This window comes from Tachypleus tridentatus, chromosome 13, assembly GCF_004210375.1.
Source record: "Tachypleus tridentatus isolate NWPU-2018 chromosome 13, ASM421037v1, whole genome shotgun sequence".
NCBI lineage: Eukaryota > Metazoa > Arthropoda > Merostomata > Xiphosura > Limulidae > Tachypleus > Tachypleus tridentatus.
The window spans coordinates 85,287,126-85,520,153 of record NC_134837.1 but is presented as its reverse complement, the minus strand read 5'-3'; the positions used below and the strand labels follow the sequence as shown (position 1 = coordinate 85,520,153).

At 32.5% G+C, this 233,028-nt stretch overlaps 3 protein-coding genes across 13 annotated transcripts; all 3 read right to left on the bottom strand.

The window, feature by feature from the left end:
* Positions 1-13,134: 13,134 nt before the first annotated feature.
* On the bottom strand, positions 13,135-34,576 carry LOC143239291 (microtubule-associated protein Jupiter-like). Of its 5 annotated transcripts, none has more exons than XM_076480217.1 (4): positions 34,299-34,576; positions 17,886-18,172; positions 15,685-15,762; positions 13,135-13,963 (listed from the first exon to the last, which is right to left on the bottom strand). In XM_076480217.1, exons 1-4 carry the CDS (start codon positions 34,352-34,354, stop codon positions 13,860-13,862), a joined length of 525 nt encoding a protein of 174 aa, XP_076336332.1. In that variant the 5' UTR covers positions 34,355-34,576; the 3' UTR covers positions 13,135-13,859. The 5 variants fall into 5 exon arrangements, with proteins under 5 accessions (XP_076336332.1, XP_076336335.1, XP_076336333.1 ...); XM_076480220.1 differs by lacking the exon at positions 34,299-34,576 and adding an exon at positions 21,598-21,723; XM_076480218.1 differs by lacking the exon at positions 34,299-34,576 and adding an exon at positions 20,961-20,983.
* Positions 34,577-57,824: 23,248 nt separating this feature from the next.
* Positions 57,825-146,500, bottom strand: LOC143237582 (apoptotic protease-activating factor 1-like). 4 transcript variants are annotated; one of them, XM_076477005.1, is made up of 17 exons: positions 145,967-146,498; positions 135,938-136,086; positions 132,433-133,234; positions 125,936-126,183; positions 121,626-121,796; positions 115,613-115,873; positions 113,884-114,059; positions 110,439-110,565; positions 109,359-109,515; positions 107,992-108,179; positions 101,968-102,591; positions 98,747-98,872; positions 86,547-86,669; positions 75,442-75,561; positions 69,142-69,270; positions 60,310-60,438; positions 57,825-60,026 (listed from the first exon to the last, which is right to left on the bottom strand). In XM_076477005.1, the coding sequence occupies exons 2-17, from the start codon at positions 136,079-136,081 to the stop codon at positions 59,739-59,741; spliced, it is 3,813 nt and encodes a 1,270-aa protein (XP_076333120.1). In that variant the 5' UTR covers positions 136,082-136,086; positions 145,967-146,498; the 3' UTR covers positions 57,825-59,738. The 4 variants fall into 4 exon arrangements, with proteins under 4 accessions (XP_076333120.1, XP_076333121.1, XP_076333123.1 ...); XM_076477006.1 differs by having other exon boundaries at positions 146,323-146,498; XM_076477008.1 differs by lacking the exon at positions 69,142-69,270 and having other exon boundaries at positions 145,967-146,500.
* Positions 146,501-163,893: 17,393 nt separating this feature from the next.
* LOC143240843 (E3 ubiquitin-protein ligase CHFR-like) lies at positions 163,894-221,311 on the bottom strand. 4 transcript variants are annotated; one of them, XR_013021994.1, is made up of 21 exons: positions 221,123-221,311; positions 214,594-214,797; positions 213,029-213,122; positions 210,058-210,106; positions 209,148-209,211; positions 206,576-206,673; positions 197,451-197,704; positions 192,240-192,315; positions 190,127-190,205; positions 189,802-189,866; positions 189,404-189,501; positions 185,797-185,847; positions 180,981-181,195; positions 180,186-180,335; positions 179,533-179,616; positions 173,464-173,534; positions 169,996-170,188; positions 169,387-169,462; positions 168,713-168,793; positions 168,011-168,135; positions 165,455-165,727 (listed from the first exon to the last, which is right to left on the bottom strand). XR_013021994.1 is itself a non-coding variant. In XM_076484010.1 (20 exons), the coding sequence occupies exons 2-19, from the start codon at positions 214,733-214,735 to the stop codon at positions 168,754-168,756; spliced, it is 1,899 nt and encodes a 632-aa protein (XP_076340125.1). In that variant the 5' UTR covers positions 214,736-214,797; positions 221,123-221,311; the 3' UTR covers positions 163,894-165,727; positions 168,713-168,753. The 4 variants fall into 4 exon arrangements, 2 of the variants coding, with proteins under 2 accessions (XP_076340125.1, XP_076340126.1); XM_076484010.1 differs by lacking the exon at positions 168,011-168,135 and having other exon boundaries at positions 163,894-165,727; XM_076484011.1 differs by lacking the exon at positions 168,011-168,135 and having other exon boundaries at positions 163,894-165,727; positions 221,236-221,311.
* Between the last annotated feature and the right edge of the window lie 11,717 nt (positions 221,312-233,028).

Below are 233,028 nucleotides of genomic sequence, written 5' to 3'. Positions count from 1 at the left end.
GTAAGTGCAACTACAAGTTCGACTAATGCGTTACCTACCACTACTGTTACCACTGCATCCGCTTGTATAGTTAATAAGAGAAGCAGAAAAAAACATCTGCTTTACATGTGGACAGGCCACTACTCGTGATTTTCAAAAACCAGCAAAGATGGTTTGGTTAACAGTTTCAACTGACAGCCCAACAGATTCTTGTTAACTCACAAAGGTAATACTTTACTGAGATGCAAAGTAGGTAACATGGGCAATATCGGCTGTCAGATCAGAAGGATCTGCAAGAGGTGGTAGATGTCATGGCAAACACTTCAGAAAAGAAATCAAATTTGGCATAGTCGTTGGCAGGGGATATACAGCAAAGAGAGTGTACTAAATAGTTTAGTGGTCATTCCAGCTCTTTCAGGAATTTGTAGAGCTTAATATGTGCCAAAAACAGTACAAGGACTAGACACTGAGTTCTTGGTAGATATATAGGTAGTGAAAACTTTAGTGGATCTTGCACTATTTCAAGCCCTCCAAAATAATCCACCACCCTGACCAGTATACATTTTTTTTTTTCTGGTAAATTACGATAATTAGATATTATACATGTGTTAGAGACAAATCTCTGGTTCAGTATAGGTAGTTACCTCGGACTTTGAAACTGGAATGACACCCTTAGGATGGATGCACTGCGTAATTTCTCCATTAGTTTTGCCTTTGTAATGAGTTATCTGATGTTCCATATGAGATTCATTCAATAACATCCAAATCAAGCCCAAAATCAGCAGACAAACTGGTTAGGGTGCCATGTAATGTGGTGGTAAAAGCTACTTCTGCAAAAAATTGATTTTATCCTAAAAACAGAAAGCATGAGCTTGGGTAGTGATCCACTCAACAAGAAGCGATGTTCCAGTGTTGCTCTGTAATTACAGACTGTCGGCTACCCAGCTGGACACTGGAACAGATATGGGCACAATAATCAAGGTGGACAAAAACGATGTTAATAATGATGCTATGAATTTTTCTGTTGCACCATAAGTGAGAGCAAATACTAAGCTGCCGATAAAAACCGGAGGGTTGTGGTTGAAGATTGTAAGGGCAATCTAGACCCCACAGAGTTAAAGATACTCAGTGACATATTTGTGGGATTGTATGGCCAATTGAGACGAACAATGGCGACTAGCACTATAAAGACATAGACAATACATGTTTGATAAACTAACTGCTACAACATATTTTTGGCCCGGCCTGGCGATGTGGTTAGGGCACTCGACATATAATCTGATAGTCGAGGGTTCGAATTCCTGTCACACTAAACTCGTTCGTCCTTTCATTTGTGGGGGCGTTATAGTGTTAGATCAATCCCACTATTGATTGATAAAAGACTAGCCCAAAAGTTGGCGGTGGGTCATACATTACTAAATCAGAGACGGCTAGCGTAGATAGCCCTCGTGTAGCTTTGCGCAAAGTTAGAAACAAACAAACAAAATACCAATTTTTTTCGAGCACTGGAGAGGTTACAAGCAGTGAAATACAGTAGATTTAGCATAATAATATTTGTTAGAATCAGAAAACGCTTGGTCACCCCCATTACTCATTATCTGAAAGAAGGAAGAAATGCTGGTTCTGTGTGAACTTCTAGAATGTAAATGCAGTAACATAAATTGATGCCTTCCTATCACTATGTACATAACAGCGTATAGACATGTTAGAATACTTTTGTTGATTTAACACATTGGATTTGGCTTTCAGATACTGGTAAGTATAACATGGCTTTTAACACGAGAGACAGACTGTACGAGTTCCGAGTCATGCCATTCACTTTATTCAACGCAAAGGCAAACGAACGTGGCAGGGGTTTAGTTTAGAGAGAGAGAAATCTGAAGAATTCTCTCTTCAACTGGGGTGGTCAAGAACGTTGTGGTTCCTCTTCGTCCCCTTACGTGAAAAATTGTTGAAATTTACATGGGTGTTTTCTATAATTTATTTTGACTTTCTTAAGGTGAAGGAGTGAGGTGAAGTATGTGAGAGTATTACGAAAGAAGGGAGAACCGGACGAGAGCGAGGTAAGTGAAGTGAGTCAGGCCTTGGCCCATGGTCAGAATGCCCTGGCGGCTGGCGAGCGTAAAAATTCACTCGACCTCTCTCTCTCTCGACGTGTGACTATTACGCAAAACGCAAACGAACGTGGCAAGGGTTTTGGTTTAGAAAGAGAGAAAACTAAAAAATTCTCTGTCCACCTGGGGTGGTCAGGAACCTTGTGGTTCCTCTTCGTCCCCTCACGTGAAAAAATGTTGAAATTTGCATGGGGTTTTTGCCTTTATTTTATTTGGACTATTTTAAGGTGAAGGAGTGAGGTTGGTCATAATACTGATGAGCGAGACTTCACTTTATTTAAAATTCTAACCACTTTTATGCAACTAATGGAGTTTAAGCTCAAAGGATTAAAATAGAAAAAAGCAACAGGGCTATCTGCGCCGCAGAATTTGGTGCAACATGCAATTGCATAAGCTAGTAATATACTCATAGCTCCTGAATGCAGACACTGTATGATAAATAATGAATAAATATGTTTCATACTGTATAGTAAAGAAAGAGTGCTAATTGCACTTCTCTTTTTAAAGAACTAATGTCACTATTTCTATGGTAGAAGGTGTAGCATTCAAGTGGACTAAATATGCTTCGTTCAAGTGGTGAGCAAGCTTCATAGTCTTGAGTTGATGATAGCACATTGGATCACAATGTTGCAAAATATGACTTTATCGTATTTCACTGCCAGGATCCGCAGCACCAAAATGTGAATGGACTATTTTGTATCTCGCTGGACGATAAGACCGTATCCATTCATGAATGTTTCTGATCTAATTATTTGAAAATATGGTGCAGTTATATTCTCATTAATGCCTGCAAGAGAATGCTTTCAGTTTTAAAACTGAAATATTTGCCATGTAGTGTATCTTTGCAAAAGATAGAGTATTGGTTGATCTCCAAATATGTTTTACGGAAAACGCATTTGATTTGGTATTGTTTGGTGATAACAGTGAAAAATAATCTCGACTGAATCAACTGGAAATATTCGCGTGTGGGTTTGAAATTAGTTCTAAACAATGAAATATATGAGTAATAAGTGATATGTCATGCCAAATGTTAACTTAGTGTTCCAAATTACCAAATGTTTTATTTGGTTATGATTTAATATCGTAAATTATGCGAGCTAAAATGGTGATAATATGCAAATTATAGTTTTACTGAATATTTTTCTAACATTGTTTCAGTACAAAATGCAGTTAAATTTTCAGAACCAGAGAGGCATCACTGATTGTTTATTTGTTTTTGAATTACGCGTAAAGTTACATGATGATTATCTGCGCTAGCCGTCCCTAATTTAGCAGTGTATGACTGGAGGGAAGGCAGCCGGTCATCACCACCCACCGCCAACTCTTTTACCAATGAAGAGTGGGATTGAGCATCACATTAATCCTTCCTCCAACAGTTTAAAGGGTGAGCATGTTTGATGTGACGAGGATTCGAACACGCGACCCTCAGATTACGAGTCAACCGCCTTAACCACCTGGGATCACCGATATCCGTTGATTTTCTTCCCTTCTCACCGTGAAAATACTTAACTAATTTGCCTGAAAGAAATTTACTAAGTAGTATCTTATTTTGCCTCATAATATTCATATATGTTTTGCTTTAGTTTTCTAAAATTTTTACATTATGAAATTTCAAACTTTTGTTGAAATATCCTTTAAAAACATTACAAAAACTCCCTTCGTCTAAGAATTTTTTCTTAATGTTGACCATTTTATAGATGCAATCTGTTTTAACTTGACTGATATTTGTTATTGTATTTCATTTAATATTTTATGTTGTCAATTGCAATCATCACCAATTTTGGCTTTAAGTTGTAAAAACGCTGCAGAAATTCACAAAGATAAAGATTTATCTTGACCAAGAATGTTGTCATTTAGTCTAAGTTGGTGTCATTTTGATTGGCCAGGTGTAGGTCAATGTTTTTTTGTTTTAATAAGTAATAAACCCTTTTACTTATCTATAAACTTGATAGAATAAGAAAGGTTATAACCATATTTGAAAAAGACCCTCATAACATAAGTTAAATAATCCTTTTAAGAAAAAAAATAGTTGATTGTATTTAGGAATACTAAGAACAGATTGGATGAATATAGGGCTAAAGATAAAAAGGAAAACTAGTACAGTCAAACATCGATATAAGGCGCTAGTTGGGGTCCAAAAAATTCGACCGCGTTGTATCTGATTGCGCCTTATACCGATTTGATTATATTTGTATATTTGTATTTTGTATTTGTAAAAATACATTTGTATTTTTTTGACCCTCGGGGTGAGCGATAATGCAAAATTTACGCGTTTTGTAGTGAAATAAAGAAAAACAAACAAAACTACTTACACCAATGATATAGCATTTTTTTATTTTTTTTATTTATTAAATTCAATTTTAAGACTGAAATTAAATGTAAAAAGCAGAATTCTAAAGAAATTTATCGAATTCATTACTTTGATGGGGGCTGATATTCTAAAAGTAGTTCCGTCAGAGCAATCATGTGATCGTTTTTACGATTAGACGCTGATTAAAATTAGTTCAATTTTAAAAGTTAATACATATAGTAATTAATTTTGATAATTTATTTACTAATTATTAAAATCTAAGTACAAACTGAAGTCAAATAATTACCAGATAAAAAAATGTCATGGCAAAGTTTAAAATACGAATTCAGTACTGAAACAAAAACGGATTTTTCAAAAAATTTAATAACAATAAAATATAGTAAGCACATAAAACAAGTTGAAATGCACAAATTTATAGTTACTCAGTAATCTTCTTTCTTTCAAAAGCCTCCAAAAGTGTCTGTTGTCTTCCTCCTTGGTTCCGCATCCTTTTCGCAGTTCTCATTAGGTCCTGGATCTGTAGTATCTTGCAAATTCCTAGATTGTGGTGTTCTGCCCAAAATAGAAGTTGTTCTGTGTACTGTACTGCCTGAGTTGAGGTGATGCATTTCCTGAGTTCTTCTGGAATGGGGTCATCTTCTTCTTCTTCATCTGGAGTGGTAAAATCTGTGGGTGCTGCCACTGGGTTCTCTATTGCTTTCTGGATCTCTTCATCTGTCAAATCTTGATCTGGTTGATGCCGTGCCGCTCCTTGAATCTCTGTAGCCATCCATGGGTGGGCTGCCAATCTTCTTTCTGGTATAGTTGCTGGTAGGTCTTCTCTGCCTTTGCAAGGACCATGGGTCCTGAGATGGGAATGTTGTCTGCTCGAAGTCTCACAAACCAATCAAACTTCCATGTCCACTGCTGGGTCTGCTGCTGTCTTGGCTTTCTTCCTCTGTAGTCCTGTCATTCTGTCTACCTGGTTGCAGAATTCTCTCAGTTGATCTTCATTCTTCAGCCAACCTCGAAGTGTAGACTCTGGAACTCCTATTTCTTTCATAATCTTGGTCCTTGCTTCCCCGTTCCGGATTCGCTGCACAATCTGTATCTTCTCTTGTACTGTGTAAGCATTCCTTTTGGTGCCTCTCTTCTCCATGGGTATAAATACGCTGTATGTTGAAAAAATATGAAAATCGCAGTCTGTCGCCACCGGATGGTCACTATCCCATTCACTCACGACAAAATTGATTCGGTCGACGAAATTCTGCCTACGAGCTGGTGTTACAAGACCTTTCAGTTATTCGGCGATATTAGAATAAAAGGGAATAGCTGACGTCACAGATTTCCAAGAAACTATTTCGTCTGAAAGCTTCTGGGGAACGAGCTGTTTCTTAGAAATTTATATGGTTTCAACATTGACGCTATCGTTTGCAGCACTTCATGCCACTGTCACTGGTGTATGAGTGTATATGACTCATCCTTCGTCATCCATCGGTCGATCAAGGATGACTTGTGGTTTTAATGAAAATAAAGTTTTGATACTTCTTGCCTACGCACTGAGAGCTATCCTATGACTGGCAGATTATGTACTTTACTGCAGTTGACAGCGCCAGGAATTATTACATGCAGGCCGGGGTTTGATCACAATATGCGGCGTGAAAACCATACAAAAAGATTGAAGTGGATTTGGTTTTTGATCACATTAACCGGCTGATTACATTAAGCAGTGGTAATATTAAGCGGCGGCCTCTGTAGAAACCCCAAAAATTTGGGGCCTAAGACCCCATCGCGCCCAAATGATTATCGCGCTTTATCGATGCGTTTTATATCGATGTTTACCTGTACTTTGGTATGCAGGCATACCATGCCTTTTCTACGTTTCATTTTAATGTAGATTTTTTCTAAATATTTCGTTTATTCTAGGTGGGAAAAGTTTTAACATAAAATATGATAAAGACATACATACTTTGCCCTAGCCACCCTAGAGATAATACCTGTGTACTATGGATGGTGTAGCTTTACAGTTACATCTTGTATATGAAAGCAACTAGCAATTTCTTTCAATAGTTGGCCAGGTGTTACCCCAAAGTTACAACTCATATTTTCAAATAGGTTTTTGTTTGTAGTTAAGCACAAAGCTACTCAAAGGGCCATCTGTGTTCTACCAACAATGGTTATCTTAACCAAGTTTCTAGCATTATAATTCTGCAGATATGCTAATCCAGTCTCATTGTTACAGCATTGTCCAAATATAAGGTATGACGCTATATATTTTAACTATTACAGCACAGTGTTCTATCAGAGTAACAAATATCTGCAAATATCGTACAAATTTCAAAGGGCATCCATCTATAAGACTATGAACTAAACACAATCCAGTAAAGGCATTCATTCTCTCGGTTTAAGTGGTACACACACATTACTGTCTTGCATGATTAAATATTGTTCTCACTCACTCAGACTTTTTACAATGAAATTTGATTAAACTGAAAAGCAATGACAACAAGAACTATTCTGACATTTCAAGTTCCAAGTTATTTAACACAAAGTTGGGTGACTCATTATATAAGAGAAAAAATAACTACATCCTATTGTAATTGAAGATGTAAAAAAATGTGGTTAATAGATTGGATAGATATGGGTTACAATCAGGAGTTTTAAAAGTAGTGTTTTTAACTGACAATTGTTATAGACCATCTGACCAGACAAATGAGGTCTAGGTTATTGCTAATAAAAATATTAATGCAGTGATTAGGTCTTAACTTTAGACATACTGTCTGTGATTGTATAGAATCAAATAGTTAAGAGACTCAGTGTGAGGTTGTTTGAAAATGACAGTGAGCCAACACAATGTGATGCATTAACCACTAAGTAGCATATGGTTGCAAGAGATAGCATGGGGGGAAACATCTGGAGAATAATGACCATTACATCATTAGATAAGATGCTTTTGTTGGATAAAAATAAATTATGTTTCAATTTTAATTTTCAGAAAGCCAATTTTAAGTCTATAAGGCAATAATTATCATTAACAAATTGGGATAGTCATTTAAAAGGTGATGGGTCTGCAAAACTTTTAAAATTTTGTAATTCAATGTAGTAATGTTCCTAAAAGAAAAAAAATGAAAAAGGCAACTTGATTTCCTCACTAAAGACAAATACAAGAAATACCTCAAGTTTAGAGAGTTTAAATTGGCAGAAAGGTTAAAAAACTGTAGGAAAACTGAGAAGTTAGTTAAAAAAAATTAGATCTAAGTGGGCTCATGTAGAAAACCTGTCTGATAATATTAAAACTAACAGCAAGGTTGTTTTGAGTTTGTTAAAGGTAAGCAAAATGGGAATTAGACCCATTAGCTAAGATAGACAATAATGTTACTAACTCATCCAAGCGGTGTGCTGTTACCAATGGTAAGGCAAACACGATTTTAGGATATATCTACAGAAATATAAAATACCAATCAAAAGAGGTTATAATTCATTGTATAGGTTACTGGTTAGGCCACATTTGTAGTATTGTGTTCATTCTCAGACTCCTTACTTTATGAAAGACATTGAATTGTTGGAAAGGGTTCAGAAGAGGATTACTAGAATGGTGCCTGTGATGGAGGGGTTGTCAAATAAGGAGAGGTTTGATCTTTCAGACTGTTTTCTCTTGAAAAAGAATAGTTAGAGGGGATCTACCTGAGCTGTTTGAGATTTCAAAGGATATTGATAATGTTGATGCAACATCTTTTTTCATATTTAACAGTGAGAACAGTAGGACAAAGAGACAAGTATAAATTTTGGCAAGTTAGGAGTCATCTTCAGCTCACAGTTTCATTTTCTCTAACAGGATGACTGGTCTCTGAAACAAGTTGTCTTCAAATTGTGGATGCAGCAACTTTAAGTGAATTTAAGAGGAAGTTTGGTAACTATACAAGTGATAAGAATTGTCTTATTATTATTATATAACTGTTTAGAAGATGGGACAGCCAGGATAGACTAGCAGGTTCTTGTTGTCCCTAAACATCATTAGGTTACTCTAATACAAAGATAAAACACAGGACTAGATATGGATTTCTCAGGATTTAAAAAAAAAGGTCAAAGATCAGATACGCATTTTACTCTCACTTTCATTTTTTGGTAGATTAACAGAAAATGGACAAAAACCTACAGAATTAAGAGTTGTTAATGCTACTTATATTTTTAAAAGGGGTAATAAAAGTTACTCTAGAAATTATAGAACAATCATTTCTACTTTTTTGTAGTAAGAAAATTTCTAGAGATAAAAACTTTCTAAAATAATTTATTGAAATGCATTCAATGAGAAATACATGTATTTATCATGGGAAAATGTTGCTTTATTAATCTATTATCTTTTTTAGAGGATGGAAAGATGTAAATATACTCATATTTTGAAGTTAACTTTTATAAGATGTCACACAAGATTAGTTAATAAACTCAGGTTGACAAATTCAAAAATGTTTTCCTATCAAAGTTTCCATACTTTTGGTGTTAAAAGAAACAATGGAAGAAATTCAATCAAACTTGAATATTTTATACATGTATTAGTAGATTGCCTTGAAATTTGGTATATAAAGTTCTAGTAGAGCATATCTATTGAAAACATACAATAGTTTCAATTAGTACAGTCCAAGATTAAGAAAGTGGAAAAAATCACTCCTGTTAATAACAGTGTCCTGCACATTGTTTTGGCTGTACATTTTGATAGTAGCTGTTCTAATGCCATGGATTAATGAATGTGCACATACTGTTAAAACTGGACTACAGATTAGTTCTAGTGTTGGTGTGTTTCAGAGAATGTAGATTACTGTTATATACCTAAAAAGAAGTTAAAGACTTTTGTAGTGTGGCCAAATGAAAGAGTTATGGCAAATTCAACTATCATTTTTATGTATGTGCCTTGAAGTTCACTGCTTGGCCCTTTAATTAATGATGTTTAACATGGTATAACTAGAAAATTCACTATTGACATTAGATTCTGTAATATTTTTAGCTGGTTGAAGATATTGATGGGTTTAGAATGAACTGGATTATTTAGGAAGTTAGAAAAATACTTGGCATATCAATTTTTGTAAGTACAACATAATGCTTTTAGCTAAAACATTTAATATAGTCTGAAACCCACTCAATAGCAAATTGAAAAGAATTTTGGCACAATGGTGGAGAAAACACAAAAGCTAGTAGTAAAACTAAATATTTTAGAGTGCATTTATAGATTATTGCATATTTAAAAAAAAAAAGAGAATTATCTGTGTAAATCAATTAAAGATTTATTTTCTTATAAAAAGGTAAAAATTGTATTCCAATATTTAAATTAATAAAATTATTTGGGAGTGATGTTTAGGATAAAAACCTTTAATTTCTTATGCAGTATTCCAAAAATAATGCAAGTTCAATATTTAGAAAAGATAAGTCAGGCTCAAATTAAGATTTTTTTCAAATAGAGTGATATACTGAGATATTTAAGGCTAACCCTATGTTTTACTAATTTTGTTTATGTACAAATATGGTGTATCCAGAATAAATTTAAGAATATCAAATATTTTCACTGAAGATTTCAACCAAAACTTAAGTTGTGTAGCAGTGATTTTAAGCAATAAAATTATCAATTTTAAAAATACAAAAGGTTCAAGTACAAAAACTGCAAAAGAGAATATATACAAAAAGCAAGATTTATGAAAAGGAAAAAAAATTTAGCACATTTCCAAAAAGAAAAATTTCATGCAATTAATAATGTGAATATTAAGAATTTATCAAATTGATGTAAACTGATTATTTTAAGAATTTACAAGTTATATTGAATATGTTGCAAATCACAAGAGGAACTGAGGAAAAGCAAGACAATTGTACATTTCACCAATGTGTTAATTGCATATAAAATTGATTCAAGGGCTTTCAATTTGAAGTGTTTCTAGTTTTAATAGATGTATTTTGGGGAGAGATTCTATGTCATGCACAGGTTTTTTTCCTGAACAAAGGGTGGCGAGTTGCTATGCACTGTTGAATAAGACAATCCTGCTTTAACTAGCTTGTTTTACATATAATTAATGCTTTAGACCATCAGTACTCTGTAAAAGTCTAATTATAGCATTGAAGGAAACAAAGGCAATTGCATGTTTCACAAATACACCATTTATTATGACCACTGTTTCATAATAAATGATATATTTGTGAAACACAATTTTCTCAATTCTGTAATGTTGTTTCACCAAGTACCAATGGTTGCAAGTATCAATTATATACAAGAATTCTTCGTATACAAAGCACTTACATTTTTTAAAGGAGTGAATAAAAATAAGTTTCACAACCATGTTGCATAAAAGAACTTAAGTTTAGATCTTACCTACCAGTGTTATGAAAGATGAAACCTGTTATTACAAATATTTCTTCCTGGAAAATATTTTGGTAGTTATACACACATTTTACTTTTGATTGGTGTTTATCACTTGTTTCTATACTAACAGTTGTATTTGTTTTGTTTTTACTCTGTGCACCTTCAAGTTTTAAATTGTATTTCAACTAATACTTTGATGTTGGAGCATAACCAGTTCAACAACCACTGAAGCTCACATGAAATCTTGTACATTTGTTTAGGAATGAAAGGCATGTCATCATAACCACCACACACTTAAACCTAGAGATTTTGATTTTAAAGTTTAACAAATGCAATAGTAATGCTATGATTATTACTGATGTTTATTTCAAGTTAAGTACATAACTTCACAACTTAAAGTGTAATGTCAATTTTTATTAAATACTGCTGTTAAATTTGAGAAATCTTGCATCTCTTGTTCCAAGTGCCACTTAACTTCATAAAAGTTGTTAAAAAGAAACTACTTGACTTTATATTTATCAGACCACAGACATTTTTATTTTGACAAAATTGTTAAACAAGCTAACAGTTAACCTTGATTGGACATGAATTAATTTATTTCTGTAGATAAAGATTAGAAGCATCTCCAGAGTGTTCACACTGTTTAAAAATTGGATCAGTAAACAGTTATTTTTACTGCTCAAAGTGCAGTTTCTACTCCATTTCTTATGGCTGGTTAAACTTTGCAATGAACCAAATTCAGCTGCTAAACTGGTTAAATAAATCTCACTTTGTAGAATTTTTTTAAACAGAACACATGAATCTTTGCAGGAAATACTACTGCAAGCTTAACACTCCTACGAAAAGTGGGGCCTAATAGGCCCCAGAGCAACTTGAAAGGTTATTAATATTAGGCTAATAATTTTGTATTTAAATGAAATTGCCATTTAAATCCATTAATGAATGGATTAACAAGATTCCCACTGTCCCTATCTACTATCTAGCAAAACCACAGCCAGGGGAATGGGCTTGGAGAAACCAGGACTAGAAACGTCTTTTCGTAGGAGTGTTAAAGTAGTGTTAGTGATTAAGTGCTTAAGGTTACAAATCAAAAATATTTAAAGCCTAACACCTATTCACATTAAATGTGTCCTACTCATTTTACTGCTATAATCTACACATCTGTAAACACATTTTGCAATTTAACAGCCTTATCCAGAATATAAAGTTTTACTTTAAATATAGGATACTGCAGGTTATTACTTAATATTAAGATATGGGAAATGTACAATTTTCACAGTATACTTAAGGACCCAACCAATGCATATTCACGTAATTTAGTTTTACATTAGCAAATGTCACAAGTAACCAGGAGATTATATACTCATTTCACCACTACCTTCTTGATACTGGAAGTTTATATTGAATAACATGAAATTTCAATCTGAAAACTTAAAATCCTTCTCTGATCCAGAATAGTTAAGGATATGGATATTTTGTAGTACAGTAAAGATTCAACATTAAACATGAAATTTGGTACAAATTCCATCACACTATACATATAGCAACCCAAAACTTATAATGCCACATTTTCCCTATTACAAAATATGCTTTAAAGTGATCAAGAATCTAGATCTTGATCAAAGTTGGGAATGACTATCCAACACTTTTTGTAAGATATATTTACACATTTGTCTATCACTTTGAGATAGAAGAACAGAAACAGACTTAATTGTAATAACCTAGCACACTCTCAAGGCAGGAGAGTAATAAATTATACCAAAGTTTTTTGCTATGAAAATGAATTCAAGTTAAGCAAATATATTCATAAATGTATTGGGTTTAGGAATAATCTAGATCTTGATCGTTGGGAATGACTTTTTTTTGTAAGTTAAACAAATATATTCATAAATGAAAGAAGAACGCTTTAGCACACTCTCAAGGCAGGAGAGTAATAAATTATACCAAAGTTTTTTGCTATGAAAATGAAAATTGGGTTGAGGAATAATTGAGCGTTTTTTCAAGTTAAGCAAATATATTTTATGTCATTTGTTAGATAATTTTTTGCTCTAATAGATGGTGTGTTTGATTTTCATATGTCTTTAATTTTTGCTTTCATTTCAGCTCATTAAATGGACTGTCAAGTGGACAAAATCGAGCATTTTCGACACCATCTGCTTTTCGCATTTAATTTCTTGCAATTTCGTTTAAAACAATGCATACTATATACCTAGGTATTACATGAAATAAAGTATCATAATAAATGTTTTGGGTGTAATGTGTTCATGCATTGAAGTATTGTATAGTCTTGCATGTAATGCTTGAATGAAATTATTTAAAAACGCTCACGAATTATTCCTCAACCTAATATATTTTGGCTTCTTCTACACATATGTACGAATTAATGTGTACATCAGTGAGTAATTTCACAGTTTATATTCCTCACATTTTATTCATAAAATGTAAAGTGCAAACCTTTTACAGTACAAACAAATTAACATTTTTAATTGAAAAGTACAAGACAAAAGTTTCTTGAACTGAAATTTAACTTAAGCTATTCACCGTTTCACAAAAACTTCACTGCTAACGTGTATGTTGGTGGTCCCAAAGCTCTAGTTTTGTTTTTGATATAGAAATTTCATTCATTAGGTGTAATATTTTGTATGGTTAACAGCAAGCAAGCCACTAGAAATGTCTTGATTAACATTAAGTTGTTCACCTATAACCCAAAATTTAAATGCAGTGGAATTTAGGCTCAAATATAAAATGCCTAAGAGTTGTAAGAAAAACCACACAAACATGCCTGCAGTGTAATCAACCCAAACACCTAATTAAAAACAGAGGAAAAGATACTTGTTAGAAAATATAGTAACAAATAGAATTAAAGTTACAAATATTATACTTTTGAACCTAATAAATCCTGAGCAATATATTTTACAAAAAAAAAAAGGCTAAAAACATTTAGATTTATATAAAATCATAATCTTCAAGAAAAACTATAAAATTCATTAGTACAACTTAAGAGTTTTAGAAAATGTTTGGAATGTTTAACTGAATGCATGAGTATCAACATTGAGCAAAACTGTTTTTATAAAGAGGAAAAATAGCACAGTTCAGTGGCATAACTTCAAACAAGGTTATTTTGCAGGCTAGCACTTTAGAATATTCCAGAGGATTTTCCACCAGGAGGATTTCTAACACGAACACATGGCTGGACTGGACTAACTGGATCTCCACTGCCAGTGACTGGATTTGGTGATTCTATTGTTAAAAACAGTAATTAAACAAGAACAAACTGAAATGTGTTAAAGGTAGATGAAATATACTAAAAAGATTATTGAAATGTGCATGCCTGTGTACACAGTTTTAACAATATAGAAAGAACCATTTATGGCAGGTTTATTAATTTGTTAGTGCTTTTGTTATTTGTCATACAACACTTTCCTTTGGTGTCACTTATATGTATTGCTTAATACAAAACAATTTCTACTGTGACAACAAGTGTTTAAGTTTAAAGTTAGTAATACCTGGAGATTATTTCTTTACTGTTTTTACTTATGAATGGTAAGTTACAATATTTCAACTTTATTCAATTATTTCAGGATTTTTTTTGCCAGATACACTTTCATACAGAGGCCTTTCTTTAAAAAGCAGCATTATCAATCATCTGTACAGTTCTCTATTATTTGTTATTTAATAAGTTACTTTGCACTATTTTACACTTGTTTACTTTGTTTTCTTTTTAAACTGAGTCAGAATTTCAGTTTAACATCACAATACATTTTATGTTGTCTCTGGCTGCTAGCAGTACATGAAATAAAGTCTCCATATTACAAAATTATTTAATACAACTTTATCTTTGAAGCTTGAATGATGTGATGCTTACAATGTACTAAACTTGTGGCATATTACTTTAACTAATTTCATATTTAAAAGTATAAATTTTACACAAACTAATTGCATAATACTTACAGGTAACTACAAAAATAAAGATCCAAGAGGACTATACAAATTGTCAATGAAGCTTATCCTTATCTGGTCATTTATTCTGTGAAATCAATACAATTTTTTAGACTTATCTAAAGATTCATAAAATCATACAAATTTGTAGGAATTTCATAAAATAGAAGAAAACAGAATACAACTTTGTTACCCAACTTAAATGTGCTTCAAAAACAAGCTTATTTATTTTGATTAGCCACACTTTCAAAATCTTATAATCAGCTAAAAGCCCATTGAAAGTATATTTGTATTTTATTTTTCAGGCCAGTAGGATTAAAGCAAGTTTACAAAGCAATTAAATTTTGTTTAGAAGATTTTAAAGACTTAAGACATGCTTGACAAACATACAGGAGAATTACAAGGCAACCCATTTCAATTAAAATCATAATACAAACATTTCAGTACCAGAAAAGATAGTTAAACATTTGAGGATCAAACTGTTTAAGTAACTTGTCTCAGCCTTTATTTGGTTAATAAAAAAAATTTCTGGGTAAATAAACAAACTTTCAGACTATTCATAATTACCTTTAACCTTAAAATGTCCTTTATATTAATATGCAACTGCCATGTTTCATTCATCTGATTCCAAAGTATAAGGAAGAAGTTTGTTTTTTTTGCCAGTAGGTTTAAGCCAATTCTTCAGATTATTACTTCCAATTTCCTATTTACGCATTCTGAGAGGCAATATAGAATAATTTTAGAAACCCACAAAAATCAGATGAGAGTTATAAATCCTTGGACCTTTGGGAATGGTTAAAAAAAAAGTATACTTTTCTTACCATGATTATGACTGTAGGTGTACATGCAAAATTGATCATGTTTTTCTAGCCAAAATATTTAGTGAATAAAACACACTAAAGTAATGACACTTCAAATGATGTACAAGAATGCCACAAGACAATCCACTTAAAACTAACTATACACGTTTATGTATACTACCTCAAAGTTTAATGGCATAATTCTTAATATAATGAGCATACCTGTTATAATTGTATGTCCATTCACATTAGTGGTATCATGATACACCTCCCCTGTTATAGGATTACGACGAACAGGGCCTACAATACGTACAAATGTGCAAAGTCCACATACAATCTATTCATGCAGATTACAATTACAAAGCAAATTCAAGAAAAACAAGCAGAGCAATATTCATGTTGCAAGTTTACTAAGAAATCTTTGTAACAAACAAAACACATCATCTATGCTATTATAATAAATTAACATGCTAAATAAATAGTGTATAAAATTAAATGATAGATGAAACAATACTGCTGTTATTGCTTCATTACTTACATAAAAATAATTTATCCATCAATAAAAAAATTAGTAAGAGAATGTAAAACAAAATCCAAAATAAACATACACAGTCCATAAAACTTTACAATCAGTTGCACTCTCCTCTGCTTAAAGCCTCAAGTAGAAACCAAGATTCACAGAAAAATTCAAGTCTAAATAATACTGGTAAAAACTTTGAATCTCAAAAATAAACCAAAAAGGTTACTAATAAAAACTTGCAATGGGAAGAAAAGCAATGAGTGATTCAATATAAATGACTTTTTCAAAACTCATTCAGATTGGTGTAAAAGTCACATGCACACAAATCAAATTTTTATACAAAGTAAAAATGTAAGATATTCAATATAATGATTTTCCAATGCTCATTAAAATCAATGTAAAAATCGCATGCACACGAATTATTGTTTCAGGCAGTGTGAAAAATATTACATTGAATACTGAACTTAATGCTCTTGAAAAAGCTGTAAAGCAAAATACTAACCAATAAAGGTTATATTCTGAAAGTAACATGTCTGCAATGGTTTTATTATCTTACTATTTGTACCACGATAATTCCTGTACACTGAATACACTTTTCTCCATCACTACAGATGTTTCATGAAATCTGATGCATACTTTTACATAAAATCATTTTTTAAAGATTGGGTTATATTTTGTTATGCTTAAATGATGACAACCAGTGGCAGATTCCACTAGACCAATTGTAATATGAGAATGATCAATCATTCTAGAACACAATCATAAAAGATGTTCATTGTGGTAAATTTGAAATAATTTGATCTAAGCAAGTTTCTTCCAATTTAAAAATCCTTACATGAAAGAAAAAAAGAATTAATATCTGCATTGACAAATAATAGAAAATCCATTATCAAAAACAAAAATGAAATTACAAAAATAATTAAATTTAAAGTTTGAAGGCCTGTGTAATCTTAGCTAAGAGCAAAAGAAAAACACTATTACTGAATAAAATATGATCACCTTGGACTTTGCCAAATGCTGAACATTCTTAAACTAAAAGTTTAATTAAAAGTACCCTCAAAAGACAAAATACTTTCCTTAAACTAACTGGTACAATAATTGTGCATGCATGCATGCTTGAAACAACTCTATCGTGATTTCATAAGAAAATTAAGCATTCATGATCAAAAAGAAATACTGACAGACTTAAAACTAAAAAATGTTTCCCTTTTCTCTATTTTACTGGGGAGTTCGTTCAGAGATTATCATTTTTAGGGTGTTTGAAAACTGATCAGTTATTGGTGGATTTGTAAAAATCCAAACACACACTTCAGTAGCTTTTTTGTTAATAAATAGGGAGAAAATCAGAGAAATTATAATGGTAGCAACTATCATAAATATACAACTTTAGGATTTATGATTAGAATATGGAAAATTAATTAAATACTCATGTTCACACTAGAATATTTTTAAGTTTAATTACAGCTCAAATGTAACTTCATTAATTTCCTTTTTGACTTTCATTTTAATATCTTCACAGTTAGTCCTTAGTTCCTTACTAATATTAAAAACTAATTAAATTGCACCGAGATGTATAAATAAACAAATTAAATAGTTCAAAAGCACTTTTCTACATGATAAAAATAATGTTTAAGAAATTTGAGTAATTTTCTTTTTCAGACTTTCAATTAGTTTAGATTTTATTTATTTTGTTAAGTGGGTTACAGATTTAAAACTCAAAACATATCTTCTTGCACCTAAGCGATACTTAATTATAAAAACTTTACTACTTGTACAAAATACAAGTTAATATAACAGTAATAATACACTCATAACAGTTCATTTTAAATGCAGAACAAGAGCAAATTATTTTTGTGAGGACATCAGCAACAGAATAGTAGTGCCTTATATTATCATAACCTACCATATTTTTTTGCACTACAAGGCTTTGAAATTTGTTCAGGTCCATCAAACACACTTGATTTCATCCTATCAATGACTTTTCTAGGTGTTGTATCCACTACATCACTTCCAAACATATTACTTTGTGTGTCTCCAGATGCTCCACCTTGGGTTGCATTATCATGAGTGGAAGTATCACCAGCTTCAAATATGCTGGAATGCATGTAATTCTTGACTCTACGGGGTTTCTGACACTCATTTCCAGTGCCAAATATATCACTACTTTGGCCTCCTGGAGGTTTAGTGACCCTTGGAAGCAACATTAAGTTTTAAGTTACATAATAGTGACACATTGAAAAGTAACATAAATTCAATGAAAGCTTTTAGTTTCACAGTACTTCACAATTCAGTCATGACTGAAAAAAAAGTTTCAAACCAGCACAATAAGTTTTAATTTTACATAAGCCAATTAAATCAAATTTTGATTTACATGTGAATAACATAAATCAGTAATTCTCAACTGTTCATTCATAGACCAGGAACCTCAGAAACAAAGTGAAAAACAGGAAATTTGGTGAAAACAATAGTTTCATGAAATTTATAATTTGAACACATTACAAATAAATAAGTTGATGTTCCCTTTTCAGTTCATTGAGTTTTTGAATTTTCTGCATGGCTACAAAAGGGATATCTACAGTAGCCATCCACAATTTAGAAGTGCAAGATTAGAGGAGAGGCAGTCATCACCACCAACCACTAACTCTTCGACTACTTTTACCAACATATAGTGGGACTGACCATTACTTTATAACATCCCCATGGCTCAAATGTGCACATGTTTGGTGGGACAGGGGTTTGACCCAGGAGCCTCAGATTAAGAGTCAAGCACCCTAACCACCTGGCCATGCAGGGCCCAGTTCACTATGAAACGACAGTAAGATAAACACAACATACTAATTATCCATACACTCCAAAAAAACCTTGCATGTTAAAGAGATCCCATATAATTTCTCTATATTATTATGCAGTATTAAAAAAATCATTTTTGTTGAAGTTGAAAAACTAATTCAATCCATTTATAAAATATGACAATGAATGTTTTGGGAAATTTGATTTAATGTTTGTATAGTATACATTCTTGAAATATACTATTTGCAGCGAGATGTTATTGTTAAAATATTTTTTTAAACTGTGCAACTTACTTAATATTTTGTAAACAGAATAACACTATACAACAAATTTTTTTACTCTTGTTCCTGGGCAGAAAATGTTATTTCAAGTGCTTATGCCTAAAGTACATGGAAAAGACCTATTTTTCTCTTCAAACTTGGCTTTTGTGACCTGGAAGCATATAATGAAAACATGATGGGAGACTATATTTGGGGGATGATATGTGAAAGTGATTTACATTACAGTTCCAAATGTTGAAAAACTACTCACTTCTAAACATTTTTATATAACTTTAGTATAAATACATGTAAATCTTGATTCGTATGTTGTTTTATTCAGGCCTTATGTAAATGAAAATTTGTCCGTTTTGACAGAAAATAGGCTAATTTCTAAATTTCATTATCCAGGTCATGAAAGCAAAGTTTGAAGGGAATAATGGACATTTTCTCCACTTTTACAACAAGCAATTAAGAAATAACATACTATTCAGGAACATTTGTTAGATAGAATAATAGAAGAGTTCCACACATTCACTGTTTTTGCTTCAGTGGAAACAAAAGATAAAAATTACTTTATGAAACATTTCTCCACAGTACAAAACTTGAAAACTTGTTCCCCAGAGTAATTCTAAAGTTTAACATTGAATTTTTGTGCATTGATGCATTTAATAATATAATTTTAATACTAGTGGTTCTTAGAATATTACAATGAACACATGCAGAAAATGACATTGAGAATTTACACTCTATTGATTTTTTTTTTTAAATTATGCAACATCAAAAATATTACTCCATTTTTGTTTTAAATGAGGAGCATCTCTGATGCTGTTGGAGGTTTTAATTTTTTATAACTAGGAAAGTACATTTGTAAACTAGATGTACAAAGATCATAACCTAGTACTGATCTTCGAACATGCTGTAATTAGTCGTCTTTTTACATATAATTTTTTTTAGCTTAGCATGTACAAATACTGATATTGAGAACTAATTCTTGAAAACGTGTGTGAAAATACACACAAATTTCATGCAGTTAAACAAAAAAGTAGCTAATTTTAAACTTCCACACTCATGATCACCTCACATTAACTACCTGATTAAACTCTAGAAAATCGTTCATCAATGCATGGAATTTACACTTAACCTAAACATAGGACTTTTTATACATAATTCATTAAAAATTGCACAGATTTCCAACTTCAATTAAAAGATGTTTGATAATATTTAACTCAGAAAAAATCTTATAAATTAAACAAAAGCACATGTTAGCCTAAGCAAGCAAAATTAGAATTTTGCTTGTGACAAATTATTTATTTTGTTAAGTATTTAAAAAGATGCTTTTACTGACAGTTAAATAAGAATTATTTGTTCCTTAAAAAGTAACATTAGTCCAAAATAACCAAAATAAAGAAAAGTATTTCTGTGGCACTGTATACTAAATACTGTTGCTGTTAAAGCTGCAATTTGTAGGTAGAAATTAGTTTCATATTTTTTCTACTCTTTAAAAATTAATACCAAAGTTCACCGAATACAGTATCTGGATATCTATAATATTACAAAAGTTAAATTTAATAATGAACGGAAATGAAATATGACGAACAAAGAAGTAATATGATTTCTGAAACAGCGTACTGCTGAACAGAATTTTAAAGGCTCGAGTTCAATAAATCTGACCTTAATATAACACGAGGGCCGAAACACCAATTAAAGTTTCTCGAATACTTGTGCGCCAGCTGCAAGTTAAAAATTTAAACGTCAGACTCAAACTAAGCCCCTAACAGTTAATTACCTTAAGCATTTTCAGCAAGTTTAATTCTTTAATAATGAAAGTCTTGTTCATGTTTCAATTCATACAAGTTACAAGTAATAAATAATTCCAATGCAGATTAAATTAAACTATGTAAAACAAGTATGTTTAAGTATGCCTGTACCTCATTTCAAGAATCAAATTTTAGGCAAGTTTGTCAAGTTAAAATCGTTTGTTTTTCTCAAAAAGGAAAAATACGAAAAGCGACGATATGATACCAGCTTTATTATAAGATTTACGTAGTTAAAAATATTATTAAAACAATTTCGTTACGAAATGAAGATACATTTGTTTTAAAAACAGATGTGAATTTAATATAGTTAAGTATGAAAAACGTAATCTGAAAGTAGGGATTGTTGATTATTAATTTGTAGTTCTATAAGAAGTCTCAAAAATAAATACTGCAATAAAAAGTACACAAGTGATACTTCTTGAATAGATTTAAAAACTATTCAATCCCAACTTTACTTTCCATTAGTCTTTTTTTCTATTTATTTGTTCAGTTTTTATATGGACACATCTATAAACTTTCAATAGTCATTTCCAAGAATTAAAAACATTCGCAAATTCATTTAAGTATAATTTCTACTTTGGCCTACATTTAAGTGTATAAAAGGTGTTAAAGTTGTCATTACATTTTATAAGTTTGCGATTGTGTATTTAATTCTTGTTTCATTACTTTTTGTAGCAGAAAACTTCATTTAATTTTTTTTCTCTCGCTTGTTTACTTATGTTATACTTCTATGATGTATATACATTACCTTTAGAAACTGTGGCATGTCTATCCATCCATACTCGTATATAGCGCCATCCGTTTGGTTGAATTGGGATGAAAAAGTACGTGCGTGATATTTTTACAATTTACAAAAAAAATCTGGATATATTAGTTGGAATATTCAAATACTAGATACGTCATTAAAATTACCATTAGACTGAACGGGAGCTGTAAAGGACAAAAACTTGTAATAACAACTTACAAATTTTACAGCAAGCTTCGTACGTGTATTATGTTACTTGGATCAACAACGAACTTGTATTCTATGTTAACTGATTGAAGATCACCGAGTCCTGTGACTGTGTACTTACGCTTGTTAAAGTGAGGTAAACGTTTTTCACCCTAATACCAATAAAATTTCAGTAACGTCTTCAGAAAATGTTTGGATATAAACGGAGATGTACTCTTCTATATACTTTTCTTCGTGAATACTTCCTCCAGGCATACAAGTTAAGAATACCATGACCAACCCAAACTCAATGTTTCTGCAAAAGATTTTAACTTTCTTCTGCCAAGTTCACTTATGAATCTTCAATAATTATAATAATGCTAGAAGTCACACAGGGTTCCACTTTGTGTTTGTCTTACAAATCTTAGAATTAAATAGTTATGTCCAGAAATATTGAAAAGGCTTCATAGATGTTTATACTACATTTGTATGACTTCTTAGTTTATCAAAAATATCGCTTTATCATACGTAATTGACTGATTGTCATTCCAGTGTTAAACAAAGACACGTGCTATGATAAAAACAAGTAGCGTGTTGCTTAAAGGTTAGACAATTTACACGCAGAATCTTTGCATCTCCATTTTAACCTCACTTGACTTCTACGAATACGCATACGGAGTAAGTAAAAAATTAAGTTTCTCTACACAATGGACCAATAAGAAAATATTAAAAACAGAGAAAAAAATAAAGTTAATAAGATTCTCACGCAGTAAATATATTGTTGTGTAGCCGAATATTAATCACAAATTAATATCTACACGTATTAGATTATACCTACATGTTTTTTTAAGTGTAAAAATAATGTTTTCATTTTCTATCCTATTATGCAGTAACTCGTGAAGGACACTTAATTGTTTGAACTTTTGCCACTGAGTTCGATAGTCATGACTTATTACTTTTGTATTTCGTACATTACCTTCTTCCTTGTATACTGATCTACCGGAGATAAGAGACACTTAATCTGTGTATGATCAGATCTACAAGATCTCTCATCCTTGGAATAACATTTTACTTCAAGCGTATATCCGTAATTGACTATAGTAATGCACTACAACACGAAGAATATCCACCCTATAATGATTTAAATGTGCACCATCAAGATTAAAGTGTCATTGTGAATACGAGAAACAGTAAATGAAAACTAAAATAACAAAAGGGCGTTGAATGAGTTATTGCTGGAAAAAAGTACTTTACTAAAAAGACAGTGAATGGTAAACACTAATCAGACCTTTATTTTGCGTGCGAAACTCAATGCACTATAGAACACTAACTACCGCAAGCTTTTTACCAAACTCAGGTTTTCAGTCAGGTTGCTACCTACTTCAATTGATCCAAAAAGTTAAAGTTCATAAAGCACAGTTTCTAGAAATTACTAAACTGATGCTGATACAATATAGTTACTCCAGTGCAATAGGATTATTCAACAACATATTCCGTGGGAGAATTCAGAAACAAAGGCTATAATACTGAGTTGCCACCATAAAAAATAGTCAAGACACAGTTACGACAAAATGTTTGTATCCCTGCATCGTGAGTAGTTTTTACCTCATAACTTAAAAAGTATAACGATTAGGATAATGAAAGTAAGGTATATTATAAATATTATACTAACACACATCTACATAAATTTTTATGCAAATTGAACGAAAAACTGTTTATAAATATAGGAGGGGCAGAAAGTGTTCGTGCGTCTACTTTAATGGTCAGTTGTGCAGCCTTTCAGGTGAATTACTTGGTGCAGTCTCTCCTCATAGCCCTCCATGATCGTTTGACAGTACTCGACTGGTATTTTCTTTCTTCTTTACAGAAGGCCTCCAACTCTTGCAAGTTTTTCGGATGATGCTGATGAACCCCGGTCTTCAATTCATGCCAAACATTTTCAATTGGGTTGAGATCTGGTGACTGCGATGGCCACTCCAGAACGCTTATATGGTTCCACTGCAGTTAGGATTGCACATATTTCGATGTGTGCTTAGGTTCATTGTCGTGCTGGTAGATCCAACGACGCTAACGCCACAAGTTCCGAGCATCATATTTGATATAAGTGCCTAATACATCAACGTACTCTTCGTTTTTCATGATTCCTTTGATGCGGTGAAGGCTGCCTACATCAGAAGAGCTGAAGGAACCCATAGCATGATCGAGCCACCTTCGTGTTTAACTGTAGGGACGGTGTTCTTTGGAAGATTTCGTTCCCCTTCTTACGGAAAATATTACGAACATCATTGTGGCCGAAAAGCTCGATTTTAGTCTCGTCTCACCAAAGAATACTCTTCCAATAGGTAAAGGGTTTATCTACATGCTTTCTTGCATACCTCAATCGTGCTTCTAAATGAATAGTCTTTAAATATGGAGTTCTACGAGGACGGCATGCTTTGAACCCAGAAGAGCGTAACATGTTCGTAACTGTAGAGGTGCTTACTGTTAACCCAGTTTCCCTTACCGGTTTCTGTATGTCATTTCGTGTTAAACGAGGGTTCCTACTAACTTCTCTGAAAACTTTCCTCTTGGTTCTCTTTGTAATTTTGGTGGGGCGTCCGGAACGAGGGAGGTTAGCAGTTGATCCTGTAAGCTTAAACTTGGCAATTATGCTCTGAACAGTAGATTTCAGCACATTAAGTTGTGAAGCAATATCGGAAATAGACACACGAGATTTGTATTCTACAATAATTCGTTTTTTTTTTTTTAATCACTGGACAGTTGTTTCCTGTTCGCCATGATGACCAAGTAGATAATGACGGAGACGGTGCTATATTGCCGGAAGTACATTTTTTGCTGGCTAAATTCCAATAATTATGAACTCAATGTCTCGTTCTGGAATGGTATAATGTAGTTTATTCGCCAAACTAAAGAAAATTTTTACGGGAATACCAGTTTTTTCACACGTTCTGAAATGTACGAACACTTTCTGCTCCTCCTAATTTTGGTTATTTGTTTATAAACAGTTTATTTGTCGTTTAATTTACATACAAGTTTATGTAGATGTGTGTTAGTATAATATTTAAGATATTTTACGTGTATTAGCCTAATCGTGATACTTTAAGTTATGAGCAAAAAACAACTTGGGACGCAAGTGTACGAACACTTTCTGTCGTAACTGTGCTGTATTCGAGTTAACTGTAGAAGGAATACAATGTGCACAGAGCGTATGTACATGTGAAAATTTCACAATTGTTTTGAGAATTAAATTTGATAATCTTTGGAAGCTGAAATAGAGGGAGATTTCCTAATGCATTACAAGTTCCCCTTTATATTTTTTAAAGCAACGAAATTAACCTGTTCAGTGCCGTAGACCAGATAACTCGTCCAAGCCGATCGGTAACAGTGTCACGGACGAGTTAATTCGTTCTCAATAATACCTAATTTCAACGCTAGATGTCAGCACCATGCATGCATTTGACCTACTTACATATTGTTTCACTTTCGATCCAAAATGGCGCCACCAAAAAGTTACAAAATGAAGAAGCATTAGAGTTGTATTTTAAACTTGGTTCGGATTTTGAAGATAGCAGTGGCGATTCTGAATCGTTATATGGGAGGGGGTTGACTTGTGTGACAGTGTGTTGCATGCTTATCCGAGTATGCGTAAGGCTGTTAAGTGGTACAAAGTACTTTTGCACATGATGGATAAAGCAGTGTACAATGCTTTGGTAGTTTACAAATCATTGAGAAATAACCTGTCTTTCATGAAGTTTAGAGTCGGTGTCATACGTACCCTGATTGAAGATTACCACATCCAGCGCCCAAAATCCACCGAAGACCGACCTTCCTTGGGAAACCCCTTTCGCCTTACAGAACGTCACTTCCAAACACTTATTCCTCAAACAGAAAAGAAAAAAATACCCCACTAAAAAGTATTCTGACAAATCCAGATATGAATGTACTGATTGCAAAGTGGCTCTTTATGTTGACCACTGCTTCAAAACATTTCACACGAAAGTGAATTATTAAATGTGTCATGTATTTCAAAACCCAAAAATTACATTTTGTGCATGGTTTCATGTTTTGTACAAATTTCTTCATTTTGTGTACTACAAGTTTGGCTTAGAGAAAAAATACTATTTGTTGCTTATTTCCTTTGTTTTAAAAATTACTCAATTTTGCTGAAAAATCCCGGCATAGGAGCTGCCGTAGCAGCTGAAATACTTGGCAGTCAACAGGTTAAAGAAAGACTAATCATTTGTGTATCTGAAGCACCTCATCTTTATGCTATACAAACGAGAGCATACAATGTATATAAAATAGTCTTTAGGACATCTAGTGTAAAATAAATGTTTATATTATAAAAACTGTTCGTGCTGTTTTGTTAAAGCAATGCATACTGCTCACAAAAGCATGCTTTACAGATATGCGGGTATTTTTACAGTAGGTATTTCACAGCATGTTTAACAGTTCTAAAATTCATACAAATAAAAAACAATGTGCACATCTATGGAAGACACGCTAACATTCAAACACCAGTTTTAAACTGTTTCAGTTACGCACTAAAAATTTATTTTTTCCTAAAGTAATAAATGTTTACTTAACTTCTCGAATAAATTAAGGATAATCCTCAAAGTTGCTCATATTTCCATTTTAAATAAAAATTAATCATTCGTTTTGTTTTTATACTTTTAGAACCTTCATGTCATGCAATATATTTAAATTTATTCTTTATTGCGCAAATAATGCTAAAACCAAAATCCAGAAGTTATAAAAACAAACCTAATAAACAATAAACATCTCGAGCTTCCAGTTCTAATAGCTAGCTTCGGTGATAATTCGAGATGTTGTACAAAAGGGTGATAACCTTGCATAGGGAGACCAGCTGTCTCGTAGGGATAAAGGAACTATTTTACTGATATTACCAGTGGCCTTCAAGCTGTACTGTCGACCGATTCCCATATTTTGCTTATACTACCTACTCCATACAGTACTTTGATTTTTAGCAATCTCTTTCCTTCTGAATATTGATGCCAATCTTTAGTTTTCACTCCTACCTTATTATTGCTGACAATGATGATATTTTGCCACTATGATTGGGTAGGATTTCTATAGGGCTTCCTTTTGAGACTTTCTTGTTTGGCTTTACTTCCTTAAGGCCTAGTACATATAGGTCGTGATCTTAACGTGATTGTTTGGCTTTTTGAAATATATCCGGGGAAAAAAATCGCTCCAAATTTTGCGAGTTAAACGTAAGTATTCGTGGTACTGTCCATCTGCATTTTCAAAAATTCGGAAGACGGTTTGTTTTGACTTCTAGTTCCATCTTGTGCTGCTTATGGGAAGCTTAAATTCCCTCCCTGCCAGTGATGCACAATTTGTTGTTCCACAAAATGATAAATGTCCAAATAGCCGTTTTGTTACCTGTGGTGTAGAAACCTTATGTGACTATGATGACAGTTGACTATTCACCATGGTCTTTAAATGAGTACTAAGTGTTTTTTTCTGCTTTGCCTTCTGTCGAGGTTGGTTTCCACAAACTCGAGTGTTGCCACATATTTATTCCACATGGGAACAGAGATTTGTGGTTGATAACATCACTGGTGGCTACAAATTTGTCCACCCACAACTGTCTTCTGAGATAGATTTTAAGGCAATTTCTTGATGATACAATGTACAATATAAAAACTTCAAAGCACAAGCAAAGAATCTTACTTGTAAACAATGTTGGTGAAGCTTACGAGGTACATTTTGTACAGTTTCAATCTTATCTAGCTGTGTAACACTTATACTGCTCATCACTAGAGCATAATCGATGAACCAATGGCTTTAGTTATTTTCTAATATCACTGGTGAAGCTGAATTTCCTGTTAAAAACCGTCCTCAGGTACGCCATTGTCCATTTTAAGATGAACTGAACATAACTGATGTTGGCTAATCAATGACCATTTGTATCACTGAATCTTTTGAATACCCTCTTATGGGATGGCTGCACTACCTTAGATTCACTAAAGCCTGCGATGTAAATCAGAATGGTTAGTAAAAATTACTATACAACAAGTTGAATTAGAGTTAGATCCGGGATATGTTGAGGAAGAGTGGCAGGAATGGTGATCCTTAAGGCAGACAAACACTTGATACATTTATAGAAACTGGGTAAAACAGATATTACACTTTTTTAAACAATACATGCCCCGTTTCATTCAAACTTTTATAAATGTATTAAACGAGTAGTTTGAAAATATCCCACCACTCCAAGTCGATTCTTACTTGTTGCGATTTTACGCTAAAAGTTCTAAAAACATGTTCAGTGGAGCAATGTTCTTACAGATGAGTCGAATTTCACCCTTAAGAACAAATAACGGACACACTAGTTAAGAAAACAGTCATTATTACATAAAAATGCGACGAATATGATGGTGGGGGAAGTAAATTATGGACAGAAATAAATACCAGCGAACAGGTGATATTTAGTTAAACTGACGCCAAACAAAAGTTAAGTATTTACAACAAAGATTCGGAAAATGCATCGCAAAGAATACTTTAAGTTTTGTTTAATTTCGCGTATCGCTACACGCCCTTGATTTAGTAATGATAGATCAGTGGAAAAGCAGCTAGTCATCACCACTCACCACTGTTGGACTACTCTTTTCCGAACAAAAAGTGGGTCTGACCGTAATTTTATAAGGTCCTCAGAACTAAAATACGTTCAGTGACGGAGCTTCAAACTAGCTCGTGCCCTACCCACCAAACTATGCTGGGCCACGAAGCACAGTAATTTCATTAAACTTGTAGCAAAATTAAATATATGAAATAAGATGAAAAATGTCTTATCTTATGTTTACACAATAATAAGTACCAAAATAAAAGTATTCCAGTAATTGCTAATAATTTGGACAATAGTGTATAAGCGGGTCAAATATTCAATAGTTTACCAGTTTCATTGTGAAATAATGTAATGAACTACATACTAACTCATTCTGCCAGAAAGAAAAAAAGGTTTATTGAAACGTATAAGTAAAGCAAATGACGATTCAGATTTGAAAAGTGCTTGTTCCCTGGCTACTTAACATGTTATTTTTAACTTTCAAATACTCTACGAAACGTTTTTTCCCCTCTTTTTTAAACATCGCTACAAGGTTAGTATTAATTCAGAGTTAGTCCGTTATCACGTCTATGTAATCACATATTTACATAAGAGAATTTGTTTGTTTGTTTTGGAATTTCGTACAAAGCTACTCGAGGGCTATCTGTGCTAGCCGTTCCTAATTTAGCAGTGTAAGACTAGAGGGAAGGCAGCTAGTCATCACCACCCACCGCCAACTCTTGGGCTACTCTTTTACCAACGAAAAGTGGGATTGACCGTCACATTATAACGCCCCACGGCTGGGAGGGCGAGCATGTTTGGCGCGACTCGAGCGCGAACCCGCGACCCTCAGATTACGAAGCACACGCCTTAACGCGCTAGGCTATGCCAGGCCCTACATAAGAGAATAGAACCATGTTTTAAAACTAAAATCAATTGTCAGCTATTGTGCTGAAGTGTAGTACATATTTCCAAAATACTTGACTAACACTAATGCTTTCTCGAAGGCCTCAAATTCAAGAAACTAGTCTTATTATCATAAAATGTATAAGTGAAGAACAGTTATTCAAATACACAAGTGAAATAAACATTGTTTTCTAAAACGTTCCATTTCAATGAAACATGGTCACATACATTCTGCAGTATAAATACATCCAATCGTGTTTACCATAATTAACAAAGTTTAAAGTAAGATCCCTTTTAATTCACGCCGCTTGCTGCTTTTCAGTAAAAAATACTAAAATAGGATGTTATTTTAAATAACTAAGATCAATGGACATGAATAATTTCTCTTATGTACTTCAAGCCTATATATTGCCACTGGCACATTTTAGAAGAAAATTCATTTTTCGTTTATTACGTATTGCATGGAAAAATCTGGTAGTTTTGTTTAACTGGGTCCTCGGGTATTATACAAAAAAGGAGGCAGAGTTTCATCACAAGTACATCGGGAGTCTTGAATTATATTAAAAAAACACTTGGACAATATGCAACATTTTTCTTTGCAAAATAACCTTACTTGGGTTTCGTTTTCAGTACTGAGGTTGATTAAGTAAAATGCATGCATGTGCAAAAAATCGAGGATTAACCAACACTATCCAGAAAAGATTATGCAGTAGCTTGAACTTGTGGATAAGATTAATTTTCAAATTTGAAAATGATCGACAATATAGTAACGTTCCGAGTTGTTGTTGTTTTTTTTAACGCATGTTCGCTTTTAAACAGCAGTATTATTTACAAATAGTTTGCATCTTTAAACCCGAATAAAACAATGCAAATGATACACCAAAAGGAATAAGGTGTAGTTAGAAGTGAAAAATTAGTTTAATGTAAATTTTTAGGTAAAAAAATGAACTTGAAATAGTAAAATAACATTAACAGTTTCCACGGAAGTTGTATGATAAAATGTAATAATGGCATGGCATAAAAAAAATGACTTGAAGATTCAATATAGGAGAAACGGGTAGGAAATTACGACCAAAAGGATGGAACATAAAAAAGCGAAGACTCTTAAGTAAAAATAAAAATACAAATAGTTAAAATGTTGAAGCACTGAATTTAGTAGAAAACATGTGAAAGAACGTAAACACCAAATCCAATAACTGAATCATAAATAAAACGTTAAGATCACCGCTATATTTAAAAATGTGCGTGTTATTTTGAAAATAAGTGAAAAAAATCCATCAAATGATGCGGTTCCAGAGTTAAATTATATAACAGTCATGAATTTTTTTGTTGTTGTTCTTCATATGCCTAAATATATACACGAAACCTACGCATTTTAAAAGCAATAAAATTCTTGACACGTCTTGAACAAACATCTGACAGGTCCAAAGCCTAGGTGAAGTTAAAGAACAAGCAAATTTCTCCATAATTACAGTGGAATTTAGCATTTTCGGGGCAATGCGTGTGTATATGTGTATACTATCTTATATAAATGGTTTTAATCTTAAAACTTTGAACTTTTGACTTTAACAAAGGTTTCGAAGAACACATCCTTTGCCTCAGTGATATTGTCATAAAATAGGCCCACAACACCTTATTCCATGCTATCATTTGTCTGCCAGTGGACTTCTGAATCATTGTTGAGGCCAACCTGTACATTCTCATATACAAAATGAGTCATTCACGATTGCATACTGACGTGAAGTGTAGAAGTTGAGTGAATAAGCACAATACGTGTCGCTGAATAGTTGCTGTAATCGTGTTCGATTTCTTGTCTTAAATGGTGTACATAAAGTTGAAAAATTATCATAACTTACTGAAGTTACTTACACCTGCTCAATGAACGATAGTGATGAGGATATATAAACTATGCTAACGAAAACATGCAGTTCAGACAATTTTTAAATACAAATATTAGGTTTAATAATCTGTACCACAAAAATAATGAACATAAGCCCAAAATGTATATGGAAAACTAGGTATCCTCAGACATTCGAGTTACATACAAGAACCTCTCATACACCAATTTTCGTAACAGTATCATTCTATCAAGGCTGAAAAGTTATATTGTTCAAGCTTCTATTCAGAACTATTTAAGACATGGAAATTAAAGATCAAACTGAAAAAACATGTTTAAATATTTAATGAATTTAGTACGAGCACGAGATTAGTAACGTTGGGAATTAAATGAAAAATCATTAGCTTTCAAATTTTAACTAAGTTTATTTTCAATTAATGTAATCTTTCTTCGTTACCTTAATTTATGAGATGAAGCACCAATTGTTGAATTTAAGTTGAGATGAAATAGTGAAGCAATAATGGCTTTAATAAGAGGACTTGCATAATTCCAACTGCTGAACTGATAGAAATATTATATTCATTGTAAAACTTTCCAATTATTAGACATTACTAATACAATAAATGTAGAAACAAAAAGGTGAAACAAAGTGCCAAGTAAGTTTACATTTTGTGTTAACCATTATTACATTACCAAAAATTATTTCCAGAAAGAAGAGAATTTATCCTAAACCTTACTAAGTATAAATTAAGGTAACCATCAAAAGGTAAAACATTGGTTTAAAATTATAGTGTACACAATTTGGAAACAAGTGGAAGCAGAATGCACTTCAGATAACAGCTGAAGAATGTACAAGAAGGTATCACCAAGATATGGGAAAATACTTTTATTTAAAGCATTCACAGAATTTGTTGCCCTGTTGACAGCAACTTGTATCAATCTAGAAATTAAGTGCAAGAACCCCTATTATAAAAATATCACTTAACCATTTTAAAATTGAGCTGCAAGAAATTGTGTAGAACCAGAATAATAAAATTTAGAATTTGTTGAAAAGAATACAGATTTTAAGAAAAAGTGGGTTTAAATGTTACTTTTAAAAAGTGAAAGCCATCATCAAAACAGTTAAATGTGATGACTTGAGCTGATCAAGTACTAAGATTTATTTAATGTTTAGTTATTAGTTAAGACTTGTGTGCATTTGCTGGTTCAGAACATAATACATGGACAAACAATTCAGTCATTCACAGGAAACCTTACACTTATCCCCTTCCAAAGATTAAACATTTAAATTCACCCTTTATTTTCTAGAAACACCAGTTTCCTCTCAAACTTCTGTAAAAGTGCTGGCCTCCATCACTGCCAATGGCAACTCACTTTAAGTCAATTACCCTATTACAAGAATTACACTAGAACATAGCTCACTTTTTTACAACTCTAACACATGTCCTATAATCTTCAGAGTACAGCACAAAAATAATCAGAGGCTCTCATTCCACCACTTCCCTAAATAATCTTGTAAACTTAAAAATTCACCTCTTGTCCTAAAATGATGAGATCTTAACTTATCACTACAAAAATAACTAATTGCTAAAACTATCCAAGTAGTCCTCCCACTGAAACTTTACCAATTTAACATTCTTATATAAGGGTATCTAAACTATATTTCATGTAAAGCCTAACAAACATTTTGTAAAGAAAAATTACCTCAAGACTTGCAACCAATACTTTAAAAATAACCGAGAAATGTACTATCATTATTAGCAAAACTTTGATGGCTCAAGTGACTTGCCCATCACAATTCTAAAGGGTTTTTGTTAGTCATTCTATTGCGTAGATTTCAAATTAATGATAGTCCAAGTATATTGTCTTGCACTGATAATTATATATAATTAAAAGTAATTTATCAAGTATTTGTTCAACTTACAAAAGAAATACCCAAACGTTTAATTTCATAAGGAAACTTCATTTACTTACTAATTATTTCTACACTACTATAAATTTGTAATAAAAAACAGATCCAAGCATTAATTCCTAATGCACTCAAAGGTTTAATATGACTAAACTAACACTTTCCTTTCATCCAACCACTCTACAATCCAATTATTAACTAGTCTTTCCTCAGTCCATACCAATGAGGTTTTATGTACACCCTAAACAAGTAATATCCTCACAAAAGAGAAATTAGTAAGATGGGATTTCATGTCAGTGAATCCATATTAACCTTCATTTGTGAAAGCATATTTTACCAAGTGATTATATCAGATTATTTTATCATACCCTAGAATTTATTCAAATACATATACAATTAACTTCCCTTGTAATTCTTAATTACCTTTAAACATCAGGAGTAACACTAGCAGTTATCCAATCTTCAGGTCTCTGACCCCCCCCTTCTGATTTTGTTAAGTGTAAAAGAAAAGTCAAGAATTTAAATAGAATGTAGTTATTGAAAATGGAAGATAATACAAAATGCTAAATAATTTTTATTTTTACTAATTAAAATAAGAAGAGGATTCTCAGACTGATCAATATAAATTATTCATATTTAACTGACTTGAGAAACTTACATTAAACCATTTATGAAAGGCAATTAATAGGTAACATATTTTGAGAAGTCCTTCAACACCAGAAAATTTGTTTTGAAGTAACATCATATCTGTTGGAGGATTGTGTATACTAAGTGTCTAGTATGAATTTTGATAGCACAGTTTAGAGGAATATATTATTTATAGAAGATTTGTTAAATGGAATGCTGTGTGACACATGATGATCTGTTATGTGAAGTCACATAGTTAAGAATAGTGTCAGTTCTACACAAAAATTAATGTCAAAATTCAATATTAACCATGTCTCAATTAGTTTACACAAATTAGAAGTCTGCGACGATCTACCTATACAACGCAGTACTAGTAGTAACCCAGAACTCTATAAACAAATACGCTTAACTTTGCAATAAACATCCCAATTAGAATAGTTAGTAATACTAAGTTAATGTTACTGTGGTTACAGTATAACTCGCCGCCGCCGCCACCACCACCACTATTAACACTTAAGGAAATCAAGTGGCCCTTCTAACTCCAACAATCCAAGACAAGTAACTTAAAAGTTAAGCGTATTTATTTAGGCTACTATTGGTTAACAGGATTAATAATACCGGTTTCAATCTTCTATTAAAATGCAATTTACTCGAAAACTATAATTTCTTACTTTAATGAAGACTTGTCCTCGTTGGCGAATCCCACCGAAAAATTAGTTGATGTCATTTTCAAGTATAAGTAAGTATTATTTGAGAGTGAAAATGTTAAATGTTATTATTAATAAGTTATGTTAGTCGCTACCCTTTCACTAGCCGTTAAAGATGTCGTATACCTCACCAAATTACGCCTAATATAACAACTACTACCCAATGATCGTTGTGACACTGCGTATTTATATTCTATGACTAATTTCACCATTTCTTTAGCCGCTAGGGTTTCACGGCGCTTTGCCTTCACACCCATATCAACAACCTAATTTATAATAAAATAAACCAACTCAATCCCTAAGTATTAAAACATAGGCTAATTGGGAAAATTCTATAGAACTAAAATAAACAACGAATCCTCGTACTGGGCGAAAGGCTTAGTGGGATATAACAGAAAAAAAATATGCTTGATATCTAACCAATATAAAACCAGTTTGTTCCACGTCACTTCGCGCTTGATTTCTCAAAATTAAAGGAGTCATAAAATCAAAAATGCATTTATCCAGATATAATATTTCGGTTACTGTGACATTTTAGTGACGAAGTTGTAGGGGAGTCATCAGGGTATATGTGCCGTGAAACCTTATAAGTGTAATGAGTGGTGGTATAATAAACCTAAAGTAAAACAATAAAACGTTAATCAACAAGACTCTAAATTAAGAAACCAAGAAATATTTATGTAGTTTTGTTATTTATACATTTCATTTTATACTGACAGTGCACAGACTAACAACACTGTCAGTATATACATTTGTTGTTATGCAACATAATTTAAAAGTCATCATTGAAACGTTGCGTTACCAAAATGCAGTGGGTTTTCTATGTATTGTATGTTGTTAATGTAACTGATTTTTAACAATAATTATCCTATGAATACACCATGATCTATAAAAGACTTCGTTACTAGTTAAAAGAGGCTGGAGATTTTGGTGTGTTTTTTGTTTTTTGACAGGAGACGAGATAGCGAGTAAGAACAGGTAAAATTAGTAATCTGTGTTAAGCTTTTCCAGGTTAGAAGGTATATAGCCAGGAGCTCCTGCACAGTTCAACTCCACTGCACTTCAGACATTTAGAATGTGTGAGCCCTTTATTGGCCAAGAGTCTGTGGAGAAGAGGTTTACACTAAATCCACAAGTAACTGTATTAGAGATTAAATAGATTACACTCCTAATATTTAAGAGTTTGACAAAAGAGGATCTGGAAGATTTCGTGCTTGGAATGGTTGGACTTGAGAACAGGAGATGCGATAACTAACCATAAGTTTGAATGATTCAGCCCTTTACACTATTTAGTACTTGAGAAATGTGTAACTATGGAACTGGAATACAGTTATAGCATAATTATATTCAGATTTTGACTTGGTGGAGAACCAAGTCACATTCAGAGTTCGAAAGAAAGGTCTCTCCATGAACTTATCCACTTATATGGATGATATGCACCAATTGCATGAGAAAAACTATGCCCTGCAATGGTGTCGAAAGATAACGAAAATATTCTCATTTATAAGCTAGCCTATTAGTTCCATAGTGAGGTGATGAGGCATTAGTTAAGTTGTGAGATCTTCTGGACGCTTTTGGGAATCGTTGTACATCTTATGTTTATGCGGAATCTTTTAGAATCCTGTAATGGAAAGTTATATCCTGACCAAGGAGTGACATATAATGGGGTTTCAACAAATACAGTGATAAGGTTTTAAATATGAGTGGGCTGGAATTCTTCTACAGTAAATGTCTGTGACATGTTCATTATAACTTTGAACAATAAAATGACAACACGCAATCCACTTGTTTTAAAATAATATACATTTAAAACAAGTCAAACGTATGTACAAAACTTCTTTACTCTATACTTTTATATAAACTTTACCTAATTCTCTCTTCTTGTCAAAAGTCCACACAAGCTGATTCAATTACTTTAGAATCCAACTGATAATTCGGATAATGTTTCTCTACTTTTATCACAACAGTATCAGTGAATAATTCGCTTATGTTACCCCATGGGAGTTCCCCGCTGGTACAGCGGTAAGTTTACGAATTTACAACGCTAAAATCAGGAGTTCGATTCCCCTCGGTGAACTCAGCAGATAGCCCAATGTGGCTTTGCTATATGAAAAAAACACACATAACCCATAGATTACCACAGTTGTATATTGAATTTTAAATAATTATCCCCTTTTCATTAAGGTCCATACAGGTGTGTTGAATTACTTTAGAAAACTCTTTGACAAGACAAATTATTCCCCTTATCTATGTGTTAAACAATGAAACTCACTTTAAAATATCTTCCATTAAGTTTAATAAGGCTAATATCTCACATGCTGGTTACCTGTATGTTTTTAGCATTCTTTTTTATGATTGAACTTTACTTAATTTGTATCGCTTGGTGACTTATACACACATGTTTGTGGCAACAGCCTTCCATAAGGTTTTCAGTGAGAATGAAACTGCTACTACAAACTAACGAGGGCTTTCTGCAGTAGCCGTCCCTAATTTAACAATGTAAGACTAAAGGGTGTGTGTGTGTGTTTTCTTATAGCAAAGCCACGTCGGGCTATCTACTGAGCCCACCGAGGGAAATCGAACCCCTGATTTTGCGTTGTAAATCCGAAGACATACCGCTGTACTAGCGGGGGCAAGCCTAAAGGGAAGGCAGCTAGTTATCACCAACTTTTGGGCTACTCTTTCACCAACAAATAGTGGGATTTACCATCACATAACGCACTCATGGCTCAGAGGGTGAGCATATATGGTAGAATGGGAATTCAAACTCGCGACCTTCAGATTATCGAGCCAGGGTTATGTTAAAAAAGCAAGAAACACGTGATTAAAGTCTTGAGAATATGTCGCTAAGCTATACATGGGCTAAGGGCAGTGACATATATACATACAGTTACGACAGAAAGTGTTCGTACACCTGCGTCCCGAGTGGTTATTTGCTCATAACATAAAAAGTATCACGATTAGGCTAATAGAAGTAAAATATATTATAAATATTATACTAACACATATATACGTACATTTTGTGTAAATTAAACGACAAATAAACTGTTTATAAACAAATAACAACAAATAGGAGGAGCAGAAAGTGTTCGTACAGTTCAGAACGTGTGAAAAAACTGATATTCCCGTAAAAATTTGTTTAGTTTGGCGAATAAACTACATTATACCATTCCAGAACGAGACATTGAGTTCATAATTATTGGAATTTAGCCAGCAAAAAATGTACTTCCGGCAATATAGCACCGTCTCCGTCATTATCTACTTGGTCATCATGGCGAACAGGAAACAACTGTCCAGTGATTAAAAAAAAACAACGAATTATTGTAGAATACAAATCTCGTGTGTCTATTTCCGATATTGCTTCACAACTTAATGTGCTGAAATCTACTGTTCAGAGCATAATTGCCAAGTTTAAGCTTACAGGATCAACTGCTAACCTCCCTCGTTCCGGACGCCCCACTAAAATTCCAGAGAGAACCAAGAGGAAAGTTTTCAGAAAAGTTAGTAGGAACCCTCGTTTAACACGTAATGACATACAGAAACCGGTAAGGGAAACTGGGTTAACAGTAAGCACCTCTACAGTTACGAACATGTTACGCTCTTCTGGGTTCAAAGCATGCCGTCCTCGTAGAACTCCATATTTAAAGACTATTCATTTAGAAGCACGATTGAGGTATGCAAGAAAGCATGTAGATAAACCCTTTACCTATTGGAAGAGTATTCTTTGGTGAGACGAGACTAAAATCGAGCTTTTCGGCCACAATGATGTTCGCCATATTTTCCGTAAGTCCCTACAGTTAAACACTGAGGTGGCTCGATCATGCTATGGGGTTCCTTCAGCTCTTCTGATGTAGGCAGCCTTCACCGCATCAAAGGAATCATGAAAAACGAAGAGTACGTTGATGTATTAGGCACTTATATCAAATATGATGCTCGGATCTTGTGGCTTTAGCGTCGTTGGATCTACCAGCACGACAATGACCCTAAGCACACATCGAAATATGTGCAATCCTGGCTGCAGAGGAACCATATAAGCGTTCTGGATTGGTCATCGCAGTCACCCGATCTCAACCCAATTGAACCAGGGTTCATCAGCGTAATCCGAAAAACGTGCAAGAGTTTTAGGCCTTCTGTAAAGAAGAATGGAAGAAAATACCAGTCGAGTACTGTCAAACGATCATGGAGGGCTATGAGGAGAGATTGCGCCAAGTAATTCACCTGAAAGGCTGCACAACTGACCATTAAAGTAGACGCACGAATAATTTTTGCCCCTCCTATATTTGTTTATAAACAGTTTATTTGTCGTTCAGTTTGCATAAAAATTTATGTAGATGTGTGTTAGTATAATATTTATAATATACTATACTTTCATTGTCCTAATCGTGCTACTTTTTTAAGTTATGAGGAAAAAACTACTCACGACGCAGGGGTACAAACACTTTCTGTCGTAACTGTATGTATAATCGAAATAAAAATTATATAAGTATAGTAAAACCTAGTAAATAAATTAAAGTCAAAATTAAATTAAAAACTAGTAACAGCAGCAATGCGTAGAAATGAATGAATGAACACTGCATCGGGTAATTTTGCTGAAAGGGATACAACAATAAAGAATATGTGAACGTAGCAGGAGTGAAAATGACTGTGAAAAAAAGAGCAGAGCATAAAGTAACAAAAGAGAATGACTAAAGTAAATGAGCTAGAGAGAAAAATAGTGCGAATCATGAATAAAAAGTCATAAACACAAGCCGTCAGTATGAGAAAGTATACAAAAAGTGTAGGTTAGGGAAATGCAAAAATAAAGTTAAAGGAAAGGGATTCACAGTATCTAATCTGGTAAATCAAATAAATTCATCTAGGCCTTTTATAACAATGACTTCATTACAACACCAATGGATTTTAAGTCATTTTCAATAAAGTAACTTAAAATAATTTGCCTTTGGCAAAATTGAAAAGAAATCCGCAATATACACATGCATTCATTAAACACAATTTAATTTAGCTTTTTATTAATTCTGGATGGAACATCGTCCGCTAATTGTCAATTAACAAAGTTTATAGCAGTAATTATAGTATATGATGTCCAGGAAAAGTAAGCTGTTTTTTCTGTCAGAAAATGGGTAATGACCTCTTGTTTCATCCACTCCAACTTTCTGCAAAAGTGGACAGAAATCACGTGCAGGAGTTTTTCGTGTAAACTTGGTTCAAAATTTTACCTTATATTTTGTTATACAATCCAGGCTCTCTTCATTTAAAAAACCTTGCTAAACTTTTAAACTTGAAATTTTATTTTGAATATTTAAGATGTATTGTGATTGAACGATGTTGTTTGTAAGATTTTTCACTTAATTTGTTCAGAGCTTTTGTGAGATTTCACATTTATTATACAATTAAATTTGTTTAGTAGAACGTTTGTTATACTAACTCGTGATTTGAGACATTGTTAAACTTCATTTTGAAGCTTAAATATTCCATGGTTTTAGTTTAACTCAGAAAGGGTAGGTAATCTGGACTGGTGAAAGAAAGATTGTTAAAGTTTTCTTTCCTTTCTCTTTATATTCTAAACCAACACGGCTTCACTAAACGTGCAAACAATTTTTGCTGTTTTCACTGTGATAGTATTTTTGTTATTTGCACATAAATATTGTTCCTCTGCATATTTCATGATTCGACTATTTCTTTTTAAGAAACTAATTTAGAGATCAGGAAAAATAAACAGACATACTCTATAACTGGGTATCCTTTAAACCTCCAATTAGTGGACACTAACAGACCACCCTGAAGGAAAAGTGCAAACCATAAAATACTACATATGATAATACTGTTACTGATGTTTGAGGTTTGTTTGTTGTTTTTTTTCAACACAAGCAACCTAGGTTTAAATAGATATTTTACGTATCATAATTTATCTCGGAAGAGTCTCTGATTTATCATGTTATGTATTATGAGTTCAAATAGCCTGAAATTTTAATTTAGAAGGTAATTGAATATTAATATGTATCAAATTTATAATATTTGCCAAGAAATATTCTTAACACAATATATATTTTAACATATAAACGAGAATACAGATTATAATGGTTATTACAAATAATGAGTTATATACAAAAGTTTTACATCTTACACACAATATTGAGTTTTCTATCTGGTCTAGAACTGAATATTTTATCAACGGTTCACGGAGATTGAACTAATTCTAATTTATGTGCGAAAGTTTACAAACTTAGAAACAATAATAAGTCCTCTGTCTGCTCTAAAACTTTATACTGTGTCGACGGCTTACTAAGCGCAAATTACCTTCATGTTGATACACAAATACATTTCACTTTACAGAAATGCTAGCTAGCTCTATTCTTCATACGCGAATTTTTTCCTGATGAGAATATCTAATGTTCTCACAGAGAATACTAATGTCTTAAACTGTTGCCAATATACATAGAATTATACCATTGATCAAAATAAACCTCTTTTTCGGGGACGAATTTCTTATATGCTTAATTGTTTTGCTTGCAATAACCTCGAAACTTTTGGCGATAAGCCTCTGGAACTAACTCGTATGCTTTGAGAATAGCTGTTTTAACCTTATCATAATGCGAAGAATACTATAGATTTGTTTTTTTTAATTAAACACAAATCTATACAATGGGCTATGCATGTTCTGCCCATCATGGGTATCGAAACCCAGTTTCTAATGGTGTGAGTCCACAAACATACCGCTGCGCCAATGAAGGGCAATATTTTAGAAAGAGAGCAGCATAAGCTTCATGCTGTTTACCAGTTAAAACACTGTAATAATAATGACCATTTTTCGGTAAGACATTCCATAGTTTGGGCAACGTCTTCAAAGTGTTGGAAATATTTATCAACTTCATTTTTATTGAATTGTGGTACTTTAATACATCGACCGAGTTCAGAGTTGTCATTTTGCCTTGGTCATTTAGAATTTAGTCTAATTTCCGTTTTTATTTTGGCTTCGATACGGGCTTGTTCGGCCTCAAGACATTTATTTTATCTTTCAGCTTCGATTCAGGCTTGTTTAAGTTCAACTTGGTATAGCCAAGCGTGTTAAGGCGTGCGACTCGTAATCTGAGGTCGCGGATTCGCATCCCCGTCGCGCCATGCTCGCCCTTTCAGCCGTGGGGGCGTTATAATGTGACGGTCAATCCCATTATTCGTTGGTAAAAGAGTAGCCCAAGAGTTGGGGGTGGGTGGTGATGACTAGCTGCCTTCCCTCTGGTCTTACACTACTAAATTAGGGACGGCTAGCACAGATAGCCCTCGAGTAGCTTTGTGCGAAATTCTAAAAACAACTAAACTGTTCAAGTTGTTTGAGTTTCAATTGGATTTGTAACTCATCTTTGTCACTCAACTTTGATTGACTAGTGAAGACACTGGAGTATTCTCCTAATGCTGCCTCAGAAAAAATCATCATCAACTAATATTTCAACAATGCAATTTTAATTTCATTTTTCCTTTGATTTTTAAGTCTCCAATTACAAGATATTGGCAATTTCGAGCAATTAATTTTTAAAATATTTTTCCAGTTAATCCAGGGAGGACGATTCAAGAAAACCTATAAAATCAGATATGTTGTCACTGGCAAATATAAACTGAATTAACATTTTAATTTTAATTTAGAACGAATTTTTTCTCTGATTCAGATATCTGACACAACCATCCAAGTTATAATATTACGTATTGTAACTTACCTCGGACGAGTCTCTGATTTATTATGTTACGTACACTTGTACAATACAGATTAAGATTATAAATAGCCAGATACTTTAATTTCAATTTAAAAGTTAATTGAATGCCGATATGTTTCAAATTTATAATATTTGTCAACAAGATTGATATACACAGTTTCTTACTTAACACAAATATATTTTAGTATACAAACAACAATTCAATTTATAATATCGGTTATTACAAACAATGGTTTACAAATAATATTCAGTCTTCTATCCGGTGTAAAAGTGAATATTTTATTTTTGATCTTTTTTTATTGATGCTTCACGGGAGAGTAAATTAATACCATGTTGATACATACACTACTGGCCAAAATCTTAAGGCCAATGAACATAAAGACAAAATATGCATTCTGCGTTGTTAGACTCAACCACTCATTTGAGTAGAGCTTCGAAAGATGACAATAAGAAAAGGGAAAATAAAAAAAAAAGTTTTTTAGCATTTAATAGGGAAAATGTGAACACGATGAAATTAGCCTAAATACTAGCTGGTCAAAAGTTTAAACCATACTGAAACGAAGCGTTAATCGGTAAACAAGTAACGAAATTTAGTCACTTGTGTTCAAGCATTAGCGTTATCAACATCTCCCACTGACATCTCCCGTGCTACATTGGGTAAAAACATGGCAAATGCTAAAAAGTTGATAGAGTTTGAACGTGGCAGAATTGTCGAGCTGCAAAAGCAAGGTCTCTCTCAACGTGCCATTGCTAGTGAGATTGGGCGTAGTAAAACTGCTGTTGCAAATTTCTTAAAAGACCCTGAGGGATACGGAACGAGAATTTCAAGTGGTCGACCCAAGAAAATTTCGCCGGCGTTGAGCAGGTTGTCCGGCAAGACACCAGCCGATCGTCGAACCAGATTAAGGCCCTTAACGGATGCAGAATGCAGCTCAAAAACAATAAGACGGCATCTATGAGAGAAAGGCTTTAAAATCCGTAAACGTCTTCAAAGGCCACGCCTCCTTCCACATCACGAAACAGCTCGATTAAACTTTACTGAGAAACACCAAACATGGGATGTAGAAAAGTGGACAAAGGTTTTGTTCTCTGTTTGTTTGTTTTTTGAATTTCGCACAAAGCTACTCGAGGGCTATCTTTGCTAGCCGTCTCTAATTTAGCAGTGTAAGACTAGAGGGAAGGCAGCTAGTCATCACCATCCACCGCCAACTCTTGGGCTACTCTTTTACCAACGAATAGTGGGATTGACCGTCACATTATAACGCACCCACGGCTGAAAGGGCAAGCATGTTTGGCGCGACGGGGATGCGAACCCGCGACCCTCAAATTACGAGTCGCACGCCTTAACGCGCTTGGCCATGCCGGGCCTGTTTTATTCTCTGATGAGAAAAAGTTTAACCTAGATGGTCCAGATGGCTTCCAACGTTACTGGCACGATAAGGATATTCCATTGGAGACATTTTCTACATGACACAGTGGAGGAGGTTCCATCATGATCTGGGGTGCTTTCTCCTTCCATGGAATAATAGAGCTTCAGGTTATACAGGGGCGTCAAACAGCAGCTGGCTACATTGGAATGTTGGAAAAAGCATCCTCATTGACTGAAACCCCTCGCTTGTGTGGAAATAACTGGATCTTTCAGCAGAATAACGCTGCAATCCACAATGCCCGCAGGACAAAGGACGTTTTCATGGCGAATAACGGAATTCTTTTGGACCATCCAGCGTGTTCACCCGAACTGAACCCCATTGAAAATGTTTGGGGGTGGATGGCAAGGGAAGTCTATAGAAATGGACGTCAATTCCAAACAGTGCATGATCTTCGTGAAGCCATCTTCACCACTTGGAATAACATTCCAGCCAGTCTTCTGCATATTTTTTCTTTGTGTTCATTGGCTTTAAGATTTTGGCCAGCAGTGTATGTACAATTCACTCGTCAACGATGCTAACTTGTTGCGCTAGTCTCACGTAAGTTTTTTTACTGCCAAAGGTATATTGTGTCTTCATAGAAATATTAACGTCCGAAGTTAATTTTCTTCAGTTGAGCGGCTCTTGAAATCTGTAAACGTCCCAAGTCAAATATCTTTAATTTTCCGAATAATAAGCGTTTGTCATAGTTAGAGCTTCCAAGGCTTCTACTATACTGACTGTAACTGATTAATAATATTATACTCTCTCTTGGCGCATCGATTCATAATAATCTTTAGGCGAAATTTTCGAAAGTTCACTAGGCAACAATGTAAAACATATATTATTGATTCTTACCCTCGAGAATCTTCTACAACTTTGGAGGAGATTCCAGAGTCTTGCGCAATACACATTTAACAACATAAGTTACATACATTTTTGAACATGTATTAAACTGAAAGAAATATTAATATTAAAATAATCTTCAATCTGTTACAGGTATATAAAGAGTAAATAACACTAACGTTTACTACCAACTTATTCTTCCTACCTCTTCAATGGACAAACTATTTCACACAATGCATTTTTTTCTCTCTCGTCTCCAAGACTATTAATTTTGGCAGTATAAACACACATGACTTAATCAATGTTTGGATTAACCACCTGTCATAGAATTAGATCGTATGCAAGAAGTTTAATCCTTCGTTAGTAACACTGGACAGGGAAAATCGAAGAACTTCAGCTGACTTCTTGCATTCATGAATAAAATAATGGACTGGTTTACACATCTAAAATTGAAACGTTTGAAAATGAGATTAAAAAAATAACTTATTTGGTATCATATTTTGAATAATGCATGCTTTAAGTTATGGTAGGTGTCTTAATCAGTTAAAAATACATTTGTAATAAGCTAAGTTTCACGAACGTCAGTTTTTACATTATATTAAAATTATGTTGAATATTTCAGTAGCAAGCCATGTGACAACTACAGTGTAAAATTTGATTGTTTTGAATTTCACGCAAAGCTACACGAGGACTATCTGCGCTAGCCGTCCCTAATTTAGCAGTGTTAGACTAGAGGAAAGGCAACTAGTCATCACCACCCACCGCCAGCTTTTGGGTTACTCTTTTACCAACTAATAGTGAGACTGACCGTCATATTACAATGCCCCCACGGCTGAAAGGGCGAGCATGTTTGGTGCAACCTGGATTCGAACTTGCGACCCTCAGATTACGAGTCGAACGCCTTAACCCACCTGGCCATGCCAGGCCGAACAGTGGAAAAAAGAATTACATTAGAATAATATTTACATTATTTTGCGTTTTCAGACAACGTAAGGTCATGAAACTGATTGCTTTTGGAAATAGTATGCAACAACCCTTTCCAAACAAAATATCTATACACTCAGGTCAGACAAATGTGTTTAGATCATGAATTACAATATGGAAATTTTTGTGTTCAAAGAAACTCCTATATTAACTGGACTATCAATAACAGACCGAAATTTTTTTATTTTTTTTTGCTTTAACATAACAAACTTCTGGCAGAAACTTTTCAACAATGGAACTTCACTATAAGGTTTGAACACGTTAAAATGCGTGATCGTCAGACTGAGCACTACCACATGTGAAAACACTAACTGTAGGAGTGTGGCGAAGCTCCAAAATCATTTTAATATAAAGTATTCAACCCTCCGATTCCATTCATTGTTTTTATTTTGTAACCTACCACGAAAAGTGCCGAGGTCGATTTTATAAATATAAAATGTACATTCATCTTGGATAAGTGTCACAGTTGAAATAACTTAACAATTTCACCATTTCATAACTATGCACCTAACATACATAACACAGACATGTCCTTCCAGCTTTTCCATTTATTGTACATACACTATTAATAATTAGTATGTTAACTTACAAAATGATCAACCTTATCGCCATATATTTTATTTTGCCTTCTCACTTTAAAAAAAAAATTTTGGCACTTCCGATATAGAATTTATCTTTATCAAAGCATATTTAGGTAACTTCTCTAAATGTTTTTTTTTTTCTGTTATTTTGTATGTATTTATAAGAGATTTGCAAACAGGATACTGCAAAGCCAAATAGCTGCAGTAAATATGTACAAATGCTTTTATTTAAAGATTGCATAAAATAACAGCTATCTCAAAGGTGGTGGTTTTGGTTTGGTTTTAGGTAAGCTTATATCAAAGGGCGAAAAAGACGCTTTTACAAATGGTAAAAAACGACAGTTTTGTCCCTTGCATTTATTATTTGGAATAGTCAGTGTTATACGTAATATGTCGGTTATGGGATACTACTTTTGGAACTTTTATCTAACGTGAAAGCTGGATATAATTCTTACTGTTCTTGTCTCATGTAAACATTTTGGAAAGCCTCTTCTATTCAAATAGCCAGTTTAAGTAAAGACCAGCTAGTTTCGAAAATATACTGAGATTTATGAATAACTATTTTTCTGTTTTATCTTCCATGAAAAAATGTTACTGATGCGATACTTTCTTAACACGTAAGCAGAATTCAAATATACAGAAGCTGCATTATGTTACTCCTCAATCTAGATATACCTTAATTAGAAAGTTGAAACGGTGAAATATAAAACGACTTTAAAGTAAACAAGAACTGTGTTATATGATACGACGTTTTTGCTAGATGTTTCAGCCTACTGGTTAAAACCTAGACGTGGTTCATCAGCAGATAAGGAAGCAGGCTTGAACCAGAAGCCTGAGAAGTGTGTTGTTTACTACAGAAGTGAATTCTCCAGTGATATTGTGGGAATGTATGGAGTACGTACTGATCCTATAAAGATTGAAATGATGAGGAAGACAGTAACCAGGAGAAAATGAGAAATCTGGACTTTCCTAGAACTTGCATCCTGATAGTCAATTTTGTTAAAGCAACTGCACCAAGTAAAGCTGAAAAACATTTTAGGTGCACCAAAAACTGTTGCCAAATGTTCTAGTAATTAAAGTGTACTTTAGCTGAGGCTGTAATGTTGGTATATCCAAGACAAGACATTCAGTTTATCCTGAATACTGATGACAGAATTTGAGCAGTATAGAATAGAATGTTTACTCATATATGTTAGTTATACACCAATAACACAGATACAAAAAGATTCTTGTTGTGTTTGTCAAGTAATACTTCTTTCTCTTAAAAAAAAAAAAAAGTACATTGTTGCCAGTAATAGTTTTATTGTATTAGACTGTGTGTGTGGTATGCATGCATATCTTATTTCCTGTCCACTTATTTAATATATTGCTCAAATAACCTTAATACAGAAAGCCACAAATTCCTCTCACTCTAATTTCTCATAGAACTAAGTCATTCAAAAAAGGATGTCATGTAACCTTTCTCATGGGAAAAGCCACTGTAATTCAAATCAAAACACTATACAGAAACAGACAATAGTCTTTTGCACTAAGAAGTCAGGAAATGCCTTAGGAATATGTCAAGCTTTGCTTTGTAATAAGAGTAACTGTGAGCCATGTATTTTCTCCATTGTGAGAAGAATGGCACTGTTTTGATTATTATATACTATTATGTTTTTCCAGTCTAGAATATTATTCTGTTATGATCATATGCACATTATCTAAATACACTAGCTTTAAACTTTGGTTGTGTCTGTGTGCAAATAAAAATTGTTTTACTGTGTTCAGTCTCTTTCATTGCTTCAAGCTCAGTTGAAGTTAAACTAGTTCAGATTTACACTCTAATGAATATTTTATGGCAAGCCTCCAGTTATTCTGTGGCTCCTGCTAGATTATTCTGAGGGAAAACAGTGAACCTGAAAACATTATAAGTATGTATAACTAACCTGCACAGGAACAGCCACTTCTACAGTTTTCTCTCTGTGATTCTAATTATTTTTAATAATATTTAAGTGAAAGTTGTACATAAGTTACTCAATAGGTGGAATCTTAGACATAAGAAGAATGACTTTCAATGGAATTGGTTACTATGCACTGCAAGTATGCATTTGTTACTGTTTGACATTGAGCTGTACAACACAAGAGAGAGGTACTGTGGAACTTTTGTTTTTAACTGATGTTGAAAGAACATTTTGCAGTCAGGGCAATGCAATATTTAACTTTTTCAATTTTGTCTTTATGAAGTGAAATCACAAGTGCTAGTTCATTCTAAACAGATATAAAACATTGTATTTATTGTTTAATAAAAATTTGATTTAGAATTGACTTTCATTGGTAGTTTTAACTACTTCCACTCATTGTAGATATTAGTGAAGGTAGCTGCTAAGCATGAATTTAGAATTGGGTATACAAGTATAACTAAGGTGATTTTATTCATGTACTCAGACTGTACTTAAGTTGTTTGAGAAGATAATTTGGTTTTGTGGAGAATCAAATTACAAAACCTTCAAGTTTTTGAAGTGAGTGACTTAACTGATACATGGAACCAATTTACTATTCTTACCTCCCACTGTTGACTTAACTATTCCAACTTGGCCTATACATTGGCAACAAAATTAAAGGAGAAATCATGAACTCTGTTGACTCAGCTGTTCCAACTTGGCCCATATATTGGTAACCAAGTGAAATGATAAACCATTACCAACTAACAGGTGGATTACTAGATATCAACATCCAATAAAGTGTTCCTTAAACTCAAAGTAAGGAAGAGAAAACACAAAAGTGGGTAACTTCACCAGGGTTACTGAAGCAATATAAAGAAGGACTCTTCACCTATATACTTGAAGTCCAGGTAGTTGTATGGACTGGTTTATAAGCTTGTACTAGAGAAATCTGAAATGACAAACAGGACAGAAAGACCAGCAGCAGTTGCTCTTATAAAGGTCACATTTTGGATTAAACATTAGAATCTATGAAGATGATGGATGGAACAAGTATGATTCAAAATTAGCAACAAAATAGCTAACTTATTCCTATGTTTTATGGAAAACGCTGGTTGGATAAATGCTCTCACTCTTTGAAATACTTTATTACATGTGGTATTTTGGAAATAATTTTGGCCATCTTGAAATCATAAAGACATATTTCTTTGTTGCAGCAGCATATAAATAGCAAATGTATTAATATTAAATTCACACTAAAACAGAAATGTTACCTAGTTTATTTTAATACAATTGTTTACAAAAACAGTATAATTTTTCACATGAGAAATTATCTTAAACCTAATTTTACAGGGTTTTTTTGTTATACACATTATAGTACTTTGGTACCAAAAGTTTATTAATTGAATTTAATAAAAATTTCTATTAGACATATGTAATTAGTTATAGTTTTGAAATTATTTCATAAAGAAGTAGAAACAAATCATTAACTTAACAAAACCATAACCCTTTGATGTTATAAAAACTGTGTACTGAAAAACATATTTAAATTTAAAATCAAACATAACAAAATCAATGACTTTTGTATTTAAAAGTATCCTTAAGTTTTTTAATACATTGTTTAAGTTTAATGATTGCATACCCAAACATAAACTGATGTCTACAGATTTACATGTGCATGTTTTGGTATGGAATATGTGGATCAACTATTAGATATCCCTTTAAACATACAGTTAAGATTTATAAATACACTAAGTGTAGAGTATCGTGAATTATGTTACAACACAAAATGGACAAATCATCATAACAAACAGCCTGTTATTAGTTCATTTTTGATCAAAAAGATTCATCTGATTCATTATTACTGCAACTGTAGAGTAAATGCCTCAAGTTTTCAACTATATACTTTTTTCTTTTCTTGTTAAAAGGGCTAGAGAAGGATTAGTAAGGAAAAGTTTTTAATTTTGATAACCAATTTCTAAAAGAACTTTGTTACTAAATCTTTTTAAAAACAAGTTCTAATAAATAAACATTACATTAACAAAAACACACACATAAAAGGGGAGAGTTAACTGACAAGTTTTATAAAATCTCATTAGTTTAAAATCTTGTATTGAAAACTGATGATTAATGATGTTAAAACAAGAATTAAGTTAAAACCTTATAAACCTTTATTGCAATACCTCAAGGAAGACTATACAATGAAAACTATTATTTAAAACATAATAAACACTACCCATAGGTAAGGAATGGTTTTTCTTTCTCTCAATTCATTAACTGCCAGTATAGGAATAATAAAAACATGAAAAAAAAAGGCAAGTTAAATGATAAAAGTGGTAAAAACACTAAGTTTGGCACACAATCAGTTCAAGCCATAAAACCACAAGTAGTACAGGGTATATCTTGAAATGTTTAGATTTGTGTATTTGCCTTTCAAACAGTAATTAGTTACAAAATGCATGTATGTATAAAATCACAAAAACAATAGAAACTACATACACAAAAACATAAAATTCATATATTTTGACACAAGAAAATTACACGTATTAGACTCTGATGCTAGATCTTTCTTCCAGTTCAGTGCATACTGTCAGAAAACATTGCACTTTTTTATATCAAAAGTTGGAAAGATGTAAAATGATATTTTTTTCATCTCCTCCCTCAAGTTAAGAGATAAGAAAAATAAGTAAGCAATACTCACAATATTTCTATCACTAGAATTTCATGTAAACTGTTAATATCAGGTGTTGTGTGAGGGAAAAATAGTTTTTAAAAAATCAGTGAGAGTTCATTATAATTAATCAAGACAGAGAGAATTTCCTTATTCTATGCATAAATAAAAAAAATTGCCTTTTGTGATATTCAACAAAATAAATTGTGACATCTTGAGATATATTTTTACTTCAAGTGGGTTTCTTGTCATCACATGTTATTTGAATTTATTAGTGTACTTATTTCTCTTTTAGTAACAGCAACATGCATTTGGAAGACTTCTTTACTCTCTCTATTAAATGTGTTAAGACTGAACATTTATTCACCTCATATACCCAGAATTAAAACATTCACTTATCCAGAGAATTTGCATAATTAAGTTTAAAGCATTTTCCTAACAACTAACTTATCCATATGTAGTTGTTGTTTTTTTTAAAACCAAAACTATCTTGTCTGTTCATATTTAATGTAATTCTTTTTCCTACTGAGCAAGGGTATCTGAAAGTATAACTTATCCAAAAAACTTGTACATCCAAGTTAAGACCATTTCCCATGCCCTTGAGCATAGTGCCCATATATAGAACACTTAATTTATTAAGAGAGTTTATGTATACTTATATTTAGTATAATTCTCTGCCCCTTGAGCATAGGTATATATACATATTGAGAGTACTTTCTTACCCAAAAATATTGCATGCTCAAGTTGTACACCCTTGAGAATCATTACTTATAATTAGAGTTCTTTCTTTACCAATTTAAAGAATTTCTAGTTGAATAAATATACAAAAATATACACACAAAATTTCAGAAATACAACCTTAGTAACTCCAATATCTAAACATGCAATACTTTTCTTCAAAACAATTCCAAACACCTAATGGTAACATTTAACATTTTTTTCATTATTACCAAGAAACACATTCAAGCAATTATAACTACGTAAACTACAATGTCCTATTCTTACACAATCAGCACCCAAACAAAAAATACTTCACTAAGTTAAGTACTATCAAGAACCTTTACTAACAGAGAAATGCATTTATAAGACTAAAGTGTTTCCTTAACCTTTGTTCTCATATACAGAAATTTAAAACACTTTCCTGACAATTGAACACAATTACCCACATTTAGACCACTCTTTGTGTCTAAATCCAAGATGCATGTATGATCAAATTTAATGTAATTCCCTTTAGTTGCTAGTAAAATTTTTGATAGTATTTAACTCTGTATGTTGATTTGTACTGATAACAAAGGTAAATTATGTAAATTACAGTTATAATTGTCTCAATGTGTTTTACAGTCAGCACAAAACAATCTCCATTCAATTAAATATTATCAAAAACTTTACTAATACCACTATACTGAAGCATGTTTTATAACTACTTGTATTTTTGTTTTCTATTTCATATACTTTGAGACTAAGTAATAGCTCAGTAGAGCTTTGTAGTGCCTTAAAAGGAAATTATGCTCGAGAGGTACTTCCTTCCTTTATTTATCAAAGTTGAAAAAAAACAAACTGTATACTGATATCAAATAAACTATTTTATTAAAAACATTCCTGCTCAAGTTATAGCAAAATATTATTAAAAAAACATTTTAAAAGATATATAAACTACCCTTATTTATTGAGAAAATACCATTATAAACATACCTATAGATTAAACTTTCATTATAATGTATTTTATTCTGGATAAAAATTAACCTGAATTATGTAAAATTTATGCAATTTAAAACATACATATAAATAAAAAGAAAAGTAATATCATTACACTGGTCTCTGATTATATCAAAATTTGTAAAATTAAAGAGCAAAATAACTGAATAATCATGACATAACACCAGTAACAAGAATTTGGACATTACATTACAACGTACAATACCATATTTGACAGAATCTGCAAATTGTGAGGGAAATTTTTTTTTCCAAAGATATTTTTTCAAGCTGCAAGATTTTGTACTTTACAAGAATTTATATCTTTTGCAATTTTTTTACCTTATACACATACCTAAAAAATCCCTGCTCATTCCTTAGCATACGAGTCAACAGGTTTTATTAAATCTTTGGTTTACTTGTATGAAACTTTAGTATCTGAATGACCAAGTAAAACATTGTTGAATTTTAAAAGTCTTCTTCAAAGTCAGAGAAAAAGTTAATGATCATGTCATGTGGATTCAAATAAAACATATCAAATGGCTGATTTGAGCTACCTTAAAAAATTATGAAATAATTTTTGAGAAAATAACAGAACTAGTGAGAGATGTTTTACTTTCAGAGAAAGGATCATACAGTGAAGCAAAACTATGAACTGAGCTTTCAGTATATAATACTGATAAAGTGGCTAGCCACAATCCAACAACAATATACTTGCTCACTTATCAAAGGTATATTATTTAATACTATATGTTAATGGACACAATGTTTACTAATACATTACGATCAATACTAAGAACAATATTTTGTGCTACGATATCAATGCAAGTGAACAAAGCTAGGCTTTCAGTAAAACTGGAAATTTTAAAAACAAATACTTAGGATTACAACTACTTGTACAATAAACAGTTTTTACCCTAAGTATTTGGGCAACATTGTTTACTGCAAAAAATTGAGACACTGCATTAATTTAAACATTTATATTACCACCCACTGGACACAAAACTGTAAAATACCTGATCAAATAGTTAAATATCAAAATTACTGCTAAGGATGGAACTTAAAAGCTAGTGAAAACAAACATTTAGATGTATATTTTGGATCTCCTGATACTGAGTTTCCAAGCATTATAACTTCACTGCACAAAATGTACATCTGCATAAATGTGATATTACTCAGAAACATACATAAAACCACAAAATATGCTAATAAAACATTTTTGGTGACTGGTAATCTTAAATGTAAGGTTTAAATGCTTGGAAAATACAAAAAAAAAAATCATAGCCTTGTTATTTTGTATTCTATTGTTATCTCAAAGACAGATAACTAATGAGCTTTATTAACAGAAAAGTAATTAACAACATGAAGATTACATTTGTAACCAAGCCAAAAATACTTTTAGACTTTGCCAGTTTAGTCCTTTCATAAGATTAACATAAATATAAAGAGAATAAAGAAATTGAAGTTTCCAAACTTATTCATGGCAAGTGAAATTATACAACTGTAAAATTCAAATTAATTTACTGCAGTGTGGTTATACTGTGCACATGAAGTCAGAATAAAAATTCAATATTGCATTCAACAGATGTTAAACACAGCATTGTGACTACAGTGTTTTAAAGTTCCTCAAAACCATTTCCCAAACCAATATACAATAAAACTGATAGAACAGAAGGCAACTTTGCAGTTTTCCAAACATTGTGACTGCAGTGTTTAAAGTTTCTTAAAACCATTTCAAAAACCAATAAACAATAAAACTGATAGAACAGAAGGCAACTTAACAGCTTTCCAAAAGCAGAAATAAAATATTTACCCAAAATGCTACAGCTCTCTCACATTACAAAATAAATTTACCCCAAATAAAAGACTTTTTCTGACACTTAAACTTTTCACATTAGTTTTTAAAAGGAGAGATCTTACGCACATTACTTATGAAAGTGCAAATCATTATTTTAGGAAAGAATGTCCTTAAGTCCCAGAAACATGTTGCCATGTTGTAAGCAAAATGTAATATTACAATGATCACCTATTTTCTAGTAAGCTTCCACACACAAATTTGTAGAAGAAAATTTAATTTGTTTTTCAACCATTCAGAAAGTGCCAAAGTAGACCACATTAATTACCCAGCTAACACACAACGTTTTCACAATGTTGCTGGAAAGTTGTAATTTTGTCAGGTTGTCAAGTAACATTTTAATAATGTTAATTACATAATTTGCAATATTTGTCATATTGTGTTAATTTTAATGTAGATTACATGTATGTGTGAAGTCAAATAGTACAACATGCAAAGTCATTGTACAATGTTATACTAATGTTATGTCAAACATTTTTCAGAGCTCTGATATAATAGTGTGTTTGACACATAGTCATGGACATCACTGGACAAAGTATACAAAGAAAAAAATTATCTGAAAAGACTAAACTTAAATTATCACAAATATTTTGATGGCCCATGAAACAACATTGCTAAAATGTTCTTTTCTAATTGCAGGTTTTTCACAATGTGGTTTTAACATTTCCTCAGCCTATTACTCAAATTAATATTGTTTAAATATATACATATTTTAAAATGGTTGATTCCTGATAAAGTGAATATATAGTCAACTGGAATTCATCCTCTGAACAAAATTTAAAACTGTATTTTTGTGAAATTATCCAATCATTTGGATAGCCTTTAAGATGACTCAAGTGCTGAATGACTTTAGTTTTGTCAACTGTGTAAATAATGGATATTGTTTTTGGTTCTGTGTTGATCTTTTTTTATAGGATATTTGGTATTTTTGTAGTTTGATTTGTGAACTATAAGGTATGCCTAGATGTTATCCCTTCAAATTATAACCTATTTAAAGCATGATTGGACCTAGATTTTTTAAAGACACTATGGAACCTCCAAAGACTCCACCGAATAAATTGGTAAGTACTCCCTCACCTTTCTTCTACTTCCTTTCCTAAAAATGGTTAACTTAATGCACATTAACGTTCGCGAAGGTCTAAACCATAAAAAATATGAAATATTCCAATTACTTACCAAAACAAAAACAGATATCTTATTTTTAAATGAAACCCTTCTAAAAGTTAACACTAAATTTAGTCTTCCCGGCTACAACATAAAACACTCACCTGTTAACCACAATAAGCGAGGTATTGCAATACTTTACCTCAACTCCTTAGTAATCTCCTTCCCTAAACTAAACTATACCTCTGATAACGAATTTATCATTTGCCAAATTCAAACCTTATCTACCCCCATTACACTAATCGCTATGTACGTCTCCCCACAAACAAAACCCGATACCACCACACTACAGCAAATTCACGATTCCTTTCCAAACTCCATTATAATTGGCGATCTCAATAGTAAACATACCGATTTTAACTGCCAAACAACCAACCGAAACGGAACCATTTTACACCAATTTATAGAACATAATAATCTTGTCACCCTAAACAACAACCAAACCACCCACACGCATATCAATGGAAACGAAAACATCCTCGACTTAGTAATAGCCCCCAGCAGTCAGTCTAGATTTTTAACCAACTTCCAAGTCTTCCATGACATCGGTAGCGGCCATTACCCAATTTATATACAAATTTATCCCAACACCTCACCGAAAACTAGTGCACGCCCACCACTGCCCGACTACACCCGTGCCAACTGGAACCAACTTAACCAACTTATCGAAAAACAGTTACCTTCAGTTAAAACAACCGCCGTGTGTGAAACAGATATAGAAGATTATGCAGCTCAAATCACCAATACCATCCAAAAAGCCATATTAAATACCACACCTACCGCAACATACAATACCAATCCCAACTCCTGGAAAATCAACCCGACATACACCAGGCAATAATCCAAAGACGCCGTCTCACGGCGACAGTTCATATCCTTTCGTAATCCAGCCATAAAAACCCAAATCAACAGCACCAAAAACAAGATTAAAGCCCTGATAAAAACCCTCCAAACCGAAAACTGGAACAACCTATGTAATTCTATTGAAAAATCATACCCAAACCCATCCTTATTCTGGAGGAAAATCAAAGCCATTACTAACACCCAACCCTCCAACAATTACCCGACATCATATACAACAATATCTCAGCAACCTCCGACCCGACAAAGCTATACTCTTCGCCCAGTATTTCACAAACACCTTTGTCACCCCTAATATCGCATCCTTCGATCAACCTCATTATCTTGAACTACCCAAACAGTGAAATCAAACCCAACTTTGTTCTTCCCCCATTTTCCCATCACTCTCAAATCAGACAATCACCCCACTCTTACTACACTCGACCCATAACAATAACGGAAATCAAACTTATTCTTAAGAAAATCAAAAACAAAGCTCTTGGACCCGACTGCATTAGTAACCAAGTTCTTAAAAACCTTTCCGACACTAACCTTAAGCACCTTGTCTCAGTCTTCAATCTTTCTCTACTCTTAGGATACTACCCCAACATATGGAAATCCGCTTTAATTAGAGTTATACCGAAAAAAGACAAAGATCTTACTATTCCAAGTAATTACAGGCCGATCAGTCTCCTGAACACACTGGGGAAACTTATGGAAAAAAACTATAACCAATAGGATTAATTGCTATCTCAAAACCAACAACCTAATCAGCGAAAATCAAAATTCTGGTAGGAAAAACAGACAAACCACTGATCACCTTGCACGTCTCACAGAATCAATATTCAAAGGATTCAATAGGAAACAAACAACTGTCGCTACTTTTCTTGATGTCCAAAAAGCATTTGACTCAGTCTGGCATGATGGCCTTCGCCATAAAACCTTAACCATCGGCATCCCTCCTATCCTAGTTCGCTGGATATCCAGCTTTCTCATCAATCGTAAAGCAAGTATCAAGATAAACAACTCAATCTCACACCCTTTCAGTTTTAATGCAGGCGTCCCCCAAGGTTCAGTACTCAGCCCACTATTATATAATATATAAGTTAATGACATACCTTTTCCCTCACTTAACTCAACCCTCATCTCACAATATGCAGACGATATCGCCATTTGGAGCACCTCATGTAATCCCCATACTGCAGCCTCACGTGTTCAAACATCCCTGAATGCAGTATCCAAATGGTGTAATAAATGGCGTGTCATTTTAAACCCCTCAAAATCTCAAGCTATAACCTTCCATAGAAAAGTCAACAAGTATAAGAAAAAATTCCAAAATATTAAACTCAACCTGAATAACACTGACATTCTTTTCACAAAATCTGTAAGCTTTCTAGGTCTTACTCTAGCTAACAATCTTTCCTGGACCCCACACTTTCAGGAAATCACCAAACGAGCAAGCAATAGAATCTTTTTCTTGAAATGCATCAGTGGACCCAACAAAGGATGTTCCCCCAAAACCATAATCACCATATATAAAGCATTCATAAGACCCCTTTTCGAATATGGAAACCCAACCACTTGTAACATGTCTGAAAAACAATATTCACTACTACAAAACTTGCAAAACCGGGTCATTAAAATTGCCTACCGTCTTCCCAACTACACTCCCCCAAGCTACTTCAACTCCCTAACCCAACTATCACCAATTAAGGACCGATTTATCAAACTCTCCAAAAACTATTACACCAAAGCTTATAACGGAAACCGCCAAACACGGCAATTATTTCAAATAGCAGATACCCCTCTTACCTGGACTAAGTATACTTCGCCCTTAAATTGGACCATTAACCATAGTGACCAATGCTAACTAACCAAGTGTATACATGCCATTAACACTTCTTTTATATTTCAGGTTGGGCACTGGGTGGGTAGATTTTTCGGCACCCACCCAGTGAAAGTGGTTTTCTCCGGTACTCGGTTTCCCCCACACCAAAATTTTTTGCCATTGGATCTACAGATCCCAGGCAACTAGGCCCTGAAAGGTCCGTCTATCTCTACACTTCTCTATCCACCCCTCCTATTCCCTCACTCTCATGCACTGTTCTCCACCCTTCAATTTTTCTTACTCTCTGTAGGTACATTTCTACCACTCTCTCCCTTCACCACTACTCTTGCCTCTCTCTACGTTACTGGTCCCAAGGAAAATGCAAGACCCGCTGCAGCCTCGATCTTCCTGCTCGTGATCCAGCTCTCCGACTAAAGCCTATCATCCTGGTTCTCCTGCTCCTCAACAACCAAATATCATAGCCACATCCTGACACATAACAATAAAATTGATATTCCCCCCTACACGACACATCACACCTAACTCATGTGTGGGGCTGAAGAGAAACAAAAGTTTCTGAGCGCCCCTGGTTTGCCTTAGTGATATCCCTAAGGTCTTTAAAACCAAAACTACTGTCAAGTCTAAAATAAAAAAATAAGATTTTTTAAAACCTGTACAAAACTTGATCACACATGGTTGACCACATTAGCATAGCTGCCCGATAATAATTTCATTACTTGGATTGTCCTTGCATCATCAAATAACCCTACAGGTGCACAGCATGCAAGCTATTACATCTAGACAACCAGGACTGCCTCAGAGACTACACTGCTCTACAAGTATATTTGTAAATGTTTATTGCTATTGGCTTAATGTTAGAAATATATGATAAATTAGATTTCAATTGTAAAACAATAATGAATTCTTTAAAAAACAAACAACATTTTCTGATAGTGAAACTAATTTATTTGAATATCATTAGTAGGCTTGAGACTAGCAGGAATATACTTTATGCTAATGTGTTTCTAATTATTGCATTCCTTCAAAATATGATGTAAATTACAAACTTTATTAAGCAGCATAATTCATAAGTGGCACTATATTTATACAAAGCTCAAATATGCACTAATAGTTGTTTTGGGAGATTAACTCATTCAACAATTACATTTTTACTTCTGTGTAATAATGTTTCACTTATTCTAACAAATACAATGTCACTGACAAATAAGAATTAGACAGAGGTAAGAAAATTACCTTTCAAAGTATAATCTTCTTTCAATGTCAAAAACACACAGTAAACATTTGTTGTGGAAGGGAAATATATTTTAAATTCATCATACTGTAATTATTTCCCTTGCAAATAATATTCTCTGATTAAAATATATATAGTTTACTACTTTGCAGGAAATACCTCCAAGCCAAGGCTAGGAGAGAGCTAGCACAGGAGAAGAATTATTTGAATAAACTGTATCAGTACTGTGCAAGAAATGATTTTGTTTGCTTATTCATGTTCTAGTTTTGTTGTTTTTGAAAAGCTGTAGCAAAGTATTTGTACAATGTTAGTTAACAACATTTTGGCAACTTTGCAATATTGTTTTCATAACTTTATTTTGTTAGCTGGGTATAATTAATTACCAGTCTCTTTAGCAATGGCTCTTTGCACAAAACATAATGCTCCAGTTGGATAATTGCTCTAATATGATCAACACATCCTAATAATGATTTTAAAATGGCCACTGTTATGTTTCATTGCACCTTGTTGTCTTACAATAAACTTATGGCTAAAAACTTTAAAAGTACTTTACATGATTAAGTATGATTGTGCAACATCATGAAACAGATTCATGCTAATAAAGAAAAAAAAAGAATCAATAGTTTTGATTTTAACTTAACTAAAGGAAAAGGCAACACATCATCCAAATGATTTGATCAGTTGAAGAATATACAAAACTCCAGCATCATCAACTGTTATAAATACTGTAAAATCTGGAGATGGACAAATGTGGCGGAGGAAACTACCCCTAACTTCAAAAGTTTGTAGCAGTGGTTGATCCCTATGTATGTTCCACCATTTGATACTGTTGGCAACAGAAACAAGGTATTTACTATCTGGAGAAAACGCCAAATCATTCACCCAGTGATTATTATGCACTCCTAGTTTCTTAGGTGTCTGGTGCATTTCACTGTCAACACCCACTATCTAAATTGGAGAAAACAATTTCTGAATAAAATTTATCCATATATTAATTACAATAATACAAGTAACTTTTCTACATAGTTAATATATGCATGAAAAAATACTGAAATAGAGCCAAAAGCCATATTAATTTAAAAGTTTAATGAATTTTACCGAAAATGTATTAAGTTTTAACTACAAAAAAATCTTAATTTTTTACCAGTGTTAGCATTATATTTGCAATAACAACAAATCTAGTCTTACTTATACTACAATAAGGCTACTGTCATTACATGATCCAACTTACCACAACTGCTCCATTGTCATCTCCACATGCTAGAAATTTCTCATTGGGTGAAAAACAGCAACTTCGCATTCCAAATTCACCTGCTATTGTTGTAACACACTGTAGGGTTTTGTTTTCTTCCTTCCAAATCTATAATAGTATAAACTAAACATTTATTTTACAATTATTGTAACTGTTACGCTTATCAATTATTCAATCAAAACTCCTGAAATACTGAGCACTGAATTTTTTTAGGTGTTGTCCAACGAAAAACTACTAAAGTCATATGATTATCATAAAATCTACATTTTAAACAGTCAGTGTAAATAATGAGTTGCAGACAGAAGCAAACTAATTACTATATAATCAAAAATACCTTAGGTGTGAAAAAAGAAGGTGTTACCAAAAAAGAATTCAGTGAATTACTTAAAGAAATGAAACCAAAACTGATGGTCAAACTGGTAGCTGCACTTCCAGCACTGACAAGATGTTTACACTGAATTTTCATTCACTAGTTAGCTTGGCCATATATTTTGTTTTACCCATCATCATGCCCCAAGTGAAAGAAGTAAAAAGGAAAAAAACTCAATCAAAATGTGAGATTTCATATTTCATGTATTTATTAATGGATTGTCTTGAAATTTGGTATTTAAAGTAAGGGTCCAGTAGAACATATTCACAGAAAATACGTGATAGTTTAGATTACCACAGTCAGAGCTGAATAAAGTGGAAAACCATTAAACTACCACTCCTGTTAGTAACAAATAATTTGTTCTGCATGTTGTTTTAGTTGCACAACACACTACTGTGTATCTTGATCATATATTTTAAAATTCACACAGTAAAACTACTGAAATTGGTGAGAAAAGGATTTTTCCTCTGAATATGGTGCATTAATGGATTAATTTCTTTCAGAGTGTTGAATGTAAAAGTGTAAAACTTACTTCTACACCTCAACAACAGTAATTTTATAAGCTTCATACACAAAACAGCCATTGATTTGCTGTAAAATTTACTACAGTAAATTAATGGCACAGGAAACTATAACAAAATAAGTACACTAATAATGCCTTTAATGCTAAGATACATTGTGACCACTTTTAGTATCAATAACAGTTAAGCATCTTTGTGGGATTCTTTTAACAAATTTTATTGCTGGATGAGCCCTTTTGGATTATTTAGTAAAAACAATACAAAGTCCAGTCCATGTAATGCAAATGAAAGGTAGGAAACTCACGGTGGTCACAGCAGTAACTGCTGCCATATTTATCAAAATGGCTGTGGTTCCCTCAGAAAACTGCTATAATCCATGATCATGATGGCCACCCTTTGGTTACCATGCCCTCACAATCTAAATTTGTGTTGTGTGCTACAGTAAAGGGAAAAACCATTGGGAATCACAAACACTGGATGTATAATCTACAGAAACTAAATTATTACAAATAATATATCACATAAAATACATTCAAAGGAGGTAGAGAAGTTTTCACTTTGATTGGTAGGAAAACACTTGTATAGTTTGTTGAGTAATACCATACTACAGTCTCTTAGTAGTAGCAAGCAATTTAAATTGGTGCTCGAACAAAAAACCCACAAAATTCACAGTGACAGCAGTAAATGATGCTTGAAGTCAGCATGTACATATGCTGGTCAGAGTGAAGTGCATTACTGTAAATACTCCTTGTATTAAAAATGCCAAAAAAAGGAATGAGTTAAGAGGAAGAATGCTGTGAAACTCTTTTCTGTGGTGGCCAAGCACCAAAAGTTGGAGTATTTACATCACTTTTAAAAAATGAAGGGAATTAGAATATGTTAATAATTAAACTCAATAAATTTTATGTGCAAACCCACCAAAGGCTTAGGCCTACTACATCAGCTAGCTATGGTTAATATTACTGAATTACATGTAGCAAATTACACAATGCAATGAGTGATGATGCATGATTTACAGGCTATGACTATGTGCTATATTTTAGTGTAGGCCTAGCTTACTGCTTATCAGCATCAGCCTACATTAGAAATTATACAAAAAAATACTACTGGTAGTACTGTTTGGAAATATAATGTTGACCTTATGTCATGACAATGTGCATTTCTATTTATCTATTTGTCCACCAAGACTTTCAAAGGACTGTTTGGAAACTGTGTAACTGATTTTCATCAATCTTGGTCAAATAGACATGTAGGGGTTGAATTTCAATGGTAGAAATTAGGGTTTTAAACTTTTTCTCTCAAGAATTATGTTTGATTGTTCTCAAAGTTAAAATAATAACTGAATAGAAGTGCATAAAAAGTTGTAATCAGTTCTTCACCCAAAGGTCATTTGGGTTCAGGAAAGGCTGAAGCTAGAAATCTTATAAAGCACTTGTTCTCTTTCTGTGTAAGTCTGAGTTGGATAAATTAGTAAATGGATAGAGATGCCTGAAATTTGTTCATGATTCATAAGGTCACTCTAAGTCCTAGAAACCTCAAAAATGCTTCTCTTCCCAAGGATTTTGTTTGATCCTTCTCAAAGTTAGATACATTAATAAGTGTAGAGAGATGCCTAAAAGCTGTATAATATGATTTTCATGTCAAGAATCTTATTAAAATCACAGAGCATTTTAGAATAGGATGATACTTTTTTCTAAATCTTAAGCCTGTTGTACTGTTATTTCATTAATCTCATTGGTAAAACTCAATACTTATCTACCTGAAAAGATAGACAAGATTCCCAAGTCTCCAGTTGTTAACAGTCAGTGACAATTACCCCCTCCCATTTTTATACTAGTGATAGTAAGCATTAAGTAATTTTGATTTAGTTAAATAATGGACCCTAGAACACAGACTAATAATATACAAAAAGTAGACAACTCCACCCAACTCTCAAATTTTTTCTGGCTTTCTTAGTATGAGACAAAAGCCATTACAAATTCATCCAAACCAGGTTTTACCATTCTTGCATGAACCAAACCTGTACTATAAATGAATTTGATGCTTATCTTTTCAGAACACAATGTTATAAAATACATCAAATGATAGATGAAAATCTTGGCTTTTTGTTGGTAGTAGGTAACATATATTTAAACATGAGAGAGAACTAGTAACAAATTCCGAAAGACAGGATGTGACAGGTGGGTATGGTAGGAGGGGTCTGATATTTTATATTTGATAGGTCTGAACCAAATAAAATTAAAGGCTATAAAAATTATGGTGTGATTCAGAAATAATAATTTTATACTGAGTAATTTAGATTCAATTCCACAGTTACTGGAGGGGTGGTGAATAAAACAGAAAATACCAAGAGAAAATGTGTTGTGTGTTACATTAGGGGAACTTCAGGAGTTTCTAAAACATTGCCTTATATATTTAAAAGCTTAAAACTCGTATACTATTAAAATATGGATTATTAGCTAAGCTTTTATGCTATACCAGTTTATATGACAAACAGAAAAGTAGTTTAATAAATTTTCAATGTAAGACACTAAAACCTTATGTCATGAGGAGTAAAAAATACCCATGATGATAGTGTTAATGCAAGTTATTTGGTGTTAGCCAATACTGAACAGATTTAATCCTAGAGAAGTTTGTAAACACTCCCACTCTGCTTATTATGTGTCTCAGAAAACTCACCCATTCATGGAATAATTCACACTTCTTTTTAAACTATTCCAGAATTTTCTTTAGCCCATCATAAGCACAATCAAAGAACTTCCCATGTATGATTATGTCATTCAATTAGATGAAGAGGTGCATTACATATTTTAAATGGTAACAACCTACTACAGTGACTTTTCAATAGTTTATCCTGTATTCTCTTTACTTGATTCATAGACATGCACTTTACAATATCCACTCTTCAGATTCAGATCTAATACTGAAAATAATTTTGATCCAGATACAGCATTCATATCTTTGTTATTGAATTCATCTTTTCTTGTAGTCCACTGAGAACTCTGAGGATCCACTGTTCTTCTCTACAAGTACAATAGATGATGTCTGAGGATTAGTACATAGTTATATTACTCTTTGTTTCCTCATGGCTTCTACTGCCTTGAAAACCTCAGGGTATTTTGAAAGTGGGTGTCATAACTAATAAGTTGGGACTATCTCCTGAATACATCCTACAAGATTTTTTTTTTCATTATTTCTGAAAGCAATTTCCAATCTTTTACTCCAAAACTGTATTAAACCATTGTGGCTGTAGAACCAATGTCAATCAACATAATGCAAAGCTTCCTGTCAATATTGCCACTGACTTACAGTATTGTCTTGACTTATTAACAGATATTTATTCTTCACAGTGCCAGTTATCATGGCTATATTTTCCATAGTTCTCTTTCTTCTGACATCTTTTGGGAGGAGTTTTTAGTTTTTTGTACACTTTTGTCTACAGTTCTTGAAAACCTGTCCTTTAAAGGTGCACTCTAAACAATTTTTGTCTTGTTGTCTATTTCCTCACTTATTTGTCACTATCTGTCTTACATAATCCTTTCAGTTCTTGCAGACTACCAACAGGAGGAGTTAATGTTCCAATACTACTTTATTTGATGATTCTGTATCTTCAGTTGTTTAGATGTGGATTTAATGGATTTGAGTTCCATAACCAACTGGAGAGCTTCCTTTAAATATGTACACTGATGTTGCTTCAACTTAATTTGCATATCCTTCTCTGTTGGTATTGTTTTTATCAATCTCGTTGGTAAATATAATATATTTAATACATATCAACATGTAATTAACTTCCAAATCCAAATTACAATTTAACTCAATTTCAAGCTATTTCAAATTGTTATACGTCACATAATAAACTGGAGGCTCATCTGAGATAAATTATAATGGGTAACAGATTTAATCCTTTTAGATGAAGAATCCAAATAAGCCTTTCCAAACTTTAAAAAGAGTTGGCAAAGAACTCTATTTTCCTCTATACTCTTGAACTTTCCTTTGAATTCATCTTTACATCATTTCAAACCTGTTGAATGAAGATGCTACTAATGCTTGATAGTGACGACTTTCAGCTGTAAAGTTGATTAACATCATTAAAGACTGCTCTTTTAAACTGGCAGCTTGATAAATAGATTTTTGCTTACTATTCAAACCATTGACTTTGAAAATTATCTCAGATTGATATGACTCTCAATGTACCTGTCCATCATAGTAATCTGATGTCTCGACAGAGAGACGTTGTTGTTGAATAGGCCAACTAACTTCTAGAAATGAATTTGGTAGTTTCAGGACTGCAGTAGTCCAAGAAGGTCCTGCAGTCACAGATGGCACAGCATTAGTGGTATAATATACTATGTTATACAGAAATAGTTTCAGACTTCTTAGGCTGATGCTAAAAGAGACACGACTGTTTTAATCTTTGCATCTATAAATTCATTTTACAAATATTTTATTTTGTCATTAAAATTCATTGATTAATTTTATATTTTTTCACTTTTGCTGCTACAGTTTTTCTACATATTACATATGTACTCTTGTACATTTTTAATGTTTGTCTTATAATTAATTCCTCTATACATCTCCAATAGTTTTATTGAGATGGCCTTCGATTATGTTTGGGGTTATATTTTTGAAATATGAAATCCTGCCCAATCAGTTTCTTTACAGAGGATATATCATAATGGAGTAAGAAATTGTTATTTATGCTGACCCATGATTCCCCAAAATTTGTGATGATGGCCAAAACTATTCAGATATTGTACCCCAAACCATCATAGAGCCTCCCATATTCTAAACTGTGGGTACAAGGTATTCCTGCAATCTGTCAATGGCTCTTTTCTGAACATACTCGTGCCAGTTAAAACCCAAAAACTTAGACTCGTGTCTAAAGCATCCTATGCCACTATTCTAAAAGCTAGAATATATGTTATTATACTAGTCTCTTTGCTATTTTCATAATGAAAAGTAAGGGGTTTCTTACTGCATCTCTTCCACAAATATTACATTTAAGATGATGCACTCTTGATACTGCACTTCTTGAAACATTTACCCATATGATATGTTAGTCATCAGCAAGGATTTTCACTTTACCTTCAATTTTTCATGGAATTGATTTTTAGATATCTAGCATCTCTTTCATGGAGTTTTATTTTCCATTCTATGCCTTGTGAGATTCTACAAACAGTGTTTCCTTGTATCTGTCCAATAAGTACCTCAGAGTAATTCATGCACAGCTGACATCTTGTAAGATTCTGTGTCAAAGAATGTTGATTATCTTTGTATTGGTATTCTAATAGCATCATCACAAAATAGTATCTCTAATCTAGATGCATCTACACAGAAAAATTTTTGGCATACAATAACTGGTTCAGGAACTAAAAGCAGTCACAAGTAATAATGTTGTACTACTTTTGGTTTAAATTAGACACAAAAAACTGCTTTTTTCAAAAATTCAATGGTCTTCACCAATTGTGGCTATGTGCAATTTTCTCTAATAATTTTAAACTGAATTAAAAGTGTAGTATGTTAAAATTATGAATAAAGTGAAATAATCAGTAATTAGACAATTATAATGTTTTTCCGCCACTTGAAACTACAATTTTTTTACTTCATAGATACAACAAATCAAAACCACAAGAGCAATGAGGAATTCTAAAAAATTTGCAAATTATTATATGTGTCATTAACTTTTCTCTAGGTTGTACATGTGCAGGTAAATGTTTATCTAGATGGTATATGATAATTTGTGATGACAAGAAAACCCACTTGCAGAGAAAAATATGTGGAAAAATGGCTGGTATTGGTAGAGAAAACTCTCTGTAGAGGAGCAAACAACTAGTCACAAAATATGACATTCAAGTTAATACAAGATTTATTAAAAAACAAGGCAAAAAGCTAAGGTCTATACTATGTAAAAACTACACTGACAAACACCACACCAACATCATTTATAAAATACAATGTAATAACTGCCACAACTTCTATATTGGAGAAACAAGTAGAAAAATGGAAACCAGATTCAAAGAACACAAAAAGTCACCTTCACAAGTTTTTAAACACTGCAAATAAAATAAACACAACATAACCACAGAAACAACTCAAATACTAAATAAAGAAACAAGCATAAATGCAAAATTAAAGAAGCCTTACTTATACAACAACTTAAGCCCAAAATAAACCAATACAAAGTAACACCTTTATACCTATATTAATAAATATAATCCAACATCTAAGCACACTCTCTACATTTCTACACTCAATTACATAACTGCCTTCAAACATGTGGTCAACTATCGGTCAGTTACCTTTTTCTTTCTTTGTGAACCTGACAATAAATGAAAAAGGTCAAAACGTTGTTCGCTCCTCTACATAAAATTTTTTCTCAACCCATACCAGCCATTCTTGCATGTATAGATGGTATATGTGTATATTTGCAAATCATACCTCTTAGATCTTTTGCTGGGGTGTTACCCAAACATGTACAGATATTTATTTCTGTTCTTGTCATGACAAAATATTCAGTGATTAGAAGAAGAAGAATTTAAAAAAGCTTATTAAATCTTAAATAAGTTTATATCACTGCCCATAGTTTCAAGTTAATGATGTTATCCGATGAAAGTGTCTAATGAAATTAATCACTAAATACATTTGTCGTATCCCAGCCACCCTGAAGAGTTCTGGATTGGATGGAATGTATTATCAGCAATAAATGTGACAAATAAAGTGTGGTTGGAAGACTATAATTATACATTCTTGTAATTCTTAAAAATTTCTAAAAAGCTAGATTAAAGACATAGTGTTTACAAGTACAGTAAACCTAATACTAATGTATTACAGCAAGTACAATTGTAATAGTTGAGTAAGTGTTCATCTTACTTACTTCAATATTCTTGTCATCTTTGTAATTTGTAGCCATGCTTAAATATTACAAACATGTTTATTTGAAATGCCAACTTTTTCCTACTATTTTGAAAGAATGTTTTATTTATTTTTTAACTCATGAGTGAGGTATCTAAATCTAAGAACACTATCCAAAGTACACTGCCATATTTACAACTACCAGCATTTGTATTGCACTGTAGTGGTCTTACCTAAACTTGTCAATAAATATTTACATGAATTCTTTAACTATGTAAGTCAGTCACTTTTCTATTCTTGCTGTCACTGAAACAATTTTAAAGTATTAAAGCATGGTCTGATATTGCAATAAGAATTCTTAATATCTTTTAGCCTTCTTTGCATTATTTTCATTTTAACACTACAATTCAAACCTCTAATGTCTTTCAACAATCAGAAGATACACCTTCAACTGAAATTAAAGGTTCATATGTTAGAAGTAATAATCTATAAATTTTATAAAAGTTTATAATACAGTACTCAAACATATAACTTGTATTTTCAGGAGTTTTGCACATGCAAATCATGAGCTAAATATGCGTCAATGCAGTAGAAATCATATTTTATACATAATAGTAATACAATATTCAAACCAACATATATAAAAATGATCCAATATTTTGTCTTATATAACTTAACCCTTTCACACCATTAAACATCACATTTACCTTTCATGCTAACACTATTTCTATCTTATAGCCCCACCACAACCTGTTACTTTTATCTTGATTTCTATTCACTATAAAAATACAAAGTGGATACAGTTTTAAGGTTATTGATTAATACATTTCTTTGACACAAGGAATTGTTTTTGCTTTGTCTTAAACTACCAGAAATTGAAATATCCAGCATGACTTTTAAAGATTAAAAGTGGTATTTACAAACAGAAGCTATAATATTATTTATTAACATCTACCATACATAATCATAAAATGAAACTTTATACAGTGCACTTCTGAATGTTTTTTCTTAATTTTAAAATATACGACTGAAAAGTTTTACATACTGAACTAGTGGCTGAAAGTTTACCTTTACAGTCTTATCAACAGATGTCGAAGCTAGGTAAGTTCCATCAACAGAAACATCACATGATGTTACAATCATTTTATTGTGTCCATCACATCGAATTAAACACCTTCCAGTCTCCAATTCCCATACCTGATTAACATCAAAGCATAATTATAAATAAATAATATTTTTATCAAATTATTTGGGCAGAACCTTTATTAAATGAAGATGTTCGTGTGGAACTTGTGATAAAAACATTTTAGATAGATACTTCAGGTAAACTTTTAAGGATGAAAAGTAAACATTCTGTGAACATTTTGCACTTACAAAAAAGATTGTCATTTTTGAAAATTGATTATACCAGTTAATTAAGCAGCTTTAAAAAAAAAGTGGAAAAAAGCACTCATCTATGGCATTAAGTACACCTTTGATTCTATTACTAATACTTACCACTAACCCTAGGTATATATTTAGTAGAAAAGATGTCATGCCACTTAAAATGCAATGTTATTTTATGGTATATTGTTATTGATTCTGAAACAATACTACAAAATAAATGTTTCAGCAGAGCAGTTCATCCAAAGTTAGTTCAGGAACCACAGCTGGCCAAAGCAGATCCTGAGCACAACTAATCACAAACACTCTTGAATAGGGAATGTAACATGGCATGATGCATTATCATACTGAGAGAAATATATATTCATCACTGCAGGTACAGCAGCATAGTTAAGAATGTCCAATGCATCTAGCATTCAAACTATCACCAACAAGAGCAAGACAATCTCCTTAAACATGTGACTTCCTCTATTCAGTTCTACTAACTTGGAGTGTTGACAGCAAATGGAAGGACCGGTTTTCAGCGCAGAAGAAGAGTAGGAAGAAGTAAGCACCTATCAGAAATACTTTCAAAATAGGAAAATTAAGACTTCTGATACAGTATAACACCTCTTCTCACATAAATAGTTAGAATCCCACACTGAATAAGTGAAGGAACAGGTGCAATGGAAAGAAAAAAGCATCCTCTGAAAGTATTCAAAGTATACTCCAAACAGGTAGTCTTTGGAGTCAAAAATCACACGAGAGATAAAACTACTTATGAACCAGATATACTCCCCACCCATTGTGAAAATATATCACATGCATGGACAGAAAGGTGGAGGACCACATCCAAACAAAAGAGAACTATCCCAGCAAACACACTACATATTTAATATAGTTACACGGTAGTGGATATGCAAAGTCCAAATATGTAGCATATATGTAGTAATGATGCAACTTCATAATGTTGTTCCATTATGTAGTAAGTAAGTAAGTAATAACCTTACACTTTACCTATGTAGTTAGAACATAACTTTACAGCATACAGTGCTATTAAGTAGCAATAGCATGAGAATATTACATTGCAACCAAAAGAATACATCACCTGGCAGTGTAAGTACCAGAGCCATAGACAAATGACCTATATTCTAGTTTTGATCAAATAAGAGCACAATACATCTTTAGCAAGGTACATCAATCAGCTCCCCAAGTGGTGGAAGAGAGGACATGGAGGATGTTCAGTGCTTTTGTACATTTGACTCGTAGCTGCTTGATGTGTGGTATAAAAATTAGCTTATGGTCAAAGATAAGCCCCAAGAACATTCTCTCAGGAACTACAGGTTGCAGAACCTCACCAATACAGAGTTCGGGATCAGGGTGAATACCCCGTTGGCAGCAAAAGTAAATGCAAATAGGTTTAATGAGAAAGAAGTTAAAAACGTTTGCTATGGTCCACTTCAGTAAACAATCGAGGGCAGTCTGCAGCTGCTGCTCAATATACCTTATGTTTGACAAATGACATGAGATGTGAAAGTCGTCAACATAGAGCCAATTCGCAACAGTAAGAGGAAGTTGTTCAGTGATGTCATTAATCTTTATACTGAAAAGGTAGACACTCAAAACATCCCTGAGGGACTCCAAGTTCCTGTAGAAAAGAATAGGAAAGTTTCAAACCCATATGAACTTGGAATCATCTGTCTATTAAAACATTTTTAATAAAAATGAGCAAATGACCACATAACCCATATAAGTGGAGGTGTCACAAAATGCCATGCCTCCATATAGTATCATAAGCCTTCTCAAGGTCAAATAAAGTTGATACAAGATGTTGTAATTTGAGAAAGGCTTCTCTGATTGACGTTTCAAGTTGAATTAGGTGAAGCTCTATTGTCGGAACCCATACTGGGTGGGCAAGAGGAGGTTGTTTGATTCGAGGAACCAAACAAGATGAGCATTAACCATCCTCTCCAAGATCTTACAGACACAGCTCATCAAAGCAATTGGGCAGTAGTTTGAAGGAATCTTGGGATCCTTCCCAGGCTTAGAGCAAGGTAGGACAATAGCCTGGCATCAGGCATCAGGAAAAATATTCTCCTGCCAAATCTGGTTAAAAACAATCAGAAGAATAGCAGGAGAAGCAGCAGATAGAAGGCACAACATCTCATAGTGTACATCATCAGGTCTGACCAATGCACTGCCAGACCAATGAAGGGCTAGTTTGGATTCCACTAGCATAAAGGGGCAATTATTGTCAGAGAGACGATTAGCTCAAAAGGAAGGAGGTGATCGCTCTGCCCGAGTCTTGGTGGCTAAGAAGGTGGAGGAAGAAGCAGAAGTGCTAGATACCCAGCAAAAGCTTTCAAATAGAGTATCGATGAGGGCCAGTTTGCCTGATCCAGCTTCCACCGGGGCACGTGGGTTGGGTGGCATTGACCACGGCCAGTCTCTCTCAAAATTATAGGAAAATTATCACTGCCTTGTGAGTTATTGTCAACCCTCCATGAAAAATGGGAGAATAGTAAAGGGGAGCAAATTGAGTGATCAATAGCAGTAAAAGATTAAAAAGAGAGAAAGCAACTGTTCAATGAGAGCATCAAGGTCTGATTGATCATGTGTCTCTCCAGGCAACAGGTAGAGAAAACAAACAGTGATGGTATGACTCAAGGAAACACAGATGGTTACGACCTCCAACTGTGTGTCGAGGGGCAAAGACAAGGTGGGCACATGTTGATCAACCAACAATGCACTCATCCATCACACAGCCTGTCATTTCTGTAGAAAGAAAACTGCCAAAAGGTGACTGCATTGGCGAGTTTTAGAAATGTTTCCTGTAAGGAAAGACATATGGGATGGCAGGAAGCAATCAGTGTTTTGATGTCATCCAGATTAGAACGTGAACCTCAAGCTATGAACAGGGCACAAGTATGGTCACAATATGATGTATAGATAAATCATGAAATATACTGAAGTTGCAACAAGCAGCAAACTGGCAAAATTAAATTTAAACCAAAGAATTATCAATAGAATAAATGACATCTATGTCATTCAATAATGTAGAAAGGAACAACTAATCCCTGATTTTGTAAAGGTAAAACTATCAAATAATTTCAATACATACACAAACATTGTCCAAAATTTACGGAAAAAACTACTTAAAGCCTTGTTAAACACGAAATACAAAGAACTACATGACTTACAAAAACAAAAAATGAACCTAGACCATCAACTGGCATGCTACATCAAACCAGAAATTTACGGACTTATACAACAAAACATAAACCAAATCAACATTAGGAATGACAGAAACAAAAAAATCTGCCACAACAAAAAACTAGAAAAACTAAGATGCAAACAACAGAAAAGATGCCATGACAAACCATTGACTAACCTCATAATTAACAGATCCGACTGACAATTAAACACAGACAAGATACGTCTACTTAACAAAGGACTCAACTTCGCAATAGCAACTAGGTACATTCCAACCTTAGAAATCAAAACATGTTTAGAAGATCTAGCCAGGAGACTTATGATACTTTCCACAGAAAACAAAAACATAAAAACAACTGAAAACAACCAACAGAAAGAAGACAACTTAGACAATTTTATTGACATCCAAGAGCCAAACTTCCCAGGTAAAATTTAAAATTTATATTTTTCAAAAACACCTAAAAACAACATCTTAAACGATTTTTTGAAAGAATTTTCTCACAAAACCATCAACATAATTTCACAAAACAGAAAGTTAAAAAATAATCTTACAAAAAGAGATATTAATTCCATTAAAAACCTAAAACAAGACAAAAACATAAAAATTCTAAAAGCAGATAAAGGAAATGCTATAGTCATAATGAACACAAAAACATCCAAAAAATAAAGAACATCCTATCAGACACAAATCAAACAAAGACACACAAAATGCAACTGAACAAAATGCTACTAAAAATGAAAAAGCCAACACAATTTCACAAACACTTTATTCCTACCTACGCAAAACCGACTCACATACATCACAAATATACAGCATCCCAAAACCTCATAAACCAGATTGTCCATTACGACCAATAATGTCCACATATGAATCGTTTAATTACAATCTTGGTAAATACATAGCATGGGCATTCTCCAAATATGTAACATCAGCCAGCTCATTCATCAAAGACTCTTTTAATTTCAAGTCTCATCTTAATCAACTTAATCATAAAGCCTTAATGGCCAGTTTTGATGTTATATCCCTCTTTACAGAAGTTCCAACTGCTGAAGCCTGCAAGATAGTCTTAGAACTCTATATCCAAAACCCTAACCCATCTATAGACATTCTCAGCAACCAATTAACAACCCTCATAAAATTCACCACTATGAAGACAAATTTTATGTTCAAACAACCACAACTATATACAAACAAATGGCCTAAGCATGGGCAACCCAGTATCACCAGTTCTAGCTAATATTTTTATGACACAAGTTGAAACACAAGCAATTAACATAGCATTACATCCACCACTATACTAGTACATATGTGTAGATGATGCGGTTGCAGGATTCACATCTATAGAACACACTTAATTTTTTCAATCACATTAACGCTATACATCCTAACATCAACTTCACATGTGAATAAGAAGAAAGCAATCAAATATCATTTCTTAACCTTACAATTACAAGACCCGATGCATAATTTAAAACAGAAATCCACTGAAAAATCACCCATACTGGACTATACATTCCTTGGGACTCAGCACATGAAACAAAACAAAAACTCAACATACTAAAAAACCAAATAAACACAGTCATAAAACTATGCTCACCAGATAAAATTAACGATGAATTTGACAAAATAAAACAATACTTCTTCAACATCAATATGCTTCCTCCACAAACCGTAGAAAACATTATACACACACACTTAGACAGAAAGCAAAATCAACCAACAAAAGTAAATATATCTCACGAATCAAAAAATCATGAAACCATATACTGCTGCATACCATATATTCCCGACATCAGCAGAAAAATAACCAACATTTGGCAAAAACTAGCAACAAGATATGACATTCCAGTTAATACCAAATTTATTCAAAAACCAGGCACAAAACTGAGGTCTATACTATGTAAAAATTACACTGACAAACACCACACCAACATTATTTATAAAATACAATGTGATAACTGCCACGACTTCTATATTGGAGAAACAAGTAGAATAATGGAAACCAGATTCAAAGAACACAAAAAGCCACCTTCACACGTTTTCAAACACTGCAAGTCAAATAAACACAACATAACCATAGAAAACACTCAAATACTAAATAAAGAAACAAACATAAACAAATGCAAAATTAAAGAAGCCTTACTTATACAACAACTCAAACCCAAAATAAACCAATACAAAGGAGCACCTTTATACCTATATTAAAAAATAATATAATAAATAATAATAATAAAATAAATAATATACAATTATATAATTAAACATCTAAGCCCACCCTCTACATTCCAACATTCAGTTACACAACCCCCTTTCAAACATGTGGTCAGCTTCTGGTCAGTTACCTCTTTCTTTCTTTGTGAACCTGACAATGACCAAAGAAGGTCGAAAAGTTGTTTGCTCCTCTATGTAAAAAATTTTCTCAACCAAATGAGCCATTTTTACATATATAAATCAGGACTTTATCATGTATATATTACATTTATGTACACATACAAGTGAAAATCTATCAAATCAATTTGTTTTGCATTGCTGTTTAAAAAAATCTTTGAATTTTTTGAAGTGAGAAAATGTAATGTTCACTATGATTAGTAGTAGTCCTTTACTCATTCAATATAAACTCTGAAAGTCCTTCCTTTCCTGCCCAAACTTTGTTTATAAGTGAGATATATACATAATTTTTTCATTAGTTTATTACTCAGTTTAACATAACCTTTGTATGCTATTTCTTGAATTTATCATCTTTATGAAATGTAGTAATTATTTTAAAAAAACCCTTATAAATGCACAATTACCCGAATATATCCATCTTCTGAGCATGACAAGATGCGAGTATCATTCCTGTACACTTTGCACATCAAGACTGGACCAAAGTGACCAACAAAAGAATTGTATTTCCCTTTCATCTCCCACACCTGAGTTGTTGAATTACAATGAAAGAAAATTAATTATTGCAAGACACTGTTTCATCATCTCAATTGTAATATTATATATACAAAGATATTTATCTCCATTCATAATTTTGTTTCAAATAATATCACCACTATAATTATGTATTACCATCTCTGCATGTTAAAATATTACATGTAGTAATACAGATTTTTCTGAATTGCAAATATAATGTCAAAATTTATAATATTTTTTATATTTATACTCTTGCTTTTATTCATGCTTAAAAAAATACAAAATTAACTGTTAATAATTTTGAAAAATTGCAAAATGTCATTCAAAAAATTAAACATAATTTTTGGTTTTTGATAATAAAATATTCTTTACCCTGAACTACTCAAAATGTTATTTTATGTCATTTTTTATAACTGATTTCCAAGGTATACTATTTTTTGTAGTTAAATTATGAATCAGACTTTACTGATTTAAGAAGTTTACATTTTCCTATGTCAAAAATATATTTCCAATAATATTTACCTCCCCTCACACTTTATCTCAATGAAAATTTATCTTCTTTATTCATCTTTGATTGGTATGAATCATACGTCGCTTGCTATAATCTTTATACCCCCCTATATCACTCATAACAATTTTAATCTTGTGATTCTCTCCTCCTATATCAATGCATTTTTTAAACTAGATTTGTATATAGGTTCCCTGTTATTACTTATCATTCACTTTTTCAAGACTGTCAAAATTATCAGACCTGAATACCGGTTTATCACGAGGAGGAAGGTTGGGGTAATGTAATATAGGAAAATGTAACCTTCCAAAACACACCACAGAAAATGTCTGTGTAGAAAATGTGTGAAAACTGAGATATGGTTGAGAACACAAGTTGGGTCTGCACTACTTTTGGAATAGGGGCATGCTCTTAGCCCAAATAATATAAAAACTAAAATGTGGGTGATAAGGGCCAAATGGCTGCCGTGTAAAAACCTTTACATTGTTAGAATCAACATGCTAGAAGGAACATTTATTCCTGGTGGCATATTTAAGTAGGGGCTAGAGGGGTCTCATCTCCAGCAGTCATGGTCTTAATGAGGGCCACTGGCAATTTTATTCTTTGTAAAATTATTTCCTGGTCCAACACAACCTTAATCCTAATACTGTTTATTCCTCCTGCAACACTAAACTCACTTGGTGTGGAAATGTTGTACGTGCTCATGATAGTTGTCTGGGCCCCACATATGCAAATGAAGTCCCATGTCTCATCATTAGAATAATAGGACTCTAGACCAAAAGCTGGATCCAAGGTGTAGTCGAGACATGGGGACTGCAGTGTAAAATCACTATACTGAAAAATATTACATTAAGGGAGCCCAAAATGAAAGTTACAAAATATTGCATGTTGAACCACCAGCATGATGGAGAGAAGGCACGCAACACAAAAGTAAACAAACCCTCACTTCAACCTAAAGAAGCATGAAGTTTAACAAAGTAGACTTGGAATTATGAGCACAGGACCCAACCTGAAAGTTACAGAATGATGAATGCAAGCTGCAAGAATTATAAAGAAAGGCAAGTAACACCCAAGTGAACAAGTCTTCCCTTCAACCTCAGAATTCACAGAATGCAGCAAACCAAACTCTGAATTACAGGGCCATTCACATTTCATTCAACCTGAAAAACAGAAACCATCCAGCCTAGGATTACAAACCTAAATTCTAACACCCCAATTGAGAGACAAGACAACATCTCCTGTTCCTGAGATTACAAGGATGTTGTGGAAAAAACAAAAATCAACCAATGGCTCAAGAACTTGATACTCTGCATGTGGAACTGGGAAGAGTCCAGAACCTTCTTCAATGGTCAAAGAAAGTAATACGATGAGTAAAAAGAAGGGCTACATTCAACACAATGTGTCACTTCTGAAATTGAATTACAAGGAAGCTCACATATAGACTAGTTCTGCTTCCATCCAGATTTATAGATGGGAGGATATCTGGTTTTGTCCTCTTCTCCTTTAGTGGAAAGTATTCAAATATTACTTAGGAGGAATAGACCTCTATTCATTACTCCACCAACTGGAAAATGTGAGTGGTAAGGACCCCCATGATCCACTACTGAAAAATGGAGGGAGAATTAGCACTGGGGAACCCTGAAGAATGATGCTTTGGAGACAGTGCAATGCATGAACCACATTCCCTATTTTGAAAAGCAAACCAACCCTGATTTATTGAATCCAGGGGTCAGCAGACATGGGCAAAATACCTTTATGCTTTACTCGTAATATTCCATGAGTGGTGCTCCACTACTGTATATTATGTATGTTACCAACAAATTGTGTACCACCAGGAAAGCACCAAAGCAGCCTTGTGGAAGATTCCATCTAAACAGAGCTCACTGCTACCAGGAATTTTATATATTAGTCTACTGGCAGTGTCTCTTCAGATTAAAAAAAAACAAGCCTGACCAAATAGCACCAACAATTGAAAGGAATTCAAATGATAATAATGAGAGAGTCTCTGAAAAAAAAAAGAACAATGCAGAATAAATGAGATCATTCACCTATATCACAAACTGGAATGTATAGAATAGCCATGGGGAGTAGCTTAAACCCATCTGAGGAGGAAACCAATATATCACGTAAAAAGTGAAATATATGAAGAGGTTAGGTGTGAGTCTACATATCAGCCTATACAAGTTCCTCCAGTGGGCAATGCAAGTAAGCTGCCAGGAACATTGATATATGTCAAACTTAATGAGATCAGACCCAAAGAAGACTCCACTCCTTCACTGAAAGCCTGGAGTAAGCTATAAGAACCAAATGATGAATTCAATCTGTCAAAGTAAAAGTGGATAAGTCATGTGACACAGTAGGATCCCAATGGACATATAAATGCTTCAGTGTGTGCCACATAACATCCAAATGTGTTCGCCAAAAACAGAATAAAATAAGTCTTAAGGGAAAAATGATATTATCAACAAGGCCCCAAATGTTCAAAATTTGTATGAAATAAAGCATGGAGAACTACTGTAATATCCTAATTAGGAACCTAAAGAGGCCCAAGAGAATGGGATAACCCAAAACTATTTCAGAAGTAAGTAAAAAATCAGGGACTCAAAACTTTTTTTCTCTTAGAAAACCAAAAAGTAGCTAATAAATCAGCTTCATACAGGGCAACAGAAGAAAATACTAAATCTTTGTCAAATAACCAATTAAGAAATTAAGACATCTGGCATGGTAGGATGAGAAGGATTAAACCAGAGTTTGAGAAATCACTGATAATAAGAAAACCATTTCCAGTAAAAAGCTTTTAAAGAAGAATACTGAATGGACTGTGCTAATAAGGACATCACCAAAGAAGTCAATCCCTGATGTCCTATGATGAACCACATGAAGTTGAAGAACATTGACTGCCAGATTTAAAAAAAAAAAAAGTGGGAACCAAGGCTAACTAGGCCAAAGTGGCATTGCAAGAGGAAATCAACAAGACAAAGAAAGAATCAGTGAGAGAATCCTGGATAACAGACAAATTGGAGGGAATATGTAAATATGAAAAATCCTAGTTGAGATCTATGCCCAAAGAGACCAGAATGATGAAAACTGAGCATTCCAATGTGTGACAAAAGCATCAAGAGATGAGAGAAGATTCAATGAAAAACTTGAGGATGAAGCACAGATTCATGGTAAGACAGCTCTGCTGGGACAAGACAACTAATTGGCCATTAAATTCACTATACCTGGAACATAAGAAGCAAGGAGCATGAACTGATGTTTGTGTGCCCAAAACAGAAGATCTGGAGTGACTTTCCCCTTTCTTGAAGTGTAGGAAGTGATTACAAAGTCACCTGAGTGAAGCATTACCCAACCAAAGTAGAAGACAAAAAATGAGTAAGATCATCCAAAAAAATTACTCACAATATCCATGATAATCCTCAGATAACAGTTGCAAAGATGATAAAGTGTGTTAATACTGTTGTAAGTGACAGACAAATTCTGGAAAATTTAGAATGATTAAGGTAATCCATGGCATCTTGCCTAGAACCCCCAAGTACAAAGAAGAGGATATAGCCTTTGAAAGTCCATATAAGGGTTCTCCAGGTAATATACACCCTAAGCATACTGATCTAATAAAAGAGGATGACAAGTATTCTTATATACACAACAATATTTTGCAATGGTGGAAGGACCATGTAATCAGACAAATGATTTTCCCCAATAAAGAAAAAAAGAAGTTTTGTAAGCTCAGAAGAAATACTTAATAACCCAAAGAAAAGGTACAGAAGGCATAATGTGTATCCAAGGCTTGTGACGTGACCAGCTGCTTGAGCAAAGGAAGGTGCTAGAAAGAAGAATTTAAACCCCCACAGATTCAGCTTTAGAGCCAACAGAAGAAACAAAATCAGACCACATGTTAGACTCCACCTGTCTTCGTATGAAGTGTTGTATGTCCTTCATGGAAATTGCCCCCCTAAAATACCTAATTCATGAGGCGTTAAAGGAGGAGCATCAAGTGACTCCATGTATGAGATGTGAACATGTGTATTCATATTTGTAAAAACATCTCAATTTTTTCTTTAGTAAAATAAAGAAAATAAACAATAAAGTAACGACCCAATAAAACATGTCTAAATAAAGATCAAAAGGTAAAGTAAAACGTGATAATAAAATTGAAGAGAAATTCACTGTAATCATGTAAGACCATTGTTGTAGTTCCTGCTGTCAAGAAAAAAGTGAATAAGAAGTAATAACAGGGAGCTTATATACAGATCTGGTATTGAGGACACACTGATGTAAGTAGAGAGAATCACAAGATGAAAATTGCTCTAAGCAATATAATGGAGTATAAAGGTTAGAACAAGCAAGATAACTTATATCAGTGCTTGAATGGGCAAATAAACTTTTTTCTGGATAAAGCTAAAGTGTGTTCCAGAACTAACAATTCAGAAATAAATTTTTTAAGGAGGAAAATGCTCCAGTAAATCATATAATGGCTTCTTTTCAGCATTAGAAAACTCTGCTTCACCTTTCACAAGTTAATATCTCATGCTCTCTCTACTATAAATAATAACAAATTTGATTTCTATATGGAACACTTCTTTTTGGTATCAAAAGAAAAAAAGGAAACTTAGAAAATTATAGAGGATTATTTTGTACATTTAACAAGAAGTTCACCTACTGCAAGGAATAAGGTATGCAACTTAAAGAAAAGTATGTTTGCTTCAAAAAAATAATTAAAAAGTAAACAATAAATATCCAAACTGATTATGGATGAAACATTTCTCCCACATTTACACATTTACAAGTTTCATGAGAGAAGTGCAATCCTGTCAAAAAATATGGTTCTACCACACATAAAGACATCAAGAATGTAATAGATCTCATTATGAGCATTCTAGCACAAACTTCCAAAAAATGGAGCAAAAATTGAGTTCTAGTAGTTTGTTTGTCAGCAAGCACACATTAAACATACATAAAAAGTTTACTTCTGAAAATGAGCAAATATGAAAATCTGGAATTTAAAAGAACTTGTGCTAAAATATGCCCATATTTCAGGTCAGAATAAGTTGAAAGAACACCATAAGTTACTTATAAGTTTAACAATAGAATTAAGAGTTAAGCCTAATTTAATAATTTGCAAGCATAATCCCTGTTACTACTCATTAAGATTTTAGTGTAAAAGTCACACATAAAGGCTATAACCTAATTTTGACTTTCAAGAATAAATATTAAACATAATATAGCCGTGCATCATAACTGTGTCTCTATATATATATATATATATATATATAATTATAGGACCTTCTCTTTAAAGATAAAATTACCATAAAGCTTTAATATTGTGAATCCTTCACATAATGAATATCAACTGAAATGTATTTTATCTATTAGAATGGAAGCCTATAACAGAAATGCTAATTTTGGGAAAGAACTTGATGCTATTTCTAGACCTAGTGACTGAAAGATGTCAAGATCAGATACCTCATTATATAGAGATGCATCTTCCAGTGCCTCTGAAGTTAAAATTTGAATTAAATTTGAGTGAATTAAATGGTATTTTATTCAACAAACCATTAAGATTGGTTCTCCATTAGAACAGCTCTATAAATATTAATGAGTACAATGATTTTTTTAATGGGTTTGATGAGATATTGCATGAAACACTGAAGGCAATAGATATAGTTAACAAGTGAAAATTAAAAATAAAAAGGAAAAATGAAGCTTATATAGGTTTATAATTTCAAGAAAATATCTGTTGTAAAAATAGATTGAGGGGGGCTTTCAAATTGTTCTGTTGTAAAGACAAAACATCAAAAAATTTTATTGTAAGCTAAATCTTCATTATTCAGTCACATTCTACTATATTATGAAAATTCTAACACTTGCTCTATCTTATTGTGTTTAAACTTTCCTTATAGCTGTTACAAAAGCTAATTTTAATTAGTAAGTAATCAAACCACTTGATGTGACATCATAAAAGGGTGGCAACTAGGGAGCATATAGAAAAGAGAAATGCTTGAAAATCAAGAAATCAGTAAGATAATACATTTTAAGAGACTAATAGTTTCATATATAAACCTCTTTCTTTTTTGTTTTAAATGGGCAGAAAAATTCTAAGAAAATATTATATGTTTCAAGCTGAGACTTCTAGAAACTGTACAAAAACAAAGATGAACTTTTTTTTTTCCTTTTTATTCATGAAGTATACTAAATAAATGTTACAAAATGACAAAATATTGATTCAAAAATATTTTTGGTTTAAAAATCGTTGAAGTAGAGTTCAAATTAAAATATAAAAAAATTAGAAGAAAGCCTGTATCATTACGACATTACTTTCTTCTTTATTTGAGAATTTTGTTTTGAAAAACTGTTCATTTCTTTCAAATTCTACATTTTAAATATTAACCTGTAATTACACTTTTGGTTGTTGAAGGTTAACAAAAACTTTTAGTCATCTTTACATAAAAAGTAAATTATAGTAGATGAGCATAAATATTCAACTTGAATTTATTAATAATAATCAGTATTTCTATACTATAAATATATACTATCTAAGTTAGATACAATGAAGACCACAGATATTCAACATAAGTGAACACTTGCACACTAATTAAACACAGCAGTTTTAAATGAAACTTTAGTTTGCATCTCAATCAGTTGGCTTTTAAATGCAACTGAGCTAGACAAACTGCAGAGAAAAGCTTTAAAGATGTGTGAGCAGACAGCATTTTGGTGTGATTCCTTTAAATGAGTTTACGAAAACCTTGTCCGAGTCTGTGACAAAAGAAAGTTATAATGCTCATCAGGCAATATACTATACAATTACATGAAAAGAAGAGTACTTGATAAACAACTAGTCATTTTATCCACTCTATGCCCAGGCAGTATTAAAATTACAAATTAAATAACAGTCAAATAATTATTATGTGTTTCCCTCTTTCAGTTTGTATCATCCTTCCTAGTTTCTTGTGTTTCAATTTCTTTATAGGTTTAGAATTTATAATCACTCACTCAGGTATTGCTCAGCCTTCACTATTCTATTATGTTTGAGGAAGCTATTATCTGTAGCATTCCCTATAGAGCAATGCTCTAAGATCCATACAGATACAGAAATAACTTCTTAACCTATACATACCGTAAATTCCGGCGTATAAGTCGACGTGGCGTATAAGTCAAGGTCTATAAGTTTGGCCTAAAAATCATGATTTTGACATGTACCTGCCGTATAAGTCGACCCCCTTCTCTGGCTCAAATCGCTTGGTCGGAATATTTCAGTCGGCATCAGCGGCGAGGTGTAGCTAAGGAAGTGATATTCAATAATCAACTGCGTCATCAGCAGACTTTGACAGACGGCGCCATTTTCAAGAATTCTTATTATCCGCTGTGACTAGCTACGCCCTCGCCTCTGGTCGGCATAAAAATGACAGATTTGCACTTTACAATAGAGAGCAAAAGTTCTGTCACTACGTGTTCTGAGAATTCATTTTTGCTGACTCATTCGTGCGCTTCGCCGTGCTTTCACTCACGTGATGTTTCGTTTGCCAAAGTAAAGTGAGAAATCTGCGTTGATTGGCCAACATGACGTGCTTGCTCGACAAATTAGGCTTTCACTAAATGAAGAAGTGTCACGTTTTATGCACCTTACGGTATTCCTGTCTAGACAAATTTATTGATTTTCTTTTATCTGGTGTGTCTATGAAATTAGCTGACCAATCGGCTCTGAATGAATTTTTAACTGTCTATCCAGTTTCAATTTCCAGTTTCAAAATGTCAGTTACAAATTTCAGTGACAAATTTTTAAATAATTATAAATCGTTAAACAAGCAAGATGTCCAGTCAACCACGAAGAAGGATGAAATATGATGCAGAATTCAAGATAAAAGTCGTTCAAGCAGCCAAAGACAGTAGCAACAGCGCAGCAGCTCGGCACTATTGCATATGTGAAAAATTGGTCAGAGATTGGAGGAAGGCAGAAAACACTATCAAAGAATTGCCCTTAACAAAATGTGCGAATCGTGGTCAAAATCAAGAAAAATGGCCAAGATTAGAGAAGGAAATAGCGACATGGGTGTTATCTGAACGTCAATGTGGCAGAATCGTAACAAGAGCCCTTATCCGACTGAAAGCTTTACAATGGGCAGCTAAGAATAAAGAAGACAGCATGGATTTTAAGGCAACAGTCAGTTGGCATTCTCGTTTTATGCATCGTCATGATCTGGTCATTCGTCAAAAGACAAAAATTGCTCAACAGCTACCGAAAGATTTGGACTACAAGATCACGCATTCCAGACCTTCGTCATCAATCAAAGAAAACGAAATGAATAATGATATGGCTCACATTGGAAATATGGACTAAACGCCCATGTTTTTTGATGTCGCCGGCAACACTACAATTAACAAAAAAGGAGAAAAGACAGTTCTGGTGCAGACCACAGGGCACGAAAAACAACACTTCACCGTCGTATTGGCCTGCCTCGCCGATGGAACGAAACTGCCGCCTATGATAATATTTAAAAGAAAAACAATGCCAAAAGAAATTTCCGCCAGGAGTCGTGGTTCATGTACAAGAAAAAGGATGGATGGACGATAGTGGATGTGTCAAATGGATTAACGAAGTGTGGGCCCGTCGGCCAGGCGCCATGCTTAAACCCAAATCGTTGTTAGTGTGGGACATGTTCAAGTCACATTTAACGGATACTACGAAAAAAGCATTAAAATAAAAAAAAACAGATATGGCGGTGATTCCAGGTGGATTAACATCTGTACTGCAACCTCTGGATGTTAAATGAATCGTTAAATAAACCATTTAAGGATTCTATGCGCACCAAGTGGAATGAGTGGATGGCATCGGGTCAAAAAAACTTACACTGCCGCCGGAAACATGCATGCTGCATCTTTGCCTACAGTGTGTCAGTGGGTAAAAGATTCCTGGGACTCTATTGATCTAAAAATCATTGTCAACTCATTCAAAAAATGCTCAATTACCAATGCGATGGACGGTAACGGAGGATGATATGTTATGGGAAGAGGATGACGATATCCCCTCATCATCAGTGGAGCATGACATTATTCCAGAAGAGGATCCTTACGATGACCATTTGAATGGTGAGGAATGGGACTTTGTGTTTGATCGATCTCATGTTGAGTAGGATTACTAGTATTTTACTATTTTATAAATAAATACCTATATGTCATATCATATAATTTTGATTTGCGATGGTTTTCTCGAATCTGAATTTACTAGAATTCATGTCATGAAAAACGTCACCGCCGTATAAGTCGAGGATGGATTTTTAAACTTGAAATTTGGTGTTAAATTTTCGACTTATACGCCTGAATTTACGGTAAATGTAATACACATTATGTAAATTTTACACAGTATTTAAACCTCTTGTAATATGGATGCATTTAATACAGTTTAGCTTCAGGTACTTGTTTGAATGACATCTTCAGTTTCATACTGAGTCCTCCTTCAGTTTGAAATTCTGTCTCCTCCCAAAAAAAAGTGCATAAAAACTAAACAAAGAGTCCTAATTCAATTAAATATTTGGTATAACCAATTCTATTTAATGCTGAGTGAGACTACACTTGTTGACAGAAATATACTTGAACATTATAACAAATTTAATTGTACAAGTATGAAATGTTTATTGATTTTACATGCATTAAAGTTGTTTTTTTCCCAATGAAAATCTAACATAATTTGTCATTTAGATTTATTTATAGACTGGAAATCTTCACTAGAAATACTTGTTCTTTGAGCCTAACATAGAGTGTTTAGTACAAAATTGTAAACGTATACCAGATCTGATACTTTAAAGATATTTTTTATCACTAGAGTTTTTCTTCTTTAAAATACATTATCAAAATGACAGCCAAAAACTAAAAATAATGGCAACACTATAGAAAAATTAAATATCATTTTTGACATCAACTGTACAATTAATAAAGTTAAAACAGAAAAACATGTAACACCCTTTGTACCAAGAGTTACACACATTACCAGTAAAACCAAAAACAAATGTACAGAAGAGACAAATCTGTTACTTTAAAGTATATGAATATTCTTTGTTTCTGTGGTAATTTATATCAGTACCACAAGTACAAAGTTTTATTACTTTCCTTAACAGTCACCATGTACCTTTAAAACCTGGTACAGCAATGACATATAAAATAAACCACTTCTTGTCCTTTGAGTTTTTGTATACAACAGTTATAGGTATTACACACTGTGGTTCATAAAATGTACAAGTCAATTAAAAATGGACAAAGTTAAGAAGAACTAGTAGAAAAAACAGCTCAAACTCCACTGAAAACAATAATATTTAATACTACATTTTATGTAAAAAACTTTTATTTTCTAATATATAACATTTCTGATGATAAAAATGTTCACTGGTATGGTATGGTAAAGCACACTTATATTTTACATTTAGAACAATTGATGTCACTCATTTTAATTAATTAAATTTTCATAATATCTTAAATATGCAATGGACTTACCCTAAGTGTGAAGTCCTCTGAGCATGTAATAAAATAATGACCATTTTTAGTAAAAACACAGTAATTTACAGCATTCCTATGCTGGTGAAGACTACAAATAACATTTGTTGACCTACACAGAACCTGAAAGAAAATATTTACAAATGCACATTTTTTAACATAAGAAACATCTCATTTGCTTCCATATTCACTGCATTTCATATCATTTCAAGTCCTATACTTAATAACTTGTTACTCAATTCTGTTTATTTGCTCCATGATTTTATTGTCAATGTCATATTGTTACTGGTCAAATGTTTATTTTATCCAAAATTTTCCTATTGCAGAAAACTTTTAATACAAGTTTCATAATTAAATTGTATATACAAACAGTAACACTCAAACCATATATGTTTAAGTAACGCCACTGAGCGTTATTCTTCAGTTCAGTTTTCTTCCATATGTGCATTACTTTATTTCAGCAGGCTAATCTTGTAAAAAATGTACAAGATGTCCAAGAAATAACTTCCCTCTTTTGAACTTTAATAAAATAATTACTACTACACTTAAATAACAAAAACTTTGCATACATTCCAATCTGACAAAGGGTTTTATCGTAATATTAAAATCAATGAACCATATTCTTCAAAAAAAGAAATGCAAAAGGGATATTTTTGTTATTTTAAAGAGAAATATATGTAATAATGTTACAAGCTCAGAGTATGTGATGTTACACGTGTTAAGGCACTGATTGTCAGACCAAAATGACAACAAAAGTTGTGCACTTTGAAAACTGAGGAAAACAACGTATATTTCGCCACAACGCATTCGTGTCCAATAAATTTGTTTGAGACATCTGCATGTTCTGCAAGTGCAACATGTGCAAAATCCCTGTAAAAGTGACGGGTTCTCGGTTTCCACAGCTCAGTGTTAAGCCACCGACACGCAATACAGTTACGCCAAGACTGACTGAAGCACAACGCAACAACGCCATTGGTCGCTTGGAAGCAGACGAATCTCGATCAGATGTTTCCAGAGCTGTGAATGTCTACCCAAGCACAATCACAAGGCTATGGAATCGTCCCCAACAACATGGATCAACTCATGACCGTCCATGATCTGGCAGACCTCGTGTGACCACGCCCGCACAAGATCGCTACATCCGGTTACCTCACCTTCGGGATAGGACCACCACTGCGACGGCTACTGCCTCAACCATACTAGGGCTGCGTAGGATTTCCGATCAGACCGTACGCAACCGTCTACGAGATTCTTAGGCCCCATGTGCAACCCATCATAGTGAACGTCAACGACGTTTTTCAACATGACAACGCCCGTCCTCACACAGCCCGACTCACCACTGTCTTCTTGAGACACTGGAACATTAACGTTCTTCCCTGGCCCTCCAGATCACCAGATTTAAACCCCATCGAACATCTTTGGGATGAGTTGGACCGACGTCTGCGACGGCGACAACCTCAACCGCAGACTCTACCTCAGCTTGCAGCAGCTTTGCAGGCTGAGTGGAGAGCCATTCCACAGGATATGATTCGTCATCTCATCGCTTCCATGGGCAGGAGATGCCAAGCAGTTATTGATGCTCATGGGGGGCACACTCGTTATTGACGTTGAGTGACGTTAAACTTCAACTAGTGAGCGTGGACTTCGCCTTTGCAGACTTTGGATGTTCAGCAGTGAATGTGCAAAGTTTCACACATGTCCTACAGCAATACCCGGAATAAACTTATTAACAATATGTCTCAAATTTTGCCTTTTGTGTTTCTTTTTTTGAAGAGTATATATATATTTCATTAATTAATTACATATACACAGGTACAAAGTATGCAAACTACAAGAAATATCACAGCTAAGACAGATTTTTGTTGGAAAAACAAAACAAATCAAAGAGTGTTGTGACCCTTTTCTCCAAGTGATTGAGAGCATATAAGAAAGACTTTTAATATTGAAATATTGAACAAGTAGTAGATATTAAAGAAAGTGATGAGACAAGTGACACATGCCAAAATTTCAAGAAAACAGTATTTGGCCTGTGTTTCATTGGTGTTGGCAAGGACATTTCTGTTCATTTGAATTGAAATGTAGGTTTAGATTATATACAAAAAAATAAGATTCATAAACATGATTACTAAATATAAATGTAAACTTGATACCCAATGTTTTACTTAATTATGCGAAACAATTCTGGTCTTGCAAATTAAAATTTTTTTGAAGCACACAGTTTCTCTAAGTATGTCCTTAACACTTTTCAGTACAAGACCAGTTATAATGCATACAAATGTAAACTGTGTATGTAGCCTTTGTGTGAATTGCAGTCATTCTCCTCTATGTGAACTTGTAGTTGAAGGTAGTCATAAAGGAAGCAAGATGTAGATATTAATGAATTTTCATAGTCAGAAGAATTAGGTCAGCACTCAAGCAGTGTTCAATCTAAATCAATCACGCATATTAGTGTAGGTACCTGCTTCGCTGTGAACCATCATCACTTCTATGACAGTCTCAGAGAGCAAAACTGAGGCTTAGGTCAATCTTGAGAACCAAGAATTCTGGTTCTGACAGAGTTGTCTGCAGATAGTAAGGTCTGTGCTCTACTGGGAAGTTACAAATAAGTACACTTTAGTCTATACACACAGTACTTTACCATAGGTTTATTTTTGGCATTTTTGCACTAAAAAAGTTGTCAGGACATTAAGACTTTAATCCACATTCTTGACTAATCAGAATTCTTTTAACTGTCAATTTTCTTATTTAAGATCAAATTTTTATGGCCATTTTCATCTTTTAAGTTGGCAGCTTTATTCTGTATCACAAAAACTTATCAATACTATTGCTGATTAATAAATGGAGCTATTGGTAGGTCATTCCTTTTTTGTAACACTTCAGAGTTCTTAGTACTGCCTATTATATCTGAGGGTGGTCTTGCATTTATGTCACTGGAGTCTATGGATGAAAATACACTGCTGAATGATGTGCCCAACATGTAATCTCTGGAGTCATAGAATGGGGGCTAGCCCTCCATACTCTGGAACATCAGGAACACCATCCACCACCTCACCTTTAGGTTTCTTGACCAAGAGCAAAGGAATGTGAGCTCATAGTGTTCAGTTTGTCAACCATCCAGTCAGTTCACTCTCAGCTGGATCTGGATCATGTTGGAGTAGAGAAGAAAATTATGGCCAAATCTTCAAAATCCAAGCAGTCCATACTGAAGGTAATGTTTCTTTAAAGCCAAGTATGAAGTAAAGTAGATGAGTGCACAAGATGATCTGACAGAAGAAAGTGTGAAGACTAAATACAAAGAAAAATCTAGCTGAACTCTGATGCCATTCAAGTCACAAATCACCCATTAGTAAGGACAGAAAACAAAGTTTCCAAATGCTAACAAACCTCTACATAGTTGACCCAAGTAAGCAGTCCATGTTAAAGTCTAAGGACAAAGTAATGAAACACTGGGAGAGAAATTACAAATCCATAAGTAGAGTGTGTTTTGTGAAATGAAACAACAATCAGTAGATGTTCACCCCTCTTTAGCAGGGTCACCACAATGCTTGTCCCTGCAAGACCTTCCCAGAGCTTTTCTAAATCAAAAACCCTGCAAAAAGCAGGAGGGTTGCTTTTCATATCTAACTGCTTCATCCACCATGCAGAGACAATGGCCCAAGTGATAGCCACCACTGCAGAAACACAAGCTGAAGTATCCCCCAGTTGTGCCACAACTTTACACCAAGCACACCTAGGTGTCAATAACATAATCATTGATGGCAGTCCCTCCAAAGGTTCCAAAAGTAAGATGGGGATACTGCTGAGAACAGCAGTCCATGTGGATGGAAGCATTGTATAACTAAGAGACAGACCACTTGATGAAGAAACTCAAAGACAGTCAAAGCTCATCATCTCTCTGAGGATATGACATAAACTCTGAAGATTCTTGTGATAACTAGAGAGATTATTTGCCAATATTAGCCATGACACACTGGAAATTCATGGCTGCACTGGAAGAGTTGCTGTTGGAACTCTTTTAGATGAGAAGCTTGACGGAATCGAGTGGTAGATGATGATGATGAACTAATTATATTTCTTAAAAAAAGTTTATGTTATAGTAAAAAAATTCTGTTTTTCTTTTTATATGCTACCTTAATTACATGTACTTTTGTGAGATGTCTCCTCCTAAACAATATTAGTATGTTTTCATTCTTAGAGTTCATTTTTCTTTTGATTGATTGATTGATTTAGTGTTTTATGGCACAAAGCAGCGAGGCTATCTGCGCCAAATGTCCGGTAAAAAGGTAAAAACAAATTAAATGTAGTAAAATACAGAAAAGGAAATGAAGGTAAAACAAAACATCATTGAAAAACAGAAAAAGCATAAAACCAATGTTGACACCTAGTTTACAATGTTAAGAGAGAAAGCAGAGTAAAAGAAGTTGTAAAGTACTTTCTCGAGCAAAATGGTAATGATCATAACCTGCCAGGAAGACTAACAGGTAAGTTCAAGAACCACCATGTTATGTGTCATAGCAGCCATTATCAAAGTGTAAAATAATAGAAGTTTTAAAAAACATATAGCAAAATCGTAATAATGAGTAGCCAAATGTCCAGTAAAATGGTAAAAGTAAAGTAAATGCAGTAAAATTTGTAAAAGTAAATGAAGGTAAAAACAAAACAGCAATTAAAAACAGAAAATTGCATAAAACCGATGTTGACATCCAGTCTATAAAATAAAGTTGTAAAGAACTTCTTGTAGCAGAATGGTAATGATCATAACCTGCCAAGAAGACTAACAGGCAAGTACCAAAACCACCGTCAGTCACCTGAAGTTGGTCTTTCCAGTCCTGGTTCCGGGTTATGTGTCATTATGGCCAGTACCAAAGGGTAAAGTAATAAAAGTTTAAAAGACATGCAGCAAAATTGGAATAACAACTCACCAGGATGACTAACGGGTAGTTCAAACGGATAGTTCAAACAGCAGTGTTAGTCACCTGAAGTTGGCCTTTCCAGTCCTGGTGTCTAGTTATTTAATGTTTTGGCCATTTTCCAATTTCAAATTGAACTAGAGAGATTGAAACTTTGAAAAGGGAAAAACAATTAATAAGGTGTAATGAATAAATATCCAACACTTAAATGAGATTAAAGAGATTAATGGATATTAAAAAACTAAAAACTTTATCAAGGTGGACAGTTTCACCATCACCAATAACACTGTCCAATGTTACAAATAAATCCTGGGATAAAACATGTTTAAATTAGTGCCGTCGTTGAGAGTCGTAACAATGACAAGAAAGTAAAATGTGGCTTACAGTGATTTGAGTGCTACACAAACTACACACTGGAGCAACAGTTCCAGATAAAAGAAAACAATGAGTTAAAAAACTGTGACCAATGCGTAGTCTAGTTAGAACAACTTCCTCCTTCCGAACATTACGGAAGCTAGATGGCCATACCCCAATATAGGGTTTTATTTTAAAAAGCTTGATGTTACGTTTCTCACTCCAAGTGGACTGCCACCTGGCACGGAGCCGAGCCTTGAATACAGGACCATAGTCCATGAACGGAATAGGCACAGTGGTGATAGTGCCGAAGCAGATAGATTTAGCTGCCATGTCTGCAAGCTCGTTCTCGCAAATACCAACATGGCCTGGTATCCAGAAAAACTGGATATAAGTAGCAGTTAATAAAAAATGGGCCAGTCGGTTTTGAATATCAGTGAGAACAGGGTGTGAGCCAATGTGTAGTGATTCCAGTGCCAGTAGAGAATTGGAAAAGAATAATTGTTTGAAAGATGTTCATTAAATAAAAGACGGTACTTCCAATCTGGAGTATCTGCCTTTTTCAGATAACTGAAAAAAAGGTCACATGTGGGGGCTGTAATAAGCCATGGTGGGATGGGCTGACCTGTGGATTCTGCAATGTTATCCAAGGACAGACCCAATTCATCCAATTGCACCTGGATTTGAAGGCCAAAAGGAGCAATAGCAGATCGTCTGTTCTGAAAAGATACGGCCCACTGAGGAAGGAAAACACATCCCCAGGTGGGATGCTGTGGTAAGGAATGAAGTTTCAAAGAATATAGTAAAGATAGTTGCAAACGAGAAAGGTGCAGATAAGGTTCATGAGATTTAACGTATAAGCTTTGAACTGGAGAGGTGCAGAAAGCCCCAGTACAGAGTCGAACTCCTTGGTGATGAATGGGATCCAGCATCTTTAAGGCCAAGGATCTGGCAGAGCTATAGACCATTGATCCATAATCGAGTTTTGATTGAATAAGGGCACGATATACCTTTAACATAGAACATCAATCTGCTCTCCAACTGACAGTAGAGAGGACACAGAGGATGTTCAGTGCTCTCGTGCATTTGACCTGAAGTTGCTTTAAGTGTGGTATAAAGGTCAGCTTATGGTCAAAGATAAGCCCCAAGAACTTGGTCTCAGGGACCACTGGCAGCAAAACTTCACTGATATGAAGTTCAGGATCAGGGTGAATACCCCACTGGTGGCAAAAGTGCATGCAAACAGTTTTAGAGAGAGAAAAATTAAAGCCGTTCACCATAATCCACTTCAGTACACGATTGAGGGCAGTTTGTAATTGCCGCTCAATATATCTCATGTTCGACGACTGACATGAGATGTGAAAGTCGTCGACATACAGCCCATTCGCAACAGTGAGAGGGAGTTGTTCAGTGATGGCATTTATCTTTATACTGAAAGGTGTGACACTCAAAACACAGCCCTGAGGGACTCCAAGTTCCTGTACAAAAGAACAGGAAAGTGTCAAACCCACACGAACTTGGAATCTCCTGTCCATTAAAAAATTTTTAATAAACATGGGTAAATGGCCACATAACCCATATGTGTGGAGGTCTTGCAAAATGCCATACCTCCATGTTGTGTCATAAGCCTTCTCAATGTCAAAGAATATTGATACAAGATGTTGGCATTTGAGAAAGGCTTCTCTGATTGATGTTTTAAGTCAAATTAGGTGGTATGTGGTGGAGTGCTGTCGTCGGAATCCACACTGGGTGGGCGAGAGGAGGTTGTTTGATTCGAGGAACCAAACAAGACGAGCATTAACCATCCTTTCTAAGGTCTTACAGAGACAGCTCGTCAAAGCAATTGGACAGTAGTTTGAAGGAATCTTGGGATCTTTCCTTGGCTTAGAGAAAGGTAAAATAATAGCCTGGTGTCAGGCATCAGTAAAAACATTCTCCCGCTAGATCCGGTTAAAGAAAATTAGAAGGACATCAAGAGAAGCAGGAGATAGATGGTGCAGCATGTCATAGTGTACATCATCAGGTCCAACAGATGTACTGCCAGACCGATGAAGGGCCATTTTCAGTTCCACCAGTGTAAAGAGACAATTATAGTCTAAGAGACAGTCAGTTCGAAAGGAAAGAGGTGAACGCTCTGCCCGAGTCCTGATGGCCAAGAAGGTGGAGGAACAAGCAGAAATGCTAGATACCCAGCAAAAGCTTTCACCTAAAGTATCAGCGATGCTCCAGACATCAGCCACCTCCTGACCATCAGAGAGTAAGATCGAGAGGGGACAGAATTGTAATGCCCACTGACCCTTCGTATCCTGTCCCATATGGCCTTGGAACTGGTGGTAGAAGATGTGCTAGTTGTGAACTTAATCCAAGATTCCTTCTGGCTTTGACGTCTTACCCACCTAGCATGTGGTCGGGCCCGTTGGAAAGCGATGTGTTTCGAAAGTGTGGGATATCTACGAAAAGTATCCCAGGCCCATTTTTGAGCCTTCCGTGCTAAGCGGCAAGCAGGATTCCACCACGGATGAGGATATCATGGAAAACGTGTCGAAGTTTTAGGAATACACTGAGCAGCTGCTTGTATAATACAGTCAGTCACTGCTGCCACACAGTCATCTACTGATGGCTTACAGATGATGGCAGGATCAAGTTCTGCGAGAGCAGTGAAAGTGGACCAGTCTGCCTGATCCAGCTTCCACCGGGGCACACGGGTAGGATAGCATCGACCACGGCCAGCCTCTCTCAAAAGTATAGGAAAATGATCACTGCCTAGTGGATTATTATCAACCCTCCATGAAAAATGGGAAAATAATGAAGGGGAACAAACTGAGAGATCAATAGCAGTAGAGGACTGACTAGGTGCATGAAAATAAGTGGAAGAACCAGTATTGAAAAGAGAAAGGTTGTGGTCAGACATCAATAACAGCACTTCCTCAGAGGGGATGATGTCCATTAAAGTCCCCCAGGAGTAGAAAGGAAGACGGCAACTGTTCAACGAAAGCATCAAGATCTGGTTGATCATATGTCTCTCCATGGGACAGGTAGAGAGAACAAACAGTGATGGTATGACCCAAGGAAACACGGATGGTTATGGCCTCCAAGGGTGTGTTGAGAGACAAAGACAGGGTGGGCACATGCTGATCAACCAATAGTGCCACCCCTCCATGTACTCGTCCATCACACAGCCTGTCATTTCTGTACAGAGAAAACTGCTGAATGGTGACTGTATAAGCAGGTTTTAGAAATGTTTCTTGTACGGAAAGACATACAGGATGGTAGGAAGCAATCAGTGTTTTGATATCATCCAGATTAGAACGTAAAACTTAACAGTTACATTGTATCATAGTGGCAATTTTTAATGATGGGTAGGCAAAGTGGCTGGAGAACCCTTCTGTTTAAGACCACGTCTTTTTTCCTTACTGTCCTCAGTCGAAGGAGATCTATCAACCTCCATGGATCCTGCCCTGGGTCGATTGGACAGGTCTTTGTTACTGGAAGGGGATTCCAGTGACTGAGAACGCGAACAAATGATTGTTTTGCCTCTTGGGGTGGGAGAAAAAGATGTATCAGAAGAGATGCCTGTATTTGAAACTGAAGGATGTGGATCTTGAGGTTTGTTGGAATGTATGGGAGGAACAGAGATGGGTGTGGAAGTTGATTCATCAACTTTTTTAACCATGGAGGTAAAAAGGCTTTTCATTTGTTTTGAAAAAGATTCTCTTGGAGGCACAGAGAGATCTGTCTGCACTCCCACTGTAGTTGTGGAATGAAGTGCAGCAGCATATGTCCGAGATGGAGTGGCAGGCAGCAATTTCCGAGCCTCAGGATAACTAATGTTATAAGTATTTTTCAAATGCTGCACCTCTTTTTCCTCCAACCATTTTGGGCAAGAATGAAAGTAGGAAGGGTGAGAACCATTGCAGTTGATGCAATGTGGGTCCATGTCACATTCATAGGCATTGTGATCCTTGCCACCTCAACGAGTACGTCAGGGAACCATGACATGATGTCTTTGAGTGGCCGAGCCTCTGACATTGGAAACATCGGAGAGGGTTTGAAATGTATGGCCGTACCCTACAAATTAGATAACCTGCCTTGATGGTGGCAGGTGCACATGATGATGTAAATGTCAAAACGAGGGTATTTGTTGGTAGTGTAACTCCATCTTTACGAGTGGAGATGCACCTCACTGCAGAAACTCCTTGAGTGGAGAGACATGCAAGAATCTCTGACTTGGGGACGTTCTTCAAACCCCTCTCAACAATAACTCCTCGTGATGAATTCAAGAGGAGTTCACTGTGTTGGGTTGTGGATGTTTCAACTAATATGTCTCCAGATCGAAGCTTCTTTACTGACTTTGGAAAGCCAGCAAGACCCTCTAGTCCCTTCTGAATAAAAAAGGGAGACATTTGCCCTAAAGTTTTTCTGAAAGAGAATGTAATATAAGAAAATGAGGTACGTGTGTTACAGATGTTGAAGATTGCTGCTCAGAGTATTCAAGACGTGGTCATTTACCTATTGACTGTTTTTTCACTATTTTATTTAAATTTTTTGAAGGAGGATCTATAGGGAAAAATAAAAATTTCAGTTCCCACTGACCCCACCCACCATGGAGCCCTACGAGGGGACGCACTACAATGTCATGCAAGGACGACGCAGCAATGCCAGGGTTTCGTGAGCACTATACCCAAACACCAGCATCAGGCACAATGTCCATAACACCCGTTGAGAACTTCCAACTCTGGTACTTGGTTGACTCTAGCCCAAGTGGACCAGCTGAATGACCTAAGGGGGGCCACCCAAAGGCTGCCCGTCTACAGGAATTCAAGGCCACAGTGGTGTGTTAGGGTTGGACCCCTCAACCACCAGGATCCTCTGCTCCCCTTCACGGGTTGCCACGCATGGCAAACACGTGGGTGGATGTTTAGATTCCAGAGAAGGTAACCAGACAGAACAGAACCTTCCCTGGGAGATCCCCTCGTCACATACAGGAATCCACAGCAAGGAGGTTTTTCTTTTGTTTAAAGGGGATTTTCTTATATTTGTCTTTGTTATTGCATAAATGTAGTATATTATATTATTTACAGAAAGCATTAATGCTTTTTGTGAAATTATTTCTCCCTATGTACTTATAAATGTTGTTAAATAAGTGGTTTTACTTAAGCTAAGGCAAATTATTTCAATTTCCTAAGCAACACACTATTAAATTTAGATTTGTTTTGTAGTTTTAGAATTGCAAATGATTATGTGGTACAGCACTATGCCATGCTTTAGCTTTCCTCTTAGTTAATATGTAATTTTTTCAATTTATATATTTTCTGTCATATCAGTTTGGACAGGAAGTCACTCAAGAAAACCTATAAAGTTTCCCTTTCTCCCATGCATATGAAATTGAATTCTCTTATTATAATTAGCTGTTTTTCCTCAAAGAAAAAGACATCTAATAGTGTGGTGGAATGTACAGTAGTCTCATCTTTTCATGAACTGGATAATGGGTAGGGGACACCATTCCTTTGTGCTTAGATTGCAGTGAACAAAGGTTATATTGTAAGATTGAGTTATGTGCAAACCTGGCTTTGCTGATGTTAATGTACTTTGGTGCTTAATATCATGTTTGTCCCTCTAAGGGTAACTTTGTCTGGATGACAACAACTTTCAAAATTTGATGATTTTTCATTTAACATTACCTTTGACTTTGAGAAATGTGTAGTTAACATAAACTTTAAGTATTTTGATTTTAACAAAGTCTGACTAGGTTTTGATATAAAAATAGCATCTAAACTGTGATTTTAAACTTTACTTTGAATATGTTTAAGTTGTAATGTAACATTTGCTTCATTTGAATATACACAAGATGTTTTCTTCTAAAGTTAAGAGAGAATTTTAGTTTACAAGGGAGACCACACTAAATAGTAAGAACATTTAAAAAAATTTCTTCAAACTTCTCTTACCACTTTCCCAATCACTATAACACCTTTGCCCTTGCACTTTGCATTTGTTTTGTTTAACTTTGTAGTTAAATAAAGATTGTGATTTGTGCATTTCTGTACCCTCTTTTTCTTTGTGACAAATTCAGTCAAAGTTTGGAGACAAACATAATGCACACACTCCACAACTCACTATTCTCTGAACCTCCAGTTAGCAAGCTATAGCCATGTATTTTGAGGGAAATCTGTGAGATGTAAAATATCACAATATCTTCGATGTTACCACTGAAAAAAGCTACAGATTATTGCTCTTCACCTTGCCTCATTAAATTCTTTTTTAAACTTAAAGGATGAAACATCACTTAACAAATTTCCAAGAGATTGTATTTAAAGAGGTTGTACATACATTAAAGTTTTGTTTTCCAGTATTACATACTACTGTGAATTTAAATAAGTGAATGAACCAGAAGAAATATTCATTGTACTTGTGCTCTACCATTTCATTTAATAATCACTTTAAAAAAAACCCATGCAATACTATGATTTGAAAAAAAACTCAGTTGATCTTGTTTTATCCTATTAAATGCATTAAACATTTAGGTATTCAACCAAATATCTTAGGATTCATTTATTTTAAATAGTATGTGATATTAAGTGATAAAATGACATAGAAATTAAGTAACAGCCCAATAATAAAAAAATATATATATTACATTTAAAATCCCAGACACCATATATATATATGTACATTATTGAAACTTCTATTCAAATAAGGACCTACAAATAATTAGTAATTGTGTGCATATAATGTAAATTTACACTACGTATCTCAAACATTTTGAAGTCAGTATAAAATATCTAAATTATGATATTTCTAAATTATAATGAAATGAGCCAATACTTTGAAAAATATTTTCATAACACATTTACCCAACAATGTTTTAAGCTGTTGATGATATTAGTTACAATAATAAAAAACTTAAATGAACACACTGAACAAATTCCCATTACTTACTTTCACTGATCCTTCTTTCGTGCCATAAACCACAAAATTACAATCTGGAGAAAGGCAACAGCAGCTAATATCTTCCTGGTCTTCTGGAGTTTTGTACTCCATCATTCCTTCCAAGCCAACAATCACCTAACAAAATTCAGAAAAACTCTCAGGCAATGTCTTAACCTTCATTTTTCCTTTCAACATACCTCACAATTAAATAAGTATTTAAAATATTCACTCCTCTCTGGAAAATAGTAAGTGAAATTCTGCTTTATTTTGAAATAGTAACAAATATTTTATCTATATTATTCTCTCATTCTATAAAAGGGAGATAAAAAATCTTTTGAACATGCTTTTAACAGTAATCATGATCAGTCCATTTCATAATAAAATAAAATTTACATACAATTTTTAATACATTTACATTCATAACTTCAGGTATCATGTATCTTCTTTACCTACTGAACATTGTTTCTGCATTAAAAACAAGAAAACTTTTCATATTATACACTAGACTTCTCAGATATCTACAAAACACTAATAATTTTGAGAATAGTTCCAAGACATTTCTAGTAAAAGATCAACACCTAAATAGGGCCAAAGGATGTAGTAAGGTTAGTCAGGCCATAGCCTGAGCATATTTTTACTTATATTGCTCAAACTTGTGTAATAAAAATTATTTCTTTTAACTCAATACATTAAATTGTGTGTATGCAGTACCTGAATTTAAATTGCCATAAGATTCAATCTCACAGCATTAAATTTTCAGAAACTTTCTGTGGTGCACGGTACCAAACCCCTCAACAAATGGCATTCTTTACATCCATTGTTTAGCTATGGCAGTGCCTGACCACTACAAAATTACTAATGTAGCACTAATAAATTACATACACTGGAGCTAGTTTATTGCATTTTGATGTAACTTTGAAGTGAGATGTAAATCATTTGAAATTTCTATTTCTACTATTTTCGTTATACTTGCTATAATATAGCACAAAAGGCAAAAAAAAGAAAGAAAAACCTTACTTCTTCCAAACTAACTATGCCCTGCTAACAACTTAATGATAAAACCTTCTTTTTCTTAATTCTGAATCAAAAAATAATAATTTTCCAAAAGTTAAATAATAATAATTTAAGGTTTAAAGAATTATAAAACACATATAAAAATGCTAAACAAAGCAAAAACACCATGTAACATAATGTTAAAGGATAAATATCACAACCTAGAAATGAAACAATTCTTTTTGTGTATGTAATAGAGAAGCAAGGCAAAAATGAATATTTATTTATGTAAATAACTCATTTCAGTAACAGAACCACACATGCTGCATTCTGTTGTTCAAAATTCCTGAAAATATAGAACTGCTTCTATGTAACACTTAAATAAATATGTCAGCATAAGCAAACAGAAATAAAGACTTAAAGTGAGTCACATCAACATTTGTTGACTTGAGTTGGATCATTAACTTGAGCATATGTTTTTGTTGTAGCAAAGCCACATAAGGCTGTCTGCTATGTCCATGGGAGACCTGAATCCCTGATTTTAGCAGTGTAAATCCACAGACTTTCCACTGTTCCAGCAGAGAACAATTAACTTGACCATTGATTAGTAGCACATTAAATAATCAGGTGATCAAAATTACAATTAAATTGATTAAAGACACAAAACTAATCAAATTTAATTTTATTAATACTGGTGTTGATTATTTGAACTATTCAAGAAATCAAAATATTGTAGTTACAATTTCTCATATTATTTTTATTTCAAGTTTGTTTAGTTCAATCAAGAAGTGTCATGAAGAGTATTTGTTATTAAATGCAAAGCTACACAATAGGCTATTGGGATGTGACTTATGAAAAAAATCAATTAATCAAACTTAAGAATTCTGATTACTTTTACTGATAATCAAAATGTTGTCATTGTGACTTCTAATCATTATTATTATTTCATTTAATTCAAGTTTGTTCAATTTCCCATTGCTACCAAACATAATAGTCCTTTCCCTCATAGGGATGTTGTATTTGTGTTTGAATTATGCCAAAACTATTAAGGTAATCTGTCACTATTCCTAATTTTGAAAACTCATAATCAGAGGTAAAGTAATAATTCAGCAGCACCAACCTCCAACTCTTGAACTAATATTTTAAAACCTAATTGAGGAATTGACCACAAACTTACAAATGCTCTTAGAACTAAATGAACTAACATGGTAGCACTAGTTATCAAATGTATGATCCTTAATTCACAAAGCAACTACCCTGCTTCTCAGGCTATATCAGTCTCGGTGTTGTAATGTGACATACAAACCTATTCATTGGTAAAGAAAGTAGCCTAAGAGTTGATAATGCATGGGTTTGGCCAGCAAATTGTCTTCTCTCTCTGGTTATGCAATTCAAAATTAGGATGGCAGATATTAGTCTTATTCATAACCTCAATAATTCCTAAGTGGAGCTACTGTTTGCTATCTTTAGATCAATCTATTACACACTTATAGAAAAAGGACACTCTCTAAGAATACCACACCAATATTTTTCATGGTTATTTTAAAAATAAATACAAAATCAAAGAATACAATAAGTTCAGTCATGCAATGTAAAAAACAAAATTTAAACTGTTTACATGAACACAAGTATTGCATGCTTAAATAGTAGTTTGCTGTGACCTAAGGCTACATTAGAGGTGATTAACATAACTGTTTGTTCAATTTGTTGACAAATCATCTTAAATAAATATAAATTACAATTATTTTATACATAAATATGCACAATGTGAGCATTCACAATGAACTCAATCTCTCCCATCATTTGTATAATGTCCAATATGAATACTTCTTAATTTCAAAAATAGTTTTGAAATATTCTTTCACACATATGGTCTTATAACATAATCTTAAGTGATTTAATAGACCTATATCTACCTATACATGTACATCTACTTATTATTTAAAAAAAGTATTCCAAACTGATAGCACAGACTTTTACAATTCCTACCTAAACAATCTGAAAGATCATATACATTAAGAAATACACATGAAAGAAGACGGCACACCTTTTGAAACAGAAAAATCCTTTATTTAAAAGTTTTTAAAATAATTTATTTAATAATAAGAAATTAAAAATGACATTTGTTTAAAAATAAATACTTTCGTCTTAAATGTATACAAATATACTATTTGAACCTTAATTTCATCAAATTTTATAAACTATAATAAAAAAGAACAGTCAGAATTATTTCTTACTTGAATACTGTTACACTCATCAGGAATGGCTATTACAGGTTGATTATTATGAAACTTTACAGAGATTTCACTTGATAAACTTATCATAGAAGTCCCAAATGTTTGTGATGTGTCCCAAACCATAACATTTCCATCTTTCGATGCTGACAGCAACATTCTTCCATCTCTGGAATAACCCAATGTTTGTACTGGCTCAGAATGTCCTTTGAAAGAAACAACTACTTGACCAGAGTTTACTGACCATATCACTACAGCACATTCTGATGTTCCAGCAGCAATGTGTTGCTCATCTGGAGAAAGTACACAACAAGTGGTGTAATAATGGCTTCTAAGATTATTATATTTGTGAAGTAATTTATGAATGCCCCAATCCCATTTCCATATAAATCGACCAGCAGCTGAAATAAGATGGGTTCCATGCTTACTGAACTGACATGACACAACAGAATGACATGAATGATTAAATGTCTTTATTCGTGTGCCACAAAAAGATTCCCATAAAATAATACAGTCACTTGATGCAGTAGCTATGAGGGATCCATCAGGTGAAAAGCAACAATAGTTAATTGGAAAAGTATGGTCAGACAGAGTAAGGCACACATCTCCTGTGTTAGTTGACCATACCTACAAAATGAAACAAAAAATAAAATATTTTGAAATCACTTTTATCATGATAAAAATGCAAAGTTATGGAAAGTACTTAAGACAAAAATAACCAAGTTCATGATGAACAAAAAAGAAACAATTTTAATTTTAAAGTAACATATTTCATATAAAGGTACTTTTCTTTGAATTATTTATTATAACAGAATATATGCTTACAAATACTATCTTGGATATTTTTAACCAGCTAAAATTTATCCTAGTATGAGGCTTTACCAAATCAGGTAATTAATCAAAATTTATTTGTTTTTATAGCATTCTATCATACATAGATGCACAAAATATTTTATGATTATTGTTTCTTGAACCTCTTTTTATTTCAGTAACACTAAAATTACTGTTTAACACACAACACATTTCCATCAACAAAACAAACTGATGAACTTTAAGAATTAAAAAAAAACACAAAAACAATGGTCAAGAAATATGATAGAAGCAATTAAAATTATAAAAAAAAATATTTTATGATGATAAAAAATCATACTTTTAACACCAACTATACAGAAAAATTGATTAACATTTTGTACTAGGGGTAGCATCACCAAAAACCAGTTTTGAAATTCAATTGTAGAAATTATATAAAGTGAAAGTACTAATGATAATGATTTAATATTTTGTTTTCTGAATAAAATACCACATACAGATAAAAATATGGCTACATAAAGCTCAAAGTATCAATGAACATTAGCTACATTAGGAACAAGGGAACACATTCATGCTACACACACAAAGTATGTATTAAAATTAACTAATGAAACACTGTTCATCAAATAAAGAAACAAATGTTTTAAAGAAAGGATACAGATGGAATTGAATCTTTTTTTATACATTCAGCATTATCAAGTGGAATACTATACAAAATATGTATATGTTTTGAACAGACAGTTATTTTAAATAATGTTCTTATTGTATTATGTTGTTGGACACGAATGAAATGAAAACCTACTAAGTAAAATATGAATTGGTATTTAATGTATATATGTATAAAACATGGAATGAGTACACACTAAATGTATTTCTGTATATACATTTTTTATTTAAACACCTCACTTTTCTGGATAATCACCATCTTAATTGAGCTCTTGATAAAGTAATTCTATATAATGGTGAATTTTTTAAAATTATGGTATCAAAAAGTATAAAAATCAGCTGTCTTCATTTGTTGCATAATGGTAAAACTTTTTTTTAAATACTCTTCCCTACAGTATTAGAAAAGCATCAAGTCCACTATCATCAATAATAGAAATGGTGTAATGTTTTATTCCCCTGTCAGATTTTTGTCATCTATACCGAGATAGATAGTTGAAAACATGTAGTAGTAACAAAATAGTAATTTTTTAAAATTATGGTATAAAGAAGTGTGAAAATCAATTGCCATCTTTTTTTTTTTAATTTCTTTTTTATATATATCTGTCCAAATCACATTTGCATATCATCTGAAATCTGTAATTATTTTCTGTTGTGCAATCTGTTGGCTGTAGAGTTGAAAAAAATTAATGAAACTGTGGCACTAACATTAAGACTAAAATGTCATAAATCATAGCAGGTAAATTCATATTTCATATAACTAAACTTTAGGCCTAACTGTTAATTTTTGGATGTCTGTTGAAATTTATATTGAGTTGTTATGATATTCCATTATTTATAAGCTACAAAAAGATAAGAAACTAACTTAATATGTTTCTTTGTGCATTTGTTAATGTTATTGAAGTACTTGTTTTCAAAGTAAATGTTATAAACATTATAGTTTTTCACTCATATAGAACAATGCATGTTAAACATCATTTACTTTTGCACTTATATAGATGTTGCAGTACAACTATACAATTAGCAATGAAAAATAATGGATTTTTAGATGAGTGAACATGCACTCATGTTTGTACTGACTGATATACGTTGTTCTTTTATGTATACAGATGTTAGATAACTAACACTGCCACTGAAAACAACCTCATTCAGAATGGATTTACAAAATACTGCAACATGCTAAAATATTAGATAGACGAATGGGTAATGATATTGATTTTATACAAATGGATAATTGTCATTTTGTAATTGGGGATAATAACACCCTTTGCTGATAGAATAGAACAGAAGTTTTTATTTTTACCTCAGTTATATTTTAAGTTGTAGCTCAAAATGATTTATTTGGTTTCTATGCTATCTTTTACATGTAGTTTTCCTATCCTAATAATAACTGGTCTGCATCATTAAGTAAGGTAACATGCATATTTTCTATAGTACTTAAATATTTAAGGTAATTAAAGATTTGCTTTATCAGTAGAATTAAAGGATTCATTTCCACATGATTTTTTTTTAATTTGGTAAATTTCTCTTTCAAAGAAACATATTTCACAAACATCATCTCTGTTACCATATAAATTTCTGCATTCTTTTTATTATGTATTCCTTTTCCTATCACCACCACTATAATTAATTGGGCCCAAAGTATCATTATAAATAAAACCAATGTTATAATTTTCATCTTCTACAACTTCATCATTGAGTTTAAAAATATTCTCATTGTAATTTGGCCATCGCAATTTTATTTTACTGTTTGTTACATTATTAATCCTGGCCAATATGTTTTTGATTGCATTCCTTCCTGTTTCCACCTCAATTTTGCATAAATTGATAATCCATCACATTAATAACCACAACAAGAGCATGCTAAGCATCTTGAAAATTAGATCTTTTATATTTGCAAAATAAAGGTTCTATTCTGAATTGCAATTACATTTGTTTCAGCATTCATTGAAGCAGTTGTCAGCAATTCTGATCTATCGATATGTAACAGCTAGGGGTCCACTGAATTTAAAAATAGGCTCAATAATTGTATTTGCGGCCAATGATATTGTTAAAAAAAGGACTATTTCTGTAATAAATCTTTTTTTTATGACAATCATAGGCTTGCTTAATTTGCAGATTTGAGCAGTGTGAAAACAAAAAGTCAGTTTAAGTTCACCCAGCAATTTATCATCAGGTATGGTAATAACAGAGAGAACTAAAAAAAATTGTTGGTTAGATATTAACTTACCCATCATTTATGTTTCATTAACAGATAAACAATATATATTTGTGGTCATTCATTTGATTACATGGTAACAGAAATCAAACATATTATTTCAATGTCAAATTTGGTATAAATGAAATTGTAGTCATTTGAAAACTTTAACATAAAACTAGTAGTTATATAATAATATAAAATCTCTCGAAACTGGGCATTTATCTGTAAATAAGAAAACAAAAAGAAAAATACTATTTTAACAAAACAGTTATTTAAGGTTAAGAATAAATTTAATATAAATTAAACTGAAACTATTTTAAATCCTTATCCCTCTCTGAATATAAACTTGGTCAGTTTTATTGACCACTTTGACTTCTTTGTACTTGTTTAAAATCTTTTTAGATTTAATACTTCTAACTTTCAATATAGCATAAATATCTTCTCAAAATTTAGCAGTCCTTCACTTACAAAAATCATAATTTTTGGTGAAATATTTTAAACAAAATAATATAAAGATTTGTCCATTTTTATTTTGAGTATTTATTTCGAATAGTCTACTTGGAAAGTAATTTTTATGAAAAATTGAAAATGCTTTTCCTCATCTCAAAAATCTCAAATTTCTTTTGTGTAACCCACCCCTAGAAACTCCTAAATGCAGTTCAAACGTTTTTTTTAAGTAAAACTTTATAGTATACCTGTTACTTTCTCTACCTTATCTCAAAACAGAACTGGTTGATTTGACTGATTTCATACCCACAAAAAAGAGAGAGAAATAAATTTAAATTACCTTTTTCCTTTTTAAAATGACTTCAAATTTTAACATGAAACTACATTCATTTATCATAAGTAGTTATATGCTTGTAACAATACACATCTATTTATAATTAAATTTTATTGTTTCATTACTCTCTGAACAGTGTCTTCTGCATCAATACAAGTTCTAAAATACTAACAAACTACATTAACCATGAACTACTAAAAGTTGCTTGTGTGTGTCTTGTGAAACATTTATAAATTATTATTTCATAATTATAAATAAAGAACAAAACATGTTTTTCTTGCTGTTGATTGTCTAGGAGAGTTAACCCTAATATTTTATATTAATTATAGTAATGCACTTAATATTTTTTAATTAAATAATGCACAAAACAATATCTACTAATAACATGCAAAAAGTATACAACTCCCTTACCTCTGAAAATTTTTCTGGCTTTCTAACTATGAGACAACAGTCATTAAAAATATTTTCAAGCTAGTTGTTAACTTCTCTATGTGAAACTGACATTTAACTGTTCAGAACATAACATCACACAATACATCATTTCATGAACAAAAATCTTGACTTTCTACTGATTGTAGGTAATATATGATTAAGTGTAAGAGAGAACTATTAATGAATTGTGAAAGAAAGGATGCAACAGGTAGGTATGACAGGAACAGATTGATTTTCTATTTGATACTTCTGTAACAAAACAAAATTGAAGACTATAAAAATATGTATTATCTGAGGAACAACAATTTTATAGAAAGTAATTTAAATTTAATTTTGTACTTTTTTTGAGGGGTGATGGGTAAAATAGGGAAGATGAAATGCTACGAAAAGATGTATCACACGTGTTAGACTAATGAAACTTCAGGTTTTTTAAATATATTGCCTTATAGAATTAAGAACTTAAAACCCACATACGATTAAAATATGGATTATTAGCTATATTATGAAATATAGCTAATATTTCATGCTATACTAATTGATACAACATAAACAAAAAGTAGTTTAATAAATATTGAATGTAAGACACTAAAACCTTGTGTCATACACAGTAAACGATAATTATGGCAATAGGATTCTTTAAAAATTATTAATAGTTGTATTGTTAAAATTACAAAAACCTCTACATTTTCAATGCTAATATCCAAATACAATTTAGTAAATACAAAATAATATGGTTTATGGATATGGTTTTTATGAACAAGCCAGTTCATCAATTCAGTAAATATAAAATTAAAAAGAAATAATTTTTCAACACTTAACACCATACCTAACATGCACTGAGAACTTCTGGTTATATTTCAATTGTTTAATTTAATAATAATAAAATTTTAAGTTTTTTAAAAACTTAGAAATACTTTTTTTAACTTAACCACACAAATATACAATTAAATATATTTGAAATTAAAAATGGAGAGGATAAAAAACAAATTCTTAATAAGGAAATAAACATCTTATAATATGACAACATTCCAATAAGTCAAAAACTATTTAAACTCTCCATTATGATGAAATCATACTGATAGGATTAAATTGGTATAACAATAGACACTTTTTAACTACCTCAAGATAAAACATTAACTACCTTTGCCACACGATCAACACCACCAGAAACAATAAAAGCATCATTTGGAGAAAATGCACACCATTTCACTTCTCCCTTATGCTCCTTGAAAATATGTAAGCTATCATCTTGTTTGCTATCAAATCGAAAGATATTTATCCAACTTCCTGATCTTGGACGTGGGCTTTTTGGCTCCTCATTATTGACATCTAAAGAACATAAATTAATTAAAATATATACTTATAAAGTGACTGCTTTACACAGCTAAATGTATTTTCATTAACCATTCTTTATCTGGTATAAAGATATTAGCCACAATGAAACAAAAACTGCAGCAGAAAAGACTTTGGAATTTGAAAATGAAACTTTTAAACTTTATTTTTCAAGTTTCTTTAGTAGCCAAACTGTGGCCAGCTCCAATTCAATTAGCAAATTACATATACAGGGTGTTCGGAAAGTCACTGTGCACTTATATATTTATTAACATCCAAAACTGCACAGTGATTTTCTGAACACCCTGTATTTAAACAAAGTGCAAGATTTTCAAAAAAAGTTTTAGACTGTAGAAGTTTCTTCATTTAATAACCAATCAATAAAAACTAATGTAGAGTTAATTGAGTTAATAAATTTCTTGTTTTGACAAACTTAAATATTAAAATATTTACTCCTCTGTTGCCCTCAGTGCTAAAAATTTTGATTCAAAGCTAACTCCATTCCTAAGCACTATAATTTTTAAGTCAAATCTGTTTTAAATAATTATTTACCACTCACATCAAAATGTGCTTTATTCTATTTGAAAATCAAATTTCCATGGCTCTTAAACTTATCTTAAAAGATTTCCAGTAAGGGTTTTAGGTATTGTTAATATCTGCATTGGAAGGGACTAAACATCATCTTTGCTAATCACTTTATCCATTATTTCCCAGTATACATTAGTGACAGAACCCTTGAAGCAACAGTTGAATCTGTTATCCAACATCATTCTACTGGATAACAAATTCAGCTTCTGTTTTCAGGGGTTTTGTCACTAACATAAGTACTTATTCAAAATATATTTTATTTAAAATATGTGGTATTTAAGTAAAGAATTAACTCTCAAATCATACTGTATAAGAACTTCCAAACAGAAAAGAAGGAATTAATTGAATAAGACTTTGAAATACAAAATAGTCAACAATATTTATAGGTACTTCCAAAGATAATTTGATGTGAAATATGAATTTTTTTTAATAAAATCTTTTGTCACTTGTTAATTTTAAAGAGGATATGGACAAAAATAACCTTAGAAGAAACTCTTAAGTTACAGCTATCTAAATAACTATATAATGTATTCCTCACATCTAAAACTCTAAAACATCTAAAGAGGTTTGAAGAAAATAACACATTACTCTGTAAAATTGTGAAGTCCAAGAGAAAAATTCTAACACTGCCATCTTTAGAAGCTGTGGCAATGAGATCACCAGCTGATGACAAAGAACAGCAATTGATTGCTGCTTCATGACCTTGAAATGAATGTAGCTGTTTTCCCAGTCGACTATCCCATACCTGTACCAAAGTAACTTATTATCATGAACTTTATCTCAAACTGAATCATACTCCAATAAAAATAATGAGGATATGCTTATTCATTTCAATGTAAAAATAACAATAACCAATTTAAAGGTCATTAAGTTTTAAATCTATTTTCAAATCAAATACATTTACAAAAATTCTGAATAGTAACACACTAGGTAAAACTGAAAAATAAAACATTCTAATATAAAAGTTTGATATTTCAGTTATCATTTTTATTGCCCCATTAAGATCTAATCAGATCTTAATTTTTCAATTAAGTTTAATCATATTAATTTTTTTTTCTGACAATAAACATATTTTATAACTACTGGTGGAAATACAATTATTTCCTACACCAGACTGAAATAACCTGTAACATCTGTCAAAAACCAGTTCGATCATGAACTAGATAATTTGATAAACCAATAAATTTTGAACAGCTCAAGGGATAAATGAACTGTCAGATTGACTTTTGCTACACCAAATCCATATAAAAGTGAATATTTGTTTATGCTATTACACGTGCAATATTTTCTATAATTGTTTCTTTTATCCTTATTTCAGGAAAGCATGATTAAGCAATTTTTATATTTAATAAACATCCACAGAATACAGTAAAATATATGAACAAGCAATAAACACAAAATATTAGGTATAACTGTAAAACAAGATAAAACAAACAAGAATTTACACTTACATTATGTGTAGATACATTAGTTACTTAACTTGAAAATTAAACTTTTTCAGGCACTTGATAGAAAAAGGTTTTACTTGGAATTAAGAAGTAATGATGATATCAGTCTATCCAGGACTTACATAATTTATAGTTTGTCAAGCTTTTCCACTAAATAGTACTGCATACGTCTAAATGACAATGAGACAAATCATCATTTGTAATTCAGAAATTTGCTTACTCGAACAAGCTTGTCTTCACCCACAGAAACGACAAATGCACCATCAGGACTAAAAGTGGCACAGTGGACCGCACCAAGGTGTAGTTTTGTAGAGAGCATGGCACAGTTACGAATACTTGATATATTGCTGCATGATAAATATATGATTCAAATAGTCAATAATTAAAGGTAGTAATAAATAATATGATATTCTTCTCCCAACTCTGTTCATATATAAAAACAGATGTAATGTTTTGGTGAATGCATGCATATTAGTATACCAATAAGATAATAATTAATTATAGTGATCACTACTGAAAATATTACTTAAATTATGTTAGTTAGTAAGTTATTTTGCAATTTACAAATAAATATATCAATTATTTTGATTGAAAATTGAACTATTTTAGTGTTTGATATTAACACTTTTCAGAAATAAATGCTTGAAATAACTTATTAATCTAAAATACAAATATGGGTGATGTACATAAAAACCAGATTTTGAAATCCATGGCTGTTTAGAAGTATTACCACGTATTATGTGCAAACAAAATGTTCTGTATATTTTGTAAGCCATTGTCTGTTAAATATTCCCCATAAAGTTATCAGAAGTTGTATTAATGTTTTTAAATACTTATCTAATGTAGTTACAACGTCACTTTATCACTGGTTTATACTAGAAGTATAAAATATTTTAAACAAGTATAGATACATTAATGTCTTATTTTTAACATAATTCAATTTGAGACTGTCATGAAACTCCAGCATATTGATTTGTTGGCATAAAGAGAAAAAGTTTACAATAATATTCATGTATCTTTCATACATTTACTTACCATGTATGCAGTACATTCAAAAATCATTTACAATTTCCTTATCTCAAAATGTTATCATATATCATGTGGATTCAGATGCACCTAAGTATTACATTCTTATGATAAATATAGTATTTTTAATTTAGCCCAAAAAAAAACCTTGTTACAAATAACTTATCTAGTTATGATGTGAATTATACCGGGTAGACAAGTAGCAATTTGAAGTTTCAAATTAATAAACAGAAAAATGCATTAAAAATAAATATAAACCAGCAATTTATATGCAAAAATGGCTCATTTGGGTTGAGAAAATATTTTACATAGAAGAGCAAACAATGTTTCGACCTTCTATGTAAAATATTTTCTCAACCCAAATGAGCTGTTTTTGCATATATATTTCTCTACAAGAGGGTTTTTTTGACATCACTGATTATTATTTCAAACCAGCAATTTGACCTTGGCAGAAGACATGGCAAACTCTTCTCATAACATTGAATGAGATAAGGTTCAAATACTTAAAGAAGTTAACCTAAAAAGTTGAATTAAGCATAAAGGAATCTCCAGAAATTGTTAAACATAAAATGCTTTTAAATAGAGATCTAGGCCTTAGTGACTTTTTGGAAGTCTGTTCTGCAGAGGACACTGTATAAACAAAAACTATACATATACACTTGCTTGTAAAAATTTCATGTGTTCTTCTTGTCTCCTGAAGATGGTGAATTTTTTCCATTGAAACACGTACTATATTTTACACTTTGTAAAATGCTGCATCATGAAAGATGCACCCTAATTATGGAAAGAAAATTTTCAGAAAAAAATATTTTGACTCAGCAACTAACACCTTGATACAGCCTTGACTTTTTTTCAAAAATAAATAAACTGAGTATATACAGTCAACTATATCATATTCTTCACAGTATATTAACAATATTAGTTAAACTGAATGTTTTATGCTATTGAAAATACTTGTAATTGGTAAACAATGAGATTACAATCTGTATGAGAGACTATTTTGAGTAGATCCTAAACTAACTTCTTGCCTTAACTCGTCACTTTTGTCTTGAAAGACACATGGGAATTTTTCAAAAGAAAAAAGTGTATCTTACAAGATGTGAAAATTACAGTAGTTTTAATTGTATATTTTGCTTTTAACATTATATAATAAATTACTGTGCATTTTTAAATGTTGAGCTGTTTTACTTACTGTTATTTATGTTTGTCAGTGCAACCAATAAATGTCTCACAAAAGTTATCCACATGTTGACCTGTATATTTTGCATGCTTTCCCTATTAAATACTCATAATAGCAGGTTTCTAACAAGCTTTATATGTTTTTAATTTATTTGATACAGACTGCAACATAAACACATTCTAATATAAAGAAATGGTTAAAAACAGAAAAAAACTAATTAATAATGAATTTTGAGGGCAAATTAGCATACTGCAGTTTGATGCCAAATGGGCAAACAAATACGTTCCAAAGTCAGTGAAGAATATTAACTAATTGCAAGTATGAATGAACCTTTTACTTTTTAAACTGTTTTTTTACAGTAAATAAGACAAAACAGAGGAAAAGATTCTACTGAATGCAGTAAAAACATGTCTATGGTAAAAACAGCCAAAACACAACTTCATTTATTTGGTGGAATTACTATCCTAAATTAATATAAAAGGTCAAGATTCAGATTTCAAATAAATAGTCTGAAGGACAGGTTCTCATAAGAGCTATTTTTTGGTCATACAATCCAGTAAACAATAAAGTACTGGGAAAGAAAACAGAAAGTGGTGGTTTCAGTAATCCCAGTACTGCACTACTTCACAGCAAGTCAATGTAAAGATATGTACAATCTGTTTGTTGATATGGAATGTATATTATGGGTATTGTATCAATTTCTGCCCAAAAATCATTAATTTACACCCAAACAAACTGGATTTTAACATTGTGACAAAGACATTTATAAGAAAATAAATAATGTACATATGTGTAAGTAACATAAAAACATTAAACATGTCATCACAAACAGTGAAAAACTCACCAGCTGTGGCACTAAATATATACATATATACAATAAAGCTAAAAAAAGAGAATACATGAAATGGGCACACTACATGATGTGTAGTGATTTGTGTTATGGTACTGGATGTTTGTATTATGGTACAAATTGTTTTTTTTTTCTATGTAAAATGCAATATCAGTCCATCAATGCTCATAACTAAAGTTCTAGAGATAGCATGATACGAGTGTCATGGATTTGAACATTTAACATCTCTGCAAACTCATTCATATCACATCTGTATTTTATGTTTACTATAGTTGTACTTTCTAAGAGGTTAAAGGAACAATACTTTAATTTCATATATGCTTCTTCCTCAGTAACACAATGATAAAATAAAAAGTAGTTTTGTTGTTGATAATCCCAGGCTGTGATGCTGAGATGTGCTTTTCAGTGACTGAAATTCATAGCAGGGCCAAAAGCAGCCTTTATGGAGGCTCATCCTATAATGTCACTTTACAAAAAATTAAAATACTTCCATAAATTAATCTTCAGAAAACATTTGAAATTTTTTACTTGAGCATTGAGTTATATTGAGTATATTTGAAGGTTAACACCACATGGAAGAAAAACCAAAAAAACTGTAGAAATTCTTACCACCAATTTAAGTAAATATTGGTGACACTTTTCTCAGCAAGAGCTTTTGCTTTCTGATAAACCTTTGACTCTTGTGGTTGACAGAGAGCAAGTTGAATAACATCTTTGGTGTCATCACAAAGAAGATGTGCACTACAACGAATAAACCTTTCAAAGTCTTGTTTCTCCTTCACAGCCTGTCAATGGATGTATATAACTTTGTAAGAAAGAACAAACATTCTGTAACAAACACTAGTAGTTACTCATCACAAGATCAAGAAATTAGAAAAGTTTTTGTGTACTTAAACTGTATTGACTAGACTCGACAACATCCACCTAACTTCATTGACTTCAATAAATTTTTCTATATAATCCTGACCTCTGTTGATTTATGATTTTAATTTACTTAGATTTCTTTAAACATCTTAAAACAGCTGGTAAAGGGATATTTTCATCATTTTACTGTCTTGACTCATCATTCCATGATTTGATCAGTATAACAGATAACAATAAGGAAATTTATGTTCTTAATTTATAAAGTAGAAATCACTCTTTTGTCACTAAGAATTTATTGTCATTAAAATATCACTATTTAATTCTATGTTTAAGTAATATTTTTTAGTTTCTTTTGTAAAATGTTATCTATAGGGAGAAGTTGTATTAACTTATGCAACTGATTAGCTATTATACACAGCTATATCAGAATAATACACAAATTAATGTATTAAGAAACATTCCTTATTCTCAAAATATCGAGTTATTTATTTTAAGGTAAAAATCAGCAACAGAGACTATTAACCAGTTATTGGTTACTAATATTCATGAGCTTATGCCCTACATTCAAGGATAAACTAAAAGAAAGCATTAAATACTGTCAATACATCCTGTTTACATAATGTACATATAATTGAATGCCCAGTTGGAGTACAACTATTAAATAATGTATTACTCAATGGGCATACAACTACTAAATAAATCACTGAAAAACAAAAACAGGTGATTCAGATCTGCAAGTGAAAGGTTCATTTAAGAAGAGACTTGCAAATCTGAAACAAAGGGTGTGAGTTTTCAGAATTTTAAAAGCACAAATATTACTTCTCAGATGAGCCATTTCTTGTGGTAAAATTAGTCATATATTACCATTAAAACGTTTTTTTGGAACAGAATCTTACTTTTTACACTGACATACATTCCTTTCATTAAAAGAAACCAAACTGAATGGTGCCTCATTAGTATTTCATTTTCTGGCATATTGAACAGAAACCATTTTTTAAAGAATAAAATTGTAATAGTTTTCACACTACTGTTTAACTGTTTCAAAACCTATTGAAGTCTGTATATGTAAAACAGGTAAGTTGGACTAAATGACAAACAGCAGGAGACAAGCTGAACAGAGCACTTCTACTTAAAAAAATACATGGAACTTAACCCAGGTTTATTTAAAAATTTTTAAAGCTATTTAATACAAATTCAAAAATATGAAAACAAAATACTACTAACATATTTGGTACATGGCTTTGATTAGTAAAGTACTCTTACTAATACAGTCAAAAAATGTTCATAGTTATTAACCTTCAATAAATAAATCATACTTCAGTGATATAACCTGTGACAGAATTACAGCTATAAACTACGTGGCAGGTCGGATATATTGTTATTGGCTGTAATATACATATAACAAATAAAGAATATTCCATCAATAAATATCTTTATAAAACTTTCTTAAAATTGGATAATATTAAGATGTTACCTCTGGGGTATTGAAGCAATTTCCATACACGTGATAATCATTCAGGAGGTCACTTGGTCCACAGAACTGTAGCTTTTTCTGAATAAATTTCAGGTCCAAAAAAACTTCAGGAAAAAGGTGAAACATCTCAGCTTTGTAAATGTGGTATCCTAAAAAATAGTGGATATATCCATCTTCTGGAAGCAAACCATAGTTTCGAGCATGCAGGCCATTTTCTTCACATTTCTTCAAATACTTTTTGACCAGTTTAGTATGTAAAGCCTTTAAAAATATTATTATTATAGTTTTCAAACTGGTTGAAATATCATGTGACTAAAGATGAAATACAGAGTAAAAAAAAATTTTTAAAGGTGAAAGTTCTTGCAGTTCAAAACAGAATGTCTACCGAGTCCTTAAACAATTATTGGAAAAATATTGACTTCTTTTAGTATTTAAAATGAAACATTTTGACCATTATGAATATAATTATAACAAATATAACAAATTTCTAAGTGTAAAAACTATTACTAACTCTAACAATAACACAATAAATAACTGGGGAGTAGAAAACAAAGAGCAATATGGAGTTGACTTAAACAAGGAAAACTGGAAAAATACTACATGATTTCATCAAATAAATGTACACATATAATCTTAAAAAATATAGAGTTGAATACATTACATTTCAATGATTCTCATTAAGAAAATTAGATAAACACATGACAATAAAGCTGCTATAAAATAAGAAAGGAACAGAATGTGTAAGCAAGGTCAAACTTGTTCACTGAGATAATAGGAAGATAACATTTTCTAACATTGAAAATACAATTATGATAGCTACTTATCTTTACTAACTCACAGCTATTTCAACCTTGATTTGCCCTCAAAGTATTGCTAAAATTTTTCAACAGTCCACTAGTCTTATGTTCCTACATTTTTGCACAACTGCCTCAACGTGTAGATCACGTGATTACCTTCCACCAATCTGTGCCACCTATATTTGTACAGAAAGCTACTTCTGCCATTAAAGTACAATCATCATTTTTCAAGAATTAGCAAAATCTAACCAAACCAGAAACACTGGCAAATCAAAGGGGAGGAAGGATGGAAAGTGGGCGAGTAGCAGTTAAGTACCAAGTGGGAATACATTCAGTGTTTAGAAAATGCTAACTTCTGAAATGGTACTACTTCTTCTCACCTATAGCTAGAATCCCACACTGCAAAGTTGCAGAGATCACTGAAGGCACAAAAGTGATCAAACAAGCAGACAAAAACCACATGAAAGAAGTGTCCCATAATTATAAAAAGGGGGCTCACCTGTGGGGTATATCACTACTTCTGGAACAGGCATACTCTTCACCCAGTAATAAACAAAGACACACAGGGCAAAATTTAACAAAGAGGCACCATATAATGTGATACAGGTTCTGCCTGTGGACAACAAAGAGTAAATAAGACATCCACACATGTAAGCATGAGACCATAACACAATCATAGTTAGATTTGAAGAAGTAGCCTGGTATCAGACATAATAATACAGGGTTAGAGCTAAAAACCTATAAATGTATGTGACAAATAGGCCAAGTGCAGTCTGTTCAGGCAAAATATATCCAGGAGAATCATCTACAGATACATCTAATTATATCAAGTGAAGTCCATCCAGTAAAAAACAATAGTGAAAGCACCTTGCATAAAATTGTAAGATTAACAAGTGTGATCTACCCAAAGGAAGCACACTGTATTTATATTAAGATAGCCATGTGTGATCAGCCTAAGCTAAATATTCCAGGGGAAGCACTTTCATATATGATGGATTATGTCAAGTTGCAGTTTACCTGGGAAGAATACATCCAGTGGAAACACCTTGCCTAAAATTTTGCTTTGTATGTTGTACACAAGTTACTTAAAGATCAACAAGTGAGTTCCTCCCAAGCAAAAACATATGGGGAAAGCACCTTGTGGTACGACTAAATATGTCAAATGAAGTCCATTTGGGCAGAGAAATCCCATGGAAATAACTTGCTTAAAAAAAAAAAAAGTGAGAATAAAGTATGGTCAGCCCAGGTAAGAACATCACTGACAATTGCCTTGTGTTTTATCAAGTGTAACAAGTGTGATTTATCTGGGCATAAAACATCCAGTGAAAGTTCCTTTCATAAAATTTGTATTGTATGATAAACAAGTGAGGTTTACATGGGTAAAAAAACATCCAGGATACACTTTTTGGACTGAGTATATTATGATGTTGTATTATATGAAATATAATGATGATAGCCCTTTTCTCACAGAATAGGTATGTACAGCTATGAAGTTTGTTTTATTATACAAATCCCACTCCAGAGAAAACCTCCATAGTCTGGTGCTTCAGTAACTGGGAATCAAAAGTGGCAAGAACTCTAATGCTCCACTAGAAGAAAAGAGAAGGAAATACACATTGTGGAGTCTGGAGGAACAACACACTGGAGACAGTGCAATAGGTGCCTGCTTTTCCTTACTCTGAAAAACAGAAAGACTGCAAATTTAAAATCATGGATCAGAAGGAATGGGCAAAAATCTCCATCTGCTTTACTCATGAAGTCAATGAGTGATGGTCCTTTGTATAAAGTGCAGTGATAAGAAATAAAAAATATACACACTTCTGAATAAGTGGTCAGTGATCTAACAGAAACACTTCATTTCCACAATGACAACTACGGAAACAGACAGATTTAATGCCAAGACATCATATTCAGTATATTTGACCAGACAACATTGTCACCAGTTGGGATCCTGAAATATGATATATATCAATGAATGAATTAATGTAAAAAAAAAAAAAAGAAAAGAAAAAGTTGATTTACGTCAGGTAAAAGCAAACAACTGTATATAATCATTACAGGAAGAAGACAACACACATTTGACAAAGACACAGACATGTTCAGATAAAGAGTATGTGTCAGGAATTGTCTACATACCAACTCGAACAATCCCTTCAAAAGACAGAGGTTGCAAACAGCAAAACACATAAATGATAAATTTAATGTGTAGATGGTGACCATCCACGAACATGTCAGAACATGCCAGTTGTATGAGCTGATGACCACAACCAGTAAGTGTAATAGGTGAAAAGATAATAAGGAACAGAGGTATGCCATGGAATAAAGATACAGGAGCAAGAAGCATATAAGGAGGCAGTACAAGCCATATAACATAGCAGTTAATGAACAAGACAAGTCATATAACATAGCAGTTAATGAACTAGACAAACAGATGATCTGGTTCCAAAGAGGAGAACAAGAGGGAAATGGACGGTAAGAAAAAGGAAGAAGAGACCCAACACTCTTCCTAAACAGACAATGTCCTGGAAAGGAGAGCTCAATCCAGATGGCAAATAACACACAAGGAATTGATAAAGGATGCATCCTTTCACAGAAGTAAACAGGTGTGAGTGGCTGAATGAACATGTGAAGAGGTGACCAAAAGCCAGTTGTCCATGTAACAGAAAGCTTAAATACCCAGTGAGTAAAAATGATGTGTAGAATAGCATACCATTTGACAGAATACATATGGATTTCAAGACAGCAGTGCCCAGAACTTAAAAAAAACACAAAAAAACCCTATGGATGAACCAAAGAAAAACTGCATGACATCAGGGCATAAAAACAAGGAAGAACTCCAGATATGAAAACAGCCAGGAAAGAGCTATGCTGGGACTACAATCTCACATGTATTCTGCAGCCAACAAATAGGAAGAAGTTAAATCCCAGTTGAATGAGCACCACCTGTTTAATAGCTCTTTTATGTAGTTGGATTTGAACAGACTCCATAAAATAAGTAGGGAAATTAATCTTAGAAGTGGAAAGAGAAGGGGAAAAACAGAACACAGAAAGCTACAGACAGAATGTGTAGAACCCATGGAACTATCTTGAAGTATAGGCAAAGACATGTAAGATAAGTATACTGTAATAAAGTACTCCTTTTTAACAAAATAATAAAACATACAAAGTCAACATAGTACATAAACATGGCAAACCTGCAAAACAATAAAATTCAACCTGAAGCATAAAATGTTTCAAACAAATTGCAGAATTGTTGGCCTCAGTCACATCTGGAATTGTAACTAACACTCTCTCTAATCTTGCAGCTGTTAACCAGTACCCAAAACAACATGCAATTGAAAGGCATAGTGAGAAAGGGGAAAAAGAGGCTGTTCAAATCCAAAATATTCCTATCACTGAAAAACCATTATAGGACAATCATTAGTTTGTTCTGTCTGATGGATGAAAGTGGTCAACTCCTAGCAGAAGGTAGTGTAAGCTGAGAAAGATTTTTGTGAGAGGGTTGGCAAAATATTGTATTGGAAAATTTTCAAATTGTTATATAAAACTAAAATCAGATAGAAAAACCACATGTCCGCATACCATCATTTAGTAGATTTTAAACAGGAAAGATGCATAGGCATGGCATGCCACCTCTCTATGATTTATTTGTTTGTTTCAAGTTAAACACAAAACTACACAATAGGATATCTGTGCTCTGCTCACAGTAGATATTGAAACCCAGTTTCATTGTTAATCCACAGACATATTACATTGCCACTAGAATACTCCCCCTATAAAACCAATTAATTAAATGTGCAGTGCAAAAAAGAGGTATGTCTACTTGTCAATAATACACACAAATTAAAATTTATTACTCATGTACATATAAGTATTATACAGTAAATAACAGTGTGAAACCTGCAAAAAGGCATCAATATAAAGTATTGTTCATACGTTAGACAAACTTCACAAAATCCATGACCTCACACAGATTTTAATAAGCTCAGTTATATATTATATTGTCTTCTTAGAGCACAGACAATATTAATAAGATTCAAAATATACCATTTCAAAAAAAATTAAACACCACAAGGTTTATTAAACAATTGTTAATTTAAAAAAAGGAGAAATAAGGAGCTTCAAAAACAAGTAAACAAATAAACTTAAGGTTTGAGACACAGTGTAGAAATTAATTTCTTTGAACTACAAATATTTGACTCTATTATTAATAGCTATAATATTTAAGAGTGTCAAAATAGGGACTTGTAGCTTGAGGAAAAATTGTCAAAACTATGTCTCATACTTTAAGATTGTTTGTTTACTTTTTTATAATTGCATTTTCATTTTAAGCTACCTGTCTACCTATAATTGTCCTATCCTGCTTCCATGATTCTTCTCAGCTTCAAAGATGAATATTCTATCTGCAGTAACACAGTGATTACTGTAATTTGACACTTACCATCAGCCATTGTCAAGACTGCTTATCCAATGCATGAAACTCAGTTTGGTGATATCTTTTAAACTCCAGCTTAAAGATTTGTATTATGGGAGATAGCCTAGATATCTGTATAATGTTTTAGACATCTGTGTAATATGATGCAAATCAATCATGCAGTGGGGAAAAAAACTGTTATCCTGTCAGCAGTTTTGTGTTTGAAAGAGCAGGAGCTTTATATATAAGTAAATGATATATGACATCAATACAACTGCAACAATAAGTTAATAATCATTATGGTACATGTGTCATGCCTGCCATATAAACATCTAAACATCAAATTATATTCATGGCACACATGCAGCTATATATGTATGAATGTATATTAAATTATGATACTTTATGTAAACTACAACCTAAATTAAAGCAATTATGTACCAATGGTTATACAGCTGCTGTTATTTGCTTGGTAATCAAATAAGCTTAAAAGCTATCCTATACATTTCTTAATGATATGTTTAGTAATACTGCTCAGGTTTTGTTAAAAACATAGCCATTTTTGCTGTAGGCTGGCAGACAATATTAAATAATAATAAAAAAAACAACAAATGGGGGATCCTTGTTATGAACCACAATTATAACCATGGTTCATAATTATAACAATAAGGGTTTTAAAAAACAATTAATGTCAGCAATTAATATCTCCCATAAATTTGAACTCATGGAATTATCAATGTTGTCATAAAACATGCAAGTAGCTGTTCAGATCTAACCAAAAAGATATCAACTTTAAACATACTTTCTGGTCTTTACAAGTGCTCTTTAAATGGTCCAGATGCAGGTCATGAATGCTGTAAACATAACTATCTTTATCCTTCTCTTCTTCCATTCGTGCTAGTGACCTGCTACATATTTTAAACATGATGTCTTCAACTTCAAACTCATCTTTGTCCCAGAGTATCTCCAAAACCTTAAATGAATATTCTTAATATTAAAAAATAATATTAATCTAATACAATTCACATTCAATAACACAAATAATTCAAAATTGATCTTTTCTTTTCACAAAATCTAAAACATAGTGGATATATTCTCAATACTTACAAATAAAATTGAGCTTATTGTTTTAAGCTATACTTTACAAAGTTTTAATTTATAATACAACTAACTGAAGCTGCTAGTAATGAAGTTGCTAGTAATGATGATCTACTCACCAAGAAAATTTGCAAAGTATCAAGAAAAGAGGATGCTATTTATAAATATGAATAAGCAATTAGTGTTAGTGTGCCAGCTAGTTCTGCATTTGAGTTGTGAATGTGAAGTCAGATAAATTGGTGAGTGTTAATTCACATTCAGTGTTTATAGTCTACCAAGATAGTCAGTTGGTTAGCAAAGAAAGTATGTTGAAAGTGAAAAGGGTATTTGTGAACTTAGACCAACCACTGTGCATACAACAGAAAGTAGCCTGTTGCATACATTAAGGATGAAATAACCTGATTTGCTAGTTTATTCAAAATAGCCTTATTTTCACCAAATAATAGAATATTATAATAATATATTAATTTTCACCAGACATAATCAGCTGTGCACAGAGAAAAAATATCTATTATATACTTAGTTCACATTTTGAGTTAACAATTACAAACACAAAAATGAAAGAAAGAAATTTCATTAAATAGCTTTTATTGACTGGAATGGCTTAATATAATACCTTGTTTATCAGACTGAATAAATACATTGTACCTAATACAATTTATACTTATCAACTTGTTTGAATTTTAACATTCACTTAAAATTGTACAAAGAGCCTAGATAGGTCAGTTACCATACTCCTTGGCCATTGTGTGTGTACACATTTATTGATTTTAACTGTTTCCTAAATATACCACAGTAAGATTCTACATGCAATAAATTTATTATTAAATATATCAATATTCACAGTATTTTCATTTGTACACCAATACAGATTTGAACAAAAACATGATATATATATATTTTTTATGAAGCAGTAGCTTTTGATAGTTTGTATCTCAGGACTGCTGGTATGGGTATTAACACTTTTGCTAATGAAGCATACTACACCAGTTGTCCTGAGATACATTTTTACTTCAACTGAGTTTCTTGTCATCACAAATTACTTTTGATAGTTTGATCAGTACAACAGATTTAGAGTGGAAATGAGATTTAGACAAGCATATAAACTATTCAAAATGACACATAAAACAATACTGCTAAAATTGGTTTTTATAAGATCACTTTGATGTTGCAGCATAAAACAAAAATCATAACTTTATAAATTTTGCAGTAGAAAAAGTTTTGATAACTCATAATATCAAATGTCCACAGATGCATGTTAATGCATCCATAAGAGTCATCCTTAGCAGATTTTACACTTTACACTTATATATTTACTTGTTTATTGTATATTTCATTTTGCTTTTCCTTCCTTATATTCATATACAATAGATAGATGAACATGTTTTCCTAAATTACATTATTCTGCTCGTGAAATGTGTCAAAATTTGATAAAATATTATTTGGTATTTCGAGTCACACTTTAAAAATAAGGACTACCAAACATGTATTGGAAGGGACGTTTACAAAATGTCCTTATAAACATTTCCAACATTTTCAACTTCAGGGGCATAATTTTTCAATTAATCAAGTTACCATATCATAAATAGAACTATAAAGAACTGATCATGAGAAAAAATTTGCTGAGCAAAGTGCATCATCTCTGTTAAAGAGTTCCAGTTGTAATGCTTAATAAACATGGTATTCTTTGCTTAAATGTTATGTTGCATGTAGATGATTACAGGGGTGAAAGAAAATTACCATACTCCTTGACCATTGTGTGTGTATACACATTTATTAATTTTAAATTTCAAATTCATAATGTGCTTAAGGATAAGCTTGAAGTGAAGGAGAAAGGAAAAGTTTGGTTTACATAAACATGCCAGGTCTCTTTCATTATATCTTGAGGTTATAACCTCCATTAAGTTTCAATGGTATTAATCAGCAGTACATAATTGGCTCACATAATATGAGAATATTGTATTATAAAGATTGGTATATAATACTATAATTTCTTAGTGAGCCTTATGTTTTTTCAGTTTAAGCCTTCAATTCGATACGTGATTTTTATGTCCTTTCTTTGTAGACAGTAATATTCTCCTGAAATTTACCATCTAACATTTACTATTTCTTAATACACCTCGTTGTAACTTATTAGGAGAGTTTGGAATCACCTGTGAAATAAAGTTGCTGTCCTTCATCCTAGAAACTAATATAACTTTGATTGTTTTACTAGTATAAATAAATAGTTTTCCTTAAGTCCAGTATCTTCATTTTTCAAATTCAAAAGCATGGAGCCTGTTATTATTTTATAATAAATGACTTGTAGAATCTCCTGTTATTCTGTGGACATATTCCACCATTCTAAAAGAAATCAGCAGTTTTACCTAAATACAATACAGTACTCATTTTTTCACATCAGTGTTTGTTGCTAAAGGATATAAAACTGTCAATAACTTAAGACTGACTTTATGATGAAACAAGACGACTAAAATACAGAATAAATAATGATTCAGTACTGATACACTAGTTTTTAGTTATATAAAGTGAGTAATGTAATATGTTTTCCTGAATTTTGAGCCTTGATATTTCAAAAAGTGGCACAAAATATCAAAGTAAGATTGGTTCTTAGCTAGCCTACTACAATTGTTTTCACTGAAGTATACTGGCCAGTGATTTGAACAGCAAATGAAACATTTGGTTGGTTCTTAATCCCAGTCTTTTAAGACTAGAGGTTCCAGGAAGTGAAATCACTATATATGTACTTTTTGGTGCATTCTAAACTATTTTGGAGAACAAAATATAAACATTATTTACTGCTAGAATTACTAGTAAACATTACATTTTTGCCACTTTAACTCATATTAAAATTACCAAAATTATTGACTGGTACCTTCACAAATGTCTAAATGAAATACAGAGTCTGTTCATTTCATGGAACACTGAAGCAATACTTGTATAAGTATGTTTCCAAAAGGATTAATCACTGATCAACCATTTACAAGCTAATATTTTTTTTCTATTCTGATTTCTTGTGCATCTGAAGTTTCTTGGTTCAATAACTTCACTCTTCCATGTATAACTTACAAAACTGAAAATGTCTGAAGATGAAGATGTCATTTGATATGTTTGTAGTAAGTTTTTACTTGTATTGAAAAAAAAATTCCTTAATTATTTAATACAGTTTTGAAAATTATGTCACATACTTACTCTTACAAACTCTCACTGGATGCTATCTATCTCTATTCCACTTACCGTTTATTTAAAAGATTTTACACAAAAACAAAGTCCCATAAGGGGAGATGGGGGTCTATTCTGAATAAATAACAGAAAGAGCCAATCTTAAGGCAGATGGCAAACAACTTGAAACCTACTTCCACTGAATGGACCCTCATATGTAGATTTTGTTTAATAAAAGACCAAAGCAGAAAATAAATTTTAAATTGAGCCTATCAGTTCTTGTATTTTGTTTATGATTCTGGCACCCCATCAACATTTTCTCAGTAGGTTTCAATTAAATGGACTGATGACCTATTTGACAACAGAAGTGGTGAAAATCCATCAAATGCCAGCCAACCCTCATATGTGATTAACATAATTTTATAACAGCTTTTGTTTCAGGCTTCTGACAACAACTATTTTTCAATGTCTAAAGTCATCAGACCAGGGTAGCATCAGTCCCAAAATGTTTAGGTGAATAAGTATTTGAAGCAAAGTTAAGACAACATTAAACACACGTTCATTAAGAAATAGAAATGGTAACTGAAATTATGTTAACTGCATATCAAATTATTTTTTTGGTGAAGATTCTGTTTGAAAAATATTACTATTTGAACCTGGTAAATCAAGTCAACTTAGGATACATCTTAGGCTTAATTTACCTTTATCAATTAAAAATCATAATAGACTGATTACAAATGAAGTAGCAATAGTTAACAGTGATCTTATTTTGACACTTCACTATATTTTCAATATCAAGAAAGGTCATGTCTTGCAGCTTAGAAGCAACACACATGAACACATAATGATTCTTACTTTGTTTGGAATAATAACATCATCAATGAATAAAGCAAAATCACTGTAAAAAGCATGCTCTTTCTTAGTTAACGTGTCCTCTAAACATAATTCAATAATATCGTGAAGAGTCTTTGAGCTTCCAGAGTTATTTCGAATTCTCCCCAAGTCCCTTTCTTCCAAAATGTTACAATAATATTCCCATCTTCTTTCTTTGTTGCCATGAGGTGCCATCATACTACCAATCATCACTAGTAAAAGGAGAGAACCTACAAGCATACATATTATAATTGAATATTAGATTTAAATTAAATAAAAGCTAGACTGAAAATAAGGTTATAGAAAATATTTATACTTATACCATTATACCACTAGTATAGTTGTAGTAAATTTTCTAAAAGCTAACAAGTGGAAAATATTATGTGCAATTATTTTATTTGGATTTCATACTGAATATTGCTAGTAATAAATGAGTGTTAGGCACCTATTTAATTTTGACACTTTTGCTGTCAAGAATATTTAAACTACAAGCACTTGTAAGGTGTACAGTAAAAATAATGATAATGGCATATCTAATAACCATTTTTTCTTAGTGATTTTGCATTTTTTCAGAACTTGTGAGCAACTACAAAAAAAAAAAAAGTGGTTTGAACTACAAATAGTTATTATTCACAAATTACTGTAACCCAACAAAATAGTGGTCAGTCTCTAAATGTACAACACTAAAGCTAATGTTTCAATTCCCCTTGGAGGATTACAGTAGACAACCCACTGTGGCTTTGCTATAATAAAACACACACTCCAAATTACTAATCTCCATCTCTTTTTAGAATCACTCCTGACTATTGCCTACACAAATTTATATTCAATGGTTCCATTCTTACAAGTACTCAACAGCCACAGTTTCCAGGTTTTCTTCTTAATTCTCAGCCCATACTGTTTTTATCTTAACCTAAAACCAATGTCTATGTATACATCTTTGAGAAGATTTAGACTGTAGTGTTCATAACAAATGTAGTTTGTACTATTGTGAAGCATTATCATTTTTGTTTTTACATTACTGAATTCCTTCTCACAGCACTTTTGAGTAGCTGAAATAGTATAAAGTTTAACATTTGCATAATATTTTCAAAATTTGTCATTACTTGTTTTGTTTGTTGTGAAACACAAAGCTAAAAAGTGGGTTATCTGCACTGTGTTCACCATAGATATCGAAACCAGACATGTTGTAAGCCTCATAACGTACAGATAAGCCACTTGGAGGCTTGATTCTGGTAATTACAATTTGTTAGTTTTAATTACTCTTGGCAAGTTAACAATAGTTGATAAATGTTGAACAAAATATTTTCAAATATGAAATAGTGTTTTGAAATAAACTTAAGATACAGCTTGAATAAGGTAACCATTTACCACAAACAAATGGTTTAAAAATGATAAGCAAACACTGAGTGATAAAAATAAACACATACAAGTAACATTAAGAATAAAAGTATGTACAAATATGTTTAATTCAGTATTAAACATAATTAAAATAAAAATTATAAGTGAATTATTTTAAAAACCATTTCAATGTACATACCATTGTAGTTACACATTATCTATACATAATTTTATACCTTAATATACACTTATGCATTAGAAATACCATGCTTTCATTTATATCGGAAAGCTAAAATAATTTGGTAAAGCAACAGGAAAGGAAAAGTTATTCACACATATAACAAAGTAGTGAATGTGTAAAAAATATTTACTTGTGATGCATGTTGAACATCTTATAATTCTGATTCACTAGCTTGATTTTGTTTTTCATCACCAACCATAATTACAGTAAAATGTCACTGTTATGAGTCAAACTTTGTAACTGTTACTTGTTGTTATGGTTTTAACTTTGTTACTCTCAATCTGCTAGGACTAGCTTACAATGAGTCTTGTTTCTAGTCCTAATTTTAGGAAATTTGATTCTTACTCCTTTCTAGAAAAAAAAAAAATACAAAACACAAAAGTTAACATTTTCCAAAACTGAAAATCTATTTTCAATAATACTTACCTCCTCTGACTCTCCTTTGTTACTCTCAATCTGCTAGGACTAGCTTACAATGAGTCTTGTTTCTAGTCCTAATTTTAGGAAATTTGATTCTTACTCCTTTTTAGAAGAAAAAAATACAAAACACAAAAGTTAAACTGAAAATCTATTTTCAATAATACTTACCTCCTCTGACACTATAGCTATTTCCCAATTTCAAAGCTTTCCACTCTTTGACAATCCAAGCATTGAGAATACTTGATTCAATTATTTATTACCTACTCAAATGCTTCAGGGAAATTCTAATATGCACATTTCTCAAACAATTTCAATGTGCTATCTTTCTTGGTACTGTATAAAAACACCTCATCCTGATCATGTAATTACTTTTTCGAGCCATAAACTGGTTTTTAGTAGGGATGTAGTGCCTGAAAGTGTCAGCAAGGTAAGTATTATTGGAAATACATTTTCAGTTTAAGAAAATGTTAACTTTCAAAACATACTTATCTGTTGACACTGTATCTAGAATACCACACTGAGAATATGGCAGGACTAGTGCAGGCATGATCCATGCAGAAAGTATCTGCAAAGAACAGAAGTGTACCAATATAAAAAAAATGGTACAAATGTGGAGGTGCCACATTACATCCATAACAGGTATGCTCTTCACATAGAACTTTGTTCCTATGTCAATGGTGGAATAGAATATGAAGGTTCCACATCTTGGGGTTACAATTAAGAAGTCATAGCACCTATAACCAATGTTGGTGGCAAGGGCTACTGGACCTCTTCGTTTTATATATACATACACTTTGATTGAATCTCAACCTGTAGCCACAGAGTGATACATTTCACACTTGCAGAATCACGAGGAAAATGTAAGTAATATGCAAGAAGCCAAAGATTCTCCTCCACAAGAATAAGTCCAAAAAGCAATACCCCAGACTCAAAATAACAAACTGTGTATACCATACATAACTAAAGGAACAGAACTCATCCAGTCTGGAATTATGAACATTCATCCTTATTCCTTAACCTAGAACCTGTGCTCAACTAAGGACTTAGAATGGGACCACTTAATGTCCAGAATTATGAGGAGATAGTAGACCAACTTTCATGAACAATATATTAAGCTAACATTAATCAAAATGAAGGGCCATGCACTCTTCAACTGGATAGTTTTGTGCCAATTCTGAAACAGAATTACATATAGACTTCCTTGGAAGCTGATGCCACTCCTGCTTACATCTAGGAAAACATCCAGGGGCCCTAGTAGGAGCATCCCCAGCTTCATCCTCTTCTCTAAAAGTGGAAGAACACACTCAAATACCCTGGAGGTAAAGGTAAGGCTCTGTCTCTCACCTCAGTAACGGTAATAAACACCTGAGCCCTACTAGTAGAATCTGAATAAGAAAAACACACTGGGTTGTCCTGAGGAATAATGCTTTTTAACTGTGCAACAAGTGTGCCAAGTTCCCTACATCTTTAAAAGCAAACCAATTCTGATTTATTCAAACTGAAGATTGGCAGGGATAAGCAGGTTCTACTTTAGCTTTACTTATGATTATTCATGAGTGGTAATCCATAACAAGGTAATATCATCAAGTAGGCTCCTAGGTGGTCTTAAGGAACACCCCATTTTGACAGAGCCTATTAAAACCTGTTGTAATTACAGTGAAAGTGACTGCTAGTACTGAACTGAAAAGAAAAATCATACCTGCATGGGCAACACTTGCCACAGATTGGGATACAGTGAAAAAGGGACCATGGAAATAAGTGACTATATGACTGAGGAAAATATTCCCATCTGATTAAAGTCTAACAGATGTGGTCAAAATAGCTACAGAAGGTAGTCAAAAACCCTCAGAAGAGGATACTGCCAGATTACATAAGTGATGAGATAGGAAAGTATTAGTAGTCGACATACCAGCCTGCACAATGTCTTCCAGAGGGCAATTCAACTAGGTGGCTACTGGCATAGAAATAAGAAAATGATGAAATGTGACATACAAAAGATTCCTCTTCTGCAATGATAACGAATTATAGGCTGTGTGAATCAATTTATGAAAACATCTTGTGAGGGTGATGTCAGATAAGTCACACAAAACAGAAGGTACCAAATGAATAAACAATCAATTTTTAGTAATCTGAAATGAGTTAGTATGAACCACATAACCATCTAGGGTCATGACAGAACATAACAAATGATTGGGATTGGAATGATTATAAAAGTGAGAAATGGCTGGTAAATGTCAGTTACCTGAAGTTGGCCTTTCCAGTCTTGGGTTCAGGTCAACATAAAATTAAAATGTGTAAAAGAGATCATGCCAAAACAGTATATAGTTCAATAAAAACCTTAAATTAAGTTAAAAAGACCAATGGCTCTTAAAAATGTAAAAACATAAGTGAGGCAGCCAGTATCACCTATGACATTGGCTAATGTCAAGGGCAAACCTACCTTAAAAATATGTTTAAAATGGCACTATCATTCTTGGTTGTAATGACAGCATGATAGTAAAATATGTATGATTGTGACCTGAGTGCCACACAGACCACACACTGGTGCTTCAGTACCAGATAAAAGAAAGTGGTGAGTTAAAAAACTGTAACAAGTGCATAGCCTAGCCAAAACAACTTCCTCCCTTCGACCAAATTAAAACCAGAAAGGCAAGAAACCATGGACAACAAAGAAAAATGTGAACGGGAGATATCAATTCAGGATTCTATCATTTCTGTAACTCTAGCAGATAACATGAGATGGAAAACAGAAGTTTCCCATAACTCTCTGAGTACAGAAGACAGTAAATGAATCCCTTCTAATAAAGTGTCTCTACCCAATAAATCCCAATAACAAACCAGCAAGGAAAACAAAGAAATAATAGAAGAAGACAATCTGACTGAGATTGACATCAGCAAAATCCCCACCTCAAATTGCTGAGGAAATATTGAGAAGCTTCAAAGAAAAGTTGGATTAAAGATAAATACTTCATGACAGTTGCAAGAGAAAGCTGAATATGAAAAAACTGTGATCTGTTTAAAATTATCACAAATTCCACTCTAGACCCATACAGAACCAAAAAGAGGTCCATTCACTGAGAACCTAAATAAGCCTATTTCTGATAGTGACAAGCCAAAGTATGGTGATCCAATAAGTATGGGGGACAGTGCATGGTTATTCCATCATATAACTGTGTGACAAATCTCCCAACATGAACAACATTATCAGAAGAGGGAGGATAAACCAAGTTGTCACTTGCCGACCTTCTGCTAACAAGGAAGGAGTACAGTTAAACACAATAGGAGAGATTCCCAAAACCTCACAAACTCTAGTATCCAACTGAAGAAAAGGGGCTGGAGGTAGCTCATTAAAATGATCCTCTACTGAGGCTGACCTAGTACAAGAAGAAGCTGTTAAAAGTAAGTCTAAATTCTCAACAGTCATTCTGAGTTATTTGCAAAAGCCTCCTCAAAACCCCTGGAGAGACACCCTTAGTCTGCATATATGTTTTCATCTCACAATAGATCATAACATGAATAGCTTCAACTGAAAGTGACTCCTCTCCTGGCTATTGACAAATACCAGATAGTACAGGTGGAAGATTAGAGGTCTGGTTAACTTCTGTAGTTGAATCATTAACATGTGGAATTCATACCATGTAGTAAGTTTTTTGCTGTTGTTAGATAATGTACAATTATAAATGAAATGATAACTGCAAAAATGCTGGCTGCTTTCAAATGCACAACATAAATAGTAAATAATCACAAAAGTTCTGTTGATTGAAACCCATACCAAATGTTTTGTTGAGAAAAAGTGATTACATTATTAGGATGAGGTACTTATATAAAGCACCCAGTTAGAAGGTATGTGGAAGTTGGTGGAGAAAATTGCAAATCAGAATTTGCCTAAGGCATATGAGTGGAGTATAAAATACAAGAGCACACATTCTCAATGCTTAGATCCAAATAAAGCAGCAGCTATAATGTCAGCAGATGGTATCTTTTGGAACTACCACCTATTTCAAGCTACATGAAAAATTGGTCCAGGTGAAAGCTCTTTCCAAACTTTTTCTTATAGTCAACAAATACATGTTAAAAGGTTTACACCTTAACAGATTTTACCAATTCCATTGTTTCTAGTGGCTATTGCTTTCTTACAGTTGAATTGTTACTCTTAACTATATTTGGATATTTCTTCTTAGGTTACAAATGAAAAATATCGAGACTATGTACAACTGTATTATATTCTGACCATGTCTAAAATGACTACTTAACATGATTTTATTCACCACAGAATATTTGCATAAGCTTATCAACAAGCAGATAAAATCTGATTACTTTCTTACTTTTATGCTTGAAATTAAAAGTTTTAAGTTTGAATTGATATAGAAATAAATTACACAAAGTCATTACAAGTACTTACTGCAAAACATAATATTACAGTTATATAAATCAGATTTTTATACTGAAAACAATAACTAAGAGAAAATTTCCTCACCTTTACATTTCTCACATATGCGGTCCACAGATGCAGGCAAACATGCTACATTAGTATTAACCCACATGGCAAGCAAGCATTTACTTTCATCAACTGATAAACGTGAGTCAACTTCAATATAGCACTTCTCTCCAGAAACAATGGATGAAAGAATGTCAGAGTTTTTAGTTGTTATCATCACGGGACATCCTACATCAAAAGCTTTCAAAACAAAGTCATCCCAAACATCATCTAAAATAAACAAAAGCTTCTCTAAATAAGGCCGAAGAACAAGTCTCCTAAGGGTATTAGACACATTTTCTATAGTCTCAGGTACAGGGTAACTTTCATCATCTAGTTCTTCGCAAAGTGATTGCATCTTGACCAGAAGCCCTGCTGGATCTACCTTGCCTATTGGAACCCACCAAACCCCATTAGAGAAATAATTAGCAAGAAGGAATTCATCCCGTATGGCCTCTGCAGCAAGAGTGGATTTTCCAGACCCTAGCATACCATGAACCACAACCCAGCCTCTTTTCTTTTCTGCTACATCTTGAAGAGCTTGTCTAATTCTGTCTTTTAACTCCTTCCTTGGCAGAAGGTGATTAAGCTGAAATGGTACACCTCCTTTCCGAAGCACATTATACACATTAACATCAAAATCCATTGAGACTTTATTATTTTTCACTGAGGCCAGCAACCTTTGTGCAAGCCAAGGATAAGCTTCTTTGCTATTCAAAGCTCTTATTAAGCTGCTAAAAGCATGTTTTCCTTTCTTTGGAAGAAGAGACAGAAGTTTAATGGTCTGAGTTTTACTGTTTGCCTAAAAAAAATATAAAAATCAGAAAATATTAAAATTATAACTCAAAACCAAATAAATAACAGAAGCTAAAAAGGTCTTGCCCTGTGCAAAACTTAAAAGTTAGCTGTAACTATTATTAGTTATGAAACTACAAAACCTGTAGGCATACAATTAACTTATCAATTTAATCAGCATGCACTTTTGAGTCAAAACAAGGTTTAACACAGTCAAAATTGATTTTCACATCCTATGAAATGCTGTTACTAACAAACAATAATGTTTATCTCCATTAAAAACTATCAATACATGTCCCCCATTCTCATTCATACTTAAGTATTCGACTACTTCATAACCTAAATACAGGTTTGAAGTAAACTGTTTAATGTATTTTCTCTACATGTGTAAAGGTATTAACTGACCTAATTATTCATTATTTAATTAAACCTCAATAAACAAGTGAGTTGTAAATATAATGATAATGGTTAAGCTGCTTGTTTTTGTGTAACCTTACTCAAGGTCAACTATTATAAACATGTAAATCATGATAGTTTTAAACACTTTCTTGAATGAAGAAATTTCTAGCTTCTGTTTACTAAACATATCTTCATGAAATATGTCAAGCTTTCAGTAAACTTGAAAAGTCTGTTATATACTAAAAACCATAATTTTGTCTACATGAAAAAATATACTATGAACATAAATTTATTTAATATATTTTAATTTAGATTTTCTTACCGAATAAGATTCTAATTTTTGTATTTCAGTCACCTTTACAATATCAAATACAAATATACAATAACATGGATATCTTACTATTTTGCAATCAGTCTCAACAAAACTTTACCATAATTTTTAATAGTTATTGTTAATGCTTTAATTTTTATTTATATCAAGTACACAACTTAGAACATAATAACAAGCACACAGAATACAGTGCCTTATAACTATAATTTAACTGTTTTTTTTAATTAAGTCACAAGTCAGTTAAAATAATTCGTCTACTTGTTTGATACAATCTTAATGATAGCAACAATGAATCTGCATGCTGATCATTACAGAGAAATAGCCTTGCATGAAAATTAGTAAAATAAAACATTCTCTTTCTATTGGTTATAAATAATCACATAAAAAATGTCAGAGAATTACTGACATTTTTTTCAAAAATGAGATATACTAGAAGAGGCAAGAGTACTGAAGACTAGAAGTTTGCATTTTAGCACTAGGATATTTATAGTAGTAGAAAATTATGTGGAAAACTTAAAACTTCATACTTGGGAGAAAGATAACATAAAATAGGTAATTTGAAGCAAAGGAGTGTCACATGATGCATATAAGTGAAAACTAAGAACATAATTAAGTATGTCCAATTGAATTAAGAAATTGAAACTAGTATTATAGTTTAGTTATAAACTATGTTCTCGTGCCAAATAAAAGTTAATTAAATATTGTATGCAACACATTAAATGGTCGTGACTTGCACTTTAGCCCTACCCATATATACAAGGTTAACATAAATATATATACATATATGTGGAATTACTGTGTGCAGATCATTAATTCTTGGTCTTTTTTCCTTTTCTTCAAAATAAGTCAGTAATAATCAGAACAGTGCAGTGGTTCTGTGGACAATGCTTTGTTAACATTATTGCTCTGTAAATTGCAAATGTTATCTACTGTCATTTCGATTTTATGTATCATAGACTTTTGCTACTAGCAACAATTATTTGTTAAGCACTGAATGCATGCACATGTATTTCAGGTTCTAATAACTTGTTACACAAAAACTGTCATATTTTGAAAAATCAAGTGTTTTTGGTAATTTCAACAAGTTACTTTTAACAATGAATAATGTAAATATGTTATTTATCTTAGTTTCCATATTTAAAAGCTCTAAATCAAAAACTGATCATATTTGTGTTTACACTGTGTAATAATTAATAATTGATTCAAATACATTTTCAAGTGAACATATTTGTCAAATAGTGTAACAAAGCATAGAAATATGACAGGAAATACTCTTTTAGCACTCCACTTTTAACAAAGCCAACAACATCTTTTAAGACATTGCATAAAAGAAATTGTTGTTAACTTTAAAAAAGGTTTTATGCACAATAACAGGAATACAGCAACCCAAACTTCATGAGAGGTTCATAACATAAATAAAAGTTCTTACTAAACATGCTAACAGTTAAAAATATTACAATTCTAAACAATGTATGAGCATTTAGACCTTGTATGATTGTATGCAGAAAGTAAGAAACAGAAGAAAATAAGAGAGTTTCAAAATATATTTTAACTGTTTTAAGCCACTACAAATAAAACCATTAGTTCATGATCAAAACTTGTTAGGTCAGAATGATCATCTGATAAATTTAAATTCAACTGATATACTTGAAAGCCTTTAAAAAATATTTCAGTCTCAGCCCATTATGTTTCTTACAAATCTGAAGGATCTGTTACTCATTGTTATCAAAATAATTTATCATACAGCATGAACCTTAGTGTGCGAATATGTATGTATATATATATGTGTGTGTGTGTGTGTGTGTGTGTGTATTGAACAAAATGCTGTATACATCTGCTCAATTTTTTTCTTTAAAAAAAGATGTGATCGAGTGTCATACTACTATGATTTTTAGAGAGTAGAATTTCTTGTATGTTGTGTCATTGAGGTTGAAAAATAAGTCTTTATATTGTATTAATTTAACTGTACATAGGCATTACCTCCTTTAAAATGCTATCACTTTCTTCTTGAGAGAATATTCCATCTTCAATGAGATATGGTAAAATATATTTTGGATACAAGTCCTCTAATAAGGACTCTCTTTCCTTAAATAGAGCATATTTCTCCAGTGGATCCATTTTCATGTAAACTGTATAAAATATCACAAAAAATACATATAAAGACCTTAACTAATGGTTACATACACAATAATGTTAATCATATAAACATCAAAATAATCAAAATAACAACAAAAATACACAAATATATTGGGCAGGCAGCAGCATAGGCTGTGTAAGAATGGCTTGGTATGTTCATCAAAATGATATTTTGAATATCTCCTCAAGAGGTCATCAGAACTTTACAAAACTAAGCAGCATTTTCTTTAATAACAATATTTATGTAATGATGCAATCACAAGTTCTGTGAATGTTTGTAAATATCATAGTAAAAAGTTTGAATTTCTTGTTATTTTTATTATTATTAATTTATAGGTAAAAAAATGATTGTATCATTATCCCTTTTGAAATTTGTTGTTCATTCAAAAAACTTAAGTACAGAATGAAACAGAAATTACCAGCTACAACAATTAGAACCTCATTGTATTTAGAACTTGGTTATAAATGCAATGTTCTTATACACACTGAAACTTTAAAATGCATTAAAAAACAAGTCAAGATAAAACTTTTAAAAAAGATAGTAAATATGGTGCAAATTTCATCCCTACTATCTTATTTGCAAGGTTTTTGAAAGCTTAATATTATCCATCCTTAAATTTACTACCTTTTTTGAAAATATTTTCCTTTATTTGTAAAAATATGTGTATGTATGGCAGGAGTAGAATTATATGCTTACAACTGCTTTGACTGGAAGGGGGCAACAGTGTGAAAATGAAGGCAGAAAATTGAATGTGAAAGACTTGTGAATAACATACCCATTTGAATTTTAAAATTATTATGTCTAAAAGAACATACTCTTTCGTTAAAAAGTCTAACGATGTCAATAAACAAACAACACCAAACAGATAAGAGATACTACAAAGGGTAGAAAAAATAATGATGAGTAAAATACAAATTTTCATCAATACCCAATGGTGTCTAAACAGCTACTGATAATGATTTAGAATTGGTAGGTGTAATACAGGAAGTTTAAAGCTCAAAATTGATGGACTGCCATAATAATGGAACAGAAGTCAAAGGTTGCTACAAAACTTTCTGAAAGAGTACTCAACCCAGTTACAATACCCTGCATGGTTTATAATTTCATGTTGGAAGTCAAACTTATGTCTTCAAACTTGAGACAAGTGATCACACAAGTGATCCTAACTTTAAGTTTTCATACACTGTTGTTCATGCTCTCCAAAACAATGGATACACTAATGTAAGTTTATAAAAGAATCACAGATCTTACATAAGGATTATATCTTGATATGACTAGGCCTAATAAAGTATTTGTTGCTAACTGAATATTTCAATGCTACTTACCACATCCATGCATGACTTTGTGCTTAAGCATTAATTTGGCAAGATTTTGAAAAAAGATGGTATCCATGAGCTTTTACTAGTTCCTTAAACCATATTGTAATATGTCAACCATTTAATTATTTATATTTTTTGCATGACATAAAGCTCTTAGCCTAACAGTACAAAATGAAAGCAAATACTTTTGTTATTTTTGTGTTTAATATAGACTTTGATCTTAGAAGGTGCAGAACACATTACTAAACAGATTCAAATCTTCAATGGTACTAATGATTAATATTCTATATTGTATTTAAAACCCTTTTATTTTAAAGGCAATCATACAAATGAAATAAAACATTTGTATGTAATTTTAAAAAATATATATAAGAACAGTAATAATATACCTCTACACATAAAAATGCATGTTATTTATGTCTGCATACTTGATTCTAAGTGTAATACTCATACAGCTACATACAGTAAGCTTCCACTCCAAGAACATCTGATTGTAGCAAGAATTGTAGCTGAGTTTAAGTGTTCTTTTTCTCAGAATTAAATCATTCAACCATAATGTTTCTTACATCTGGCACACTAAGCTTTCAGTACATTTTAATCAAGGAATGCAGCTACTAACTGTACTACACCCATTCCTATAAACCCCTGTATTGGTGTGACCAATACACAGAACAAGCTCCTGTGTATAACATATTTGTAGTGGTGTCTTAATTTTATTCTTAATACAGCAACTTTGATGTAATAATTAAACCAATCAAAAATTAAGATATTCATTACTCAAAAATTTACTTCTGATAGATACCTTTTCACATAATTATCTTTGCTGTGCATCTGCCTCAGAGATTTGCATGCCACTAGCCTTTAGTAAACTTCCACCTACACTCACAAGATTTCTTGTAGTTTGCACTACTGCATAATTACATTATTATGCAGCAAAAGTCCTCCACCAATAGAAGGATGGCACAGGCTACCTGCAAATTACTGCCATCTATGCTTTTGCATTTTTTATCCTTATTCTATGATGAGGCAAGAAATATTAAGTTGCACTGGATGTGGGAGGAAGAGTGGGAGTGTGTAAAGAGGTGAGTATATATCAGAAATACATTTTCAAGTAAGGAAAATGTTAACTTCATCTGCAATATACACCTTTTCATACTGAGAAGCAAGAATTCCACACTGGGATGGAAGAGGGTTCAGTACAAAATTTAACTTGATGAACGCCCTTCAAAAAGCATCTGGACAAAACCCTTGAAGTATGAGATCTGATGACAGGAGCTCCATAGGGACATATCCATGGATGACAGGATCACATTTCTTCTAGGGTACACTCTTCATCCAGATTGGTAGGGAGGATGAGGCTAAAAGTTCCCATTTGTCACGGGTATGGTCAGAATAAAAACACAGCCACCCAAAGTCAGAAAGTAAATATCTAGTTAGAGCATGTACAGACTATATCTACTGCTCACCTCAACTGTACTATTGAATTTATTAGAATGATACAAACTGCAGGAGGAGTACACAGAATACATCACTGGTGTGTCTTGCCAAACCTCTACTGTCAGGCTCGAGAACTGACACCAACTATAGGAAGACACCAAGACAAGTGCTTGTCTTGACAGAGGGCAGGATTTGTTTAAGTGTCCACCTTAACTCAAAATGAACAGGAGGTGATTGCTGATAATTGGTAGGTTAATTCCAGTCCAAACCCCGAAGATATCAAGTATGTGCCTTGTGGTCCAAAGAGGAGGAGAGTCCAAACTGTCTTCACTTCAAAAAAAAGAAGCAGAATAGAAAAGTAACTTTCATTCCAACAATCCAGGCAGAGTGAATGTGCATAGACCCAGTACACAAAAACATGCCACCTGGGAGCCCGACATCCAGACAATGTTAGGAAGGGAAAATGCAAACATGGTGGGTCAACTCCAGTCTCAAACCAGGTGCTGTAGGGAATTTGTTGTCTAGTCCACAGTAGGAGGAGGATCCCCACTAACCACAGGTGTGAGAAACTGTGTGGGTTATTCCTTTGTCAATCCAACATCAGATCATCTGGGAACCAACACCCAGACAATGGTAGGATGGGGGCTCTGGCATGTTATGAGTGAAAGTATATGATGGATGACATGCACTGCTCTGACATTGTCACCACTGCCTCACTTCCCACTGAAGTGGCATCTTTTGTCCATCCTCTAGCTATGCTATCTCAACCAGTGAGTGTTATCCATGACCCACCATCCAAGTGATTACAAACTGGCAAGTAGTATTGATCTTCTAATGCTCTAATCCAAGAAAGGGTGTAGGAAGATGCAGTACAAAAATCAGGAGAAATGTCAGTATCCCATCAGTTAGTTGCCTAATAGATAGGTCTTTTACTGAAAACAGTGCAATGAGTAACCATGTAAACCTATTTTGAAAAGCCAGCATGTGCAAGCCAGGGAAGCAAGCAGAGCACCCCTGATGCTGTTTTTTTTTCATGATAGTCTATGGAATAGGTACAACATATATTGGACAGTAGACAAATATCAGAAAAATACCACCAGGATACTTCAAGCAGTCTTGTGGAATAACCCATCTAATCAAAGGCTATACAAGTCAGGGTGGGTAGTATGAGCTCGTTCAGGTACTCTGGCTTGATTTGGAATTTTAGAAAATAAGTTTACCCTGGCAGAGAGACCACCAACAACTTGGAAGGACCCTGGAAGCTATGCTAGAAAAAAAAATGGTAGAGAGAGTATTGAACAACAAACAGAGGCAGGCAGTGATCTCAGGGAGATTACACAGCTAGATAGCAAGGATAGACCACAACAAAGTTATGCATGGTAGTACACATCCCAGTTGGACTATTCTCATCCAGCAACAGATATAAACAAGGAATGAGAGAGGCAAGGAATCTGACAGGATTAAATATGGATCCTCAGTTAGCAACAACCAAAAAGGAAGAGAAGTCCAACCCATGAATGTGGCAGATTATGCTGTAAAAACAAAAGATTTTCTCTCGGAAGAGAAATCCAAGAGAATGTAGAGTGACAGATTAATAAAAAGAGAGAAATAAATTAATAAATAAGAGAAATAGCAACAAATGACCTAAACTGTTCAGGTCTCAATGAGCATAAAACAGTGTAATGGAAGGACAAGAGAGAAAAGAAGGGTAGAGGTCTCCTCAACAAGCAGCTCAAAGCCAAGAAAGGAAGAACAGGGCAGAAGAAATAAGAATACAAGGACAATGAAAGAGGTACAAGACAAAGTCACCAGCATAAAGACTTAGAGAACAGCAACAATAAGAGAGAGAAGCAAATATGTTGGAAGAGAAGATAATTATAAATGAGTACAGGAGAAGAGCAAGAGAGTTTGTGGATAAGGAAGGACTGGAAGAGGATGGAGAGAACAAGAAAAAACATCTTTCAGTAACAAACTAGAAAAGAGAGATGGACAAATCTGCCTAATATCCAGCAAAACAGAGACAGCTGAACCCTATAGAATAGCCTGGAAAAGAGAAAGGAGATATCAGAATGGTAAAACTGTTAGGATGAAGGAGCAACTGATGGACCAATATTAAAAACCAAACACATACATGCTTGATTAGAAGAACCATGTTGAAAGATGCCCAGAAAAGAAAGGATTACAGATAGGAAGGTCAGATTCAAGATGTATTAACTGGACAAAATCATGTGAAGGTGAAAGGACGAGATCCTATGATGGAACTAGACACAACATGTTAAAGTAAAAAAGTATAAAACCATCAATGGAAGAAAGTTGGTTTTTTTCAGGTGGTATTAAAGAAAAAACCAAGTGTAAGCCAGTCAGGGTACCACCAAAATAAAATGATGAACAAGGTCATTACTCAATGCCAGGGCACAAAGTGAAGGCCAGAGAGGTAGGTGAGCTTTATAATAATGAAAAGACTGACCCAACAGGAGGTATAAACAGTCAAAACCAAGGGTAAAAGAACAGGTGATTAGGTGTAAATGAGAAGGTTGGCTAGATAAATGGAATGGAATCATTAAAAGACCACCTCAATAGAAACAGGTGGAGAAGAAGTATTGTGTAACAAGAACACTGTCTACCCTAGAGCTTAATGAAATGAACTACAAGGAGCAGTAAGAATAAGATTATGTCTACTAGAAAGTTAAGTGCATGAATATGGAGACAGGACTCATTCTTGGGTTAACTGCTGAATGGAAAATAAATGGGGAGCAACTGCAAAGAGATATAAGTCCAGCTTAGGAGGAGGTAATGGAATATAAATGGTGATAGTGAACGAGTCCAACCATCCACACATAAATGAGAGTGAAAGAAGGGACAAGAGAATCACTAAGTTCAAAGAACCCCATGAGACTTCCTTCTAATCATATAAAGACAATTAAGGAGATGCATATGCATTTGACCTGAAAGGATAAGTAATCACCTTGAAGCCATGGCCACCAAACAAGAAATTGCATATGTAGAATGATAAGCATTAACAGCAATGTCCATTGATCACAGGCAAATGGAAAGAGGCTTATCCTGGCTGAGAATGAGCTGAAAACACCACCATGGAGGATAAGATATTGACTGAGAGTGAGGAGTTGACAAATATAGCCTCAAAGAGATGTGGGACACAGTTGGAAGTGGAAGGAGAAAAATGAAACAAGATGAAAGATGTAAAAAAACCTGAGGGTAAAAAGTTGAAACCCCAAGAGTGAACAAAAAGTGTAACCACAGTCATTGAATTCACAATAGTTGAGCACCTGTAGGACCTGGCACAACAGAAACAGCACCTCAATGGAAAAGGTGAAACATATAAAAGAATGGGAATTAAATGACAGAAAACAAAGGATAAAGAAGAAGATCAATGTTGAAGGGTAGGGTTGAGTGAATTCTGGAAATTACTGACAAAGGTTAGGAGAGATAATAAACAGTCTCAGTCTATAAATCAGACAATTAGGAATACTACCAAACTGCATGATAAAAAAAGGGGCTAGGTAAAAGGCCCAGAGAATGGGAGAAAGAAGTTATCTTGGAATATGACAGTATCCCCATCCAACAATCTCTAGGAACCAGAGGGCAAGCGAGAAGGAAATGTAGCAGGGGAATGGTCACAGTGAAGAAGGGAAGGAGAAACACCTCCAAAGTGTGCTGGGGTACAGAAAGAAGAAATGTGGTAAACAAAAGATCAGGGAAGGGCAGGTCAAATAGGGAAATAAATGGTGAAAGCAATGCTACCCCCCATCCAACCCCCATTAGCAAGAGCAATCCCAAACTTGAGTATCTCAAAAGTGAATGTGGGTTGATGAAAAATCAAGGAAATAAGTATCAGATACAGGAAAATGCAGAGGCATAATGTCACAAGAGAATGAACTCTCAGATTTGTCCTCTTCCTTCGTACAACAAATGTGGGGAAGTAATGTCTGATGAAGCTGATATACCCGATAGCATTAGAAAACTCATTATCTATTCCACAATGTCTGTCACGTCTTCCCCAGAGAATGTACCTCATATTCCCTCATCATTTCATTACCCATGTGAGAAAATTATTAATTCACACAAATAATAGAAGCCACTACATGAATAAGTGTTTATAGTTTGAAGAAAAAAATAAAATAAAAAAAATGAGAAATCTTGTGAGTTTAGGTGGGAATTACGTAGAGGTTGGTGGCATGCGAAAATCTGAAGAAAATGCATAGGGATGATATCTTTTTCTGTTAAAAGGTGTGTACAGCCTTTGAAAATTTCCATGTAAGTGATATTATCAAAACGTTTGTATTAACAAGGGAGAAAAAAACTGATACTTCTTAAATACTGCTCAATGAATCTTTGAATGTTTAGAACTAACTAACTTCAAATTTCTGACTGGAAAGTGAGCCTTCGAGCACAGCCCTATACATCTTTTAGTGACACAGTGGATGCAAAGACAGATGCTGTGAAGTCCAGAAACACAGACATAATCATATTTTATACCTTTGTCCCAATAAGGGATTCAAATTATCCACTCAATTAATGTAAATTTTGTTTTTATTCCTGCAACTTTAACACTGCAGATTTGCAGAATATCTTATGAAAGTGTAAATTATGATTAAGAAGTTAGTACACAGGACCAAATACAAATGTTGTAATAGTTTTCAAATGAGACCCAAAACTGAAGTGCTTTTATTCTCCTGAAGAAGAATGGTAAACTATTCCAAAGTGCTCAAGTTTTGAGTCTCATCTGAACACTATTACAACGTTTGCACATGAACCTGTGTGCTAACTTCTTAATCAAAATTCCTTTCACTCTTGTTAAAGTGTATTCCTGCAACCTTGTAATATGTAGATGTGGAAGATTAAATTGTCAATTAATATAATTTCTGTGATTTCTAAATCCAAAACACTGCACACTTGTGACTGAATGAGTAGTAACTACAAGTCACTGCTTATTTGTATAAATTAATTCTTTATTTGTTTGCACCCTGAATATACATATTATTACATTTTATTGTCTTACTTTGCCAAACGTAGAATAACTAAAAGTGACTTACTCAGTGTTAGAATTAATTTCAATGGATTTTCTTATGCATGATATATTTGAGCAGTGGATGCAAACTTGAATATTACACCTAAAACATTTTGTAATTCAAAAGCTGAGATCCACACTTGTTTTATGGGAACAATTTTGTTAATCAGAAACATATGGTATGATTTACTTATTAATTATGTTGTATATGTTTACATTACTTTACATACTTTTTAAACAAGTTTATGAATGTGAAGAAGTACATTTAGTTTGGTATCAACACTATTTAAATAAGACCTCAATAAGCTAAATGACCTTCTGTCACCTATATTTTTACATCTTTAAAAATATTGAAATAGAAATAGTGAGCTAAGATTGTACAAATTATAACTGGCTTTACTATCTACCCATGAATGCAGTCATTAACAATACTATAAAGCACTTTCAGCTGTTTTAAAAACCAATTATATTAAATGATTGCACAGACTTATTTGTGTGGGAACATTTTATGCAGCATAAAAAATAGTGAGTTTCTTAACAAAGAAGCAATAATAAAAAATAAGTTAATCTGTTCTGCACAAGAAAGGCCAAGTGCTACAACAGAAGTGGATAAATAAGACAACCCACTCCCTTGGACTGGATGCCAGTCCATTACAGGTTTACTGATACATTTTACAATTGAAGCAAATACAATAACTAGGCATGATCAAACTTCATGTCTGTAACCTTTTGACTGTGAAACCAAAGCATTAACCCATGACACACCACTCCATCCCCTTAACATGAAAGTGTCCGACTAATTTTCAATGCTTAACTTTATCCTAACTTTCAACTAATGGATAACAATCTTAGTGCTGAATCTGTGTTTGTATATAAGATTAAGGATGATTGTTTATATATTTTGTAAGTAACTGTTTGTCAGTACTCTCAAAGGTGCATTCCACATTATTTAACTTGGAAGTCTAGTGTGAAGAGCTATTACCCAATTACAAAAGTTTTGTTTTTTTCCTGCAATAAAGAGAATATAACCAACTAGCTCTTTCACAAACTCCTCCACATGAGATGTGATTAACATATCTTAAAAAAGATACAAAAATTACAAATTATTGGGGGATATGTTTGGGTCAACAGGTAAACAAATTTGATCTGTAGGAAATTTGTAAATGCAGGTGGGTGACTCCTCTAATCATGATTGGAAAGCACTAGAAGAAGAATAAAATTACTGTGTTTAAATACAATTTATGTAGCTACAAGAGGACCTCTGATCTCGGGAGAATCACTTTCAACATTCTGGAAAACAGATTTGTTAGTGTGTTGATGTAGTTTGCAAGAATTTGTTTTGGTTTTTGAATTTCATGCAAAGCTATACGAACACTATCTGCTCTAGCTGTCCCTAATTTAGCAGTGTAAGACTTGAGGGAAGGCAGCTAGTCATCACCACCCACTGCCAACTCTTGGGCTACTCTTTTACCAATGAATAGTGGATTGACCATCACATTATAACACCCCCATGGCTGAAAGAGTGAGCATGTTTGGTGCAATGGAGATTCGAATCTATGACCCTCAGAACACATTAACCCATCTGGCCATGCTGGGCCTTTGCAAGGATTAGAAGCTTTGTTTACAGATAGCATTTTAGATAAAACTAATGCATATCATAGTGACTTGGTCAAATTAATATGAAAATGTAGTTTAGTAAATTTTAATATTTTCTTAAGCTTGAAAGGCTTTGTATGTGTAAAGCAACAACAATTTCTCGAGTTCACCTGTTTTGTACTGGGCATACGTATAAAAGACAAAAATAATAACTTTTTATGGTCTAGAAAAAACTATCACCTTTAATCTGATAATTTAAATTCAGTACAATACATGCTTCTTAGGGTCTATCACAATGGTTAAATGATGCTTTAGTGTTTAAAAATTCTATTCAGTAATAAACTTTTCTACACTCTTAATGATATTAATAGTAATGTTCTAAGTACTTAAAAGAATCTAATAACTATAATCTAGAATACAGAAGTATTATGATCTATCGTAACACAGAGTTCTAACATTAAACAAGATCAATTAATTACTGGGTTACTTACTTGCAAATAAGCATGAAATTGTTTGAAAACTTCCCAATCTCTATACATAATCATACATATAACGTTTTAGTTTCACTACTGACATTCCTCAACTTGTATTGTGCATGTAGACAAACGACTATGCTGTCTGAATCCAGTCTTAATCAAACACCATTTGCGACTCTGTTTGAGCGGTATTACTACTTGTAACACTAACAGTCTAGTAACAGTATTTGAATTACACTTGCGCCTCTAAAATAACATCGTAAAGAAAAAGCATGTTCTATTAAGAATTGTTTAAGTATGCTGTTGCTTAATTTTGCTCATCTCGTACTTTACACACAGTCTGTATAACATGTCTTTTTGCTCTACCGTACCTGAAAACACCAAACTGACGTCACAGTTCCACAAGGGATTTCCCAACCTTCGAAGACAATTGTCTAAATGTGGGTTTGCATTCCTAGTGTTTCACAAATTTCAAGAAAGATCGAATAATTATTATATGTATGTAAGAAGAGTTAAATCTTTATATATATATATTACATATATTAAAACTAGTTACTTACGCTATCACAAAAAATTGGTAATGTTTCTTAGAACACGTTTAAACACGTTTTTCAGAAGTCCTAATACAGACGTTTCAAGTAACTAACAGTGATAATCAAAACTACACAAAACAAGTTTTAAACATTTTCTACACTTTAAACACACTTCAAACTTATTTTACTTGTTTAACTTTATTGGGACCAAAGTTTTATATTTTTTACGCAAGTTTTCTATACGTGCAGTTGGGCATTTTTGTATTATTTGTCCTATACATTAATTTTGCGTAAAACAACGTACACTTGCAGTCCCTAATGTTGAAGTAATAGCCTAGTGCAGTGTTTCTCAACAACCGACTTGCAGATCAATATTGGTCCATCACAACCACCAAGGATGGTGGTTAGAGCGTTCGGCTCGTGATCTGAGGATCGCGAGTTCGAATTCCCATCACACCATACATACTCGTCCTTTCAGCCGTGTGGGCGTTATAATGTCAGGGTGACTCCACCATTCGTTGGTAAAAGAATAGTCCAAGAGTTGGCGGTGGGTGGTGGTGACTAACCACCTTCCTTCCAGTCTTACACTACTATTAATAAATTAGGGGCAGCTAGTGCAGCTAGCTCTCATATAGCTTTGCGCGAAACTCAAAAACAAACAAACACATTCGCTGGTTAACAAACTTTCTGGAAAACAGAAAATGTAGAGTCAAAGTTGAAGAGACTTTCTCAGAGTGATTTACTCCAGAAGCAAGCGTCCTTCAAAGAGAATTGGTTAGCTCTCTCCTATTCATTGTGTACGTGAACAATATACCACTGAAGGATCCAAATCATGGATACTCCTCACAGTTCGCTGATGATGTAGCAGTCTGGAAAAGTGCACCCACCAACACCAACAATAGCAGCCACAAATATACAACCACAATTAAACAGAATAAGTGAATATTGTTAAATACATAGAATCAAAATTAACACAACTAAACCCAACTAGTGGTATTCACAAAGTTAACTAAACATAAAAAAGCACAACCAGAGATCTATATGAATGGAACACTGCTACATCTGCAAAATTCTCAGGACTGACATTTGACTCTAAATTAACATGGATAAACCACCTTAATAATATTAAAACAAAAATTTGGCGAAGTACAACCTATGTTAGGAGTCCAATTGGTAAAAACAGTGGAGCAGTAAGAGACAACATTTTAAAAATATATAAAACATACCTTAGACCCGTAAATGAAAAACTATTACAAGACAAACTACAATCAATACAAAATACACTACTCACAACAACTTATAAAGTACCCAGAACTACCTCATCAAAATTAATGCATAACTACGCAAACATTGCACAATAGCAGATAGACTCCTGCACAGCACAATAAATTATTTGGACAAAAATTGGAGAAAAAACAAACTAGTAAGCAAACTAGACAGGTACTGCATACATGATAAGGGTAGTCCTAAACACCTTTCCCCAGAAATATATATATATTCAGATAAAACAAAAAGGCCACCTATAACGTAGACTCCACATTAGTTTAGGGATTAACTAATAAACATTGAAAGGTGATTTATGTAAATGTTTTATGGTCAATGCCTATCTAGTGATAGTGCAAACTGTTATGGAACTTTTGAGAGAAATTATATATTTGCACCAAGTGTATATGTAGAAAGTACATGGATATTGCCCTCATAGGGGTCCGAGTAAGTCGGTTACTCTGGCCCTCGTGTAACATTTATAAATACGCTTGGCAGTTGCTAATACCAATGCAAAGGAAGGAGGAAGTGGTCGACGAAACCTGACCCTCCCTAGTATACAAACACAAATACCCAAACAACGATGAGAGAGAGAGAGTGATCTTTGCCGGTCCTTGAGCTTTCACGGAGACAAACAAAAGAACAATAGAATATTCATATACAACTCGTCATCGTTTTTCGTTATACTTGTATTTTAAGAGTCAGCAACAGCGTAGGGAGGCAGCAAACCAAGCTCTAAAATAATAAAAAAACATTGAGAATTGTTTTTTTGTTTTGTTTTTTAATTTTGCGCAAAGCTACACGAGGGATATCTGAGCTAGCCGTCCCTACTTTAGCATTGTAAGACTAGAGGGAAGGCAGTTAGTCATAACCACCAACCGTCAATTCTTGGCCTACTCTTTTACCAATGAATAGTGGGATTGATCGTAACATTATAAACGCCCCCACTGCTGAAATGGAGAGCATGTTTGATGTGACGGGAATTCGAACCTGCGATCCTCTGAGTACGAGTCGCGTGCCTTGACCACCTGGCCATGCCGGGCCAACATTGAGAAATGTAGGACTAAAAAGAAAGCAACTAGTTAATACGATGCACCACCAACTTTTGTCTGCTCTTTATCAACGAAAGGTGGAACGGACTAAAAACATTATAACGCATCCTCGGTTGAAAAGGCACTCATGTTCGGTGACAGAATCTGTGATCTGTAGATAGCGAATTGAGCGCCATAACCTATGCAAAAATTAAATTTCATAATTTTACAACGAACATTTTTAGAAATTCAAGGGCAATTTCGTGTGGGCTACACCAAAAACTGCATTTGGACATACATGTTTTCAAATATAAATATTATGAAAGTATTGATAGGTAATGTTTTATAGTGTGAAAAAGCAATAATATTTGTATTATTAATAAAACAGTGATCAAATGTAACCGAGTTATTTTAAAATTTAAAAATAAAATTAAAACGTTTCAGGGTTCTTGTTTGATAGTTTATGTTCAGTTTTGACTCTGAAAGCCTTTGAGGATTCTCCATTCTCTCTTAAAACTTTCCTCAAAAAATCAAGCACATTAAAGAGACTAAAACTCCCTTCTTTTTTCAAATCTTTCACTAGCTGATAAAAGAAACTGATTAATGTCAAACACCAGTCTGATCTTTTTATGTTTTAAATATTTCTGTTCTAAGTCGGTTTATTCGCTATTTACACGTTACATAAACTAATATCTTAGAAATGACTGCCTCTGGCTCTTACAAATTACTTCACAACTATCTCCAATTACTACCCAAAGCAACTGCTTTGTAGCTTTAGTGGAGTAAATTACTACCACCTAATAAGCCATGAAGGTCAATGCGTTTTCTTTCTAGGCATTGTAAATTAAATAATTGCCAACAGAATTCAGCTAAACTAAGACTAGTTAGCCAAAAATTATCATTCAAGATTAACTTACTATAGTGTATTTCAATTAAACTTCCTCACAATAGATGAAGTTATAAGACATTCATATGTATTGAATAGACCTAACAATGATTACGTGGTGTTCTTGGCTACATCAGGCTATTGATTCTCACGAAATATTTCTGATATTTCACCTTAAAAGAATATTTGGCACATTGGTAAACATGGACCACAAAACCCTTTCAACTGGATTTTGAATTCCTAGCTATTATCTCTAGTTGTACAAGCTGTAAGTACTAAGTATACCTCTACTGGCATCAGCTGTCTTAAACTTTGTTAAATGAGTAGCTGTCATTCTATTTACTACGGATGTTTTATAGTCGTGACGTCACAAAAATTTATAGGTTCGAGAAATTAATTTAACACAAAAATGTGATACCGTATAACAAGGTTGATCTTTCTTCTTTAGGGGGTATACTGAAATTTTGCTCACAAAGATCACAAAACTCTCTTGATACCGTGAATTGTTATCAAAATCCATCCTAACCTGTTACCTTGTGTAACTGTTTTGTAAAATGTTCTGTTTATTTATTAAGCACAAGGCTACACAATGGGTTTTCTGTGCTCTCCCTATCATCGGTATCAAAAGCACAGGTTTTGGCATTCTAAGCCCTTAGACTTACCACTGAGAGGGTTACAGTAATTTGAGTTATTGAAAAGTAGTATAATAGGAAGAGCTAATGGGTTAACTCTTTAGTTCAGTTAGTAGAGCATTCACCTGGCAGTGAAAAGTCTATGGTGTCAATCTAATGTTGGCTTGTTGATTTAGTGTTTTATGGCACAAAGCAGCTAGACTATCTGCGCCAAACATCCGGTAAAATGTTAAAGGCAAATTAAGTAAAATTCATAAAAGGAAATTAAGGTAAAAAAAAAAGTTAAAAAAACATAAATAGCATGAAACCAATGTTTACATCTAGTCCACAATGTCAAGAGAAAAACTACAGTAATTCAAATTGTAAAGGACTTTCTGTAGCGTAACTGTAATAATCATAACTCATCAGGAAGAGTAACAGGTAAAACCACCGTTAGTCACCTGAAGTTTGTCTTTCTAGTCCTGGTTCCGACTTATTTGACATTATGGCCATTTTCAAAAGTGAAAGTAATAATAAGGTTTTAAAAGACGTGTAGCAATATCATAATAATAACTCGCCAGGATGACTAACGGGTAGTTCAAACAACAGCGTTAGTCACCTGAAGCTGGCCTTTCCAGTCCTGGTTTCGAGTTATTTAATATTACGGCCAGTTTCTAATTTCAAATCGAACTAGATGAACTGTGATTTTTTAAAAGGTAGACACTTGAAAAAGGTGTAATGTATAAATTAAAAATTTAAATGTCATTAAAAAGATTAACGGCCCTTAAAAAACTAAAAACATTACAAAGGTGGACAGTGTCACCATCACCAATAACACTGTCTAATGTTATGAACAAATCTTGGGACAAAACATACTTAAAACGGTGCTGTCGTAGCGAACCGTAACGATGAGAAGAAAGTCAAATGTGGTTTATTGTTATCTGAGTGTTACATAAACTGCACACTGGTGCATCGGTTCCAGATAAAAGAAAACGATGAGTTAAAAAACTGTGACCAATGCTTAGTCTAGTTAGAACAACTTCCTCTTTCCGATCCTTACGGTAGCTAGACGACCAGTCTAATAGAGGGTTTTATTTCGAAAAGCTTGTTTTTGCGTTGCTCACTCCAAGTCGACTGCCACCTGGCACGGAGCCGAGCCTTGAATACAGGACCATAGTCCATGTATGGAACAGGCACAGCAATGATAGTGTCAGAGCAGATAGATTTTGCTGCGGTGTCGGCGAGATCGTTCCCGCAAATACCGACTGGCCCGGTATCAAAAAAAAAACAAACTGGATAGAAGCAGATGTTAAAGAAATATGGGCCAGTCGGTTTTGAACATCTGCGAGAACAGGGTGTGAACCAACGTGAAGCGATTCTAGGGCCAATAGAGGACTAAACGAGTCAGTATAAATAGTGCAGTTTGAGTACTGCTTAGCTTTTATGTGTCAATCTAACGTTTTGTAATATATAACACAACAAATTTTTGTTTTGTTTGTTTGTTTGTTTTGGAATTTCGCACAAAGCTACTCGAGGGCTATCTGTGCTAGCCGTCCCTAATTTAGCAGTGTAAGACTAGAGGGAAGGCAGCTAGTCATCACCACCCACCGCCAACTCTTGGGCTACTCTTTTACCAACGAATAGTGGGATTGACCGTCACATTATAACGCTCCCACGGATGGGAGGGCGAGCATGTTTAGCGCGACTCGGGCGCAAACTCGCGACCCTCGGATTACGAGTCGCACGCCTTACGCGCTTGGCCATGCCAGGCAGTAACACAACAAATAAATCACTACAATTGCAAAATGTTGTCCATACCTGTGCCTTATAACATTAAATACAGCCCACTTACCAGTATAAGATTTGTGTTAAACAACCCAACTGGTGATCTAACTCAGCACACTTGATGTATTATTAGATTTCCCAGTGTTCTAGTCACTTCCGTATCAGTCAGGAACTGCAATTACTGCCCCTTAGCTTCGACAAGTACACATCAAAACTAATTTAATACTGAGAAAGCTGGTGTAACCACCACTTTCTTACATGCAGGTTGTTTATCGTTCTGAGTCAGTGGTCAGACCTGTCTCTTTTTTCTGAAGCTCTAGGAGCAGTATTCATTGTCTGCTATTGGCTGTCCTGCACCTGTTGAATCACTGATCAAAACTGGTAACTTTGTCTGTCGTGATGCTTGATAAGGCATGAACAGTTTACTCAATAGTGACTCAATATTCCCCATGAAAATCAGATATTTTTCTTCTTCATGTTAACACCATCGTGGAAGGACCAGGACAGCTCTCTCCTCTCACTAAATACTGATGTGGGTTTGATCCTGGCATGACATAGATTACCTAAGGAGAGTCTGTCCGATGTAAAGTTGCTACATCCTGTTTTCTTTCTTGCAAATAGTTAGAAGTCATCATTTTATACTGTGTATGCACAGAAACTGCTTCACTAAGGGTGAAAAGATTTCTAACAACCGAGCAATGCTGCATCATTTCGTAGAGTAGTTTCCATAATATTTTCAATAAAGATATACTTATGACCTGCTAGGACCATTACAGGATAAGCCTTATCATATATATTGTATAGGTTATCTACATAAGCAGTCAAGCTGTCTATGATACCCCCTCTTTCATGCCTTGAAAGAGATCGAGCAGATTGTTCTGTTTACAGAGTTAACTCTCCGATGCAACTCAACGACTTTCTTTAAGTGGTTGGTGGAGTATATAGTTGGCCCAAATAAACGTAGGATCATTATGCTGCCTTTTAAAGAGTCCAGCTTTTTAAGACAAGCACTTATCACAAATGCTTCACAAAATTATATTTTCCTGTGCTGTTTCCTTGAAAGTTTCTAGAGTACGCTGCTTTTCTCATCCAGTGGGAAATGTGCCCATAGTGAGGCTTCTTACATGAGTTTCCAGTCATAATCCTGACTTAGATGTCCTCGACATTGTGGGTGCAGTATTAGAGATTCTCATGGGCTAGATATTTTGACGAGAAATGGGCCTCTGCTGTAGTGATATAGAATGAAGAGGTGCACTCAACAGCTTATTCATCTTCTCTGTTTGACCTAAGTTTCCTCCATTTTCAAAGGGTTTGAGCAGCATGCATCCTGTCTTGAAGACCTTAGCATTACCTTGTTTTCCATTAATTTCACCATTCAATGCAAATGTTTTTACCTTCTGATGCGACAGTTCCTGTTGGCAAATGTCATCCAACAATGGCACATACAATTTATACCCAATGTTCTCAGACAGCTCCAGATACATCTGTAAATCCTATACAAACTGCCCAGTCGATCTCAGACTCACCAAGCATCATACCATTGTAGAGATTTTTTCCATCATCTTTTTTTCCTTTGCAATGAAGTCTATCCTCAGAAGATGAGCATGGATAAGTGTTTTGGGTGCACAAAAAATCTACAGTTTTTGTCCAAGCCATCCACCTTTATGGCATCAGCCAAATTCTGATGTACTGGAAAGGGCCTAAACCTGACAACTCTCACAGACATTCATCTCCTCTTGGTGACTGACTCTCCCTTTTAATCAAAAATCCTTTTGTTTATGAAAGATACCACTGACTCCACCCAAAAAAACAACAACAAACAAAAACAAAGCATAAGAATTAAATTCCTTAATAGGATATTCTGCAGTCATGATACTAAAACGTTCTTCTTCCTATCGATTTTCCATGTAAGTATCAGAATAGATCTACATAATAACAGCATATTCAGACAAAATATTAATTATGACATAATGTTATCCATTTGAATGTCTGATCATGAGAATAAAATAAAGAGATTGAGCATAATATAAGGCACGAGCTGAAGGAATATTTATTTATTCGTAAGCACAAACGCAGTACGCGAACTTCTATTAGATTTTCTATAATAACACTGCTGCACAACGAAGTTTTGCTTCTTGAACACTGTTGGGTGTTCCTTATAGATTTTTGGCTGCTGATCACGAAAATCACATCCAAATTTTGCCCATCACGTACCGTTTCATCGAAATTTTCAGTTTTGCTACAATGGAATAATGATATCAGGGCAACTGGAATCCGTCAATGCTTGCTGACTGCTGTTGGACGCTGCAACGTGATGCACAGGACATTGAATACAAAGGAAAATCAGGAGCAAAACACTTTTAATTATGTTGAACTTAATAGCGTATTTAATGGCGTTTATGTTTCTAATAAGTTATTGTCGGTAAACAGTTAACTGTCTATTTCTCAGAGTTCCTACGTGATGAAGCAAAACCAAAAATATATTTGTGCATACCCACCAGGTACCTGTCACAATCAGCAAAAACTTTTCAGGAAGCAAAACTTTTCAAAAAATTGTGCAGTGTGAGCTGACACCAAGTACCACATTGAATAAACCCTGCCTTTCATACTCCAGAGTGATTAGCACTACTCATTTTCATTCAGTTATAAGTGCAGTCATAACCTCAAGATATCATCATAAATACTACTGAATAACATTGTTGTCAACATCATACAGTATCGCAGTAATACTACATCCACCCTTGGCAGTATAAGAATTATTTACTTGAAAACAATCTTAAGTTTCGAGGTAGCCTAGCTTGGCTTCGTATTGTGTGTAGAATATTGATTGAAATATGTAACCTGTGGATTTGTAGATAGAACTGGTTGTGCAATACCTGGTACTGAATGAGTAAAAGCCCTAAAGCTCTTTGATGAGGTGTAACACAACGATTGTACATAGTTGTTAAGGAGCTGTGATGCCAAGGAGTAGAGAAATCTACTGTGCTGAGTTCAACATTCAAACGTCACAACCCAAAAGAAGCTGACCATTTATGCAAATGGTTTAAGGAGATTAAATAGAAAGGCATTTTATGACGAGATGCTAATCAACAAGTTTGAAGAGTTAACAAGCAAATTAGTTCAGCATCACATGGGGCTCTGGAAAATCTGATTTCTCATATAGGTGGTTTCAATGGCAACATGATTTTAAATGCCCTATCAAGCCACACCTTCGAGAGAAAAAAAAAAGGGGGGATAAAAGCAGCAATGACAACTGCAGCTGTAGACTATGTTTCTAATTATCCTTAAGAGCCTGTTCTGGCAAACTGCAAGAAGCTAGATGGGAGTGAAGAGGTGCATCTCTGAATTTGGTTTAGCAAAATTATGGGCCAAGTTAAGATAGTTGTCTTAAATTTGGGTTTGGGGATTGGCATTTTATGGACAGTCCTATTGCAGAATTTGTCAGCTAGTTTTGTTTGTGCATCAGGTGAACTATAACTCTGCAATAAAACCATACAGCTTGTGATAGTTCTGTCCAATATACCCTGTATACTACAGACCCTTCACCTGTTGGGCAGTGGCAAGTCTTCAAATTTACGATGCTAAAATCAGAGGTTCTATTCTTCTCGGTGGACACAGCAGACAGCCTGATGTGGCTTTAATATAAGAAACACACATACACACAATATTATAAATTCGGTCTAATGCATTGTCACTATGTATATTGATGGAAGAACAAACACAAAGCAAACAATATTTTGTCTGGAAAGCAGACTTGTACTAGTCTAAACAGTAATATACCTGAGAATGGTACTGTACCATTGCTCATATTTAGCTATGGGCATTCAGCTATTCAGCCTCCAGCTGTAATGGTCATTGACATTGTAACAGAGGCACAGCTGTACTGAAGATAAAGTGGTGTGACTCAGGTGATAAAGAAACCAAGCCCATAGAAGATCTGATACAGCCTGTAGAAAATCCACTATAGTTTCAACTGAAGATGATAAAACCAAATGCCAAGAACTAACTCTTCAAACTTCAGATCCTTTAACACAGTTTCCCACTTCCAAAGCCATTTAGCAAGTAACAAGAAACAATATCCTCATTTACTGAAGGGATCCAAAGTCCACACACTCAAGATTTTGCAACCTTCAGAGACATTTTTAAATGTACATAATGTGAAAATCCTAGAGACTTGCTGTTTAAAGCCATCTCTCCAGCTAAACCATGGCATGAAAGCTCAGAAAAAGTAAGAAAACATTCAAGCATAGAAACACTATTGATTTATCTGTGATGGTGTCAAAATCATTTCCTGAGGAGACCTACTATGCACTTGTGGAATGGTCATGCTGCCATTTTCATACCAAAACTGAGGAACAAATGAAGACTTGAGCACTTATGCAAAATTAATCCGTTTTGGAAGTTATCCAAATGTAAAATTCAGTTGCCTCATGGAAGAGAACCAAACACTCCAGAAAGAAAATCTGTGACTCCAAGCATTAGTAGTGTTCCTACAAAGTAACATTTGGATGGCTAAGGAAGCTTCCTATAAGATTATCACTTAAAGGCAACAGTTTATGAAGAGTCTAAATAGCCTTCTCTCATCATTGTGGCATACCTTTTGCCATATCATTTTCATATTACATCTTTAACTTTATAAGTTAGTCATATTACATCTTTAACTTTATAAGTTAGTCATGAAGACATAACTGCTGAATGTGTCATTTAACTTGATTTACAAATTTAATCACTTTTCATATAATGTAGTTGTTTTGTTTGAGGTAAATATTCTATGAGTTGAGAGCTAGGTCATGCATAGAATTTTTCACTTTTTGTTTATTCTGAGTTTACATGGTTTTTATGTAATATTAAAATAACTTCCATCTTTATTTCCCCATTGCTGTTCTCTAGAGATAATACCTGCTCCACTCATGGAAAGTATAGTTGTAATGCTGCAAGTTGTGAAATAACGAATATGACAGGAGTGGTAAAACAGATGATACCAAGGTTAGGCCCTCTTGTCGCAAATAATAGTGATCAGCAGCATGTGAGTAGCAGTAATCGTTATAGGTAAAGCCTAATATCTCCTTTTATGTAAGAAACATTTCATGTAAACACTACTACAAATAATCTCAAGTGAGTTAGTTAATGAGAAAATGGTTGATTAATTATAAAGTCCAGTGAGAGGTAAACGTCCAGTATCATAACTTAAGTATATATACTGTGTTTTTGTATTGGTGATAAACATTGTTTCAGTAATTACTTCTTTTAACACAGAAGTTTTTAACCTGTCTGTTAACAACATAAACTGTAATAAGATTCAAATTAAATATAATAATGCCCCTATCATTTCAAGGGCAAGTGACCCAACAGCTTTTTGGAGGGGCCATAAGTAGATCTTCCCAGCCATTTCTCAACTGGAATGTTGCTTCCTCCATCTAATTGGAGCAACTCTTCTCTGAAGCAGTAAATGTATTTGATGAGCATCATACTTGCCTTCTTCCTTGCACTATGGAAAAATCTTCTCTTCCTTCCCCACAACGTACATCTATGTATTTTTACACAGAGCAAGGAAGAAGAGTGTTACAATGACTCCTGAAGATCTTCATTTCACCAGTGCATGAGTTACCTTTTGCCATATCATTTTCATATTACATCTTTAACTTTATAAGTTAGTCATGAAGACATAACTGCTGAATGTGTCATTTAACTTGATTTACAAATTTAATCACTTTTCATATAATGTAGTTGTTTTGTTTGAGGTAAATATTCTATGAGTTGAGAGCTAGGTCATGCATAGAATTTTTCACTTTGACCACATAAAAAGGAAACAGTTTCCAGTACACTATCTCCTTTTATTTGTTTTAATTCTTGGCCTCTTAATTAGGCAAATAAAGAGTATAATATCAGCAATGATGTGTTATATTTATAGACCATAACTTCTGCAACCAAACTTTATATTATTCAATAACTAGATAAGATCTGTCATTGTGAAGATTTGCATAATTAACTGTAGATCAGCTACAGGAAATATAATCTAAGAGCCTGCATTTTGTTATTTTATGCTTGATTAGGAAAGAAACATACAAAATTACTTTTTTTTTTATATAGAAGTCTAACTTCTAAAAGATCTGGTTCTGGCCACCTACCTGAAAGAAATTCAGCCAGATCTAGACCTAAAAGTGACATACAGCAGGTAGTTCTGGCTGGAACAAGAGTTGGTGCATGTTCAGAATTCATTGCACTGATGCCAAACAAAATAAGCAATTGGTCAAACTACTGATTACATAGAAAAATGTTACAAAAATAACCATCTAATCAAAATTAGCATTTCCAATTATTAATATTTTCAATTATGCTACCTTTTCTAGTACACTGAACATTGTTATTATGATTTATACTTGTTATTATTTTCAGTTAATCCAGGTTTGTTCAGCATAATCGATTAGTGTCATGCTTCACAAATAATCAATTAATTGAAACTAAGGTTTCTGATTACTACTATTTTCTGTCATTCAGAACAGCTTGTTAGTGTGATTTGAGTTTTATATTAGATTCCAGTTGCTACCAAACAAAAGCTGGGTGATTTAATCAATTACGTATAAGTAGATTTCTATCTCTTAGTGTCACATAAACTAACAAAATTACAATTAAATTAATTAATTAAAATCAGTATTGAATTATTCCAACAACTTATTAACTGTAATTAAATCATTTGTCATGAAAGTAATTAACTAATCAAAATTAGGATTTCTGCTAATATAACTATTTTTATTTATTGTAACAATCTAGTAATATAAAAAATGTTTGTTATTATGTACAAAGGTACATAACGTTCAATCTGTGCTTTGCTCAATTTTAGCCTTATAAGGTGTTCTTTTTAATTTCAAGTTTCTTGAACTTTGACAATTCAGAGAATGGGGAGGTGATTTAAAGGTCTCAGATTCAACTCTCATTGCAGCCAAATTTGCTCATCTTTTTATTGCAAAGTTACTAAAATTAAATGCAACTGTTGCTAATTTTGAATTGTTGAATAGATGGAAGGTAACTGGGTGTGAGCATCCACTGACACCATTTTTTTTCTGCTTGTGCCAATCATGGTTTATGAAAGTGTAATAATCATTTACTTAAATAACAAATACTACTAAATACCCAATTCTACACTAATCATACTTGCCCATTCAGCTACAAGGGTGTTATTTGTTGTTTATTAGAGTTATGGTAAAGCAACTGAAACTATCCAACAAGGTATCTAATTTTGAGCCAACCAGAGTGAAGTCAGTTGACCAGCAGCACTCATTGCCAACTCTTGGGCTAACCTTTCATTAAAGAAGAGTGGGTTAATTAATTAAGTAATTATCTGTTGCCAGTTTAAAACTTCAAAGACTGTCTTTCATAATGTGTGTGTACATATTAAATAAACATCTTTCATTTTTAAAAAATATAATTTTTTGTTTAAATATCCAAAATAAATTACATTTATAAAAATAAATAAATACATAACTGTTTGCAGTACTTTAAGCAGCCTCATAAACACTTGATACTTCAAATTCACAAAGAGTACAAACAGTTTTGTTATCAACAATTTTTCATGTGAATTCACACGTTAATATAAGACAATGTTATCACTTCAGAAAACAAACAAAAATATAATTGGGTGAACAATGATTAATCTTGCACAGCATGGGGAGGTATTTCCAAAAATGGAAACAACTGAACATGGTACTACAGTTAATACTTGCAGCCACTATATACATGTATGTGAATGGACAGTGGACAGAAAGTGTGACAACACCAATCACAATATTCCTGGTAGATTATATTGACTATAATATGTGAGAATAGCTAACTGATAAGACTAATGTTTAATCCTTTAGCAAATTCTACTAATCATCCACCTGCAAATTCTCTATAGGTTAAATTGTACAAAAGAACAACTAGTAATTTAGATAATGACAGTATGAGATTCCTTTTCTGTTTTAGAAATCTCAATATCTCACCAAAGGTTGAGTAGTATAGTTCATAATCAATGAATTACCAGTCTTTTTTAAGTTCAATTAAATATTTGTTTAAAAATATATTTATGCAATTTAACTAACTTTATACCCTAACATTTAATATCTATTTTATTAACTTATCCATGACTAATATTGCCATTGGACATAATACCAAAAATAAATAATTTCTAAACTTTCCAATGTAAATTCTGCATGGAAAATTTTATGATAGATTTATTCATGATTGATTGTTTGTAATCCAATATTTGGAAATTCTTAAGTACCAAACAATTTCATCCTTGTAAAAACAACAGTAAGTTTTCTACCTATAGAATAAATATCAATCAATTTAGGGAACACTGGTTTAACTAAATATCTATTTGTTGTTAATTACACAATTTAAAATATAACAAAAAAATATTAACATTATTTCAAATCATCAAACGTAGCTTATAAAACAATATTAAATATTGGATAAGCTCATATAATCATTAACCAGATCTCTTACCAAATGCTACAAAAAAAAGAAAAAGAATTCAGTTGAAAATATTGAGCAAGTAAAGTGCATCTTATTTAAAAATGGCATAGAAAAGGAGAAACTTACTTATATACAGAAGCTGTTGTAATTAACAATGTTTGGATATCATACAACATTATACACTCACATTACAACCTTTATTTCTATTCACATGAGCATAGTAGGAAAATGTTGGCAGAATGATGATAGAGAAGTAAACTGTTATAAGCTATTTTTAATGCCATAATTTGTCAGGTAGAGCACACATTACATTAAAATCACACAAGCTTTTGAGAATAGGACTAAAATATACTACTGTCACAAAAACCTAGAGGTTTAGCAAAATATCTATAACAAGATTAAGATATAGATATAAATACAGGTAAGCTAATAAAAAGCTAAGTAAGTTTGCAGAGTGAATCAATGAAGGATAGATACTTAATCAGTCAGAAAACATTTTTATCAGAGATTTGTTTTTAGTTACTTTATCAAACAGTCATGAAGTAGCACAAGTTCATTTTTTTCACATTAATGAGATAATTCCATTTCAGAGTTATTCAAAAAGTTACCTAGGTCTACATATTAAAAAAATAAATTATTATTAATGTGGACTGAACTTTGAGTCATTTTCAGCAGAAAATTAAAAAAAATAACCAGTGAAAGATCAGCTTTACAACAATACATTTATAAACTTAAACAATGAGGTCAGATCTACAGGCATTTTCTATGACATAAAGGTTATAGGAAATGAATTGAGTACTTTTACAGCCATTTTCCTTCAAGGAATCATTGGTGTAATTTCAAATAGTTTTGTTTACATAAGTCATTACTTGATATACTTATTATTTCTTTTTCTTCTTTAAAACACTTTTTAATCAACTGCCATTCCTTTTCTTGGCAGACTGGCTTAAAACTTGGTAGGATTATACCTTAGTTAAATACAACCAGACACCTTTTTTAATTTTTTATTTCAGGCCTTTTTAAGAATCTTATGATCAAACAACTCCTTTGCAAACTGGCACAAATTTTCATGTGTTCAACAAACTGGGGTAAAAAGTTAGACTTGCCCATTTTGAGTGTTTTTAGGAGAGTAGGAGCTCACAAAAATGCATAATTCTGGAATTTTTGGAAAATTATTTGGCAATATTTTAACCAAGTTACTTGGGATTTGGTACAAAGAGAATTTTCTGTAGCTCACACACACTAACAAAAAAAGGAAAACAAATTTGCCTATTTTTTTTTCTTAATAACTATGAGGAGGGGTTCAAGATGATATAAAAACATAATTTCAAGGGTTTTGGTCCATTTCTTAGCCATGTTTTAACTTATGTGAATGAAATTTAGTATAAAATTAATCTTTGCAAGTTCCAAACAAAGATATAGACAATTTTGGAAGTTTTGTATTTTGCTTAATTTTTCTGCAAATAAAGCATAATTTAGGGTGTTTGTGAACTATTATGGTGTAAGTAACCCACTTACTTGGAATCTGTTAGAAACATATCTTTTTGTAGGTCCCAAGGAGTGATATAGTGTTTTTGGTTTTCCTGTGTTTATCACTATTTTCTGGTGTCAAAATTGGTCATAGTGGAATTGTTGGCCTCTTTAATTTGGATTTGTGTTATTGACCAATATCTAATAAACATATCTATCTAGGACTCCATCTGAAATGATACACACCTTGGTTAACCTCATTCCAAAACTAATGGCAAAGAACTTGTACATCATCGTAAACAATCTGACCAGCATCCATACTTGAAGCATATTACAAGTCCTTTCTCACAACAGTCAATTCTTAATGTTTCTGCTTTTCTGGCTTCTTTCACCTGGTTTCCTAGAAAATGAATTTTTCAGCTAAAGTCATAGGTTTGGGATTTATGGAAGGAAGGAACAACTTGTGCTCATATATTCTGGCTTTCACATTCTTCTTTGCTTCTTTGCTGTTGTTTATACTGTTGTACATGAACAGTTCAGACATACAACTCAAAACTTCTGTACCAAAGTATCTACAATAGATTTCATAACTGCTCAGGTTTTGACACTACATATTAATCTGACATCTATTAACTTCTTAAGAGGGTATGATGGGTATTTTCATTACACCTGTTTTGTCAGCTGTGCTTAATGGGTACAAAGAATTAAACCATCATATGTTCAGGCATGGAATTCATGCACTATGGCACTCAAAGATTGCATTAACTACTTATGAGGACAATGTTTTTTTAGTTAGAAAGCTCCAAGGGTCTTTACACATGCAACTGTGGCAGAAGATAACATGGCATTAAAAAAAGTGGTTAGATATCATATAAACTGATATTGAATTACCTTCAACCACCAAAGGTTTTTTTTGTGAATTAATTCACCATCAGATGAAAAGTGCATGAATACTTCTGATAGCAAAAGAAATTAAGAACTTCTGATAATACTTCCAATGAAGATAATAAGACTGAAAGAGTAAAATTGGGTGTTCTATGAGTTGACCATAGTAGGTAGCATCCTTACATTTCAAATGATATTATTCAGATGCAAAAACATAACAAAGACAGTTCAATAGAAAGTTCCTCATTTATACTGGAGATACAACTAAATACAGAGATAAATACCAAGATAAACCTCTTACATAATGGGTTCTTTTGGAACAAATTGACCCCCTTCTAGACAAGGGATACACATTACATCTGGATTAACTGGTATATCAGCTCAGACTAGTCATACTTTGACATGTAAAAACTGACTACGTAAGGATAGTGCATCTCAATAAGAGAAGTGTACGAGAGAATGCAAGAGCTGCAAATCTCAAGGGGAAAAGAAGAAAGCAAATGATGTTCAAATGAAGGGACAAGAATGATGTGACCTTTGTCAGTGCCACACATGATGACATGACAAAGATTGCCAAGATAAAAGTAGTCAACACTGGAAAACCTATAGGTATTCTGGATTATAACAGGGAGATGGAAGTATGTAGACTTGGCTGACAATAACCTATATTAGTATGCTATGACAAGAAACTAATTGAAAAAAATATATAAAAACCTTTCACCATCTCATAGACATCTGTGCCCTCAATTGCTGTTATTTACAAAAAAGATGGGAAGAATTCACACTAGATTGACATTCCTTATTGAGTTAAGCAAAGAGTCTTTGAAAAGTACACTACATCAAGACTTGTAGTGCAGCCTTCAAAATCCCCTAAACCCTCTATGCTCTTAAAGTGACATTTTCCTCACGTCATCCTTGTAACAACAAAACAGAAATCCATCAACAAATGTAAAATTTGTTACAAGAGAGACTAGAGATAGGACACAATATTGTCCTGATTATAATGTTGGCTTATGTCATATACTACAGTAAAAACGTTTTATTAAAATGTTGTAAGGTTACAGACTGAGACACATAATCTAAACATATGTAAATGTACAATTCCAATATTATGTACCATGGAGAATGCAACAAAGTAGCTGGCTTGGGAGTACAAAACCATTATTAAAAATGTGTGAAAATTAATAAAGCTTTGAACAACTGATAGATTATATAACATTTTGAATATGTGTCATTTTCGCTCTTGATATACTCAACTGTTTTCCAAAATTTGCAGTACTAGAGGGATGTGGACACTTTGATAATGCCATTAGAAAACACAATCTAAATAATAAAAAAAGTTTCCTTTCAGCCAATGTTTTGTCATTGCATCTTTAACAGGGCTATAATAGAAATAGTGGAGATTAAAAGTAATATCTTTTTTGACTTTATTGTAATACCTGAATGAGAATATAAATTATACACTGTGGTAAAGATTTATACTGCTTAAATCAAATGTGTAAAAAGCTTAATGTCCTCCTTGTCCAATCAAATCTTGAAATATACATTCACCATGATGTGGCACATTAATTTACTACTGAGAAACTTTCTATTCCTACAGATATAGCATTTGTGAAACAAACATGCATATGTATCTACCTAACAATTGCTATAGTAATGAACTATTCCCAGCTAAAAAAATAAAAAAAGCTTCCAGCTTTGGAGAAATGTCAGCTTGTTTAATTTTAGATACCCTACTAAATTTTAATGGATATATTTTTAAACCTATTCTGACTCACAACAAATAGTAAGAAGTAGTACTGAAATATAATTGCAAGTAGAAAAGTTAAAGGCATACAAATATGATGTTCTTACAATTTCCATAACTCATTAGCTCTTGGTAAGCACATAAAAGTTTAGGAAGTGAAAAAATTAAATAAAATAAAATATTAACAAGATATTCAATATTTTTACTTCATCTTATGATGTGATGTTATACAGATTTAGTTTGAAATATTGTTAGTTTAAACATGTAAAGTTTCAACTTCATAATAAAGATTGAAGTGACTTAAAATAATTTCACCAAATTTTGACCAAAGTCATTTTAAATCAAAACAGTAACTTTAAATAGCTTCATAACTAAAATAGAATGAAACTTGTAAAATTTGTTTTTATATGCACTTACTTAGTTTTCTTCATTGTTTTATTTTTCTCATTGTAAATTTACATTAGTTTGAATTAATTGCATTTATCTTTCATTTGAGCTTTTTACCTATGAGAAGTCAATACATGCATTCTTTATGTCCTACAAACACCTACTGATTAATGTCCTTGGCTTTGGAAAGATAACAAGCCTTAATAATAAATATACCTATTGTATCAAACAATAATAATTACTCATATCCTAAACTTGTGAAATATGCATCATAAAAATATAGTCTTATCAATAAGTATACATAACGTAATTTACTGTTAGAACCAGGTTTTTCAATGGTGGCCTATGATATTGATATTGTTTGAACTAGTTATAGTAGAAACAATTAATTAAGAAATTATCATAACACAATAGATATATTCACACCAGATAATGAAGCATTTAGGAAACTGACACTAAAAATAAAAGTGTATTTTTTGAAACTGCGGTAGGTTCCAGAGCTACAGATAACTTTGTGTAAGAGGGATGCCACAACATCCTCACTTAAACAGGAATTAACAGTACATCGAGAGTAAAAACAATTGTTTCTTAAGACTTAAAAATTCAAAACATAATTCCATCAACATCACTTTTGCAGAAAGATAAACATCAAGTTAGATCCCATAGTTGGATTCCTTGTATCCAGATATTTTGTCTTGGAATCTTTTTATGTTGTGCTAACAAGCTGAAAGAGAGATTTTGGAAAGCTTTAGGAAAACTTGTATGACTTCACTGTGGAATATTTCTTTTGAAAAACATACATTAACATTACTTCTGAAGTTACCTTGTTTTAATATAACTCTAGATACTTATTTAACTGTATAAGAGTACAGATACAGACAATTTCACAGCTGAACAAAAATGTTTACTTTACAGAACACAATTATTTTTATACTACCATTCCAGAGGAGCAAATAACATACAGTCACACAAACATAAGCTAAATAAGAATTTTCAAAGAGATGGTGTCTTGTAGTGACAAGTGCAAAATCTGATCTTCCAAGTTGCAGCAGGTAAGCCTTACAAGAGTTAATGTTCTGTTACTTCTTGTTTTATGTGTCAACTGAAGTTCCACATTAAATATGTAAATATAATGTTCAAAGATTCTAATGTTATGTGTGACTTAAAAATCAATGAAAATGTTCTAAATGTAAAGATAACTGTTGTATATAATTTATCAATGGCTGAAATTGAAGGCGAGGATCAAGTAAGTTATTTAATTACCAATATGTGAATGTTAATTGATCATGACAGTAGTTCTCTCACTTTTGTAAGAATTTGCTAGCAAAATTGAAAGATTCTTTGTTTTTGAATTTCACGCAATGTTACACGAAGGCTATCTGCACTAGCCGTAACTAATTTTGCAGTGTAAGACCAGAGGGAAGGCAGCTAGTCATCACCACCCACCACCAACTCTTGGGCTACTCTTTTACCAACGAATAGTGGGATTAAACGTTACATTCTTTATCTAGTCTCTTAGAGATATTGAAGGATTAGAAGAGTGTATAACAATAGTATTTCAACCACACTATATTTGCCATATCCACTGCCAATGATGTTTCGCTCAATCTAGAGCTATTCCAGCCAGCTAGGATACAACAAACACTACAACTTTACTAATGTAAAGTGAAATTATGATCATGCTCTGTCAGTTTGTAAAAAGGTATTTACATCGTAAAAATTCTACAGATAGTTCAGTTTAAATTTGGTATATTTTACACAATGCTCTGAATAAATGTAAAATATTTTAGTTAGTGGAAGACAGTAATGTAAGGGTGTGCACTTTCTATTTACAAAGACACCTTCCTTCTTATAGCTTATTTTAAAGCACATAATTTTGTTTATCTTTAAAATTGAAACAATCAACATTTATAAAAAATACTTATAATTGTAATAGCTATTGTTTAGTCATTATCAGTAAGTACTTTATTATACTTATAAATGTTTATCTTGGCTTCAGATATATGTTACTGTTGTTGAAAAATAAAATAATTATGTAAAAACAACACCAAGCTTCGAAAAGACACAAAATAATTTTAAAAAACCTTTAAGGACATATTCATAAGTTTTATCAGTTTTATATAGTAAAATATTTATTGTATTTACAATGTTTCACTAGATTTACAAGGTATTATTCAGGTGGAATACAATAAATGAGGCTAACAGAGCTGATTTTAAAAAAGAATCAGGGAAGAATTGTTACAATGCCATAAATTTGTAAAAACATATTTATTTGCTGCAAGAGTACTGAGTGATCACTGATGTAACTAATAGTTTTTCACACACTTGCTCTCTAGAAGAGCTTTTTGGGGTTTCTATATATTAAGTCTCAAGTTTTCATGAAAGAGAGAGAGTGTGTTTTGGGAAGTTTTGTTTAGTTTAGTTTGAGTGGCCATTTCAAAGAGATTTTCCGTATCAAAATTAAAAAGAGTTTTTGAACCTATACATTAATTGTAGGTTTTAGTATAAGCTATCATTATACCTTTTTGTTTACAACACCAAACAGTTAGTAAGTTTAAGATTTGGTCTTAATATTTGTAACTTTTGTAAGCCTTGTTATTTGAGAACTGTTTATAACCATTTTTGAAAATATCAATAAGTTTTGATGCAGCTAACATCAAAACAGTGAACTTTTGTAACTACACATTTAGGGTGAATTTCAACTTTTATTTTACAACCTGAAGCTGAATTTTCCACATGCTATGTTTGAAGTGATTAAGTTGAATTGGAGAGATAGGTTGTATGTCAATCTACCAAGACAGAGTGATTTTTTATATTGTACACTTTTATAAATTATTGTACAAGTTAGTATTTTATGTTTGTCTTTTTTTAATATTATAATATACATCTATAAAACTGCAGGGTTGTCATTTTTTGTTTTTATATATTATTCAGTAGGATAATACAAAATCTTAACAGAATCTATAAGGGTAGTAAGATACACGTTACCAAAAAATCTGATTTATACCTGGAAAGAAGCTGGGTCAACTGCTACCCAAAACTATATGGATAAAAACACTTCAGGAACTGTTTATGCAATAGAATGTATAGACTTCAAAAGCTGTCATACTTGTAAGACAAACAGCCAACCATCTGCAACATTTAAAATCTCCATTTCAGATTTTGGAACACTTCTCTAGGAAATACCATTCTTTGATTCTATTCAAGGAGAAGTCTCAGTGGAAATGACAATATCAATAAAGATAAAATAAAATAAGCCTACTAATAAAATAAAACAGAATCCTCTTCTTCACCTATAGAGGTGTTCATTTACATCTATTTTAATTTCCTTCTCTCTTGTATATGGAACAAATTTCAGTACTTAGACTCAGATCAAAAAGTTTTATTTATTATACCCAAGTCTGATAGTTAATAAATAAATTACTTTATTGTTGCAATTGCTTAGTCATGTGCTCGTAATTACTATTGTTATAGATTCTCATGTGACTTTTTGTTAAATTCTGTTGGCCTCAGTTCTTGAATGCCACTTGATGCCAAATAAATCTGGTAAGAAGTTGTAAATAAACAAAAAGTTTTACTGTGTGCAACCAATTAAAATCTTCTGTGAATTTTAAAAACATAGTTCTTTCTAATACTTAATTTAAGGCCACCTTCATTTTTAAAATTAATTTGAAGAATTTAATTTCAAAAGAAATTCAAATGTACTCACTGTTGTTAAAATGAAGGGTGCAGTAACTACTGGTAACATATTCAGGTAAGCTTTGTTTGTTCACAGATGTGGTTGAACCGTCTGAAACAACATAAAATTAAAAACTCAAGTAATTTATAAAAGATTTAGCTACATAAAACAGCTTTGCTCTAAGAGGTTAAAAATTCATAATATGATTTATAATAACCAGAAAAACATGGAAATAATAATGTTTTTTCAGAAGTTTCTAGATATAACTTAATGCTTAACAAGATTTCTAGTTTTCTATGATAAAGTTATGATAAATTGTTTTGAATTTTGTGCAAAGCAACTGAACAGCTGTTACTAATTTAGCAGTGACACTACATGAAAGGCAATAAATGAATATCACCCACTGCCAACTCTTATCAATGACAAGCATAATTGGCCATCACATTATAACATTTCCACGGCTGAAAGAGCAGGCATGTTTGCTGACATGGATTTGAACCTGCAACCCAAAAATTGTGAGTCAAGTTCCCTAACTACCAAGCAATATGGTAAATCTTAGCTTGAGAAATTTATTTCTACATTTTACTATTTTTGAGAAGCACATAATATTAGCTATATAATAATAACTCTTCTTCATATGTTAAATTATAAATTTTCTATTTGTCTATTTAAGAATAAAAAATTAAAAATCAATTTTCACTCACTGAGCATGTGAAGCATTGTGTTTCTGTGTTCGGCAGTTCTTTCCCCAGTAACAATTTTGCCGTCTAGTTACATTTTCTATAAACATAAAAGCACTAATTTTCAAACACTGAAGTCTAGTTCAAATATATATGGGTTTTATAAAAACAGTCATTTGTAAGCACAAATATAAAACTTTATACTTATAATTAATGGTTAATTATTATTTAACTTTCTGTAGAAGAAACTTAAAAATTTTTTCTTATTATGCATATTTTGAAAATATACCTATTCTTCCTTCATATTTTGTGAGAAATATGCATCAGATGTTGTCACAATCAAGTAAAAAACAGTTGCTAAATTTCAAAGTTAAAGTATTTTCGGAAAAAAAAAAAGATTGCATTGCACATTTTTCATTTATTTAAACATACGATTTTGTGTAATGCACTATGGACTAGTACTCCCTACTTATACTAAATATACTCAAAATTTAAATCTTGTAATTCAATATACTTTTTACTAAAGTATTTTAAAGTATTATTTAATACATATTTTATTAATTACAACAGTGAAATTACTACAGCAGCATAACAACAAATAAGTGTACTTACATTAAAAAAAAAAAAAGTCACCTGGTAAACTTTCATTTGAAATGCCTTTTCTATAACAGTAAGCAAGGACCTTAAAATTCCTCAGTCCACAAGGATAACATAGGATAGAATTTGAATTCAAGTTATCTGGACAACTAAATTCTCCCAATTCTAGTCCAGCAATACATTCTTGTTGTAGTTCTCTCCAGGATTTGTTATGCGAGTTCAGATAATTCTGTAGTATTCAAAAAATAAAGACACAAGAACATTGTTAATCAGAATACAAATCAGCACCTGTGTGTACTTATAGTGCTGATAAAGCACTTTCTATTTAAAATAAAATAAAATGTTGAGAGCACAGAATAATGGCACAACCTAAAAGCATGCTACGTTGTTAAGAAAAATAAAACAATTTTACACATTTACTGTTGTGTTCCAAGATTTTAAAGTATAATGTATAGATTTTCAATCCTTCTGTTGATTTGCATATTTCACTACTCAATTCAGACACTTTTAAGTCTGTCACACATTATAGCCCTTAAAAGCTTGAAAAGCCAGTTTTGTTTACCAAAACTAAATTGTCTCTCATGAGAAGTTCATCTACGTTACACTAACATGAAACAGTTACATGAACACTGAAAGACAACACAAAGGCTTTAAGAATGTATAAATACTGCACATTTATCTTTATATTAAAAAAAAACGCCACTGCAGCTCCATATTTGTTGTTAAAAAACATGTTGACTGTATGGTAGATTGCCAAGAGTATAAGAACAGTGTTATAAACATTCTTGCAAGTATATGTGGAAGTTAGTAAATTCATTACATACAGTATCTAACACTGCAACTTCATGTTCCCATACATAGTGGAAGTCCCATTACAATGTAATGTTGATCTGGAAAACTTCAGTCAAGTGAAAGGGTTAAGTTAGTTTTTCTTGCTAATGATTATTATTTTTATTGTAAGGACTTACCAGTTACTTTTCCAAGCAATGATTGATTATGTAGCTTCAAAAACTGAACTATGACCAATTTTTTGAGTCTACACTGAATATGCAGTAGAAAACAATTTTTGAATCATATACACATGTGACAAGACCAGAAATATATCCCACTTTAAATGAAAAGGCAAAACTATCAAATTAATGTTCAAGTATTAGGGAATTTAGGAAAAGTTGTTTAGGTATGAAACAACAAGTCTTAGAACACTAATTATGTCCTAGTCATGTCATATAGGATAAACTGTTGTTCTGTAGAAGATAACATTTCTATACAGGGGATATTTTAAAACTAGATCTGCATTATTACAGGAGTTCTATACATGATAATTTATATCAGAGCATTAAAGGCTTCTTGTTATAAACAACTACTGGGACCCTGATAAATAGAACAATGTCAAATGGCTTCAGTATAAACAAAGTTCTGCTCTGACTGAGCTTTATGTAATCATTACAGTCAGAATGGAAGGCACATTCATAGAGGAGAAATAAAAAAAATGTCTCAGTAAGTAGCCTGGTGTATTAGGTGCTATATTGTTAATTTGTGTAATATGAAAGAAAAGTAACAAGGCAGGAGGAAGACAAATGAGGAAATGGTACACAAAATGCATTAGTGAAATGTGATGGATGGTTGGAGGCTGTTAAGGCACAATACTTACTATCAAATAACAGAAAAGTAGTACTATTTCATCACATTACAAGGGGAAAACTAAGATTCAAAATCCATGATCTATTTTTTGTATTTCTCAATTTTGTAATTTATGGTTATAACCAGCTATGAAAGGTTAACAGTAAATTAGCTTGGGAAATTGTGGATATTATTCCTGTAATTATCTTCCTACAAGTTCAAATACTTTAAAGATGTTTTGTCTTCTACAAAAGGTTACTATTTCAAGCTATGTTTCTAATAACAACTTGTAACAGTTTAATACTTTAGAAGTGTATGGGAAGGTAAAAGTGCATTTGCCACAAATGTCTTATAGAGTTACAATCAAAGTTAAATTAAATAACTTTAATAATGTATGTTAATAAAGTTAGCATCAAAAGGTAGTTTACAATTCAAAGTTTTAATTTTTTTAATTTCAAAAGGAAATTTTAAATATTCATTTTTCTGTATGAAGTATTTGGGCTCTCACTTGCTATTTTCTTTTTTTTTCTGTCCTGAAAGGATTCTTTAAGGCAAATTAAATTACAAATACATATGATAAATATTGAAAAGCAAGAACACAAATTTAGAACCTCCAATCTTCTTGCTTTACTGAGATATAAACAAACAAAATGACAATTCTCTTTGACACTGCTATTACATTATTAATAACCAAAAGAGCAGCTTTTTCTTTACAAGATTCCATCATTGGTTATTTTGTTTTGGTGCTCACAATCACATATTTCACCTCAGTTTCATTATTTGTGATCATGGTGTTTGGCTTCAAGCAGCTAACAGAATTTTTTTAATCTACCTATGGCTTAATTAGAAAATCAGCTAAATTATAGTAGTTTGACAACATTCTATTTCATTGCATGATAATTTTTGTGTTATTTCATGTGGATTAAAATAAACATGAATAATTTTATGAACAACCAACATCACAAAAAGTAAGTTTAGGCTGCTTGTTTGTCAGCAACAAAAGGCCAAAGTCCAGTTGTAAATTAATTTTTTAGTTTTTATGAATATTTTTATTTATTCTTAGGAAAGTAACAAAAATGTAAAAATCAGAAACTTACTGGGTTAGATAAGAAAACTTATGAAGAAATTTCTCATGATACTCAACGTCCTACCACTTACCCACCTCTTAGAATTAGTGTAACTATCATTTATTTAAACAAAGCTATTTTGTTGTGGTAAATGTTTGTTAAATACTTTGTAAAGTAATTAAACTAAATGATATCTGCTGTAAAAGGTTAGTAGCTTATACTAGTAAAAATAAATAAATAATTAATTATAATTATCTGTTACAATATGTAATCATTCTATGAAAAAAAAGAAGAGGTAATTTAGGTTTACTTAGTATTTTTCAACTTTCCATTTTACCTTATACTGTTGACTTCGACAGTTATTGTCTAAGTAGAAAAAAAAGCAAAAAAAGACAGTTCTGGTACAAAAAATCTTAGTATATATTTAGGGTATCGTAGAGGTTAGTAAATGAAATATGAAAACTTTAAAATTAAAAACAATATTTCTATCTAATCAACGAAAATCATCTTTTACTTGGAATGACTCAGTAAAAGCTTCATAAACTCTCAGACCCATGTTTAGTACAAACACTTTATTTAAAACTTAAATTTCTTTCCACATTTACTCCAACATGTCATCAGTCTAGTGGAATGACCTGAGCATATAGGATTAAAGGATACTTTCTGAAACATTTGTTCTTAAGTCTCAAGGTAGTGTGTATAAATATCTATATGGACTAACTATGCATACAGGGTTAAAAGCATATTTCTCAAAATTATGACTTTTATTTATTTCAATTTATATATCAAATCATTAAGAAATTACTTTTAAACCTACCACAAGGATCTGGGACTCAAAACTGTTATCATTCACTAAAGAAGGCAAACATTTGTCTCCAAATTGGATATCTGGAAAATGGATAGGAAGTGTACTTAAAATTCCATTTTCTTAATCTAAACCTGCATTCAACAAAAAAGTATTAATTTTTACTTCAAGATTAAACAATACACACAGAATACAGCACATAATTTACAAAACTGTATTTGCTAATAACAATAACTAGATATACAAATAAAGTATAACATTACATATCATTGTTGAACCTAAACGTCTGAATGCAAACAAGAAACTCTTCTTATTCTGATATGTTAAGAAAAATAAAAACATTTAAAATATATAAAAATTTTATACCTTTCTGTTGGTTGACATATTTCACTTCTAAATTTATATTAAAAATATCTGAGAATAAGCCCAATCTCAATGAAATACAGCTTTTATACCTCCCAAATCAGAAAATAGTATGAAAGGATAGTCTTTGTTTCAGATAGAAGACAGATTATATAACTATACATTCACTGAATATATGATGGTCAATATTCTACAGAATACAAACAAAAAACACTACTGTATTTGCCTAGTTATAAGACAATGTTGTTTTATTATATTAATAATCAGGTTATATAATTCAAAGCCACCTGGTAACTGCAGCTAATCACAGCCCTTTCCCCTACACTAGTTTGTAACAATTCCAAATATCCAGATAGCATCTGTCTAAAGAAATATTCCCTCAAGATCATCACTAATTCTTGCAACTAATCCACCTGCAAGCTGTTCAGTTATATTACTGATTTTGTTGCTTCATTATTGCTTTAATTGTGCTTGTCTTATTATAATTGTCGTCTGTGAATCTCAATTTAATGACTGACCTATGAGAAAGAATGAACAACCATATTGAAAGACACAGAACAAGAAAGTGTCAAATTAACAAAGGATTAGATAGAGTTACAATGCAAATCTTAAAATTATGATGATGTGTAAGGTATGAAAATGAACAATTTTACCACTTCTAAAAATTTTGATGATACTAAAAAAAATGCGAGATACTAGAAAAAACAAATGACTAAACTCCAGAAATTACAAAAGTGGATAAAATGAAAAGGATGTGCCCCTACATGTAGCATCTAGGATTCAATGGACCATCCATAACAAGTCAACTACATCCAAAACCCACAGTGCTGGGAACCAACATTCACACTGTTGGTAAGTCAACTACAATCTGAAACTCGGCCTTCTAGTTGAGTTAAGAAATAGGATCATACAATCTTCATCTCAAATTCACGATACCAGAAGGAATCTAGCACCTCCAATTTGATGAACAGGGCAAATGTGAATATAATAAATTGAGAGATCAATCCAAGAAACTGGTATTTAACACTGAAAATATATCTATATAATGTAAACCACCTTTAACAAAAATTACATTGGCCAGAACCATCTCAAGCACATTGACATTCTTGGAATAAAAAACGCAGAGATAGTGGAAGGGAAAGGACTGTAACAATCTACAATTACCTCTATCATAACCCACAACACTGATGAAGTACAAATGAAGGAGGAATATAGAAATCTATAATATGTGTGTGAAGACTTTATGTTAATTGGTTCTACTCTAAGTCCAAAACCCAGCCAGTGGGAACTGATATCCACGTGAGGTAGGATAAGGGATCTCCATCTAAGGGGTGAATTGAAATTTTGACTTTTGAGTCCCATATGTTTTTATGTTTCATATCAGAAGATATCACACCATCTAAGCCAGCAAAACACCACTGCCCTACTCTCAACTAAATGATCATATAATAATTTCTGTATTTTATTAACCCATTTAGAAGGATGCTTCCATGGTCCACCACCCCACTGGCTTGGAACTGGAAACTGGTAAGGACTCTTAAACTCTATTAGAAGAAAGGGGGAGGGTAAAATGTGGTTGAGAGCTTGGAAAAATGACAACAACTTAGACAGAGCAATGAATGACAAAAAACAAACCTTATTTTTAAAAGCATACCATACCAATTTATTCTGTACAAGACATAGCGAGGATGGGCAGCTATTTCCTTCTGCTTTACCCATATAATCCATGGGTGGATACAGTTCAGGATGGGCAATCTTATAAAGCAACTATACTGAGAGGATAAATTTACAGGTAAGGTTATGAAACACTCATCTCTGTGGTGTGCATTGCATGGCCATGGAGTTATAACATCCAAGTTAACATGGCTTGACAGTATGGTTCTGAACAGTTAAAGAATACCTCGTCAGGAACCACATGCCACAAAGTGAGATCTAAACAATGAATATTAATAAAAGGGAAAAGGGCCCCTGGAAAGGAAAAAAAAAAAAAATTAACTCACCTAAACAAAGTCTCACTGAAGTCTGATATTCTAGAATGGCTACAGGCAGAAGACGATAACCCAAAGAGGAAGAAAACTATAATCTAATGCAAATAGTGAGAGAAGAATTTATCATTGGTAGTTCACATGCTTGAATGAGTAAGTACTTCCAAAGGATGGTGAAGATGAAAGGCCAATGATAAGGTAAGGTGTCAAATTGGGTGAGAAGACACTCAGAACAAAACATGGTAGGACGACAACAAAGAGACAGAAGCTAATCAAATGAAGAACCAAAATCAATTGTTGAAGGAGGAAGGAGAAAGAACAAAAACAGAGAATGGTTGCCAAAGAAAAAAAGAGGCAGAAATAGACGACACAGAAGGAAGCTATGCACGCAATATATAACAGAGAAGAGGACACAGAAGTCTGTCCAAATCAGGACAAGGAATAAAGGTGTGAAACAGAAGGAAAAGCAGCAAAACAGAGGAGTTGTCCTCACAAATTACCAAAGTGCAAGAGACAAAAAATGATCTGGAGAAAAAAGAAGATATGTAGAAGAATAAAAAGTACATGAAACATAAAATAAGGAGCACTGGGAGAGTAGTTTGAACACAGATAAAGTGATGCAGAGCAGGACCACATTAATATCCATAGCTGGAAGGGCAGTTTGCCACAGTGGATGACAAAGGTAAAGTGTACAAGAGGGAAATACCCACAGGATCAGAAAAAACAAAATGTGTAGGACACAACCATCCAAAAATTTGAGAATGAAAAGACAGAAGACCCCCACCCCAATCCAAAATGTAAGGAGATGAAATCTACATAACAAAAAACAGAGTTGATCTGAGGAAAACCTGGACCAAGAAACCAACAAAGAAAGTATCTATGCTGAGAAACTTCCATGAAGAAAGTGCAAATGAAACAAGCCAGTTGAAAACTAGGCATGAAGACTGAGAATAGGAAGGTCTGGATGAAACACAGGTTATTTTAAGTGGCAAAGAAGAGATGGAGACAAAAGAAAAGGTAACAGCAGGATTTTGAGCTGAAGAAGCCATGAAAACCACATCCGAGATAGCCAGGAAAGAGCTAGCAGTACAACTGATCATGATGTGTCAAGGATGAATGAAGTCACCAAGAGAAAAAAGAGAATGGGAGAATTGACAAAAGCTTCAATCCATGCTAAAACCATTGACAGCCAGAGTAAGAAAACAAGGAGCAGAGATGAAAACCAGGGCAATTTGTGGTTAAGGGACATAGCAGAAGCCTCAATGTAAGGATTACTCCTTTGAAGTCAAAGCCACTGGAGAAAAAAAAAGTATCAAGAGACCACTCCATCCAATAAATGTTGTCAGAACAGGAATTCAATCCAAGGCAAGAGTGAAAGCACCCAAAACATGACACAGAATGATAGGAATACTGAGTGTAGGGGCTCAAACAGAAGATCCAATCTAGGAATAGAGAGGGATGGAGTGGAGATAGGTGCCACCCTACTGTTTGACGTAAGCAACTAATAAAGAAAAGCAAAAGTAGATCATTATCAAATGATTTCTGGCCAGCCGGAGAAAATGAATCAAAACAAGACCTACAGCAAAAAGCTGACAGAATAAATTTTCTAGGTTGGAGATCAAAAACGACAAATCTTCTAGTTGATCAACTCATGCCCCCATTCCCAAAGGGATGCATCCATGATATGTGGAAAACTGGATGAGGAAGAAGAGAAAATAGGATACCTGCTGATATCATACTTAACTGTCAACACTGATTGATGAGAAGGGTAGGAGGAAGAGTAATAAGAGCCAATAAGGAGCAAAGGCTACCACTGAAGATCACCTTTCCAAAAGCAGTAGAATTTCACAAGCTGAAACTGAATGAAAACTCATCAAACAAAGTCAAAGTGGAGAAGGGCAGCCCCAACTGAGATGTCTGTAAATAGAAACAAAAAACAACAACACCAAAATGTACAAGATAATGAATAGGTTGCATTTAGAACTCTCCAACTTGACTTACAGCCCAATTAAGCAGCCTCTAGGAGCAACTCATAATGGTAACAGACAGACTTCTATTTGGAACAAGCTAACAGTAACCAGCCAACCAGAGAAATAGCATACATACGACAAATGAATGTTCTGAGCACCCAACAAAACATACAGTGATAAAATAAGCCTGAAGGGCAGAATGCAAAACAGAGAAACCACCTCATGGAGAATAAACCAAAGAGAGTGTCACAAGTGATGAAATATTGAGATATACAAATAAGCATTCACAATATTCCTCTTTGTCATCAATAAACGTAGAGAAAAAAACCCACCTAAGTGTGAGAAGTACCAAAGGAAAAAAAGAGCAAACTGAAAATTAGAAGAATACAGGCTGCTCTCTCTCCAATTTGGTGGAAGAATAACAAACAGCCTAGAGAAAGATAATGAACAGGTGCAATGGCCTATTTAGACAGAAAATCTTATAGTGCCTTGGACAGACAAAGGCTGGTGGCAGGATCCCAATTCATGGGGATTGAAAAAATTTGTTTGTTTGGAATTTCATACTAATCTGCACTAGCCATCCCTAATTTAGCAGTGTAAGACTACAAGAAAGGCAGTTAGTCATCACCACTCACCACCAACTCTTGGGCTTCTCTTTTACCAATGAATAGTGAAACTTCCTGTCACATAACAATACTCCAAAAAGCTGAAAGGGTGAGCACGTTTGTTGTGACAGGGATTCAAACCCGTGACCTTCAGATTGCAAGTCAAGTGCATTAACCACTCAGCCATGCTGGGCTGAAGGAAAGAGTATCAGGGACGAAGGAGGTGGGAAAAGGAACTGGAAGACAAGTCCCTCGGATAAAACCCAATGCCAAAAGAAAAGTAACAGTTTAATAAATTGAGTAGAAAGAGCCACATGCATCATGAAAGTATGCCACACTCTTATTAATGGAGGGTTGACACATGATAATTTGCATAAGACTCATTGGAATCAGCCAATTCTAATGGAGGGGAATTAAAATGTTTTTTGCATGCATAAAAAATGTTTTTGCATATAGAGGACAGTACTGAAAGAGAACAGTTATTTATGTGAGAAGAGGTAATGTATTATACTGGAATTCTACTTTTTTTCCCAGTAATCAATGATAATTAAATCAGTCAATTTCATGAGATTACTATAACTTATACACCTCTGTAATAAACAAGAAAGGTAGCACTCAAGGAAAATGTGTAGAACATTACGCTAGGCATATGATTCTTTACATGTAGTTTGTAAATTTTAGGCATACATGAGCATTTTAAAGTGAATCTGTTATAGTTTAAAAACATATGAAAATACTATGTTTGGTTAAGTGATTAAATGAAAATAATGTTTTATTTGAAAACTTCACCAGCAAACACTTTTTTATGCTAGTGTTGTTTTTGTACATTATATGTTCAACTTCTATAGATACTCCCTCTGAATAAGAATCATGAAATTGTCTTTAGTTTCTAAAGGTTCCATGAAATAAAAAACAGAGAAGCATTGCCTCAGATTAATGCATTATTTGATTTATTTATATATCTTCTTTTTAATTTATTTCTGGTACCAAAAAAGAAAAAGTCTAAAATAATACAATAGTATTTAATGCAAAAAAACAAACACTTAATCTTATTTATAATAGCCTTCACATAGTGTATCAAAGACATTACATCAATTCTTCTGTGATGTAGCCACATCTTTCAAAATTTGTTAGAATCATACAAAGAAACAGTCTTACCTGAAAATTTATTCAAACAACCAAAACATCCTGGTTTTCTACAGACCCAATACATGTGACAAAAAGGTCTAAAACAGATAGAACCTACAAACACAACAGATTGTGAAAAAATTGAAGAATTTTTACATTTAAACATAATACTTTTTCCCTGAATAACTACTACATTGGTCACTAGGCTGATCATAACAGTTCACATAATACTATCATGGAAATTTTCACTGTTTCCAAATAAATGTGTTAATATAGATGAATAAATTTGTTAAGTGCCAGATGTTTTCATTTAGCAAACAAAGCAAAGATATAAGTTGAAAGAAAAAAAAAATTCATTTTTGAATAATTTGGAGAAAGCAAACTGAACTGAGCTATAAAGTAATTAGTTAGAACAGCTGAAATGAAACATTGCACATTATGGTAGAAAATTATACTTATTTTAAGGTTCCAAAATAATATTGTTAGAACAGTCAGAAAAGACTGGTTTATCACACTAAAAGCAATTCAGCAAAATCTTAAAGATTTTTACTGATGGATATGTTTATGTCAGGACTAAATGCATCAAAAATAACAACAAAATCTTAGCACTTTCAAATAGGTGGGCCCATCTTCTGTCTTTCCTGCAAAGACAAAATTTCAAGATTTTGAACAGTACTACTTACATTGTTGAGGAGGAATGGAAGGGTTACTTTGACTTTCAACTCTTCTGTCAGGCATGGGTTCCATGCAGCACCGACACAACACATGAGTTTGATTAGGTTGACAGACATACATAGGTGGATTAGTTGTACTGCTTGCTGCTGTTTCAACATCTGTGAAAATACTATAACTGAACAATCAACTGAAAACTGAGACATGTGGAAAAGATAAATTTATTTAAAATTAGGGTTTTACAGAGTTCAAGATAATATAAACAAATTTTTTTAAAATGTGTTTTTAGTACAATGTATATAATAAAATAAAACAAATATTTCGAATACCAAGAAATCAGTAATAAAAAATAATACACAGACTACAATCGTTTTTTGCTAAGGTAATTTGAATTGGAAAGGAATAAACGTATAACAATGTTCAAGATTTACCTCATAATTATACATTAAAATAATTTTTTTTTATTTAGCCATATACTTTTGTGATTCCAAAGTATATACGTTTCAAAGAGTAGTTTCTGAAAAAAATAAAATAAAAATCCATATAGAAAAACTTAAAATATACAAAGAAACTAAATTCAGATTTAATGACAAAAGATATTTGTAATATTAACAAATTTTTTAGTCTAAAGTGTCTCCATTGTATTCATAATACAAAAACTCACAGGACATCATTAGAAAACATCCAAATTTAACAGTATTCAGCAATTTTGTAGAAATCATTTTAATACTGTAAAGTTGTGCAACTATTAGTTACAAAAAGTATGAGCATGCAGTTAATTTCCCTCAAAAAAATGCATGGTATACCAGATGGTTCATTTGGGTATCCTTGTGAACTTCTATCATATAGATCTGTGGAGACTGACTCTCTGTCACCCAGTGAACTTATGCCACTGTTGCTCTGGTTTGTTTCAGAAGGGTTATTATGTGGTGGAGCTAATTCTATATTAGTTACAGACACTTGGATATTATTTGTCTGTTGCATATCTCCATGACACTGTCTGCATACAGTTGGTGGAGGCCTGGTGATAAAAGCAAAGGATAATTATTATTGTTAGAAAAACTTTTAAGTAGAGAGCAGAAAAAAAAAAGAGGTAAATATTGAAATGAAAAAAAAAAAGAAGAGGGAATTACAAGAGAAAATGACATACGTGGAAAATGAATGTGGATAAATTAAGGAAAATGTGAAATTAAGAGGGATTAACATAAAAGAAGGAAAGGCTAAATGCCGACGGAAAGTTCATAAGATAATAACAATAAGTTAAAATAAAGGAATGAGAAGATGGAAGAGAGAAAAATGAATGTTTAACAAAATGATTAGACACAAATGTAGTTAAATATTTGTCGTATTAATCCATATTAAGTCTTAGAACATTGAAAGTAAATTATTACATCACAGCTTTATATTTTTTTTCGAGCATTTCACAGTGGGCCACATACTTTTGTATCTGAATTAAATCAGCACTTTAAAAAATGCTGAGAATCCTTGGATTATACTACAACAATGTTAATCTTTCTATATTCAGCTTGCTCTATCCAACAACATTTAAACACTCTTTATAACTTTATTCAAAGCCATGTTTCATTCATATATACATGATCAAACCATTTCATGCAACATAAAAAAAAGGTTTAAAAAATTAAGCAGAAAAATATAAGGGAAGTACTTGTAAATCAAGATGTGGATAATATACACTTAAAGGGTGACAGATTCTTCAGAAAAATAGTTATTCTTTGATAAGAGCAGAAAATTGACAACTGCATTGTGTATAGGTATAAATTCACAGAGTTGTACATAAATGAAAACTTAAATACTTTTACAAATCTATCTTCATGAATTTCACTAGATAAATAGCAAACATTACAATATATTGATTATAAAATATTTGAGAGTTAATACTGTTGGAATAACATAATAAGAACTGACAAATAAAAGTGACTTAAGATACAATTAAGAGTGTTCCATAGTTTCTCCAAACAAAATTTCACAAGACTACTGTACTAAAGCTAATGAATTTTTATTAATTAAAATAAATGTATTACTTCATATTTTCACACAATAAATTATTTAAACTAAATAAATTTTAACACTCTAAAACAACTTGCAACCAAAAGGAGTCAGTTGGAAATAACTATTTTTGAAAATGTGCAGAAATGAATACACAAGATTTGATCAACAATACCTGAAGAAAAAAATAGATATGTCGGAGCTGTTCATATGAAGTACCTATTTTAAGCATTTTTGAAACATAAATATATTATCTGTAAAATATTTCTAGCAATCAATACACTCTTCATGTTTGCAAATGCTTAGTTAAGTACTCCAATTAGTAAGGTCCGATATTTTAATTGGTCAAATTTCACGTTTCCAAGTACTCATGTAGGTATGAGAGTGGTTTGAAAATAATTTTATTTTAGCTGATGAAAGATGTATTAAATTAACTGATACTTAATGTTGGGCTATGACAAACTAATCAGTTTTTTTAATTGTTTATGTGCCTGATCTTTTTAAGTGAATAAAGTTTATCAACATAGTGTAGTTGTTCAAAAATGTTTAAGTATGTTCAGGAGAGAACTATGAGATTAATTATATATAAAAAAAAATATAAATGTAAACTAGTGATATCATTAGTTCCTGTAAACTTTAAAGAGATAATACAATATAAAATACTTATCACACATTTGATCTATGTTTTGTCCTTTCTAATGTAAAAGTCACTAATCAGTATATGAAATATTGTTGAAATGTATTTGTGGCAAAAATACACAAGTTACATAAATTAAAACTTACAAAAAAAAACTGAAGGTACAATATAAACACAGAAAATTAAAAATGTTTTACTATTGAAAGAATACATGGGTATATGCATAAGCCATACACTAAATTAACATGTATACTTATACAACAGAATGACTGTTTTATTTAAATGATTACTTGTTTACTGTTAAAACTTCAGCTGTTTAGATATAACTTAACTAGTGTACGTATTTAATGTAATAACACAGAAATGAATATCAAAAGGTTTTTTTTTCAGTATCACATTTTATCACTAAAACATTGTGGAATGCTCACTTTTACCTTCCTGTAAAACATTAAGTTTGACTAGAGTTTTGTTTACAAAACCACGTGCAAAGTGGTTTTCACAGTTCACAGTAAGGTTGAAAATACTTTAATTCATCAAAAAATTTTCAAATTTTGTTTGTGTGAAATTTCTTAAATAATTTTCAAACTTTTTTTCAGTAAAATTTTATATTTGTTATTTTTCTTCCCTAAATCTAAACAATCTCATAACAACCATTTTTAAAAAGTTTAAAATAAATATAATTTATCTGTTTCTTTATTTCTTGAATGACTTCAAGTTGTATCATGAAACTACATTTATTCTAAGCAGCTTAAATCTTGTAACAGGTTTGGTTTGTTCTGAATTTTGCACAAAGCTATGTGAGGGCTTTCTATGGTAGCTGCCCCTAATTTAGCAGTGTAAGACTAGAGGGAAGGCAGCTGGTCACTATCACCTACTACCACCTCTTGGGATACTCTTTTACCAACAAATAGTGAGATTGACAGTCACATTATAACACCCCCAGGGATGAAAGGGCAGACATGTTTAGTGCACAAATACGAAGACATTGCACAATAGCAGACAGACTCCCACATAGTACAATAAATTATTTGAACAAAAATTGGTGAAAAAACAAACTAGTAGGCAAACTAGACAGGTACTGCTTACATGATGAGGATAGTCCTAAACACTTTTCACCAGTAAATATATATATATTCAGATAAAACAAAAAGGCCACCTATAACGTAGACTCCACATTAGTTTAGGGATTAACTAATAAACATTGAAAGGTGATTTATGTAAATGTTTTATGGTCAATGCCTATCTAGTGATAGTGCAAACTGTTATGGAACTTTTGAGAGAAATTATATATTTGCACCAAGGGTATATGTAGATAGTGGGCCTGAATAAGTAGGTTACTCTGGCTCTCATGTAACATTTAAAGGGAAGTAGACTTGACAGCTGCTAATACCAATGCAAAGGAAGGAGGAAGAGGTCAACAAAACCTGACCCTCCTGGGTATACAAACACAAATATCCAAACAATGATAAGAGAGAGAGAGAGAGAGAGTAATGTTGCCAGTCCGTGACCTTTCACAGAGACAAACAATAGACAGATAGAATATTTATATATAACTCGTCATCATTTTTCGTTATACTTGTATTTTAAGAGTCACTGACAGCTTGGGATGGCAGCAAGCCAATCTCCCGAAACTTAAAAAACACACTGAGAATTGCTTTGTTTGTTTTTTTAATTTTGCGCAAAGCTATATGAGGGCTATCTGTGCTAGCCATCCCTAATTTAGCAGTGTAAGACTACAGTGAAGGCAGCTAATCACCAACCACCAACCACCAACTCTTGGCCTACTCTTTTACCAATGAATAGTGGGATTAACAGTCACATTATAACACCCCCATGAATGAAAGGGCAGGCATGTTTAGTGTGACGGAGATTCGAACCCACGACCCTCGGATTATAAGTTGAGTGCTTTAACCACCTGGCCATGCTGGGCATCTTGTAACAGTATTCATCTCTGTATATGAAACTTTGTTTTATTGCTCTTTGAACCATGTCTTACTGATATTGCTGCCATAAAATGTGTATGATATTAAGTTAATATGGAGCTCATGTTACCATATTAAATTATATAATGCACAGGCTACTCAAATTTGCTGGTGAACATACTACATGAAAGTTTTTTTTATATTATCATTATTCTTTATTTTACTTAATATAACCTAAAAAGCTTCTAATTTTTACATATTAGTAACTTTTATAATAAATAAAGGATAAACACAAAAAGAGAACTATATAGTACTTAAATGGGTATTATTTTTTCTGTTTGTGGATGTCAACTGTTGATGAAACTTAACCTACTTTTTTGATACTAATTGTCTACTGCACTAAATTTTTTAAATTAAATAATGCACCAAAAAACAGAATAATTATACACAAAAAGCAGACAATATTCTATACATACACAATTTTCCTAGCTTTCTAGATATCCAACAAGAAAAATTGAAAATTAAACCACGCTCACTTACGTGTTTACCATAAGAATAGTTTGAAATGGAAGCAAAACAGACAATTCTCTCTATAGAAAACAACATAACATGTCATTTTATACATTAAAATTTTAGCTCTCTGTTGGTTATAAATAATATAGTATCAAATATCAGGATTAGTTGCAATTTCTGAAGGAGAAGATATGAAAAGATATGGTAAGAGAGGTCTGATTTTCTATTTTTAAATTCTGTAATCATAATACTAAAGGTGATAAAACTAGGCTTTGTTTGAGCAATGATAGCATTGTAATGAGTAATTTCTTTGAAATTTTGTACTTTTTGAAGAGTAATGTAAATAAATTAGAGAGGAAAATAGTTTTGATAATCACTGTCAAGCCAAAATAATCTTGCTATTTTATATAATGTATATCTTTCAATACTGCATACTAAAACAACATTATGTACATCAAGTACCTATGTTTGGATTCAAAGATGACAGTTTTAAAGCAAACACTGTCAGTATTAGAAAAAGAAAGCAATAAAAATAAAATGTACCTTATAGGTGGTTGTGAAGTCTGAAGTTGGGGGATTCTTTGTCCAGACCCACTGCAAAATAAAACATGCAGACTGAGCAAGAAAAACTTGATATTTTAATTTCCAAAAGATACACTGATATTCATAAAAAATACATAACAAGCAGCATGCTTTTCAACAATATCATAGCTGAACTAATTTTATAAAAATTAGTCCCTAATTATTTTTGGTTTTTACAGTATTTTAGTCACTTTGAACAAATGCACTTTTGTTTCAGTTAAATACTGTAGTCTTATTTCCAGAATACCACACATTTTAGAATATTTCTTGAAGAAATTTTATTCTTTTCTTCAAATTACATATATATAGGAATGTATGTTTTCAAATTATGTCAGTAAATCAGTGCAATATGAAATGAAATAAAAAGCAACCTTTAAAAGTATTTATTTTAATGTTATACTTTTAAAATCCACACTTTAACAATTTTCTCTATTACACAACATTTCACAGAGTTACATTCCCAATTATGCTAAACTACTTATTGTATTAGCATTAATACAAGAGAACTTGAAAACAAAACATATTTAATAAAACAAATTTTTATACAAGTTTAAAATTTTAATTTTATGTGGAAATATTTTTTAAAATCTTCAAGTTCCCTCAGTTTAAAATCGTTACATTTGTTCTATATGTCTCTCCTCCTGTCTAATTCACTAACCAACACTTCCAAAAGTATGATAAGAAAGTAATTTAATTAAATTTTCTGTGCAAAAAATGATGTATTCTTTATTTATTATAAAAGTAGATAAAATGTAAAAATTATAAACTTAATAGATTAGATCATATTAAATGATGATAAAAATAAAAATTCTTCATGAGATGTGCTTACAAGCAACTCCTGTATTACATAATTCAATACAGTAACATGAGAAACATTCATTGAGTGATTTACAACTTGTGTAGCAGAATTATTAATTAGTTCAAATGTCAATAAATCAATAAAATGAAGTACAAACAAGTTTAAGCTATTTAGGATAAACAAATGTAGGTTCCTGTTGTAATATGCAACTATTCTAGAAAAGAAAGATAATTTATATTTATTTCCTAATTTTTTATAGAGGCTATGAGGTTGGTCAATTTGAGTAATTCCATATAGAGTTAATTCTTTTGCTATGGGCTTGGTGTAATATATGCAGGTTTGTCTACACATTTGTACAAGTTAAGTATTTGCACTGTAACATTTGATACAGCATGTGTATCTTCACAAAATAAGGTAGACTTTTAGTAATGATTAAAAGTATTTTGCCACCACAAAAAGTAACATTTTTCATGAAATATTTTTACTAAAGATTTGTCTGTGAAAATAGTGTTTTGTTACTAGTCTGTGTGCAAAATGATTTCATGCTGTGATTAAAAAAAACTATTAATCCCAAAAATTTCAACTATTATTTATGTAATCTCTAACTCCTCCTAAGTACATTTTAAATGTTTATTTTCAGTCAGATTTTATATTTTATGCTATTTTGTATACTCTTAACTATGTGGGGTCTGTCACTTGACCAACCTGATAATAGTCATAAAAAAAATAAGGAGATAAATTTAAATTATACTTTTTTCCATGTTAGAATGACTAAATATTATCACACAATAATACAAAGGTTTAGTCCAAGTACCTTAAGTTTCATAATGCTTTATATTTAGATATACATTTCTTATTTATTATTATATTGGCCTTCCAGTCATGTCTAGCTAACATTACATAATTTGCATTCATGCAGTGCACAGGCACCCATGTTATGTATCCAAAAATATAAAACTAACCTTCAGTCTTCAAAACCTTCTGTATTGGCTGTGCTTTAGTGGACTAGTATTTCATAATATACTTTCACATTTCAATTATTATAAATTATATATATAATTGTATATAGACTATTACTATTTAAAAATAAATTATTAAACTTATTTTTCTTAAAATATAGAATAATACATCAAGAAGTAAAGCAAACAATTATCTCTTCTCACTATGTCAGTTTGCTAAGTCCTTTAAAATTTTGCACATGAAGGATATCAAAGACACTTTTTTAGGTTTTACACACACACACACACACACACACACACACACACAGTTCACTAACCAAAAAATCATAAATAACTACAGTAGTACCACAGGATTCCATTATAATTTATTAAGCCTAGAAAATAAGATGAATTTAAATTAAAACCATATGAAACTTTGATCAGACTGAAGACAATACATACCTCATTGAAATCTTGGATCAAAAGAACACGGTTGCCTTTTCACAAATTTAAAATGGCTGAGAAAACCACTCTGGGAACATTCTAAGATGTTGATTGGTTATTTTATTCACATGCTACTTATTAAAGCAGATGCATATAAGGGGCCATTTCCAAAAGTGGAATGAGGTAAATAGAACCACTGTGTTTGATTCAGTACATAAGCCATATTTCAACAAATTAAAGAGATATGAGGTTCTTATTTTATGTTCTAGCTTGATAATATTAGTAATTTGAGTTCCTAATTTGTATGAAACTATAGACTTAGTATTTTGACATCACAAACATCTAATTTTAAACAGTGCTGCATTCAACATACCATGTGACTTACTAAAATTTATATTTAGATGTGTTCTTTCAATATTTACTTTTAAATTAATAAAGTAACTCATATATAATATTAAAGTTTGAATAATAATCTACAATTTGATTCCATTCCAAACTTATTGACAAATTCATAATATAATAGTTCAATAAAATTTTGAATGCATGTCAACAAATGGGTTGATATGGCCTTTGATCTCTGACCAGTCATGAAAGGGTTAAAGCAGAGAAAATAACATATAAAATTGTTTTTCTGAAAAAAAAGAAAAGAAAAAGTTTGATATTTATTTAGGAGGTTTTAGGAATTATGCAAGTAAATTTTGACAATTTTTAGATGAAGAATATTTTAAATCTTAATGAGAAAATAACTTTGCCCTCAGAGCAGTCAACACTGAGTGAGATTGACTCCATATGTTGCATGGAGAAATTTTCATAAGAAATTTTTAATTTAAAAAAAAACAACTGTTTTTTTTTAGTACAAAACACTTGTAATGTTTACTGATAGACTGTGAAATTTCATCAAGATATGTATACATTATCAAAAGTTATAGTCTGACTAATCTTATGATTCCTTGGCGGTTATAGATTAGTTGTGATACATCTAGCCCCTGTAGAAAGCTAGTCCACTTATTATAATCTCAGAAAATAAACAAAATTAAAAAGTTGTCTCTTAGAAGCTGCTTAAAATTCAATATGAATATTTACTTCTGAAATGGGATAATTATGATATATTTGAATAGTCTAGTAGCACCAAACAATAACGTAGTACTGACATGAAATGTAAAATGTGATTCAAACTTTTTAACATTAAAAAAAAAGAAGTGATATGAATAAAACCTCAAAAATTTATATTAAAAATTATTATAAATATATTAATTTATAAACATAGGAATATTCTAAACATATGATTTGAGTCTATATTTATAAACCAAAAACACAGATACATAGTAAACAAAAAAATCAATGCTGTAATGTGTTTAAGAAAGAAAGAAAAGTTTTAATACTCAACTGTACAACAACACTGTCATCTTCATTACTGCTATGTTCACTACCAGTATCATAGTCTCCCATGTACAAATTAGGCCTATGTTTCTTCTTCGGATAAAGCTATTGTCAATGCATTAAAATTTCTCTTATTGTAATGATGTAAAAAAACACAATATCTAATTTGTGTTTACTCAGATTTATGTTTCAAAGTCATATAAAGCACAAAATATTTCACTGACTCTGTTTGCAATAAATATTTTGTGTGTGTTTGAAATCCTCACTTTTAAAATCTTAATAATTATATTTTTTCAAGTTTAAGAAAGAACTAAAATCCTGATCTCTAAAAAATAATCACTTTTTTTCTTTTCTTAAATATTTTTCACTTTCAAACTAAAACTTGCATAAAAGATTCTGACCTACCATATCATCTTTAATCCTATCTCGTGAATTCAACAATTCTATTTCTTCCTCACTTCGTTTTTTCTCTGGAAAATGTAAATAACCTGAGAACTTTTACTTAACTAATTACATACTAATTACCACTAAGTATAATTAAATTCCAAGATAAAAATCTTAGTTTATAGAACTGAAGTTTTTCTCATAAACACATATTTAATCATACATTATACAAATTATGACTACAACAGTACCAGTCTGAACTATAAATAATTTTCCTCAGCACTTTTTACAATTTTCAAAATATAATAATTTTGTACCACCACTCCAGACTTTACAGTGCTCTTACCTGGATGCTTAGTTATATAAGCTTCAACCAAATTTTTCACTAGATGATTACGACTTAATCTTTCCACCCGACATCGACACTACAACAATTAGAGGACAGTTAACAATGAAAGTAAACAAAGAAAGATGAAAGACAAAAGCTGATAAAAGTTTACTTTTTGTTCTTCATTTAATTACATTCTAAGTCAGCAATTGGTTTAAGATTTTTTACAAACAAGTAACTGAAACTAAAAAAAGTATTCTAGCTTATGCCCACAGATTTAATTTTTTTTATTAAACTGGTTTTACCTTAAAAACTGGTAAAAAATAATTTAAAAATTACTCTCAGCCTTAGCATTAGTATTCACAGTCCTTAATACTGAACTTGTAAACAAAAATGTTTAGTTACATAGTGGTAAAGGTCATACACAACTTAGACTGCTTAGAAATGACAATAATAAATCGTATATATTGCCTTAATTCTAAAATCTCTCAAATGAAATTATCAGTAGTTCTTAAAGGACACCTGAAAATAAACAGTACTTAATAAGAAATAACTGTTGTTGATGGTTCTCTTCAGTCTGTTAAAGAAAAAGTAGAAAAAGAGGAACTACTCATATATTATATTTTTGGAATCTTAAGTTAGTTCTGCACAAGGTTTCTGTATATTTCATTAAACAAATGTAATATTGAAAACTATTTTGTTTAAAAATACATTATACTTTAATATTTAATTAACAAATTATCTGGGCTACTGCCAATTAAACATCGGAAATTGTAATATCACGTTCATTTAAAAAAAAAACTGACGTAAAAAACTATTAATTAAAATGGGAATAAGTCTGTATGGATAGACAGTAAATTTCATATTCACTGCTGAAACTGATAATTATTGAATCTACAATAGAAAACTTAAAATTACATCCAAACATTTCCAATTTAAGAACCTTATATATAAAAATACATTCATCTTTTAAAAATACAGTGGAATTATTTTCAGTATAACAATAACAAATTGGAACTCATGCTAAAAGATGTTGTTTTATCAACACAGCAGTGCTGATAAATGAGAAACTTGTTCCTACAACATGAAATATTTTTTGAAAGTTGATATGCAGACCTATTCACACAGGTTGCAACATGAATCTCATAACATTACTCTTTAGACTGCCTTAATATCAAAACTAAATAATTTCTCATTAACTGCAACTAAAAAAGTATTCTAGATTATACCCACAGATTTAATAAAATAGTTAAGTCAGGTATTCTTAGCTAATAAATTTTCCTGCATCCTGTGCAAACCTGAAGTGAGTTTATGTTTTTTAAAACCATGAAACAACTGTCATATCAGTTCTGTGACAAAACATGCAGTAAAAATGACTAATTCAGCATAATTTTCAGGGATAATAGTGTTCAAAATAATAATTTACTGAAAGCAGCTGAGTCCAATGGACACCTAGATTACTGGTTATGGGTGTCTGGGGATCATACCCTGGAATCTTCAGGGGTTTTAACACTTAAAATTACATTGCCTGGTACACTTGACACCTGCTATTTAAGTTTTAATGCAACTGAAATTTTTACTTAGAAAAAAAGGTACATCTACACACTTTCAAGGATTTTACAGTTGTCCAGTTTAATTTAAATATCAGTCCTTGATGACATTTTCTAATTCAAGAAACATTAATAAATGTCTCTAAGTTTATTAACACAATAACAATAGTGGATAATATTAACTTATTATCAAATGTATAATGTCAATTAGTTTGCAGAGATATAATGCAAGCTAAAACCAAGAGATAATTTACTACGATAATCAATGTACATTTACTATTATTTCTAACTTCTCTTACCACAGTTAAAAATTGTGTCTACATTGATAATATTGAAATGAAGCATCTAGTACAACCAGTACTTGTAGTAATATCATACATGATAGTTTGTATAATATTGCACATGCAAAATTAGGGAGCAAATGATGTATAGCATTAAGAATACAACTTTGTCAAGAAAAGACTAATTGTTACTTTCACTTTGATTAAAACTCAAACTTTCAACTACAGTAGCGTCAGCCAAAACATAAGACAATTATAATGAAAATAAATGGCATAGAACATTCACAATTTATAACATACTTGTGGACACTGGTTAGACATATCCATCCACTCTGAGTAACATCCAGAGCAATAACAGTGCATGCAAGGTTGAAGACTACATGAGAGGAAAATTTAAACCATATATAAATAATTGAATATAACAGTTTTTCTAAAAACAATAATATTAAACAACTTTTAGGATAAATGTTTTCACAGAAACTACACAACTTATTACAATTTTCTTTTTCCTTGCATGTGTGGATAATATTACATACTTAGAAATTTTCTTGGACCTGTAAAACAAATTTTGGTTAAATTTCTTAAACCTGTGTAGTTTATTTTTCAAATAAAAATTGCCTCTCATAGTATATATGTAATTATCCTCACATATGTCAAATGATAAATCATTCAATACAACTCGTTTATAATGGATGATCTACAATTTATGTAATTCATATAACATTTTTTTGAACACCATTATTTACTTCATTAATTTCCTTTTTCTTTTTTTTCTTCTAGTATCTAATTGTTAATATGCTAGTAGCTGTATCAAATTGTTATTCTTTCTGGATCTATATGAAGCTTGAAATGTACTGCTACTACTATGAAAGTCAATTTTCTATCACACTGTGCTGCCCAACTTATGGGTCCAGCACAATCAAACTAAGAATGTACTATTACATTTTACTGACTTCTGTTCTTGCATTATTCGAATGGGTTTTTTAAATAGTACACTTATTTCATTTCTCGTTTCTACTTGAATGATTTACAACCCAGATTCTTAATGTGGTTATTTACTCTATCATATAGTTTTCTAATTCTTTCATTTAATCCAGGTCTCATACTCAATGTTTTTTGTTTTTTATAAAGGCAGCCAGGCCCCCAAAACATTCATTTTTAAGAATCTGCAAGCAGTTTTAAGGGTTATTCCTATGGCTCATTGTAAAATGTACTCTATTGTGTAGGCTATCAGAAAAAATCACTGAATTAAATAATGGATGTTACATAAGTTGAAAGGAAACTAATGATAAACACATTTGAACTGATTCTGTTGCAAACTCTTATTTCATGAAAGAAAGCACAAGTCAAGCCATTTCATTTTTTTCAAACCACTTTAATGATAATTATTTCATATGTGATTTTTAATTTCTCACTAAAGTATGGTATAACAGTAACTTTCTGTTCCCCTTTAAAATGTCCTTTTCTAATCAAAATAAACAATGAAAGAAAAATCTTTGCATAACTGTCAGTGTAAACCATTGTTGTTCTCATATAATCCATTACCATCTAATTAGCACTAGTCAATAAAATGCCAAACACTTTCGATGGAGAGATGAAAAAGTCACAGAATTTACGTTACCATTAACTTCAAAGTAATCAGTTCTTTCATGTCATGAAATAGCTGTTAATTCGTCATTCATAAATTTGAATTTGGAATAAGCAAATTCTTCAAATAAGCAACATATAGAAAACAGCAGTTAGAAACAAGTTAAACTTAGTGTCCTTTCCTAATCAAAATAAATAATGAATTTATTTTCATTATCATCTAAAGTTTGTAGATATCACCATAATTGTTGCTGCAAAAGGGCTTTGTTTGTACTTGTAAATAAGAGTCTACAGAGACAGATCAGTGTTGACAAAATATATTCAATAAAAGTCATGGAGAAAATGGCATAAAAATTTCCTAAAGTTAAATATTTTCTTAACATTTTCAGTGCTGAATAACAACTTTTAATGTTTGGCATGGCGCTGAATATATGTGTTTGATACTTCAACTAATTATGGTATCAGTACTAAAAGCATGATATTTCAGCAATAACTCAAGAAAAGTCCCTGAAATATTCAGTGACTGTACCCAATACTATATATGTTAAATTCAATACATAAGAATAACAGGAATAAAGGAAGGTCGCCAACCATGCCGAAAGGGTTAAATAAAGAGAACCCAAATTTGATGATAAAAACAGATTGCAACAGAAAGAGAGAGAGAGAGGAAAAGTTATTACAGGGGAGAGAGAGAGAGTCAAAGAGGGATAATAACTGGTTACGCTATGACTAAAGTTGTTACGTTACTTTCTGTAAATCTGAAAATTATTAGTGAACTATTGGAGATGAAAAAATGCAAATATGAAAATGCTACTAGTATGAACAACTTGTAACTGTTCTGCATTAAATTGAAAAACTATTGCTTTAGCGATTAATACACCTCTCACCAACAGACCACTAACAGGTTTCAGAATAACAAACTAGTTAAATGCTTACCTAGAAATCAACAACATATATAATTCAGGCATAAAACATAGACAAGCCAATGACCACCTCAGTACACTTAACAAAACCATCCACTGAGTTCTCAACAGAAAGCACAGAACCATAGCTACCTTTCTAGATGTCCAAAAAGCCTTTGATTTAGTATTCAGCCTTATTTGTTGGGCAAACATTTAACTTAACACGAATTGGGTCATAGCATAAAATATATGGAAATTACATTATTTTGGGGCTTCTAATGTCTCTTAAACTATAAACTAAAAAAATATATACTGTATCAGAAAAGGCCATAAATGCCTGAAGACCATCAGAATGTTTCATCAATGAAAAACCAATACTCTTACTGGAAATATTAAATCTAATCTTTGGATTCTGCAACCATTTTTTTTCCATCATGCAATTTATGTTTTTAATAACTGCCTACGAAATGCAAATGGCAAGCATACTAATCCAATACCAGGCAAAACTAGACTCCAAGTTTTATGCATAGAACTTCTACTTTGTATAAAACACTAACACATTCTAGTACATGGTCCATAAAGCAGTAACATTTCTTTCCCTAAGTGTATTTCCTCTTTCATTCACAATTACTATTTACAATGCCTCAGGAGCTCAGTGCAGAGTTTAGTAACATTTTTATTTGGTAATTTCACAAGCCATGGAGTTCTCAACTGACTAGCATTTAAACAAGGTGCGTTGAAGCTGTGAATAACCAAATTTATATATATAACTAAACCTCTGATGTAATCAACTTCATACAAACCCATGACATTATGTTTAAATCACTCATTAATACCACAAATATAATCTTATTAAGAAACTTATATTACAACCACAACAATAACTGGAAAAACTTCTGCCTATCAATAGATAAATCCAAACGTGACCATTCCAAATTCCGGGAGAAGTTTAAATTTGTCACAAATATCAAATCAAACAATGCCATAAATAAACTTTAATATAATAACAACACTGCCACTACTGATAACAAACAGTTTGAACTTTTCGTCCAAGTATCCCTGTAACCACAAATCTCACCTAGTTTTACACACAACATTTCAACAATGTAAATCAAGAGATTTTTAATAATCAACATTTTTTTTCACCACATTTTCCAGTTTCTATGTCACAAATTTCTGGTTCTAATGACTTTTATATTCACCCTGTAATTTTAGGAAAAATCAAAATTAACCTTAGAACTGAAAACCCCAGACAATGGTAAAATTAACAATTATGAAAAATCTATCCAATGAAATCAAAACTCACATAATAACAATTTATAATTTATTGTTACTATTCAAATATTATCCCTTTAGCTGGGTAATAGAAACATAGTAACTTAAATAATCCCAGTAGCTGCAAACCAACTAGTTTACTAAACATCCTTCATAAGTTGATAGAGAAATTAAGTACAAGCTTGTTAAACACTTACCTAGAAACCAAAATTATTATCAATATATAGAATTCAGGCAAAAACATAGACAAAACAATAATCACCTTGTTAGACTTTCCAAAAATCATCTATTGAGATCTCAACAAAAAACACAGAATCGTAGCTACCTTTCTAGACATTCAAACAGTATTTGATTCAGTACAGCACAACTGACTTTGCTATATACTAATTGGTAATCATGTATGCATCTCTATTGTTCACTGGATATCCAGCTGTTGTATCTCACCAATACAACAGCAAAAGTTAAAATCAACACATTTTTTACCTGTTTAAACTATGTAAATGTTGCAAAGTGCAACCAAAAAGACACAAACTAAAGAACTTAGGTAAAGTACTCATTACTAATGAACTAAAAAACAACAACTTGAAAGCATTTAGTCTACAACCACCAAAAAATAACAAACCTACCAAACTATAAAATATTTATTAAAACAAAACAATATGCAACACAAAGTACAAAATCACTAAAGGAACTGAAAAGAGAAACAACCAGTAAATATCAAATTTACACATCCATTCAAAGATCTATAAGGTACATGAAAATAAAACCTACCCTGAAGAACAAGAGAATAAAAAAGGCACCAAGTTAACAATAACATAATTTAACTCAAAACGAATCCCTAATTATCTGTAACTAGTAGTAAAGAAAAATAAACTTACAAATTAAGTAACATTAGCAATGAAAAGAAGTAAAAATGTAAACAAAACATAAAGGGATAAACAAACACTACATGTAAGTTTAACTAAAGCAACTTTGATGGTAAAAAAAGTATAAAAATTTAACTTAACCAACACTGAACAAAAAAATGACATGAATGACTTAAATTCATGAGTGCAGAAACTATATCCATCCACACTAACTCTCAAGCATGGGTATAATTATTAGGAGTGAGAAATACACACAGAAAACTTACCAACAGATCTACTGAGAAAAAGCACAATACCTAACCCAGGAGATTACGAGGAAACACAGTATCAAGTGGTAAGTGCCAACACTGCATGAAAATCTTACTTGAAAGGAAAAAAAATCATTGGACAAATGTAAGACATGAATTCCCCATGAACTAAAGCTTGTGCTTCCCCATCAGGCATTGTTGACCCTGAGACCTGGGGACTAGCATTATAAACTTAGGATTTTTCTTCATTGATAAACATATCTGCACTGGTATAGATAGTGCAGTATGATTAGAAGGTAACACATGATCAGCACATTACTGCAATGGTGCTTAAATGAAAGTGTATAACAGATGAGCATGTTTTTGAAAATTTTAGCATTGCTTATCAGGCAAATCAACATCAAAATAGCTTTGGATGAGTTGAGGTGTTACCACTTTGGATTATTAAGTATTTTTTTGATACATAACTATAGTTCAAAAGAAAAATTCAATTAAAAACCATTGTACCTAAATTACACAGTATCACAAGAAAAAAAACTATATTTTTATTAGATTTGCAAGTAGGAAAAACACTTCTGGTAGACATAAGATAATTACTTTTAATGTTATCAAATGAGATCACAAACTTCTTACCAAACAGGATTATAGAGAAGTTCCAAACATAAACTGCATACTAAAGCCTCTTCTAAACAATCATTTTCAGCAGACTTTGTACAAACTTTTACATAACTTTCAGATTTCTGAGAATCATTTCTTGACTGATCACTATCACCAGAAGCTCTTGTATCACTTTCTTTCTTGTGAAAGTGTTGACTCTCACTTTGTAACTGCTCAGCAGATGGTAGCACAGGACTTAATCTGGCTCTTTTTCCCAAGGGAGAATTTTCCTGAAAAAAATCAGGAATTTAACATCTTTAATGGTCATTAACAAGTTTTTAATACTTGAATTATTCATTATATTCAATCCAAAGAATTTTGCTACAACAGTCTTAAATACACTGCTCATGAATGCTACGTATCTCTTGTCAGACATCCTATGCTTAAAATAAACTGTGTATCCCATCAACTTTTAAAATAAATTTTTCTAAAATACTTAGAGAAAAAATTACTTGTGGGTCCATAACTTTGTTTGCAATAGAATTCTTAATAATGGACAAGATATACAAAAACACAAATTTAAAAAACACTACAATATTACAGTTAATCCCATTAATTATTTCTAAGAACCCATATTGTATTTTATATTGCAAATAAGTGATTTCACTATATTTTTTACATTTAGTGTTGTAACATCCAAGAACTATTCAATACAACATATGGCCTCCAACTGATGATTAACAGTATAAAAGAAAATCAGCAAGTTAAAGGTTAAAAATACACATAGAAATGAATTGCAGAATAATTAAAAGAACCAACTTTCTTTTATCAACCACAATAAATTATTCTTTTGAGACATTATATACTTTTCACTATACAAAGTGATAAAAACTTATTTTGTTTAATCAGGACTTCTTGAACCAATGTGTTTTTCTGACATCAAGAAAATACTTTTCACTATTCGAGATGCATTCTGTTCTATTTAACTGCAGAATAATAATGCTGATTTTCTCTCTCTTTTTTTTTCAATCACTGATTACATTTTGCACTGCAAATAAAATGAGGGAAAAATAATTATTTGGAGAAAGATCATACTAATTTATACAATATGACAAAAACTTTCCATCCAATATAAAATAAAACCCACACAAAAATAATTGTTATAGATATTTGAGAAATCAGTATTAGTTTTGATTAAAAGCCCACCTTTTCTTAATTCAACATACTTGCCATTTTCCAAAAAGAGGGAAGAATTACTTAGAATTATAAGTTGCACATAATCACTATTAATGGTTATCTAAAAATAAAGTGTCCAAACAAAAGAAACAGGTTTTTTAACACTGCACCATCCACTGATTACAAAGTTTGAAATTCTAAGTACATGATTTAGATTCCCATTGTATAGCCCTTTCTGAATGGAGCAGCACTTCCAATCTCCTAATTTTCCCTCTCCATTTTAAATTGATTTAGTGTTTCTGTAATCTAATGACAACAAAATTTCCAAAATTTTGTTTTTGATCTTGCCCAAAGCTACTTAAGGATATTTGCACTAGCTGTCCTCAATTTGGCAATGATAGGCAAGAGGGAAGGCAGCCAGTCAATGCCATCACCCACAACCAATTCTTGGACAACATTTTTTATCAAAGAATAGTGGGATTAACCATAGCATTGTAACATCCCATGACTGAAAGGGCAAGCTCATTGGGTTACAGAGACTCAAACCCATGAAATGCACAATGCGAGTCAAGCACCCTAACAGCCAGGTCATGCCAGGCTCAGATTTGGTTATTAAATATTATTTTGAAAAATACATTAAAAATATTTCCTTCAAAAAAAAAATTTTTTTTATTGTTGATCAGAAAAGTACATTTCATGTATCAAGCCAGATTTATATTGAATGACATTCATTAACCCTTTCATGATGGGTCAAGGGCCAAGTCATCTCAATTGTTGACTTGCATTCAAAATTTGATTGAAATACTGTTTTATAACTTTTGTCCTTAAGTTTGATATCAAACTGTAGATTATAATTCAAATTGAAATGTTATATACAAGTCAGTTTCTTAATTTAAAACTAAATATTAAAAGAACACTTAAATGTCAACTTCGATGAATCACATGGTACATCGAATGTTGCACTGTTTAAAATTAGATGTTTGTGATGTCAAAACACTAAGTCTATAAATTGGTACAAATTAGGAACTCAAATTACCAATACTGACAAACAATAACATGAAATAAAAACCTAATTATTTTTATTTTGTTGAGATATGGCTTATGTACTGAATACACAATAGCCTTTATTCACCTCCTATCATTTTTGGAATGGTCTCTTATACACACTTACTTCAATGTATGACATGTAAATAATCAATTGACAGCATAGAATGTCCCACTCATGTTTTACTCAGCCATTTTAATCTGTTCAAAAGCTACCACTTTTTTCCAACAAAAACTTCAAGGAGGTAGGTTGTGTCTTTAATCTGCTAAAAGTTCCATATTTTTTAGACCTAAATACAACTTAATTATTAAGCTTGATAAATTATGGTGAAATTATATGGTATCATTAGAGTAATTTATGATTTTTTTTTTGCTATTCAACTGCATATATGATACCTAAAAATGTTTTTCATATCCTCCATGCATGAAATTTTAAAAGGCTCAACAACCAATTTGTGACATCAATTATCTACAAAATCAAAGGTCATAGCTAGCAGAAAACTCTTTACTTCTTTATTTATTGTTTTATATTTTAAGAAAACTAAGTTTAATAGCTTATTTCTAAATAGTGATAATCTATATACATATATAATGTATAATAATTGAAATATGGCTATACATTACAAAGTACTAGTCCACTAACACACAGCCCAGACAGTGTTACTTTGTAAAGACTAAAGGTCAGTTTTATATTATTGGATATGGTAATAGAAGTTCATGTGCACTGCACCAATGCAACTTATATGCAATGTCAGCTCGGTAACACTGGAAGGTCAACATTCTAATAATAATAAAAAAAATGTCATGACGTTTAAGCTACTTTGACTAAACATTTATTTTTTCATTTTATAATATGTAGTTATTCTAGCACAAAAAAAACATAATTTATATTCACTTCTTAATTTTTTATGATTGCTATGAGGTCAGTCAAATTGACAGATCCTACATATTTAAGAGTAAAGAAAATAACAGACAAAATATAAAGTCTTACTGAAAAAAAATTTTTGAAATGTATTTAGGAGAATTTATAGATTAGGTAAATAATATTTGAGATTTCTGGCATGAAGAATAGTTCTTTAATAATATGAAATCACTTCACACTTTGACTAGTAACGAAATAGACTCGACATTTTCACAAGCAAATCTTTGGTAAAAATTCTGATTTTTTTCTATGCAAAATTTTATGAGAATATACATACTGTATCAAAAGTTATATAATAAATACTTAATGTGCACAAACGTGTATACAATCTCACGTATATTATACAGAGCCTGCTGCAAAAGGGGTTAATCCATTTTGTTTGATACTTTATTTTAACAATTCTGTAGTCACTACTTCTGGCTAGAAATCATAAAACTAAGATTTATTTATCACCATTACCTTTATCTGACTAAGTACAATGATTTTTGCTCATGATAATTTTAAGCAAAATCAACTATATCTTAAGAAATATAATTTATTTTCCATAAATAGCAAGTTTATTTATTTGTGTATGTGCTGTTTGAATGCAATAAACTTAAATAAGAATATTCAATAAATAAGGATTTACTTCAGTGTACTTGTTAAACTTAATAATATGATGGTTCTGTACTTTTCAAACATGTAACTGAACGTTAAACATTTACAGGAATGAAAAGGACACAAAGAAACTGTGCAAACATTTTCAGATCTGTGGTTTCTTTTTAATCTTCTAAACTTCTCATTAGTTTCTTTTGTTCACTCCTGGGTATTCAATTCATGAAACCACAAATTAAATGTGCAAACTAATTTATTTTCTCAGCATCAATATATAAATTCATAACCCAATCACATTTAAATATTGGCTATATATATTTTCAAAACTGAGCTTCATCAGTAATTGTTGAGACCAAATGCTGTGGCAATACAAAAAAGATAGCAATACACAGCCATTATAATAAAACTGCTAAAATGGAAGAAAAATTATATAACATATTGTATCCTCAATAGATGATAATTTCTTATGTAATATAAATCTATATATTGGGATGAGCATAAATATTCTAAAGACAAAAACATAAATGTATTGTTCATACAAGCGACTCAAAAATGTGCAGAAATGATAGTTTGACCTTTCTACATTTTGTTTTTGTTAGCTTTTTTAAATAAATGTTACATAACAAAATATCAATTCTAACATATTTCTGAGCTTGAAATTATTGAAAAGAGTTTAAACTACTTTTACCTAAATTGTGACACTTAATATACAGGTGTATGAGATGTGTTCTCAAAACCTGAAAGATGTTCACCAGTTGTGATAGACATAATGTCTTTCATAGACAAAATATTTCTAAAGCGAGGTTTCCAAATATCATATCATGCCCACCTGATACAAAGTTAAAAATAATTATAATTTACACCCATATTTAGATACCTGAACTAAATAATAGTAATACATAGATTCAGTCCTACAAAAAAAAAGCATTGTGAAGCAACATGGTTTATTTGCAAAATTAGAGGAAAGTAGGATATCCAAGACAAGTATTGCCAAGAATTGGTTGGTTGGTTCATTGATTTGGTGTTTTATGGCACAAAGCAGCTAGGCTATCTGCACCAAACATCTGGTAAAAAGTTAAAATTAAAGAAAATTTAGTAAAATTCATAAAAAGAAATTAAGGTAAAACAAATAGTTTAAAAAACATAAATAGCATGAAACTAATGTTTATATCTAGTCTACAGCAGTAAGATAAAACTACAGTAATTCATGTTGTAAAGGACTTTATGTATGTAGCATAATTGTAATTATCATAACTTGCCAGGAAGACTGACAGGTAAGTACAAAAACCACAGTCAGTCACCTGAAGTTGGACTTTCCAGTCCTCGTTCTGAGTTATTTGATGTTATGGACATTTTCAAAAAGTAAAATAATAAAAGTTTTAAAAGAATTGTAGCAAAACTTTAAAAATAACTCATCAGGATGACTAAAATGTGGTTTACTGTGACCTGAGCGTTACACAGACAATATATTGGTGCAACAGTTACAGATAAAAGAAAATGATGAGTTAAAACACTGTGGCCATTGTGTAATCTAGCTAGAACAACTTCCTCTTTCCGATCCTTACAGAATCAAGACGGCCAAAGACCAATATAGGGTTTTATTTGGAAAAGCTCCTTTTCACTTTGCTCACTCCAAGTCAACTGTCAGTTGGCACAGGGTCGAGCTATGAATACAGGACCATTGTATGGGCACAGACATAGACAAGTGACCCATAGTTGAGTTTCGATATATCTTTAGCATAGAACATTGATCCACTCCCCAAGTGGTGGAAGAGAGGACAAGGAGGATGTTCAGTGCTTTTGTGCATTTGACCCACAGCTGCTTAATGTGTGGTATAAAGGTCAGCTTACAGTCAAAGATAAGCCCCAAGAACTTTGTCTCAGGGACCACAGGCAGCACAACTTCACCGATACGAAGTTCAGGATCAGAGTGAATACAGAGGGCAGTCTGTAGCTGCTGCTCAATATACCTAATGTTCGACAACTGACATGAGATGTGAAAGTCATCGACATAGAGCCCGTTTACAACAGTAAGAGGGAGTTGTTCAGTGATGGCATTAGTCTTTATACTGAAAAGTGTGACACTCAAAACACAGCCCTGAGGGACTCCAAGTTCCTGTAGAAAAGTTTGGGGAAGTGTCGAACCCATACAAACTTGGAATCTCCCATCCATTACAATTTTTAATAAAAATGGGCAAATGGCCATGTAACCCATATAATATGGAGGTCTTGCAAAATGCCATACCTCCATGTTGTATCATTAGCCTTCTCAATGTCAAAGAATATTGATACAAGATGTTAATCTTTGAGAAAGGCTTCTCTGATTGACGTTTCAAGCCAAATCAGGTCGTCCATGGAGAAGCGCTGTCATTGGAACTCACTTTGGGTGGGCAAGAGTAGGTTATTTGATTCAAGAAACCAAACAAGACAAGCATTAACCATCCTCTCTAAGATCTTACAGATACAGCTTGTCAATGCAATTGGACGGTAATTCGAAGGAATCTTGGGATCCTTCCCAAGCTTCGAGAAGGGTAGGACAATAGCCTGGTGCCAGACATAAAAAAAATTCTCCTGCCAGATCCCGTTAAAAAAAATCAGAAGAAAAGCACAAGAAGCTGGAGATAGATGGCACTGCATTTCATAGTGTACATCATCAGGTCCAACCAATGTACTGCCAGACAGATGAAGGGCCTGTTTGAGTTCCACCAGTGTAAACGGACAATTATATTCATAGAAACAATCAGCTTGAAAGGAAAGAGGTGATTTTTCTGCCCAAGTTTTGATGGCTAAGAAGGTGGAAGAAGAAGCAGAAGTGCTAGACACCTGGCAAAAGCTTTTACCTAGAGTATCGGCGATGCTCCAGGTATCAGCTACTTCCTGGCCATCAGAGGGCAAGATCGAGAGAGGGACAGAATTATATTGCCCACTGACCTTTCGAAACTTGTCCCATATGACTTTGGAAATGGTGGTAGAAGATATGCTGTTTGTGAATTTAATCCAAGATTCCTTCTGGATTTTACATCTTACCCACTGAGCATGTACATGGGCCTGCTGGAAGGGGATGCAAAGCGAGAGTGTGGGATACCTATGAAAAGTATCCCAGGCTCATTTTTGAGCCTTCCATGCCATGTGGCAGGCAGGATTCTACCATGGATGAGGATATTGTGGAAAACGTGTTGAGGTTTTGGGAATACAGTCAGTTACTGCTGCCACACAATCGTCTATTGATGGCTTACAGACGATGGCAGGATCAAGTTCTGCGAGAGCAGCAAAAGAGGGCCAATTTGCTTGATCCAGCTTCCACTGGGACATGCAGGTCAGGTGTCATTGGCCACGACCAGTCTCTCTCAAAATTATAGGAAAATAATTACTGCCTTGTGGATTATTGTCAACCCTCTATGAAAAATGGGAGAATAGTGAAGGAGAGCAAATTGAGAGATCAATAGCAGTAAAGGACTGACTAGGTGCATGAAAACAAGTAGAAGAACCAGTATTGAAAAGAGAAAGGTTGTGATCAGAAAGCACATGCTCTACACAGTGACCCCTCCTGTCAATGGTGTCTATTAAAGTCTCCTAGGATTAAAAAGTGAGATGGCAACTGTTCAATGAGAGCATCAAGGTCTGACTGATCATAGGAAACTGATCTCCAGGAAACAGGTGGAGAGAACAAACAGTGATGGTACGACTTAAGGAAACACAAATAGCTACAGCCTCCAAGTGTGTGTCGAGTGGCAAAGACAGGAAGGGCACACGCTGATCAACCAACAGTGCCACCCCTTCCATGCACTTATCCATCACACAGCCTGTCATTTCTATATAAAAAAAAACTGCCAAAAGGTGACTGTATTGGCAGGTTTTAGAAATGTTTCCTGTAAAAAAAGAATAAAGGATGGTAGGAAGCAATTAGTGTTTTGATGTCATCCAGATTAGAAAGTAAACCTTGACAGTTCCATTGTATCAAGGTGGTCATTTTTTATTTATGTGTAGGTGAATTGGGTGAGAACCTTTCTGTTTATGACGTCTTTTTCTTTACTGTCTTTATTTGAGGGAGGTCTATTGACCTCCATGGATCCTGCCCTGGGTCAATTGGGCAGGTCTTTGCTGTTGGAAGAGAATTCCAGTGACTGAGGATGTGAACGAATGATCATCTTGTATCTTGGGATGGAAAAAGATGATATATCCAAGGTAGTGCCTATACCCAGAACCAAAGGAAGCAAATCCTGGAATTTGCTGGAATGTATGTAAGGGACAGAGATGGGTGTTAAAGTTAATTCATTAACTTTTTTAACATGGTCCTTTACCTATGAACTGTTTTTCATTATTTTAAAGTTTTTATTTGGAGGATCCATAATAAAAAAGGAATATTTCAGTGCCCACTAACCCCACCCACCATGGAGCCCTACAAGGGGATGTGGTACAATGCTAAACAAAGACACTGCAGCAACACCAGGGTTTCGTGAGCACTGTACCCAAACACCAGCATCGGATACAATGTCCACAACACCTGTTGAGAACATCCAACACTGGTACTTGGTTGACCCTAGCCCAAGTGGATAAGCTGACTGACCCAAGGAGGGCAACCCTAAGGCTGCCTTTTTGTAGGAATTCAAAGCCAAAGAAGTGTGTTTGGGTTGGACCCCTCAACCATAAGGATCCTCTCCTTCTCTTCAAGGATCACCACACATGGCAAACATATGGGTGGATGTTTAGATCCCAGGGGAGGTAAACTGAAAGAACAGAACCTTTCCTGGGAGTTCCCCTCACCATGTACAGGAATCCACACTGAGGGGCTGCCAAGAATTAAAATTGATATTATACTATCATAAAGTTATTGTTAAAATTAAAAAACAAAAAAATATTGGTTGCTTAATTTTGATAGAAGGAAGTTTTATGTTAAAGGACCTAAATTGGCGACATAAAAACATACAAGTACATTCAAACAGCTACAGATATCTATTGCTTCAATTCCATGAGTCACAGCAACAAAAAGTACATTTAGAACATATTTTATACAAACAACTAATATAAAACATAACTGAAAGTAAACTTCTATGCTCATATCAAATTATGTAGGTGGTACTTATTTTTGTACAATACATATGATATTGGAAAATTATTTAGCATGTTTCTGACTTATATACACATTATATATGAAATATGCTCTGTAGCAGCTAATCTAAGTTCAGCAAAATTATTCTACAGTTGAGCTGAAAAACATGTTCTCATGAAATATTAATCTGTGGAGAACCATGACAGTCAGTTTTGCAGTCAAATAACTTCACTTGTGGTAAACTACATTTTTGCATTTCATCATTCAAAACAAAATCCGTAAATCAGAACTTACACAGTTCAATTTACTAGGCTCACTCAATAGAATTTACGGGAAACTGTTTTTTGTAAAATAGAAAACAACGTAAACACATACCACAACTGATGAATCTGAGAGTGAATCAGAGAGTGACAAAGTACAGTCATCTGTATTATTGCTATCATCAGGGTTAAGATGTAGGACATAATGAAGATCTGGAAAAACAAATATAATTCAAAAATATTTGCAATATTTCAGATATACAGTTACTTCCTTGTTATTATGACCTCATTTCAAAAATTTTATAAACATTCCATAAAGAATTAATGAAATTTAATTTTTAAATTAATTTATAAATAAAATTCCATTTTTCCTAATTTATCTCAACACTACAGTTTTGAATATATGTGTTCAAATTATTAAAACGAGCAGTTAAAGTACAACATAAGTGTGAACAAATAGATATAACATACCCAAAACAAACATTATGAAGCACAAACTAATGCAAAGTACAATGAAAAAATTACTTTAAGGAAAAATCTCAGTATTACATCCTTTTTGCTTCTTCTTTTCAATTTATTTTAATTCAAACACAAATCAATTACCTAAGCAAATTATAAAGGGAAAGAAGTAACTATATATTTCTTAAATACTTTTAGTTTTCATTTCAGAATTTACTCCAAAATTTAAACTTGTACTGAGAAAGTTAATTGAACTGATAGTTTTAATAATTTGCCCTTCTTTTAATATTTAAGAAATCTTTATCAAAGTAAAGTGATAACTAACATTTTCCAATGGAAGTTTTTATTTATTTGATAATGCTAAAAGAATAAAGCACATGAAAAAAAATGTTTAATTCCAGAAACATGGAATATTCAGTTGAAGAAAGACAACCAAGCTGAAACATAATAAAAAATTAAAAACATACATTAAATGATCATTATTAATACATGTTTTCAGTGTAATAAATATAAAAAATATCATTGCACTTTCTACTTTAACAAGGGGTCATCTTTCCCAACCTTCTGTGGATACAATATTGAATGGAGATAGCTCCAGTAAGAATAATCAGAATTATAATTAAAAATAAAATAATACTGAACATGCATTATAACTTGAAATCTATTTTGTGTTTAAATACAACAAACATATAACACAAATATTAGTTCAATATTAACAAACATTTAGTAGCTTACACAATGGCTTAAACCTAAATAGTTTTTATTGTATATTTCTTACAGTTGTCAACACATTTGTTTTTAGAATTTCCCTGAATATAGCAACATATTGCAGTCAAAATGGGGGAGAAAACTAGTTAATAATTAGTATCTAGTAATAAAACAAGACAAATTAAAATTTAAAACTTATTTCCTAATTAGTAATGTTATAGACTGTACTTGACAACGTTTGATATTGGAAAGTCACAATCTCAAGTAGTTAGTGTTTTATGGTGTATTTGCATGAGTTGTCTTCCTTTGCTGTTCATGTTACTTCTAAATTAATTAATTATTCTAAATTAAAAGTATAAGAGCATTATTATCATTATTCAATATATCAGCTCACATGTAATTATATACACAAACTTATAACAAGTACAAAAAGACTGATAACAAATTTACCTTTTAGTTGAAATAAATCTAATTAACAATACCTTCATTATTTTCTACAGAAGATACCATGTAAATGCATCAACCTACACACAGTAGTATGAAATACTTGCTTGAATTAAAAATGAGAAACCTTATAGTGAAATCCATGTTATCACATATAATTCAATTTTATTTAACTGTATACTGTATCAAACACAAACATGCAGAGCAAGCACAACTGTTTTTTTTATAAGAAACAGAACAATGCTGGATGATGGTTTAACATTCACATTATATTGTTTTAGCACTAACCAGCAGTCCATACGTTTTCTTCCACAGGTAATGTAGGAAAATTTGGATGTTTTTTTTTTGAAAGATAGGAGGAAAAAAAAAGCTTAAACTGTGTCAGCACCAACTAAAACAAAATTTCATACTTTTCAGTAAGAATCAAGTTGTTTAATAAGATTTGGAGTTCTGTCAAACAGCATCCCTTCTACAGAGTTAAACACTTCTAAATCTTTCACCACCATATTTATAGATACACAATAAAAAGCAAAATAACATTTCATCATTCATTATTTATCTGAAACTGATAAATTTCAGGAAGTGTGAATGGAAATATTTTTCTTTATAGTGGTACAAAAATCTGAACTCTCATCTGAGTACTATCAAACTTTTTAAGGCAAACAAACATAAGCCTATAGAAGTTAAAAAGCTTTGTATTATTATCTGTTACTAACTCAAATGTTATAAATTTTCTACAATATATCTGAAATTAGTTTATATTTTAACAACTATGTTTAACATTCAGTATGCAAATATTTTATCTGCATATATAATAAATTACCAGATAAGTAAGGTTGTAATCATTTTTATTTTTATAAAATACTGTTGTCCAAAAGAGCATATACTAACTCAAAGCAAGCAACTACTTACAGCAAAAACTTTAACTGAATTGATTTTTTTTATTTATTCCTTTCTGACAGTTCTTGTAATTTTAAGGCAATGTAACCAGAATGAAAAATTAAAATGAATAATCAGTTTTGTTGTGTAAAAGTAAGTCTAGGCAATAACTTACACACACTATACAGTTTCCTTACCAAGATCTGGTTCTTTCTTTCTGTGTATTAGGTACAACTCATCCCCATCTTTAACCTCATGCTTCTGAAATTTGTAACCAATATAACTATTTACATCTTTCTGTTTTCTTTTATTTGCTTAATTTCTCAAAAGATGAGATATTGTGAAAATATTTTTTATTCCAACTTCAATAAACTTGGAAATAAAAAAGCATTATCATCATTCAGTTTATCAGCCCACACACATGAATGTAGGACATAATTATATACATAAATTTATAACAGGCAGTAAAAATAAGACTGATAACATAAATTTATCTTTCATATAAGGTTCTAGTCATATGAAATGTGTTTAAGTTCTAATTCTGTAATTAATTATTATACAAAAGTTACTAAAATGATACTGATAGTTATTTTTACTTTCAAATCAAGTATAAAATACCAGAAAACATACAGAAAAATAATGAATGCAATATTTTGTTTGATGTATATTTGGAATAATCCAAAACAGGTATAATAAGGAAACATTTTAGATTACTCAATTATTTGTGTAATTCACAATACTGATATATTAAGGTGAACACTTGATTGAAAATTATGAGAAATCATAATAGGAATATTTCATTTACTTGGGCAGTTACAATAACAAAATAAGTTATTATTTTTTTAATATTATTTATTTATTTTAATAATTGCTTATTTTAAGAAATATTAATCAATGTAATCTGTTCATAGATAGACTGATCATATCAGCTAACAAAGTTAATCACCTAGCTCAAACTTGGGTCATCACGATTTACATATAAATTTGGATTTTACTTGCTGAACAAATATTAAACAATTCTGGTAAATATCAAAATACAAACAAGTAAATAAACTTGACAACATGCACAATATTCATAAAAACATCTTTCAAATACACTGTACTTACCTGGCCACAAACAACTCTTATGCTTCTATTTATGTAGGTTCCATTGGTGCTATGATAAATAAAATCTTTGTTCTAAAATACATATTTTTGAGTAAACATTTGTCAAATTGTAATTTTAAGCTAATTCAACAACACAAATTCTTAATAGTACAGTACATTTACTATTAGACAGCAAAATACATCTATATACACAGTTGTAAAAATATACTGGTCTCAAGCTGAAGACTACCAAATTTTGAATTCATGCTATAGTCAATTACACAGATATTAACCAGTGGCTAGTGAGGTTGTGCTTATATGAAATGTGTGCATATGTGTAGACTCTAACTCTTTAATTATTACAATTTACAAAAATTGTACCTATAGTTAGTTTTTAACTTAAAATCAAATATTTACTGTCACAAAAACCTGCATAAGATCAATAGCCTCTTTATTGATCATAGGGTAATCCATTGCAAGGCTCATCTACAAAGACGAACACACACAAACACACACGTGTGTGTGTGTTTGTATAATTTAACTACTAATTTGCAAGTTAAAATATTCAATTATTTAGTTTTGTACATAAAACACTTTAATTCCTGTGATTGTTTTTTGTATGGATTAGAATGTTTCAATAACTTAATTACTTCAAATATGGCTAATTCTGTTTCCATTCATGATTTAACAACATTATACATTAAAACAGATCTGAAAGGTTTAATCAAAGATTTCAAAAATCTGTTTGATAATCTTACAGATACAGAAATAATTATTTCAAAATTAGTAACTTCAAATTTACCAAAGCCAAATGTAAAAATATTATTCATTTATTTCCATGTGTATACAAGTCACACAACTTTTAAGAAACAGGTATATAAACAAACTGAGTATTCTGATGGGAGAAAACTTCTTAAAATATGGCCAATATGCATTTCTTTTATATAAAAAATAATTTCTGAAACAGGTTTCAAGTCCTAAATTATATATACTTTTTGTTACATAGATGATTTCATTGCCACAAACAACCTGAATTTTAATTCATGTTTAAAATATCTAAAAGAACTTGTAATGGAAAAAAGTAATAATGATCATGTCCATGTTATATATTTAGATTTGGATATTATTTTAGTAAATGGCAAAACACAATTAACTATTTCTGATAAGAGAATAATATTAAATTTTCCCATTCTTAACTGATCCACCCCCAGTGGTGTTGTTCCACAGATGCTAAAAGGTGTCATTATACCACAAATAAAAAGATCTTTAACTATTTGTAACAATAACAATTCTTTTATAGATAATATTGTATTATTTGTAACTAAACTAGAAAATAATGGTTATAAATATTGGCAACTCAGACAATTTTTCAAATTGATTTATAAAAATATGAAAATATTTCAGAAATACATTTTCAATAAGGAAAATAACTTTTTTGTCACTAGAAGTAACTAATTATCTTTAAATGGTTAAAATTAAAATTTATTTAGCATAGCTGGGAACAGAAAGATAAACTTCAAGTAGCTGGGCCTATCTCAGCTTTCCTGAGTTATAGTTGAATGATTTTACAAAAAAAGAGCTATACAAATTTTGAGGTTGGATATGGAGTTCATTTTTAAGATTTTTAAACTTTTTTCAAGACAGCCAATTTTTCAGATAAGTATGAAGGTCTGGAGTAACCTTCAGCAGAATGATTAGGGTAGTTCCATTATTTTTTCTACTTTAGTAACTACTAGAACTTTTGAACGATGGAGGTGAGAAAGAAGAGTTTTTTAGCAGCAATATTTTGGGGCAGTATTATTTTGTTTCTACTTTTGACATTAAAAGAACTTTTAAGTGTAGCTGCCTCCCCACAACTGACTGCAGAGAGAGAAGAGCAGTAGGAGTTGACACATTGTGGGTATAAGCATTCAAGGCTGCACCCTTAATTGATTTCCCAATGCTTGATGATTAGTGTTCATATTTGAATAGATAGAATATTCTCAATGGTTTTAGGTGCTATCATCACAGACAATTTCCATTATGACTTGAAGGTAACAACTGGTAATTATGATGGAATTTATAAAATATTTTGAAATCTATCTTATCTTAAGTTCCTTTTTTTTTTTGCTGCTAATATGCATCACCTATCAACAATTAATGTAATTAATCTGATAATAATTTTGAAGCTATTCCTTTCATCATACGCATGCACACACACACACTTGGACTGCATATTAATGTAACAGTATGGTTATTACACTGATGAAAAATATTTGAGCTAGTACATTTTTCATGCCCAAATCTAAAGCTAGTTAGTACATCAAAAACTTACGTCCTTATTATCTACAGTGTTTTAAATTGCCAACAAGTTACAACTCAAGCAAGTCAAAGTGCTGATAAACCATCACTAATCACAGATATACTGATTCAGCAGTCACTTGTCTTTCTTAAAGAAAACAGCTGACAAATAGTCATTCCAAATATTTAACTCTTGCCTCTCATCTTACTGAAGATAACTGATATAATATACATTTTTATATCATTGTACTTCACTTAACCAATAAATAGTATTCATCTAATACTCTAGATATATATACATACATACAGCTCAAGGTATCACAGTAGTCATACATCTAGCTACATTTCTTCCTGATTGCACACAAATAATTACAGCCTTTTCTTGACTGTTTTAGAAATAATCAAATTCAACACAATTCTCTTGGGCTTTCAAAGTACCTGTGAAACACCAGCATCTTTCAGTTTTCTTAAAACCAAATTCACTCAAACTTACAAAACATTCAATGCTAAATAATCTTTAACTCTGAAAATAGATTGTGCAGAAGTGATATTCTTGACACTGACACTTATCTGAATAACTGTTGCTAGAAACATGATGAAAATCACTAAAAATATGTGAATAACTGCTTTATAGAAGATTATACAACAAAAAAATAAATGGTACCTCGTCAAAGTTCATAAAAGAAACAGCAATCTTCAGAACAATATGTACCTTGTATCACATAACCAAACTTTTCCTTCCTCATCTCTCTGTAGGTAACAGTGATGGCCTGAAACCATCTTCACAGCCACTTGTAGATCACAATCTGTGCATACAAAATGTAAAAAGGCAGATTTATTACTTATACAAACACCAGGTATAATTCATAAACTGAATTTTGTGTTGCAAATAATGCAGATTTCTGATAAGTATTTTTCTGGGTAAAAGTACATCATATGTACTCTTACGTACTCATATGTACACAAGCAAATTACTGGATAACTGAAAACCAAAAACATATCTTGCTTTTCACAAATTGAATTATTAATGTCCAAAACTTTAAAAAGTTCAAGATGATAGTTGCTTTCTTTATGTAGTAAAAATGTCCCCACATTTCTTTCAGTCACTAATATTTTTTTGTGCAAGTAAAACATGATGCCAGCTCAAACTACTAGCTGAACACATATGTAAGACACACTGTATTTACATCAATAGATATTATATTCAGTTTGAAACTATCTTTCAGTATGTATTTCTTTGATTTAATTCTAAGTTACGCTAACACTTTTTTTAAAAAGGATGGTGCAATAAAGAAAGGTAGGTAGCTTTACATCATGAATGACATTTTTTATTAATCAATATAAACATTTTTTTTAACATGAAGTCCAACTATAAAAGAAAATGTGATGAGTGGAAAAATAGATGAAACAAAAATACAAAAAAGAAATCAAATTATAAAAGAAACATTGTTCTACATCTGTTAATAGAGGGGAAAAGATCATAAACCTGGACAGTACAAGTGATTTAATGAACAATTATTAAGTCACATAAGAAAAAACAGCAAACTTATTTGCACAACAATCCACCCTACAATACGGATGGTTCATTGACATACATTCTTCTATGACTGATGATGAATGTGAAATGTAATATTAGTCTATCTCGCAATTATTTACAAAAAAAACAAAAACACAATGTAGAACAACTGAAAAACCATGCAAATGAAACAAGAAGAAACCTTGGATATGTTTCAAAGAAATCTTATCTATCTTTTAAAAGACCAAGTGAAATTACAAAAAACTTACCATTGGACAACTATCACTTCTTAAAGCAATACTACACTTTACTAACCCTCCTGATACATGCATTGTTACTTTTAAAAAATGTTGCTGCAATTTATATGCATTTGTTCTCCTGCTTTAAACTACAACTAATACAGATGTGCAGCATAGGCGATATTTATTATTGTTTACTATTACTAGCTAGAATGTCGCAATTCAAAATTTAGCAATTTTAAGAGGTAACACAATTCACAGTTTATATATATTTGTACATGCACATGTGTACACACAATACAACTATCACATATATGCATATAACAAACATTATCATTTCTGGTAAAAATAAAAAGAGTTTACATAGAATAAGTTAGTTTAAATATGACATTTTGTAATTTGTATTATTACTTTAAATTTACAGAAAATACATTTTTATTAGAAAATAACATAGCACAAAATTTAATACTTAACAAAACTGACCAAAATTGTTCTCAAAACATATATTAATAAAACACCAACCTTTAGCTCTTCCAATTACAAACTTCTTTCTTCTGATAAGAATAGGTTGTTGCTCTTGAAACCTTTGTTTGCCACAAATTAATTCTCCCCATGATTTCTGAGTTTCTTCTACAGAATTTGGTGCAACACTTGCATCAGTCATACTACAATAATTTTAATTATTCACTAATCCACTAGCATATTTTCAACAAATGTTTCCAAATCCTGAAAGCAGAAAATGGTATTCATATTAAATGAAAATGAAAGTGTACTATTCGTGCTACAGGTAGTAAATTTAATTGTAATGAGCTTATTCTATTAAGGAACAAATTGCAGGCCCTGGATTCTGTAGACAAACACTATTGGATGGAAGGAAAACAAAATGATCAGAGAAGGATCTGGATGATAAGAAAGTTACAGTTAAGGTGATTCCTTGACAAGGCATGTGAATAGGATAGTCTGTGGAGTAGCTAGGGAGAAAAGAATAAGGTTATGCTCAGGAGCACATGTGAAGGATACAACAGACAGAGCAAGAACTATAATAAAGGGGACTAGCAGAGATGCAGTTTCTGTTGTGCAGATAGAATTCCAATGATATACAAAAAGATAGATCAAACGAGCTAATTAATAAGTGCATAGGAGGGGTTGATAAAGGTATTTAAAGAAAAGGGACAATTTAATTTTGTCAGGAATGCTGTCCAGAATTAAATGGAGAGGAAATTATTAGGTCATTAGGGCTAAATGCTAGATTTGGGTTAGTATGTAAAAATGAACAGATTAACTGGTAGGATTTATGTGATCAGTTCAGTGGGAAAAAAATAAAGAGCTTTTAGAATGGATAGTTTAAAGAGGGTAGAGAATGGCTTGTTTACTACAGCTAATAAGTCAGCTGTAAGAGAAGCTTTAAACATGGATTAGACAGTGGTAAGGGCCAGATAAACTAAATGAAAAAATAATAAGAGGTAGAAAAAAAGTTTAACATAGGAAATGAGTACAGAAATAGTTATAATGATAGGCTTAATTATAATGCTAGAAAAATAAAATAATGACTTTAGAGCACTGGCAGGAAGGAAGGATTTTGATATAATAGGAATAACAGAAACATGGTTAAACATAGATGATTTATATGATAAAAATACTTTTAAAATACAGCATTACAGACTATGTAACCCCTTTTCAATGGGTCAGAGTTTAAAAGCCATGTCACCATGTTTGTTAACTTGCATTCAAAACTTTATTGTACTAGTATTTTATGAATTTGTGTCAGTAAGTTTGGAATCAAATTGTAAATCATAAAATCAACCTTTAATATATGAGTTAAAGTCTTAATTTAAAAGTAAATATTATAAGAATACACTTAACTACAGATTTTAGCGAGTCATTTGGTATGTTGAATGCAGCATTGCTTAATATTAGATGTTTGTGATGTCAAAATATTTAGTCCATATTTGATACAAATCAGGAACTTAACTTATTAATATTATCAAGCTAGAATATAAAATAAGAACCTACATCTTTTTATTTTGCCAAGATATAGCTTATGGACTAAATCAAAGACAGTGGTTCCATTCACCTGTTTCGACTTTTGGAAATGGTCCCTTATATACTCTCATTACAGCATATGACATTTAAAAAACTAATCAACAGCTTAGAATTTCCTCACTGGTTTTCTCAGCCATTTTAATCTTTGAAAAAGCTACCATGTTTTATCAATCCAAATTTACAAGGAAAGAGTTTGTGTGTTTAGTTTGCTCAAAGTTTCACACTTTTTTAGAATTTAAATAAATCTTAGTTTCTGAGCTTAAATTATAGTGGAATTCTATGGTATCAGTATAGTTATTTATGATTTTTTGGTTATTCAACTGTATATATAATAACTAAAAACAAAATTGTTTGATATCCTCCATATGCAGGTAGAAGACAATTGTTTTACTTCTCTATTGTTTTATATTTTAAGAAAAATAAATTTAATAATTTATTTCTAAATAGGAATAATCTATATATATATATAAAAAATGTACAATAATTGAAATGTGACTATATATTACAAAATACTACTCTACTAAAACACAGCCAAGATAAGAAATACTAAACATCAGTTTTATATTACTAGATACATGACCTGAGTGTATGTGCAAAACATGAATGCAAGGTATGTAAATGTTAGGTAGGCATGACTGTAAGGTTATTATAATAAAAAGTAATACATATACATGTTCTTATAGAGAGTTAAGAGACTTAAGTTACTTAGACTAAACATTTAAATTTTCTTGTTATAATATGTAGTCATTCTACCACAAAAAAGTATAATTTATATTTGTTTCCTAAATATTTTATGATGGTTGCAAGGTTAGTCAAGCAACAGATCCCACAGATAGGGCATAGAAAATAATAAGTCTTACTGACAAACATTTGAAATGCATTTAGAAGGTTTTAGAGGTTATACAAATAATATTTGAGATATTTTTTGGGCAAAATATAGTTGTTAATTTTTAATGATAACATGAAATCACTTCACACTCAGACAAGTAACAAAACAGACTATTTTCACAAGCAAATCTTTAGTAAAAATATTTAATTAAAAAATCTGATATCTTGTATATAATATACTTGTAATCTTTACTAAAAGTCTATCAAAGGTTACAGTGCAAATACTTAATATGTGCAAACGTGTAGATGAATTCATGTATATTACATTGAGCCTGTTGAGAAAGGGTTAATAGGGATTAGAGTATTAATGAGGAAAGAAGTGGCTTTATACATTAAATGTGAGTTATATCCTGTTGAACTTCAGGATATCAAAGATACAGCAAGGAAATTGAATCCATTTAGTTTTTTATTAGTAGATTTAAAGGGCAAAAGCTTTTATTGAGAAAAAACCATCAAATGATACTGATAAACTAAGTTAGAAACTTCATAATGAGATTAAGATTTCAGCTGTTAAATGAAGTCATAATTTTGGGTGATTTTAATTTCAGGTATATATGTATATTGGGAAATGATATTATGAGGAAGAAAGATTGCTGGAAATTGTTCAAGATAGCTTTCTCCAATTAGTCAAGGAACCGACTAGAAATGATGCTATTTTAAATTCAAATTCAGATATGACTGAAGGATAGAAATGCTCATTTCTCAACTAGCTCAATATTTTGCTACATATGGAGATAAGGAATAATAATATTTTGGTTACAAATTTAAAAAAGCAAATTTTAAAAGGATCCAACAAGAATTATCTGTTGTGAACTGGGCAGCTGAGTTACTTTGAGGCATTAATCATATGTGAAAAATTTTTAAATATTCAAAGTAAACATATTCCTTACAGAAAGAAAGAAGTAGCTGCAAGTAAAACCAAGTTGGCTCACAAAGAGTGTCAGAGATAAAATTAAAGAACAACATTATAAATTGAAGAAATTTAAATTGACTGAGATGACAAGAGATTCAGAAGATTTTACAAGATCAAGAAAGCTGGATGAGAAGAGGTTGTTTGATTCAAGGAACCAAACAAGACAAGTACTGACCACCATCTCCTAAGATCTTACAGTGACAGCTCATCACAGCAATTGAACAGTAGTTTGAAGGAATCTTGGGATACTTCCCAGGCTTAGAAAAAAAAAAGAAGACAACAGCATGGTTCCAAGTATCAGGAAATACACATTTTCCTGCTAGATCCAGTTAAAAACAACCCTGCAGAAGAATAGCAAGGGAAGCAGAAGATAAATGGTGCAGCATCTTGTAGTGAATATCATCAGGTCTGGCTGATGTGGCATCGACCACAGTGCTGTGGTTTACTGTCAACCCTCCAAGAAAAGCATAAGAAAAGAGAAGAGGAGCAGATGGAGAGATCAACAGCAAAAAAAAGATTGACTAGGTGCATGAAAATAAGTATAAGAACCAGTACTGAAGAGAGAAACATTATGATCCGAGAGCGCATGCTCTATGGAACAACCCCTCCCACCAATATCTGCACCACCTCAGAGAGGATTATGTCCTTTAAAATCCCCCAGGATTAAAATGGGAAACAGTAACTGCTCAATGAGGGCATCAAGGTCTGAACAACTAGTGAGGGTATGATCCACAAAAACACAGATGTCTACAACTTCCAAGGGTGTATCAAGTGGCAAAAATAGAGTAGGCACATGCTGGTCAACCAGTAGTGCCACCCCCTCCATGCACCTGTCCATCACATACCCTATTATTCCTGTACAAAGAAAACTGCCAAAGGGTGATTGCACTGGCAGGTTTCAGAAATATTTCCTGTGAGGATAAACACACAGGATGGTGAGTATCAATCAAATCCTTAATATCATCGATATTCAAACAAAAACCCAGACAGTTCCACTGTATCAAAGTGTCCAGTTTTATTTATGTGAAGAAGAATGGGGTGGGGAGCCCTTCTGTTTTCAACCTGCATGGATCCCGCCTTGGGTTAAACAAGCAGATCTCTGTTTGTGGACAAAGATTCCAGTTGCTGAGAGCATGAACAAATAACTTTTTTGCATCTGGGGGCTGCAGAAGAGAATGGACTCAAGGAAACACCTAAACCAAAAGCCAAAGAAAGTGGACCTGGGTAATCACTGGAAGGAGTGACAGGAACTGAGATAGAAATAGACGTAGATTCGTCAACTCTTTGATCATAGACGGCAAAAGACTTTTCAAATGTTTTGCAAATGAATCTGCTGGAAGCATGCTTTGACTGTGGCAGGAGGACATGGTGATGTAAACATCAGTATCAGAATATTAGTAGGCATCATACTTCTATCTTTGCAAGTGGAGATTCGGGGTACCACAGAAACATCTTGGGTGGACAAATAAGCAAGTATCTCCAACTCTGGAATGTTCTCAAAATCCCTCTCAACTATAACTCCTCTGGAAGAATTCAAAGTTGCATGGAGATTAACCTTGATGGGTATATCCCCAATGGCCTTCAATTTCAAGAGGAATTTGATATGTTGTGGTGAAAATGTTTCCACCAAAATTTCTCCAGAGCATAACTTCCTTACTGACTTTGGGGAGCCAGCAAACCTCTCTAATCCCTTTTGAATAAAAAAGGGAGACATCTACCCTTATGATTTCTCAGATAATGAATGCATAATTAGAAATTGAAATACAGAACCTGACTCTGATGTGACTGTAAAACAGTCATCCAAGCATGGTCATTTTTCAATGACATGTTTTTTTCAATTTTTATTTCATTTTTCTTGAATGGGGGTATCCATAGTAAAGTCAATACATTTCAGAGCCCATTGTTCACACCAATGATGCGACACACAAAAATGCCAAATAAGGGCATTGCAGCAATGCCAGGGTTTTGTGAGATCTATACCCAAATACCAGAATCAGACATAATATTCACAGCACCTGTTGAAAATGTCCAGCACTGGTACTTGATTGATCCTAGCCCAAGTGGACCTGCCACCTGACTTCTGGAGGAAGGCCACTGCAAGGCTGCCTATCTACAGGAATTCAGGGCCAAATTGGTGTGTTAGAGTTAGGCCCCTCAATCACCAGGTTCCTCTCATGCCCCCTTCATAAATTACCACAGACAACAAATACACGAGTAGATGCCGAGATCCCAGAAATGGTAAACTGAAAGTACAAAACTTTCTTTGGAGGGTCCCCTCACCATGTACAGGAACACACCTCTCAAGAGGACATGGATGGACCCTTTGCAATATAAAGCATAGTATGTAATTTACACATGATGAACCAAGTACATTTTTGTCTTAAGACCAGGCTGTAAATAGTTTAATCTTTAGGTTTTATACAACGATGGCAATGATTTATGAAAAATCTATCCCAAATCAACAATAAAATATATTTTTATTGGTGTTGGTAACTGAAAAATATTTTTGTTGATTTATGGAGGTACAGTTCTAGCATACCAAGCTTTTACAGTTTATGTCAACATCATAATCATCAGACAGGCAAAAATCACATTGGCAGGGTTGCCTAGAGTAATATTAAACATTATTTTTTTATTTGTTTTCCTTGGCCTTGTAACTACACACACTGTTGAAAGAACATAACCTAATATTTCCCTAAAACCTAGAGTTTTAATTAAATTCTCCTTCAGATTCTTTTATTGTGCCCTTCCCATATAGATCAGTAGCAAGTTTATGAACTTACAACACTGAAATACACCGTTTGATTTTCAGTGGTGAATACAGAATAAATCACATTTCACCAGTATTAGACTTTAAAAAAACTTAATGGTATTCCTTTGGTTTGCTGACATAAGCTATCCTGATGAGCCTTGAATTTGAATTGGCGAAATTGCAACAGAGGGTACGGCCAATCAAATAACGTATTAGGCCTCTACGCCAGAACTTGTCTTTTTAATTTAACCTCTGGTGAAAGGGAAATCCTTAACACACATATACATTTTACTGCTTAAGTTATGAAGTATAACACTGGTACATTTAAGCCCCACACATACTCTATTTTAAGTATTTACATTTGTATAACGGTCCACTGCATTTGCAGTGTCAATTTCCTTTAATAAACACTCGAATAAATTCAACAAAAACATGGCCAATACAAACTTACGCACCAGAATTTGATACGTTTTCGAGACAAAAAATGAAGTCTGAAACCCTTGAATACCAAGAATAAAATTTATACTTTTCATCGCACTTCTTTGTACTACATTCTAAAACACTTCACCTGTGACAATACTTCATACTAGACATGCGCAAAGAAAAACAAAACTCTACACCACATGACTTGTTTGATGCAGTACGGATATTCGAAAGAAATGAAATTGTTTCTGCTTTATGATAAGCAAAATGGTAACGTTTAAAAACTTGTCTACACGTAAAAAAAAGAATTAGGTCTAAGTTGTAAGGCAATAGATAAACAATTGTAAACTTTAGTCTCTTTATTTTATAATACAACACTTTTTTTGTAATTATGAGACAACTAACAATATGTAAGGTAATTATGTATTCTGTATGGCTTACCAACAATATTAAAATGTCATATGGCATTAACATTAGGTGTATTATATTTTTAATCACTACATTATTTATCTGGTGTCTTAGGGATTTTCAAGATTTATAGGAGTATATAACAATGTTATTCCAACAACAATGTATTTGACATTGCTGAAGATGCATCTCCCTTAAACCGACTGGAATAAAACTATCACAGAAATCGTAACATCATTTATATTTGCCATTTGTTACAACAGCAATTTTTATGAATATACCTTTTATAAGACATTAGTATTTGGCCCATTGCATTTTCAAACAAAACACCTTTTTATCTACTGCCTTACTGTTTTCAATAATTAGAAGAATGTATAGCAATAGTATTCTAGCCACTTTTAGTATATTTGACGTATTCTTTGCCGATCATACATTTCGCTCAATACAGAGCTCTCCAGGCCAGCTGAGATACAACAAATACGGTAGCCTTCGAAACACTAATTATATAAGCGTTACAACTGTAACAAATGTTATTGTAACGAATGTCCTAAATAAACATTATTTCAACCTCTGCTATGTTTTTTGTATCCCCACCTCCTCGAAGATATCTGGACTGAGCGAAAGCACCGTTGGCAATGTATGTTACAAATATAGTATGGTTATAATATTATTAAATGCTGCTATAATTATTGACTTAGAAGGGCTCCATACCAAGGTTACGGTGAAACCATTGACGAAACAGGATGGTGGGTACTGTTGGCTGGCGGTAACCTCGTCTTAGATACCAGAGTAACGGCAGTTGAATCTAGCTCTAGTTAGCTGATCACTGTAATCTTCACAAAGCAACGGAAAACCACTAGAATTCTTTTCCATAATAATTGTGTTATAAAAGCTAAGCATAACCATCAGAGAAAGTAATTTCCTGGAACACATAATGAAAAATGGAAATATGGTAATTACTGGAACAATAGTGACTAAAAAAAAGTTGAGGAAACAAGGTGATATCACATTAGTAGCATAACCAAATGGGTAGATGTCAGTGTGATTTAGACTTTGAAACGTCTAAGAGACAAGAACATATAGAAAACCATGTATACGGCACCGAGAGAGAGATAATTCTTGAAAATCCATAAAGGTCTATATTAAGAATGTCGTGTTTAAAAGTACAATAAGGTTAATACTAAAATTTTACAATAAGTATAACAATATTTATGCTTCACCATCTTATGAAAAGCGTCCACATCATAACAATATAAAAATATCATTCTTCCGATAACATGAGAGCAGAATTACAAATGTGTTTTATTATGCACAAAGAAACTGCAGTGCTTCTAAATGCTTTTATACTGCCTTATAACTTACTCTTAATTTCCTTTCTACTTGTAGAATAATTTATTCTACTGTTTCCATCTCGTTTCTAACAATACAGAAAGAGTGTTCTTTCCATTTACGAACATCTTCGAACTCCCTTTTTACAGGTCATTTCATGTAGATTTTGTAATATTTTCGTAGTGCTGGGACAAGTTGTTTTTAAATATTATTTGAAGACGCCTGTTTAGTGAGCTTCGTGCGTCAGTTAGTGTAATATTTAATATTGAAAGGTTCAAAGTTTTCAGCGCTCTTGTTTCATCACGAAAATGTAGCCAACTCTGGTACACTGCTTGCCAAAATCTTAATGCCAATGAACATAAAGAAAAAATATGCACTTTGCGTTGTCAGACTCAACCACTTATTTGAGTAAAGCTTCGAAAGATGAAAATAAGAAAAGGGAAAATAAAAAAAAAAACGTATTTAGCATTTAATAGGTAAAATTTAAACATTATGAAATTAGCCTAAATACTAGTTGGTCAAAAGTTTAAGATCATACCAAAAAGAAGTTCTAAACAGGGTAGGAAATGCCCAACAAGAGGTCTCAGTAGTGAGTTGCACGGCCGTCATTGCGAATAACTTCAAACATTCGCTTTGGCATTGTCGATATAAGCGTTTGCAGAAGGCTGCCTGGAATGTTATTCCAAGTGTGAAGATGGCTTTACGAAGATCATGCACTGTTTGGTATTAACTTCCATTTCTATAGACTTCCCTTGCCATCAACCCCGAAACATTTTCAATGTGGTTCAGTTCGGGCGAACACGCTGGATGGTTCAAAAGAATCACGTTATTCGCATTGAAAAGTCCTTTGTCCTGCGGGCATTGTGGATTGCAGCGCTGTTCTGCTGAAAGATCCAGTCATTTTCACACAAACGAGAGCCTTCAGTGAATAACGATGCTCTCTCCAACATGCCAATGTAGCCAGCTGCTGTTTGACGCCCCTGTATAATCTGAAACTCCATTGTTCTATGGAAGAAGAAAGCACCCCAGATCATGATGGAACCTCCTCCACTGTGTCGTGTAGAAAATGTTTTCGGTGGGATATCATTCTCGTGCCAAAATGTTGGAAGCAATCTCGACCATCCAGGTTAACAAAACCTTCTTCCACTTTTCTACAGCCCATGTTTGGTGCTTCTCAGCAAAGTTTAACCGAGCTGTTTCGTAGTGTGGAAGGAGGGATGGCCTTCGAAGACGTTTACGATTTTTAAAGCCTTTCTCTCGTAGATGCCATCTTATTGTTCTTGAGCTGCATTTTCCGTCCGTAAGGGCCTTAATCTGGTTCGACGATCGGCTGGTGTCTTGCCGGACAACCTGTCGAATCCTCCTGCTCAACGCCAGCAAAATGTTCTTGGGCCAACCACTTGAAGTTTTCGTTCCGTATCCCTCAGGGTCTTTTAAGAAATTTGCAACAGCAGTTTTACTACGTCCAATCTCACCAGTAATGGCACGTTGAGAGAGACCTTACTTTTACAAATCGACAATTCTGCCATGTTCAAACTATGTCAACTTTTCTGCCTTTGCCATGTTTTTACCCAATGTAACACAGGTGATGTCAGTGGGAGATGTTAACAACGCTAATGCTTGAACACATATGACTAATTTTCGTTACGTGTTTATCGATTAACGCTTCATTTCAGCATGGTCTTAAACTTTTGACCAGCTAGTATTTCGGCTAATTTTATAGTGTTCACATTTTCCCTATTAAATGCTAAAAAAAGTTTTTTATTTTTATTTTCCATTTTCATTTTTCGAAGCTCTACTCAAATAAGTGGTTGCGTTTAACAACGTAAAATCATATTTTTTCTTTATGTTCATTGGCCTTAAGATTTTGACCAGCAGTGTATTATATTTGTGTTAGGTATAGGTTTTGTTGAATTTTTGGCATTTCCTTAAGAATCGAAGGAGATTAATTTTTTCAATGAGCCGTTGCACAAATCTGAATAGGGCATGTGTATGGCTGTTATTTCCATCAACTCAACTTGTTGACAATTTTCTTCAATAGTTCAAAAATACTAAAATAATCTCAACAAGACACATCCTTATCACAAATATAAATTTACTCATCCGAGTTAGCAATGTTTACGCCAAGAAAATTTTTACTTTTTCTACTACCCACTTGGCACAGCGGTTTTTCTGAGGATTTATACTGATAGAAATCGGGTATGGACCTGTTGTGAGTAGAACACAGATAATCCTTTGTGTAGCTTTGTGCTCAATAGCAAGCAATAACAATAATTGCCATCTAGTAGTTCAGCAATAAGAATGAAGACTTATTACACCATAAACGAAATTCTGATACCTGGCGTGGGCACACATTGTGTAGTTTTGCGTTTCACAACAAAAAGACATTTAACATTCAAAATTAAACATACCAAAATCTGGTATGAGTTATGTATACACAGCAGAAATATTGAAATAATGTTTAAAAATAACTTGCATCAGTATTGCACAAATAGATAAGCCCAAAAAACAACACAAATTTTTACATGAAATAACATTTTGAATAGTGTATGATATTATGGTTTAGTTATTGTTTCAAAAGAAATTTACTATAAATTAGAAACACAGAACGCAATTTTTATTTTTGTAAAAACACTACTGTGAGCAATATTTTTATGTTTTAATATTTTTCTTTACTAAATTGAGTTTTTAATGTTATTTAATAATTGATGAAGTCTAGACATTTCGTGAATGTGTAGGTCTTTGTGGAATCTTTACACTTCTTTCAATGTTTGTTTGTTCATTATTAAGCACAATGGTCTATTTGTGCGCTGCTGCAAGATAGTGTATTTGTGAGTTAGGTATACCATTAGTTTCGAAATTTCTGTTCAAATACTGTTTGAATTTAGCATGTAGCCCATAAAGAAGTTATTGAGGAAACAAATTAGTTAATTTTTCATTAAGTGTACCTGACTTTGCCTTATTCTTTAACAAATAACTGAAAAAGCCCATTTGATGATAAAAACACAATACAACACTCTTGTCACTAGTATGACTATTTTGGTAAAAATAAAATAAAGCTTTGACTAAACTACAAGATTGCGACTTAAAAATGAAATAAAACCAAAATTTTCCTTTATATTATAAAATATTAGGAAAGAAAACCAGAAAAATACAAAGCGCTGAAAGAAGATGAAGAAGAAAGAAAACTGGAAAAAAAAAATAAAGAGAGAGATACTTGAATCTAAGAGAAGAACTGAAATAAAGAGACATAATATGTAAAGAAATAATTAAGAACAAAAATAAATTTTATTGAAGATAATATTTATGAAGATATTTGTCATATGTAGATCTCAAGGGATGATAGCAACAAAATCAATGAAGTACAAAAAGAAAGAAGTGGTAACCAATATCAATAACATCATAAAAAATATAGCAAAGATCAAATTAGTAACATATCTTTATACATCTGCCTAAGAAGTCCAATCGAATACACCGTTTAGTATAAAATATGGAATTGGTAAAAACTATTTAATCTACACTTGCTCTTACAACTGCAGAGACATTCATGATTGTATGACCTTTCTGGAATACTCCAGCTATTTCACTACAAAATCCAGTTCCAGGAGCAGGTTGGCTAATTCAATAACATTCTGTCCCTTTGTGAATTAGAAGTATATTTTCAGACTTATGATGCTAAAATCTGAAGCTTAGTTCCACACAGTAAACAGAGCATAGAAAGCTCATTGTGCAGTTAGCTTAGAGAAGCAAGAATAACTTCAATAACACTGTCCAGTAAAAAAAACAACAAACAATAACTATGAACTCTGACGGAATGGTACCATAAAAAGCATATAAGGCTCAATTCAAAATATTTTTCAGAATGAACTAGTGTAATAGTGAACAATAAGATATTCATCTTTATGCTACTTTAAAAGACCAGCTTTAATGACAGTAAGCAACCCTCAAGTTGAAAGCTGTAACAAATATCAAGCATTGGCAGTTGTCTTATCAAAGAAGACCAGAGTAACACACCAGAAGAAAATGTCCAAAATTCTAAAGCACAATATGGAGAAGAGAACTTATGGAAGAATTTGGAATTCTTGCCTAATTATCTTAACTGGATGATTCGCATGATATGACAGACTGACATATACAATAAATCGCCTACTTTAAAATAGAATATTTCGAATGTTATTTATATCGTGTCAATGCTGAAATGCATACACTCAGTCAACTTCCCGTTCCTCCATCTTTAAAGAATGTTTGTATTTTTCTTATAGTATCGCCACATCAGACAAACTACTGCGTCCGTTGAAGGGAATAGAATCCTCGATTTTAGCATCGTAAATCCGAAAACTTATTGTTTGTCAACGGGGTATCTTAAAATGATTAAAGCTAACATACATGGCAGAAACATTAATTTGATCTTGTACTATACTCATGTCAGCCAACATTTTGACAAGTAGACTTGTCTGTTTTGTTTTTGAATTTCGCGCAAAGCTACTCGAGGGCTATTTGCGCTAGCCGTCCCTAATTTAGCAGTGTGGAAAGCAACTAGTCATCACCACCCATCGCCAACTCTTGGGCTACTCTTTTACCAACGAATAGGGGGAATTGACCGTAACATTATTACGCCCCCACGACTGAAAAGGCGAGCATGTTTGGTGCGACCTGGATGCGAACCTGCGACCCTGAGATTACGAGTCGAACGTCTTAACCGGGCCCGACAAGTAGACCTGGGGATCATTTGATTATCTAACAAAATGGTAGCAAATCAATTTTACACTGTTGCATCTATAGTCTAATTGCAGACAGTAGCAATTATAGTAAAGACCCCATATCTCTGGTTAGTAATAAGAAAAGGGCAGTAAAACTCGATTCTCATTGGTACTGTGCTTAACACTGCTGTTAAATTTCAAAGTATTATAATCCCTGGTATTGTTTTTTTTATTAACAAACTATAGCGTAAGCACACGAAAAAAGCCCAGTAGTAATCAATAAACTCTTTGCAAAAAACTGTATCAGTATTGTTTATAATAATATGAAAATTAAGAGCCTTCTTTTCGTAGAAATAGCCCCCCGCCAGTAGAGTGGTAAGTCTAAAGATTTACAACGCTTAAGTCAGGGGTTCGATTCCCCTATAAAAAATTTGCAATAAAAAAAAACACACACACCTTTTGTAGAAGCGCATTGATAAAGCCTTCACATATAAAACTAATCTCCGCTGAGAAATACATTAAAAATTGCCATAAACGTTTTTTAAATAATCTGATCGATTCATTTCTGATATTCTGAACCAATTCAATATGTTTTAATAATTATACATTTTAAAATTTTTTTTCATTAATTGTAGACATTTTCTTATGACAATGATGTACATTCCTTTCCTTTCAGGGATAGGAAAAGCGTTATATGCTTAGAAATTCCCTACAAATGGGATTATTATTCTAGCATAAAATAAAATTTTGAAATTAGTGTTGTCTTAGTGCATGTTTTTACCATAAAAACAAGCTATAGTTAAAAGCTCAAAGACAAATCATATTCATTGAAACATTGGCGTTATGAAATAATTTTCCTTCTCTCTCTCTCACATATTATCAAAATGAAAAATTGTCTCATCCCTTTGTAGTTCATGTAATTCTCCCAATTCTTACTCGTGATCACTATTGTAACCCCAAATCCAGAAAAGTATCATACTACTAAATCATATGTATCTCCAGTACCATGAATATGTGCACAACTGCAATACTCATTGCATTGCATTATAATTACGTAACAGTATATTTAACACTAGCAATCTAATTTACAAATTTACAGCATCTTTAAGAAATTTTAGGCTTTTTTCTTTTTCTAATAATCAATATTATGCAAGCTTTTCGTTTTGTTTACCAGGATGGTATTGTTCATGTGAAAAACATGAGAAACAAACATGCATCCAATCATTTGCAAATTTAGTTTTACGCATCTTTATGCGATTTTACGTTTTTCATAATAGTTAAAAAATGATTTTAGGCATCATAAGAAAGTAAACTTATTTATAGATATTTTAAGTATCTCTGGTCCAAGACATTGTGCTGTAAAGAATTTACCCATGTATCTAAAATTCGTTTGAAACATTAATTTATACGTTATAAATTTATTTATGGTAAACACTACTGATGCTATCTGCCATCACACTAGGTTCACTGTCATTTTTATAATATACTCGCATTTTAAAGTGGGAGAAATATTTTATGATACCATAAAGTTTTGAACCTAGCTTACTAGCTTTGAAATCCAGAGCTAACTCGTGTGTAGGTAAGATCAATAACAAATATATCAAAATAATTGTCATTTATTTTCTTGGTTTTCTCTTTGTTTAACAAATCGTAGTGTTAAAAGTTCACAGTACAAACTCAGCTTGTAGGACCTTCTACCAATATACCATAGTCTACACAAACTTTAGCCCTATTGCAAATAAGAATATCATACATTTTTTACCTTTTATTTCAATGTAGGATTAGTTGAAAGTTATTCTGGGAATTTTTATTTAACATGATGTCAAGAAAATCAAAGTCATTTGTTCTTTGCCACTCCCTTTATAAAATACTTGATCTGCCCATGGCAGGAAAGGCTTTAAAGTTGTGCATGGATGTTGACAGTAGTGTGAACCAGTGGTAGGTGATGCCTCAAGTTTATAGAAAATAGCTGACATTACCAGGTTATCTAAGTAACACTAGGTTTAATCAGCCTGAAACAAGATTTCAAGTACATCAATTTGAAGAGATAATGGCTTATATCCCGTAGAATGGAATGTCGAGTACCTAAAGTAAGTATACACACACATTGTATACCTGTACAGTTGTATCTAGTTTCTTTAGTTTACTCTCACAAATTAGTTACTCCAACATACTTTGTAATAAATATTATGTACAATTTTCTGTTATTTTGCAAACCTATCTTGTTATTTCTAAGGGCAAGCCAGTCTGGCATAAAAATACCACAGAACAATATCACTATCTTAACTACAGAGCAGAACATTATTCCAATTGTTGAAAGATTTACTCTCATTATTTAGCTCTGCAATTCATATACATTAACAACTGTAAGAAGTGAACATTTTATTCAAAATGTACTTTTCATTGAATAACAATGATTTAATTTTTTATTACTATACATGTAACTCATGTTTATTGAAAAAGTTATAAAACTGTTTATATTCTTATTAATTGAAAATACATTATTTTTAGTCATGGGGATATTGTTATATTGTGCACTTTAGGCACGGGGATATTGTTATATATAGCTAATGTTGATGAAGATAATGTCTACAAAAAGAGTTATATGACTTCCATTTATCTTGACTAGCCAATGGTGGAAAGCATATATTTTTAAATTAGCTTCAACTGGCTAAATGAATGGTCCCCTTCTGCAAATGCAATGAAAATATACACAGATTAGTAAGTGCTTCAATGAGATCCAGGACTTCCTCTTCTTGCAGATGTGCTTAACACACACACACGCAAATATACAGGATGATTATGTAAAGAAATCTTATATTCAAAATGATTATACCTAAAAAAATATCTATATTAGAAGAACTGATTTTCATCAGAGATATTGAGAACATAAAGTTCTATCCAAGGAAGTTGGGACATGGTAAAAGGAGTTTCAAAAATTGTCACAGAAGGCATTCAATATGATCTTCTTCATTCTCAACCAGCAAATCAAGTTTATCCCTAAAAGAAGCCACTGCAATTAACATCAGTTCTGAATAGAGTTCAATGACCTTTGTAATATGCTACACACTGATAAGCCTTATATTCAAATCATATATCTCCTACTACCATGAAAATAATACATAAATAAAACGAGAGAGAGAGAAATAAAACCAATGATATTTTGAGATAAATTTAGGTATAGTTTTTAAATATTTCTAAACTTCCTTGAATAAAATGAATAATTCTCAACATGCATCAAAAAATTGTGTTCCCCTTGGACAGTTACTTTTAATAAACAACAAATTTAATCTTAAATGTTTCTATATATTTAACCTCTTCATGCACAGTTAGGTATTAGTATTATTAAAATTTCCAATTTACTGCCTACTTCTCCATGTGAACATCCTGCAAAGACTTTGGCCTGAATTTCTTTAATCTATTTTATAAAAATGTTTCATCAAAATTTTAATTATGATAAGTATTAAATTCTGATGTTGTTGTTGAACACTATATCATACCTAAATGAGACTAAACATGTGGTTTAAACTATTTGAGTACTTTAAATCAAAATTTAAATCTACTCTATTTTTGTTTATCTGTGTAACTCAAAAGTAAAATTTGGATGAATTATGATTCATTTTATCATAAATTACAAGAAACATAGAACTCTGTGAAGAAGACTGAACTTGTATTAACTTGGATAAAGACAAACATTTTACAAACTTAATCAGTGAAATCTCACTAAAAGCATTTATTATAAACCCAAATTCAGAAAGTAGCAGTGTTGAATACTATGATGTATTTATTCAAATAGCAGATAATTAATGACAGTGGGTAAAAGTAACTGATAATATTGTAACAAGTTTCCAACATTTGCCTAGGCTTTTTAAAAGCTTATTCTTACATTTTTAAACATTCAAATATAAAATTTAGCTAAAAAGTATTTCATGACAGTAACAATGTTTTGTAATAAACTCAAAACTTGAGAAGTTGGGTAAAGCCATAATTTCAAATTCTAATTTAAATCAGTAGCCATCAAGTTAGTTTTAAAATAACGTTAACCTAAAACCTTTCAGAATTTTATGATTTTCTTCTTCAGTAAATTTCTAAAATATCTAGATTTGTGCTTACTTGAATAGAGTTGACCTCAATTCATGAAAACCTTGATAATCACTATAGTCACTTATTTGATAATTTCTTTGAAAACATTGCTCATTAAACACTTATCAAAAATAACTTTTATTCTTATTTTTACTGTATTAATGACATTTCAAACAAGCATACAGGTTACCATCCTCACTGTTATGCCAAAAAATGGAACCAAGACAGAGTGAGTTTTAAAAACTGTTTTAGTCTTAGTTCCCATTTCTTCCTCTAAAGATTATTTTTTCTGTATTGTGATTATATTGTGTCAAACTGTTAAACAAGTTTGACTCCAGTTATTCATGCACTTGAGCAGCCTAATATGACATAACTTAAAGTTCCAGCTTAATTTACTACTAATAAATTGTGCATGCAACATTATAACAATCTGTCAGAGTTCCTTGATGGAAAATATAGTTGACAAAAAGAGCAGATAAAGAGAAAAAGCCTGAAGTATCAGAGGTATTTTTGTTTACTTTCATCAGAAACTGAGAAAGAAAGCCAAAGTGTTAGGACCAATGTTCAAAGAGAGAGTCAGTAACCTTTTATCACAGATGAGAAAAAAAAAACTTTGTCCCATCTGATAACTGGCTGACAATGCTGAAGCAAAGACACGACATCTTCTAGAAGGAACATGGCAAAAATCAGACCACATATCATCTAGCTACTGATATATAGAAAGCTGAGAGGCCCCTATATATTTTTGGGTCATTCCAACCATTAGACATTTACAATGCAGATTAAACTGATCTGTACATCTAAGGTGCTTAATTAAAGGGGGCACACTAATTAAAGAACAAACTTTAAGTTGGAAATTGTCAGATCTCTTTCCCAGTGTACACCAGTATGGATGCAAGTGTCATTTGATTCATTTTGAAAATTTTGAAATTGAAGTAGTTGAGAGGCTTTCCATTGGGCCTGCCAAAGCTCTCCACCACCTATAAAATCATGGAAAATGCCTGGATAACAAGCAATGTGTTAAACGACTTGTTTCACCAATAGGGTGATAAGATTTTGGTCCAAGATTGCTACACTTGCCTGTTGATGGACAACTTCTTAACTAACTTACCTAATGTTGAGCTTGCTATTATCATGCCCCCCACTGGTTCAGCTACAGGATCAGGGTGATCAAAAACTTTAAGAGACATTATTATTTCAAGCTAAATTTTCATATCATTGTGGCCCTCATTGCCAATGATAGCATATTTAGTCTTTATATTACCAAGTTGGTTACTTTTTTCAACAACTGTACACTTGGTGGTTGATGAAAGGTGGAATTTAAAGATACAAACCATCATTAACTGCTTAAAAAAAAAAGCAGTGATTTTGTACAGTCTGATTATAATCAGAATGATCTTGAAACTGATGATATCCAA

What these genes read in the sequence shown, in the direction of transcription:
- LOC143240843 (XM_076484010.1), bottom strand. Translation starts at nt 214,735, where the DNA reads ATGACTGATGCAAGTGTTGCACCAAATTCTGTAGAAGAAACTCAGAAA. An exon ending in GTTTGGTTATGTGATACAAG is followed by an intron (nt 210,107 to 213,028) that starts GTACATATTGTT and finishes TATTTATCATAG; the next exon opens with CACCAATGGAACCTACATAA. An exon ending in ACTTCACAACCACCTATAAG is followed by an intron (nt 181,196 to 185,796) that starts GTACATTTTATT and finishes TTTTATCACCAG; the next exon opens with GCCTCCACCAACTGTATGCA.
- LOC143239291 (XM_076480217.1), bottom strand. Translation starts at nt 34,354, where the DNA reads ATGACATCAACTAATTTTTCGGTGGGATTCGCCAACGAGGACAAGTCT. An exon ending in GAGGACAAGTCTTCATTAAA is followed by an intron (nt 18,173 to 34,298) that starts GTAAGAAATTAT and finishes GTTGCTTCCAAG; the next exon opens with GGTCACTAAACCTCCAGGAG. An exon ending in TTGTAGTGCAAAAAAATATG is followed by an intron (nt 15,763 to 17,885) that starts GTAGGTTATGAT and finishes TACGTATTGTAG; the next exon opens with GCCCTGTTCGTCGTAATCCT.
- LOC143237582 (XM_076477005.1), bottom strand. Translation starts at nt 136,081, where the DNA reads ATGAAAATGGATCCACTGGAGAAATATGCTCTATTTAAGGAAAGAGAG. An exon ending in ATTGCTTCAATACCCCAGAG is followed by an intron (nt 114,060 to 115,612) that starts GTAACATCTTAA and finishes ATCCATTGACAG; the next exon opens with GCTGTGAAGGAGAAACAAGA. An exon ending in AATATTTACTTAAATTGGTG is followed by an intron (nt 110,566 to 113,883) that starts GTAAGAATTTCT and finishes TTTATCATGCAG; the next exon opens with CAATATATCAAGTATTCGTA.